Source organism: Dipodomys spectabilis, unplaced genomic scaffold (assembly GCF_019054845.1).
Source record: "Dipodomys spectabilis isolate Male_0828 unplaced genomic scaffold, ASM1905484v1 ptg000197l, whole genome shotgun sequence".
Taxonomy (NCBI): Eukaryota; Metazoa; Chordata; class Mammalia; order Rodentia; family Heteromyidae; genus Dipodomys; species Dipodomys spectabilis.
The window spans coordinates 16895638-17183995 of record NW_024870874.1 but is presented as its reverse complement, the minus strand read 5'-3'; the positions used below and the strand labels follow the sequence as shown (position 1 = coordinate 17183995).

General features: G+C 41.0%; 5 protein-coding genes across 6 annotated transcripts; 4 read left to right on the top strand and 1 right to left on the bottom strand.

The window, feature by feature from the left end:
• Positions 1 to 34899: 34899 nt before the first annotated feature.
• Positions 34900 to 35406, top strand: LOC122121812 (BET1-like protein). Its single transcript, XM_042695987.1, has one exon. The coding sequence runs from the start codon at positions 34979 to 34981 to the stop codon at positions 35312 to 35314; it is 336 nt and encodes a 111-aa protein (XP_042551921.1). The 5' UTR covers positions 34900 to 34978; the 3' UTR covers positions 35315 to 35406.
• A 56688-nt stretch (positions 35407 to 92094) lies between these two features.
• On the top strand, positions 92095 to 93069 carry Klf14 (Kruppel like factor 14). The gene has a single exon (XM_042696103.1). It carries the CDS (start codon positions 92095 to 92097, stop codon positions 93067 to 93069), a length of 975 nt encoding a protein of 324 aa, XP_042552037.1.
• Positions 93070 to 131438: 38369 nt separating this feature from the next.
• Tsga13 (testis specific 13) lies at positions 131439 to 141354 on the top strand. The gene is made up of 8 exons (XM_042695903.1): positions 131439 to 131461; positions 131733 to 131811; positions 133243 to 133311; positions 133772 to 133843; positions 134842 to 135036; positions 138285 to 138409; positions 139373 to 139500; positions 141179 to 141354. Exons 1-8 carry the CDS (start codon positions 131439 to 131441, stop codon positions 141352 to 141354), a joined length of 867 nt encoding a protein of 288 aa, XP_042551837.1.
• Positions 141355 to 141655: 301 nt separating this feature from the next.
• Copg2 (COPI coat complex subunit gamma 2) lies at positions 141656 to 250553 on the top strand. 2 transcript variants are annotated; one of them, XM_042696073.1, is made up of 25 exons: positions 141681 to 141768; positions 142284 to 142468; positions 142937 to 142989; positions 143704 to 143784; positions 146201 to 146272; positions 154249 to 154328; positions 162223 to 162298; positions 163731 to 163823; positions 165091 to 165177; positions 167231 to 167388; positions 185423 to 185556; positions 186067 to 186134; positions 187764 to 187952; positions 194580 to 194675; positions 194938 to 195181; positions 197026 to 197101; positions 198616 to 198719; positions 199156 to 199281; positions 201095 to 201157; positions 201823 to 201962; positions 202840 to 203011; positions 248592 to 248689; positions 249362 to 249500; positions 249771 to 249869; positions 250283 to 250553. In XM_042696073.1, exons 2-25 carry the CDS (start codon positions 142372 to 142374, stop codon positions 250411 to 250413), a joined length of 2676 nt encoding a protein of 891 aa, XP_042552007.1. In that variant the 5' UTR covers positions 141681 to 141768; positions 142284 to 142371; the 3' UTR covers positions 250414 to 250553. The 2 variants fall into 2 exon arrangements, with proteins under 2 accessions (XP_042552008.1, XP_042552007.1); XM_042696074.1 differs by lacking the exon at positions 142284 to 142468 and having other exon boundaries at positions 141656 to 141768.
• A 223-nt stretch (positions 250554 to 250776) lies between these two features.
• Positions 250777 to 263154, bottom strand: Mest. Its single transcript, XM_042696075.1, has 12 exons — positions 262971 to 263154; positions 260102 to 260256; positions 258320 to 258399; positions 257862 to 257939; positions 257610 to 257746; positions 257450 to 257508; positions 256281 to 256321; positions 255351 to 255421; positions 255016 to 255117; positions 253654 to 253730; positions 252986 to 253049; positions 250777 to 252126 (listed from the first exon to the last, which is right to left on the bottom strand). The coding sequence occupies exons 1-12, from the start codon at positions 262994 to 262996 to the stop codon at positions 252009 to 252011; spliced, it is 1008 nt and encodes a 335-aa protein (XP_042552009.1). The 5' UTR covers positions 262997 to 263154; the 3' UTR covers positions 250777 to 252008.
• Positions 263155 to 288358: the final 25204 nt, after the last annotated feature.

The following is a 288358-nucleotide window of genomic DNA, read 5'->3' as shown; positions in this document are numbered from 1 at the left end:
CAGATAGTCCCAAATATTTTGGTGTGACACCATATGATATAGAATCCTTTTTTTTTTTTATAAAGTATGTAGGAAGGTGGGTGTTGGTGGCTCACACCATTACTAGCTACTCAGGAGGCTGAGATCTGAGGATCACTGTTTGAAGCCAGTCCAGATAAGAAAGTCTGTGAGACTGTTATTGCCACTAAAAGGCTGGAAGTAGAGCTGTGATTCAAGTGGTAAAAAAAAAAAAGCCTTGAGTATAAAAGCTCATGTACAGTGTCCAGGCCCTGAGTTCATAAGCTCCTGGACTAGCATCAAAAAAAAAAAAAAAAAAAAAGTGGGGAGAGGAGTGGGGAGAGCACGGGAGGAGAGGTTTCTGGAAATCAAATCTCGGAGCTCAAGTATAATAAGCTAACACTCATACCACCAAGCCATATCTCCATCAAAAATAATTCCTGGGCTTGGGGGTATGACTCAAGTGGAGAACAAGCACAAAGCCCCGAGTTGAGCTGCAAATATGATAATAATATTTGTGAGTTCTTACTTACATTAAATATATTTTTACTTAATATAAACATTAAAGTTTTTACTGATATAAATTATTATTATATGCCCTAATGTGCATATAGAGTAAATATCATGGAAATCATTTTTGCTTGAAACTTGAATGGTTGCTGAGGCTGGAAGCCCCTTAGACTACCAACTCAGCCAGACTTCTTCACAATAGTCCACAGCCACTTGGGAAAGACAGTTTACTTGGGACCATCAGAGAGGATGCTCATGAGCAAGCTGAAAGAGAAAGATCACAAAAGTTCAGTTGCATTCATCATAGGCAGAACTTGAATTTTTAAAAAGTACAGTAATATACAGGCACAAGAAAAACTTTTTCCTTATTCTTCTTGTTACTTCTTAAAACTTAAAGTATGAGTATTACTATAACATGCGTCGCCTAGATGGCTGGTAGTTACGGGAGTACTTCATCATTGTTAGTATTTTTGTAGCCAGTATGGGGCTAGACTGAGACTTAGACACAAAGGGGCAAATCCTGCTCTGCAACCTGCCAATCTTGAGCCTCACTTACCCACCTTGACTGAAGACAGGACTCTGAATCCCTTCTGTTTATAAAACTAAGTCTCACAGATTTTTCAGTAAGGAGTCTATTTTCATTGGACAAAGTCATATGTTTGTTAGTACTTAGTTGCCATTATTTTCTCTAAATTTTGCAGAAAAAGAATGTGCATGCGTGTGACATGCTTAAAAAACGGCCTCACATGTTGCCTCGCTTGTTGCTGTCATAGCTTTAAAGGCAGTTTCCTAAGTGCAGCTGTATAGCCTTGCCTGGGTGTGACTGGCAGGCTCTCAAGTATACTGGTCAAAGTCAAGTTTCCTGGCTTTGAATACTGGCTCAACCAACTACTGTTCCAGTAACTCTGGGCAAGTCCTTAAGTTCCCTCTGCCTTGGTTTCCTTATCTGTAGGATGGAAGTAATAATAGAACTCACCTATTGAGTTGCTGTGGAGACTACATGGGTAGTGCCTGAGCTAGCTCTGTGTGTGTGTGTGTGTGTGTGTGTGTGTGTGTGTTCGCTACTATTACTGATGATTAAGTGGACTTGAAAAGGGTGTTACCTGCACAAGATCAGATCAGCAAAAGGAGGAGGAGCCAGAACTTGAACACATGGCCTCCAACTCCCCTGAGGCTGAATGCCCTTCTGGTGTGAGGTGCACTCCTTTCCATGATTTCAAAGTAAATGTTGAACTTGAAGAATGTTTGTCTCAAGCTTTCTATTGTTTAAGGAGAGTGGGCTCTGGGTACTTGAATGGGGTCAACAGCACAGCCAGTGACAGCAAGACCTGGAGAGCCCCTAGATTTCTGTCACATTGAAGGATCCATATCCAGCCTTTTCCTAAAGGTCAGCAGCATCCCCTTTCTCTTTGTGAAACCTTGTGCATTAGCTACCTAGGACTGCAGGGGAACTGTAAAGTTGCCTGAGATGAGCACAGTCCGAAGGAAACTCTGATTTGATTACTGAGCATGTTTATGTGTGCTACAGTGGGGAAGCTCCTGTTGGCAAGACAGGAAATGAGATATTTGAGTATATGAGTAGCTGTCAGGCCTCCAGTCAATGTTCTTGCTTCCACCAACAGGTTTGGGGTGCATATATATATATATATATATATATATATATATACACATACATACATACATATATATATATATACACACACATATATATATATATATATATATATATATTTAATTTTTGTTTTGTGTCAGTACTAGGGCTTTTGAACTAAGGGCCTGAGCTTTGTCCCTGAGCTTTTGTGCTCAAGGATGAAGTTCTACCACTTGGACCACAGTTCCATTTTTGGCTTTTGGTGGTTAATTGGAGATAAGCATCTCACAGACTTGCTTTCCCAGGCTAGCTTCAAACTGTGATCCTCAAATCTCAGCCTCCTGAGTAGGTAGGATTACAGACGTGAGCCACCAGCACCCAGCAATGGTTGGTTTTTGTTTTTGTTTTGTTTTATTTTAATTGGAGGTATTTCTCTAAAGTTCTTTTCTCTGTAAAGGCATCCTGGTCTTAGAGGGCTATATATTTCTTTGGTTATATATATTCCTTTGTGCTGAGACATTCCTAAGTCCCCTCAAGGTGTGGTGGCTGTGGGTGGTATAATGTAACTGATTTAAATGCTCACCTCCAGTTACAGATGCCATCTTACTCATCCTGCCTTGAAAGTTTTTATGTTATGCAAATGACTGCTATACCCTTCTTTTAAAGAATTTCTTGCCAGAGTAGAAAACACAGACATATTCCCATGTATGTAATTTCTTTTGAATATCCAAAAACGAGAAATAAAGGAGTCAGGCACAAGTGTTAACAGGTTGAAGGACTTTTAAAAGAAAGTACTATGTGGAAATATAGATATGAATTTGGTTTCTTTCCATTCTTCCACTCTAGTAAGTATAGCTCCTCCCTTCATGAACAATCTCCCCACCATACCCACCCAAGGGGGAAGCTCATTAACATCCAGGCTTTGAAAATCTGTTCTTTTAGCATTGTGTCTCCTAGTCTTAAGAAAATGAGCACTGTATTAAAAAAAAAAGAAAAAGAAAAGAAAAGAAAATGAGCACTGTCACCCTGATAATCTTTTCTTTAAGGTTGAAGTAGAAGCAAATATTTTTTAACAGTATTACCCAGTGGTCGAGAAATATTTTTTATGACATAAATTAACAACTTTGGCTAAAGCCAAGAAAAATTAAAAATGCCGTATACTGGCCCTTAGTGGCAAGTTTCAAAGGGCATCTTGGTGTGGCTACCATGTGGGCTGCTCTGCTAATGTGACAGAGTGTATTACAAATAAGTAGTTTTCTGCCTTATCACACAGGTCTGAAATGGGTTTTCTCTCTGAGAAAAGAAGCAGTAAAAGATGTTGTGTTTCATGCTGTCTGGTAGGGAAGATGATTTTCCTATTTGAAAGTTTAGAGGCAAGCAAAAACAACTTTCTCTTTCTTGGAAGGGTTAATGCTTTAACCAGCTTCAGATTGGTTCACTGGAATCTTAAAATTACTTTTCTGGTCACGTGCATAGAAAGTCTGAGCATTTGTGCAACGTCTTTTCCCTCCCTCCCAAAGCTGTTCTCTGGCTGTCTTAATTACATAGGGGTTGAGAAACCAAATTAAAACTAGGCGTGGCTGGATAAACACTCATCACATTGCATGCTTTTAGCTTTGCTTGTTGGAGTTGCCTCTCCCTGAGTAGCTTTCTTTCCTCCCTGGCAGTTTAAGGAAATATCATGAGGTCTTTTGGAAAAACTCACAGGAAGCGGGTCTCCATATGCCGATTACTCAGCAGCCCACTGAGAACTGACAGGTGGAGAGCACTGCTGCTGCCACCCTCCAGATTTATGTGCAAACGGCCCCCAGAGCGGAGGATGCGGGCAGGTTGCGGAGCCCAAGGGGATTTTGTCTTCTCAGGGAATTACAGGAGAAAACTGGTCACTGCGTGTCATCGCAAGGGAGGGTGATTCAGGGAGCTGTGATGGGGTCAGACTGGCACGTGGCACCCACCCCTGAGGTTTCTGCTCACTTTTCAAAGCGGCTGTCTCCTAACGTGAACGCTCCCTCCACCCCCAACCACGATTCTTTCGCAGTGAATCACTTCCAGAAATGAATAGCCACAGTTTTTGGAATGAGCGTTGTGAAATCCCTCGTTTATAATGGCAGGTTTTCAGATCTTAGTTTGATCAGACAATTTCTCAAGATCAAAATGAGACCTTGTCTTCAACAAGAAAGAAAGTACTGTCGATACAGAAAGCAAAAGTGTTTCCAGTGCCCTAGTGAAGAACTGTCAGAGCACACATCACCTCTACCGAGAGCTGTTTGTCTCCCTATATTTGTCTGCCTGGGTGAGTTCTTGGAATCTATGCATTCTTTGCCAGTAGTTGGTGATTTCCTATCAAAAGGTTACTAACTACAAGAAATATTATCCTTGGTGAGTAGGTGGTAGTTTCCGAAGATTATTGCTAAGCCAGTTGTTCATCTTGAGTCATATGTGGATTTAAAGGACTGCTAGCAAGCTTTTACACACTTCTGCTTCCTAGAACTCAGGATTGAAAGCAAGATTGTAGAAGACCTTGAGGGGTTTTTAAGAACATGGATCAGTTGAAAAATCATTGAATCTTGGGAATACCAGAGCTTTGAGGAGGAAACGGTATTTTACAGAAGGAAGTAGTTTGTAGGAGAGCTTGTTAAGATATAGTTTATGCTTTTCTATTATTTTAAACATCATCTATCTCTTATGTGAAAGAAATAATTGACTACAGAAAGAAATGAACTCTCAACGGGAAACTCCATCCACATTTCCCACCTCAATGGACTTTGCTCCTAGGGTGAAGAAAACTGTTCTGTGAGGAAGCCTGACTTCCAGACATATCTAGGTTGGTCGCTGTTGGATCACTGTCAGCCTCTGTGAGCTCTTGGTGGATTATTGGAAACAGTTTTATCCAAAGGCAGAGAAACAGTAAGAGTTACTGGAAACAGGGAGTATAGTTGAAGGAATTGTTCTCTGCAGTGTTTAAGTTGCTTGACCTACTGACTCATTTCACAGGAATTAGGAAAACAACCTAGTGTGGTTTTTATTGTTAGTGCTGGAAGATTCCAAAATCTGTGTGCCTGCAATGAAGATGGGCTGGAGGAAGGTAGGGTTGGCACTTGGCATTTCTAGTCTGAACAGAACTGACCTGATGGAATCAAATTCTCTGCTTCCAGGGCAAGTCCACCTGATGCCTGGGGATGCTTTGGATGAGCACTCAACCGTGAGTATGTGTAACAACCATTTCTGATGTTTGCTAATTCTTGCTTTTCAATGCCTAAGTGCCATTTCATTTAAGGAAAAGCTTTATAGAGCTTCCCTTCCCCTAGAATATTTGTTATTCTTTAATATTTGCCCATAGAAAATACTCCAGGTGTGATAATAATTACACAGGGTAACGTAACTCATTGACAACCATAAAAGTTAAGAATTAAGATTTATATTGATAGATTTTTTTTGTGGTGCATGGGTAAAAAGACAGTTTAGGTTCTGATTTATTAAATAATATTTTGTGTTGTTATTTTTAAAATATACAAATATAGACGATATTTGTTCTCAGAGCTAATGAAAGGCATGTGAAAGTCCTCATATTTATGTATAGAGAAACTTGTGATTTATATTTTGGTTTTCTATCCATGAATCAAATAAGCTTCAGAAAAGGATAAAGAAAGCAAATTGAACTTGGATAAAGGTTATCTTTTCTCAAAGAAAGATACCCTTGACAGCTAAAGTATTAGATTATTGTTTCAGTATAATTTCAATATAATGTGTGCTCATCCCCTTTCCCCAAATTACACCCTCCAATTTTGTTCTTTATTGATTTGTACTTACAGACATTCTCATTCTCTCAGGAGATGGCTGAGAGGCTTGAATCCACAGTTTGCATTATGTCTGAATGCTTTAGAGAGGGTGCTTGTAACATGTTCAAGTACTAGACCCCTCTGCAATTAATCATTTTGCCACATCTGTATGCAAATATTTGCCTGTGTTTTAGAGGCATTCACCAGCCCTAGGAAGCTCATCTGTGTGTCAAGGTTCAGGAGGTTGACCTGATCTGAGACCTTATTTGTAATTTGAACTGTTCTTGGGCTTCTTCAAGTGCTGTTATCAAAAGGGGAAAGCAACTGGGTCAGAAAGTCAACCTCGGAGGTTGCTAGGTGGGGGTACAAAGCCAGAGAAAAGGACAAAGGGTGGAGAAATACATGACTAATACTAAATAAATGAATAGCATGGATGATATTATCAGAAGCTCCAAATAGATAGCCGAGAATTCCTAACTATGTAGTCAGGTGTGTTTATAAAGTACTTGTGAATGCAAGTAGAGAATTAAAGATCCAATTAACCCAGTTATGGAGGGTTTCTTCTCCTTTTTGTTTTTTATTGTTTAGACAGAAAAAACAATGTGACTTCAGAAATAAAATTCGTAACAACCAGAACTGGAAAGATAACTACACATTAGCAGAAGACATTTGGTGGGGATGGATGCAAGAGAGTCATTGAATACAAAAGAGATACCACTCTGAAAAAAAAAAAAAAAAGACTTTTATTAGTCATTAGATAAACTTAAATCTATACTATGAGGCCATCATGGAAAAAACCAGACATAATTCTTGGGTGGATTAAAGGGAGTATGACATAAAAGGGCAAGAAAATAAAATTTTACGTTAGTCAGACTCATTGTGACCAATTTGAGTCATACTTGAAAAAAGATGTTGGGCAGTTGTGAAGGACTGATACACCAACAACAGAAATTACACACCCTTCTAGGAAAAGATAAAGGAACTGAGGTTTTTTTTGTCTGAAAAGGACTGGAGGACTTCTTGTTGATAGCGTTGAAGTAGTAACCGCTGATTTACCCTTGGTGTCTTTGGCCTTGCCACCCTGCCACCTTGGGTAACCTGTAGTATTGGCTGCCTGTTGAATTTAGGGATTTAGTAATACTTTTCAGATACATTCACTGGGAGTAAATACATTCAGATAAAACCAAAGAGCTATTGTTATGACACAAGAAATGCAATTAATAAATTTGCTGGCTGATGAATAGATAAGAAAGACTGCTTTGTTTGCCAGGATGATAAAATAGTTGAGCCATTAGCCGAGGGAAATTACAACATCTTTGGTTGATATCTCTTTCAAGATGAGAGTAGGTACCTATTCTGGGTGGTAGAAACATTTGTTAATTCTTTCAGCAAACACTGAGGCCCTGAGGCATTACAGTGGGAAATTATTGCTCTAGGACATAACACAGCATGCTCTAGGGGCTTGTGGCACTCAGCCACCACTCCATGTGGCTTCCCAAGTGAAATGAAGCCAGGAGTACCCCCTAAAGGACAGCCTTCAAGGTTGGCTGGACAAAGGCGAGCATGTGAGTGGGCCAAGCAGAAGGTCCCCAGAGTGGGCGGGGTCTGGTAGGCATAGGGGGTTGAGTGATGAACATGGACCCACTCACTGATAGATCTCCCAGCCTAGGGTGCCACATGTGATTTGCTGGTGATTTCTACTCAGGAGGATGGCATGTTCAGATGTGTACTTCAGAAAGATCATCAAGGTTAGGGGAAAAAAGACAGGTCAGGAAAGGCAGGGAGCCTAGATGGCAAGTTTCTGTCAGAATCCAGCAGAGCACCGATGAGGACCCTGATGGAAGGGATTTAACAGAGCAGTGAGGTGAGAAGGGAACAGGTGGTCACGGGGCATTCACCATGAAATAAAACGCCAGAGAAAGAATGGGCTGGGAAGGAGAGTAGCTAGTCTTTGGGCATGTTGAAGTACAGGATTGTGAGAGGCAGAGTGAGGGAAAAGAAAGTTCAGAAAGATGCAGGCCTCAAAATTTCATCATCAGCAACTCAAAGGGCAGGCAGACTTGACAAGTGGGAAGCCATTTCCTAAGTAATGGATCATTCTTCCAATAGTTTTTTGGAGCATTTTAAATTTCTAAGTTATTTGTGCTAAAGTATTCCTTTATTTTTCTTTTTTATTATATAAATGTAGGGTATGAATATATTTTAATACAAATACAATTTACTACAGTTGAGGCAATTCATATGCCATTTCACAACATACTTAATCTACACTCTGCTCTGAAAACTTCCACTGGAATGTACACGTGTCCCTGCTATGGAACCACCATTCTACTCTGTTTCTGTGTATTTGGTTTTTCTGTCAGATTCCATATATAAAAAAGAAACAAAGTTCTTCCATCCCCCCAAAGCTCTGTTAATATTATAAGTCAATTTTTTGTGTATTTCTTTCTAGTAGGTCCCTATGTGAGCACACACATAGACACACACATACTAGCAGGAGCATCATTTTTATAGGCATTTGGTGGTAATGGTACTGGGATTGAGCCCAGGGCCTTTAACTTGCTGGGCAAGTGCTCTACCACTTGAGCCATGTCTCCAGTTGCATAAGCATTTTTGTGTTCTTTTTAAATGAGCATTTTTCTCCATTTGCTTAAAAATGCCTTAAAGACATGGTTAATGGTATTATGGCATTCTCTTAATTGGGGAGTTTGATTTACTTTATTCCTTATATTTTAATAATTATTTTTGTAAATACATGAATCTTTTTTTGGGAGGGGGGTGGGGGGGGTCTGGTCGTGAGGCCTGAACTCTAGGCCTGGGCACTGTCCCTCAGCTCTTCAGCTCAAGGCTAGTGCTTTACCACTTGAGCCACAGTGCCACTTCTGGCTTTTTTCTTTTTGCTTATGTGGTGCTGAGGAATCAAACCCAGGGCCTCAGGCATGCAAGGTAAGCACTCTACCACTGAGCCACTTTCCCAGCCAAAATACATGAATCTTAAAATTTTGTTTTGACGTTTCCTTAGAATAGATTCTTCATAAGGAATTTCTTGACTCAAAGGGGCTAAATTTTTAAAATTCTTGACAAATTTTGAATTGTTTCCTAGAAGCTTATAACAAATTATACATCTCTATAGCAAAAGCTGAATTTTTTTTCCTCACCATCAGTTTATCAGCATTAAGTATTATCATTTTGTCTCTTTGCAGTTCTTAGACAGTATCACATTATTTTGGTTCATTTATTCAGCAGCTAATCGCTACTTAATGAATTTCCAGTCTGTGTCAAGCATGTGGCATTCTAAAGTTTTAGCTGGTGAAGTTAACTTTTCGTCTGTTTTATAGGCCTGTTGTTTTCTCTTGTAAATGCCAATCCATGCTCGTTATCAATCTTCTCTGTTTATAAAATTGTGTGAGAGCTTAAGATATTGGGGGTAAATTGTCTTCCAGTTTCTCTCTTAATTTTTTTATTTTTTGATATATAGAACTTCAGATTTTCTTTATTGAGTAAATAATGCCCCCCTCACAACCCTCCAACCATGGCCCATGCCTATTATCCTAGTCTTAGGAATTTGTTCCTACTAAGAAGTTAAAGTAGTATTCGTTAGAATTTTTTTTTGGGGGGGGGGGGGTCCGGTCATGGGGCCTGAACTCTGGGCCTGGGCGCTGTCCCTCAGCTCTTCAGCTCAAGGCTAGCGCTCTATCACTTGAGCCACAGCGCCACTTTCGGCTTTTTTCTTTTTTCTTACGTGGTGCTGAGGAATCGAACCCAGGGCCTCAGGCATGCAAGGCAAGCGCTCTACCACTGAGCCACCTTCCCAGCCCCTCGTTAGAATTTTTTAATTCCATTTTTTTACATTAAACTCAGCAAGTTAAAGGAAGGTGTCAAACAAATACCCAGTGGGTTTTTTGTAGAGTAAACCCCCAGCCTGGGTGTTGAGTCATGGGTCTTCCCCAAGGTCTTTGTGCTCCTTCCATCGTTTTCTATCCCACACCTTGTACTTTTCTATCTAGCTGTGAGAGGCCATGAGATCTGGGGAATGTTAGTCCCACCTCCTTATCAAACGTTAATAACCAAAAACCTGAAGCAATATAGCAAAGCCCAAAGAATTTTACAGGGATTGCCATATATGCACAGCTGATTACATGATTAATTTAATTTACCTTGCCATGTATGTCCTCATAAAATGATTTGTGTATGTGTGGGTGGGTGCTGTTCCTGAGCTTTTTGGCTCCAGGCTAGTGTTCTACCTCTTGAGCCATAGCTCTATTTCTAACTTTTTGGTAGTTAACTGGAGCTAAAAGTTTCATGGACTTCCCTGCCTAGACTGGCTTTGAACCATGATCCTCAGATCTCAGCCTCTAAGTAGCTAGGATGACAGATATGAGCCACCGGCATCTGGCTATAAAATAATTTTTAAACCTCTTATCATCTTTTGAACTCCAAAGTAGAATATCAAAGACATTTTCCCCTAGTCCTTTTTTTTTTTTTTAGCTTAGATTTGGCTTCCAGGAAACTTAAGAGATTTATATTATTAGTACATTATGGTAGTGAGTGACTCAGTCTGTATCAGAAGAAACTATTTTCCAAAGTATGCATTGATTATTTCATGTGATGGTTTGGCTAAGAGATCTACCCTCTTACATTACCATTGCCAGGACCTGAAGGGAGCCTTTCAAGAAAGAACCAGAGAGGTCATGGGAGGGCTGAAGTGTGGCAGTAATCCAGCAGAGGCGGGAATAATGTCTGCGCCAAAATGCTAGACAAGCCATTCCCTGGGAGTGGGCTCCAAACACTTGTGACCGTCAGGCACTCTCCTAGGTGCTGTGACCTGCCCCGTTGGGGGCCTTTGCGAGAGGGCTGTTTTCTAAGACAGCCTGGTCCTCCCTGATTTCTGTCTTAAGCGTCCCTGGTTCCAGGGAGCCACAGGCCCCATAGACTTCAGGTCAAGAACCCCACTACTTCCCAGCCAAAAGGAATAGCACCCCAAATTCCTGGAGCTTCTGAAGCTTCCTAGTACCCCCAGCCAAGAGATGGGTTTGCAATTCTGCCCTGACAGTTGGCTGACCTTATCTGCTCTCAGTGCAGCATGAAATCAGCCAAATAGAAAAATGTACAACTTGCTGTGCACAGCTCACTTTGGGTCACCACAAGAAGCTAACTGGGGTTTAGTTTCTGTACTTCCCCCCCACCCCCACCCTTTCCAAGCTTCCACATCTTATCTGTAACGTATGTTGTTCTTATAAGATTGTATAGAAGACCTTTTCCCTTCCTCTACTCCCTCTTTGTACTAGAGTTTGAACCCAGGGCCTTAAGCTTGCTAGGCAGATGATCTACCTCTGAGCCATACTTCCAGCCCTGTTTTGCCCTGGTTATTTTTGAAATAAGGTTTCACTTCCTGCTTGAGCATGTGCCTACACAGAGATTCTCCTCTGTTTTCTTACTTCTCACAGTCAGTGGATGACAGCATGTACCACCAAGTCCAGAGCTTCTTTTATTTAGATGGACTCCCCTGGATTCAGCAAGTGCTGGCCTGGAACTGCAGTCTTTCAGTATCAGCCTTCCACATAGCTGGAATGATAGGCGCACAACCATTGTACCCAGCTGTTGATTGAGATGGGGTTTCACATGTATTCCCTAGCTTGCTTGGAACTGCTGTCATCCTGAGCCTCCTCTAAGTTGTGAGGATTGTAGATGTGAGCACCCAATGCTTTTAGTGCCCCACTGAAGATTTTCTTTATCCAAAATTAGTAGATTTAAGTTAGAACACTGAATATAGGTTAATATCTACTTCTTTTTCAAAAATCAGGAAAGATGCGTTTGTTTTTTTTTTTAACTTCTGAATAACCCTTCACTGGGATAAAGTTCACCTGACTCAGGTCTTTAGATATGGTTCCAGTAAACGGAATGGGAAGGGTGGTCACGAGGCTGTACAGACAGAGTTGGCAGGAAGCTTGGTGGCTGACGAGCTCCTTACTGACCACATTCCTGTCTCCACCTCTGGGAGACTCATTCTGTGGTCGAGTGTCGCCTTGGTTCTAAATTCCTTCCTTCTTAGTGAATGACACTGTCACGTTTGAGAAGTATAGGCAACAAATGCTTTGAAACTTAAGGACAGCTATACTGAAAAAAGTTCATATAATCTCAATCGATTAGCAACATTGCAACAAATATCTGGAGAAGGCATTCTAATTGAATTGTGTGTGTGTGTGCACGTGTGTGTGCACACGTGTGCGTGCATGCACACACACACAGTTCCTGGGGCTTGGACTAAAATCAGGGCCTTGCACTATCCCTGAGCCTTTTTGCTCAAGGCTAGCATTCTATCACTTGAGTTTCTGGCTTTTTAGTAGCTAATTGGAGATGCAAATCTCAGACTTTTCCTGCCCAGAGCTGATGTTGAACTGTAATTCTCAGATCTCAGCCTCCTTAGTAACTGGGATTATAAGGCATGAGCTACGGCACCTGACTTTGCATGAATTATTTTGAGGGGGAAAAAAAAGCAACTTAAGCTTTTCTCCTGCCAGTGTCTTCTAATACTTTATATTCTAGAAAGAGTCACCTGTTATTTCCCAAAGATATTATATTATCTCCCTCCACCTCACCCCATTGTCTACCTCTCTGTTGGGATTAAGTGACCATGTTCATTCCTCATGTCCCGGGGGGCATGAGATGAACATACTAAAGGGTGACATTTATTTAGCTTTCTAAAATTTGCCAGGAGCAAGGGAGGGTAGATAGAAAGCACTCTCCTACCCTATTATTTTCCTCACCATTAAAACGCAAAGAAGACTGACGTCAGAATCTCTCCTCTGCCAGTCATCACCCTGGTACGAATAGAGTTTATGAATCACCTTACAAATCCACAGCTAGTCTCAAACGTTAGCTTCCAGTTTGGATCTGTAAGAAATAAAGGCTGGGAGCATAAATGCTATGAAGTAGACATGAAGCCACTCACCAAATCCCATAATGTAGCACGGGGAAGGAATCCTGAGGAGCGTGTCATCAGGAATGTGCTTTTGTAGTCTGAGTCACACCTGTGTGGAATTTCTCTCTCTGAAGTGTTATCATTGCCAGAAATATAGAATGCTTCATAGCAAAGTTAGATGAAACTGTGAAGTTGGAATATAATCGCAGACAGTGGAGTTCTATGACAGGTTAGGTTAATATGGAAAGTAAGAATATTTGAAGCCAGGATGGATTGTGTGTGCTGGTAATGCCAGCATTGAAGAACATGAGTTAGGGGATTGTGAGTTTAAGGTGGCCAGCATGGACTACAGAGTGAGTTCAAGGTAAGTTTGAGGTAAAAGAAACTGAAATCACACCATCATGTGATAAACGCTCCAACATGCTGATCTCAAGGAACCCAGGACTCCAGGTCACTGCAGTTACATTTCCTTGTGGCCCGGGAATTCTGAGAAAACTCCTTTTTGTGTTCATGTCTCTCATTCTTCTCTCATGTAAACTCTAGGTAAGAATGAATGTAGTTCAGCAGGGCACCTGTAAGTAGGCACTGTGTCCAGTACTTCAATTGAGTCTTTAAATAAAGCTTCTGTTCCATCCTGCACTTTGCAGGTGCCATCATAATACCCACTTTACAGATACTAAAACTAAGAGCTGGAGAAGTTAAGTCATTTCCATGAAGGTTACACAACCAATAAGTGAAGGGGCCCGGATTTCAAATCTAGCAGTCTAGCTGCTACGCCCAAGCTTTGAATTTGTATCCTGTTCAGTTATATGACTCATATTTTAGGATTCCATCCTTAGGGTTATTCATTTTGAGTTAGTCATGTTATTGTTTGTGGTGGTTTGACCGTATTAGAAAAGAATAGATGTATCCTCATTTTTATCTCAATCACCTGGTGACAGCCTGTTAATTTATTGATGATGGATATACCCCTACCTGCCTACACGACTCCACAGAATGACTGTCATCATAAAGGGATATGTTCAAAAAGAGCATTAACAAAGCAGCTGTCCCAGCCATCAAGAGAATGAAATGTGCCCTGGCCTATGATGGAACTCTTTTTTTAAAAAAATTAGGAAACAACAGCAGCTCATTAAGAAAGATCAGATCCCACAATTTAAACATAGGATGAGAACCCAGGAATCTGCTACCATGTGATTGTTGCTTGAGGTGCTGTCTTCCCACTGATGGGGTACAAGAGGCTGTGGGGCTTGGCCCTCATGGCTTAGGACTCCCCTGCTCTTTTCCTGTCCAGCCACTGTAGTCCCTTCCGAGAATCATTTCAGTGAGCTGCTCCCAGGCAGCCTCCCTAGATTCCCCAGGAATGGGCTCAGGACGCTGGGTACTCCCACAGCCCACAGCACACAGCACAGCACCTCTGCCTGTCTATCCCTACTCTTTTGTATACTCTATGTTCTTTTTTTTTTTTTTTTTAGTTTTCTCTGACCTTACATTGCCCTCTTAAGAGCCAGAAATTTGGTAGTGCTTACTTTTGGATAAACCCAGCACGTAAGACATGTCCTATGCATATTTAAATGAGAGACAGAATGGCATGCTTAGTGACAATATAAACTAATTTATATCGAGTTTATGCGAGACATCCCAGCAACTCTGGGAAGCAGATTTCTCTAGCCCTATGGACTGATGAGGAAACAGCTTGTTTCATGTGGCTATTCCAAGGCAGATCTGCAAAAAGAATCTTTTACAAAAGCAGTAATCACTCTTGCCCCCATCAGCTGGACTTGGGGAGAACAAGTAAGTAACATTTTTTTTCTCCTTTTCCCTTTCCTCCTTCCTTTTTAGCATCCTCAGATACCCACACATTTCCAATGACATGCCCCAGAATCTTTCCAGGTTATAAGGTGTCAAAGGTGAACCTTTTAACTTTAGAGCAGGCTGGCTGCTTCCCCTGTTTCATTGTGAGTAAACTTTTGAAAAAGGGGAGAGCTGTGGGGAATCAGGTAAAAGTACTTGAGCAAATTGACTGAGATCCTAGCTGAGTTGGTGAGAAGCGAGCAGGTGGGAGGTGTGTGCGCCTGGGCAGCAGGCAGAGCTGGAGGATGTGCGTGGGCGGCCGGGGAGGTTGGCACGCAAGAGGCCAGTAGAGAGGTAACTGGCCGGGACAGGCTGTGTAATTAAACAGTTGAATAGATCTTATTAACAGAGCAGGGTGGTGTTCGCCACAGGCCTGCTGGGGAACTGAGTGGAAGCAAATCAGCCGGAATCATCTTTGGACAACTGAAGCTGCGTGTTTTGAGACCCAGATCTGCAAGATGACCTGCAGTGGTCTGCTGCCCCTTCTCCCTACAAACCTCCCTCTCTGTGTGTGCCTTTGGAAATTCTCTCCCTCACCATTCTGGAAGAAATGAACTTGGACTTGTGGGTGGGGCAGGGAGGGGTGGCTAGAAGGAAGCAAGGCCAGAAGTGTTGTGTCAACACTGTGGTTCGCAGCGGCTAATCTTTTACTACCTGTAGGGACAGGTGGACACAGAGAAGCCGCTGGCAGGGAAGGTGGAGTTTTTTTCAAGGTTACAGGTTGTGCAATAGAGCAGAATACCTTTGAAGCTTCAGGAGGAAGCCAGAGCAGCATGTTCACAAAGCAGATCAAGCAGAAGTTTCCTTCAGCAGTATTTCTCTGCCAGCATTTAGCTGAGTCTCACTCAGGTGAGTCGTTATCACCACTGTGTAGTAAAGTAAGCAATTTTTTTTTTAAAAAAAGGACTTGTTTATTTCCCTGAGTGGCCAGTCTAAAGCACTTACCATCAACAGCTGTTTTTTGAGTAGTATCCTGGCCTGTTGGCTTGTCCTAATGTCTGAGGGAAAAAATAAGAATACTCGCTCATTATCCAGTTAGGATGTGGAGGTAACCAGCACTGGGTGGATCTTACACACGAGGTTGTGCTGAGCTTGCGTCTGGACAGAGACCAGACAAGGGAAAGAAGAAGTGGGCTATTTTTAGCACATCAGGACCACTGGAGCACTGATTGCTCGCACCTCACAATTCCAGTGGGGATGCAGCACAGGGGCGCGCACTCCAATTCCCTGTGTTGAGAAGCTCCCGGTACCTTGAGCTTTCAGATACATATGGGGAGCAGAGCATGGCTGGTAGGATGCAGAAGAAATGTTCTGCATCTCGCAGTTCAGCTCCATTTTGCCATGTGGCCAGAAGTCCCTCTAAGGCTGCTGTGGGGTCTTCCCAAGGCACAGTCCTTTCCCAGACTCATCGCTGCCGCTAGAGCCAGGGTGGCCGACATGGTCTCTTCTATCTTCATCATAGTTTAATTTGCTGTTGAGCTGTTAAATATACCTTGAGACTAAAGTGGGAAGGATGTGGCCTCTAAGTTTGCGTGGCTCAAGTTAGGGCGCTCAGTGCTCATTGGAAACTTCAGTGAGGTTTTAAATCAAGGACAAGTTGGGTGGAGTGCTGAATGTGGGAGCTCCCAGCTGGGATCTGTGGGCAGCCTGGCATCACCGTGGAGGTGGAGGGGCTTTCCCATGTGATGAGAAAGTGTGGATCAATTTCCTTCTGTTTTCTCAGCTTCTGAATGGTGGGCTTCAGGAGGCTGTCTTCCTGGACACCTAGCCAGTGGTGTTGTGGGAACCCACACCGGGTGTGGGAAATGCTGGGAGGGCCATTAGAGCCAAGCCACAACTCTTCCCTCCAACTCCCACCCTGCCATCCCCAACACGTGTGGGATTCAGTTCAGGGGACTACTTCATGTACTCTGAAGCCAGGTGGCCAGGGCTTGGCCACATCCAAGTGGTGTGACACTGGGCATGCTTAAAGTTGTATGTCTTTGTACCTCTGTGAATTGGGGATGCTAATTGTGCCCCCATAACTACCTGTGGAATGGAACGAGTTGTATGTGAGCTGCCTGCATGGTGATGCCTCTCCTAGCATGAGTCGCAAGTGCTGCAGTGTCACCCCAAGGATGTTTTAGCTTCCAGTGGCAAAGAGTAAATAAACACTAGTGTAAGCCAGGCAGAGAGGTTGGGCCAGGGAAGCCAGAGGGGCGGAGTAGGCTCTCTGTGCCCTTTGGATGGTGGAGGCAGGTCAGCCTACCTCCTCATAGTGCATCCTCTCTACCGCAGCCTCTCTTGCTTGTGTGGATGGCAGCCCTCACCTCACCAGCAAAAGGAATCACTCAGCCCCTGTAGAACATGGGCCAAACTCTCCCCAGATGAAGGTACTGACAGTGGAGATGCAGCGCCTACAGGTGGCACATCTGCCAGCCATCTAGTGTCTGAGGGCTCCTCACTAGTGGCAATTGGTGGTGACTTCTCACTGGTACTATTCATTTCAGACTCAGCTTTTCGCAGCAAGACCAGCTGCCCTTGGCCAGGGTCAAGAGCGCTGCTAGTGTTTCTGTTCCTCATCCCACATTCTCTCACTTGTCAGTGCAGAAATGTGTTTATGGGGCAGGCTTAGAGCTGGTGGCTCTTTTGGAATTGCTGTGGACTTGATGTGATTCTGCCCTGTGGAGAGGAGCCCCTTCTCTTTCAGTGGCTGTGTGAGGCTGCCACCTTGTGGCCAGCAGTAGGCAGTGTATGTGTAGCCTCCAGTATGCTTTCTCTGTGATGCTCAGAAACAACACACATTCCGAGCTTAGAATCTCTGCTTCGTCATCTCTTGAATTTATGCTTTAGTTTCTTTTATATTAGAGCCACTGGATTCTCATGAGCTCGGCCGCATCACCTGCAGATTGCCTTTTGAAAGGTCCCTCCTTTTTGTTTTTTGATGTTGTAGGGTCTAGCTGGGCTCTCCAGAGATGCTGAACTAATTCCTCTACCTCAGATTACATATGAACTCCCCCCGCCCCCCATGCAACACTGCACATCCCATCTCCCTCAAGGTATGACAGGTTGCACAGCCCTCCTGGCAATGCCTTAGTCCCTTGTCTACCCTGATCTACCCAGTCCATGCTACAGACTCACTGCCAAAAACACACTGTGTTTATAGCATCCTTTGGCCCTGGACCACTTCTGCACCTCGCCTTCTCATCAAAGCTTCTCAAGGAGAAGCAGCTACTTCCCTTGGCTAATATTACCCTCCTTTCTCAAATCTGGGCTCCCTATGTAGCCTTGAAAGGGTGTTTGCTGTGCCTGACCTAGGCAACTATGAGCCTCTGTGCTAGGAACCATGCCTTTCCCTGTAGAGCCTTAGCACCTGACATAATGTCTGGTGTGTAGTGTGTATCTTCTGATGTTGTGATTTAAAAGTACTTAGCATGTGATGAGGCCATGAACGCAGGTTGATTTGAAATCATGAAGGCAGAAAAAGACATGGCAGAGCTGGGCTGGGAGTTCTCATTAGAGAAAATAGGAATGATTCAAACCAGACAATAAACGTTTTTTTACATTTAAGACAGATCAAATAATAGGTAGACTTCCAAATGGAACAGCTCAGTGTGGGTGCCTGCTAGCAGGTCAGCTGGTATGGGAATAGGCCAGAAGGGGAAAAGTCTATAGTGTGAAGGGCTGATGGGAAGGAAGGGGAGAGACCCACTAATGTTGGCTGCACTTAGATAGAGGGAGGCCTCAGTATCTCGCCACTGGTGAGCACTGGTCTCCGGCGTTAGAACACCACTGGCTTAGCAAAGTAACTGTTTACAAGAATAACAAGGGGCTGAGAAGGTGGCTCAGTGGTAGAGCGCTTGCCTTGCATGCCTGAGGCCCTGGGTTCAATTCCTCAGCACCACATAAGCAAAGAGAAAAAAGCCGGAAGTGGTGTTGTGGCTCAAGTGGTAGAGCGCTAGCCTTGAGCTGAAGAGCTGAGGGACAGCGCTCAGGCCCAGAGTTCAGGCCCCACGACCGGACCCCCCCCCCCAAAAAAAATAACAAGAATGACCCACAGCCATCTTTCTTTCTTGAAGTGTGCTTTAAGAAGGCCCTGACCTTATTTCCCGCTGTGGCATTCAAGTGTTTTCCTCCTCTTGGCCTTGTAGTTGGTGAGTAAACCAGAAGCATAGAATCCAGGCCTGAAGCCCCCTCACCCATTGGGGCGGGCTCTTCCCTTTCATAAACAAATGCTGCCCTCAGCCTGGCTAGGAACCAGTGGGTCTATGATCCTGAGTCCCTCTGCCCTTGTGACTGTAATGACCCAGAAGGCAGCAGCACCAGGCAGCAGGTGGTCCTCTTGAGCTGAGTCACCCTCCTGGGAACAGTGCCCTGGCTCAGCAGTCCTGGGGGCAGAAGTGCGGAAACCTCCCTCTGCCTCTGGGGCTGAGGGCTCTTTCCCTCTAACCGCCAGCAAAGGAAACGGGGTTTTGGCAAAGCATAAAGAAGTTGCTCCCACAATTACAGCTCTGGCCCAAGGTTGGTCATTTTATTTCAACACTCCAAAATTAGCCACTTACAAATACCTTTGAAAACTAGAGCCAGGCATGGTGGTTCAAGCCTAGAATCCTACCATTTGGGAGGCTGAGGCACAAAGCATAAATCGGAGGCCAGCCTGGGCTATATAGTAAAACCTTATCTCCAAAAAAGGGAAGGAATAGATTTAAAAATGATGTTTTGTGGTTTTGTTTGAATTTGGATTTAAGAGAAACATGGTATCGAGAGAGGTATAAGCCACCAACACAACAGGAAATCAAGATTCTTTGGAAACTTTTTAGTCATTGATGCTCTGATAGATGTTTCAAAGAATGAAGATGATTTTTTGTTCATTCCTCAGGGAAAAAAAAATGTAATATTGCTTTATAAAATACAAAGTGGCCAGAAATTACCTCAAGTCTCCTGGTTACCCGGAACATCTCTCCTAGTCCAGGAAATGAGCTTTATCAAGCAGCAAAAGAAGCATCAAGTTAGACCGCCCAGTCAGACATATATCAGCTGACCAGAATTTTCCAAAAAACAAAAAGTTCTCTACATTTTCATGATGAATAATAACTCTTACGAGATCCTACCAGCTTGCTCAGCTCTAATAAAGCCATACAGGCCTGGTGACAATTAGTCAGTTGCCTGAACGCCAGCGTTACATGTGATTACAATGTGTGTCACCACTGGGTCTTTCAAAGTGGGAGAAAAATAGCACCAAGTATGGACTTTCCTAACTTAAAAAACAACTTTTAAATCTTTGACCACACTTACCATGTGCCAGGTCAGTCCTCCGCAGCTGAAGTACCTTTTCCTAATGGGCAAAGCACTGTTGTTTTCCTCTGAGCCCCGGCTGCCTGAAAACACAGGCCAGCCTGGGCCCGCCGACTGCATCCAGTCCATGGAGCTCAATAAGCAGTTACCAAGTGTGCTCTACTGTGGTCAGAAGATGGGACTCACTCCCTTGTTTTTTTCAGTTTACTTTGTGTGTCTTCCCTATGTATAAATAATGACTTCAGATCACTTAAGAGTTAGGTCACTTAGAAGTCAGTTAGTCCACTCATACTCACTGGGTTGGGGATATGGTTTGGGGCAAGAGGACATTCATTAAAAGGAGGGAAGCTGTTCTTTATTTTGTAGCCTGTGGAGGTAGGGAACTCCCCTACTTTTGGATAGAGGTTACAGAAAGCCAGTGTCTATGGCCATTCAGAAAAGCATAGGATATTGCACACAAGTGGCATGCCCTGCATCTTTCAGGTCACTGTGATGAGGCCCTGGGTGACACTGGTGCCTGGACACTGCACTGTTGGGAAACATTGGCAGGCACTTTCTGAAGTCACATCCTTAATAGTTTTGAGTGATTCCGAATGTTCCTTTTTCCCACATCTGGGCTCATGGCTTAGCCCTTCAGGTGCAGAAAGCAGCAGCCTCGCACTCAGCATCATGTTTGAGAGTACTGTTGATCTGCATCAAAAAGAAAGCCATCCAGTTCTCCTTGGTTAACTTCAGATAGGAAGAGGACAGCCCAGGGACGCTCTGGTCCTCTGGAGGTCAGCAGGCAGTCTCAGCCAGGCCTCTGGGTCCAGAGCCCAGGGCTCCCTCCATACCCCACAGCTCCCCGGCCAAGCCTCAGGAGGAGGACCCCACGTGTGTCCTTGGCCGTTTTGCTGCAAGAGGCCACCTGCCCTTTGAAGAATGTTTTGAAAATGATTTAGGTCAGAAAAGAGAGCTCATTTTACCAAAAGAACAAGCTAGTCATGCACCATCAGCAGGTTTTTCAACTCTCTTTTGTTGGTGTATAGCACATTTATTCACTCCTGGATAGAAATGAGAATAAAGACTTTTCCAGTGGGCAAAAATAAGAGACTTGACATACTTTTTTTTTTTTGGATGAGAAATAACGTATGCCACTGGAGTTTGTAATAAACAAACTCTGAATTCTTACCGCAGGAGAGAGGATTGAGCAATGCTGTGAGAACACACTGTTCTTTGGGTCATGGAGCAGATGGAATGTTTAAAAGATATTCTGCACGCCTCTTGGGGATAGAGCAAAGAGGAAGTGGAGGAAGAATGGATGGAGAAGCTGGAGGAGAAGGACTTGAGGCTAGTTGTTAACTCATCCCTTCCTGCCCTCTGAAGGATAGCAGGGAGTCATGATCTCCAGGGGAAGGACTCCTCGCTGCCTAGGCCAGGGGGTGCCCTGCTGTACCAGTGCACATTCAGCCAGTGAAGAGAGTCCTCTCCCCACCTGCTGTGCCCACAGGAGCCCCGGGCCAGTCAGGCTATGTGTGGTGTCCCCAGAAAACACGAGCACGTCCTCGGCTCCCACCACACACTGGCGCTCTGCCATCTGCTGCCTTTATTTGTCTAAGGACCTCAGCCTGAGCCAAGAGATGAATCATTTGTCTAAGGAGGAAAAGCAAGTCAAAGACATGGAATTTGCGCCCAGATCTCTACACGGGGAACCCTCCTGCAGAATACATCAATCCCAGCCTGTTTCTCCAGTAGCTCTTAAGCTTTTGTCACTCTTCTCTTTGATCTCTTAATGGCTGGCTTATTACAAAGCAAGACTTCCCCAAGAATGTAAACCAAGTGTGTCAGAAGCATCAAAGTAAGCATCAATTGGCCTAGTAGGGAGGAGCTGGTTCTGGTGACAGTGTCACTTCCCCCGCAGAGCCATGGAAACAGTGGGGAGGAATGACCGAGTTTAGTTTCTCACATGGTTTTGGAGAAGGATAATTATTTCTCCAGTACCTGTGTTGTCTTCATTTCTAAGGTAGGCAACTTATTCTTTAAAAAACTGAAGAATTTGGCTGTGTTTGAGCCGCCAATGTATTCATGACCACCTTTCCATAGATCACCAATGTGTTCATGACCGTCTTTCCATAGATCACTGTTCCAGGGAGGCAGACATCTTCAGGAGTCCTCATCATGAGGACAAAATGGAGAGCTGTGGAGGTTGTTGCTTAGCTTAAATACTGTTTTCCTTCTTTTTTACACTTTGGTGTACTCAAAAGTTATGATCTAGCTGGGTATGGTGATACATGCCTGCCTGTAACTCCAATTACTTAGGAGGATTGTGCTCTGAAGCCTGCATGGGCAAAAGTGTAAAATGCTGTCTGATAAACAAACTAAAAGTGTGGCCTCAGTATCATGGTGCCTCTCCTGCGAGAATGAGGCCCTGAGTTCAAATCCCAGTGTCACACACATACAATTTTAGTCTAGCAATTGTTTAACATCTAAGCCATGCCTAAAATTTTCCACATAGAAAATCACATAGTTAAACTGGGGAACCTGGACTAAAGCAGTGTTTTATTTTTCCCAAAGGGTTAGGACGTGTCCATTCCTCCTTGATGTTTCCATCTTAGAGTAGAGCAGAATTTACTAGCTACCATCTCTTGTGAGTGCACAAGTTTGAATTCAGGTTACGAAAACTTAAGTCTGGTTTATTCTGATCCCAAAGATTAGGCTGCTTGACGAGCATTTCCATCAAAAGGATAGCATAGAAGTACACACACTTAGATTAGCTGTGCTCATGAAGAAAGGCCGATGGAGGAAACGACGTTCACTGGTAGATTTGATTGTACACAGAGACTCACTGAGGTGAGCTGTGTCTGTAAAGGTTCCTGAGTTGGCCCCCTCGCTGTGTCGCCTTGGCTCCTTGCCAGAGCCGCATTACTGTCATCAGAGACACACTGTCCTGCTGGGCTACAGCTCTTTGGCAGAAGGTTTGGTACAAGCCCTAGCCTTACGTTAGAACCACCAAGAGCTGCTGATGAAGCCCAGTATTTCAGAGCTTGTGGGAGAAGTAGAGATAGCAGTGTGAGGCTGGCAGTGCTTTGGGAGGTCAGAGGCCTTGTTACTGAGCAGAGAGACCTGGTTACTGACTCACAGTTTTTCCAAGCAAATCTTGGTGCTCTAGTTCTCCCATCTGGACCCAGTGTGTGAACAGCCGGATCCCAGGAGACTGCAGGTACAGTGGTCACCAGGTTCCTGGGTTCTCTGGGGGAGGGAGGATAAAGGAAGCACACTCTGAAGTTAAGCTCTATCATGTGCTTTTTAAAGAACAGGCTAACTGAAGAGGACCTTCAAGCAGCTAAAGGCAATGAATCACTTGTTCAAAGCCAGGAAGCTTCCAGGCAGGCGTAGCCTTGTGATTTGTTACTGCTAAAAATGGAGGCACTCCTCTCAGCCATCAGTCCCTTTCCTCAGTTGTATGATCAGACCATAGGAAGCATGCTAGTATTTTAGGATGGTGTTTAAATAGCCCACAATCCTGTGTGACTCATCCTCCTGTCTATACTTTTCAGCTTGACATTTTCAGATTTATTTTAATACCATAAGGTGTAGTGTATGGCTTTTTCTAACCGGTCTCCTTAGCTAGGCAAAGTCCTCATATGGTTTTCTTTTGTGGGGGAGGTGGGTTGGGGAAGGAGTCGTGAGGCTTGAACTCGGCCTGGGCACTGCCCCTGAGCACTTTAACTCAAGGCTAGTACTCTACCACTTGAGCCACAGTACCACTTCCGGCTTTTTCTGTTTATGTGGTACTGAGGAATCGAACTCAGGGCTTCATGCATGCTAGGTAAGCACTCTACCACTAAGCCACATTCCCAGCCCCCTCGGGTATTTTAATCCTGACTCTCAGCAATGTTCCCTGCATTCTATACTCCTTGTTGGCTGTCATCTTAAGTGCAGTTACCAAAGGCCACATTAAATACTACTTGGCTTAAAAGTTACATCTGTGAATTAAGATCATTTCCTTCACCAGTCCATTCCCACTTATCAGTTGGGACCATACTGTGCCCATTGCTGGTACTGGGGTAACTTGTGGTCTCAGCTATGTTCAACTTCCATTCACAGCATTGTTTTCATAACATAGAAACTGCAGTTGGTGGAAACTTGACAATGTTCTTTAGCGGAGCCCCTCATAGGGCTACTTTTAAAACTTGTTAAATTAACTAGAACCTTCCATTTCCAGAAATATTGTTCTCTATGACCGTGGCTTTCTGTCTTATGATGTGGTGAAATGCACATCTCAGCTTTTAAGATAGATCACATTGGGCTAGCTACCCATGGCTCTTGCCTGTAATGTAGCTACTTGGGAGGCTGAGCTCTAGAGGAACATGGTTCAAAGCCAGCCTGGGCAGGAAAGTCCATGGGACTCATATCTCTAATTATTCACCAAAAAGCCTGAAGTGGATGGCTCAAATGGTAAAGTATTAGCTTTGAGCACAAAAGCCCAGGCCCTGAGGACTGGCACAAAACAAAATAGATCATGTTGGAGAGAGTATGATGTGGTTTCAATTCCACATTGCTCTCTGCCTGGTTGAAGCAGTGAAGGAACATTGAAAATGCTTCCAGGTACTACCTTCCATGATCTGTGCTGTTAATATGAGGCTGCAAAGTCAGTGTTGAAAACAAAGACCTCCTCCCTCCCCTGTGTAGGATGCTTCCATAAGTCCCATTTTTGGATCTATAGGTTTATACCATGCTGAATTTCATAAGCATCATACTGGGCACTCCTGGCTCATCTGCAAGACACATGGCCTCTTCAGAGGACAGTTTCCATAGCAGCAGCCACACCTTTCCTAGTCTCCAGTACAGATGCAGCTCAAGAGGCATGTGTCACTTGCTGTACACGAACTTTCCTACTGCTATGTCTTAAGCAGGAAGGAGAAAGGGCCTTACAGCTGTTGTTTTTTAAATGCATGAGCTGATACTGGAGGAGCCACATGCTAAAAAGAAAACTGCTGACTTCTACTTTCGCTTCTGCTCTGGAGCCATCCCAAGTTCATGCTGTCATTTCAGTTCTTCTGAACAAATGCCTTCCGAGGATCTTCCTGGTCTGTGCCTGAAAAATATCTACCAACAGCTTGCCTTTACACTCCTTTGTGAGTGGATCTCCGTCAAACATGTTTTCGTGTATTTAGTTGTCAGGGGGATTCCATGGTAATTTTTTTTTAATTAGCAGTGGAGCTTAAACTTAAAGACTTGCTCAGCTTTCTTGCTCATGGGGCAGTGTTCTGGAGCCATGCCTCCAGTCACCATCAACATTTGATTTCTATTCTTTCCTTTTGATTCCCAACTTCCAATTTGCTATCAGGATTAGCAAATTGACAGTATGAACTCCTACTTAAAAGCAACTCTACAGATTGCACATGCAGGTCTTTGCATGGGCAAGAAGGAGGCAGAAAATATTACAATTACTCATTTCCATCCACTGAGATAGAGGAACCCTTCATAGGCTCTTTCCTAGTGCATCAGTATATGACAGTGGCCTTCTTATTCCCAAGCTGGGACAGCTACATCTATATGCCTGAAGGAAAGTGTTGGTTTTGCTGCCATAACTTTCACTTACCGTTGATATACTTTAGTCACTGGATTTAGGTCTCATAGCAACTTCTTTGTGGTGAGACTGTCATCATCGTCATTTTATAGATTAGGAGATTGAGGCACATAATTTATACATCCAAGTTGTATGGGGAGCTGATTCCTGAGTTTGACATTGTGGTTCCATAAGCCTGTAACCCATCCTCTCAACATAGCACCTTGTAAAAATGGAAACTGGAAGATAAATTACCAGACTAGATTCTAAAGACTGGATGGTATTACTGCCATCATACATATATGCCAGACATGATGGTTATTTGACTTGGGCTTCTTTTCTTTGTGCCAGTACTGGGGTTTAAACTCAGGACTTCAATCTTGCTAGGCAGGTGCTCTACCTATGAGCTGTGCCCTTAACCCCTGGCTTGATCGCCCTTAAGTTTAATGAGGAAACAGGCTTCAGAGAAGTGGGACTTGGTTAAGGCCACACAGAAAGTCAGAAGTGGTCAGTAGGGCCATTACAGGTTTTAATGGTGTGCTGAAGTGCTTATTGGTAAAACCCTGAAGTAGGAGCCAGTGCATGTTCAGAGCTCCCTGTGGCTGATATTGAACGGTTAAAGCACATATAAGGCACTGAAGCAAAAAGGATGTCGGGAAGCTGCTCAGTTGGAACTTGAGCTTCAGTCTTGTTTGGCCCTTAAGCTCTGGGACCAAGAGCAAATCATACACCCTGTGTCACACCCCAGTCCTTCCTATGGACTCATCAATCTTCTTGGGTAGTTGCAGTGTCCAGAACGTACCTGCAAAGCACAATGCACAGCATTTGGCACAGAGTAAGCATTGGAAAATGGAAGCTGTGGAAACATTGCCTTCTGTCCATTTCTTGTTAACATTGGCTTTGAACCTGAGAAGACTCCAGAGTTCAGATCCATCCATCCAAACACTGCATGCCTGTGATGTTTTATAAATCACTGTTTCCATATACCGGACTACTTAGAGCCCTCCTACCTGCCGTACTACAGTACTTTACATGTCTGCTTCTGGATCCAGAGGCTCAGGGAAAACAAATTACTTGTCCAAGACTATACAGCTAGTCAAGCAGCACGGGCAGGTTCTTTACAACCAGAGCATCTCCTTCTCAGGAGCACACTTTCACAAAAGGCATACAAATTGGCAGAGCATGACCTCCAAATGTGTAATCTGTTGCCATAGCAACAACACCTGCATCTTTTAGTCTAGTCTGGAATACCTAAGTTAGGACTCTTGTATCCCCATGCCTCTAATGTTTTGAAGCTGTGTAGTGCTGGCTACAGTTCTCCTTATGAAATCTCCACACCCTAAGGGAAGTTCTTCTAATCCATTTTGCTCGCACAAGAACAGACTGGCCTCTTTCATTAAAGGAAACAATGCAAGTCCACTGTAGGGCTTTGCCACACAGGAGTTCCTGCTGTGGTGATTGACTCACATCCCAACTCAAATTTCACTATCAGATTTGGAAGAAAACATATAAAGGGAAGCAACTTGTTGAAAAGGAACATAACGCACACTGGGTTTTGAAATGGAAAGACTCATTCTTCTAGCTGAGAGATAGTCTAAAAAGGGTTCTTTTTTGAAAGGTAATACTTTAAGGTAGGTTGGTGGAGAATCTGACCATTTTAAGTGTGGATTGTGTGTAAGAGAGTTAAGCTGCTGGATGTCAGTATTCCTAGCTACTTAGAAGCAGAGATTTGAGAACCCAGTTCAAAACCAACCAGGGAAGAAAAGTCCATGAGATTCTTACCTCTAGTTAACCACCAAAGAGCTGGAAGTGGTGTGGTGGCTCAAGTGCTAGAGCACTAGCTTTGAGCACAAAAGCCAGGCCCTGAGTTCAAACCCCAGGACAAGTACAAAAATAGAAGGAGAGAGAGAGACAAAACAGACAGAGATAAGTTGACCAGGCACCAGAGGCTCAAAGATATAATTCTAGCTACTTGGAAGACTAAGATGATTGGGATCATGATTTGAAACCAGCCTGAGTAGAAAAAAAGGTCTACAAAAACCCTTTTCAACAAAGAGATGAAGTAGCCTACACCTGATAATCCTTGCTTCTGGGTAGACTAACATAATTGGATCATACTCATAGACAGGTGCTTGGATCAAGAAGTGATACCCTATCTAAAAAATAACCAACAACATCAGAAAGAATGACACCACCCCATTTGTAAGGAAATGGAAGGACTTGGAAAAAATCGTATTGACTAAAGTAAGCCAGACCCAAAGAAACACAGGTCCCATGGTCTCCCTTAAAAAAAAATAGTATACATCTGGGATAATCTTAGCAGATGAGCAGAAGAGCACAATAGCTACGTACATATGAGCATATAAGATGATGCTAAGTCAAATGAACACCAAGATGTGGACACAAGAGGTTTTTCTTTGTTGTTCTCAATGTACTACGTGTTTTTTTTTCTTTTGTGTTTTCCCCCCTATGGTTTATCCCTTGTTGTCACTGTGTTCAATTTTGGTACCCTGGGTATTGACTATATGTTTATCTGAACTAGGGAAGGGAAGGAGAACAACCAAATGGTAAGACTTAAGGACAAAGAGCAAACCTAAGCAACAGCAGTACTCACAAGACAATATGTTAGAAATGATCTGTACAACTTGTGGGGAGATTGGAAGGGAGGAAAAGAGGGAGGGAAATGATGGGGAAGGGGGGTAACAAGTTAAACAAGAAATGTAATCACTACATTACTTATGTAACTGTAACCCCTCTGTACATCACCTTGACAATAAAATAAAAAATAATCAACAAAAATTAGGGCTGGAGGTGAGGCTCAGCAGTCGAAGTGCCCACTTAAAAATCACAAAGCTCTGAGTTCACACCACAGTACTCACCCCCAAAAGTTGTTTTTTTCTCCTTTCAAATGTTACAGTACTATAAAATTATTGCTGCTTAAAAGTAGGAATATCTCTGAGTTGGTTCTTAGAACTTGAGCTGTACTGTATCCTGGTCTGAACCTGAGAAGAGTCGAGTTGATTGCTGGAACTGAAAGGACGGGAGGAACAGAAACATGCTAATGCTTAGCAAGTAAAGCCGTTCCTTCGCAGTGCAATTGACCTTGCCACTAGTGAGTGCCCATAAAAGACTCAGCAAGGAGTGTCCACACCAGTAGCTGTCACCCGTCCTCTGTGCATGTTCTAGAGAGAGAATGAATGAGCCCCTGCCATCTCCCTGCTAGTGAATAGTGCCTTCTCTTATGTATACCAAGGTATTGTAATTATATAGAAGAATGTGTTTACTTTCAGAATGGCTTCTTAGTGTTTACTATTGTTGTTTTTATTTTTTTTATTTTTATTCCTACTGAGATATGTTCAAGCAGTTAAGAGCAGAGTATCTGGGTAATTGTCAATTTGCTATTTTAAAAAAACTCATTAAAATCCACAGTATAGCTATTTCATATGGGTTGTTTATATTTATTTAGGAGGAAAGTTTAGTTAGTTTGTTTGAGCCAAGAAAGCAGACTGAAAATGGTATAGCCAGGATTAGAAGCTATGTTTCCGGAGCTGATGGTGTCTTGGTTTATAAAAGGAAAAATATGGGGAGGAGTTAAGGTTAAAGAAAACAGAATCTTAGTCAACCCTGATCAGACCCAAGTTTGAGAAACAAAACTGTCAAAAGACATTTTTTGGAGGAAGTGAGGAAAACTGAATGTAGAATGGATATTTCACCAGGCCAGTCCCTAGAGTCATTCATTCTCTTAGCTCTTCTATTATTGTGTTTGTGTAGAATAATGTCCTCATTTTTTAAAGAATGACTTCTTGCTTTTCTAATTGTTAGTACTAAAGGCATGTTCAAGCAATTAGGAGTAGAGTATCTGTATGATTGTCAATTGCTTTAAAAAAAACTATAGATGTTACATATAGGTTATATATATGTATATATATATATATCATAGCTAAAGCAAAGGATGACAGAGATAAACAGTTGCTGAATTTAGATAAGTCCTGTTGCAATTCATTCTGTAGTCCATGTTAATGTGTATCTGACATTTTTCCCAAAAAGGATGTGCATCCCTGTTGTTAGGTAGACTGTGAGCATTAGACATCTCAGACCTCTTCATACCCAGGCAGCTGCCCAGCACAATGACATCAAGAACTGTGGTAGGAGGAAGGTGAGAACAGTGGCGAAAGTAATCCATGAAGGAGAATGGGAAGCTTAGAAGCCTACCCTCCCCCCAAACCCTGAATTCACAGATATAGTCTGAGGAGTTCCATTCTGGAAACAAACATTGGGATCTCATTACATCAGTGTATTACTTTTCCCCTGAGTTGGTCAGTCTGCTGTCCTCTTGAGACTCCCAAATCATAGCAATCCTTTGTCTCAGAAGAAATTACTAAGGTAGAAGCACAGTATGTAGAAAGCAGTTTCCTCTGCTTCTCCCGGAGTGCTGGCTCACTTCATGTATCAGTGTCACTCTAGTCATCGCAAACCTCCCTGGTACTTGGCTGAGGTGAGCTCTGGTTCTGCTCTGGCTCCTTTTCTCAAGTAAGGGATGTCCTTGGCTTCCCACCCAGAAACAATGGGTTCATCCCAAATAATAAACTTAACTTTTATCTGACAGCTTAAGAATAAAGTCACAGGCATGTGATAGTAGTTAAACGATATCAGTGTACAAATGTATGAACTTTGCTAAAGCTCTATTTATACCACTAGGTAAGTAACTCAAAACTAAATTCAACTTTTTGGTTTCTAGGTTGCTGTACTTTTGGAAAGTATTGTGCAGAAAAAGCTTCTCCAGGAAGCTGGTTTCATATGGTGGTTTAGATTTAAATAGTGATTGTCTAGCACCATTTGAAATCAGTGTTCTTGGAGGAGACCAACCCCACAGCCAACTGCAGGAGTAAATTGACCAGCCTGAAGAATTTGAAGAGCAAACCCCTGCAGCTCTGAGAATTTGCCTTGCTTCTGTGTAGCCGCCCAATCCCTGCCCTGCTGACAATGGCATTGCATTTGGCAGCTTGATAGCGTGGGATGCTTCATTTTTCAGGCCTTTATACTTGTTTGTGTGATAGCCTTCCCTAGCACTATTCTGCAGTGGGTTAAAGGACCAAATGTATGACTGTTTAAGGGCTGGGTCCTTCCAGTCCTTCGACCTCCTGTGACCCCCCCTTAGAGGATGACTGATTTCTTTTGGTGTTCAGAGTCAATAGAATTTTCTAGCACCATCTGAAATCGGTTATAATGATTGGGGAAAAGCATCGTGTAGCTGGCTAACAAGAGAAAATAGGTTGGTGACCGTAGGTCATGAAAAAAGAAGGCAGAAGCACAAATCAGGAACACTAAGGTGATCTTCCTTTCTGTTTTTAAGTTGTTTCATTACCCTAATTATAATAAATGCTTAAGTATTAACATATTCCTGGTGGCTATATTAGAGAAATTCCACAGCATTTGTAGCATTTGTTTTGGTGATGGGTATCTAGAAAAGAAGAGGAGCAAAACTGATAACTGCCTGGGATCTGAAAGGAGCTATGGGGAGGAAGCTCCATGGTTACTACCCAGACCCAAAAAGGCACGGAAGGACTAATGGCAGAGATAACTGGGTTTACGCATCTAGGATGGAATAAAGTCAAGGTTCAGTTCAAGAAGCAGGGTAGAGAAAGTGGGAGGATCTACTTGTTACTCTCCTAAATTGTCTCTTACTGGAGTGCCATGGTTAGGTAGAATATAATGTTGAGTTTTCTAGGATTATAAGGACATAAGCATGAGCATCTTGGCCACTCCACCTTGTGGGGCATAACTGTGGCTTCTACTGTATACACTGATGTCCGTCATTACAGAGCCATCCTCTGTTTCCACGTGGCATGCCCAAGAACTGAAGGAGCACCTGGTGGACTTCAGTCTTTACCTGTTCTCTCTGGCCTGGAAAAGTCATGTGGCTGACAAACCAGAGATAATACTCAGCAGATCTCCCCAGCCCTTCTCACCTACTTTTTCACCTGATTTTCAGTCATTAAAAAAAAAAAGAAAGAAAATGGTGCAGGAGGAGAGAGAGCTGAAAGTTAATTCTTAGAAATATAATTGGGCTGGGCGCCAGTGGCTCATGTCTATAATCCTAGCTACTCAGGAGGCTGAGATCTGAGGATCACGGTTCAAAGCCAGCCGGGCAGGAAGTCCATGAGACTTTTATCTCTAATAAACCACTAGAAAACCGGAAGTGGTGCTGTGGCTCAAGCGGTAAAGTACAGGGACAGCACCCAAGCCCAGAGTTCAAGCCCCATGACCGACAAAAAAAAAAAAAAAGAAAGAAAAAGAAAAAAGAAATATAATTGGGATTGAGAAATTTCATTGGTAGAAAAAGAGAAATACAGTAAGCTCATTCATAACATATGACTTCCCAGACCCTGAATTCAAGTTTTCTGTTCTTCTGTTTTGAAACTAAAGTGTCAAATGACAAAAAAAAAGCTGTTATGTTTGCTGGAGAACCACATGCAGAAGTAATTTATAATTCTGTACTACATGTTAGTTCCTAAATGAATTAGTTCCTAATTCATTTCTGTTGTGTCTACAATACAAACTTGGCTATTCAGAATAGTGGCAGCCGGGCGCTGGTGGCTCACGCCTGTAATCCTAGCTACTCAGGAGGCTGAGATCTGAGGATCTCGGTTCAAAGCCAGCCCGGGCAGGAAAGACCGTGAGACTCCTATCTCCAATAAACCACCAGAAAACCAGAAGTGGTGCTGTAGCTCAAGTGGTAGAGCGCTTGCCTTGAGCTGAAGAGCTGAGGGACAGCGCCATGGCCCAGAGTTCAAGCCCCATGACCGACAAAAAAAAAAAAAAAAAAGAATAGTGGCAGATGCTCAGTTACTATGGACACTGTAAATCATCAAAGGCTGAAGTACTGTTCACCACCCTATGCTTACTAAAGCAAGTCTATTGTCAAGTCAGTGATAATATCTAATATAGAATGTGTTATATGTATGGAATCCATCATACAGTATCATTTATACTTTTTATTACTGAAGTAACAAATGTATACAGGTAACCAAGTTTGCCATTAGTGTAGTGGCTTTTAGATCATTTACAGTGTTATCTAAGTATCAGCTCTATCTAATTCCTCAACATTCTCCTCATTGTAGAAAGAAATCCTATATCCATTAAGTAAGTAGACATTGATTCTCTCCTTCCTGCCTCCTGAATCTACTGTCTGTAGATTTAAATATTCTGGATATTTTGTGGAAATGTAATTATACAACAAGGGCTTTGTGTTTGGCTTTGTTAACTTAGCATGTGTTTGAGGTTTATTGACATCATAGCAACTATCAACACATAATACCTTTCTTGACTGAATAATATTGCATTTATTCACTTCATTGTTAACATACCACCTTTTGTTCATGCGCTCATTGGTTTGATTGACATTGAGTTCTTTAAACTTAAATCATCAGCGGGTATTTCAGTAGATCTGCGAGTCAGATGGGACTGAGCTCTAGAGAACCAAACAGCTGTCCCCAGCCTCCATTTCTCCTCTCAGCTGCAGCCACTTTGGCTGTGTCTTCTGGCTCCTCTCACCCCCTGTAAGTACACTCACTGCCTTTTCTCCATTCTGACTTTATTTTTTCACTTCTACTGTGGGAGGTGAGGATTTAGTTCTAACACCACCATAAACACACCACTCCATGCCAAGGACTTAGCACAAGTGGTAGAGTGCTTGCTTAGCATGCTAGAGGCTCTGGCAGCTCCGCCAGAAAGAAGGAAAGAAAAAGAGAGAAAAGAAAGGAGAGAAAGAAAGAGAAGAAGGAAAAGAAAGAAAGAAAGGAAAGGAAGGAAGGAAGGAAGGATGGAAGGAAGAAAGGAGAGAGAAGAAAGACTACTCCGTTCATAATTTAGTTATTCAGAGGTTTTGGTTAAAGCAAGAATTGGTGTTGATCATTATGTAGATAATTGTTGGAAGCACTTTGCCACATGGTTTTACATTTCCTTTTAAAATTCTGAAATGAATAACATCATTTTTAAATGCCATTTTCCATATCTTAACAATTCATCCCTAATCCTGCCTGCAAGGATGATGGCTTTTCTCTCTGTGTGGTGAGGCACAGCCGGCGGCACTCAGTGGCACTCGGAGCCAACTTCCTCCTGTGGTGGTCTGGATGGGTGGCGCCCTGCTCACTTCCAGCCATCCACCTGGGTTTAACTGCATCACCGTCCAAAAATTCTTTCTCCTGGGCTGGGTCCTTTTTTAAAAAATTATTCTATGATTTTTATTGTTTTAATTCTCTTAGTCTCAGCTCGTGTGTAGGACACACACACACACACACACACACACACACACACGCACCCCCCCCCCCCACACACACACACCCTTTGGTCTTGTCCTGAGAAAGGGTAACCAGTAGAGTAGATAATTTCTTCATGGTTCTCATTTTAATCTATACTTCATTAATAGTTTCAGTGGTTATAGAATTTCTGACTGGGAAAATCTTCCCCTCAGACTTTTTCTAGCACCTACTATTATTGAGAAGTCTAACACAATGCTGGTTTTGCTCATTTTTTTCCATTAGCTTTTAGGAGTCTCTGCTTAACCCTTGCATTAAATTCCATTGGCTATAAGCCATGATAGGAGCATTTTCACTTCTTGGCCTAGGCATTTAATGCCTCTCATTCTGCACATTTTTTTGCCTTTCAACTCTAGAAAATATTCCTGTTTCCCAGATAATTTCCTTTTTTTTTTTTTTTTGTTTTCGCTATTCTCTCTAAAATTTGTTTTTCACATGTTGGTACCTCCATTAACTTGGATTTTTCTTTTTTACTTTTAGTCCCCACTTTTCTAGTGTTCATTTTTCTTACCCGGCGGTGCTTTCTGGGAAAACCCCCACCTTTACTTGTAAAACTTCGATTCTTATTTCTGCTAATATATTTTTAATATCTGAGAGGTTGCTTTCTCTTTAACATTTTTCCTTTTTCAGATTTGGAGGTGTTTCTGAGGGCATCTTTTTTTCTTTTTAAGAAGCTTTTCCATTCCCTGAATGTCTCTGATCCATCTGGATTTTTTGCACTTCCATTTTTGGTATTGTCTTTCTTCTTGCAGGTTCACACAAACGTCTGGTGAGCTGTGGCTCTCAGGCTTAAAAGTTGAAGTTCTTTATATATTCACGAGGCTTGCCAACTGGTCAGCCTAATTATAGGTGTGTGGTAGGCAGAATAATGCCCCTCTCACATAAAAAGGATGTCTGTGTCCTAGTCCCCAGAATCAGTGCAAATGTTACCTGTGGACTTTGCAGATGGGATGAAACAAAGACACCTTGAAATGGGGTGTGCAAGTGAACCCTCCTTAATCACAAAACTCCATAAAAATAGAGAAACATTCTTGGCTGTAGTCAGAACGAGAAGTGACTATAGAAATCAAACATATCGAGTGATTGGCCTTGAGCGGAAGAGGAGAGGCCGGAGAGCTGCGGCCCGAGCGCCTCGCGAGCGCTGGTGCCACGTCCGCGGTGCCGGGGCCGGCCGGCGGCGCGATGGCGGACTGGTCTCGGGCTCAGAGCTCCGGGGCTGTGGAGGAGATTCTAGACCGGGAGAACAAGCGGATGGCCGACAGCCTTGCCTCCAAGGTTACCAGGCTTAAATCGCTGGCCCTGGACATTGATAGGGATGCTGAAGACCAGAACCAGTACCTGGATGGCATGGACTCGGACTTCACCAGCGTGACTGGTCTGCTCACAGGGAGTGTGAAGCGCTTTTCCACGATGGCACGATCTGGGCGAGACAATCGGAAGCTTCTCTGTGGTATGGCCGTGGGCCTGATTGTGGCCTTCTTCATCCTCTCCTACCTCTTGTCAAGGGCAAGGACGTGAGCCAGTGGGAGCCACAGGAATCCAGGGTCTTCCTCACCTGGTATCTTGGGCTCCTGAGGACATGCTACAAAAATATTCCTTTACAGTGATCATCATGGGCCATGCATTTTCTTCCTATGTGGTGAGGGCCACCGTTGCCTCTGACCAGAGCACTCGTGGTTTGGAGAAACTAAGGCTCAGCCCTCCAATAGGTCAGAACAAGCTAGATTTGAGCCAAACAGCTGAGAATCCTGAATGTGCTCAGTGTGGCCAGCAGCTGTCCACCCAGCCCTCAGGGCTCTAATAGTTTAATGCTCTCCTGTCCTGTCCTGTCTGTGTCGGAATCTGAAGAGCCTGGGGCTGACAACAGAAAGAAGGGACTGTGTCTGTGAACCTCACACAAGCTGAGAGTCAAATAGGGCAATTTCTGGATGTGGCAATCTCCTCACTAGAGCTGCTGAGCAAGTATTTATCTGCATAGATCATGAGTCCCCGATTTTAAAGCCTGTGCCCTCTATCCTTGGATATAGCCAGACCCCTGCAAAGAGCAAGGCTGTGGGTACAGGAATGCACTGTGGGTTTGGGCTGGAATTGGTTGGGCCACAGGGGCATGTTTATGTCTAGGAACAGAGGACTCTACCTTCAGGACTTAGGCTTGGGTCCCCCATTGCCAAAACTTTTTCCCCAGGAGATGAAATGAAACACAGAGAAGGTTTCAAAAAAAAAAAAAAAAAAGAAATCAAACATATCCCTGCTGGCTCTGAAGTCAGAACCCGTGTACCACAGTCAGAGGATGTGGCTACCTGTCCAAACTGGAAAAGGCAAGGAAACAGATCATCACTACGTGGACCTCCAGAAAGGACTTTGCTCTCCTAATGCCTGTTTTTACCCTTGGAACCTCTGATCTCCAGAACTGTGTGATGATAATGTGTGTGGTTTAAGCCACTCCATTTATACTGATCTGACATAGCAGTAGCAAATGAATCCTGTGGTAGAGTGGAGGCTCAACTGTTTATTCAAGGGACTTCCAGTAGTATTAAGTTTAGTGTTTTCCTTTCTCATGGCCTGGCCAGTCCTCAGGATTCAGAAATGAATTCTTCAGTATCTGATAGTGCGTAGATGAGTTAGGACAGCCAATCAGCCAGAACCACCACAATGTTTACAAGAACAAAGTGTTTAATGTAGATCCTGGGGGTTGCCGAGGAAGAGGTAGTCCTGAAAGTTGCAGCTAGAGGGTGGAGGATTGATATTTCAGTCCTGGGCTTTCATTACTGGAGCAGAAGGGGCTGGAGGTCACTAGAAATTCCAAGAAGCCAGTGTCTACCACCCCTGGAAGGTTTCCACATGGAGCTGGCAGAGTACCATGAAGTCATCTCATCTGACCATGAGGATAATGGCATTCATGTCACACATTCCACCTCTGATTCAGGTCCCTGTCACTGGCAAACTGTAGCTTGCAGTATATGAGAAGGAGGTTCTGGGCGGTATCTCCAGCCTTATTAGATGGGCGTGATAGTGGTTGTGAGCTGATGGCAGCCAATCTACCACCAGGATAAGCCTTGCTGCCAGATTCCAGCCTTGAGGAAGGGGCAGGCGTCTCATTGTTCAGGAACATGTTTCTTAACATGGCAACCAGCTCTCCCGCAACCGTACTGATCTCACTAAGAACAATGTCTCTGGGTCAGTCTTTCCAGAGAGTAAAACATGGGGAGGTCATAGTGGGAGCTTGAGGAGACCAGAATTTGACTGAGCCCAGGTGCTTACATCGCAGGGATTCTCATTTCTAGTTCAGGCACTGCATCTTCTTTCTTTCTCAGGCACTGCACCTCCAGTTCCTGCGCCTTCCAGCCTTCTGCCCAAGTACCACATCTTCTCTGAGATCTCAGGTATTGGCATTTTCTGCTGTGCTACATTTAATTACCTCACGTCTGTTGATTTGGTTTCAGTATCTGTGGCTGTCTGCATCTCATTCTTTCTGTCATTGCTAGTTTATACTTAATCCTTCACTCCCATGCTAGTGGGATTTCAGAAGGAAGGAAAGCCCAGCCAGTGTTTATTATGTATACCTGAAAGGTTTCTGAGATGAATAGAATGATACAGTTCAGAGAGCAAGAAATCAGGGGCATTCTGGACCTGGCTCCAGCCCTCTTAACTACTCTCAAGGAGCCCTGCTTTCTCATCTCTAAAACAAATGGGTCGTAGTGTAGCCCCTTGTAAAATGAACTAAAGTTTTGGGTCCTTACCCTCCAGAAGAAAAAAAAAGTACAAATGCACAAAACCTGAGGTGGAGATATAAGATCAGATGGCCCATTCATTACAAGCCCTTCCACAAGCCTTTCAAGATATTAACCCTCCAATTCAGAACCCCTGATTTGTACATGTGACATTCTGATTCACAAAGCCATAGAGTTGGGCCAGTATGCTTATAAACCCAGCTAGACACAGAGATGGGACAACTGTGGTTAGAAGGGAAGCTGAACAAAAAGTGAAACCCCATCTTAATCACCATGTGCATGGCCCAGCTATGCTGAAGGTATAGGTAGGAGGGTGATAGTCTTGAGGCCGGCCAAGGTAAGATGAAATGTAGAAAAAAATGAACAGATCCTAACATAAAAGGCCAAAGGTGTGGCTCAATGTCGGGGAGCTGGGGAGGAAGATATATATGAGATCTATATAATACTATGTGTGTGTGTGTGTGTGTGTGTGTGTGTGTGTGTGTGTGTGTGTGTGAGAGAGAGAGAGAGAGAGAGAGAGAGAGAGAGATAAACAACTTATACCTGCTTAGGAAGTGATAGGCTCTTAGTTCAAACCCAAGTATGACCACACACACACACACACACACACACACACACACACACACACACACGATTTCAAACATGGCATTGCTAGTTAAATATTTTCAAAGATAACAAAGTAAGCCAGGCACTGGTAGCTCACACCTGTAATCCTAGCTATTCAGGAGACTGAGATCTGAGGATTACAGTTCGAAGCCAGCCCAGGCAGGAAAAGTCAGTGAGAGTCTTATCGCCAAAAAACCACTAGAAAACCAGAAGTGCTGCTGTGGCTCAAGCAGTAGAGCACTCGCCTTGAGCTGAAGAGCACAGAGACAGCGCTCAAGTCCAGAGTTCAAGCCCCATGACCAGAAAATAAAAAGATAAAGTAGTTGTCAATGTACTAAATATGAGTAAACAAAGCCAGAGTCCACAAGTCATTTGAGTTCACTCAGCTAAGTTCAAGGGGCTGGTGGATTTACCACACCAAAAAGCAGTAGGGCAGGTGGCCAGAGAACAGAGAATCTGCCTATCTGCCTGCTTGCTCACCATAGAGAAGGCTGTGCAATCAGGCAAAATCTCAGTGGAGGCCTGGCCAGTGGTACTCATTGCAGTCCGGGGTACACCTTCCCGGATGGATGTACTCTCACTGGAGTAATATGTCAGGCAGCAGGCTAAACTAAAGCACAGACCCATCAGTGTCATTGAGTACCAAAAGGCCCTGTGTGTTCACTCATCTTCCAGCCCTTCAGGACCTAGACTCCTTAAAGAGTTGAGGCTGCTAACCAAAAGTTAGATCATTTTCTAAAGTCTTACATCCAAACAGCATCTCCACCAGCTGGTCATTCCTTTCCAAAGAGGCCCTGGGATGCATTCAGCAGCACTGGGAAGAGGTGCTGGCGTCCTCCTTGCTCGGTTGCTCATGTGGGCATGATGGCCACCCACTGCAGTGGGCCTTGTCTTTTTTGCGAAGGATGGAGCTTACATGTTATTAGTTAGTTGGCTGAAGGATTTGGCTGTGGGGGTGATAGTTTAATTTCTAGAGATAACCCACACCAATCACTCACTCTCTTTAAGGGCCAAAGAGCAAACTTTAGCCAATTATTTGAGAGCCATCTTGTTATGAAAGACATTTTCCACCCCGGTAGCCTTGGTGCCCAGCAGCTGACCCTCCCCTGCACAGAAACAATGGTGCTCAGGTGCTTCCCCGGGGAGTGCACTGGCACTGCCCTGGTATGTGGGTGCGGCAAGGGAGTCAAACTGTACAGACTTGCTGTCTCAGGGCTGACCCTACCAGATCCAGAGATATAAGGGCCGGCAAGCTCAGGACTCTTTCTCCTGAGAGGTGAGAGGAGTCACAGCTGGACAGGAGGAAATCAAAGAGGTGGAGGATGGAAGGACAGATGTTGCAGTCTATGACTTCGGCAAATTTTACCTCCATGAAAACACAGCCTACAAAAGTATGGCCCAGTATCAATCTGTATCAACCCTCAACATGTTGGCCACCACCGCAATGGGTTGGGCAGATGATGGTGCAGGCCTGGCAGAGGCTGAGTAACCAATACTGTGCCAAAGGCTTGATGTGGCAGGAGGCGACAGGACAAAGGCATCAGAGTGTGCCAGTTGGGTGCTAGCCTTCTTTGCTGTCAGAACTGGTCTTGAAATAAAGGCCAGCCCTTGGATATACTTGTAAAGGAGGCATCTTACCCTGTACAAACAGCTGCCTCTCCCTGCAGGCTTCCGCCCTGTGACTGAACAGGACGAGGACGAGGACGAGGACAAGGGCAGGCAGGAAAACAAGCACAAAACCCAGGGCAGATGGTACTGAGACCCTCCTATGCCAGCCTCTCTGACCCTCTGTATACATCAGAAAACAAATAGTAGGTTGTTCAAAAAAGTCAGAGACATGCAAATAAGCAGAACTTGAATAGCACCAGTTAGCAGACAATGAGCTTCTCAGGACTCAACCTCTAAATGACCTTGAAATGAACTTGGAAGAGTCTTGGTGTCATACTGACCAACATGAAGAGAGCCACTAGCCTGATTTCCCTAATAGAAGGCAAGGTCCACAGGAGTGTCTCATAGAGAAGAAGTCTGCACATGAGGGCAACAGTGTCTAAAGATGCATGGGTGCATGTGTAGAGTTTCTATCAAGCTATGGCTGGTGAGAATAAGTGGAGTTCCTGGGGGACCTGTTTCTTAGCTCACACCTTTGCTCCTGCAGAGGGGTTCTCAATGCTCTGGAATGGGAGGTCAGACTTACCCCCAAAGGACCAACTAGGTCCTGGGATCAGCAGCTCTGTGTCTTGGCACCTCTGAGATAGGCCCTTAGAAAAGACGGGTGGAGCACCTGCTGCACGGCCAGGCCCCTGCCCCTCAGCCCTTCCCCACTACTTTATGCATATAAACTGATGGCATGTACCTTCCCATCTGCTACTGAAAACTCAGACCATTGTCTGGACAGTGTTGAAGTCGGACCCAACATGCACTACCTTTGAAGTACATTTTAGTTCTGAGAAGTATCTTGGAAAGGCTAGATGATTCTAATGTTAGACCTGATGTGAGATGTTAGTAGATGACTGGCCCTCTGATCCTGTCCTCCCAGGTCAGGGGGAGGAAGGAGCCATCAAATGGTTTCTTCATCCTGGGCAAATTCCTGCATGTCCATTGTGTACCTCCACGCACTAATCTCTGCTGCTGTGTTTGCACATGGTGGTGGAGATGGAGCTGCAGTTTTTATCCATGGAGCAGATTAAACACTGTCCTGACCTGCCTGTGGTAATCTCACTGGTTGGCAGTCTCTGGAGGAACAAATCCAATCCACCCATGCTCCCAGCAAGCAGGAATCCAAGGATTCATAGCAAAGTGGAATTCATTGCAAAGCATGTCTGTAGATGACAAAGTCCTGTCAGCTAAATATGTTGCCTCTAGCCTGAAATGGAAGGTGAGTGGAAGGACAAGCCCAAAGTTCAGGACTCGATGATTTCTGTCTGGTTAGTACCATATGGCATCTCTGTAACACATGTGATCCATTCTGCTTTGAAGTGGCATTACTCTTCTTTCTTACTAAATGGACTGTATGTTTCCTGATGTCAGGGCCCCAGCACATGTCTGTCACAGGAGTGTTATTTCCTGCAGATGTCAAAGAGGATGGATGACTCCCCTGTAACAAAGCTCTATGTCTGGGATGTCAGCAGTGCCACGGCACCATATTTTGTAGTTGTCCGTGGGCCTATGACATACTTGTTATCTGCCTTTGTTAGGCTGCCTTTGGTTCGCTTTCAAATCTTCTGACTTGTCAAAACACACCACCTCATATTTAGATAGTATTTTCTTTAGGAAGTGGCCTCAACTCTACATTTTAGCCAGAACTCCCTCCCCATTCTTACTCTTGAAAGGAGCTCAATGAAGTGACTAAACTCTGCAGCTTAAATGTATTGCTGGTAGAAGGGAGGAGGATAACACGCACTGGCCAGACCACTTTTGACACATCCCCCAGCTCTAGGGTCTACTGGCCTGGTGGAAGTTAAAATTTCAAGATAAGCACATTCAGCACCATGGTCAGAGCCTCCTGTCTATAGAAAGAAAATGGAGGGACTCCAAAAGAAGAATTCCCAGTCTTTTCCCAAAGGCAAAAGGCAAATTACAAGGAAGAAATTATCTTCTACGTTTTGAAAAGAAAATATTTTCTACTCATGTGTTGGGGTGCTGTTCCCGAGCTTTTATGCTCAAGGCTAGTGCTCTACCACTTGAGCCACAATCTTAATATTTTCTAATAAAAGCAATTGAAGTTATTAAACCTGAACATGCAAACTTCTACATCAGACTATAAGGCAGAGAAGCAGGGGGAAAAAGATATAACAAGTTCCATCTTGATTTCCACCATGGAGTCATGTTAGGATATACAAGTGCATTGTCTTCTTTAAGGAAAAAAAAAACAAAACCCTGTGGAATAGATCAGAGAGTACATTGTTCCAGAGTTTTGTTTTCCTATTTTGGGTTTAGAATCCAGTTCAAGGGAAATCCTTTGGAATTAAAAGTGTTAAGCAGCCATGCATTGTGGTACATGTCTATAATCCCAGCTATTCAAAACATGGAGGTGGGAAAATAATTGTCCAAGGCCAGTCTAGGCAGAAGGAAGCAACCCTATCTGAAAAACTGAAGGATGGCATGCAAGTGTGATGGGGACCTGGGTTCAGGATGGCCCCACTGCCACTTCTACAGCTCCAGCCTTACCCTTTATTGAAGCATCTCCCACACTTGTTTATGTCACTGTTAATGTGGTTCTTTTGTTCCCTAAAGCCAAAGGGAAGTTGTTTTCAATATAACTTTCCCTTAGCGTCTCTTCCTAAATCCCCAAATTAAAGTTGCAAAACTGACATGACTTGGCTAAAGTTACCTACTGAATTTCTTCAGAATAGCTAAGTCACCCTGTACCCTAGGCCTGGATTTTGTATTCCTCAGTATCTTTTTGTATTCCTTATATTCAACTAGAGAGAAATACTAGACAGAGGTAAAGGTAAAAAGTTGAAACAATATACATAGCTGCATCCACACAGGAATAGTTCTTGATCTCAGGGTAAGGAAAAACTTCATTAAAGTTCATGGAATTCTGTGTTTTAGGTTGGCAAAAGTTGAGTTTGACAATACCAGGTGCCAGCAAGGCAAAACAGTGGGAAAATAGGGTCTCAGAGAGTGCTAGTGAGTAGTTCCTGGAGTAGCTGCCGTGAGAACCAGTAAAGTTACTGAAGAATGCAACTGTGCTCCAGAACTCATTCCATGAGGTTGTTCACGGCAGCACTGCAGTGCAGCAGAGATGGTCTAGACGTGTCCTCAGTGTTCCTTCTGATGCAGGGAAATGGACGCATATTCAGTCTAAAGATGCTAAGACAAAAGACCAAGCAAAGCCTAGAGCTGCACTTCAATAGGAATGGATGTGGTGGGATGCTGGAGCCAGCTCCTGAGACCCAGATATTAAAATTATAGGTTGTGGGGCCTGAGACAGAAGTGTTTATGATGTGGGAATTGGCAGAGACTACAGAGCATTCCTCTTCTCCCTCATAAGAGCTGGTTGTTAAATATTTACTAACACATCACACGAATAGATTTTTTAAGTATTATTAATTTTAAATTTATTTTAAAAGGTAAGTGTTAGGAGGGAAATGAGTTTCTGCCATAAAGTTTGTTGTTCAAAAGAATGAGGTTTACACATACATACAGCACAGCACATGTATTCACAGTACTTCAAAACTGAGTATAAATCTGAGTGCAGGGAATGTGGCTTAGTAGTAGAGTGCTTGCCTAGCATTCATGAAGTCCCTGGGTTCAATTCCTCAGTACCACATAATCAGAAAAAGTCCGAAATGGCACTGTGGCTCAAGTGGTAGAGTGCTAGCTTTGAGCAAAAGAAGCTCAGGGACAGCGCCCAGTCCCTGAGTTCAAGCCCCAGGACTGGCCAAAAAAAAAAAAAGATAATAATAATCTGAGTGCAGTGTCTCGTATCTGTTATCCCAGCTACATAGGAAGTTGAGTCCAAGAGGACCTATTTCCAAGCCAGCCAGGGCAAAAATTTCAAGAGACCACATTTCAACAGAAAATAGCTGTCTGGGTGTGGTGGGTGTCATCTCAGCTGAGAGGAAATATAAATAGGAGGGTCATGGTCCAGACTAGCCCAGACCAAAAGACCAGACCCTATGTCAAAAGTAATTATAGCACCAAAGGAGGAGAGGAACACAACGGCGCAATGCCTATGTGCAGCTGGTCATATGAAATCATATTTATCAAAATGAATGCCAAGAAATGGAAATGAGGGTCTTTTTTCTTTGTTGCTGTTTTTTTCTTTTCTTTTTGTTTGTTCATGTAATTGTCCCTGGGAGGGTAAATGGGGCACAGAAATGGAGGGGCAAAGGGTGAATAAGTGCAGCAACTCTACTCACTAGATACTATGTCGAAAATGAATTGAGAGCCGGGATGGAAGGGGAAAAACGGGGAGTGAGGGAAGAGGTGACACTGTCCAAAAATAAATGTATTCTTTGCCTGACTTACAGAACTGTAACTGCTCTGTGCATCACCTTTATAATAACAATAAAAAATTTAAAAATAGCAAAAAAAGGACTGCAAGTGTGGCTGAAGTGGTAGAGCACCTTTAGTTCAAAGGTTTGGCTTCATGAGAAATCTTCTAAACACACACACACACAATTAAAGGGACACAGGAAGTATTTGGAGGTGATTGGAATCGTATCTTTTGTGGTGATGAATTGAAGGACATCATCATTCATTCAGACTCATCAAATTACATGCACCAAGTGTGTGTAGTTTCTTGCATGTCAGTTATACCTCAAGAAAGCAATTGAAGGCTTTTTGTTTTCTGGGTTTTGTTTGTTTGTTTCATGGGTAGTGAACGCAGGGCCTCATACTTGCTAAGCACTCTACCACATACGCCTCACCCTCTGTCATTTTCCTTTTGTTTGTTTTTCAGATAGGATCTTACTCTTTTGCTTGGGCCATCCACTGACCAAAGTCCTTCCACTTGGACCTCTTGAGTAGCTGGGATTACAGGTGTGCACCACCATAATAGGATGATTTTTAAAACTTGCAGAATCATTATATGGTACAGTAGTATATAAACAAGTAAAGAAATATTATATACTGGCAATACTTATGAATACTAATGTTGTATATAATAATAAGTGCCAAATTTAGGAAGTAGTGTAATGAGCATAATGAAAGAATATATTATCTTTTAAAATATTTGAAGCTAAAAAGCAAAGCATTAACTCTGGTTAGTTCTGGGTAATAAGTGTAAAATGCTTATTTTCTCTGCTTATTTCAGCTTAAATTTCAAACTAACACAAAAATAAATATGAAAAAACTGCTTACTCTACTGTATTGGCTATTGAGACTCTCTGACACAGCTGGGCCTCTGTACAAACAACAATAATTTGGTGGAGGAAAACAAATGAAGGGGTGACATAATCCAAAAAAGAAGTGTACTTATTACTTAACTTGTAAAACAGTAACTCCTCTGTTTAACACCTTAATAACAATAAAATTAAAAATTACTTGTCAGTTCCTCAAAAAATAAATTTTCCTATGACCTAGCATGTCTATGCAAGAACATGCCCAAGAGAATTGAGACCATGTGATCAAACAAAAACTACAGAAACACAGTCATAAACATAATAATAGAAGGGTAGAAATAACTCAGATGTCCATCAACTGGGGAAGAGTTAGATAAAATCAGTTCTCACCCATGTGGGTAACTAAAATGAAAAGGGTTAGAGAGAACACTGAGAAACTGGAATCCTGGTACGTTACTGGGTAATGAAAAATTCATAAGCCACGTTAGAAGATTGGCAGTTTCTTAAAAAGTTAAACAATATGACTCAGAAATTCCTCTTTTCAGTATAACCAAAGAAAACATAACATTCTTCCTAAAATTGTAATGTGCATGTAAATATTCATAACAGCATTATTTAGTTACAGCCAAAACATGGAAGCAGTTTGAATGTACATCAACTAACACATGGGTAACCAAATTGTGGTCTGTCTGTACAATGGAATTTTTTAAAAAACAAACATGCTGACAGAGGCCGCACAAAAGACCACATGTTGTATTGTTCCACATTTTATAATTACATTTGTAGAATATGTCCAGAATAGGCAAATCCACACAGACAGCAAGGGTATTAGTGATTGCCAAGGGCTAGGAGGAAGAGGAGTAGGGAATAATTAGTTAATTGGTACAGAGTTTCCTGTTGTGGAATGAGACAGTGGTAGACGTTGAGTAAGATTGTGAGTGCACTAAGAGCCGCTGAATTGTACAGTTTAAACTGACTAAAATGGTTTGTGGTTTTTTTGTGCAGGTCTGGGGATTGAATTCAGGACTTGGGCACTGTCCCTGAGCTTTTTTACTCAAGGCTAGTGCTCCACCCTTTGAGCCATAGCTCTACCTCTGGTGTTTTGTTGTTTTTTGTTTTGTTTTGTTGTGGTTAATTGAAGATAAGAGCCTCATAGACATTCCTGCCCTGCCTGGCTTCAAATCAAACTTCTCAGATGGCAGCCTCCTCATTACAAGTGCAGCAAATCACCAAGGCCCAGCCTAAAAGGTTTTTGTCATGTAAATTTTACCTGGCTTAAAAAGCCATTTAACTATGGCATATGATCAATTGTAAGACGCAATTACAAGGTAAGAAAAATAGTTGTCTGTGGAATTTATGAAATGTAATAAATTTGATTGCATAAGAATTTGGAGTTTCTGTAGGAACAGCTTTATAACAATTAGGAAATGCGTAGGCTGCATATAGCAGAAAAATGCAAGGCAGAAATTTGTTTTTTGTTTCACAGAAGTTCTGATGGGAACAGTCCAGGGACCCAGCTTTGGATATACTTCCATCCTTCAAGTTACTTTAAGAAGGCTGCAGGTGTGCTATCATGTCACATTTCAGGTACACATCAGGACAAGAACAAAAATGCTTTCCTACTAGGTAAGCCAGCTTTCTGTGAGAAGAATAAGAGTATATTTAAATAAATGTCCCTGGAACCATGAAGGGGCAAAACTTTGCAAAAGCAGGATCTTTTTTGTTTTGTTTAGCAGTGCACCCCTAGGACCTCACACAGAGCACTCTGAGATCACTAACAAAAGTGTGTGATGTACAGTGGATACTTGCATGGTTATAGATAAATGTATCATAACCTCTGAAGCATTTAAACAAATCACTGGGTGTGGTGGCATATACCTGTAACCCCAGCACTATGGAAGCTGAGGCAGGATCACAAGTCTGAGGGCCACCTGGGCTCTATCCACAGTGAAACCGTCTCAGACAAAAACAAAAAGCATACCATAAAAATCTAAGAACAATACAAAGTACGGCAGAAAAATGCTGAAGCATATTGAGTATGTTATTTTATTGAAAAAGTATATAGATGCCTAGAAAAAAGATTAGGAGGAAATACATTACTATATTAAGTGATTTCCTAAAATATATAGTGAAATTGTCTGGTTTTTAAATTATTTCTGCATTATTTCTTTTTGTATATTATTTATATATATTATTTATATACGTATATAATATTATATATTATTTCTGTTTTGTATACTTTCCAAATTTCTACCATGAGCCAAAATATGGTTTCTAGATAGTAACAAACAATCAGCTTGAAATCAACAAGTGGAGGACGTGCTGCTGGAAGCAGCGGAGAGCCTCCAAACTGGAGAGCAGCCATGTGCTTTGTTACAGCCTTGTTCATGAGGACTGTGGTGACTATGCAGTGAATTTTACCTGTCTCTTTGGCTAGGCTGTGGCCCTCATGGGTTGGGTTAAACCCCAGTCAATGTATTGAGGCAAAGGGCTTTTACAGATCTAAACATCTGTACAGTTTGACTTAAATGGGTCCTTAATGGGGGTGAGCTGCATTTAATGAGTTGAATTCCTTAAGGAAAGAAGAGAGTATCTAAAGAGGGGGAACTAGAATCCTGCTTCTAGCCAGCTCAACACAACACACCACACCACACCACACCACACCACCACACATCGACTTTCCTAGAACGTCCGGCACCAACTTCGCAATTCCAGGACCACGTAAACTTTTGCCTTACACACATACCTCTGTGATCTGCCTATCTATAAGTACACACACACACACACACCTATCATATATACACCTATACACGTGAGGATGGGGAAGTACATTCATAGGAATTTCAGTTAAGAATATATGTGAACTACATGGAGTATTACCTCTTAGTCACTGTGGTAGAATTCTCTAGTAACTAATTCCATAGACTGAATGTTGTGCTCTTGCTCTTGTTTTGTGTAAAGGATTTATGATTCCTGGATTTGTGGACGGGAGAGCTGGTCCAGTACTTGCAATCCAGGCAAATTCGTTCTTGAGCGCATTTGCCGTGTGTTGCGAGAATACTGGTTTTTGCGAGAGGACATCCTTAGCAGAGCGCAGGGAAGGACGAAGGCAGGTCACCCACCCACAGCCTTGGCTTACACCTTCAGTGCCAGCAGCCAGTAAATCCGGAGAGAATGAACAGTTATAATTTAAATTATAATTGTTCTGAGCATCCGGCTCCTGCCTTTGGGTCCCGTCTGATCTTGTTCTGTCTTGGGTATTTACTGAGTCCTTTCTTCAGAAATGGTATGTGTTCTTTCTGCTCTGTTAAGTACACAAATGTCTCCTAATCCAGAGAAAAGTGAGCTCCTGCTGTGGAGATTTGTCCAGGAGGAAAAGAAACCAAGGCATGAAACCTGACTTAGCCAGTCTGGAGCAAGCCAGGAATAGGAAGGGCCTGGAGGGCAGGGCGGGGGAGGCTTGGCGGGGGAGGCTGAGGAATGTTCTCTACTTCCGCCTGTAGTCAGGACACATATTTGTGAGCACTTGCTGACAGAACACAGCAGTTGTGTGTCCTGAGGGATCAAGAGCCAAATAAAGGGACCAGAACCACATGGATGGCACTCCTGAGACTGGTGTTCCTGTGACTTTGCTCTAAAAGTCACTGTCCAGATGGTTTCTTTTTCTCATACAGGTATAAGTTTCTAAATTTGAACAGGCATCCTGCAAAGGTAGGAAAAGATGGAGTGAAACAAGGCACCCTGTCCCTGAGGAAAACTCAGATGCCTGGGGTAGAGGCAAGTGGAGTTCAGAGACAGCTCACAAAGCAGCCACCAAAGTGACTTTGGAAGTGTACTCCCCTTACACAGAACAGTGGTGCTGACCTGTGGAACTTTCTGCTGCAGTGGAAAGAGGCTGTATCTCTGCAGTGCTACTGAGGACTTGAGATTCTGAGTACAACTGGTTATGCGACTTTAACTTTTAATTTCAGTGAGACATTCAGATAACCACTGCCATCCATGGTTTGGATGTGAAATGACCCTAGAGGCTCCTCTGCCAAAGGCTTGGTTCCCATGTGGTGGTGCTGTTTTGGAAGGTGGTAGGAACGTGGAGGCAAACCCTCGCTGGAGGAAGCAGGTCACTCAGGATGTGCCTTTGAAGGTTATATCTGGTCCCTAGTTCCTTCCCCTCTGCTTCCTGTCCTCCATGAGGTAAGCAGTCTCTACCACCCTTACCCCCACAGTGTCCTCCTCACCATGGGGCCAGACAAGGACAGTATAGTCAAGGGCAGTGCCCTGAGGTCCATGAAACTGCAAGCCAGAAGGACTCTTTCCTTCCTTAAGTTGGTTGTGTCAGGCATTTTGTCACAGCAATATAAAACTAGCTCAGCTACCTTCCTTACTAGACAGCACAGCCATGACAGGCTGAACCAGGCGTCTACTCTAACACAGCTGGGGAAGGTGTGCTCTAAGCCGGTGTTTCATCTGACTGACAGCCACTCTAATGTGAAGACCCAGGCAGCGTTAGAGTTAAACTCTGGTAGAAGGACCTGCCCAGCCAGCAGTCTCTGACTTGGTGAGCTGTGGACATCAGCATACCAGTTTTTGCAGAAAACTCTCATCTGTAGCAGCCAAGTATTCACATAGAAACCTCTGCCAAGTAGTCACTTGTAACTTAGAAATAAGTAAAGGTCCCAAATGGTCTGTTTCCCAAGGGGTGTGTGTGTGTGTGTGTGTGTGTGTGTGTGTGTGTGTGTGTGTGTGTGTGTGTGTGTGTGTGTGTGTGTGTGTGTGTGTGTGTGTGTGTGTGTGTGTGTGTGTGTGTGTGTGTGTGTGTGTGTGTGTGTGTGTGTGTGTCCTTCAAATTCTAGAAAATTTTGAAGAAGTCCTTCTAGCTGTTAGAGAGTTTATTATAAACAGGAAAAACTAACATTTGTCATACTTATCTTGGAGGATGCTTAATGAAATTGATAAGAAGGGAACTGAACCTGGAAAGTAGAAATATTATATATTGGAATTGATAGTAGGGATTAAGCAAGAAATAAATGTGTGCACTTGGCCAGCTTTTATGGCTACTGAGGACCTGGCTTTGGGAGTTAGACTCAGAGCTTAGGCATTCCCAGGCAAGGACTCGCTTCTTAATGACTGGACACCACCCTGCTTTAGCAGGCCTCACCCACAACTTGGAAAATGCTTTCTCAGGTTTTCTTTGAGGAGATAGATCAGAGCCATCAGAGAGCATTTTAATAAATGTGAATTACCATTTAAGGTAAGTTTACCAAGTTATGTATTTGACGTCCCTTTATGGGGGGAGAATGAAGTGTGATTGAGTGTGATATTGAAGTGGTTTCATAGCATATTAACAATGGTGACATCAGAGTAAGGAACTTCCTAAGATTATCTCACAAATAAGAAGTTTGTTTGAGGGCTGGGAAGGTGGCTCAGTGGTAGAGCGCTTGCCTTGCATGCTCAAGGCCCTGGGTTCGATTCCTCAGCACCACATAAGCAAAAAGAAAAAAGCTGGAAGTGGTACTGTGGCTCAAGTGGTGTGGTAGAGTGCTAGCCTTGAGCTGAAGAGCTGAGGGACAGCACCCAGGCCCAGAGTTCAGGCCCCACGACCGGACCCAAAAAAAAAAAAAGAAGTTTGATTTCACATGTCATTTTAAAGAGATTGACTAGGTCCTGAGAGAGATGTGAGTGGTCGTCATGAATACTGTGACCAGTGTCCCAACCATGATTGTGACTTGAGTCATTTCTAAGGAACAAGTAAACAGATTCTTTTATTTGGACTCTGGACTTTATTGCTCAGCTCCATCTGTTTGTGCCCAGGAAAAGGCTCCAGTGCACATTATTTTGGAGATGGTCACCCTGAGTCAGACTGAATAATCACAGTTAATAAGTTTGGTTTCCTTCTAATGTTTTGTACTTAGTCCTATGTATCTGCCCCCATTTTACTTCTTCCTTCAAAGCTACTGGAGCACAAAAAATATCATCCTTAATTTAAAAGAACCAAAAGGAAATTTCTTTTTTTTTTTTTCTTTCTTTTTTTTTTTTTTTTTGCCAGTCATGGGCCTTGAACTCTGGGCCTGGGTACTGTCCCTCAGCTCTTCAGCTCAAGGCTAGCACTCTACCACTTGAGCCACAGCACCACTTCTGGCTTTTTTCTGCTTATGTGGTGCTGAGGAATCGAACCCAGGGCCTCATGCATGCAAGGCAAGCACTCTACCACTGAGCCACCTTCCCAGCCCCCCAAAAGGAAATTTCTATGGAATGCCACCCAACTCATCATCCAAATGGAGATGCATCAGAGAATGAAAAGGGCTCCTTGTAATCATCATTCTACAGTGGCAAGTATAAACTGACACTGGTACTAAAGACATGGAAAATATGTAGAGTGGTTATTTTCATTAATAACCAAAGTAAAACCAAATGAAACCACCATCACCCCACCAGACTGGCAAAAATTAAAAGCTACAATATCAAGTATTGGTAAGACATGAGATAACCAGAACTCATGCTGTCAGAATTATGTTCTACAGCCACTTTTGGAAACCAATTCCATATCATCTATACATATAAATGCCCTGAACACGCACCCTAAAATTCATTCCATAAGATATAGATGGAACATTATTTATAAAAACATTAAACTCTAAGTAAGTGCCATTGGTTCATGCCTGTAATCCTGGTACTTGGGAGGCTGAGAATGAGAGGATTTTGGTTCAAGGCAAGTCCAGGCAAAGCTCACAAGCTCCCTTCTCCACCTAAGATTGGGAGGATCATGGCTCCTGACCAATCTAGGCAGAAAAGTCCATGAGATTCTCATCTCAGTGGAGGGAAGCTAGACATAGTTGTGCACATCTGTCCTTCCCAGCAATGACAAGAGGCCTAAAAAAACAGGCAAATTGCAGTCTGGATGTGTACCTGGCAGGAAATAAGACCCATTTCAAAAATAATCATTGAAAAACAGGGCTGGAAGTGTAGCTCAGCACTACCTACTTAACAAACTCAAGGCCCTGAGTTCAAGCCCCAGTACCACCAAAACAAAAACAAAAAACAAAACCCTAAAACTATGAACAGCGCAGGTAGCTTCAAAATGGATACCTTTAAATAATAGCTCCAATATAGATAAATCTTATCTATATTTATATATATTGGAAAAAAACCAAAGCAAAATATAGTTATTTATGAGTCCAAAATGGCTGAAACTGAAAAATGATGCCTAGATGGTGGAATTGTAAACAGCATGGATATTCACATGAGCTTCCTATTAATACCCAATGTAGACATGGTTAAAGTTCTAGCCCAAACTACAGTGACTGTTTGGCCCCATTGCCTTTGGACTGATGGCAAGGCAGCAGCACATCATCGAGGAGCCACATAGCCATTGTGGAGCAAACTTGTTCGTTCATGGGAAGAAAAAGAGTAAAGTAAAAGGCCCACAGCCCTACCGTCCTCTTAAAGAACAACCCTCGATGACCTAGAGGCCTCCCACCAGGCCCTGCCTCCCCAAGGAGGAAGTCCCTCCCTGGGAACCCAGCCTTTACCACATGGCATACTAATATTCCTACCCAAACTAGCAGTATTAGTAGTTCAAAAGTTAGGATCAATGGTCAGCTCTTAGGAGAAGGAAGGGTGTATCAAGCAGGGGCTTCTAATGAAAAATTATTTCTTTACCTTGATAAAGAAATGCACAGATTTATTTGTGATCCCTCGATCTACACAAATGTTGTGCAAACACTGAGAAGAGGAGTGTGGTGGCTATTAGGACTTCTTTCTGGCTCTCTGTGCTGCTGTTGCTGTGAATGTAAGTGAGCTGCGTCATTACATTTTCAGGCCAGCCATAGGCTGTCATTGCCAGGCTAGCTAGAGCTGTCTTTTCCTCTGGCATGGTGACTGGCAAGGCTGCAGGCAGCAGCTGTCCCACAAGCCTGCGGTGAGGACAGCATGGATCAGTGGCCTCAGCCAACCTGCAACATTAGAACCCTGCTTAAGCCCCTGCAGTTGGTTAGGGCAAAATCACCCAGCTTTTCCTGGCACTGTGCTGAATGCCAGGAAGGGGCAAGTTCTCACCTGAATGCCATTTACCCAGTGATCATAGAAAGAGTGGTAGGGCATTCCTGACAGAGGAAACCACCAAGTTCAAAGACCCTGAAGTAGACTGGATTTGAGGGACAAAAAGAATGCCAGCGGATAGAATAAGAAAGAACAATAAGATATGTGGCCAAAGAGGTTGGGAGTGGGCAGCACATGTACAGATCATAGATTGGCTCAGGATACGGAGTTTGTTCTTAGGCAGCCATGCTGGACTCCAGTAGGAGGATGGCATCAGACATACCATATTCGTGCTTCTGGTAGAAAACATACTGTGAGGGCCAGCATGGAACCACAGAGCTACTTGGAAGTCCTAACAGTGAGAGACTCGAACTTCAGTGGGAACAGGCAGAATAGAATGGGATTTGGGGCGATGCGTTTTGCAGGCAGAAACATAGAAAATAGTGGTAAGAAGAGAGAAATCACACAAGACCTGTGTGATCAGCAACTAGATTTATGATGGGGCCATTTACTGAGATGAGGCAAGTGGGAAAACAGGCTTGACCAAAGGTAATAGAGAGTTGCTTTGGATATCTGTTTGACAGTCATGTGCATATGCTAAACAATCTGCTATATAAATAGCCTCAGTTTCCAGGAGGGAAGGAGGGAGGGAGAGAGAGAACGAGAGAGAGAGAGAGAGAGAGAGCCTGAGAGAGAGAGAGACAGACAGAAAGAGAGAGAGAACACAACTGGAGACTGGAGTCAAAAGTCAGTAAAGGGGATTTTTGTGATGTTTTATTGTGACAAGCAAAAGTGAGACAGATATAAAAGGGAGATTTTCTTTTATAGGGAGAGACACTGGAAAGGTTGTGTGTGTGTGTGTGTGTGTGTGTGTGTGTGTGTGTGTGTGTGTGTGTGTGTGGTGTGTGTGTGTGTGTGTGTTACAGGAGATGAAGCGGTGGATGTCACAGGGAGTGAGAGGATGAAGGCCTGCCTGTTGCTTGTGTGTGGCAATTGTTACTCATGAGCAAAATAAGTGGAACAATATTTGATGGAACTGAATAAAATTCTGTAACCACATGTTGGAAAAGATTCAATAAGTTCATAGATAGCAGTGAAGCTCTGCACATGTTTTGGTTAGTATTAAAATGTAAAGATAGAAAACAAATCCTATAAACAGATAGGTAGGAAATGATGTTTACAAAGGGAAAAAACAGGCTGCACTTTTGGCCTTTCCTTGATGGAATCGCTTAAATCCAATTAGTGGAAACAACTATAAAAGCTGGAGAAGGTATGTTTTAAGTCTGAGAAGGAGTAATTCATGCAAGACTGGAGGGGCTGGTTCCTGAAACAAGGGAAACACAGTGAGGTGAAAGCCACATTTACCCAGATCTTTCCTGAAGACATTTGTTACTTTACAGTGAAAGTGAAAGATCAGAGTCAGAGATGGCAGCAGAATTTGGGCTGGGTTATGGCTTGTGTGTTAGAGCTCGCCCTTGACTAGCAAGGGAGAGGCATTGGAGAATCTGAGTTCAACCCTCAATACTGCCCTCCCCCAAAAAAGCAGAATTATAAACCTTTTATAATTTCAGACAAATAAACCTTTAGAATTTAATAAATACAAGGATATAATGCCAATGTTAAAAAGTCAATTGTGTTTGTTTTGTTGGTCATGGGGCTTGAACTCTGGGCCTATGTGCCTTCCCTCAGCTCTTCAGCTCAAGGCAAATGCTCGGCCACTTAAGCCACAACACAACTTCCAGTTTTCTGCTGGTTTTATTTGGAGATAAGAGTCTCACAGACTTTCCTGCCTGGGCTGGCTTTGAACTGTGATCCTCAGATCTCAGCCTTCTGAATAGCTAGGATTACAGGTGTGAGCCACGGGCACCCAGCTATCAATTGTGTTTTTTATATGCACTGACTTTTCCCCAGTAGTTTAACAATGGGAGTTCAGTCAAGATACAAAACCAGTTTTAATTGCAAATTTTTTTTTTGTATACCATATACATACTTAAACACATGCAACATCAAAGCAGAAGAATGAATTGCCGTTGCCACAACATACTGCATATTGGAATTTCTTAGATTTTATAAAGTTAAGTAAAACATACACTTTGTCATCCAACTCTTTATAGAAAACTACAGTGGAACCAGAAAAGAGAGAGACACACATATTTCCTCATCATATTTGATTTTTAAAAATTATAGTTATATATGTATATGTTTGGGGAGTTAAAGATACAAGTGTTGTGGGGGGGGTGATAATAATGCAAAAAGAAAGAAAATGAAGCTGCCAGAAGTTAGAATCGAACCTGGGACCTTCAGGTTTCAGTGTAACACTCTCCCGGCTGCACTATGTCACCCACCTCACATATTCCCATTCAGATATTCTTCCAAAATGTTGTTCTCACTTAAGGGGTCAGGATGTTCCCTTTGTTCCGTATCACTCAGCCCCTAAAGAGGGGACCCAGCGTTGAGGCTGGTGAATGTGATCATCTGGCAGGGCTGTTGGTGGGATCCAGGCTTCCAGCCTACCTGGGCAAGTGCTGACATGGAGCCATACGCCATCCAGCCACATCTGCAATGACATGGCAAAAAGGAACAAGGGGTGGTTGGGCACATTAATCTGTCATTGTGCTACTTCCCACCGAAGAAATCCTACGTGATCCAATCTTTCCCCCTCTTTTCTTCTTTTTACTTAGACAAGAGACTTGTTTTAAAACCAGGCTTGGAGGCGAGGGGCATAGCTCGAGTGATGGAGTACCTGCCCAGCAAATACAAGGCCCTGAGTTCAAACCCCAGTGCACCACAAAGAGAGAGGAGGAAAACAGGCTAGCGTCCTGATCTGTCACACAAGTGATATTAGAAAGTAGGAGAGCGTTGTCTTGATGAGCTTTGGGGGAAGTGTTTATGGTGTGGCAGATGGTTTTCCTCCAAGGACAGGAAGCAGCAGGGAGACCTCGGTGGACAGAGCAAGGGCGTCGGTTGCCCTGGTAAAGGTTTGGAGTAGCGCTCCTTGTGTAGCCCTCTGTCACTAACATTCTATGATATGCTACTTGAGCCCCTTCCAGGACGAACTAAGATGAATTCATGAACAAGGAAGACATGGTTTCAAAAGATGACAGAAAGGATGGAATCATTTTAAAACAAGCAAGACAAACACCTTTTAAGTGTGTTTACTAAATATACATTTTAGGCCCGTATGTAAATGGAGACTAACAAGTGGGGGAAAATAGAAAATGGGTCATAAAGCTGGAAGGTAGAAGGTGATTCTCTTAAATAGAAAGACTGTTTCATTTAGTAGTCATGACAGAACATGCTTAGCTTTTGTTTAAAGGACAGTATGCATTTGGGAATTAGCACACACAGCACACATACAGATTGCTGACATTTCACAAAGTTAACATGCCTACTACACAGGTCAAGAAATAAAACATTAGCGATCAATGAAGTTAAGTATATTCTTTAAAATGTAAAAGTAATAACTAGTAGAACAAAATCAAGAGAGAATATTACCAAAAAATTAAGATACGATGCTAAAGAAGGCTCAATTCTCTTAAAGCAACACAAGAGGGCGTGCTTGAGTTATAAATAGAGTAAACCATCTAGACTCTTGTCAGTCATTACTTGCTGTTCTAGAGGGGGGGAAATAGACGGTTTCTTTTTCTTTCTTCTTTTTGTTGGTTCTTGTTCTCCGGGCTTCTTTGTGCTCAAGGCTAGCTCTTTACCACGTGAGTCTTAACACCACTTCTGGTTTTTTTGTGTGGCTAATTGGAGATAGAGTCTCCAGGGTACTTTTCTGCCTGGGCCGGCTTTGAACTGCGATTCTTAGTTCTCAGCCTCCTGAGTAGCTAGGATTACAGGCATTAGCCACCAGCACCTGGCTAAAATAGGCCAATTCTAAATGAATGAGGAATGGCAGACCACAGTGTGTTTAGAGAAAATAAACAAACATTTTCAGCTAATTAAAATTTCCTATAAAATGAAGCAAGAATAAATTATAGTTATATGATACCAGCTGAATTAAATATTTGCAGACATGGGAAGAGGGAAAAAAAAGGTTGGACATGGTAGCTAACATCTATAATCCCAGATACTCAGGTGGTGGAGATTGAGAAGATTGCAATTAGAGGCTATTGGGGAGGGTGGGGAGCTAGCAAGACCCCAGTTCAAAAAGAAATCTGTCATGATGGTATGTGCCTGTCATCCGAGCTACTTGGGAGGCATACGGAGGAGACTTGAAGGCCAGGACAGCTCATATGATAAACATTAAGAGCTACCTGAAAAATAACCAATACAAAAAGTGTTGAGATGGTAGTGTGCTTAACTAGGAAATGCAAGTCCCCGAGTTCAAACCCCAGCACCACCAAAACAGACAACAAAATCATCAATAATCACAGCAAAACCCAGCCCTGTGCTTCATTCAGGAGATACACCTACACAGAGTGGCTGTGGCTACAAATATGGCAAAATAAAAAGTGACTGAAAAATAAGATATCACAGACAAAGCAATAGGAAAGCAAGATAATGTTGAATTTGCACACAGCTTTAATGAACAGAAAACTACTTAAGTATGCTAAGACCCATAGGTCACAATGATAATTTATCTGCTCTGAGTATATATGACCCAAGCAACACAGCAAATTGCCTTTGTAAATCTATGTTATGAATACATAAGAAGATAAACATAAAACGTTATTAACAGGGAGGTATCATGTACCTTAACATAGGGCAGTGGTCAAGAGGACAAAAAAATGAAGATCACAGAAAACCTTTTGTGTATGTGTGTGTGGGTGCTAGTACTAGGATTTGAATTCAGGGCCTTATGTTCTCCCTTGGCTTATATGCTCATGGCTTGTGCTTTATCACTTGAACCATATCTCTAGCCTGGCTTTTTGCTAGTTAACTAAAGATGGAGGTTCATGAACTTTCCCACTTGGGCTGGATTTGAACTGTGATCCTCCTGAGGATTACAGGTATGAACCACTGGCACCCAGTAGAATATAGAAAAATCTTAACAGGCATAAGCACTACAATGAAATGTATTATTATGTATATGGATATTCCCATAACAGAGCCAGGTATTTCTGTCTTTCTGCCTCAAGACTGTCCACGGCAGCAACTCTAAGTGGTCATGGACTGATGTATGCCCCACGCAGGTGATGGCACTTGGAGACGTGGCCTTTGGCAGATACCTAGATACATGTGAGATATGAACATGTGGTTTTCACTGCAGGATTAGCACTCTTATAAGATGAGATGCCAGAGTGGCAGCTGGTGCCTCCCTCACCCCCCTTTTTAGTTCATGTGAGGAGGATGCTTTAGACATCAACAGGCAAACGGAAGACTCAAGGCCAGGGATTTCTCTCAGTCATAAAGCAAGGCACCAGATTTGAGCCCCACTGGAGGAAGAAAAAAAAAAAGCCAACAACTTTGTAGATACATTTCTAGAGATTATGTGGTCTGAAGAACAGAGAAAAAGTAAAGAATGAAAAATGAGCAGAGCCTCAGAGAAATGTAGGGCACCATTAATCAAAAAAATCTTATATAATAAGAATTGAAAGGAGAAAGATGTGGAGAGATAAAGCCTGAAAACTTCCCACCTTTAGTGAAAGTCTTAATCTGTATACCCAACCGCTCCAAGCAAAATTCACACAGGCTCTACAGACCTGACAGGGAGGCAGATTGAGGAGGAGGAATGGAGGCTTCCAGCTCCTGTCTGTCCCCACAGAAACACAATTTCAGCAACTCTGTGCTCAAAATGACATTCACAAGAGCACAGCAATCCAGGTGCGAGGAGGGGCATGTGTGTGGAGCAGAGAATCTGGAAGAGATGCACGTAAGTGGAAGGACAGTTCCACCTGACCCATGTCACGCTTCCCTGCCCCACCATCAGCGTGGAGAGAAAAACCCTCCCGTGAGAAGAGCAAAACAAACACCCATCTTTGCTCTGCACCATCACCCTCTCAGTGAACCCTGGTGGCAAAAGCAAAATCAACAAAACCTCAGCGAAACTAACAAGGAGAAATGACATAAAATCAGAATACAAGGAGAGGCATTCCACCTGCCATATGACCTAGCAACCCCACTGCTGAGTGAAGACCCAAATGTAAGGAGAGCCGTCTGCACTCCCACGGGCAACATGGTGCTCTTTGAAGCAGGCAAGACTGCATTCCACGTCCACATTCATTGATGGATGAGTGGATACAGAAAATGTGGTGTACACTGGACTATTATTCCTCCATAAAGAAAAGAAAATCCAGCCATTTCTGGCAGGATGAACCTGGCGGGCATCATGGTAAGTGAAACAAGCCAGACACAGGAAGACAAGTCCTTCATGATCTCACTTACATGTGGGATCTAAGAGTGGAACTCAAAGACTTCAAATAAAATGTGGTTGCAGGGCCTGAGGGTTGGTCAAAGGATGCCAGTGTCAGTTCTGTGAGATGAGTAAGGTCTGGAGATTTAATTAACAGCATGGTGACCACCCTAAACAATACTCTATTGTATATTTGAAATGTGCTAAGATTGTAGTCTCACCACACACATAAAAGCGACAGTGTAGATGGTGGCAGTAATCAGGCTGCCTGGGCCACAGCTGACAAATTAGAACTCAGTGATAATATGATAAGCAGAAAAACTGCATTTCTTTCTTTTTTTTTTAGAAAATAGAAGGCATTCACTTTAGAAGATGCTAAGTTGACTCCATTTTTGATAACTTTCATAATGCTAAAATTTTCTAAAAGAAAGGTTTTTCATTATGTATGCACATATGTATGTATGCATGTGTATATGTATGTATGTATTTTTAGCAGGTGGTTTGAACTCTGGTTTTCACTTGCTATGCAAATACTCAACCACTTCAGCCACATCCCAGTCCCGTTTGCTTTGAATTATTTTCTCAGGTAGGCTCTGATGATTCACAGAAAGAATAAGAGAAAGAGGATCGGACGCATCCATCCCAGGGGGCCACGCAGAGGCAGACAGGCACAGGAGAAAGATGATTATACGGTTTATCAGAGGAGCCATATTTCCCCCAAGAGGGAGCACATGGCCTCCATCACCATCCAGGTAGCAGGAGGGGACAGGAAGTGAGGTAGATGGGAGTTTGGGTGGGTCTGGGCGGAGAGAGGGAGGGGCCAGCTGTATGGAGGGAACTCCAGGATGGGAGGGGGGCCAGGTCTGGGTGGAGCTGAGGACCAAAGGTGAGCATAACACTAACAATAAGGAGACCTACTAGAGGGAAGATTCTAGAAGCGAGACCAGGATCAAAGGGCCCAGAGACAGCAGAGCCACTATCATTTCTTGCAAGGAAGGGTGGAATAGTGTCTCCAGCAAAGAAGGTAACCCAATGGGTCCCAGAAGGACCCATTTCCAAAGCTGAGACTCTAGTATGGAAAGAGGAAGAAGAAATACTCTGGCTTCTCTTTCTTGCTGTCCAATCTCTTGCCTTCCCTTTGCCAAATTCACCCAGCAACCAATAATGAGAGCTTAAGCAACTGGCCTCCAAGGGTCTAACTCCCAGGGCCGGGAAGGGAGAGAAGCAGAGAGAGCACAGACTCTGCAGGATGGACTGTGGGTCACGAAAAGCAAGAGTAACACAAAGATGACTTGGAGGCTTTGACTGTTTTGAAACTATCTTTTGGGAGCAGCTTCATCGTTTCCGCCTGAGATAGGTAGCTTTAATGTTGAACCTCACTTTTTAAAAGGTTTTTAACTCTGTACTGTTTCACTGCTTTACAATGCTAATGATTTCAATAACTAGGACCAAATTAAATTACCGGAACTCTTAAGAGACTTTCAGAGTTCTTGATTAAGAATGTCATTGGAACAATTTATGTAGTTAAAGAGCTTTCAAACACTGCTTATATTCCACAGGAACAACTTGTAAAAATCCATTAGCATATTTCAATTAACAAACTGTAGTAGCATAATTATATTTCAATTACTTTTTGTTATCCTAATAGCTCTACAAGTTTTTTTCAGATACATTTGAAATCCTGCCTAGAGTGTTTTATTTTATATAAAACAGCCAAAGAATTTTGAGTTTTGTAGAAACATCCAGATTTCTAAGCATATCAAGTTCTTGGTTTATATTCTGTGGAAATGTGACATAAGTGCAACACAATCGCCTTTTTTGTTTTTTGGGGGGAGGGTTGGTCACAGGGCTTGAACTCAGGGCCTGGGCACTGTCCCTGAGCTTTTATGCTCAAGGCTAGCACTCTACCACTTTGAGCCACAGCTCCACTTCCGTTTTGCTGGTGGTTGACTGAAGACAAGAGTCTCTCAGACTTTCCTACCCCAGCTGGCTTTGAGCCCCAATCCTCAGCTCTCAGTCTCCTGAGTAGCTAGGACTACAGGCATGAGACACCAGTGTCCGCTACAGTTACCTTTCCTGGGTTGTCTTTACTTCATGGTCAGGGACCAGTGAGACTCTTGAGTGTGGGACAGGTGACAGGCGGCTGCTTCCGTCACAGCATGTTCTAACCTGCCAGAGAGGAAGAATTCACACCAGGGCTGTTGGCCAAAGTGGAAAGGAGGATCCCTCCCCTTTCCCCACTTCTTCCTTTCTGAAAACCAAAAGGCCCAGCAGGCTTTCAGGAACCCATCAGGAGTTTGGACTTTGGGAGGCTGGTTGGTATTTGTCTTTTGTGTTATCTGAGAATTGCTGAGGACTTTCCTTGTTCTTAGGAGTCCCAGGAATTTAACTCTTTCTTGAAGCTGTTAATACTGACTGTCCAGTGCATCCCTGCATAGTGGCAGTAAGGGAGATACACTACCTGCAGCCTTCAGGGTCACTATCTCCCAAACGGTCCCTCAGGAAGCAGGAACAGCGTGGCCCTGGGCAAGTGCTCAGGTCCAGCTCAGCTCCCCAGTTTTCTCCTGCTTCTCCTGAAGTCCTGAAGCATCTAGCGGACTTGACTTGATCTCTCCAGGGTCCTGGTACCTGTGCTCCTTTTCTGGTCCACATCATCCCTTTGCCTCTGCCCACAAGCTCCTCTACTAAAGGCAGGCCCAGCACAACCCTGCCACCTGCCCTCAGCCACCTTCTCAGCCAGAGGCCGCATGTGCTGTGTCCACAAGTCAAGATCCCAAATTAACCTAAGCCATAATTTGTCTCCTTGTGTCTTTGGCAAGTTCTGGGCAGAATGCCACGTGCTTTCTATCTTAAGCTCTGTAGGCCATCATTACCTAAATGAAGTGGTGCCAAAAAAAGAAAGCCCTTTTAACTCTGTGGTGACTGAATTCCTTCCTTTCTTCCTTTTTAGGTGAGACCACCTTACTCAGCTTTGTTGAGATGGGGGTCTTGCTAACTTTTTGCCTAGCGTGGTCCCAAACTGCGATCTTCCCAATCTCTGCCTCTCAAGTAGCCAGAATTATAGGCATGAGCTCCCAGGCCTGGCCCTTTAGTGACATTTTCTTTACTTCATTGTAATTTAACTTTGTGAGCTATGGAGCACCTTGATAATAATGGAGTGCCTATTGAACCTTTTACATTTATATCTAACCACAATTAGTTATATTGTCTTGCTATTCTCAGATAACAGGCAAGATCACTGAAGGGCTAGGTCTGTGTAAATATGTGCAGCCAGATACCTCTGAAGATAAATCGCCCAGTGTGCAAAATGGCCTCCATACTGGTTGCCATCTGGGACATGGGTCCCAGAGCTTGTGCAGAGCAAATGTCCAAGCTCGCCCGCTATCCTCTTCACTACCATCAACATCCCCATGACTTCGTTCATCTAGAGTTTTACTCACTCTAGTACACAGACTCTGGCTGAGTTCAAAACAGCACTTAGTAGTCTGTGCATTCTAAGTTCCTGTTTTATATGTTTACTGATAGTGGTTTTAAAAGTGTAAACACCTGCTTTTCAGTTTTCTTGACCTTTTACATCCAAGATTTCTATCATGAACACTGAGTTTTCTCATCTAAACTCTTGCTCTGCTAAGTCGAAAACAATGGCATTATCCAGTTTTGCTTGCCTGATTAGATTCTTCATCATGTTAGATCTTTTTCTAGTTCTTCATCATGTTAGGTCTTTTTCTAGTTTATAGCTGAAATGAGAGTTACAAGCTCATCTATATTTTTATTGTAAATAATGCATCACTTACAGAGCAATTCAAAGCTTGCACTCCCTAAGCCTTTAAGATACAAAACAATTGTGCCTGAATCTAATAATCCAGGTAAGGGGAGTTGGACTTCAGAATTATCTTTGATAAAGAGAGAGCAATTAGCCAAGTATAAATTGCTTGTTCAACTAAGTGATGGTTTAGAAAAAAAAAAAAAAAGCAGGGCTGAGCTTCGATATATTAACAGTTTCTGTCATCCCAGAGGTAGGAATGAAGTCACCTACATGGAAGTCACCTTCCCAGGACTGGCAATGAAGTGAGCTGAAGCAGAGGGAAAGCACATTACCCAGACCGCGAATGAGCCTCGGGCACCTTCCGGGAACGGTGGGGACTGCCATGATGACCAGGATCGGGGGTCAGGATGGACGCTGCAACGGGGCAGTCTTTCCGAGAGATATCCCAAGCACAGCTCTGCCCCACGGGAGTGGGTGGTGAGCCACTCCTGGCCCGCACACAGCTTCAAGCACGCGTGGCTGGGCACGGGTGGCCTCCAGGACTACAGTCCATAGTAGATGGAGGCCTGCTCTGCTGAGACTCCACAGGGGTAAAGCCACCATCCTCAGCAAGGAGACCCAGCGTGACCTTGTCAGCTGCCGGTGGCAGGTACTGATTTTACCTTCAGACAGGCGCTCGGGAGACTAAGGCCAGAGGATCGTGAGTTCAAGGTTAGGCTGCATTACATACACTTCAGTTCAGCTGAATCTACATAGAGATAATGTCTTGGAGACATAGACCTTGATTCAAAAAAAAAAAACATTCAACTAAAAACTTTGTCAAAACTAAACCCTCCACAACAAAACAACTGTGTAAAATGCAGTTGAGGAGTTCTAAACAAAAGTAATGTAAAAAACAAATAAAAACCCCTGAAAGATGTGGATGGAGCCTGTGGGAGAAATCGAGCAATGGACATAGATAAGAGCGATCCAGTCATAGCAGTATTGGAAAAGGGAAGTGGAGAAAGTACAAGAAAGGAAAACATTAAGTGGCAGCAAGGAAAGAAATATAGCAGGAAATAGCTTCCCAGAGCACCAGGATATCCGGCTTCATGTTCAAAGGGCTCGAGTGTTGGTCCATCTGCTGAAGCCAAAGGACCAGGCTCAGGCTGGCTCTTCTGCTGCAGCTGATGTTGGTCACGGGCCAGCTTGGCACCCTAGCCTCAAGAACTCACTGGGGTTTTAAATAGCAACCTGCCATCCCCAGAACATTTCACAGTAAGAAAAATGTTTAAAAGCTACTGAAATCTAGTGTTTTGCCCAGTTCAAATATGCTCCAGATGGGAGGATCATGAAGTCTGAGAGCAGCCTGGGCTCTCATAAGGAGACCCTGTCTCAAAAAAAAAAAAAAAAAAAAAGGCTGGACGGGGTATGGTAGTGCAGTGCCTGCCTGGCAAACACAGGGTTGAGTTCAAGCCCCAGTATCAGAAGACACTAGATAGACTAGAAAAGCAGTCTTTTATTATGCAAAACAATACTTTAAGCAAATGCACAGTCAGGATAAACATGTAAGTATGACATATGTACATCTGTTTGTAGCCATATATTCAATGCTTTTCTAGTTCCATGTATCATTTCTAGAGCTCTGAAGGCTGGGAAGAGGCCTGAGTGTGGGCTAGGAGGCAGATCTGGCTTCCCGGATGAGCTGTGAAGTGAAAACTCCTGGAAAACCAGTCACTTCCTACCACACCCAAGCTATTGTAATCCAGTTGCAGGCTTCTGGAATAAAGCCTATGGGTACTTAACAGCTTTAAGACTGGAAGCCTTCTCTCACACAGCTCAAAGATGTGCTTGCAAGATGCTTTTTCTCAAATTCATCACTGTCATTTAAAACTACAGAGCAGGATTTTTTTTTAACTTTTTCATGACCTTGCTTAGTACTTTTCTCTGGATGTTGCTGGTCCTAGAAAAGCTGGGGGTCTGGGCATGCCTGGAGCGCTTTAAGGGCACCCTAAGTGTTACTGAGCCTTGAGCGTATGAATGCTTTCCTAACTTACCATCTTCTGCCTCAAGGGGGCTCCTCATCGCGGCTTCTGTAGCACTGATGAGGCTCTCTATGCCCAAAGTCAGAGACTTGAAGGACAGCATCAATCCAAGATGCCCACATTCAGCTTCACTGGAGAGGGACTGAAACATCAGACCACAGCCTGGCTGTCTCTTCTCTACCCGGTCCAGCGTGGACCCCAAGGCCTCGGTTTCCTGTCCAATCTGTGGACTGCTGGAGGTCAGCAGAAGTGGCTTCTGCAAGGGCCAGACATTGGCACTGCATACTGAGTGAGGATGGGTTTCCTGGGCCCAGTTGTCCTCCTGGGCCCATCAGGCAGATAAATGAGCCCTACTGCGGGTGAGAATGAACTGTGGGGACGTTAGCATTGTTATCCCTGGGAGTGGGAACTCCAAATCTAGTGCAAATGGGTATGTACTTATCTTTAAGCCAAATGACCTTGAAGTCAGGAGAGAGCGACAAATGCTTCTCCTTGGGAAACCACGGAAGAAAGCGGCCTCCACTCTGGATTTCCAGTGCCTAGGAGAGAATGTATTCTGTTGTCTCCAGCCCCTGGGTTTGTGGTAAGTTTTTACACTGTCCTTGCAAAGTAATAGAGATACATAACTAGGCATGTGATAAATTTCATACTCATTCCAAATTTTATTTTTTGATCAGTCGCGAGGCCTGAGTTCTGGGTCTGGGTGCTGTCCCTCAGCTCTTCAGCTCAAGGCTCCTGCTCTACCACTTGAGCCACAGCACCACTTCTGGCTTTTTCTGCTGAGAAATCGAACCCAGGGCCTCATGCATACAAGGCAAGCACTCTACCACTGAGCCACCTTCCCAGCCCCTCATTCCAAATTTTAAAAGGAAGCAATTTCATAAATTAGGCACAATATGACAAATATCTATCAGGAAGAATAAAAGGCAATGCTACACTTAACAGTGAAACAAAAATATAACAAAAATAAGAGCTGCAGATATAGCTCAGTGGTGGAGCACTTGCATAGTAGATATAAGGTCTGGATTTGATCCCCAGCACTACAAGGAAACAAAAACACCTGGTGTGGTGGTCATGTCCGTAATGCCAGCACCTGGGAGGCTGAGGCAGGAGGATGAGGACAACCTGGGGTACAAAGCAACACCCTGTCTCAAATAACACAAAAGGAATGAAGCAACAAACACCGAGGGTTTCTGTCTTCTTTGATGTGATTATGGACTTTGCTCCAAACGCTGTGAGATAAAGGAGACAAATTTGGAGGAGAGTGGTGGCAAAATGATTCATTTAGAAAAGAGAAGCTGTGGGACTGGGAAGGTGGCTCAGTGGTAGAGCGCTTGCCTTGCATCCATGAGGCCCTGGGTTCAATTCCTCAGCACCACATAAGCAGAAAAAGCCGAAGTGGTGCTGTGGCTCAATATTAGAGCACTAGTCTTGAGCTGAAGAGCTGAGGGACAGCGCCCAGGCCCAGAGTTCAGGCCCCACAACCAACAGAGAGAGAGAGAGAGAGAGAGAGAGAAAGCCAAATTGTTAACGATTAAAATTTAGACATCAATAAAATTGAAAATATTTAAAAATCAGTTATAGCCCCATGCTTATCAACATAATAATTAGTAAGTAAATAAGGAATTTCGAAAGATCCAGTTGGTAATTCAATAAAATATAAAATACCTAGAAACAAACCTTTAAGTTAAACTACCAGACCCAAGTGATAAAAATGATATTGATCAAAGGGATTACTATATTCTTCATAGGGAGATATAATTTAATATTACAAACACATAAACTTTCCCCAAGTAAATCTCTATTTCTCATAGTCTAAATACCAGTGGGATTTTTAATGCTTCAAAAAAAATATTCTAAGGTCATCTAAAAAAAAATAAAAGTGGGAAAATAGCCAGAACTATTTGGAAAAACAGTAATCATGTTGTAATAGTGACATAAGATGAATTTCAAAATACATTTACTTTTTAAAGCAGATTTTAAAACGTTATAAGCATATTTTTTGTTAAATCTATGTAGAAAAATGCGGTTGGAGATTGCAAAACATATGTCTGGATGAAGAAATAGCAGGCAAAATTTTTAGCTCCCTTGTATTTTGTAAACATTCTCCAATAAACATATTTATACTGGACAGATAAGAAGTAATAAGTATTTCTTTTTTAAAACGTTGTATCAGGAAGATAGCAGGAGATGGGCTAAAATGCTGTCTTCTAGTGGCTGCTCTTGCCTTGTAATAAATCTTCTTCCTCTACCCTCCAATAATAATCATTCTAAAAAGAACTCAATCTTAACCTTTCAAGGAATCTTTCCTTGTTTGATCCATCCCTTCAAATCTGGGATAGATGGCTACACAAGTCGTTTAGTGTAATTCTTTGGCCTTCCATAGTCTAGCCTTGTGAGGCATTTTTAAGCGAAACTGTATCTTTTACCTCTGTATCCCTGATACAAAGCCTAAAATCAGTTTTTCAACAAGATTTGTTGACTAAATTTTTTTTAAAAAGAAATATACAAAAGGCCAGTTACAACTCCTCTTACTACCACTAGAGGGCACCACACCTCCATCAAGATAGCTCTGGTGGTTAATTATTTTTTTAAAAAGGCGGGGGAGGGGGAGAGGGATCGTTTCTAAGATGTAATTGTTTGTAAGCCCACCAGAGGGAGACAGTGTAAACCAATGCTGAAAGTGAAATGTCTCCGAGGTTAATCCCCAGATACCCCCCTTATCTGCTGTACTGGCTGTACTTGAGGTCTGCTCTATCCATTTGGACACTAATCAAAAGCAGTTTTTTAAAAAATCAGTTATCAAAATTACATCCTGTGTCCATGTCTTGCCTCCACAACCAGGGAGCAAATTTATGTTCAAGCTCCTTTCTCTCATTTGCCATCTCAGTTCAAATCCCTTGAAGTGTGCCACGATATTTACTGAATTGAATTAAAAGGTGAATGTTCTCCCTTGCCTCCTATGTTGCTCCAAGAAAATCCAACAGGCTAAGCGCCAGACTTGTGAAACACGAGAGTTATCTGATGATTATAAGAACATTCTCAGATTTATTGACCATTTCAACACAAAGCCACAGTGGAAAGCTATCCTGCTACACTTCAGATGTGATTGCATTTTTGAGAATTAAAGTGGCAGCTAATTTTCACCAGAGACATGATTTGCAGAGTGACGGGCATTGCCGATGATGGCAGGAGGCTCAGAAACCTCTTCACGGTGGAAGCGGGGCAGGGATGCAGATGTGACTGATTATGTTTGACGTTCAAAAATAAAAGGGGAGGGGAAGCTAGGTGACTGCAGGGCTGGGAGGCCTGCTGGCTGCCAGAGCCCAATCCCAGAGGCACTATTCAGTTATTAGTAAGACCCTGCACAAGTTACTCGACCTCACAATGCCCTGGCGACCCGAACCTAACACAAGGGTGAGAACCAGGACCCACTGCACAGGTCTCATGAGAAGAAACACGATCTACGTGAAAAGTTCCTGGAGCAGCATGTGTAGAAGCCAGACAGATGCTCAAAGGATTTACCAGAGCTCACCAGCTCACTCAGCAAACCACACGGCAAATGGTCAACAAAACCGGGCCTGGCACAGAGCGGGGACTGTATGAGCTGAGGGCAGTTACTATTTTGGGAGAGAGAGGCCAGGGATAGTCCACAAGGTTGCGTGTCCCCTTGAAAGATGGGTCTTGTCACGCTTGTGGGGCTGAGAGGCCACCCAGCTCCTAGGACCAGCTCAGCATTTGCTGTCCTCTTCAGCTAGTAACCTTTTGCTAGTAACTTTGCATTCTAGGCAAACATCTTGCCAAGGAGAAAATTCACTGGCCAGCTGGTTCTAATAGGACTAATTAGGCCACACTATTTAGTAGTTTGGAATACAAACAAGGTCACATTTCCACTAATAGCCAATCTAGAGGGACTTTAAGCCCTTTGCTGACCAAATTATCCAGTAGTCTTCCCCCTCCCATAAATATGCATCTACGATATGTATAATATATAATACATTATATATATTTACATTACTGGGGGTATAACTCATGGCTTATACCAGCTAAGGCTCTACCCCTTAAGCCAGGCTCCCAGCTCTTCTAGTGAATATCGTTAACAATTTTTTTGGTTTTTAATTTGATCAATATGCATTTATTCAGTACCTGCTGTGTGCCAGGCGCAGTTGAAGCCACATGAGCTAAGGCAGTGAAGAAGACCAGCCCCTGCTGCCCTGCAAACATCCCAGCACAGGACACCAGCAATGGTTAAGCAGTGAGTTAATACCAGAGCTGGATGTGCCCAGAAGAAAACGAAAGCCACACTGAGCAGGAGCTGGGTGTTTGCAGAAGGGAAGGAGATCATCCGACTAGCCTGAGAGCCAGTTAGCTTAACGGAGCTGCCGTAATGGACTGGGAGAACAGGGGTTCTGATGTACCCCAATCTTCGGCATTCATCATCACCACTCACCTCACACCTGTAGAACTCACAGCCCAGATGCCCCGCCTGCAGCTACCTCTGACAAACACACACACACACACACACACACACACACACACACGGCCCCATCCTCCTGGTCCTCCACAGAGTGGGAACAGCTCACCCCACCTTGCCAGCTTTCCCCCATACCTCTGAGACATGTGGTCAGACCTCATCCTTTCCTACCCCAGAATTAGTTCAACTCGTAAGATGACAGGCAAAACGGACCTCAGGAGCCCAACTCCACACTCTTGCCTGAGGTCTAGGGTCTCAGCCCTATTGCCTGCCACAAGAGTAATGTGACCAGAGACCAGCACACTTTCCCTAAAAGGTGAGGCAAGAGCTATTTTAGGTTTGCAAGATACGTTTCTGCCACGTATGGCTTTTCTGTATAACCCATTAAAATGGTTTGTGGGAAAGTCCTGGGTTCATAAGGGCCTGAGGTCATAACTGGCAGCCTCCGTCGCAATCCATTTGTTGGTTACTTAGGTTAACCTTGATAAACGGTCCTCACAGTTGACAACGTTGTCTTTTGTTAGTTTATTTAGTTTATTCACTTATTTATTTAGACTTACTTTTTTTTTTTTTTTGAAATAAGGTCTCACTAGGTAGCTGGGGCTGGCCTGGAACTTGAGATCCAGAGTGCTAGGATTATAGGCATGTACCACCACACCCAGGCTTGGTTTGATTTTATGGTTAACTGCGTTCATGGGGTCCAGTGTTCTGCAGGTAAGACTAGGCACACATACTAGGCACTCTGTTTCAGGGGAAGATTTCTCTATGGCTCCTCCTCAGGAGGCCCTTGTCTTTTCTGTGACTACCAGGACAGCAGCGCCTGTGGAAGTGACAGGCCGCCACATGTGGGGAGGGAATTGGTGTCTGAGCAAATGGGAAAAGAGGGAACCAGAAGCCCCAGGAAGGGCGGACAGAGACAGACCTGTGGCCCAGCAGATGAAGTTTTTCCTTGTTTTTCCTTCAAATCAACAGGACTGTGTGTAATAGTCCACTGTTAAGTTCTTACAGAGCTCAAACCTGCAGAGTGAGCCTTTACTTCCTACCAGGGAAGACTGAAGCTACCCTGGAGCTAGCGCACTGGAAGATAGGATGCCGATGAGAGAATGGACAGACGGAGTTGTGCTTCCCACCAGCTGCCGCTCCCCAGGTCACCACGGCAGCTCCCCACGCCAGCTGCAAGGCAGGACGCTGGGCTCCCGGCTGCGGCTGGGCGGACCCGCTAACAGCCCCTCTGTTTCCCTCAGGAGATGGGTGGGTCCCCAGCGCAGGAAGAGGGGTCTGTAGCACAGGTAGAGCCGCAGGTGCTTGCTGCTTCTGCTGCCCGCCAGCATCCTCTGTGAGTGACAGTAGGGAGCGGGGAGAGAGACCAGATCCTCACTCTGATCAGGGGCTCTGGAAGGAAGGGGAGAGCTCAGTGGAGACAGGGACCAGAGCTGAAGGAGGTGCTGAGAGTTGAGCCCCAAAGTTAATGACATCCCAGGGGCTTGCTGGAATTGCCGTAAGATGTCCCTCAGGATGACGGAAGGGGTGGTAACTCTCCCCATATTTCTTTTTTTCTCTTTTTTCTTTTTTGGCAGTACTAGGGTTTGGACTCAGTACTAGGCAGGTGCTCTATCACTTGAGTCCTGGCTCCTTTGTCTTAGTTGTTTTTCAAATAGAGTCTCATGCTTTTGCTTTGGGGAAGCCTCAGACCATGATCCTCCTATCTGTGCCTCCAGTGAATGTGGGATTACAGGCATGTGCCATACTCAGCTCTGAATAATTTCTATTAAAAAATTCCATATTGCCAGGTACCAGTGGCTCATGCATATAATCCTACCTACCCAGAAGGCTGAGATCTGAGGATCATGGTTCAAAGCCAGGCTAGGCAGGGAAGTCCATAAGACTTAGCCACCAAGAAAACCAGAAGAGGTACTGTGGCTCAAAGTGGTGGAGTGCTAGCCTTGAGTGAAAAAGCTCAGGGACAGAGCCCAGGTCCTGAGTTCAAGCCCCACAACTGGAAAAAAAATGTCTAGATTATTATTATTAGCCTTAAATAGGGACCCTGTTGAATTTGTAAAATGAAAGATGAGACCAGCACCTCTAAGGTCATTGCCTTAGCAGTCAATCACCTGCATTTAAATGTCACCATGGGGTCTATATTTTGAGTTATTTCTTCCATTGAAAGTTTTTCTCATTTTCTCCTAATTTGTCCCTTCTCAGCACCAGGACAACCTAATCCCAAGAGAGATGGAAAAGAGCAATCCATCCAGTGAGAGCACCAAGGTCAATACAAGTTGAATCCTCGCCATTGTTGTCTGGTTCTCCTGTTGGGTCCTGTTAGCCCCTGTGACCTACAACACCATCCCACAGTCACCGAAATGATTCCTGGTCCATCTGGGCCTTCCTAATACCCAGCGGCCCCAGATAGGATATTACACAACATTAATAATGGAACCAAACACTGAAATTGCATAAATCACAGGGGAAGGGTGGCAGTTGTATTGGTGGACACTAGTTTTGGAAAAAGGAATGACAGTCACCACTAGGCATGCCTCTTAAAGGAACCAAGAAACACAGGCTGGTGGGAAGCTGGCTATTGAAGGACAGAGAAAAATCAGTCAAAGCTGGTTTAAAGGCAGAGCTGCCCAGTTCCTAGGCTGAGCAGCCAGTGTTATATTCTCATGAATGACTGACTACTCTGTGTGCGGATTATGTCTGTCTGTCGGTCAGTCAGTCAGTAGAAGCAGCTTTGGCAGTGTGATCCTTTGGGATATTTGTTCTCTTTCAAGACAAAATGTTGAAACAAAATTAAGATCACACAGTAATTGGCAGTCTGTAATACGTGCTTTTGCTTCATAATTTATAATAGCTTTCCAGGTCCTTGGATATTTTTCACATTAGCAATTTATTTGCCTGTGTTGAGTCTTCTTGTAAATAAATAGTTATGCTAATATAACTAACCACAATATAACTGATCTTCCATGTAGGGGGCATTTGTATTCTTGATTATATTGCCTTCACTGTACATCCTACCATTTATCAATGTGAAAATAATTATAGTGGTTCTGTTTGATATTCTGGCCCTGAATTCTACTTTGTGTGAGTTTAATACAATTCTGGCACACATGGATGGGCTTTCCTTGGTTGTGTTTTGCCCATCTCATTACTTCCCAACTTCTCGATCAACTGCATCTGTGAGCAGCATATCGCTTCATTTCATTTCTTCACTTAACCTGGGAGTCTTTTTGTCTTTTGGGAGACATTTTTGAGCCATTCACATCATGACAAAAATCATACATGATCCTTGTTCTGTTTATTTTATGGTTACTATTTTAATGCTTCTTTCTTTCTTACTATAGTAACATTCATGATTAAAAATTATTTACTATTTTGTTTTGACTTCAGCTTAAAGTACATATATATATTGAAATATAACTCCTTATTTAATTAATTTAAAACCATTTTTAAAAAGTAACAGGTAAATACAGGTAACAGGTAAATACATTTTCATTGCAAAAGTTCAAATAAAGGGCCAAGCGTGGTGGTGCACACTTGTAATTCCAGCATTTGGGAGGCAGAAGTGGTAAGATCATGAGTTCAAGATCAGCCTAGGTACATACATGGTGAGATTCTGTCTGTCTCAAACAACACATGGAATACAAGTAAGATAAGTAGGCATAGTGAAGGAGTAAGGTTTCTTTCATGACCCTCAATCTTCTTTTGTTGTTGTTGTTGGAGGTGGTAGTGGTGGTCATGGGGCTTGAACTTGGGCCTAGGTGCTGTCCTTGAGCTCTTCAGCTCAAGGTGAGCACCCTACCACTTGAGCCACAGTGCCACTTCCAGTTTTCTGATGGTTAGTTAATTCGAGGAGTCTCACAGACTTTCCTACCTGGGCTGGCTTTGAACTGTGATCTTCAGGTCTCTGCCTCCTGAGTAGCTAGGATTACAGGCCTGAGCCACCAGCGCCCAGCCAATGACCCTCGATCTTTCACTCTCCACCCACACCAAGAACCAACCACTAGCTGAACTTCTGTATATATTTATCCAGACTTTTTCTATGTATATGTGTTATACAGATTTCTAGACTTTTTAAAACATAAAAAGCAGCAATACATGTTTTCCTGCTATATGCTTCTTCCATTTAAGAATAGATTTCCTTATAATGAGCAGTTTTAGCTCAACACCAGCCCATACAATGTCCATATTGTCACCGTAGCCCAGGGTAAGGAATTACCTCATATATGTATGCTAATTGATATTAAATTGGTCCTTATTATTCACTACAACAGTGTTCCAATAGATAAATATTTTCACATACATCTTTGTAAAGCTGAGTTATTTCTGTCTTATCAATGTCCTGAAGTGAATTTATTAAATCCAGAAAAATGCACATTTAAGGTGTGGACAGCTACTCCCAAATTTTGCTCAGAACTTGCATTTATTTATACACTCTAAAAAAACTCCATGGACAAATGTCACGTACTTACTAAGACTGGGTTTTAACAGTCTTTTAAAAATTTGCCTCTCTAATAGCTGAAAACAATACTGTGTTAATGCTCCAAGGCGCAGCTTTTTGATCAAGGATGAAATTCTAAGTCCTTTCATATTAATTGACCCTTTGTCTTCTGTGAACTACTGCTGCCTCACTCTCTATTTTGTGTTCTTGGCTTAGTGGTCTATTATTTATCTTTTTTCATATTAATTTCTGTGTACTGTATATCATGCATGTTAATCCCTATAATATTTGTGGAAAATATATATTCATGAATCTGTGGCCTCATTTTTTAAGTTCATCATGGCTTCTATCCTGCAAACACTCTGTGTTTTATAGGAATCGAGTCTGTGAGTCTTAGCATCTTCCATTGTTTCTTCGAGTCATATCTTCCTACTGTACTGGTCACTGATAGAAAATAATCTACGTTTTTCCTAGTAATAATAATCATCTACAGTTTTCATAGTGATTTTAAAGTTCCTATTATAAAATTTCCATGCTGTAAAAATTCTCCTTTTGTGTTATAGCACTCTGTGAATCTAAACAAGTTTATATGGTCACATAACACCACCACCAAGATCCCATCCTGCCCCTCCTCCCACACCCAGCCTGTCCAGCCGCTGGCTGCTTTTAAGGGATGTCTCATCTATGCGAATCCTATAAACAATGTAGCCTTTGAGCTGCCTTTTTTTTTTTAACAGTGTTAAGTGTGGCGATCCACACATGACATGACTGTGTGTCACCCGCGGTGCCTTTACCTACTCATTAGTGCGAGCCTCATCATATGAAAGCACCACCGGTTGCTGATCCACTCACCAGCGGATGGACATTTGGGGCATTTCTGACTTTCATATGGCTATTATGAATAACCATATAAATTTTCAGACAAAATTTCAATTTATTAAAATCATAATTATTAATAAAGTCTACTTTTTTCTGGTATAGCTTAATGCTTTTGGTATTTAAGAAATGTTTGCCTAACTCAAGACTACGATGTTGTTTTCTTGTTTTCCTGGAAGTTTCATAGTTTTGGATTTTACATTTAGGTCTGTGATCCATTTTGACCAAGAATTTGTGGAGCTACAATTGAGATTTAAGTTTTGTTGTTGTTGGCTGACTAGATGGCTGCTTTTTTGTTGTTGTTTTTGTGTTTTTGCTTTTAAGATAAAATTTTGCTGTAAGCCGGGCGCCGGTGGCTCACGCCTACAATCCTAGCTACTAAGGAGGCTGAGATCTGAGGATCGCCGCTCCAAGCCAGCCCAGGCAGGAAACTCCGTGAGACTCTTATCTCCAATAAACCACTCGAAAACTGGAAGTGGCGCTGTGGCTCAAGCGGTAGAGCGCTATCCTTGAGCTGAAGAGCGCAGGGACAGTGCCCAGGCCCAGAGTTCAAGCCCCATGACTGACAAAAAAAAAAAAAATTGCTGTAGAACCCAGGGTAGCCAAATTCATGGTCCACTTACTTAGCCTTTTAGGTGCTAGGACTAGAGGCTGCCACCATACCCAGCTGAGACACAATATTGAAAAGATTATTCTTTTGTTGTTGTTGTTGTTGAACTGATTTTATGCCTTTGTCAAAAAGCAGCTGGCCATGGCTGGGTGTGGTGGTGCATGTGTGTAGTACCAGCCAGTTTAAATTGTAGCAAGACTCTCCTCGGAATAAGCCAGTTGTGGTGGTCCACACTCCTTTGTCCCAGCTGTGCCAGAAATACAGATAGGAGAAATGTCATCAACATCAACAATCTGAAAAATAACCAAAGCAAAAAGGCTTGGGCTGTAGATGAAGTAGGTAGCTAGCACGAAGCCATGAGCTCAAATATCTGGACCACCAAAAATAAATAAGTAAATAAATTATAAACGAAGATGATAGGAAATGTACTCATTACCTTACTCATGTAACTGTAACCCCTCTGTCCACTATTTTTACAATAAAAATGTATTTTAAAAATAATAATAAAGGAAGAAACAAAGAACAACTGGCTAATTGAACTGTTTCTGGAATCTGTCTTCTGGCTCCATTAATTTATGTATCATCTTTTTGCCAGTACCATGCTATCCTGATAACTTGAAATCAAGTGAGTCCTCCAACTTTGTTCTCTTTTATAATTGGTTTGACTTAGTTCCTTTGTTTTCCATATCGACTTTAGATATGTACCTGCAGAAGTCACGATCTCCTGGGGCTGTGACCAGGGCTGCACTGAATCTATGTGTCCTTTTGGGGACAACTGAGTCTCCCAACTCAGCAGAGACTGCCTGCTTATTTAGGTATATGCTGGTTTTCATCAGTTTTTGCATTTTGATGTACACAGATAAACATTAAACATGAGTTAACTATTTCTTCTTTTTTTAGTATGGATTTGGTGCTGTATATACTAGTTTTTTATTTTGATTTTCATTTGGTCATTGTCAATATATACAATTATTACTGCTTTTTGTATATTAACCTTGTATCCTGAAACCTTATCAAAGTTATTTCCTCGATCTAGTAAAACAATGTTTTTAGTATTTTTTTTTTTCTACTAGGGTTTTTCTAATAGACAATCATGTCAGAGAATAGAACCTGTTTTAATTCTTCCTTTCCAATGGGTGCATTTTAATTCTTCCTTTCAAAGGGTACATACTCTTGCCTGATTTTTCCAGGTTAATACCTTCAAGAAGAATCTGAATGTGTCAGGCGCTGATGTCCTAGTTACTCAGAAGGCTGATATCTGAAGATTATGGTCCAAAGCCAGCCCCGGCAAGAAAGTCTGTGAGACTCTTATCTCCAGTTAACCACCAGAAAACCAGAAGTGGTGCTGTGGCTTAAAGTGGTAGTATTAGCTCTGAGTGAAAGAATTCAGCACCAGTGCCCCATGACTGACCCTCCCCGCCCCCCCCCCCCCAAAAAAAATCTGAATGAAAGTAGCAGAGTGAATACCTCTGGTCTATTTCCAGTCTTGGGGGAAAATCATTCCAGTTCCATCATTAAGTACAACATAAGCTACTTCATAGACACCATTTATCAAACTAAGGACATTCCTTTCTGTTCCTAGTTTATAAAGAGGTTTTAATCATGAAAAAATAATTTGAATTTTGCCAACTACTTATCTACTGAGATGATCATTCTGTGCTTGACATTTTTATGAGTGGGGGGGGTGGAAGATTGATTGGAATACATTATACAAGTGCTTAGAAATATTACAATGAACTCTCTCGTACAGCTAATGTATGCTAATTTTTAAAATTGCTAAGAACAAAAAAGTCACTTTTATGCCTAGATATTTAATCCACCTAAAATTTATTTTTCATATTGCTTATGAAAGTGATTGGACTTTATTTAGTCCAGATGATTAACTACCAGCTGAAGACTCTTTAATCACTACCTGACCTTTTCCCACTCAGCTGGTAAGTCACCTTTTTCATATACAGGGCTCTCACATACGTGTGACTTTGTTCTGGACCATCTCTTTTGTTTTATCAACAAGTTGGACTGTTTCTGTGCCAAGACTATGCTGCCTCAATTGCTAAAGTTTTATATCTGCAAGAAAAGTATTATTCTTTCCTTGTTGCTCTTCTGGATGAACCTGGATCAGCGGATCAAATGCCATATGGAAACCTGTCACTATATTGAATGCAATAGCACTAAACTTGCACACATTTTTGTAATTATCATTATTTTGTAGTCCTAAGTTTTTCTGTTAAGAAACAATGTGTATTTCTCCATTCATTACAATCTTTGTGAATTTTGGTTCAGCTGTATACTTTCTTCATAAAAATGTTTATATAGTTGACCTATATTTAACTCTAAAATTTTCAATATATATATATATATATATATATATATATATATATATATATATATATATATTCCTCGGGTACATGGAAATACCACTTGGAAAAAGCAAGACTTCTGCATTCTTTTCAGCATCTATGTGTCTTATTTTTGCCTTTTTGAAAATTACTATAATGAATAAGACCTTTAGGTTAATGCAAATGGTTCTGGCAGTTTTCCCTGAATGGTTCTTAATTTTAATAGAAAACTCCAAGGACGTACTATATGCTGTAGATATTTTGTAGAGATCCTTTTTGAAATATAAGATGCTCTCTTCTGTGACTTATTTATTAACACTTTTTCAAACTAGGAGTGTATATTGTATTTTATCCATTACTTTTGGAGACAACTACTGAAATAATATTTTTTCTCTTCTTCAAATATAATGAACTCTATCAATGTATGTGTGTGTGTGTGTGTGTGTGTGTGTGTGTGTGTGTGTGTGTGTGTGTGTGTGTTATCTGCCCAAGTGGGAAAAACCCAAACATCTGGGCATGCTGCTATATTTTTTTGTTTAGATTTCTATTTCATTTTTTAAAATTTATTATAAAGATAATGAAGGCAGGTTTACAGTTACATAAGTAAGTTAATGAGTGCATTTCTTTTTAAACACTGTTACCCCCTCCCTCATTTTCTCCTGCTCCTCTCCTCGCCCCGACCCCTCCCCCCTCCAAGTTGTAAAGTTCATTTCCAATATAGTGTCTAGTGAGTATCTCTTTTGCATTAGTTCATCCTCTGCCCTGCTGTCTCTGTGATTCCCTTTCCCTTCCATGGATCAGATTAGCTTATATACAAGATAAAGGGAACAGAAAACTAAAACAGAAAGAAAAAATATAAATAATTGCATACAGGACATAATAAGAGCCTCTTGTTTTCAATTCTTGGAGTTCATTTTGATACACTTCATTATGTATTTAGTGAATGGACTATTGCTATATTATTTTCACTAAATTGCTAAATTTAGATTTTTTCGGATTTATGTTCATAAGTATGAAAATCCTTTGTGTTTAGCCTAATCTGTATCTGGTTTCAGAGCCAGGGTAATAGCTGGTTAGTATGAAGATGAATGAAAAACGTCCCATCTGTTTTGTGAGCTACATCCATTTAACATGGGAAATACATGTTGCTTAGTTTGGATAACTATCCATCACCAGAATACTTGGTTCTGGGCTGCCTTTCTCCTAAGTGCCAGTCTGTGTTAATTTTCTCCTTAATGAACCATCATTGGTGATTTGAGTTTTCATAGACCAAACATTTCATCTTAATTTTAATTGTATTTATTTAAACTTGTACATAGTAATCATTCAATTTTTTCCACATTGCTTGTTCCTTACATGATTCATAAGCTTCATTTTTGTCTTAATTTGACTTCCAAGCATTCAGCTATTTTTATTGGTCTTGTTAAACAGTAAATTTTGTGTAACTTTTTTGGGTGTTTTGGTAATTTCTATCGTTACCCCCTTCTTCCTTTTATTTCTGTTTGTTTTTCTAGCTCTTGAGTCAAATGCTCAGTTTATTTTCACAATTTCTATTTCCTACAGGCACTTAAGGCTGTGAATCTTTCCATTTGTACCATTCTGGCAGCACTCACAGATCTTGATATGTTGTGTGCTTATTTGTTCATTTTGAAATAGTTTGTAATTTCAAATTTAATTTCTCTGTAATCCACGTTAATTAGAAGTGTACTTGCTCATTTCCAAGAGGATAGTGTTTTTTGTCCTCGTTGTTTTCCACTATGTTTTTGTTGTTAAATAGTAATTTTATGCATCTGGTAATGATTGTAAGTTGGATAATTTCTGCTTCATAGAATCTATTGAAATTTTCTTGTAAATAATCTGTGCAAGTTCAAACAAGACTAGGTGCCTGTTATTTCTTGAATATGCTTCCTGATAATGTTACTAGATTCTACCAAATCTTTAGTTTTATTTACTTGAAAAGTTAAAAAATAGCATCATTTTATATTGTTGACATGTGTATAATGTGCCTGGCTTTTATTAGAACGTTAAATTCTTGGGTCATTTTGTTTTAGGTGCGTTAGATGGATATAGTATGTTTTTAGGATTTGGGATCCCTGCTCCCCTTTTCACTTCCATTTGAGACACTCAGTCTTCTCAAAGGGTGGACAAATCCTCTAATGCTGATTACTAACCTTTCAGACTAACACTTGCATTGGCTTTTCTGTTACATTTTTATGATTTCTGGTTATGATTTCTTTGTTATTATTTCTTCTTTCCTCCTTCTCTCCTTTTGTTGCCTTGATGGTGGTTTCCTTATTTCAATTTTTCATAACATTTTAATAGTTGGGAAAGTTATGTATTTTAGTCCAATTTCTCTCAGGGTTACCCTTTAATTTTAAAGCTTATATTTATCTGATCAGATCAGCATCTTCACTTATTCACAAAAACTAGTTTCTCTCCAAACAAATCAAGAGCTTTTTCATGTCCCTACTTTCCTCCCTTGCTCTCTGCCACCTCCCAAATAAGGCTATCAGCAAGGATATCAGTCCAGACCGTGAGACTTATTTCTTGATCTTTCCATCCCTCCTCCTCTCTCCTGCTGCCCTCTTCCATCAGTAATTATTTGTTTCACTGTGTTCTGTCGCCACATTTTCTGCCCCTTCTGCCTTCCCTCTTGGATTCGCTTGTTGCTTTTTCCAGAATACACTTTTAGTTATTATTCCAGGGAGGGTCTTGAGTGGTCTATATTCTGCCCCTGCACATTTCTGAACGTGTTTTTTATTTTGTTCTCCCACTTGAACGGCTGATTCACCTGGCTAGAGAAGTGGAAGTTTAAATACCTCCATTAGAACCCTGAAAGCTTTGCTCCATTGTCTCCCCGAATCCATGTGGCTGCTGAGAAGTGCTTTCCCTCCTAATGGCCAACATCCTGTTGCTCACCTCAGCACTGGAGAGCAGACTAAGAGGGGACCTGGGGGATGGTCTAGGGCTGTCGCCCCAAACCCTGCCACTCCTTAATCACTCACTCATTTAGCAGATATTTGTTCTAGCTGCTCTTTGGGATTAAAAAAATAAAATAAAATATTTCCTGCATACAGTAAAGTCTAGAGAATAATACAGCAATCAACCAAGTACTTGCCCCTATATTGACAAATCCGACCACTTGGCCTCATTTGTGTCATGCCCCCCCCCCAAAAAAAGAAAAACAAAAACAAAAAAAAATGACTAAAGAATCAGCTAAAGGGGCTGGGAAGGTGGCTGAGTGGTAGAGCACTTGCCTTGCATGTATAAGGTCCTGGGTTCGATTCCTCAGCACCACATAAGCAGAAAAAAGCTGGAAGAGGTGCTGTGGCTCAAGTGGTAGAGAGCTAGCCTTGAGCTGAAGAGCTGAGGGACAGTGCCCAGGCCCAGAGTTCAGGCCCCGGTGGGCAGAAAAAAAAAATCAGCTAAACCACCATTCCCTTTCTTGCCACACTAGAGATAACTACTGCTCTCCATTTATTGCTTGTCAATATAATAATATAATGTTAAGACATAGAGATAGGGCATTATAAATACATGTTGATGGATAATGTATGGGTAAACAATATATAGTAACTAGCATATAGTACTCACATAGACCTATATGTGATCTATTCACACTGCACACATTAACCAATTAAGTTCTTGCTATAATCCAATAAAACAACTACCCTTCTTATTCCCTTTTTATGAAAAAGGGAAAATAATTTAATCACAGAAACAGAGCTGGTAAGTAACAGAACCAGGACCCAATATTCTGGCTGCAGAGTTTGTATCATTAGCAAAATGCTGAGAAAGTAATAATTATCATGTATTCACAAAATTAAGTTTTTTAATCAATGTGATCACCTTCTAAAATCTTGGGAGTTTTTTCTCCTACTTTACTGATCACAGAGTTTTATCTACAGTCTAGCTAGTTTTGGTTCATCATTGATTTTTAATACTATATAGTATGGTTTTTGTATCTTCATAAATATTTAGGTTGTTTAAAAAAAAACTGCTGCAAATGCTGTGCTGAACATTATTTGTAGACGTCTCCAAGAGCCAACAACAAGGGTCTCTCTAAGGCACAGAAGCGTGAAATGTCTAAGTAATAGGATATGTACATCGTCATGTTGACAGGTCATTGTTAAATTGATGCACCAACTGAATTCCCTCCATGGGAAAGAAGGTCCTCTGTCTCGTCTGCATCTGCTTGTTAAACGCCTTAGTCACGACACATTTCTGGAACTATTACATCTTCCTGAGCTACTAATCTATAGACTCTTACTTAAGCCATTTTCTTTTCTGTCTTAATTTAGGCACTCATTGGGCGTGTGCGCCCAGTCTCATTTAAAACTGTTTATTGAGTATTTACTATATTCTTTACGCTTATGGTAATTTTGAAAGCCCATCACATAATAGGCACTGAAAAGTATATGAAATGACTCAAATAAAGGCTCATGCTGTTCTGAAACACACATCATTACGAAGCACAGGCGCTGTGCTGTGCAGTCAAGGGGTGGAACTTCCTCCCTGCAGCTCACTGTCACTACACTTGACCAAGATCACAAGACTGCATATGATTCACTTAGACCTGTAAATTCACCTGAGCCTGAATCTATCCTAAAAAGCCTTCAGCTGAACTTAAAAAAGAGACCTAGGGCAAAGAACACAGTTGTTTACCAAATGACATTTAATGATTCAATTTTATAAAAATCAATTTTTTTCATTTTGATACTTTAGCATGAACTGAATAATACTTAGACAATATTTCATGAGCATCATACTAGTTTGATTAAACAAATAATGATATATAGCATTTTGAGAAAGTGCCATAGGTAATCTAGTAAGAAAATTCCTATCCTCCAGAAACATACATATAAAAATATGTAGCGTAGGAAGTGGTAGAGTGCTAGCCTTGAGCAAAGAAGCCTGAGGATAAGTGAGTTCAAGCCTTAGGACCAGCACCAAGATCCCTGTATTTGTGTAACTTTAGAAACAGTCCTGATACCCGGCTCAGCCAGGGATGCAGCTGGGCAGCTGGATCTCAGGCTACAGAAACATTAACCCCATAGATCCAGGAGCATGTCAGCATCTCTTCTAACTTATCTAAAAGGCACTGCACATTCTCCATAGCAAAGCTTTCAATTTTCATCTCCTACGGCGTGCTTCTTCTGAAATCTTCCGCATCTCAGAATGGTTACTGAGCACTTTCTCTTATTCCCTACATCCAATGTATCAGCAGATGTCCCACACTTTTTCTGCAAATGGCACTGTGAACCTCACCACCTTTGCTGCTAGTACTGTGGTCAAAACCACCCTCATCGCTAGCTGGGATTCCTGCAGTAGCTTGCCAATGGGGCTTCTGCCTCTGCTCTTTCCTGGCTTTCATCTATCGTTTACACAGCAACCAGGGTGAATTCTAAAAAATAATTTAGATGCATTTCTGATCGACATCCTCCTCAACATATCCCACCTTCTTTTTACATTGGTTTGCAAGATATCACACAACCTATCTGTCGCCAGACCCAGATTCCAAAGTTTTTGTTTTGTTTTGTTTTTACTTTTCTTCCTGCTCTCTTTGCTAAGTTTGCTTTAGCCTTGTGCTCGAGCAGAATAATGGTTCTCTGGAGATAATCTACACCCTAATTTCTAGAACCCAGGAAGATGTCATACAATGTGGCAAGCAGAGTTACAACAGTAGATGGAGTACAAGCTACTAACGAGTTGATCTTGGAAATGGGAAGGCCAGCCTGGATTATTCAAATGTGCCCAATGCAATCATGGGAGTCCTTGTGTGTGTGTGTGTGTGTGTGTGTGTGTGTGTGTGTGTGTGTGTGTGTGTCAGGTGTGTCAGTTCTGGGGCTTGAACTCAGAGCCTAGGCACTGTCTCTGAGCTTTTTTTTTCTTTTGCTCAAGGCTAGCCCTCTACCACTTGAGTCTCAACACCACTGCGGTTTTCTGATGGTTACTGGAAATTAGAGTCTCACGGACTTTCCTGCCCAGTCTGGCTTTGAACTTCAATCCTCAGATCTTAGCCTCCTGAGTAGCTAGGATTACAGGCATGAACCACCAGTGCCCAGCTTTTTTTTTCTTGTTTTATGTCACTAAATTTGTGGCAACCTGCTACAATAGCCATAGAAAATGAATACAAACCTCTAAGCTGCCTCGCACCCAAGCATGCTCCTACCTCAAGAATTCTGCAATTATATCCCTGTCTCAGATTTTCCAAGCTTCCCTCCCTCCAGTTCAGCCCACTGGATCAGCCTTGGCTGACCAGCCCTGTGAAAAATCACTGCCTCACTGACTGCTTCATCCAGTGTCCTCCACGACAGTTATCCTGATCTGAAATATTATGTATTTGCTTGTTACTCATCTTCCCACTAAATCATGAGCTCCACAAGAGCAGAGACTGTTTTATTCAGTGTTCTGTCTCTAATGCCTCAGTCAATGCCAGATAGAGAAGATGCACCCAATAAATATTTGTTAAATCAATGAATGGCTTCATGATAGAAAGGACATGGTTTAGATTAGAGGTGTCAGGCTTCTCAGAAGGAAGAACGAGTGAACAATGTGTAAGAGCTACTCAGTCATAGTGTGAAGGAAAGCAGTGGAGACTAGGGACATGGTACATGCAAAAGTTTTAAGGCTTTAGCACTCAAGGAACTCATATTTTCAAAGATCAGTGGATGCTGAATAAGTGAGCAAGTAGGAGATCCAGTGCGGAGGTAAACAGGAGCTACATCACACTGCCTAGCTTTGGGTTTGTCAACTTTGAATGGAAATTCATGAAGACTTTTTTGCCACCCAGTAGCTGCACACAGGAGACTGGAAGGGAGCCAGAAGGAGACAGAGGATTAAGAGTACTCAGCGGGGGCGGGGAAGGTGGCTCAGTGGTAGAGCTCTTGCCTTGCATGCATCAGGCCCTGGGTTCGATTCCTCAGCACCACATAAGCAAAAAGAAAAAAGCCGGAAGTGGCACTATGGCTCAAGTGGTAGAGCGCTAGCCTTGAGCTGAAGAGCTGAGGGACAGCGCCCAGGCCCAGAGTTCAGGCCCCATGACTGGACCGCCCCCCCCCCAAAAAAAAGAGTACTCAGCGTCACTGTAGTTTGACCCAAAATGATGGAGGTTTAGAAAAGTGGATGGTCAAGATACACTCCCAAGTTAGAATTAGCCAAACTTGAAGAAATGTGAATGGATGGAGAGGAGGTACGAAGAATGGCCCCATTTCCTGGATGGAAGGACAGGAGAGTAGGAGGTACTATGTTCTGAGGCAGGGAGAAATGCAGAGAGAAGATTTGAGGGGTAATGAACAAGAACATGAGAAATGCTCCTAATCAACCAAAGAAACTGCATAGATCTGAGAGAAGATGGCTTAAGACAGAGCTCTGCAGAGCTGCAGAATTTAGAGTTTAGGTAAAAGAGGGGGAAAATGAATAATTAAGACTGAAACTGTTCAGGAACAGTTAGGAAGATGAAGAAAGCCCAGAAGAATGCGGTATCACAGGAGCCAAAAGAAGAAAATGTTTCAGGATTGCTCAACTGCTCTGAGAGTTCTAGTTCTGTGAAGGTTGGGTTTAGCAACAAGGAGGTCAATGGTGATATTTTTTCCTCTTTTTTAAGGACAGATAGTTCTTATAGTAAAATGCATATAACAGTTTACCATTTTAACAATTTTAAGGGTATATAATTCAGTTATTTAAATACAATCACATCATTATGCATCAGGGTCGATAATAAGAATTTCTATGGAATAATAAGGGTTACAGACTGGACTAGGAATGTGGCAGCATGCATGAAGCCCTGGGTTCAATTCCTTAGCACCACATAAGCAGAAAAAGCCACAAGCAGTGCTGTGGCTCAAGTTTTAGAGTGCTAGCCTTGAGCAAAAGAATCTCTGGGACAGCGCCCAGGCCCTGGGTTCAAGCCTCAGGACTAGCAAAAAAAAAAAAAAAAAGACTAGACATTTTTTATCATATGTAAAGATAAGGAGGTGGTGCCAAAGAATATAGTCAGCCTTTTAGAAATCTGGCTCTGAAGGACAGTATAGCTAAGCAATAGCTAGAAGAGAGTCAAAAGAGAGAGAGACTTTTTAAAACTAAAGCTGTGACTTCCTTATTTATTGTTGCTTCAAATTATTCTGTAGAGGAGGGAGTGATGTTGGAGAGACAGGAGAAATATGTAATGAAATATGGACCCTCCCCCCCCCCAAAAAAAGCACAAGGTGATAGAGCTAGAACAGGAATGGACTGGCTTTCACCAAGAGGTAGGGAAGAGACCCAGATGCAAGGAAGTTTGCAGTATTTACCCTAATGTGGAATGCCTTTTTGAGATTGGTAATCCTGAGTGAAGAGAGATAATAACTTGACAGTTTATTTATTTCTATTCATTTACTTACACACACACACACACACACACACACTATAATGACTAGGTACCTGCTCTGTGTGACCAAAAGGATGAACAGGTCAGCCACTCAATGCCTTTGGGAACATCTCTGACATTGTTCTTGGGAGCTTCTGAATGACTTTAGAAGAGAGACTATTCTGGCAATATTTACTTCAAGGCCATACTACACACCACACTGGGCAATCACCCTTATTCTACTTCCCATTTCAAATAATCCCAATTATAATTCCAGAGCCAAATCCCAAGAGTTTACACAATGAATACTGGTTACAGAATAGTTCCAGTGATATAATACCAGGGAACTCGGGAAAATGCCCTCCTGAAACTTTAATGTTTAAGGAATCACAGTGGAACTATGAGGCATTTGGAACGGATGCCAATGAAGGCATGCCCTGTGAGCTACCCATAAAGCATGAGAAATTTCTCTCCAAGTGAAATTGATAGCCCTAACTTTATGTTTAAATATAATGAAGATCAGGAATTAATATGTTATTAAATTTGGAAAGCTTTTTGTGTGTATGGGGTGGGGAGAGTAACACTAAAGTGAAAGTGTCAGAGGTTAATATTAATAAATACAGAAATTAACAAAAAACTGTAGACAAATATAAGCTTGTCTAAAAAATAAGCAAACCTTTGTTAAGAGAAAAAAGAAATGTAGAGAATTTACAAACATATCAAGAATGAAAAAACTAGTGGTGATTAAGTACTGTAGTATATCTTAAATATAAGAGGATTTGAGCCATCTACCAAACATTGGAAGGTTTAATATCATCTCTCTCTTAGTGTTTGTGAGTGTGAGTGTGTGTGTACGTGTGCGCGCCTACGCATGTGTGCCCTAGTCCTAGGGCTTTGACTCACATCCTAGAGCTTTTTGCTTAGGGTTAACTCTTCACTTGAGCCACAGTTCAACTTCTGGCTTTTTGGTGATTGATTTGAGATTAGAGTCTTGTGGACTTTCCTGCCTGGGCTGGCTTAGAATGGCGATCCTGAGATCTCAGCCTCCTGAGTAGCTAGGACAACAGGCATGAGCCAAGGCTTCCCAGCTTATATCTCATGTTTTGAGAAACATTAACTAATAAAAATAAGGAAGAACTAGAAAATCCAAATATATCAACAAGCATTAAATAAATCATGCTGAATTTTCAAACTATGGTGCCTTCATAAGTGACTTACCAAACATTCAACGAAATAGTACCTGCCTTATTCAAACTGTCACAGAAAATAGACAAAGACATTCCTTTTTTTTTTTTTCAGTCATGGGGCTTGAACTCTGGGCTTGGCTCTGTACTTGTGCTCTTCAGCTTAAAGCGAGTGCTCTACCACTTGAGCCACAGCGCCACTTTCAGTTTTCTGGTGGTTTATTGGAGATAGAAGTCTCACGGACTTTCTTGCCCTGGCTAGCTTTGAACCATGATCCTCAGATCTCAGCCTCCTGAGTAGCTAGGATTACAGGCGTGAGCCACCAGTACTCAGCGACAAAGACATTTCTAAATGTGTTTTATGCAGGTACTATAACCCTGATACCAAACATGGACAAGGACAGTGTCAGAAGGGAAATTATGAACACCAACAATTATGAACAAGATACTAATACATTACACGTCACAGTGTACTAAAACAACAAATAATGGCGGAGCAGGGTTTAGCTTTGAAATTCTGCCAATGGGCTCCCAGAAAAATCTACCAATGTCACCTATTGTGCCAACATATTAAAGACAAAACCTATAACTATCTCAATAGTCCATCAATTTCAGAAAAAATTGACACTTCATTATTTATTTCCTACTTTTAAAATATTTCTACTTAAAACACAACAGGGATAAAAGGAAACTATTCTAACCTGACAAAGGGTTTCTACCAAAAAACTTAAAACAAAACAGTGATGACACATTTGAAATAGTGACAAATAGTGATGACATATTAGAAACATTCTTAGTGAGACAGAAATAAGAATGCCATGTTTGTTCTTGACCTTCCTATTATCTTTATAATGGAGATCCAGCCAATCCAATAAGAAAGAGGAAAGACTATCAGGAATATTGCTTATAGATAATATGATTGTACACAAGAAAAACAAAAAATCTTCAAAATATATTAATAAGAATGTCCAGCATGTGTTTTTAAAAGAAAATTATTCCCAAATGTATAACAATATTTTAAGCAGGAGTAATAACCAACTGAAAGTTTTAATAGGAAAATATCCCATTTGTAATAGGAACAAAAGCTAGAAGGAACCAGGGAGAAAATTAACAGAAGTACAAGCATTTTATGAACAAATTGCAAAACGCTGTTAATGGATATTTAAAAATCAGGATAACATTAATATATTGATTTAACCAACTTATAAAGATACCACCACTCCCCATATTTAACCCATAAAATATAATTCATAAAACATTAAAACAGCTTTTCATTGGAACTTGACAAACCAATATTAAAGTCAATCTAGAAGTCCCAAAATAGCTGATAAAATGTTTAAAATGAAGGAGGCATATCCTTGTACTCATCAAGGTTTATGATAAAGCCATCATAATTAAGAGTCTTTCAGAATTGGTGACCATGGAAAAGGACAAACTAGACTCTATCCAGGATTATAGGGAAATGTGTTTACATTCATTGTGGCACTGCACATTAATGGAACAAGCACTGCTCAGTAGGTCAGGTCTTGGCAGGCTTTTTATGCTGGGGGAAAGGAGTCACATTAAATCCTATTTTACACCATTCAAAAAGACATATTCCACAGAGATCAACCTCACATGCACAAAGCAAAACTTTCAATCATTTAGGAAAAAGATATAAGAAGCTATCTTCATGCATCAAGTGTGCAGAAGTTTCTTCAGTAATACACAAATGACACAAGCTATTTAAAAAGAGAGAGCAACAAACATGCATTTTTAAATTTCTAAAATGAAAAAGACATCAAAAGTAAAAAGACAAGCTATAAATTAGGGCAACATGTGTTTATATACATGTACACAGATCCAGGGGATTAAAAAAAAGAAAACATCCACAGCCTGTTGGAAAAATGAATGAAGACTGCAAAAATACATATCACAGAAGCAGAAACTTCAGCAGCCAATAAATATATAAACAAATGCTCAACCTCACTGGCAGTGATGAAAATCCAAATAACACAAGATATTGGGTTCTTTAATAAATCAAATTGGCAGAACTAAGAAAACCTGAATCTAAGAAGCATTTAATGATATGGGAAGGCAACAAAAATTCTCATGCACTGCTGCTGGTGTGCAAATTGGAGAGCCCTTTGACAGTGTCTAGTAAAACTGCAAATTGTGCTGCCTAGCAATCTCCATCTAGGTAGATGCATAGAGAAATTCTCACCTATGTGCAAGGGACACATAGAAAGCAATGCCAAAATATTGGCAGCAGCTTAAATATTCATCAATAGGGGCATGAATAAACACGCCACATTCATATGCATGGGTCTGTGATATAACAATTCAAATTAATGCACTGGATATATATTTACCAATATAAAGAGAAAAAAAACATACCAGAAAGGGGGTGGGGGAAAACAAGTCACAGAATGGTATGTATAATCTTCTGCCATGTGTGTTCATTTTAAAAATCATACAAAATAATATTCTGTATGAGTCCATATGCAATACAAGTGTGAAACCTAAATTGTAAAGTTACACTCCAAGTTTTTGACAGGGGAGTGTGGGAGTGCTGTTAGGGGTGAGCCAAAGGGGATTTCAGTTTTAGCAGACTTTTTGGTTGGTTTAAAAAATAGATTTGAAGCAAATATGATAAGACAATAATATTTACTAAGTCTATGAGACAGGTAAATGGGTGCTTACAATACTCTCAGCATTCTATAGTGTCTTTACATTTATGACATTAAAAGAAAATCAGCTGGTATAGAATTCTGTCAAAGACAGAATTTTAATGTGTAGGATGTTAGAACATCTGAAATTCTGGGGCCAGCAACTTTGGTAAAAATGACCAGTTTTAGAATGGACTCTCCTTAAAAATAATAAAGCTGCCAATGTTATTTGAAAATTGCTGGAATGGATAAAGTAGATTCTATTGGTATTGGCATAAAAATCACATGGAGGGAGAGAAAGCAAGCTGCAAAATGACAGTTGCATACTGCTGCAACATTTATAGAAATTAAAGCACATTAACATGGATTTATACACTGGGTCTAATGACAAGTAGCTGAAAGAATGTACACCTTATAATACTCAATACTTGGAGAAATTAAGGAGGGAGAAAGGGGGGTAAGACTAGAGAGGAAAATAAAGTGACTTTCAACCTTCTCTTCAATGTTTAAAATAATGAAAAATATGAAGCAAATATGACAAAACAGCACATCTGATGGTCCTAGCCACTACACATGTGAATATATGTCATTCTTGATGCCTATGTATGTATATATATTAATTTTCAAAAGGAAAAGAAGTACTGAAGCATCACAAATAAAAGGCACACCATTCAATAATTCAAAAGTAAAGCCTCTATACATCCCAAACTGTGACAGCATTTTTAGAGTTGTCCTGTTTGTTTCCTATATGTTTTTAATTTTTTTAATAAATAAGGGAGCAGCTGCAGCAATAAAGACATGTAAAAGAAGCCATTCACATACTTGGTTATGGGAAGAAAAAAAGAAAAAAAAAAAAAAAAAAGGAAAAGTCTCCACAATCACAAACCACCATCTGAGTATTCTATACCATTTGCTTCATTTTCTTATTTTTAATTTTTGTCAAAAGAGAACTAGAAGATGTTGCCTCATTGGAAACGTGACTTTCTATTATTAAAATTGTGGGAGTCTATTTTAATGTGTTTATCTCGCTGCTAGTCTGTAATTTTTATTTCAGCGTGGAAATGTGTGTGTAGCCTGTGACAGGTTAATGCAGTTTAAACATGCATTTTCCTTTCGTTGGTCGGATAGTGACATCGTTACTCACAGGATTTTAAGTTTCAATTTCAACCCTGAGAGGACTCTTTGCTTTTCCAAGGTTACAAATGTTTCTGATTCGAGACGCTATGAATTAGTGTCTCGGTCGCGCATCTGGGGGGGCGGGGGGGCGGCCCGGGCTCGCGGCGCGGCGCTAAAGGAGAAAACTTTTTTGCTTTTTGGATGCAGACTTGGGGGTATTTTCAGTTCGGCCCGAGAGCGGAGGGAGCGAGCGAAGGCAATTGCAGACCCCTTCGCTAACCATCGCGCCGCGGCGGCGGAAGACAAGCCAGGTATTCGCGGGGTTTGTTCCTTAAAAAAAGAGAGAAAGAAAAAAAAAAAACACGAGAAAAGGAGAAGCAAAAGTTTCGGGGCCTCGGCCGGAGCCGGCGCTGGCGGCGGCCCAGCGGCGCGGGGGGGCGCGGCCGGCAGGCTGCCCACAAGTTCCGAGCGGGGAGTTCTCGCTCGATTCGCATTACCTGGCTCGCCGGCAGAGCGGAGAACGCGGGGACGAGATAATTTCTCAGGCTGTTAGCAATGACTTAGGGCCGGCGGGCCGCGCGTTCCGGGGGTGTCCGGCCGGCCTGGGGCGGGACTCCGCCGCCCCCGCGGGCCCCCGAGGCCCCCGCGGGGCTCCGGTGCGTCAGGGGCGCGTCAGGCGGGGCGGGCTCCGCGCGGGCGGCGGCGGCAGCGGCGGCGGCTGCGGCGGCAGCGGCGGCGGCGGCGGCAGCGGCAGCGGCGGCGGCTGCGGCGGCAGCGGCGGCGGCAGCGGCGGCGGCTGCGGCGGCAGCGGGCGGCCGGCAGCGGGCGGCGGGCGGCCGGCAGCGGGCGGGCGAGCGGGCGGCGGGCGGCCGGCAGCTGACGGCAGGCAGCGCGCTCCGCGCGCCCCAGCCTCCAGCTTCTCGCTCCCGGGCTGCGGGACGGACGCTCCCGGGAACTCGCTCGCCCGCGGCCGGCCGCGCTCGGACGGCGCTCGCCGGCGGCGGAGCGGTCCCAGCATGTCGGCAGCCGTGGCGTGCCTGGACTACTTCGCCGCCGAGTGCCTGGTGTCCATGTCCGCGGGCGCCGTGGTGCACCACCGCGCGCCGGACCCCGAGGGCGCGGGGGCCGCCGCGGGCTCGGAGGTGGGTGGCAGCGAGTCCGCGCTGCCGGATCCCGGGCCGCCGGAGCCGGCGTCGGATCTCCCGCTTCTCCACGTCCCCGCCCCAAGCCCCGAAGAGGGCGGCGCCGCGCCCCACCTGCTGGCTGCGAGCGTTTTGGCTGATTTGCGCGCCTGCGCCCGGGAGGGCTGCGGGGGGCCCTCGGGGGATGCTCTGTGTGCCCCGTCTGCCTCCTCCCACCCGACCCGGGGCTTCAGCCCCACTCGGGGCCCAGAGCCCGCCCCAGCCTTCGGCGACGACGCGGTCTTCGAGCTGGAGAGCTCCTTCGAAGCACCCGAGGTTCCAAGCGCACCTGCAGCCCGGGGGTCGCCCGCAGCCACTGGCGGGGATTCCAGAGGGCGCGGTGGGGCCCCAGGGGAGGGCCCCGCCCCCGCCAAGGCTCCGACGACCCGGAGGAGGCCGGTGACACCCGCAGCCAAGCGACATCAATGCCCCTTCCCGGGCTGCAACAAAGCCTATTACAAGTCGTCGCACCTCAAGTCCCACCAGCGCACCCACACGGGCGAGCGCCCATTCTCCTGCGACTGGCTCGACTGCGACAAGAAGTTTACGCGCTCCGACGAGCTTGCCCGCCACTACCGGACCCACACCGGCGAAAAGCGCTTCTCCTGCCCACTCTGCCCCAAGCAGTTCTCCCGGAGCGATCATTTGACCAAGCACGCCCGCCGTCATCCATCCTATCACCCCGACATGATCGAGTACCGGGGGCGACGCCGCACCCCCCGTGTCGACCCGCCACCCACCGCTGAGGCCGAAAGCTCTGGTTCCGGCTCCGGCTCTGCCCAGGCGCGCAGCCTAACTTCCTGCTTGTAGGACAGTCGTTGCTGTCTGTCGTCCCCCTCAAGGACGACTTCCCCGCGTGATTGTCCCTGCTTTCTCCCTGCACATCCCCTTTTACAGAGTATTTAGACTAAGGCACAGACTGCGGTCCTCCGCCCTGAGGGTGGGTCCAGGCCGGCAACGTCGGACTCTGGGGAGGGACTGGGAGCCAGAATGTAACGGGAATTCCTGCAACACAAGGATCATCCTACAAGGAGAGGTTGTTGGCCAGACAACCCCCTGGGAACTAACTGGTGAGAAAGGATGAACTCTGGTACTCTCCAGGGTACTGAAGACTTAAAGAGTTGTGTAACTGGAATTTTCACATGCCTGGGGAGCTCCCAGTCTCAAAGGACTCCAGAGTTGCACCCACCACCAGGGCGGACCATGGAGAGGGTATCAGGGGTGGCAGTCTTGGAAATGTCCAGGACTGGGATGGTGAGAGGCCTTTGGAAACAGAAATGCTTTCTATTTCTGTAAACAGCAATGTTTACTAATTTATTTTTTAGTATCTTTTAAACAAAGATGCCAGATGGATGGGAGGCTTATGTCCTCTGCTTCCCCAATTGCCCCAGCTTTCTCTGCTAGGAGATACTATGTGGCTGTATGGCTGAGAGATGTTTCTTGTGTCTGGGGAGTGGTGTGAGTCTGGTTGCAGGTCCCCATAGCAGGATTTGGTCCCCAGCACTTGCGTCGTAGCCTCCCTCTCCATTTGAGGTCCTCCTGGAGGATAGTAATCTCCTGGCTAACTCTCATGGTGAGAGTGGTTTAACAATTTGGAAACAACCATAAAGGCACCAGAAAGAAAAGGATGGTCCAGATTAGTTCCCCCTTTCACTCAGATGGCAAACTTAATCAACTTGTGGGTGGTGGAGCATGGGGTGGTAGTGGGGGTACAGGTAACATGGGCTTTGGGGGGCAGTTCAAGAGGTAGGGGGTGGGGTGGGGTGGGGATGGGGAGGTGCGGCAAACAGATCCAAAACAAGACCTTTCAGAATCATTGCTAACACACAGGGAAACAGAGGCCAGTGGTTCTAGCTGCCCCCCTCCCAAGTAATCTCAGCGACAGTAAGTTTTGTTCATTTCTTAGTGGCTAACTAGGGGTTTACTTCTTTTAAGGTCTGTGTATTTTTGTTTTTGCTACAGGTGAGTTGGTGAGTGTGAGAGAGGAAGGTGAGAGACTGATTTTTTTTTTTTAAATAGCTGTTGTACTGGGTATAGGGAAGAAGAACCAAGGTGGTAGCTAATATCAAATAGGCAAATCCTTCTCTTGCTGTAAGTTCCTTAGAGCTCCATGAAGGAATCAGGCAGTAATGATATTTGTTTTATTTTTTCTATCTACCTATTTATTTATTTAAGTTACGCAGTTCTGCCATTTAATCTTAGGGTATTGCACTTGATAGGCAAGTGCTTTACCACTTAAGCTATGCTCATAGGAATTCACATAGGCTTTTGATTTTTGTCCCAGGGCCAGCCTTCAATCACAATCATCTTACCTCTACCTCCCATATAGTTTTGATTACAGTGTGTACCACCAGATCCAGCTTGTTTTACAAGGCTCATGGTTTCCTGATACGCGCTAAGTGGGGTAGGTGAGGATTGTCCTGGGGTTACATATAGGGAGAATAGACCTCCAAGAGTAGAGGTGATTACTGGTGACAGGGAGAATTTTCCTTTTGCTGTTTCCTCAGGTGGAGCTGTTTCCTCAGGGCACTGTGAAGGCTATGATTTTTTGCTTTTCCCCCTTCACTAGAAAATCTGCCTTTGGGTAAGTGGACCAAAAAGGTGGTGGGGAAGAAGCTATCTAGAACACCAGACTAACCTGATAAATGGAAGCAAAATTTTTAGTTTTTTTTTTTAGGATAGCCAGCCAGAAAGTCCTTGGGGAGTAGTTATTAGTGAAGTGCCTTGGAAGGAGGTGGTTTGGTTTTGTTTTTGCTCAGTCGTGGTGCTTGAACTCTGAGGCTGAGCACTGTCTCTCCACTCTTCAGCTCAAGGCTAGTACTCTAACACTTGAGCCACAGCACCACTTCCAGCTTTTCCTGCTTATGTGGTGCTGAGGAATTGAACCTAGGGCCTCATGCATGCAAGGCAAGCACTCTACCACTGAGCCACCTTCCCAGCACCTTTAAAAAAAAAAATCAGTCATGGGGCTTGAGCTCAGAGCCTGGGTGCTGTCCATGAGTTCTTTTGTTCAAGGCTAGTAATCTACCACATTGAACCACAGCACCACTTCCAGTTTTCTGGTAGTTAATTGGAGATAAGAATCTCATGGACTTTCTTGCCCTGGAGGGCTTCAACCCACGATCTTCAGATCTCAGGCTCCTAAGGCTCCTAAGTAGGTAGCATTACAGGTGTGAGCCACTGGCCCCCAGCTGAAAGGAGTTTGTTGTTTTTCTTTTTTCCAAATTCTTTATTTTGATAAGTGATTACATAATTTCCCAAATTTCACAGTATTATGGGATAGTGATGCTTAGTTAAAGTCACAAACACATTTTAACTTTCATGGGGCAAATTGTCTATCATGGTTTGTTGTTTTTCTTTTCTTTTTTTTTTTGTGCTAGTCCTGGAGCTTGAACTCAGGACCAGAGTGCTGTCCATGAGCTTTTGTGCTCAAGGCTAGTGCTCTACTACTTGAGACACAGCTCCCCATCTGGCTTTTCAGTGATTATTTGGAGGTATGTCTCATGGACTTTCTTGCCCTGGCTGGTTTCAACCCATGATCTTCAGATCTCAGCCTCCTGAGTAGCTAGAATTATAGGCATGAGCCACTGGCTTTTGGCCTACTGATGGTTTGTTTATTGTTTTTGGGTTTTGTTGTTGTTAATCAGTTGGAACTCTGGGGAGTTGGTTTGGCTCAGCCTGGATCTCTGGGTCCTTACTTTACCACTTTCATCCTAAGATTTGATATAGCAACGATCCAAGACCAGAATCTATTAGTAGAAGTCTAACTGATATCTGGGTTGAAAGCTGGGAACAAATCACAGGTCAGGCCTCAGATGGGAGAGATGAAGAGCACAGGGTTTGTTACCATACTCCACAGGATATGGTGACAAGACTGTCATTTGTTCCTATTTCTCTGTTCTTCTTCAAGCAGGGGACCTTACTGGAAGTCACATTTCATACTATCTCTAGCTCTTACTTCTTCCATAAGGAAAAATTGTGAGGGAGGAGGGAGGAGGGCCATTGTATACACACACACACACACACACACACACACACACACACACACACACACGCCATTCACTTTCTACTCCTCCCTGGATTTAGTGTGTATGCACTACACTCAGATCCTGCTTTCAGATGATAAGCACACCTGCTGAGTGGGACCCAGGTCTACTTTCCAGAGTACCACTGTCTCTCATACTTGTGAGGCAATGATGCCCCATACTGCTCTCCAGGTAAGTGTTCCTTTGCATATTTTCCTTTGTTGGGTCATTCTAAGACCAGGAATTGAGAGGGATTGAAGAGACAAGGAAGTTCACTTTTGGTCATGATACAGTTTCATTAGCAAAGTACTGATATTTTGATTTTTATTAATCTGATTCCTGTATCTATTTATTGCTTATTTAGTTGAGAACATGGAGAGGAAAAGAGATATGATACAAATATCTCCCTTAAACCCTAACATTTTTTAATGTCTATTGGATGTTAAAGCTTGAGGAATCAAGCTCTCTATCTGGATTTAAGAAGCAAAATAAGATGTGTGCAGATGGGAAGTCTGGTGATTTGAGGGCTGTAGTGACCCTAAGCCTCAGTTCTTTGAGTTTTTCAAGTCCAACAGCTTATTAGCTGTCTGTAAGCCACTATTTTTGAGGCACTGGTCGGGGGCCTTCGTAAAAGTGGGCTTCTAGACCACCGTGACTGATTAAGATTCACATAGATACAGCAGAAACAGGCTTGCTGCAGGAAGGGCTGTTAGGCCATTGAATAGGTAATTGTGTTCTGTTCTTATTCTCAGCCACTATATCAGGTATAGATTTTAGGGTGAAATGGCATAAGTTTCCAGTGTATTTATGAACACAAGTTTATCTGGGAGTGTGACTCACATAAAATAGAGCACTTGCTTAGCAAGCACAAGGTCCTGAGTTCAAACTTCACTACTGCTAAGAAACAAATTTGAGAGATTTTTAGCTCTCAAATTGTGCTAGAGACTTTCATATAGTATTTGATCAATTTTACCCAATTTGATTCCCCTTTATCTGGATTTAACTTGTATCTTTTTTATAGGGCCAGGGAGAGACTGATAGAGGGAAGTCCATGTTTTTTATTTCATATAGGGTATTTCATGTGTACATCTATTTTTGTCTTTAGTTGGTGCTAGTTTTGTTGTTGTGTAAGCCCTGAGAGCGGAATTTCCAGGCTTCACTGAAATTCCCTGTGTGTTCACTCACAGAGGAAATGGTGGGGTCTATCATAAATATATAAAGAGAATGGAAGTATTTGTTATTTTGGGTTTTGAGGAAGAAAACCAAAATGCTATTCTAATCCCAAGTCAAAAAAGATACTTAAAGAGGATTGTGCCAGACATTAGTGGCTCACATCTGTAATCCTAGCTACTCAGAAGGCTGAGATCTGATGATCATGGTTCAAAGCCAGCCTTGGCATGAAAGTCTAGGAGACTCTTATCTCCAACTAACCATTACCCCCTGCCCCCCCCCTCCACACACAGAGCTGAAAGTGAAAATGTGGCTCAAATGGTAGAGTGCTAGCCTTGAGTAAAAGAGCTCAGGGACAGTGCCCAGGGTCTGAGTTCAAGCCCCAGGACTAGAACCAAAAACAAACAAACAAAAAAAGATTTGTGTTGGATTCTCCTCCCTCCTAGGAATAAACTTTATTCAGAAAATTGATATATTCAATATATATTTGAAATAGAGACATTTGCTTCAAGTATATATCTAAATCTATATTTTAGATATTAAAGTTAAAAGGAAAGCAGACCTGGTGTAGGTGGTTCTTGCTTATAATCCTAACTCAGGAGGCTGAGTTCTGAATATTATGGTGTGAAGGCAGCCTGTACAGAAGAGTCTATGAGACTTTATCTCCAATTAACCAGCAAAAAGCTGGACTAGAGGCATGGCTCAAATGATAGGGGGCCAATCATGAGCAAAAAATCCAAGTGAGAACATGAGGCACTGAGTTCAAGACTCAGTACCAGCACAGAGAGAGACAGAGACAGAGACAGTGAGAGGAAAGCAAGAGAATTGTGATAGTGGTTATACTGGAAAAAGAAAAATTTCTTCAGAAAGGACAGTTACTAAATGACAGTACTAGTGATATGAAAGGAAAACTAAGCAAGACTTGGAGATCATGAATCTTAAAGATAGGATGATAGGGCTGGGAAGGTGGCTCAGTGGTAGAGCGCTTGCCTTGCATGCATGAGGCCCTGGGTTCGATTCCTCAGCACCACATAAACAAGAAAAAAAAAAGTCAGAAATGGTGCTATGGCTCAAGTGGTAGAGCGCTAGCCTTGAGCTGAAGAGCTGAGGGACAGCGCCCAGGCCCAGAGTTCAGGCCCCAAGACCAGACCGCCCCCCCCAAAAAAAAAGATAGGATGATAAAAGGGGTTGCCTGCTAGGCATTTAGTAGCTAGAATTCTAGCTACTAAAGAGGTTGACATCTGAGGACCATGTCTTGAAGCCAGCCCAGGCAGCAAAGTCCTTGAAACTCTTATCTCCAGTTAATCACAGAAAAAGCTAGAAGTGGCACTGTGTTGAAGGGGTAGAGTGCTAGCCTTGAGCAGAAGGGGCTCAAGGACAACGCCAGGCCCAGAGTTCAAGCCACAGGACTGGCAAAAAGAAAAAAAAAGACAAACAAGAGGATGGCTTTTAGTCTTTGTTAAGTTACCAGAACCAAATGGAAAGAAATGTAACAGAAGAATGGAAGCCAGTTTCCATGGGAAAAAATTGAGGCACACCTACCTGAAGTTACAGAGAAAAAAATAAGGGACATCCCTTCAGCCCTGAGACAGATATACTAAATGATTACACAGAATGCAGGTGACACCAGGTGTGGTGGCTCAAATGTATAATTCCAGCCACTTGAGAGATAGAGATGGGGGACTGAGGCTCAAGGCTAACCTGGACCCCCCCCCCAAAAAAAACGCAATACTCTATCTAGACCAATGGCTGAGTATGGAGACATCACCTGTCATTCTAGCAAGTCACGAAGCACAAGTAGGAATATTGTTGTCTAGAATATAAAGCAAGACTCTAATAGACACAGAAGAATTGGTAGGGTGGTTCAAATAGTAGAGCACCTGCCTAGCAAGTGTGAGGCCATGAGTTCAAAGCTAATACTACGATGATGATGATGATGATGATGATGATGATGATGATGATGATGATGATGATGATGATGGTGGTGGTGGTGGTTGTGGTGGTGGTGGTGGTGGTGGTGGTAGTCAGGATGTTGACAGTAGTTCAAACATATTGAACTTAGTCTTAGTTATATTGCCATTGTCAGTAAGAACAGAGAGATAACTTGGAAAATATTCCTTTTCTGAGAAACAATTAGAAGGAAAAAATTTCCTTCTCTAAGGAAGCTGAGATACATGAAATATATCAAAATAATCAAATTAATTGAACTAAGGGAGAAAAAAAAGGGCATGATCATCTCAATAGTTTCGAAAATAAGTATCTGTTAAAACTGAAACACGAATTTGTGATATAATTTTAAAACACTTAGTAAACTAGTACCAATAGATAATTTCTGAAATTGATGAGTATATTACAGCCAGGTGCTGGTGGCTCGTGCCTGTCATCCTAGCTACTCAGGAAGCGGAGATCTGAGGATCTGGATTCAAAGTCAGCTTGGGCAGAAAAGTCCCTGTGAGACTCTTATCTCCAATTAACCACCCAAAAACTGGAAGTGGAGCTGTGACTCAAAGTGCTAGACACTAGCCTTAAGCAAAATAACTCAAGGACAGTGCCCAGGTTCTGAGTTCAAGCCCCACAACTAACCAAGAAAAAAAAAAAAAGAGTGTATACCAAAAAGCCTACTGTAAACATTAAACATAAATATCGAAAGATTGCAAGAATTCCTGTTGACTATATGCTAAGAGAGAAAGTCATAATACACTCCAAGCAGGTATTGACATCAAAATACAACCAGAGTATTCACTAAAATATCATACTAAAATTTCAAAGCAAGTGTATCTCAGAATAAAAAAGAGAAAAGTAGCTGGTGCTGGTGGCTTAGACCTGTAATCCTAGCTACTCAGGAGGCTGAGATCTGAGGCTCATGGTTCAAAGCCAGCCCAGGCAGGAAAGTCTGCGAGACTCTTATCACCAATAAATCACTCAGAAAGTTGGAAGTGGTGCTGTGCTCAAGTGGTAGAGTGCTAACCTTGAGCTGAAAGCTCAGGGACAGTGCCCAGACCCAGAGTTCAAGCCCATGACCTACGGGGGGGGGGGGGGGGGGGGGGGGGGGGGGGAGGGAGGGGGAGAGAGAGAAAGGGAGAGAGAGAGAAGTTCCAAAAACTTAGAACTGAATGAAAGCACAAAACAATACCCAGCATAAGGGAAGTAATGTAAAGTTTTTATTTTAAAAAAAAGAAAGGAAGAAAGAAAGATTAGTAGTAAGTGAATTAAGCCTTTTATCCTAGAAGAAAAGGAAAGCAAATAAATGAAAAGGAAATAGACAAAGAGTTGCTAAGCACCACGTGCCCTCAGCTGGGATTGGTCCCAAAGGAGCAAAAATTGGTTCTTAAAGAGGTGCACAGGTGGGGCTGGGAAGGTGGCTCAGTGGTAGAGCGCTTGCCTTGCATGCATGAGGCCCTGGGTTTGATTCCTCAGCACCACATAAGCAAAATAAAAAAGCCGGAAGTGGCGCTGTGGCTCAAGTGGTAGAGTGCTAGCCTTGCGCTAAAGAGCTGAGGGACAGCGCCCAGGCCCCAAGTTCAGGTCCCATGACTGGCCAAAAAAAAAAAAAAAAGGTGCACAGGTAAAGGGACAGGACCTTAGATATCACAATGCCTATAGTTTCCAAAATTGTGTATTACATAAGTAGTTTACACTTTACATATAGATTAAGATTTCATATAGGCAGAGCTAAGAGTGATTAGAGACAAAAATCTAAAAATCCTAAAGGGTTGATAATAAAAAATGTTGGAAATATTGTTATGGAGAAAAGCAGAAATTGGTGAGACAAGACAAAATTATAGGAATGAGCAAATCACTTTTTCAAGCCTGGTAAAATAACTTTATTTGACAAAGAGGAATTTTTTTTTTTTTTTTGGGTCCGGTCGTGGGGCCTGAACTCTGGGCCTGGGCACTGTCCCTCAGCTCTTCAGCTCAAGGCTAGTGCTCTACCACTTGAGCCACAGCGCCACTTCCGGCTTTTTTCTTTTTGCTTATGTGGTGCTGAGGAATCGAACCCAGGGCCTTGAGCATGCAAGGCAAGCGCTCTACCACTGAGCCACCTTCCCAGCCCCCAAAGAGGAATTTTTTAAAAAGAGATGCCACAAAGAAGCTATTGGAAATTAAAAGGACCATCATGTCCTATTATACATGAGCAATTTTTTTATTTCAAAGACTAATACAAATTTATATCTATATATGTGTAGGCAAGTTCTGCAAACTTTTAACAATCAGATTACTTCTTATAAATACAAAGCATAGAAAAAATAAAAAAATTAATTTATTTTATGTAGTTAAATTAATCATGATACCAAAACAAGGCATATAAAAATAAAATGTACTCATTTAATTTATCTATCTATCTATACAAAAACTCTAAGTAAAGCATTAGAAATTTCAATCCAACTATGAATAAAAAATATATTATGTGCTGGGCTAGAAAGGTGTCTCAGTGGTAGAGTGCTTGCCTTGCATGCATGGGTTCGATTCCTCAGCATCACATAAGCAGTAAAATCTGGAAGTAGTGCTGTGACTCAAGTGGTAGAGCTCTAGCCTTGAGCTGAAGAGCTGAGGGACAGCACCCAGGCCCAGAGTTCAGGCCCCACGACTGGAAAAAAATACACTATATGTATTTTTATACATTATGTATGCAACATGTGAAATTTGTCAGAAATGTTAGATTAATTCAATAGTAGAGATATATCAATAAAATTTCCTACATAGGTTGAATAAAAAAGCAATCAGTAATTTTTATATGCTAGCAATCATCAATCAAATATTAATATTAATCGAAAGGTTAATAGACTATTTCCATGTAGGTAGCAACAAACAACACAAAGAACATATAAACACAAAGCAACATATAAAATAACAAAGTATATGTAAGCAAATAACACAAAGCAACATATAAACAAATAGCACAAAGAACCTTTATAGAGAAGACTAGAACTTTTACTAGATGGCAAAAGAAGATATAGTAATGGATTAAAAATCATATATTACTGGAGGGTAAAAGTCAATATTGACAAGATATCAATCCTTCCCTCAAATTAATCTGTTTGGAGTCAGGCACTGGTGGCTCTGGTTTATAATCCTGGCTGCTCAGGAGGCTGAATTCTGAGACTCACAGTTCAATGCCAACTCAGGCAGACAAAACATTGAGATTCTCACCTCTAGTTAGCCAGCAAAAAGCTGGAAGTGAAGGAATGGCTCCAATGGTAAAGTTCTAGTCATGAGTGGAAAAAGCCAAGTGAGAACATAAGGCCCTGAAATCAAACCCCAGTACTGGCCCCAAAGGCAAAACAAAGTAACCCAAACAAATTAATCTGCATGGTTGATGGATTTCTAAACAAAATCCAAAAATAATTTTATAGGGATTTTTAACAGAAATATTACAAAAGAACATACCAGAAAGGAAGGGAAAATTGTCTTAGCAAATATCAAAATGCTAACAGAGTGGTTTTGTATAGGATGATAGAATTGAAGAAAGAGTTCAGAAACAGGATTTTGAATAGAAGTCCTGGGGAACAAAGGCTTTTACTGGAAAAAGAAAAACTATCAACTGTAGGCATGAATTGAGTGGTAGAGCACCAGCTGGGAGTGAAAACTCAGGAGGCCTTGAGTTTAAGGTCTGGTATCACCACACACACACACACACACACACACACACACACACACACACACACACACATACACACACCCTAAACACATTATTTTACTTAGTTATACCTTTTAAAAAATTCTAAATGGTAAATCCCTAAACACTCTTAAGCTATAAAATATATTAGTCAAAAATACTGGTAAGTGGGGCACCGGTGGCTCATGCCTATAATCCTAGCTACTCAGGAGGCCAAGTTCTGAGAATCACGGTTCAAAGCCAGTCTGGGCAGTAAAATCCATATAACTCTTATAAACAACAAGAAAACCAGAAGTGGCGCTGTGGCTCAAGTGGTAGAGCACTCGCCTTGAGCTGAAGAGTGCAGAGACAGTGCCCAGGCCCAGAGTTCAAGCCCCACAACCAACAACAAAAATAAATAAATAAAAATACTGGTAAGTCTTTCTGTTATCATTGAACAGGGAAAGTTATCTTGTTTAGGAACAAGGATTTTAGAAATAAAAATTTAAAGAAATCAAACATTTGAAAGCCTAATAAAATTTAATATCAAGCTACTCTCAGGGAAAAAATTAACAATTCATAGAATTAATTCAAAACAATATAATCAAAAATGCAGCAGATAAGGGTGTAAAATGTATTCAAAGGCCTGTGTGAAGGTTAGAAGTGCTGTGTGTGTGTGTGTGTGTGTGTGTGTGTGTGTGCACATGTGTGTTACTGGGGTTTGAACTCAGGGCCACATCCTTGTTAGGCAAGGGCTCTGCTGCTTGATCTATCCTTCTATCCTGTTTTCTCTTGGTGTCTTTGGAGGTAGGGTCTCTCCTTTGCCCAGGTGACTTAGGCTATAATCCTCCTACTTGTAGTTCAACCACATGCCACTGCCCCCAGCCATTGTGTTTCCCAGACACAGTGACAGCACACCCAGCCATTGCTTAAGATGGAGTCTTGTGGGCTAGAAGGCAGCTCAGTGGTAGAGTGCCTGCCTTGCATGCATGAGGCCCTAGGTTCTACTACTCAGCACCACATTTAAAAAAAAAAAAAAGCCAGAAGTGATGCTGTGGTTCAAGTGGTAGAGCGCTAGCCCTGAGCTGAAGAGCTGAGGGACAGTGCCCAGGCCCAGAGTTCAGGCTGCATGACCTCAAAAAAAAAAAAAAAAAAAAAAAAAGATGGAGTGTTGTGAGCTTTGTTTTTCTGGCTGGCATCAAACTTTTATATTTCTATTTCTGTCTCCCAAGCAGCTAGGATTACAGGCTTGAACTACCATGCCATGTAGCAGCATTTTTTGTGTGTATACAGTATCTGTATGTATATATTATATCTTTTCTTTTAAGCTGGACTGGGGAGTTCAGGGTTTGGGGGGTTTTAGGGTCTTTTGCTTGCTAGTCAGATTCTCTACTACTTAAGCCACTACCTAGCCATTACTGCTTTTGTTGTTTTAGAGCCTTGAGTCTGTGACCATGCTCCTCCCAACTAAACCTCTAATACAGCTGGGATCACAGATGTACACCACTTTGTCAGTTTATTTATTAAGGTCACTTTTGCCAAGGGAGACCTCAAAATGAGATCTTCCTGATCTCCACCTAACTAGTAGGTGGAATTACAGAGGTGTGCCACCACATCTGGCCCTGCCTTAATAATTTTGAGGAAGGGTTTGAACTCAGAGCTTGGGTCCCTTAGGTTTTTGGTCAAGGCTAGCATTCCAACACTTGAGCTATTGCTCTGCTTCTAGTATTTTTCTGGTTGATTGGAGAGAAGAATTTCATGGATTTTCCTGCCTAGGCTGGTGTTGAATGGTGATGCTCAGATCTCAGCTTCCAAAGTGGCTAGGATTATAGACATGAGCCACTGGTGCCCGGCTGTCATAATTTTTTTAAGAAAGAGAATATCTTTCTACATGTATTTCTTGCAGAAGTTATAATGAATAACATTTTAAATACCTAGGGGCTGGAAAGGTGGCTCAGTGGTAGAGCGCTTGCTTTGCATGCATGAGGCCTTGGGTTCCATTCCTCAGCACCACATAAGCAGAAAAAGCCAAGTGGCACTGTGGCCCAAGTGGTAGAGCGCTCGCCTTAAGCTGAAGAGCTGAGGGACAGCGCCCAGGCCCAGAGTTCAGGCCCCACAACCAACAAAATTAATTAATTACTTAATTAAATAAAATACCTTAAAAGAGGGGAATACTATTGATTAAAAACAAAAGCAGCTGGTTGTGGTGGCTCATACTTGTAATCCCAGCACTCAGAAAATGAGGGCCAGAACATGTTAAGTTTAAGGTCAACTTGAAGTTTAAGCTCCAGGTCAGGGAGATCCAGTCTTTACCGACCCAAAAAAAAGACAGATGGTAGGTTAGGTCAGAAAAAAATATATGTACATATATGTATATACATATATCATAAACATTAATAAAAGAAAGAAGCTAGGATAAGTCTAATATCAGAATCAAAATATGATTCAAGGTACAGAACATTGTAGGAAAAAGATGGATTATCTTTGAGGTATATTTCAAATCCAGCATGACAAGGATCATTTTATTCCAGGCTGAGGGTCTTAGAGCTAGAGTCTCTTCTAAGACTGGAGCAAGGGGCTTCTGTCTTCACTTTTCTCTCCCAAAGGATTCAGAGACCCATTTCTATGACATTACGTTCTATGCTGGTTGTGAGTGTCAACACTCACAAAATTTTAGAGGAACTGAGCCCAAGATCTCCTTCATTCCCTCAGGAAAATCCCCCTCCCTTCTCCCAAATGCTTTTTATGCTCTTATTTATTTACAGCAGCTCTTAGTGATCTAGCAAATGACTCAGAACTGTGTGACTGGTTCGCCTTTCAAAATATTTGACTGTAGTAAATGGGGTGAGAAACAAGCCAGTCAAAATGTGCAAACATCTGCAACTTGTAGAGTTCTCATTCTTGTTATCTAAAACAACTTGCATCATATTTTATTAGCTTACATCAGCAATACAGGGAGGAATTTCATTGTTACATTTTCCACACTTTTAACTTGCATCTTATTAACAAGCTCCCACTCTTGTTAATGACAGAGGAGAAAATCAAACTTGACAAGGTTCCTTAATTACATTTCAGTTGGTTTCAGCTTAAAACCTTCCCAGTTTAATATGGTGTTTTTGAGAGAAATACAGAGTCAAGCTGGAGTTTGAACTTTCCCTCGGAGCCCCCTCTGGCCAGGTTTCCCCTTCTTGGCATGGTTGCTGGCCAAGATCTTACAGTGCTTCTGAACAGAGAGGAAGCAGTGTTAAGGTGGTGTTGTGCTGTTCTTTACCGACTCTCCCCGCTGTGTGGCCATTCTGGGAATCTCTGGGCACATGTGCTTGTGCCTAGAAAATAGATTGCAGCAGATTTTGGCTGGCCTTCTGTTGTTTTTCTTATTTGTTTGTTTGTGCACTCACTACTGGAGGCTGAGGCCTTGTGTTCCTCTTTCTGTGAGGTCCCTGCTAGGCTCCCTGTCAGTACTTCAGCATCCTCTCGTTAAGGTTGGAAAATTATTCTGGTTCTCCTCCATAACTCACAGGGGGCTACAGAGAACTGGTATGCAAGCATAGGTCCATCTGACTAGACACGTCCTGGTCAGTAAAGAATCACCTCTTCTCTGGGCACTGGTGAGCTCACACTTTTAATCTTAGCCGCTTAGGAGGCTGAGAGCTGAGGATCATGTTTGAAGACAGCCTGGGCAGGAAGTCCATGAGACTCTTATCTCCAATTAACCAGCAAAAAGCTGGAAACAGATTGGTGGCTCAAGTGGTAGAACACGAGCCTTGAGCAAAAAGCTAAGGGACAGCTCCCCAACCCCCAGTACTGGCACACACACCTAAAAAGGAATCACTCTTAAGTGACACTGATTCTCCAGTGCTATGCTCAGCATGGAGTGAAAGTGAAGGCTTAGCCAAGACCTTCCAGCTTCCCCCTCAGTGTATTCAGGGGTCCTGATGTCACGATCCTCTTCCTCAGTACGGAGAGGTTCTTTCTCAGCACCCCAAGTAAATCCAGTCCTTCTAACCCTCTCAACCCTTCCAACTGTCCCCCTCCAGGACAGTCCCCCTGGAAGAGCTGTCAACTTTCTCACTAAGTATGTTTCAACTCCTTTTTATATCCCAAGTTCGTTCTACCTACTAACTACAGTAAAACTTAATGTTCAGGCTACATGATTTGCTCTTCACATTTAAAATATTTGGGAATTAGGAAGTGGCGCTGTAGCCCAAAGTGGTAGAGTGCTCGCCTTGAGCTGAAGAGCTGAGGGACAGCGCCCAGGCCCAGAGTTCAAGCCCCATGACCGACAAAAAAAAAAAAAAAAAATTGAGGATTAAAGGTCTGCTATCTATCCCAACCAAGTTTTCAAAACTGTTATGCTTTTGTGGGCTTCTAAAGATGAACTAGATTGCTTGATCTTTTGGATTAAGATATGTGTACAAGATGAACTCTAGGCTTTAATTATTTGCCTTTACATTCCTGCCCTAACAACTCTGATGCTCTCTGGAGCAGAAGGATGGTTCTGATTGAAAAAGAAATGTCCACATGGAAAAATAAATGAGAAAATGAGCATGCCAGTTTTTAGTCTGGTTAATATTCAGTTCTAAAGGTGGGACCAAGAGCAGAGCCTTTTATTTTCTTTTCCCCCTCTAACTCATTGTGACCTTATCAGCAAAGACATTTATCAAATATAAATAAAGCAAAAGGGATCTTTCATCTATCTTCTTTGGGTCCCCCGAAGTAAACAAAGCCAGGGAGAGGGAAAGGGCTGCACTTATTACTGCTGCATGCAGGGGAAGGCAGAGTAGATGAAAGAAAATGTCGGTACATCTTCTCATCCTACCTGTCCCCCGGGAGTTTTAGGTCCTCATCCTATCAAGAGAGGGACAGCAACTTGGTCAGTGAGTTCCAGCAGGGGTCAGCAATGGATTGGACTGGAATACACCAAGCAGCCCAGAGGTGGTGAGACAGGTTTTTCCTTCTGAGCTGTTGTGTAGTCAGAGCTTTGATCTTTAAAAGCAAAGACAAAAAAAAAAAAAAAACCAACAACAGGCTTTTCTAGTTTGGGGCATTCAATTCAACTATGATTTATCAAGCACTTAGTAAGTGCCAGGCACAGACAGGGACATATTGAGAAACCTAAGTAGATCAAAGAAAGATCTCAACCCTTGCAAGTTTATATTTCAGCCAAGAAAGTATAGAAAATAAAAAAGAAAGTGGTTTGTTGGGTAATAGAAGACATAAAAAAACACACAGAAGCTAAGTGGGTTCAAGAGTGCTGCACGGGCACAGAGGTCAGGTCCAGGGAGTAAGAGGGCCTGGGCCTCACTGTGCACATAAGGTATGAGCACAGACTTGAAGCTGGTGACAGCAGCTATCTGGAGGGCAGAGGGCAGAGCTAAAGAAACAACCCCATGGCATGAGATCAAGAAAAGGCAAAGGAGACTGCTGTGGCTGGAACAGACTTAGGGGCAGAATGAATATGGTATATCATACCATATTTTCATCACTGCCTGTTTTGGCAGTACTTGAGATTGACTACAACACCTCCCACTTGCTAGGCACAGACCATATCTTCGAGTCCCCTGCAATGACTTCAGCTTTTTCCCTGAAAGATCCCATTGGGGCTCTTGTGTAGGATCTAATTTGCTGTTATGTTTCAGACTCTCATCAGCTGTGTTTCAGAGATTTAAGCAGGGGGAAGTTTCACTCATCTACAGAGAAAGTGATGGTGGCTTGAACCAGAGTGATGGTAATGGGGATGGTGAGAAGTGGTCACTTTAAAATGCTGGCCCAGGGCTGGGAAGGTGGCTCAGTGGTAGAGCGCTTGCCTTGCATGCCTGAGGCCCTGGGGTCGATTCCCCAGCACTACATAAGCAAAAAGGAAAAAAGCTGGAAGTGGCGCTGTGGCTCAAGTGGTAGAGCGCTAGCCTTGAGCTGAAGAGCTGAGGGACAGCGCCCAGGCCCAGAGTTCAGGCCCACGACCGGACCCCTTCCCCCTCAAAAAAAACAAACAATAAAATGCTGGCCCATTTTAATGAAAAAGGGAAATCCAGTAGATTTTCCTAAAGAAGTTACTGTAGAGACCAGAGGAAAGAAGAGTCAGAGTGACTCCAAAATCTTTGGTCTGAGAAGATGGGAGAATGGGGCTGCCAGCAGCTGACATGAAGATGAGAAGCAGGACAGATTTATGGGCAAAGAAAATGTGTTCTGTTTGGGGCATGTTAATTTCAAGATATATATTAGATATGTCAGTAGAAAATTTGAACAGACAATAAAATAAGTAAGTGTACAGTTTAGGAGAGAAGTATAGACTAGAGAGAAAAATTGGAGTTAACAACATACAAATATTCTTTAAAGCTCTATGTGTGAGTCAGATCAATGAGAATGATGGTAGACGGTGACAGGAAGAAAGGCTAAGACTGATCCCCAGAAAAGTCAAACGAGGAACTGAGAGGGGTGAGGAGAGACCAGCAAATGAGACTGAGCTGTAAGCATAGTGAGCATCACCCAAGTCTAGTAAAGAAAGCACATCCAAATAGAAAGTAGTCACTTTGTCAAATGCATATACTGACTCAACAGGATGAGGGTTGGGAAGCTGACCACTGGCTATATCTATTAGGCAGTTTCTGGTACCCTCATGAAGAGCAGGCGGAGTGGTGGTGACAGGTGCTTGACTGACATGGACTAAAGAAAGAAAGAAAGGAAAGAAACTGCAGACTGAGTATAAGGTACTATTTTGAGACATTTTTCTGTAATGAAAGAGAGTGGACATTAGTAGGAAAACATAGGGTCAAGAGAGAGACTGGTTTATATTTTAATGGCTAAGAAAGCAACCTGTTTATATGCTAATAGAAATGATCCAAGAGGAATCAAACAGTAGTTAATACATGCAGAGAGGAAAGGGCATTGCAGGAGCAACCTCCCTATAGTGCCAGGGAGAAAGAGCTAGCCTACTAATAGAGGGGTTGATTTTAACTAGCTGCAGGGAGATTTCATTGTGAGGCAGTTGGTAAGGCCTAATATGGGAGATGTGTAGACAAGGCCATGGGAGTCTATGGAAGTTCTTTCCTGATTACTTAAAATGTTTTCTCTGTAAAGTAGAAAGTGAGGTCATCAGCTGAGCTTGAGAATAGAGCCAGAGCTATTAGGATTTGAAGAGAAAAGAAAAGGGGTGAAAGAATCATTTGAGAGCCTAGGAGAGTAATGGACCAGGACATGTGTGATTGCTAAGCAGCACTAAGAATTCACTGGAGGCTTTGAATTTAAAGTGACAATAGTTGTGTGTGTGTGTGTGTGTGTCCACATATAGACATATCATTTTCATTCAACTGCATGCGTTGAGACAGATGAAGCAGTAAAGCTGAGTTAGTTTTAGCTAAGTGCAGAGGGCCGTGAGAGCATCAGGGATAAGGAAGGGAAATGAAAATAAATTATTAGCACAAATGAAATAGTATGTCTTTGTAGAAGCCAGTTCATTGCTTTAAATTATGGTATGACTCTAAAAATACTTTTGTTCTTTGACATAATTCTTGCCTTCTGTATAACCTGCCATTACATTATATTTATTATATATTAACATTATAAATTACTGCTATATAATGATATACTATATATTGTAATATATAATATATGTTATCTTAAAATGTTGTTAAATTATATATATTGGCATTCTATAAATACATTGCATGTAATTATAATAGTATATCATACGGTATAACATAATTTAGTATATAATGTTTTGTGCCAAATTACATGGTTTAATATAATTAACATTATATATTTATACTTTCTGTAATTAAATTTAATATTAAGTTATAGTATTAAATATAACAAACAAATTGTGATATGCATCATATATTCTATATTATTTGATATATCATATTATACAGAATATAATATTATTTGTAAGATGCCAAAAGTTTTTCTGCCTTATGGAGTAAACTAGAAAGCTAGAGGAGGTGATTATGTAGCAGAAACATGTAATTGAGAATCAGAGATGGAGAAGTTACACGTGTAAGTCATGATACAATCAAAGTTATGTCATGGAAATGTGTACTTGAGGTGGAGGGAGAACCTTATTGGAGGAGAGAGGTTGAGGCTGAGAGGCCAGATCATCTACATATATTTGGCGTCTACCAAAGTTAAGGAAATGGTGGAGATGGTGATAATAAACCAGGAAGTGAAATTATTAAGAAATATGGGGAATGACCCTCAGATATTCTTAAAGTCAATCACTAATTGAATCTTATAATTGAAGTAATTTATACCTGAATCTAAGTATTAAGGTATAACATATAACAAAACAAAATGTTGATGCAGTATACTTGCTTGAAACTCAACAAGGAGAAATTTCCCCTTGGGATTCTACTCAGTGTTTTCCATCACTCAAGGGATTTTTCTTAGAGCTATATGCACAGGGTGGATACTGCCTTATACCAGTTATGTCAAAGAGAGAGACATTTCCCACTTAATGGCTTCTTCTTACTTTGTTTTCCATTCAATAGAATGTAACAATTCCTATATCACATGTATTACATCTATCTGTATTCTTATTGGTAAAAAACAAACAAACAAAAAACCATATATTGTGCCCAAATTGAAAGATATTGTACTTTCTTTGAGCAGTAAATTGGCTCCTATCAACACAACAAACCATTTATTTGTTATAATGATCTTTTTTATTGAGGTGGGGGAGACAGAAAATCATGGATCAAATCCAGGGCCTTGTGTATGCAAGACAAGTGCTCTACCACTGAGCAACATCCTTAGCCCTGTGTCATCGTTGTTGGTTTTTTTTTGGTCAGTCGTGGGGCTTGAACTCTGGGCCTGGGCGCTGTCCCTCAGCTCTTCAGCTCAAGGCTAGGGCTCTACCACTTGAGCCACAGCACCACTTCTGGCTTTTTCTGCTTATGTGGTGCTGGGGAATCGAACCCAGGGCCTCATGAATGCAAGGCAAGCACTCTACCACTGATCCACCTACCCAGCCCTCATCATTGTTTTTTTTAAGGAAGATTCAGATTTATTCCTCACAAAGACCTGCTATGCATTACAGCCCCTTATTCAAATACTACTCTCCGATGTACAACAGGACATTCATCTTCCCTGATGGATTTCCAGACTGGACAGTAGAGGGGAAATCAATCACCAATAGCTTTGGGGTATCAGGTTCTGATTTCCAAATTGTATACTATACCTCTCTCATTAGATTGCTAATATCTCATGGTGTTTTTTTTTCCCTCTCACCATTTCAAGGTACCGGAAGGAGTTTTGGTCTTGTTTATAACCAGAGTGGCTGGGACAGACTAATACCTCGATTTCATTTTGGTAATAGCACTGTTTTGGTGAGAGGCCATCTTGCCTGTTGCTCAGAGGACTCTTGAAATGAAGGATCAGTCACTGTGTTCATAGTCTGTCTCATCCTGACATAGTTCCTGGAACAGAGGGATGGTTTTTATCCTGGGGTCTTAGAAAATAAACTAACCTTTCCATCTCCCCAGGTGTTTAGAGAGATAAAGCCAAAACACTTTTCCTAGACAACAATTAGCTTAATGAGTTTTGGCACAGTGCTGTTTCCAAGGGATGCTTTGGAGATGCCTCTCATGTTGGTTGTATAGTATGGAATGGAAGGGTGAAGGCACAGACACAAGACATTGGATTGACCAAGAGTCATAAGTCAACTTTCCTGCAACTGTTCAGAATGCTCTTCATTAAGTATCACGTTTCACAAGTTTGTTTGGTTTAAGTCCCTCTAATTCCAAGTAGATGTAGAGGACTATTATCTAAGACAGCAAAGGGAGATCATGTTCTGGTTCCATTCAGTACCATTGTTTGGGCAGTTTGGCACTAAGAAACACAGGAAAATGCCCTCAAAGGAGTTCTCCAACACCTTGCTGTTATTTTTTTCATCAAAGGAATGAAGGTTGAGGTGCTAGTTACCATGGACACCCAAGGCTGAAGTTTTCCTTTTCTTCCTGGACCACCAACCTGCTGAGTGCACGTCCAGGTTGTGCTATTGTACTAACCACTCGGAGCGTGTCCCCAGGGTACTGTCAGCACAGGCCACACAACACATCTTGCTCTGAATAGTTGTGTTAGTCCCATACTCACCTTCCATAGTCCACAGCCTGAAACTCTAGGCAAATGTAAATTGGATACTAAAAATAGAAGTCAGTCGTATCTTCTAAATGGGAAACTGAAGTGTAATTACTATTGCATGCCAGCACTTTCTACTGAATATTCAACTTTCCTAAAAGATAGAAGAATGTAGGCCACTATCTAGGTTCCATTTGTATTTAAGGTATATTCCTTGATCATACCAGGTAGTCAATTTGGGTTTTGAAACCTTAGAAAAGGGCATAAGAGAATCTTCTATTCCCCTGGTGAAAAGTGTACCTGTAAAAATCTATAACATTAGCCAGGTACCCGTGGCTCATGCCTTAGATCTCAGGAGATCTAAGGATCATGGTTCAAAGCCAGCCTGGACAGAAAAGTCTGTGAGAATCTTATCTTTAACTAACCACTAGAAAACTGGGTGTGGTGCTGTGGCTTATAGTGATAGAGTGCTAGCCTTGAGCAGAAAAGCTCAGAGACAGTGCCCAGACACTGAGTTCAAGCCTTACATCTGACAAAAAAAAATCTATAACATACCTCAAGTACCTGGATTGGATATGATTGCATTTGGTGCCAGTAAAGGAAACCCTAAGTTACCAACCATTAGAAAGAGGTTCATATTTCCCATAGAACAAGAGATCTGGAGGGAAATGTCTACTGACACATCAGTTCTGTGCTGGTGTGGTCAGCATCTCCTCCTTTGCTTATCATGATGGCTAGACAACCAGGCCAGCTCTTATCAGTTTGTGGTTTATATTTAACAAAGGAAAGAAGGGAAAGTGGGCCTACTGGCTTGCTTTCTCCCTCTCCACTCTAGGGAACTCCAAGATAGAAGGCTTGTAGATCAATAAACCATGTAGTAGGATGGTACTGAGTTTCCTTAGAAAAAGTTAACTTCATGGGAAAATCTGTGTGATAGCAGACAATCCAAATGACACTGAGAATTTGGAACTTGGATATAGGCAGGCACCTCTGAATGGACTTTAGAGAAGGCTGTCATCATTGTGAGCCTCTAAGAAAAATTCTGGTGAAGAAGATAAAGATAAAAGGTCTTGCTGTACTATGAAGTGATATGTCAGTAGATATGACAAAAATGTGTAGCTGAGTATTACTGCAAAGGGATAAGTGGAGTAGAAAGAGGTCTAAAGACACTGATTGGTTTACCTCTAGTAACAAATATTGCAGGTATTATATTTGAGCTAAATTAAAGACTTGTACAACTGAATCTATGAGTCATCTGTTGCCAGCTTTTTAACAAGGCATATTGGAGAATTATAAGGATAAGTAGTGGGAAAATGACTTCTACTAAAGATGTACACCATTGCTGCGTTTTCTTTAAAATGACTGGACACTCGACATTGCTGTTTCATTTAGTGTCCCAGGACAAAATATATGGCATGCTCAAATGGGGTCAATAGAGGAGAATTTAATAAAGACAAAGATGTGAGCAGAGAACTAGATTCATCAAAAAAGAAAGGAAGGAAGAAAATAAAAAGAAAGAAAGAGAAAGAAAGAAAAAAGAAAGGAAGAAAGAGAGAAAGAAAGAGAGAAAGAAAGAATAGACTTGGAGGTGGTAGGAGAAGATAGCTAGAAATATAGAAATAATTTTCAAGGGCTAGTAGAATGCTTTTTAAAAATATTTTTCTCTTTGATTATTTATTTTGATCACAGAATAGCATCTTGTACTCACTCAAAACAGAGAATCTGTTTTGTTCAGTTCATTACTGAACTGAAGGTCTCTTATATTCCTCAGAAAGAACAGTAGTGAGCATGACATCAATGTTTTGGAGAAAACATTGCCTTTTAATGATTTATACTGTTTTTCTCTTATCCTTATCATGAGCAAAAACAACATATTTCCATTGTAGAATATTTAGCAATATATATCAACCAAAAGAAGAACATAAAATGATCGTGTAACCCCATACTCTAATATTATGGGATATGCTTATAAAATATCTTCATCTAGGGCTGGGAAGGGGGCTCAGCAGTAGACTGCTTGCCTTGCATACCTGAGGCCTTGGGTTTGATTCCTTAGCACCACATAAGCAGAAAAAGCCAGAAGTGGTGCTCAAGTGGTAGAGGCTAGACTTGAGCAGAAGAGCTGAGAGACAGTGCCCAGGCCCAGAGTTCAAGCCCCATGACCAACAAAATAAATAAATAAACAAAACCTTCATCTAATCCTACATATGTATTTGTATGTTTTTCTACTTCTTTATTTTGTCATCATTTTATACTGACAGAGAAATTGCAATAATGGTACAAAAATTCCCATATTACTTTCATGATGATTCCCCCAAATGCTAAGCATTTACCAAACAATTTGCTCTCTCTCTGTTTGACTTTCTCTCTCATTTGTGTGTATGTGTGTGTGTGTGTGTGTGTGTGTGTGTGTACACACAGTGCTAGACATGGCATAATTTATATACACTCATGTGTGTATTTTTCTTTCTAAATCATTTCAGAATAAACAACTTTAAAGTCTTAACAGGAACAAGTTCTGTCAATAATCTCATCACTATCTCCAATTATAATGGGCAATCCTCAAAAATGAAGAATAAGAGAGAATAATAGTGGTAATAGAACTCTTATCAAGAAATTTCCATCAGATTGAAACAGCCTTAGCTAGAAAATGAACATTCACAGACTTTTGTGAATACTCCAGAGTCTCATTGCAAGCTGAGACAGATTGGGAAGGCTTTATTTTCTTCACAAAGGCCCAGCTGTGCTCCTGTTCCTAGGCTAGCCTGGAAATATTAGTTGGCCATTCAAAGGCTTGGAGAGGGACCTCAGTAAGTCCCCTGTAAGGTAATATCTGGAGGTATTAAGCCAGGCCATGGACAGCAAAGCAAGAGGTGCTCAATTTCAAAAAATGGTGTTGCTTGACATCCCATCTAATTTACAATATGGTAGATCATTTTGGCAAAGTCAGCTCCAGGTGTTCAATTGTAAATGCTAGGTATAGAAGACAGAGGGAGCAGGTTTGAAATAAGTCGTTCTGGTCAGGACATAAAACAATCTCTCCCACAGTGGACTCACTAAGGAAAGATTAGACATTAAGGCCTTCTGTTACCTGTCAGGTACTGATTTCAGACTAGTTTTTAAGCACAGAACACCACCTTGAGTCTTGGCATAAAATAGAGCCAGGTACTAAGTGCCTTCCTGGATCATTACCCAAGTTGGACTGGCTTCCCAGAGTGATGATGAAGATGACTAAGTTGCCCGGGCTTCTGCAAGCTGAACAGCAAGAGACTTTGCCACAGGAACTATTCCTTTCTTTGGTAGTAAGAGCGTGAAACAAGCAAAGCCCTCAAAAGCAAAGAAATAGGGAGAGAGCAAGGGCAGGGGTGACATTGTTAAAAAAAAGAAATGTACTCATTACCTGACTTGTGTAACCCCTTTGTACATTACCTTTATAATAACAATTTTTAAAAATCAGAAAAAGGAAAGAAACACAAAATGTTAAAAGTGATAGACTATAGCTGCGAATTTACTCTAATTTTTGTCTTCTAGCTTTGGGGAATAGCACCGTATTTAAGATCTGGTTCAGACCACTTACCCTGCACAGCATCAAAATCTTGCAAGTGTTGTCTCTCAATTGGTGCCAAAACTAAGTGTTCAGGATGCTTTTCTACATAGCTACTTCTAGATGATGGAGCTCATGGTAAAACAGTAGATCCCATAGGCAGAACCAAACTTTTGTTCTTAGTTCAAAACAATGTTATACCATGGTTGAGAGTATAGCTCAGTGCTAGAGGTGTTTGATTCCCAACACTAAAAATAAAAAGACTGCCAATCAACAAAACAACAACAACAAAAAACACCCCACAATGTTATATGATTATTTTACCAAACACAATCTAAAGAGGATCAAACAAGAGATTCAGGGAAAGGATAAGAAAATGAAAACAAATCCATGTGTAGAATATTGTTCTAGTGTATAAAAAGATGCAATTCCATTGACAGTTGAAAGAATCCAGTGTAATTTTTTGCCACCATTTGCCTGTGAAGGGCAGAGAAATATTGGAGATACTAAGTGTAGAGTTAATCTTTCAAGGGATTTTGTTATAAGGGGTAGGAGAGAAATGGGACTGTAGTTAGGAGGTTTATTCAATTGTCCTTTATTAACATACAGCAATAGTACAACAGAAGTTTCATTGTGATAATTCTATAGATCAAGAGATGGCTTTTAAAGACAGACAAAAATGTTAAAAACCAATTCCTTAACCATGCCACCAATCTCTTTCCAAGTGTCTCCTATGTGCCAAACCATTAATTTCCACCTGTAAGGCAGTTCATTTGTTCATGAAATGACACCAAATCACCTTACCTTTCATCTAGGAAATGAGACAATGGGCTGTGCTGCTTGCAATCTACCCAATTGTCTATTTCCCTACTCCACTTTCCTTCCTAGTTGTTGATTTTCCTATTCCACTTTCCTTCCTAATTGTCTATTTCCCTATTCCACTTTCCTTCCTAATTGTCTATTTCCCTATTCCACTTTCCTTCCTAATTGTCTATTTCCCTATTCCACTTTCCTTCCTAGTTGCTCCCAAGAGGGCAATATACTACATCCAGTTTCTGGCTACTACCATTGTGAAGAGACGGCTATCTATAAGCAAGACTCAGAAGTTTCCTTCTCGTGGCTTAGTGGTAGAATACTTGCCTTGCATGCACGAAGCCCAGGTTTGGTTCCTCAGTACCACATAAACAGCAAAAGCCAGAAATGGCTCTGTGACTCAAGTGGAGTGTGCTAGCCTTTAGCAAAAGAAGCACAGGGACAGTGCCCAGACCTCGAGTCCATGCCCCAGGATTGGCACACACGCTAAAGAGTTTTCTTCTCAGTCAATATAGAGGATTTTTTTATGAGAAGACATGAGTTGAGGCAGGCTTGCTCCACTTTCTATTACTCATAAATATAATTAAAAGTCAACTTCAAAATGGAATTTTCCCTCCAAGGTATTAACAGGATATTTTATATTAACGGGTTTGGGTTTAACAACAAACAAATAGACCAATGGCATAGAATACTTTCTAGATAACCATTTGTGGATTTTTGTTCTTTTTTGGTTTTAGGGTTTTCTGTTGTTGTTGTTGTTGTTGTTGTTACTGTTGCTTGGTTTTTGGTTTTTCATTACTGAGGTTTAAACTCGGGGCCTCACACTTGCTACACAGGTGTTCTACCACTTGAGCCATGCCTCCAACCCAGGACAGACTCTTAAGCAACTTTTAAAAAATACCAAAAGAGAGGCTGAGAATGTGGCTTAGTGATCGAGTGCTTTCCTAGCATGCATGAAGCCCTGGGTTTAATTAGTCAACACCATATAAACAGAAAAGACCAGAAGTGGCACTGTGGCTCAAGTGGTAGGGTGCTATCCTTGAGCAAAAGAAGCTCAGGGACAGTGCGTAGACCCTGAGTTCCAAAGCCAGGATTGGCAAAGAAAAAAATAGCATAAGACAAAACACTGATGTGTATGATTGCATCAGAACTGAAGTCTTGTAACAACATAATAAAGTACTACTTCATACCCACAAGAATAGTAAGATTTTATTTTAAAGGGAAAATAGCAAATGTTGTCAATGATGCAAAGAAATGGGAACCCTCATACACTGCTTGTGAGATCATAAAATGTTTCAGCCACTATGGAAAGCAATTTATTGGTATATTAAAAGGTTAAACATAGGTTACCACATGACCCAGCAGTAACAATCTTAGGTCTATTCATAAAATAATAATAAACATGGAAAGCTTTTTGTTTTTGTCCATCATGGGGCTTGAATTCAGGGTCTGGGTGCTGTCCTTGTGCTTTTTCACTCAAGGCTAGCACTCTACCACTCTGAGCCACTTCCAGTTTTCTGGTGGTTAATTGGAGATAAGAGTCTCATAGACTTAACTGCCTGGACTGGCTTTGAACCATGTTCCTTAGCTCTCAGCCTCCTGAGTAGCTAGGATTATAGGCATGAGCATTGGTGCCAGGGAAACATACATGTTTATATAAGTACATGGAAGAATGGATAAACAAATTAAAGTATGCTTAACAGGAATATAATATCATTTACCCATAAGAAGTTTGACATACTGGTGCATGCTGTGACATAAATGAATCTCTAAGATGTTATGTCAAGTAAACAGAAGTCACATAAGGCGTTACATTATACATTTCTATTAATATCAAATATCTGAAATAGATAAATCCATAAAGATACAACACAAATCGGAAGATCTCAGCTGAAGATCAACCTAGGAAAAAGCATGAAATCCTATCTGATAAAATGTTACCTAATGAGCATAAAACTTTGAGGTCAAACTCCACTGCTGCCAAAACATAATGTGGGTTCATTTTCAAATGGCTTATTAAGGAAGTCATCTCAGGATAAACTAGTAAGCAAGTTTGGGGCATAGGATAGAAAAACAGAAGACACCAAAGGATATATTTTGGATAGAGTTCCTGATAGAGTCCTGATCCTGTGGGTGAGTTCTGGGGAAAAACTATTACACCTCAGTCAGAACCATTTTAAGGCAAAAGACATAAGCTTTTATAATTCAGCTGGATGGTCCCCTGCTTATATAGGCTGCCAGGAGGGATCCCTCACCTTCTTGGCACTTACATTCTGAGCTAAGTGGCTCCAATAGCCCAAAGGCAATCCTTGAAAGACCTTAGATGTGATGCAAAGCAAACCACACTGTAACTAGGAGACACACTCCCAGGATCAGAATGAGGGATCCATTGCTTTCTGACCATAGCAGGTCCTTGTGAGGATATAAGGACCAACATGAATAGCTGCTGGGAATGTAGATGGAGGCAGCCACTATGAAGTCCAATTTGGCATTTCTTAGACAAATTATATTAGATAACCATAAGTACATTAGTATTTTTCAGATCCTGAAGGGATTATAATGTATTCATAAGGACAATATTTAATTGCTGACAATGGGACATAGATGTTCTTTTTAACCCCTACAGGAGTCACTAATGTCATCCTCTCTACCAAGGTTTCACACAGGCTCTCTTCATCGTCCTAGCCTCTTAGTGGTGTTGGAACTACTGAATCATGCATGACAGAAAAGTGATAGAAATATTTGTTTGCAGCCTCAATCAACTGAAGAAACTTTTCTTACTTCAGGCTCCACTGAAATTTGACAGTTTTTCAGAGTCATCTGTTGGATCTGTCAAATAACATACCTTATTTGTCATGTTTTGCCTCTAAAAATTGTGCCTTTTTCTTATATAGAACAAGTAAGTCCACTCAGAAAATACTCTATATCCCCAAAGTTGGATGCATTAATTTACAAGTTCTCATATTTCCTGTTTCTAACATACATACATATATGTGTCACACTAAAGCTTTTAGGATATTTCTAATTTTTTAATTTCCCAGTTTACTTGCTTTTGTTATTTTTGTCTCCTTACATTATAGACATTTCTTTAGTTACTTCTATTTATTTGAACATGATACATTTATTTTTAGATGTCTCCTCCTTAAATCAATCATCCTTTCCAAAAAAAACCAAAACAGATGTTATATGTAAAATGCTGAGTACCAGCTGGGCACTGGTGGCTTATGCCTATAATCCTAGCTACTCAGGAGGCTGAGATCTGAAACTCATAGAAGAAAAGCCAACGAGACTCTTATATCCAATTGACCAGCTAATAAACTACAAGTAGAGATGTGGTTTAAGCAGTAGAGTGCCAGTCTTGAGAGAAAAAGCCAAGAGAGAGCATGAGACCTTGAGTTCAAGCCCTAGTTCTACCATAAAAAAAATAGTAAATGCAAAGTAACAGAGTATTTCTTATTATTTCAAGTGGAAAATGTTATAATGGGTTATCTGTCAACAAAAATTATCCAATTAAGTTCTTTAAGCATAAAGAACTTAGAACATTTTATAGCTCATTAAAAATTATAACATTAGAAAATGTTTTAAAATTGATTTCTGATCGGAAACAATGTAATTGTTAACAAGCAGTTGGTTTGATGCAGTGGTTTAGCCTCTCGATGTTGGTAACATCTGAAATTCATATCCTTTTGTCAATACTTACACTTTATAAAATGACTACATATGATTTCCACATTCTAGCGATTGTACTTGGAATGTAAATCAATTATTTGCACATTCTTTAAAACACACTTTTTTCAGTTTCCTTTTTAAAAATTCTATTTTCTTGTAAAGATGCTGTACAGAGTGGTTACAGTTACATCAGAAAGGTAATGAGTACATTTCTTGTTGGGCATTGTTACCCCTCCTTTGTTTTTTCTCCCATTATCCCTTCCCTCTCCTGCCTCCCCCATTACCCTCTTTAAATCTGTAAGGTTCATTTCTAACAGTGTCTTGTGAGTTTCATTGTTGCAATGTGTCATCCTGTGTCCTTGTTTCAGTGTTTTATTATTCCACTTCCCTTCCCCAAATTAGATAAATGCATATACAAGATGCAAGTTACCAAATCAAATATAGTGGCAACAGGGATATACCATAGGAGGAAGACCATACAAAAGAAACAAAGAATAAGTCACACAGTACATTAAAAACAACAACAACGAAGAAGAACCTCTTGTGTCCATTTCTTGGGGTTCATAAAATACACATTTTAAAAGCCATATTGGTGCATACATTTTTTCTTAGATGACAAAGAACAATGTATTGAGAGATATAGTCTATGAATATTTAAAAGTGAAGAGATATTTTATAATATTAACAAGAAAGATGTTCTATTGGAAACATTCATACATTCCCCTAGTAATTACCTTTAAAATTTCAACAGGCAGTATGTACAAAATTTGTGATGACGAAGAAGAGGAGGAGGAAGAGGTGGAGTCAGGGGAGAAGGAGGAGGAGAAGGAAGAGGAAGAAGAAAAGAAAGAGGAAGAAGAAGTTCTGGCCAGTCTGTTTCCCTATGATACCCTAGACTTGTTCTGTTGTGTGGCTCCTTAGGGTGAATTTCATTGCTGAAAGTGCTGTCCACCCACAATACCTGGTGGTCTGTGCCAGCCATGCCAACCTACCTACAAAATCCACATCACCCCACACCCACAAAAACATATCCAAAGGACCCCTTGATCATTTTTCAGATGCTCTTACCATCTTGAGTAATTGTCTCTGTCATCAAGGTAAAGTCCCCCACTTGCTTTCTACCTGTGACCATCAGGGGGCGACTTCTAATACTTTCCCCGGATCTAGACATCTTGAGGTGTAATCCCAAATTGTTTCCTAGTACCATTCCTTTAAAACTCTCTGAGACCCATTATCATCAAAAATATCTCCCAACCCTTTCCTAGACTACTCTTCAAATGTAAGAACAGTTTGAAAATCCAGACAGAAAAATCGGATGATATCATCTTTTTTGTTCTTTTATGTCTAGTTTCATCATTTAAAATCTCAGTTTTTGTTCATCTGCTGATATATTCCTAGTTTGCATTCTGTCAATTTTTTTGGCCATTCTAGGACTTGAACTCAGGGCCTGTGGCACTGTCCCTGAACTTCTTTTGCTCAAGGCTAGCACTCTACCACTTGAGTCACAGTGCCACGTCCAGCTTTTTCTGTTTAAGAGGTACTGAGGAATCGAACCCCGGGCTTCATGAATAGGCAAGCCCTCTACCACTAAGCCACATTCCCAGCCCCACATTCTGTCATTTCTAAAACTAACACTCTCAAGTTCTCCGTTCATTTGACTCATCAGTAGGTTGTCCTTGCCTTACTAGCCAGACCCTCCTAATATTTCTGAGTCACCATGATTCTATACTTAAAGGCATAACAAGATCTATGTATTAATTTTGCAGCCTTTAGGATGACATTGCTTTATTCTTGTAAGAAGAGGCTTCTTTTTCTTTAGCTAGCCATTGCTGTATTGCTATAGTACTCATAGATGTGATCTGATCATAAGTAATAGACATATTAGGATCGAATGGGAATGCAGAGCAGGGGATGGGCATGTAGCAAAATGCCTCAGAGGGGCTATAGATAAACCACAAAAATCCTGTGATTTTGGTTCTATCTAATTTTCCCCCCTTAGTTCTAGTATTCTTTGTGAATAGGAAAAAAAGGAAGAAAATTTAGGATGGCTGTCAGGAACCACTAACAATGCTTAATGCTAATAAATTAAAACCAACCATCTCAACTGGAACTTTTCAGTAGAGTTCTCCATCACCCATTCCATCAACAAATGTTTACTTAGTTCCCATAATTATCACTGCCCCAGGCAATGGAGCATAATCCTCGCCACATTTGGAGGGCATGAACTCATGAAAGAAATGGATACTAAATGAACACATACATAAGGGATGATTTTAATGGCTTTGAAGAACAATAAAGCATAATAAAGAGATAAAAGTTGACTAAGAGGTAGTTGCTATTAAGAAGACCTTTCTTATAAGGAGAGCAGAAAAATGAAACGAGGAAGTAAGTCAGTGAATGTTCTTGAAAATAGAATAAAAGAAAGCCCTGGAGGGGAATGCCCTTTGTCAAGAATGTAAGAAGTCCAGGATGCAGAGGTGATGGAAGAGTAGCCAGAGATGAAGGGAGGAGCAGGTAGAACCACACAGGGCCTTATATAATATGACAAGCAAAATAACAGAAAGATATCAACAGATTTGGAGCAAGAAAGTTCTGTTTTTTTATATTAAAATGATCAGTCTATAGAAATATATGTTATTGGGGGCTGGGAAGGGGGCTCAGTGGTAGAGCTCTAGGCCCTGGGTTCGATTCCTCAGCACCACATAAGCAGAAAAAAAAAGCTGCAAGTGGTACTGTGGCTCAAGTGGTAGAGCGCTAGCCTTGAGCAGAAGAGCTGAGGGACAGCGCCCAGGCCCAGAGTTCAGGCCCCCACTACCAACAAAAAAAAAAAAGAAAGAATAAAGGAAATATATGTTACTGGAAAACGCCGAAACAAGGACACAGGTTGCCCCATTGCAACAAGGATACCCAGAAGACAGAATATTGGAAACAAATTTCAGGCTGGGGCAGGGGGGAGTGGAGGGGAGCAATGAGGGAGGTGGGGGAGGGGAAAAGGATAGTGGGACAACAACAAGGAAGGAAGGAAAGGGGTACAATGATCGGCAAGTAATGTCATTGCCTTACTCATGTCATTGCCTTACTCATGTCATTGCCTTACTCATGTCATTGCCTTACTCATGTCATTGTAACCCCTCTGTACAGCATCTTAACAATAAAATAAAATTAATTTTTTAAAAAAAGAAATATATGTTGGGGCTTGGAAGGTGGCTCAGTGGTAGAGCACTTGCCTTGCATGCATGAGGCCCTGGGTTCGATTCCTCAGCACCACATAAGCAAAAAGAAAAAAGCCGGAAGTGGCGCTGTGGTTCAAGTGGTAGAGCGCTAGCCTTGAGCTGAAGAGCTGAGGGACAGCGCCCAGGCCCAGAGTTCACACCCCACGACCGGACCCCCCCCCCAAAAAAAAGAAATATATGTTATTGGGTGCTGGTAGCTCACGCCTGTAATCCTAGCTACTCAGGAGCCTTAGATCTGAGGATTGCTGTTCAGAGCCAGCCTGGGCAGGAATATACATGAGACTCTTATCTCCAATTACCCACCAGAAAACTGGAAGTGATACAGGGCTAGCCTTGAGCTGAAGAGCTCAGGGACAGCACCCAGGTCCAGACTTCAAGACCCACAATCACCAGTCCCCCCAAAAAGAAGAAGAGGAGGAGGAGGAGGAGGAAGAAGAAATATATGTTATACTTTCTCTTCTTATTGACTATGTGTTAGCTTTCAAATTCAGGAAAATGGTGTGCTTAGGCTATAGACTTTACACTTGTGTATGGGAGGTGGGGGTGTGTGTGCATCTTACATTCTCCTTCAGCTTTCTTGCTTATAGCTGGTACTCTTCCCCTTGGGCCATGCCTTTCTCTGCTCTGGTATTTTGCTGGCTAGCTGGAAATGGAGTCTTGCAAACATTTTTACTAGGACCTCCTTTGGAATCTTGATTCCCCAAATCTCAGCCTCTTTAGTAGCTTAGACTCTTCTTAAGGAACTGAGCAAGACCATTTATAATTTTTTCTTATGAAATGTCTATAATTTCTCACGGCTGAGAGCTGATAAGGGCCTCCAACACCCCGTCTAATACAGTGGCACCCTAAGTAGCACTCACTTCCCCCCTCCTCTCTGTCTTTCTCACTAGAGTCATACCAAGAAAAGCCTCAATGTACTTGAGCAGTCCAAAGTGAAAAGAAGCTTCAGCTTGAACCCGGTGACTGAAAGCACTCTGATTTCAGACCTGGAATTTATTTGAAGATAGAATTGGCAGAACTTAACAATGAATACATGAGATATATAAAGTGAAGGAATGAGAGAAAGCAAGCATACCTATAAATGTTTTTGCTTAGCTAATAGAATGAGTAGCAATGCTGCTTTACTGAAATAAGGAAGACTGAGAAGGGAATGGGTTTGAAGGAGAGAATCAAGAATCATTTTGAACCTGTTAAATCTGCAATGTCTATTAGACACACAAGAACAGATACAGCTCCCAGCAGTGTGCCTCCTCCTAGGATGAGTGGGCTCTGATAATTATCATCCACTCATTCATTTGGGAATAATGTAAATTCTGATAGATAGGGTGTTGGTCAACAGATGGGGTAAATAAATTTGGACACTCCAGTTCCACTCTGTCCATAGATGAAGGGCTGCTAGAAAAAGTTCCTGCATAATCAATCCCCAGCTTATGTTTCCTATTTTGCTTTGCTAAGGAGAAAACTTTCTGGGATTGCTAGTCCCTGGTTCTAGGATACAACAGTATAACATACAGTTACAGCGTTTGCTGCAGCCAAGATGTTGACCTATTTAAGGTACTTATCACATCTCTTCTCCATAAAATCAATCTCCATCTAAAGCAATTAAGAAACCTATGCAAGAATTAAGTAAGTTCAAAATATCACGGTTTTGGTTTTAGGTTTTATTTTGGTAGAAGCTGGATTGGAGATTGTTGTCTGGATCCCGAAACATTAGACTCCCAAATACATGCTCCAGGACTAGAAAGAGACCTCCTCTGGTAAAGGAGAAGTCACATGTCTCATGTGTTGTTGGCATCTGTTTGAGCAGAGAAGGGCCAAAAGCTGGGTTGAGTTACTCTTGCTTAGCACTTACATGCATCACTTTTTCATTATAGAAGGGAAGAAGAGTGGTTATTTCTATCTAACACTCTTCCTTTCCATACTAATATTTCCAAAAGGGTTGTAGGATATACGGGTAAACATTTCTGTCCTACAAACAGAAATGGAAGAAGGAGTTCTACAGAGTTCTTCCTGCTTTGTGCTTTTACCTCCCACTCTGTGGTTTCTGACATCCTAACTCTAGGAAAGCACTGTGTCACTTCCAGTACCCCATGTTTTCTGCCTAGCTGTTACCTGAGGGGTAGTCTCCCTTTGAGTGTGGAAAGTTCGAGGAGAATAAGTATAAGAAGAGACTGTATACTTGTAGATTAATACTGAAGGAGTTGTAGGAGTTGTAGGAAAGGGATTTGGTTGATGCAGCTCCAGAAAAAGAGACTCTTTCTTCAAGCAACTCCTGCTCTTCCACGGACTCAAGCATATTGGTTTTCAATCTGTAAGGGTTTGTTTGTTTGTTTGTGCAGGTCCTGGGGCTTGAACTCAGGGCCTGGGCACTGTCCGTGAGCTTTTGTGCTCAAGGCTAGCACTCTACCACTTGAGCCACAACTCCACTTCTAGCTTTTTTTGCAAGGGGGGGGGGCAGTTATAGATAAGAATCTCATGGTCTTTCCTACTTAGGCTGGCTTTAAACTGTGATCTTTAAACTGTGATCCTCAAGTGTCAACCTCATGAGCCCCCGCCCTGGGCCCTTCCTTCCTTCCTTCCTTCCTCCCTCCCTCCCCCCCCCTCCCTCCCTCCCTCTCCTCCCTCCCTCCCTCCCTCTCTCTCTCTCTCTCTCTCTCTCTCTCTCTCTCTCTCTCTCTCTCTCTCTCTCTCTCTTCTTTTTCTTTTTGTAGGTTGTGGGGCTTGAACTCAGGTCCTGGGTGTTGTCCCTGAGCTCGTTTTGCTCAAGGCCATTGCTCTACCACTTTGAACGACAACTCCAGTTCCAGTTTTCTGATGGTTAATTGGTGATAAAAGTCTCACCGACTTTCCTTCCCAGGCTGACTTTGAACTGCAATCCTCAGATCTCAGCCACCTGAGTAGCTAAGATTATAGGCATGAACTATAAGCACCCAGCTTTTGTATTTTTCTTATATGCAAGTGATGTATGATTTCCTGGTAGTTAGATCCTTTAAAAATGGAAATGTGAATTTTACATGTATTTGTGACCTCACGGTACTTTGTATGTTAGGCATTCAAAGTTAGAAATTATTTCTACATACTTATTGAATATTTATAGCATATTAAACCATCTTAGGCATTGGGAATCAAACATAAATCCTTGGAATAATAAGTATAATCACGTTAGCTTTATTATTTGTGTAAAAAGAGATGCAGTATACCAAATTAGAGAATAAAAGAAAGTAAGTTTGGAGGATAAATGATCAATTTTGATTTTGATCAGTTGAGTATGAAGGACTGGATGAGGAATTTCTAGCAAGTGATTTAAATGATGATTCTGGGGATGGGAGTAGCAGAGCATTTGCCTACCATGTTTTTTTGTTTGTTTGTTTTTTGGTTGGTTGTGGGGCCTGATCTCTGGGCTTGGGCGCTGTCCCTTAGCTCTTCAGCTCAAGGCTAGCTCTCTACCACTTGAGCCACAGCACCACTTCTGGCTTTTTCTGCTTATGTGGTGCTGAGAAATTGAACCCAGGGCCTCATGCATGCGAGGCAAGCGCTCTACCCCAGAGCCACCTTCCCAGCCCTGCCTGGCATGTTTAAGAACTAAGTTCAATACCATATAGGATAAATAATAAAATAAATAAAAGGTGAACCTGGTTTGTTGCTACAGATTAAATGTCTCCATGTTATCCTTAGCAAAGAATATTTCAACATTCTAGATTGTCCATTCATCTAAAATTCCCTGTATTGTCTCCAGAATCCAAAAGAGAATCGAATCATTAAGAATCATTGAGAGTTGTCAAGAAATTTCATCTTCCTCCCTGAAATTTCCTGATGTCTTTAGAGGTATTATTTATAAGCTCTTTCTCATCTTATGTTGTATTGTTTTCTCTTGTCTTCTTTTCTTTTCCTCTTCTTCCTGTTTCTCTTCCTCTGTTCTCCTCCTCTGCCCTCTGTTATTCTGTCATTTCTCTTTCATTTTGAAACTGTCTTGCTATATTGTCTAGTCTGGTTTTGAACTCTTGGACTCAAATGATCCTCCTACCATAGTCTCCTCAGGCACTAGGATTGTTGGCATGTATCAACATGCTCAGTTATATCTTTCTATTTATTTTGTTTGTAGTTTTTGTCTATTTGTGTGACATTTTTTCTGTCTGAGTTGTGCACAAGCAACAAAAGACTTGTAACTCATAACTTGATAGCCTTTTTTTTTTTTTGCCTTTCCTGGGGCTTGAACTCTGGGCCTGGGCAGTGTCCCTGATCTCTTTTTGCTCAAGGATAGCACTCTACCACTTGAGCTGCAACATCACTTCCAGCCTTTTCTGTGATCAATTGGAGATAAGAGCCTCATGAACTTTTCTGACTGGGCTGGATTTTAACTACAATCCTCAGATCTCAGCCTCCAGAGTAGGTAGGATTACAGGTGTGAACCACCAGTGCCTGGTTTATGGACTTAGAGTTTCTGAAAAACTGAATGTGAGAGAAGGATAAAGAACATAGTTTTCTATTTCCTTAGAAAGGTACTTCCAGGGCTTAATTCAGTCTAGTCACAAACTCTGGACAATCATCCTTAGGATTTATGAACAGGCAACCAAACTAGACACAAACCCTTAAAAAATCACTTAATATAAACATAGCTCATTTTTTCAAATCCATGGTCTTTATAGGAACTTGGGCTGATAGGTCTTACTCATGTTCTACTTAATTTTCAAAGCTTCCCTGATGTGATTCCACACTCTTCATTATTTCTTACTACTAAAAACAACTAAGCCACCAAGTTCCCATTAGGCTGCTCCATGCGCTTCCCTGCAATGTTCTGCTCAAATTCTGCATCCTTTAGGGAACTGCTACCCCAAGCTTCATTGACTTCCATTGTCTCTAAATGATGGGTTCCACATCTACATCTGTACCTCCATTTCTAACTGTCTACATAAAAAAGCATAGCAGTACCCCATCCTCAACGTGTACCCATTCAGGCCTTAGATATTGTTGATCATACTTATAAGTTGAAAGAAGAGGTGAAAGATGGCAGTTCCTCCAACTTTGCTCTACTGTGGATCCATACCAATTTATTTTGTTTCTGATCTTATGTAGATAAATCTCACCACCTTTATGAACTAGAATGTCACAGTAAAATCACAATAAAATCATTAATGACTTAACTTCATAGATGAAGAAGTTAAAACACCACTCCCAAGAGCGGAAGTGATTTAAATAATGTATTAGCATGTATTTTTCATTATCCTCTACATTTACTAGTACAATTTTCTTGAGGAAAAGTATTATTGTATTTTGTGCATTTTTTCTATCTATAGTATCATCACTTGGTTTTAATTTGTGTTCCACACAGGATCAGGAATGGGGCTGGGCACACAGTGAGTGCCAAGGAAGGAATGTTTGGATTGAACTGCATCCCTGCAGAATGTGAACTATTCAGAACCATTGAATTTGCACTTGCGTGAACCCCTACCTGACTTAGATTGGCCGAATTATCAGTGAACAGCAATGAGCCAGAAGACACATTCCAAGTGTGTAGTCTTGTTTGCTTACCTAAATTATAAACACCACTTTATAATGTGCAACACAGCACCATGAGCTATGTTAATCACAGAGCAGACTGTCATTAAATATATTTTAATTGGTTAATCAATTGTAGATCAAAAACCAGAGCTGGATCTGTGTTTCACACAGCAGTTAGAATGCCTTTGCCAAAAAGAAAGCCTTAGGCTGTTGTAGACAAGCACTTATTGGGCTGAGAAGCCACTTTGCATGTAACGCCTGGCTTTTAAATTGGCCTTGACGACTGGAATACTTCGCTGCCTTTTTGGCATCCAAGAATCATTTTGATAAGTACTGCAATAATGGTTATGTTAGATGATTAATTATTGAGTACTTACAGCAAAAGGATACATTAAAAAAAGCACAAGCTGTAAGATGTTAAGATAGAATGAATTTATTTTGGTTTGCCCACAATGAGACTTCTACTCCCCTCGGGAACACTTTTAAGACCATTAATTTTGCCTGAATTAGTAGTGCAACTGGTAGTCAGTAATGAAAGCACCCATCAGAGAAGACCATGAGGACACAGTCACATACCGGAGAAGGGGCTTATCAGAGGGGCTGACAAGGCCATCTCCATCACAGGAGAGGGAGCAATTTGGCTTCTTTCCCTATTCAGGGGCATCAATGTAACATTGGTGCTAGAGATGGGAGGTATTCTGCATGGACAGCTAAGTCTGGGTGGAGAGTGGGGGACCTATCCTGGGAGAGTTCTAGGGTAGGGTGGAGTTCAGGTCTGGGTGGAGACTGTTGAAGTGGGAGGAGCTGAAGGCCTGAGAGGGAGGGCACACTAACAATAGATGAGAGCTAATGTTTGGGCTGGGAATGTGGCTTGGGGTAGAATGCTTGCCAAGTATGCATGAAGCCTGGGTTCAATTCCTTTGCACCACCTAAACAGAAAAAGATAGAAGTGGCGCTGTGGCTCAAGTGGTAGAGTATCCAGCCTTGAGCAAAAGAAGTTCTGGGACAGTGCCCAGGCCCTGAGTTCAAACCCCAAGACTGAGGGGAAAAAAAAAGTTAATATCCATGAGCAGAATTGGATCCTGGATTTGGGATTATTTGCACCAAATGAATATAGCTAGTTTATCTACCAAAAGCATAGTTTAGCTATTTCTACTTTTCATATTTGGTCCTCACGACTGTCTTTATTTTTAAAAGAAAGAGAGGTTCAGTCGAGGTACTTGCAGAATTCTGTACTTGAGTTAGTTTAACTTCCAAATGGAACCATCTCTAAAGAGGAAGGGGACCACTTATTTGTAGTATTAGCCTGATTTTGGTGATGAAAATATTTCACTAAGGGCATGCAGCAAATGGGCTTAAAAAGAAAAGGAATCCAAAATTTTATGCTTTATTATTCAACATTGTAATTTTTCTCTTACCCTTTTCTCCTAAAGGGATCTGGTATCTAGTCGGGGATAGAAGTAAGTCAAGAAACAGAATGAGATATTAAAATATTTGCTATTGGAGATTCCTTTTCTACACTAGTTCTAGAAAGAAAATCCTAGGCTGCGGTTAGAATAATGAGAGCAGACATCCAAGCAAGGTCAGCGGGACTTGTAAATTTCGATTTGAAGTTCCATGAACTATGTTCCTTCTCATGGATTCATTGGCTAATTAACACTGGCCACTTCTGGCTTTTTTTGGTGGTTAATTGGAGTCTCACAGACCTTCCTGGTGGGGCTGGCTTTGAAACACAATCCTCAGATGTCAGCCTCTTGTGTAGCTCCTAAACTTAGCTGGGGGAGATTGAGAACATGCTGAAGGCCAGGACTCTGAGTCAACAAATGCATTGAGATGTTCTGCCTCTTTTTCAGGGTTCAGATTGCCACACCAAAGGCTTCAGAAACTACCCCAATTAAACTCTGGAAACAAAACACTGATGATGGTGACTTGGTAAGTGAGTAATAAGCATTCTGGTGTCAGCTTTCTTTTGGGTTGCTTAGGATACCTTACAAATTGGCTCTATAAACTTCCTATTAGAAAGCAAAAAGGAGTAAAATATCTACATAAAACAAGGTTAATTTATCTCACTTAGTGAAAGAAAAATAGAGGCATGGAAGTGAGAAATACACACACACACACACACTCCAGAAACACAAAAAACCTAGGAACTAGAAACCTATTTTGGGGACTTTTAAACCCAGACTTACCTAGACTTCAAGCCTACTTCTTGTGCCAGAATTCCATTGCTTTCCCAAGATTATCATATTCAAGTGAATTTTCCGGATCAACTTTCACTTCAACTGCCAGTGATAATTCAAGTCAACATAACAAAATTAAAAACATATTCCAATTTGAACGTTCTTGTAAGTTTAAGTCAACTGCTGGGAGATAATTTGGGAACGTGAAGCAATACCTCAGACAACTTCAGAAGTTAAAACATTTTCCTTAGAGAATTTCCCTCCTAAAAATATAACAAACCTTTAAGAGAATAACTCTTCATACCCCAAATGAAATATTCCTAGACTTCTACTGATTATAAATAAATTCCATGTGTTATAGTGGTGAAGAGGGTTTTTAATACATTTTTGTTTTGAGCACATAGACTTGTTTTCAAAAGACAATAGAAATAAAAACATTGTATCTATGGACTGATACCATATTTCAGCTCATCTTTCCTAAAGGAGCATATGGAGTGACTAGGTCATTGCTTTTCTGGTGTTTTATCCAATCCTCAAGAATGCCCACTGCGAGCATTTTCCTCCTGTAGCATAATAATGTTACCTCTCTCATGGTTCTGTTCCTTTCTTAGTACTTCCCTTTCTCCATATGCCTTCTTGTTTTATTCACGTCTAGTGCATATCTCCTATCCTCTGCACCCCATCATATACACTATCTCCTTGGGGGACATGGCAAGCTTTAAAAAGGTGGATCCAAAGACAGGATTGTGCTTTCTTCTTTTTCCTCCCTTAATTTCAGAGCTTTTTATCTACTTGTGTTTTTCTACCTTTGATTCATCCTTAGACAACTTAAAGCTAAGCAAGCCGAGAGGCAGCAGTTCAGGGAGCAGCAGGAAGGCAATGGAAGAGACCTAGCAATCTTCACTGCCAGACAGGACACCAATAGTCCATAAATCACCAGCACTACCTCCAGTACAACAAGCAGAGTGGCAGACAGCAGATACCGATTCTTTTTCACATTGTCTCTGGATGAATCATAATTTGCAGAGATCTTTTTTTAAAAAATTGCAAAATGTGCATCCTTTGTGAGGGTGCCACTCCCAATTCAGTTGGTAGGATTGTCCTTAGCGACACCCCCCCCCCCCACCTTGTACCCACGACCTTTAGGTTGTTTGTTCTTTTGTTACTTGCTTTCTCCTTCAAGGTTGTCTGCTGCCATGGTGACTGTCTGCCTGATCTGACTCCTGTAGATATGGAACAGGCAGAGGAGAGGGTGGGATTCTATGGAATGATTTGTCCTGGTCTGAATTTTGGTGCTGCCCTTGTCTACTTCACCTTCTAACAGCGTTACCTGACATTTGCAAAGGCTGCCCCAGTTTCCATGTATAAACCTCCCTGTTAGAAGGTCACAGAACCCAGCTCTCCTTGCTGTGACTCTTGTTCCAGAAACCCATGCCCCAACACCTGAGGCACAGTGTTCTCTTAGTGTACACCTCTTTGTAGTGACGACAAGGTGAGGTGATGAGTGGAATGAGGTGCCATTTGAACTGAGAATGTTGGTACATACCTGTAATCCCTACACTTGGAAGGCTGAGGTAGGAAGATCACAAGTTAGAGGACAGCTTGGGCCACAGAGCTAATTCTAGGCCAATCTAGACTCTGACTCAACTAATTAAAATTTTAAAAGATTGGTGTGACTTGAAACCACTAATTCTGATTTTTTTTGTCTTTAGGTTTTTGATACGGTTGGGCCATCAAAATTTACCCTAGAGAACAACCGGTATTACGCAGTCCATCCAAATTTGGTAGGTGGCATCTCTCCCCCAAGACCTCTAAGGGAGTGTCTCAGCAGTGCAGAGGCCACTGCACAGTACTCCAAAAGCCTCCATAACTCCCCTGCCCCCTTCCTTCTAGGACAGGGAGGCAGAGCAACTGCAGAGATTTAGTCTGAGGTCCTACCTGGCATCAGGGTGGTGAAATGGGACCTGGAAGGAAAGTGGTCTCTGCAGATGGGTGTTTTTTGTTTTGGGGTTTTTTTTCCCCCCAGTTGAGAAAATACACTTATCACCAGAGAAGATATTTCGAATCCCTATTCCTCTCTCTCTTTCTAATCCTCCTGTTGAGAGAAAAGCAAACTCTGTGAGACTGCCCCTTCCCCCACCCACACCTTAGGTTACAAGCAGGGTTTCTTGAGGGCCTTTCCTTTCTGAGCTTATGAAGACCTGTTAAAGCAAGAGCCTGAGGAGAGGTGTTGGTGGGTGGGTGGGAAGACAAATAAAGGAAGCCTTGAGCTATGGTCCCTGTGTGGAAAGAAGGCCAATCAGGTAGAGCCACATAGAAACTACTTAGTTTCTCTCACTCTGTTGGGCATCACATTATACAATTTTTAAAAAAGATAATTTATTTACAACAATTTTATTTGTGTGTGGGGTGGAGGGGACAGTATGTACTGGGAATTAAACCCTTAATCTTGCACATTTTTGGCAAGTGCTCTACCACTGAGCTAAATCCCCAGCCCCATTACGCTTCTTTGCAAGACTTCGATCATCTTGTTCCTGTTCCTGTGGAAACTTTTTCAGTTGCATTTCCCTAGCCCCTTAGTTTATAGGCGGGGGAATGGATGTTCGGATTGGATAAGAAAGCTTCTGAAAGTTTCAGATGATACTGAAGATTATGGGTAGATTTGTTCGGCCCTTGCTTGCCTTGACCCAGTTTCTCAGAGGCCAAAGATTAGCTAACTGATCTGCTACTTTTGTCTTAGTCTAATCTTTGTCTCTCTGGAAATCTTTCTGTATCTGCCCAGGCCCTGTACTATGAGCCTTTAAAGCCCTCCTCACTGCATAAGCTTCTGATTCGAAACAGAAATATCACCAGCTTCATGTTCAAACTATCGGAGTTTGATCAGGATATGACCTCACTGATCATGACCAACAACCCACTTCCCAGCTATGTCAATCAGGATAATGATCCAAAATACTTTTCCAGGATGATACTCCAGGTAATGGTCCCTAAAAATTTAGGAGTTCGCTTGGAGAAAGGAGCTAACTTAACCCCAAGCCTCATACTTGAGAAGCTCCCTCTTCTTTCTCATTCCTGGACATAGGTTATCACAAAAGAGAACCTGGAGGGCCTAGGAAACATTTGTAAAATGCAGGGATAATATGGAGTTTTAACTGGAAATTGGGAATCTAATAGGAGATCAATAAACAGAATATATAAACATAATTCTACTATACCAGGATATGTGGATAATCAAAGAATACACAAAATATAGAAGTAATGTAGAAGGGAGAGCTGTGGCTCTGTTTGGGAAAAGGGAATCATAGGGAAGTAACTCACAATAAAAGAATAGGAGAATGTTCCAATCAGAGCAAAGTGTGAAGGCTTAAAGATGGGAGAATGTGAGGTGCTTTCAGAGAGATTTAAGAGAGTAAATGGCAGGAGATAAAAGGGTGTAATCAAATTTGTGTTTCAGGAAGAGTGTTTTGCAGGCTGAAGAAAGGTACATTAGTTGTGGAAAAGACAAGCCCCAGAAAGATTAGTTATGCTATTACTATAATAGTCAAGATAAAGAGATACTAAAGGTTCAAATGAAGTCAGTAACAGAAGAAGTGAAGGGAATTGATTTAAGAGATATTTAGGAAAGAGAACAAAAGAAAGTTGTTGACAGCCCTCAAGGCAGGTTTAGTCTGAGAGGAAAAAAATAAGTAAAAGTGCAAACAAAAGATTATTGGGAGTCGGGTATCCCAAGGCATATCCTTATAATATAATGTGGTGAATTTGGAATTAGTGTTTGTTTAGTTGCTAAATGAATGACTGTATTAGATTCTTCTTCAAGTGGAAGATTGAATGCCAATATCCAATGTTGGCAAAGGAATGAATGACTTCATTGCCTGCCTGTGTTCTCTTGGGTCTCAAATTTGTGTTCTTTGAAGGTAAGCTCAGTGGGTATGTGTCATGCTAGTGGGTATAATGTGCTCTGTGAAACAAATGCCAGGCCAGGACTGTCTCCTTGCTCAATCCAGAGAAGGAAAACAAGGCTAACAGGTAGCCTGGATACAAGAGGAGCTTTGTAGACCTTTGTAGACCCTTGAGGTCAGAGGTAGAACCAAATCATACCCATGAACATATTGTCATATCAATTAAATTGGATTAATGGATGGTAAGGCTCTCTGAATGGTAATATCTAGCATATACAATATCTACGGTGGTTCTTCATCCATATGGTAGCCTCTTCCTTTCCTGAGAATGGCAATCTTTGTTGAACCTAGAATGGAGTACAAGAAAAGCATTAATGTCCAGACTTACATGCTTTAGAAATAGTGTGGGATCTAATAGTCAAACTGTGAAATACATAGATGTTTCTTTCACAGTTAAATGCTTGGCCCAGACACCTTACATTGGGCAATGAAAATATTAAGGCAATGGAAATGGGAGCTAAAATGGTACACAGAGGGAGGCCATAAAAGGACCTCCACGAGGAAGAAGGGCAGGTGGAAGTTATAGGGAAGGAGAGAGGGAAGGAGGAACAGATGGAAATGGTGGGGAGAAGTTAAGGAATGAACAAGAGACAGAGAAAGAAAGCAGACAGGAGGCAAGCAGGAGAGATGTGTTAGTGATATGCCAGGGTCAAAATAAGATGGTGGTCCTTGGGGCCATCATGGATTCTTTTTTTTTTTTTTTTTTTTTGGGTCCGGTCGCGGGGCCTGAACTCTGGGCCTGGGCGCTGTCCCTCAGCTCTTCAGCTCAAGGCTAGCGCTCTACCACTTGAGCCACAGCGCCACTTCCAGCTTTTTTCTTTTTTCTTATGTGGTGCTGAGGAATCGAACCCAGGGCCTCAGGCATGCAAGGCAAGCGCTCTACCACTGAGCCAACTTCCCAGCCCCATCATGGATTCTTAATAACTTTTTTGTTTTCCTTTGATGAGGTTCAGTTCTGCTCTTGTTTTGTCTGGAGTCATTAGCTATGACTTAGTTCCTAGCATATGTTCTGTCATTAAGACACTTATTAATTAGGTAACTTGAATTAGATTCTTATTACTTAAAACTAAAGCTTAAAGAGAATGAGTTAGAATTTTTTTTAAAAAACAGACATAGTTTAGCAACAGCAAGTATGTTTGAAAAGATTCTAAAAGAAAACGCCCAATATCTTGATTGGTCATTCATTCAACAAATATTTATTGAGCACTTACTATGAACAATACACTATTAAAGGATGCTAGTGCTAAATCAATGACTAAGCCAAAGCCTTTGCCTTTATGAAGTTTAAGTGTAGCAAGGTAAACAGACTATAAGCAAATAAATGTGTCAGGTACCAGACAAAGCAGGACAAACAGTAGAATGTAATGATGTATGAGGGGCAGTTTTAGATCATGGGGTTAGCTAAGGCTGTCAGGGGAGGTAACCATTTTGAACAAATGGGGACAAGAGATGTTCCCTGCAATGCAGCACCTGACATTTTGTCTTCATTTCAGACTGCCATATATTAAGGGAAAATAAAGATAAATTTCAATTTTCCCAAGTGAGATAAATTGGAAAATGAGATAACTCAAAGCCATGCTATAAGAAGAAAAGTTCAAGATATTGACTATATTTTAGCCTGGAAGAAATGAAGTCTAGGAGGACAATGATAGATTTATTCCATTTTTTTGAGGTCTGTGGAAGAAGCATTCGATTTTTCTGTTTTGCAGAAAAATAATGATTGGTTAATTGAAAATGAAACTACATTTCTTCTTCTTTTTTTTGGTATAGGAAGAATGAGTGCTTGATTGTGAAATTATAGAGGAGACATGAGTGTCAGTTGAAGAGTCAGACTGGAATTAAGACTCTGAAAGTCTTTGATTCTATGACCTTTAGGAATGATAAAATTATTAGCTTACAAATCCTCCATTTCATGCCTTTCATTGCAGACAGAGAAAGGAAAATGGATAAGGGCAGCAATCACTAAGAAAGGAAGGTAGAAGCTCATGGATCTATTCCCTAATATATTGCCACATATTTGATTCCCAGGTGATTTACTGATTTACCCTTTCCAAAACCATATCCTCCTCCATTCACTTCCAAGGTGTAGTAACTAGCAATGAGGTAAATAAATATTATCCTGGTATCCCAGTTCTCACTTCCCTCTCCCATAGGCTTTGTTGTACCAGTTTAGGGAAATTATAACAGTCCTGAAACTCAGTCCAGCCTTTAAATTCCAAGGGACTCAGATCTCACTTCCTCCTTTACTCTTCTTGCCTTGCCACAGGAGATTTGCTGTCAGCCTAAACCCACTGAGAAAGTCTGCCTACCCAAGATGCCTCAGGAAAAGAAAACAACCTTCCCTTTGAAAAGGATGGACGATTCCACACTCAAGAAAAAACAGTGGTTTAGGTGATGGCAGTGGGCTGCTTGTACTTATTTCTTCTGTCTTGTCTTTATGTTATTCTCTCTTTCTAATACAATTCAACACAAAAGGAGACTCAAAGGGGTTTGGGATAAGTTTGTATTGAAGAGGGAGCAGTGAGAATGTTCTTCACATACTTTTGGTCATAGGGAACAGTCCAGCCATATAACTATAAGACAGTTTCCCTACCTGACCTTCAACCTCATTGAGATGGGGCTGGGAAGGTGGCTCAGTGGCAAAGTGCTTGCCTTGCATGCATGAGGCCCTGGATTCGATTCCTCAGCACCACATAAGCAGAAAAAGCTGGAAGTGGCACTGTGGCTCAAGTGGTAGAGAGCTGAGGGACAGGACTCAGGCCCAGAGTTCAGGTCGCACGACTGACCAAAAACAAACAAACAAAAAATCTCTTTGAGATGCTAATAAAAGAGACATAGCAATGAAAAACTCAAGAAGCCAGTTTCTAGAATGAAGGGAAGGGCTGAATTCTATAGTCTGTGTTCCGAGGACACAAACATACACACACACACACACACACACACACACACACACACACACACACACACACACACACACACACACACACAAGAACAGGAGTAAACTCAGTATGAGTTAATAATTATAGTATCACCTTGACAAAATTAAATTTAAAAAAAGATTTGACTTAGTTCCCACAATAAAATATCCTTGTTAATCATAAAAAATTAGGACAATACAAAGATAAAAGAGGTTTTTATTTGAAACTAGCTATGTAGCTTGGAGAAGATAACAGATTCCCAAGTATCTGGAAGGTTTGCAGTGTCACTTCCCTGGCCACTGAACAACAATCCCACTCTGTACCAATCAACACTTCTCCTTTGGGATCTCTGAGGATGGAATCAGTTTAAAGTGATTGGTGCCATGAACTCCCACTCTAGGATTCCTAAATGGAGTGCATATTTTTTGTTGTTAAGGTTTTCTACTGACAAGGATTTCAAGAGTGAAGGGAAATACTCAGAAGTCTATGCTTTGAAGAAACAGAAAAAACTGTACCCTAAACTGGTCTTTGCTCCAGGCTATGGAAAAGATACTAAGAAAGGAGGTAAGTTCTTTCAATGTTGCACTGACATGAGTACTGGAGATGGATGTGGACCGGACACTTAGGAATTAAGGAAATTAGAAGGTGGGCAAACTGGTATATCTCATGCTGATTCTGGACACCATTTTCCTTGTAGCAGAGAAGTTATAAAGTTCCACATTTTTCTTTGGGATGTTTGGGGGAGGCTAGGATAGAACGGTGTGGAAGAAGGTATAATGAGAATGCTCATCTACTGTCTTATTTAACAACACTTATGGGGTACCTACTAAGTGTTGGTCACTTATTAAGCACCAAAGACAGCAGTTACAGTATGTAAGGTAGATGGACTAGACCAGGAAGGACCTTGGATACTACATAAATACAGGCTCAGCCAACCTCAGTTTCTTCATCCTTACCAGAAGGATCTCTCTCAAGTAAAAAAATATTGGTCTAGGATTACTGACACCACTCTACCTAGCTCCAAGCAAGAGGAAGAAGATCTGTCCTTCCCCCCAAATATGTTTCTTTTACAAATATTCTTTTCAGAATAGTTAAGTAGGAACACCTATGTCTTTCAGGAGAAACTCCATCTTGAAAGTACAGGTTGAGCTCTAGAAGCCAGCTAAGGCAAATATAATAAATTACATGGTACATTTAGTCAAGCTGGAATTAAATCTTAAAGGATATTATTTAAGCTGAGGCACACAAGTCAATCTTAAATTATAATAGGGGGAGCATTTCTCTAAGATCTAGAATCTAATCTAGATTATAATTTTGCTAATTTTGAAAGAACGTGATGTGGTTGATTCACATTTAAAGAGAACACTTAATATCTGTCTGTAGCCTTTTTTGTTGAGAGTTATAGTGACTGCAGTTTCTCTCAAGAGAATGGAGTGCTTCATTTACTTAGTACCTAAAGAGCTGATTATGGTGTATTTCCTAAAGAAAGACAGACCAGGTAGGAAGCTGAACTAGCCGCTGCACTGCAAGTAAGAGATAGCCAACATCTGCACCGCCCCCCCAACACAATGTGTACCAAGTATCTAAGCAAAGAAAGATCACACCAGAAATGATTAGGTGAATGGTGAATTCTAAGACTGTCTATGGGGCAGAACAAAGAACTTGAACTAAGATCATGGCAGTAGGGATAGAGGGACAGATTCAGGGGATATTTACAGGGTAAAATGCATCTCCAGAGTGGAGAGGGGGGGAGAGGTAAGAAGATCTCACAATAAGAATTTCCAAACCACAGGCAAGATTGCAAGAATTTTGCCACTGAAGCCAAAAGAAGAAAAAGTCTGTCAATCAAACGGTCAGACAAAAAACCCAAACAAAACAAAAACAAAAAAGAAACCCCAATATATATTTTGAGAAAAGGCTAAGCACACGAATGTTCAATATGCATTGACTTAGTTAAGAGTGACTTAAGTGTCAGTAAGAATGCAGATAGAATAGTTTGAAAAAGGCGAGACTAAGGAAGACTAAATTGGCAGTGAGTTTGGCTGAGGGAAGGAAAGCAGAATGATAAAAGATGGTTGGGAATGGCAGTCCATGGTCTAAAAATCTGTATAAATTGGGTAAGAGTAAAGAGCAACTTTTCTGGTCCCTTCAAGTGGGTCTTTTCTCTCTGTCCTCTCATTCAGACCCTTTCTAGTACTTTTGGAGGTACACACTGATCAAGATGTCTTGTGCTTAGTCGTAGTTTCCAAGCAGCCAGAGAGCCAAGAAGCACCACGTTCCCAGGATGTTTGGGAACCGCTCACATTTTCGACTCTCCTGGAACAGAAGCCCACCAGGGACGCGCCAGGGGAAAGCACCTTCCGCTACGGAAGGGCCCAGCAGTGGATTATCAAGAAGGCCACTGTCACTAAGCGGTAACAAGCCTTTCCAGCCTCGCCACACTCTCCCATGACTGGCTAGCAGAAGTCACCAACTAAATAAAACAGATTGTTGCTGCTGTGGGCGTGGCTTGCCGCCGGGACCGTGCGGGAGCGGGCGGCTGGGCGGGGCGCGCTCCGGGGCAGTTCTGGCTCCGCCCCATGCGGCACAGGCGGGGAGGAGCAAAGGGCGTGCCTGCGTCCCCAGGGGGCGAGGGCAGCTGCGGCGGCCCGGGAGGGCGGGCCTTGGCCCCGAGTGACAGCCCGTTGGCCCAACCGGCGCAAGAGCACAAGGCCGGCCTTCCTGCAGTCTCTTCCGCTTGCCGTCAGCGCCTGGGACGGTTGCGGTGGGTCTGGGGCGCTGGGAAGTCGTCCAAGATGATTAAAAAATTCGACAAGAAGGACGAGGAGTCTGGTACGCGCAGGGCTTCTGACGCCCACCCTCAGCCACGGGGACCCCCAACCCTCCCTTTCCCTCGCACGCCGCCACCTGCTTCCCGGACTGGCGGGGCTGGGGGCGTGGGCGCCGCCGCGTGAGGGGCCGTCCGCTCCGGCCGGGGGCTTGCCTGTGGCCCCTCCCCCGACTCGAGGCCTCCCCGCGGGCCGCGCGCTCCCGCCCCGCCGCGGGCGCCGCCTCGAGCAGCTCGGCCGCCCCGCCCCAGCCGGGGCCGCGTCCCCGCCCCCTCCCCGCCCTCTCCAGAGCCCCTCGGAGCCGCCTCCCCGAGGACCCCTGACGGGGGGCGGAGGAGCGCTGCGCACGTGTCGGCGGCCGGGGCGTAGGGGAGGGGGTGCAGGGGCGGTGAGGCCCGGGCCGCAGCGCCTAGTTCTCGGGCCTGGGGTCCGGGCCCTGTGTGCTGTGTGTGTGCATTTTAAGTGTCTGATGCTGTTGTCTAGTCTTCTGGTGGGCCTTTGATTCTTGTTTGTTCCCAGGGGCCAAGACCACCTCCTGGGACCCAGCTGATTGAATGCTCAGGCCTCCAGAAATGACTTGGCGTCTTGATACCTACCTGTGGTCCACATGGGGAAGATGGCAAGCCAGTTCAAAAGATATAAATACATAAAAAAGGAGAGAAAGCTCAGTGTTAGCTGGTCTCACAAAGTGCAGTGGAGATTGGGTTAGTGGACCACCATGGGAACTGTTCAGCTCTTGTGAAACTCTTTATTTTTACCTCTTAGTGTTGAGACGTGAAGGGCTTGCTTTGAGGGAAATAAAAAATGCTCTATGAGAATCTTCCTTTGGTTACTGTAAAAATGACACATTTGAAAATTAAATAGGTCATATGTGAAAATTATGTATTTGTAACATTCATGGGGGAAAAAAAGAGGTCAGAATAAAGACACTCATTTGGGGGAAGATTTCTGCCAAACAAAAGCCCAAGATCTAATAGTATAGTGATAACAGAACTCATAACCGGAATCAAAAGGGTTTCCTTCCATTTGTGTGCATATTGGTAATGATTAGCCCATTGATCACCAAATGATCACCTCACTTAGGTGAGCTTTCCCAAGCATTCATTACCCTTCTCTATAAAATTGGTCTTTGTAGGGCAGCTGCTGAGGATGTTCTTTTGTTTGTACTTTAGGTAGTGGTTCCAATCCTTTTCAGCATCTGGAGAAGAGCGCTGTCTTACAGGAGGTATGGTTGGAAATAGTTTGTGCTTTTTCTTTTTAGTTCTGTTTTAGAATAGTAGGCAGAGAACCACTGGGATATTGTGATAAGGAATACAAACTAAGAATGTCGACACTGCTATGGGGAGAGGGTGAAAGATTGAGACTCATTCTCCCAGGGGTTGGAGGAGCAGCTCAGGTGGTAGAATGCCAGCCAATGGGTGAAAATATCAGATGCAGAGTTCCAGTGCTAGTCTTGGACAAAAACAAATCACTCTCCCTAATTTTGTTCAAAAGTAAATAAATTCATTTTCCATTTATGTATTAAAAAAACAAGTAATTCAATTGAGTTCAGAGGCTATAGATGAGGAAAAAGGAATATTTCTTTGTCATAGAAAGACCTCAAACTTAGAAATGCAGACACTGTGTTTTGTGTTAGGAATTTTAAATGTCAGAGGATGTGTTTAGTACTGGTTGTTGGAAGAAGTTACAATACTAAGCTCACTGTGCTCATGGGATGTAGATAAAGATTGGGGTTCTAATGGATAAAGCCCATAAAGCTGAAGTAGTTAATGTAAAAAATGAATTAGAGCCACACTTGACAATTGTATATTACAGTAAACAGAACTGTAGACAGGTAACATTATTTGGATATTGTATTAAAATATTTATTATAAATTTGTGTGATCTATGATAGAAAAGGTAAGCATATACTATAAGAATATTTTTAATATTTCCATAGGCTCGTATATTCAATGAAACTCCCATCAATCCCCGGAGATGCTTGCATATTCTTACAAAGATTCTTTACCTACTCAACCAGGTAAGTTATTTAGATTTTCTTCATATTTGTGTTCCAGAATGAAATATTACCTGAAATGAGGTACTTTCTGGAAAGTATATTTATAAATACACATAGTTTTAAAATCCATGATATTTTATCATAATAGGAACATACTCTTCTTGAGCACAAGAATATATGTTATATATTTCTTTTTAGATTCATAAGGTATTAAAATAAGCAAATAGTAGATTCTTGATAAACATGATTTGAATTTAACATGTACTTGCTGGAACATACGATTTACATTGTACTCTAGTGCTCCCAATTTTTGCAGCATCTTGAATTCAGAGGTTTTTATGACTCTCCAAAAATATAGTGCACAGGTAGATAAACTTATGAGATTTAATCTTTTTTGTATGTAACAGTGATGGCTTTAAGTTTGATTTACTATTTAGATATTTCACTGTTTCTAGCAACATGAATCTGGGTAATTTAACCATGATAGCCTGTGTGTCCTCTTCTGTACTGAGATTATAATGCTTAATAATATAATGAAATAATACATATTAAATATTGAGAATAGTGCTGGACATAGTATATATCTTGAATAGTTTTCACTCAGTTACTTTAGCAAATTTTACTGCATACTTACTGTGTCTTACGTACTGTTCTGGACAGTATAAAGTAGATTCTGTGTTTTATTAGTGTTGCTGTTTTTGTGTTTCCTTAACCGTCTTTGATTCAGGCTGAAAAAATTCACAGAATATAGAGAACTTTAGAAAATATTTGTTTATGGATTTTATATTTATGCACTTGTATGTGTATGTGCACACATGCTTACATATGCCATATATTTCAAGTGGTTTACATGTGATGCCAAGAAGGCTAATTTCCAGTTCTAAGAGAATCCTAAGAGAGCATTTTCTCTTCTCTGTTTTGTGGCTGATGACCTAATCCAGAGATTTAATAATTTTTTGTGGTTTGCAAATGGACACTGAATAAAAAGCATATAATTTAAAATAGACTATATCTGCTCATAAGGTCATTAACTCCTTTGTGGTAGTATATTATATTTAAACTAAAGTCATACAGTGTGTCTTAACTTTCTGTAGTATATGTTGTGCCCAAATTGTCTAGGTCCATTATATAAAAAGAATTTTGAGTAGTCCAAGTTGACTCAGCATATCCCTTCATATTGAATAATACTACTTACATGGAGCACTTCATGCTGAAACACTATAAGGAAATTATCAAGCACAACATAAGCATAATTAATTGCACAAACAAGTTTGGCAACATTCATTTTATTTCTCCCTAGATCATGGTAGGCTTTATGGAAAAACATTTTTAAATTTCTACTACAGTTGAGAGAGCCATGTATTTACTGAGTTTCAACTAAAAAGTTGGGGACTTACATGAAATCTGAAGTTCTGAAAAGAGACTGCACTTATGTAGTATTGCTTTTAATGAAATTAAAACTGTTGAAATGGTAATAGTTTCTGTAGTTTGTGATCTGAAATGTCTTGAATATTAGTGAATAAGTTACCTAACACCACATTATTCAACAAAATATGATTCCCAGTTGGGTGCTGATGACTTATGCCTGTAATCTTAGCTACTCAGGAGGCTGAGATCTGAGGATTGTGGTTCAAAGCCAGCCTGGGTAGAAAAGTCCCCCATGAGACTCTTATCTACAATTAACTATTCAAAAACCAGAAGTGGAGCTGTGGCTTAAAGTGATAGAGCACTAGCCTTGAACATAAGAGCTCAAGGACAGCACCCAGGCCCTGATTCAAGCCCTACAACTGACCAAAAAAAAAAAAAAAAAATAATAATTCCCAGTTCAGCAACATTTGCAAGATCCCTAAATGACTTGTTAATCACATTAAGGTGTGTGAAACTCTCAGCCCATGTTTTTGAGGAATTGGAGCAGTGCTTGGGATAAGTAGCAGCTACTCAAACCTTATTAATAAATCTGGATCCTTCTCTTTTGTTTTGCTTCTTATTGATCCTCATAGATATGACTTTACAGTTGAATATTTATTATGCTCTTATGATACATCAAGCATTGTGCTGGGTGTTGTAGAAATGGATGAAGTATGATCTTTACACTTAGGCGCTGTAATAGTATTATCCTATTCTGATTAGAAACCACTTACTGTCATATTCTCCCTCCTTGTAAGTCCTCTTCAGAGAAATATAAACAGTTTCTGCTAAAAGCTTAGAGACTACTGTTCCAGAATTTCTAAGTGTGCTATGTGATACTGAATTAGTTTAAATAAGTGGATAAATGGCCATCTGGGATTTAAAATTGAAAGCCAGACCGATCACCACCAAAAGACAGAATGTTTATAACAAGACATTTCCCATAGTTTGAACGTTTTTTACGGGAATAAAGGGACGATCCTTAACAACTACATTTTAAAGTTTTAAATTTGTTTTAAATTTTACTCAGGGTGAACACTTTGGAACTCTGGAAGCTACAGAAGCCTTCTTTGCAATGACTCGATTGTTTCAATCTAACGATGTAAGTCTTTTAAATTTCTTTTAGGATGAAAAAGACTTTGATTTCTTTTCCCCAGGGAACTTAGAGTGTTCCAATTTAGGGGTGGTTGTTTGAAATTTCTAAAATTACTTAATATTTATCTTCATAAAATTTACAAATGCTTATTAAAAAGGCTTGCAAAAATGATAGAATTAATGTTGTATAGTACAAAGCCACAGATGTTCTGTTCTGTCATAAAAATGGCTTAGACGCTTAATGGTTAAGGTCTTAATTTTTAACAAAGATAGACTGATGTAGAAGTCAGTACACACAGTGACCATATCTGTCAATTCTTAATCAAGTTTCTAGTAGGCTGAGGTTGGTATTAGTCAGGAGAGTTGGCATTTTGTAAGAACTGGATATGGAGTTGGGGTGGTGACATGGAATAAAGAAAAAAATCTACCAGTATTGCTGCTTATTCCTCTCTTTGGATTACCCTAATCTTTTAGAGTATATGGCTGCTGCTTTTCTTCTGTTTTCTAAGTATGGCACATGTTTCTCTTCTTTTCAACTGTACAGGGAAAGGGATTGTGGGATATATGTTTCTCAGTTTTCTATTAGCATAATTGGCTAAGACTTGATGTTCTTTTCATGTGCACTACATGTCAGCACAGGTTATGTAGTACCCAACTTTTAGGACTTTCTGGGATTTGAGACTGGCTATGTGTCTAGATAATTAAAGGTTTTAGAAATAGTTCCCCAGGAAGGCCATCAGTTCTTGCAAGGCAGCTGTCTCAAGGAATGCCTTTATAGTACTCTTCAGGTAATAATTTCCTCAGACATTGAAAAAATGATGCTTGTATACTGTGGGTATGGCTCAAAGGATAGAGCACCTGCTAATAAGCTCAATGCCCCAAATTCAAACTCTATTACTACCAACAAAAGGAGAAAATAATTATAATAGTAAATATGGTAAAAGTTTACTAATTAAAAAAAAAAAAAGGACGATTGTATTGTATTGACAAAGGAGGCTTGGTAGAACTTAGAGATTCCAGGTACTCAGCTTTATTAGACTTTACCCATAGGTCTCCATTTCAGTTTTCAGGGTCTTCTTGCTTGCCAGTCAAGGTCTTAATTTTAACATAAGATGCTCTATAAGGGTATAAATTGAGTTTACATTGTAATTCAGTTACCTGTAGTCACTAGACATATCTATTAAAGTTAATTTCTGGTCTTTTACCCAGACCTTGAGCTGTATATTTAAAGTTCTAAGTTCATCGTTTCTTTTCCTAATGGGAAAAAAATGTCAGTGTACTTAGAAACAACTAGTGAAATATTTTATTTTATTTTATTTTTAATGCATTTTTCAGCCAGTGCTGGGTCTGACTGGGTTTGCACAAGTTAATAGGGTTAATGGATTATATATCATGATGGAACAAAAAGAATTGTTAGAGTCTGGAGTGGTAGTTCGATAATGAGATACTTGGAAATAAAAGGAGATATGGGATACTATTATTGATAGAAACTGTGACAGTGGTCACCAGTGGAGGGAGAATAAACCACTGGAAAAAGAGAAGGCCAAGGAATTGAGAAGCCAGATTGTAGAGTTAAGGTTTGTATGGATATGTGGATAGTATGTTCACTACTGTTTATTCCTGTGATAATACTAGAGAGAATAATAATGAACAAGATAGTAATTTTTTTAAAATAGGAAAAGTACACTGGTATCTCTATGTGTAACCAGGCAGGGTGGCAGATGATACATAAAGGCAGAAGCTTTAAACCCAGAGTGTTTTAGGGAAGCAAGTTGCAATGAAAGAAAGTGGGGTAATGATTTGAAATGATAGTGAGCAACAACTTGAGCCACTTCTCCATCTGTAGGCCTGGTATTATGAGGTGATATAAGAGAAAACACCCAACATTTTGAGAAAGCTGAGGGATAATTCTTAGGGAAGAAAGATTTTTTTTTTTTGGGTCCAGTCATGGGGCCTGAACTCTGGGCCTGGGCGCTGTCCGTCAGCTCTTCAGCTCAAGGCTAGCGCTCTACCACTTGAGCCACAGTGCCACTTCCGGCTTTTTTCTTTTTGCTTATGTGGTGCTGAGGAATCGAACCCAGGGCCTCAGGCATGCAAGGCAAGCACTCTACCACTGAGCCACCTTCCCAGCCCAGGAAGAAAGATGTTTTAGTTAGAGAAAAAAAATGAGAACATTCAGAGAGGAGTTTGAGGGAATAGGAAATTTTGCTGATGAAAGAATGTAATGGAGGGGTTTGGAATTTGTAGAAGGATAGAATATAGAATATGGTCTTTCTTGTTTTTATAGTGTCTGATGATTCCATTGTGAATCATTGTGATAGCTCTTCATTTTATTCCTAGGAAGTTTGTTTAGAGGTTTATAGTGCTTTTCATGTCATTGATTTTTTTTCCCATTGCTTTCTCTTCCAAACTAATTATGAAAAAAGAAAACATAATCAAGAGTAATAATAGAAAAAAGAGCAAACACAGATAAAGCAAGACAAAATATAAATCATATAATAAGATGGTATATGTATACTTTTTTATATTAAATGTAAACAAAGAACATTTACAAATACCAGTTGTGTAATTGATCTGTAAAATCAGACAACAAATTGGAATGGAATGAAATCATATAGACTTTTTCATTTTAATTACAGTAGAATAATATTCAAATTAATGAAAGAATGGAGAGGAAGAGAAAAAAGGAGGAGGGGGTAAAATGGGAGCAGAATTTTAAAAAGTCAGTGTTTTAATATTAAATACCTTATTTTATTGTTTTCAGCATATTAGCATAAAGGGTCTGCTGCTATAAATATAGAAAATCAAAATATGTGACACAGCATTTTTTAGACATTAGATACAAGGCATTCCAAGACTGACCTTCAGAAGGGATGCAAACTAGGTGAGCCCTGGGATTATATCAGTAATTTTCCCAGAGGCAAATTAACAGGCCTCAGACCAATAGGGCAGACTGAAAAGGTAGCCAATTGCCTTCTTTCTGAGTTAAGAAGACAGATGGAGGTTGGGGAAGCCAAGAAAGTTTGAATCTGTAAGACAGAATATCAGAAAGGAAGAAGGAAAAGGGGGAGGGAGAGAATGAAAGGTAGCCAACCATCTGCTGAGTCTGGATAAGAGTTGATCTATGTATGCATAAAGGAGCTACTCACAGTTCAGAAGAAAATCAGAAGGATACACAGCTTAGAGCGGTTCATGAGGATAGAAAGACTTTGTAAATACAGAAGATACCTGGTATAGTTCCCAGAAGGGTATGGGAAGATATTAAGTTAAAAAAAGAAAAAATAAAAAGTAATCCCAATTAATCTAACCTCATGCTAAAGTTCAATACTATAAAACTAGCATTTACAGTACAAATTTTGTGATGTACAACAAGTAATAAAATCAGACATGTAAACCAGGGATAATGGCAAATACCTGTAATCCCAGTTGCATAAGGCTAAGGAGACACAATTACTTAAGCTGAGGAGATGAAGACTCTTTGTTGAAGAAAAAGGTAAAGTCAGACAAGCAGTCATTCATAATCTGGAGAAAAAGAAATTCTTACTTTAATTTTTTGGGCAGTACTGGGGTTTGAACTTAGGGCATCATGCTTGGAAAACATTTATTCTACCACTTGAATTACATCCCCAGTTCCTTAAACAGGAGAAAAATGGGTCATTGGGTATAAATCCAGAAATGATAAAGGTGGAGTGGACAGTGGCCCTAAAATAATTAGCAATTAATAGTAAGAAAGAAGCCATAAAGAGGACAAATAGAACTTCCAGATTTATTTATTTTTTTTTACAAGTAACATGTGGTGTAGGTGTGGCTACTGCTGTTTATAATCTTAGCTACTTGGTAGGCTGAGATTGGGAAGATCATGGTTTGTAGCCAGCCTGGACAAAAAGTTCCTAAGACCTTCATTTCAACCAATAAAAAGCATAGTAGATCATAGTACCCATAGTGGGGCATACCTGTCATACTGGCTATCTGGGAAGTATAAGTAGGAAGATTGCTATTCAGGCTAGTCAAAACTGTCCAGACAATATGTAAGACCTTATCTGAAAAATAAAAGCTAAATTGGCTGGGGATGTGGCTTAAGCAATAGAGTGCCTGCCTAGCCAGTATAAGGCACTGAATTCAAATAATTCTTACATTTTGCATTTTTGTATTCAGCAGAATATAAGAATTGTTTTGTAGTTAGTGGAAATATTCTTACCTCCACCAAAAAAAACCCTACATAAAATAGAATACACTACATGGAATTACTATCAGATTAGAAAAAAAATAAGTGTGAAGTAGTACTAGAAACTAAAACAAAGCAGAAAGAAAAAAAAATAAAAAGAGCATCAGTGACTGACATGTGAGATAATACTTTAGAAGTTTTTAGGGGTCACTCAAAAATTTCATTTTGGGTTTTTGACTTACCAAAATCTAATATTCGTCTTCATCTTTTTTTTCTGCTCATGGGAAATGGAAAATCTCAGGACATTTTAACCTTAATTATATATAGACACACATCTATCTATCTGTCTGTCTGTCTGTCTGTCTGTCTGTCTGTCTGTCTGTCTGTCTGTCTGTCTGTCTATCTATCTATCTATCTATCTATCTATCTATCTATCTATCTATCTATCTATCTATCTTTTTTTTCTTTTTGCCAGTCCTGGGGCTTGAACTCTGTGCCTGGGCACTGTTTCTGAGCCTCTCTGTGCTCAAGGCTAGCACTCTACCACTTGAGCCACAGCGCCACTTCTGGCTTTTTTCTGTTTATGTGATGCAGAGGAATCTAACCCAGGGCCTCATGCATGCGAGGCAAGCAGTCTACCACTGAGCCACATTCCCTGCCCCGACGTACATATATATTTGCATACATAAATATATTTGTAGCATATCATTTTTTTGCTCATTTAGACTTACTCAGCTACTTTTTTTCCTTCCTTCCTATTCTGTACACCTTGCATATCTCTGAGTTATTGTCTGCAATATCCTTTGTATCTGAAGAATGTTTTAGAATCTAATACTTCCTAAACTTTATATAAGCTTTGATGTTTTTCAGGGTGTGAGTGCATCATGTATTTTTGTTTAAGAAATAGTAAGTTTCTGAATACTTTCTTACAGATTTTTTTTCAAATTTTTTATTGTGATTAAGTGGTTACATAATTTCCCAAATTTCACAGTATTGTGGGATAGTGATGCTCAGTTAAAGTCACAAACACATTCTAACTTTCCTGGAGCAAATTGTCTATCATGGTCTATAACATTTATGAGTTCTATGAGCTTTGCGATACAGTTAATTTCTTCCACATTGGGTGGTATGTACATTTCTTTTGTTTTGCATAGCATCAGCTGTTTCCTCTTTCCCACTTGTTTCTTCCCTCCCATCACTGCCATTAAGTTGCTTAGTTCATTTTGGTCAATGTCCAGTGCAGCTGATGGGTCCCGCTGTTATGTTTTTCCCTGATTCCCTCTAGTTCTGTGTCATCTTCCTGGTTCCCCTGTGGTGTACACATATATACCATACATGTTACACAGATACTTTTGAAAGATTATCTTTGGTATTCATGTATCTTTTAAGATTATATATCAAAATACATCTCTTTAGTGTCTTCAATCAACTAAAAAGTCTTTATAAATATGATATAGTATATATGTTTAATTCATTTCCACTTCCAGAAACTGAACTGCTGTGTATTTTGCTTATGGCTACTTAAAAAATTTTTGGATCATATTTTATCCAGTATTTTTGTATTTATGTAGTTTATTTTACTGCCTTAAGCACATTTTTGTTAAGACTGTAGCTGTTATTTAGGTTTGCCATTTTGTTGGGTTTGAGGAAGTATCTGAAATGTGATTTTAACTTCCATTTCCCCATTTCTCTGATGACTACTAATGTTGAGCCCCAATTTTTTTCTGTTTTAGAGATATATATATATATATATATATATATATATATATATATATATATTTACATCTCATTTTCTTCTGCTTTTGCATGATAGGTTTATTTATTTATTTTTTACTATGGGGGTAGGATTTTCTTTAGCTCTGAAATTTTGACATTTATTTCCCATTTTCTTCTCATGTAGCTTTGTATGTCTGTGGTCTGCCCTATTTTGGCCTCCTGTTTGATTATTTTGCTTTGTTAAATCATGTTTAGAATCCTTATTCCCCTCCCTTTCCTTAAGGGGCTTAGTACATGCCACCAGATTCTCTTTGTAGCTTGGACTGTGGAATTAGGTCTGATATTTTTTAGTTTCTTTTTTAAAAAATCTTTTGTTCTTTTCTGTTTTTCTTTCTTTCGTTTCCCCCTCCCCCACCCCTCTCTTGTCTTTCTCTCTGTTCTCTCTCTTCTCTCTCCTTACTCTCTTTTTGTGCCAGTCCTGGGCCTAGAAGTCAGGGCGTAGGCACTGCCCCTGAGCTTTTTTTACTCAAGGCTACTTGAGCCACATGTCTACTTCCACCTTTTTGTTGTTTAATTGGAGATAAGAGTCTACTGGACTTTCCTGTCCAGGCTAGCTTCAAACCAAGATCCTCAGATCTCAGCCTTCTAAATTGCTGTGATTACCGGTGTGTGTCACTAGAACCCAGCTTTATTTTTTAGTTGGTGTTTTTTTTTTTTTTACTTAAAAATTTTATAGTTATTTAGTAAGGAATGTGGCTGAACAGACTGGAGGAGTTTTGGGTCTGTTGGCATTGAGGAAAGGAGGGGATGGGAAATTTATCTGGAAATTTTGATAATTGACAATGGAATTTAGTTGTCTAATTACAAATCATTTGGGATTCAGGAGAAACACTGGCTTACCCTGAATTGGGGAAAGAGCAGAATGTGTACGTACATCTCTCCATTCACTTTGATGGTACTAGGATTTGAACTAAGGGCCTCATCCTTGCTGAGTAGTTACTCTATAACCTCCATAGAGGTTATACCTCCATAGCCTTCTCCATACATATACTTAAAGAATTTAAAAAAAAATGTGTTTTCCAGGATAAGCCTTTAACATGTGGAAAAAAAGCAACAACTCTGTTTATATTGTCATTGTATATGTCGAGCTCTCTGTAAAATGACGCTTCTATGTATTTCAGAGTAAGTGACTCATGTATTTAAGAAAATAGTAGTCTATATATTTTCTTATCCAGATTTTTTTTTTTTTTTTTTTTTTTTTTATTGTAAAGCTACTATACAGAGGGTCACAGTTACATGAGTGAGGTTATGAGTACACTTCCTCCTTATCCAGATTTTTAAAAATGCTGTTCCAGGGACTTGAAACTCATGGCCTGGACACTGTCCTTTAGCTTCTTTTGTTCAAGGCTTCTACTCTACCACTTGAGACACAGCTCCATTTCTGGTCTTTTTGAGTTGTTTATTGGATATCAGAGTCTCATTGACTTTCCTGTCCAGGCTGTCTTCAAACTGTGTTCCTCAGATCTCAGCTTTCTAAGTAGTCAGGGATACAAGCATGAGCCACTGGTTCCCAGCCTTATCCAGATATTTTTACAAAATTGTTTTTGGTGGATAAGAATTTTTTTAAAACTCTTTAAAGATAATCTCCTTGGGGTGTTCACTTTTATTTTTTAAAAATTTTTATTTATTTTTTATTGTAAAAATACTGTACAGAGGAGTTACAATTACATGGGCAAGATAATGAGTACATTTCTTATCAAGCATTGTAGCCTCCTCTTTTGTTTCCCCTTCTTATCCCTTCCCATCAAGGGGTGTTCACTTTTAAAGAATTAAAAAAAAAATTCCTGGGCTGGAAAGGTGGCTCAGTGGTAGAGTGCTTGCCTTGCATGCATGAGGCCCTGGGTTTGATTCCTCAGCACCACATAAGCAGAAAAAGCTGGAAGTGGCACTGTGGCTCAAGCAGTAGAGTGCTAGCCTTGAGCTGAAGAGCTGAGGGACAGTGCCCAGGCCTAGAGTTCAGGCCCCACGACCGACAACAACAACAACAACAACCACAAAACATTCCTGTGAATAACTTGTTACCTTTAATAAATAATTTTCAGCAAACGTTGAGGAGGATGTGCTACCTTACTATCAAGGAAATGGCTACCATCTCTGAGGATGTGATCATTGTTACAAGCAGGTATGTGCATAATGAATATCGAAGCTAAGATCCTTATTTTTATGTGCTGCTCTCTATTGATTTTACTTTTTGGACTGCCAATACAAATTCACAAGAATATCATATCATAAAGCATTCTTTCGGTTGTGGGGCTTGAACTCTGGGCTTGGGCGCTATCCCTCAGCTCTTCAGCTCAAGGTGAGTGCTCTACCGCTTGAGCCACAGTGCCACTTCTGGTTTTCTAGTGGTTTATTGGAGATGAGTCTCATGGACTTTCCTGCACGGACTGGTTTGAACTGTGATCCTCAGATCTCAGCCTCCTGAGTAGCTAGGATTACAGGTGTGAGCCACTGCCGCCCGACTTAAAGCATTCTTTTTTATGTGCAATTGTCATCATGTGAAAAAGTCTCTATGATAAATGAAGTCCAAAGGGAAATGCTACTAGGTTTGAGTATCTTAAAAAAATGTTCATAAAATAAATAAAACTGGACATAAATGATATATTGAATTAAACATTTACAGTTAATATCATTGCTGATTGAAAAGGTGCTGTCTGTAGTCACTTTCACAGATATCCAAAAAAAAAAAAAATCTAAGCAAAAAATTAAAAAAATAAACCTGGGCATGGTGGTTTGAATCTATAATTCTAACTACTTGGGCCTGTAATCCTAGCTACGTGGAGGGCTATGATTCAAGGCCAGCCTGAACATAAACAACAAAAAAAAAGTTTGTGAGATTCCATCTTCACCAGTGGCTGGATATGGTGGTATATGCCTATTACCCCAAGTACAAGGGAAGCACAATAGCTGGATACAATGTTGTGTACCTGTCATCTTCAATGACACAGGGAAGCTCTCCAATGACACAGGAAAGCCCAAGTAGGAGGATCGAACTCCAGGCTGGTATGGTTATAAGGTGAGAGCTTACCTTAAAAATAAAGCAAGCCAGGCATTGGTGACTCATGCCTGTAATCCTAGCTACTCAGGAGGCTGAGATCTGAGGATCAAGGTTCAAAGTCAGCTGGGGCAGGAAAGTCTGTGAGACTTTTATCTCCAATAAACCACTCAGAAAACCGAAAGTGGTGCTGTGGCTCAAGAGGTAGAGCGCTAGCCTTGAGCTGAAGAGCTGAGGTACAGAGCCTAGACCCATAGTTCAAGCCCCACAACTGGCAAAAAAAAAAAGCAATAAGAGGGTAGAGGCATGGCTCAAGAAGTAGAACCCCTGCCTCACAAGCACAAGATTTTTTTTATTTCAATCCTAGTAGTGCCTAAATAAATAAATAAATGAATAAAATAAAATTCAAGAATGAGTTACAATACTTTCACTCATTAGGTTGGCAATAAAACAAAAAGGCAGCATAAATGTACTTATAAGGAAGAATGATATTCTTTTACATAAGTGGTAGAGTAATAAATTGAGTTTTTCTAGGAAGTAGTTTGGCAGCATTTGTTAAATGACTGAAATGGTTTATCTGTTTGGCCTAGTATATTCACAGCTATGGAATTATCTTCAGAAAAATCCGACATTATACTGCTGTATATACAGTGATATCATAACACTATAAATGGTATTAAAATTGTTAAAATCAGGCATTATTAAAATTAAGTATCTGTGTTAATATTAAGAGAGATATTTTTGAAAATAGTTTTAAAACATCTTTAATGATATGGGAAAAATTTAATAAATTTTGTATAAACAGAAGTTGGATTCTATATATTTTATTGTAGCTTTCTTTTCAATGTATTTTATGTATCTGTGTAAAAATGTTGATGTAAATATACTGTTATATTATCAATAGTGTATCTTGGGATATTTTTGGATATGGCTAACTTTTGATAGTTTCCAAATGTCTTAGAATGAATGTATAAAATTTATAACACTAAAGTAATACAGTATTATTTATAGGTACCTTTAAATTATAGCATATATTATATAATTATATAATTATAACACATTTAATTATAACATATTTGCTTTTATCTGAATATGATTTTTTTTGTAGCTTCTTTTTTTGGGGGGGGGGTGCCTTGCGCATGCCCGGCGGGTGCCCTTCCGCTGGGCTAAACCCCCAGCCCCCTGATTTTTTTTTTTTTTTTTTTGTGATAGTTCTGGTTGCTTAAATGTAGGGCCTGAATGTTGTGTCTGAGCTGTTTTTGTTCAAGGCTATTGTTCTATTGCTTGAGCCACAGCTTCACTTTTGGATTTTTGGTGGTTAATTGGAGATAAAGACTCATAAACTTTCCTGCTTGGTCTGAATTTGAACCACTCTTCTTAGATCTCAGCTTTCTGAGTAGGATTACAGGCATGAGCCGCTGGCGCCTGGCCATGAATATGATTTTTTGAATAAAATGCAGTTTTGAAGGAAGGTGCTTGTGTTTAACAGGCAGTTATATATATAGCTTCAGTTAGAAAAGCTTGCAGCTGAAAAAAAAAAACAGGAAAGCAGAAGTAAAAAGTGACTTATACAAAATGGGAGCTTGTTTTTCTTCATGTAACTCTGTCTGGAGGCATAGAATGGCTGGTGTTGATTCATTCAACAGTGGCTGGGCTACTGTCTCTTGAATTCTTTTGGATGTGCTCCATTATTGCAAAATAGATGCCCAAGTTACTGGCTGTGCACCACATCCAAGGCTGGAGAGCTACTGGGCAGGAGGCCAGGGAGTGCCAGCACCATCTGCCTTTTTCATCAGGAATGCAATAGCTCTTCCCAAGGCAATTTTTAGATTTTATTTGGCACAATGGTGCTATATGACTACCCTGAGGAAGTCAGGAAAGCAAGTCTCTAGCTTTTATAGCTCAAGTATTAAGTGCAGGAAAAAGGTGAAGGAATTGAAAATTGGTATTGGTTTTGTCAGCTCAGTGTCTTCCACAAGAAAGAAATAGAAAACCTATCATTACGTTGCTAGATTCACTAATTATTTTTAAAATGAAAATAAATTAGCCGCTTTTTTTTCTTTTAGCTGTTAATGTTTCCCTCTGAGTCTTACTAGGTTCCCTTAAGTTATGGTTTGTTTCTAGCTCATTTTAAAAAAAATTATTTTATTGTAAAGATGTTATACTGAGGGATTATAGTTACATGAGTAAGGTAATGAGTATATTTCTTCTAGTTCATTTTAAGTAATCAATGGATATAGTAGAAAGAATAATGGCTCTCTATGTCCCAGTCCCCAGGACCTGGGACTATGTTATGCCACATGGAGAATTAAGACAGGATTATCCTGAATTACTCATGTCCTCAGAAGTAGGACAGACTTTATAGTATCTGGAAGTGGGTGCTACTATAACAAATACTTGAAAATGTGGAGATAGTGTGAAATTAGGCAATGAGCATGTTCTGGAAGAATTTTGAGGACCATGGTAGAGAAGCCCTATATGATTAGAAACAGGGATATTAATGGTTATGCTAGACTCAGAAGTAAAGAACAGGAGAGGGAAAACATTAACTTATACCTAAAGCATTGTGAAGACTATTGGTAGAAACATGGACCTAAAGGTGTTGAGGATACAGGCTCAGAAGAAGATGAGGAAGATGTTGGAAACTGGAGGAAAATGGATTCTTATTACAGTAGCAGAAACTTAGCAGAATTATGTCTTGTAGTTGTATGGGAAGGAGAACTTACAAGAAATAAACTTGGACATTTAGCTGAGGAAATTACCAAACAAAATGTTAAATATTCACCCTGTTTTTTTTTTTTTTGCCATTTTTAGTAAAAATTTTAAAAGTAGAGACATAAAATGGGGGGAGACCCCTTAAACAAAAAAGGGTTATTACTTGATTTTAGAAAATTTCAGTCTATCCAGAGGCAAAGAAGTTAAAATCAAGTGAGTTAATGTTGGGAATGTGTACTCTAGAGAAAAACCCAAAGGAGTCATTGTACAATCTATTGCTGGGACCTCGGATCAGAAGGTTGGAGTATTCAGTCACACCAAGCACAGAAGAGATCAAGGGTGAACTCATAAGATTCCTTTAGCAGCCAAGCATAAGCTCAAAATAGAGATAGGATTATCCAGGCAAGATCTGTGGAGGAACCTCTTGTCTAAGAAAGGTGTTTGAGAATATTATACCAGTAGAAACACTACCAGCTTGTACTTGATGTAACCAAGAGAGGACAAGCTGTCAGCACCTCAAAACTGTACAGGCAGGAAACAGGCTGACAGAACTTCTCAGCTTTGAGTATATGCAAGTTACTCCTTATTTTTTAAAAAATAAAAAGAAAGATGATGTCAAGGGCAGAGATTCAGGTATGAAGGGTGGTCTTGAGAACTGCATAGAAGTCTGCTAAGATAGAAACTTGCCAATTTGCCTGACAAACACATCTTTAATCAGTAATACTTCTACATTATGACTAGGGAAAATGAAACCATATGGCCACACACACATACTCATGACTGTATAAGAGTTTCATAGCAAAAGACAACTTTAATACTGCTTGGGGGCAGTGATTTTCTTTCCATTTTCTCTGCTTTTCAGGGGAAATATTTATAACTATTACTCTAAAGCAGCTCTACATTGCCCATTAAATTTATATGATTTTGATAATAAGATTAGGATTTTGGACGGTGAGATTTGGGAGAATTGTAGTAATGTGTTGAGATTTTGAGGGATTTTGGAATGAGGTAAATGTATTGACATAATTAAAAGAAGTATATCATAAATCTAAAGCCAGCAATGTAATTAGCTAGAAACATTTCAATTAAAACAGAAACAAGGTGAAATCCTTAATATCACCACTGTAATATTAGGTAATATAATAATATGGTAGAAAAATATAATATACTATTGAACAAGAGGTGGCAAAATTATTTAACATTTTTTACTATAGTAGACTGTTTAGATTTGAATCCCTATCATGTTACTTTCCAGACAAGTTATTCTGTGCTTTGGTTTTTCTCATCTATAAAACAGATACAGAATTAATCTCTTTTCATAGAGATTTTATGAACATTTAATGAACAGTTTACCTATATTCAATTTTTTTTCATCAGTCCTGGGGCTTGAACTCAGGGCCTGGGCACTGCCCCTGAGCTTCTTTTGCTCAAGGCTAGCACTCTACCACTTGAGCCACAGCATGACTTATAGCTTTTTCTGTTTATGTGGTACTGAGGACTTCATGCATGCTTGGTAAGCACTCTGTCACTAAGCCACATTCCCAGCCCTGTATTCAGATGTTTATTAGAATATCTAATGAGAGAAAAAGCCCAATTTATAGGAGCCCACAGTGATAAAATATAAGAAAGTCATAGGACCTCTTTTCAGGGAACTTAAAAACTATTGAAGAATGTGTAAAGAAATCTTGAAAAAAGTGGTGAAGAATCTGTTGTTTGTTAGCTTATATGCATAGTACAGAGCACTTCCCAAGAATGTTAATAAGGTATTAGCAAACGACTCTAAATCTCATCTGAAACAGTGTGATGATAATAGCCAGGATCATTTAGATAAAGCAGAATCATAGGAAACTTGCTGTCTCAAAAAGCAAAATAAAATGAACTATATAATGGTATAGTAAACAAATTTTTACTGAAGAATGAAAAAAAGATTTTTGTAAGAAAATACAGAAATAGCTCCAAATTTTTATGTGACTTCAGTATTTAAAAGATGATATTTCTAGTCAGTGGAAAAGTCTGAATTGTGTAATTGCTAGAAGGAAAGGTTATTAAGTAAAAAAGGCATCAAAAGAGTAAAGATCTCTCTCTCTATCAGCTATAAAACATTCTTTTATAAGAAACTCTAGCTTGGCTCAGTGTCACAAACCTGTGTTCCTAGCTACTTGGAAGGTGGAGATTGAGAGCTCATGGTTTGAGGTTAGCTTGAGCATAAAAGTTCACAAGACTCCATCGCAACCAGTGGCCTCATGAGGTGTAGAATATGACTGTGATCCCAGCAACAAAGGGAAGCACAAATAGAATGATTGCAATCTAGGCTGATCTGGGCATAAACAGTACCCTACCTTGAAAACACCAGTGGAAAAAGAGGTTGGAGGCATGGCTCAGATGTAAAAGTGCTGTCTAGTAAGTGTGAAGCCTGGAGTTCAAACCCTAATACCATCTCTCTCAGAAAAACAAAAACAGAAAACTGTTCAGTTTCCAATTAAGTGGCATTAAAAAGCGGGTGGAGAGTTTTAAGTATATTTTACATTTTTCTGAATGTTTCAAAATGTATTATTATTACTTGAGTAAAAATAGTAGGAAAAGAATCCATTTTCAATAGGTCAAAAACAGATCATCTCTAGAATGAGAACACAATTATTTTCACTCTGGGGGGAAAGTATTATTAAATAAATTACTCTTTTTTCCCCCTATACTGGGAACTATAGCCAAGACCCTATGTGTATTAGGCAAGGCTTTAACACATGTAGGGTCTCTGGCCCTAAATGAATTGCTTTTATAATTAAAAAAAAGAATCTGAGGGTTCTCAGTTATTCACAACTTTATTCTCTTGGTGTTCTAATGGAGTGAATCATAGTTAAGGGCCATTTTGGTTTATGTGAGAGGAGTTGAGAACGGGGGAGATTGGTAGTCAATTTGAAGGTACTGTAAATGCATAGAAGACAAACAGAAGGGAAGGTAGAAGGCCAAAAACATTTAAAAAGTATGGATGTGGAATTTTGTAGCTCAGCCTCTGCCTGTTTCCAAAGCTTAGCAAAAAGGTCTGAAGCCATTGGTGGTGGTCAGTTTGGAAAGCACACCAATTGCTCCTGTCTGTATTTCTAACAACTTATAAGGCTTTGACCTGTTGGATGGAAGTTCAAAGCCAATCACAGTAGAAAAATGTGCAAAACTATCTCCATTTAACCAGCAAAAGGTTAGATTGAAGGTGTGGCTCAAGTGGTAGAGTGCCAGCTATGAGCAAGAAAGCTGAGTCAGCTGGTGGCTGGTGGCTGATGCTTGTAATCCTAGCTACTCAAGAGGCTGAGATCTGAGGATTATGGTTTAGAGCCAGCCCAGACAGGAAATTCCTTGAAACTCTTATCTCCAATTAACGACTAGAAAACTGGAAGTGGTGCCGTGGTAAGTGCAAAAAGAGCTTAGGGACAAGCCCCATGACTGACCAGAAAAGAAAACCAAAACCAAGTTAGTATAAGCCCCTGTGTTCAAGCCCCAGTGGTGGCAAAAAAGAAAGATGTGCCTGAGAGAGACATAACTCTTAGGTAATTGTTTTGTTATTTTTTTTTTAATAAAAAAAAATATGTCTGGTTGGATGGAGCATTAGGATCATTTTGGGGGTGGTAGTGGTTAATCTCAGTTTGTCTATACTTTTGTCCTTTATACTTATTTTCTGGTACTGGAGTTGATGTTTGCTGGGAAGCCTGTCCCTCATTTGAGTCATGCCCCAGCCTTTTTTCTTCGTATGTTTTTCAGATAGGGTCTTACACTTCTGCCTGGGGCCAGCCAACCTGGGCTATGATCCTTCCTCCTTCTAATTCCAGAATAGCTGAAATCATGAGTGCATGCTATCACGCCTACCTTCTATTGTTTTTTTCTTTTTGTCTCTCTCTACTGGAGTATAGATTCTATGAAGTCAAAAGACTGTTTTGCTGACTGTTATATTTTTTAGATTTAAAGTAGTCAACTTCTGCCAGTGGGTTTAGCATGCATGCAAAGAATATGCTTCAAAAAATATGGAATGCTTCATGAATTTGTGTTATACATGCATAGAGGCTGAGTTAGTCTTCTTTGTATTATTGCTGCCAAAGCAAGTAACATGCATTGAATTCATAAATTGATATGTTCAATTGAAACCCCTTTGTACAACTACTTATTGATAATAAAAATAAAGACTACGCTTCATAAATATTTGTAGAATCAGTTAACTGTGTTAAAATAATTATGAGGACATTTAGGAATTGTTGAGTCAGCTCCTCAGGAGAGAACATTTTAATTGATCTTATGTTAACTAATTTGATGTTTTTTTTAGTCTGACTAAGGACATGACTGGAAAGGAAGATGTGTACCGAGGCCCAGCCATCAGGGCTCTCTGTCGTATTACTGATGTAAGTTCTTCTTGTTTTACTGAGTTATCAAAGGGAACTCCCTTATTTCAGTCAGTGTGTAGATTTAGTAGGATTCCCTAGTCTGACTTTGTGAATCTTCAGTGTTAAGAAACATGTTTACCAAAAAGATTTTTGTGCCTCTGGGCTTTTTTTCCCTTTCACTTCGTCTTTTTTCCTTTTGCTTATATTCATTTATTACTTTCTCTATATGTTTGCCCACATAAACTTTCATAATTTAGGGTGCCTTATGTACAGGAAACAAAAATACATTCAAATTTAGCTCAAAAGAGAAACCTTATTATAGAACACAACACTCTCAGAGTTTGAGGTAAACCTTATTAATAGTTACTAGCAAGAAACAGGGCAGCTCTGTGATACTCAGCAGCAAGATCTCTCAGATAGTTACCATGAAGATCCATCATATACCAGACTCATGTCTCCTGTTCACAGGCTCCTTGGATTCTGCCTAACCATCAGTAAGCCAGTGACTTGTAGCCACCTTAGTCCAAGTCTCTTGTATCTGGAGGAATGTGGTTTTATAGTATACTAGGCTGTCTCTTTCTCAGAGGTCTGAGTTGGAAAAGTTAGATGAAGTTGGGTCAGCATTGATGAGAAAATTGGATAGTACATTTGGGTGTTATGTGTATGTTTGTATCCTTCACAAAATTTAAATTTTGGGCCAGATTAAATTGTAAATTTGTAAAATCTGGAACCAGATTTTACAAATGGTTTAATAATTTTTGTTATCCTATTGTTTTATGGTAGTTGTTTTTATTTTTCTCATTAAATTGGTGATTTAAGACTTAGCCACACCAGTGCTAGAAATAAGATTCATTCTATCTGTATATTGATCTGAGTCTGGTCACTTCTACCTTCCCAGTGATAGTCTTTTTATCCCCAGTTAGGTTAAAAAGAACTGTATTTCCAGAGGATAATGACAGCTTGCTGTAGTAAGATACTGCATATTTAATATCTTACGTGTTGGAGATAATCAGAGATTGATCACATATAATATATAGGCTTGAGATCCACATGTAATATGTGCCCTTCATGTAACTGTATATATCTTTAGGACTTCAACACAACTTCATTTCTATGTGTGAATTTCTTTGTATTCCTTATGGATAGTTTTGGCTTTTCCTTGTATATCCTTCTAACTAGGATATTGTCTATTTTAAGGCAATTTGTTTCATTCATGAGCAGTTCTGTTTACTAACATAGAATCTTAAGTATTTTTTCTTAAAGCTTGTTCAAGGTTGTTGGGGTTCTGCTTTCTAGAATATTATTACTGTATTACATAATAATCCCTAAAAGCATTAAAAATATTTGAAACAAGTATATGGCAGGTTTTTGTTAATTATTTTGAAGTAGCAATTTTTCATGACAGTGGTTTTCTTCAACAGCTTTTTTTTTTTTTTTGGAATGTTTTTAGGGAACAATGTTACAAGCCATTGAAAGATACATGAAGCAGGCCATTGTGGATAAAGTCTCCAGTGTATCCAGTTCAGCACTGGTATCTTCCTTAGTAAGTGAGCAGGCAGCTTCCTGATGCAATTTCTAATCCCAAAACAAAGTATCTATGGTTCTATCATGAGAGAAATTCTAAAAAATATGTATTATTGTATTCAACTGTGCTTTATTTATATGAGCCTTGAACAGTTAAAATAAGCAATAAAAATATGGAAATTTCCTGTTTAGAAGGTTTGAGGAACTAGAAAAGTTGTACTTATGATAAATGGAGGCAGGTAAAAATGAGAAAAGGATGGGAAATATGTGAGGTTATTGTTTTCATAACTTTTCCTATGACCTTCTACCTCTTTCTTCTTTGTTGTGACCTTTCTCTGGTTCCCTGTGTCTGTATATGTCCTTTAATCTAAAGTCTCCTGTTGCACTTCTGTATTTCCTCCCAGGAAGTAGTCTGTTTTAGTAATAACTTTCCTTTCCCTCTTTCTTATTTATTTTATTTATTTTTAGTTTTCTCCCCTTTTCATCAAAACATTTTTTCCACTAAAAACTTAGCACTGAATTTGATTGTTACTAGTTAAAAATATGTGAATATATAACTAGGTTCTGTGACTTATGCCTGTAATCTCTTATACTCAGGAAGCTGAGATCTGAGGATCATGATTCAAAGCCAGCCTGGGCACAAAAGTCTGTGAGACTTTTAGCTGTAGTTAATTGGTCAAAAGTGGAAAGTGAAACTGGCTCAAGTGGTAGAGCACTAGCATTGAGCAAAAAAAGCTCAGGCAGGGACAGTGCCCAAGCTCTGAGTTCAAACTTCCAAGACCAGCACTCATACATATATGCATGCATATATGCTTTTACACACACACACACACACACACACACCACACACACACACACACACACACACACACACACACACACACACACACACACACACACACAGACACACTGTGACTATATTAGAGCATCTGAATCTCAAAGTTCCCAGTTCTGAAATGCTGTTGATTTGATTTTACTGCAGGAAGTGTATTCAACAGCGTCTTTCTTCCTGGGTAACTAGTTTTCTGTCAAGTAAAACTCAACATAATTGAAGCATCGTGCTGTTTGGAGCTTCCTGTTCTTCCCTTTCTCATTATTTCCTTTTATACCACACTTCATTACTTCCTTTTACAGCATTCATTTCTCCAGGAATAGAGACTTAAATTAGGCTTATGAATCTATAATTTTTTTTTATCTTAGAAAATGTGTCAGTAATTTTGCAAGAATATTGACTCATGTAAGTAAACTTCTGTTTGTGATCTATTCTCATGTTTTTCTGGGTTTAGCATATGATGAAGATAAGCTATGATGTGGTTAAACGTTGGATAAATGAAGCCCAAGAAGCTGCATCAAGTGACAATATTATGGTCCAGGTACCGTCATTGAATGTCTCAGGGTCACCTTTTTTTAAGGGCAGTGTACTATCTAGAATATTAATGTATAATACTGGGCAGTTCCCCAGCATTCAAGGCCAATTATTTGGCATATTAAACAACCTGTTAGTGCATATTTTAAAAGGTTTCTCACTAATTATGATTACTTTAAAGGGCCTTCATGTGTTCAATAGAAGCTAGATGACCTCCTTTAGGAATGCTTGAGAACAATTTTATGTTGAGTAGTAGACAAAAGCTTACTCCAAAGTTACTTTACAGTGCATTGCAGTCTTTGATTTGAAGAGCAATTTATATATGTATAAAAAGATGTTCAATTCAAAATTTCTCCAGCCTTGACTATAGATATTGTAAAACTCTTCCAATTCTTTATATTTGTAAAGAACAAGCTTTATGAAACTTTTAAATCATTTCATCCAAATATCTGCTTATAATATTTATTAGGCTGTTTTTTACTGTAAGGGAACTTTTTTTTTTTTTTTTTTTAGGTATTGGGTTTGAACTTAGTGCCTGTGCTTACTAAGAAGGTCCTTTTACTACAGCATGTTCTCAGATCCTTCTTTTGAAACAAGGTCTCACTATAGACCCAAACTTGGTGTCGAACTTGGTCTGTATCATAGACTGGCCTAGAATGTAGGGAGGAGATTCCTAAGTTCTAGCCTTTGTAGTGTAGCCATTACCGGTGTATACCACTACGCCTGGTGCAGGTTAATTTTTCTTTATTTTTTTATTTTTATTTTTTATTTTTTTTGGGGGGGGGGTCCGGTCATGGGGCCTGAACTCTGGGCCTGGGTGCTGTCCCTCAGCTCTTCAGCTCAAGGCTAGTGCTCTGCCACTTGAGCCACAGTGCCACTTCCAGCTTTTTTCTTTTTGCTTATGTGGTGCTGAGGAATCGAACCCAGGGCCTCATGCATGCAAGGCAAGCGCTCTACCACTGAGCCATCTTCCTAGCCCCTTCTTTATTTTTTAGAAGTACTATGTCTTGAACTCTACCTCACTGTAGGGTGGCACCTGTAAGGCTGGTGCCCTACCATTTGAGTCAAGCCTCCATCCCCTTTTTGCCTTGGTTATTTTTGAGGTACCATCTTACTTTTTGTCCAGGCTGCAGAACTCCTATTTGTACTTTCCCATGTCACTGAAGATGACAGATGTGATACTGTGCTCAGGCCTCATGTTTCCCCTGTACCTGGGATAATAGATCACTTTGCCTAGTAACTTAGTAAGATAGAGTCTTGTAAACTTTTCTGCCTTGGCTAGCCTCAAGATGTAATCTGATCTTCACCTTCAAGTATCTGGGAATACAGGCCTGAGCCACCTTACCTTGCTCAGGCTATAGTAACTGGCAGTTGTATCTAAAATATGTATTTGAGAAGGTACTCAGGCCTTTTCAGTGTTTACAGTTTCTTCTGTTAGCACATTTAATTATGTGGAAACTCAGTATATTTCCCTAGGGAGATCTCACTTTCCTAACTCTAAGCTTGTATTTTTATATAAAGCATCATGACAGTGATACTTCTTTAGCCTATTTTAGGTGATTAATCCTTTGCTAAAGTGGCCATAGATGATCTATAGCTAATAAAGAGATTTGTAGCTAGGTGTCATGGCATATACTTGTAGTCCCAGCATTGCAGCAGAAGGATCACTTTAGCCCATGATCTTAAGACCAGTCTGGGCAACATAGCAATAGCCTGTTTGAAAATAAATAAATACAAAACAGTCAGTTAGTCTGTAACACTGATAAAGCCTTGGGCCTGAGAATATATAGGTCAATGTTGAATCTTCAAAGCCATTTTTTAGGTTGTATGTTACTTACTTTGTACTACTTCAGTCTCAATTTACAACTTCTGGGGTGAATTAGAAATCTTATTCTTGTCTGAGTTGAGTTCAATATGAAAAAGATATACTGTTTGAGTATATTTGACTTGGATATAATTTTATTAGAAATCTTTTATCCAATTCCATGTAATTCTATTTTCATATAATTGTTTGTCTTCTTTCTAATCTGTGTACAATACTTTTTTTCCTTGTTCTTTAGTACCATGCATTGGGAGTACTTTATCACCTTAGGAAGAATGATCGTCTTGCTGTTTCCAAGATGTTAAATAAGTTTACCAAATCTGGTCTCAAATCACAGTTTGCTTACTGCATGCTGATCCGAATTGCTAGTCGCCTACTAAAAGAAACTGAGGATGGGTAAGTGTTCCAAACCTAATTTATTTTCCATTTGCAAGTTTGTATCTTTTAGGGTTTATTTCCTTTGTGAATATCTTTGGGCAGTACTGACATTACAGATAAATTTGCTGTTTTTTTTTTTTTCTTTTTGTTTTTGGTTCCGGTCGTGGGGCCTGAACTCTGGGCCTGCGCACTGTCCCTCAGCTCTTCAGCTCAAGGCTAGCACTCTACCAATTGAGCCACAGCGCCATTTCCGGCTTTTTTTTTTGCTTATGTGGTGCTGAGGAATCGAACCCAGAGCCTCAGGCATGCAAGGCAAGTGCTCTACCACTGACCAACCTTCCCAGCCCCACTAAATTTGGTGTTTTTTAAATTAAAAACTATAGAAGTCTGGCACAGTGACTTAGGCCTGTAATCCTAGCTACTTGGGTTAGCTGAGGGCAGAGACCGGGGTGGGGGGGGGGGGGGGAGGGGATGGGGGAGGGGGGGAATAGAAAGGCCTTAAAAGTTACCAAGGGAAAAATGACACATTTGATTCAGGGAAACAAAAATAAGAATCATGGTTGCTATTGAGTATATTTCTTAAGGGTTCAAGGATTAAAACTTTTAATCCTTATTGTGAGATCTTAAGAAGATAGGAACTTTATCCAATTCTAGAGTCTTGAGTTGATTGTGTTTAGGCTTAGATAAAGTCTTCAGAGTAAAGGTTCGTGGTTGAATATTGCTGGTGAGAGACCAGGTATTGCATTTATATATGCATGAACTTATTTCTTGCCATGTGAAATCCTATAATGGTTTGGGAGTCTTTCAGAAGGCTATCACTAATTGTAAGTAAATCTTAAACTGTTAAAACAGGGAGCTGAATAGCCCCCCCCCTTTTTTTTGCAAATTTTTTATTGTGATTAAATGATTATGTAATTTCACAAATTTCACAGTATTATGGGATAATGATGCTTAAAGTCATAAAAACATTCTAACCTTCATGGGGCAAATTGTCTATCATGGTCTATAAAGTTTATGAGTTCTATGGGCTTTGACTGTACAGTTATTTCTTCCACATTGATGATATGTACATTCCTTTCCTTTTGCATAGTGTCAGCTGTTCCCTCTTTACCACTCATTCCCTCCCGCCCTCCCATCACTGCCATTGAGTTGCTTAGTTTGTTTTGATCAATGTCCAGTGCAGCTGATGGGTCCTACTGTTGTATGTTTTCTCCTGTTTCCCTTTAGTTCTGTGTCTTCCTTCTAGTTTCCCTTCAATGTGCACATATATAGCATATATGTGATCAGCAGCTTGGGCTCATTTAGTAATGATTTGATCAGATGAGTGGAGGTCCTTTGTTTGTCGAGTCTTGTTTACTTTGTCATATCACCTTACATTTCAGATTTAACATTCACTTATCAGGGAGACTATGTGCCATTTATCTTCACTCTTGGCTTACCTCATTCAACATGATTTGTTCCAGTTCCATCCATTTACCTGCGAATGCCATTATTTTGTCCTTTCTAATGGCTGCATAATATTCCATTGTATATAGATACCACAATTTTTGGATCCATTCATCTGTAGTGGGGCATCTGGGTGGTTTCCACTTCCTGGCTATTGTGAACAGTGCTGCAATAAACATGGAGGTGCATGTGTTCTTGTATGCTGTAAACCCCTGTTCTTTATAAAATACTCAGCTCCAGGTATTTTGTTACAGCAATGAAAAGCAGATCGATGGTTGGATTCTTATCAGAAAAATAGATAGTAATAAATATCTTAAAATTGTTGCAGTAAAAATCTATCAATCTGTGTTCTACAATCTTATCAAATTATTCCTCTAAGTTGAGGTGAAGTAAAGATATTTTCACCAGGAAACAAATCTGCAAGAGTTTAGGATAATCATGTTTATATTATAAAAGTTGCTAAAGTTTTTCAGGCTAAAAAGAAATGAGGGTAGATAGTGCTTGGATTTCAAGGCATATTAAGCAAAAGAAAACATAGTAAGAGATGGAAAATGAAAGAATGGTGAATATGTAGATAAATAAGGTGATCATATAGATTTAAAAAATTGAAAATATGTAGGTAAACGAAAAAGCCATAGGAAAATTTGTAAGTGTACAAAATTTTAACAATAAATAATATATAGGAAACAGGGATCTACAACCACAAAGAAATGAATCATTGTGATGGTGAATGATAGAGTGCAAAGAGTGAAGTTTACAGTGTTTCTTTAGTTGGCAAGTTGATTGATATAAAATTCTAACAATGAATTGCAGCTAAATTCTTCATTTGGTGCTTTTGTCTTAATAGCTACTGTTTTTTTTCCAGGTCTCCTAGGGTCTTCATCTGAATATGCATAGTTCAGTTACCAACAAATACATTTTTTCTGAGTTTAAAATTGATTTTGAGACCCATCCTTTTTGTGGTTTCCTGATCTCCAGAATTTCTATCCTGAGGTTTAGTCACTCTCCCAACCTCAAACTTTGTGTGATCTTGTCCAGTAAATGCTGAAACTTTCAAACATTTTATATCAGAAGATTTGGAAGATTCTGATGAGAATATCCAGAAATACACAAATTTCATTCCATGTAGCTTCATCTTTCAGGCATCAACTGCCTTCTAGTTTTTATTTACTACTCACTAGGTACTTTCAAATACTGTAGATTTTCTTTGTTGTTTTTTTTAACTAATGATGTAATTTTTATTTGTAGAGGATTAGTCTAACAGGCTATACCACCTCTAGAGGGAAGCAAGAAACTCTAATTGAATGTTTTTAAATATAGTATCTTAATCTCTATTAACATTTAAAAAATATATATGTTAATTTTTTTAACTGGTTATAATATTTATCCTTGAGCTTTTAATATTTATCCTATTCAGTGTACAGTATCATGTAATAGTATACTACTTCATGAATAATATAAAAAAAAATTAAGTATATATTCCTATTTTTCTCCTTCATGCCCTTTCTACTACTGTCATATATTGATCTTTCAGCCAGAGGTTTATACCTGCACCTTTATCATAACTATAGGCCTATATTCAGTCTCTTGGGTGTTGGCTTATATATATCAGGGTTGGCAATAGTTTGTTGAGTTTTCTTCTTTTGTTATATCTCTTTTATCCCTTTTTCTTAACTGCACATTTGTTTTTAAGATCTCATTTGACAGATAGCACAGATAGCATTAGTTATATCTGTAAAGTTCCTTTGCCACATTATAACATAACATATTCAGTTCTAGGGTTGAAGGCATTGTCATCTCCTTTTGACAAGAGGGAGTGGATTCTTTCTCCACAAGTAAAGTAATTGAGATGGATGATTTACTGGATGAACTTTATAACAGATTAGAGAAGGCTTGATACCAGAGCATACAAATTAGAATTAGTGAATTTGAAGGTAGAATAGGAAAAATAGATGAAAACATGGCCTCACAGATAGTATCAAGTGACCTAATATGTACAAAATTAGAATCTAGAAGTAAAGGTGGGAGAAAAGGGTAAAAATTATGAAAAAATAATGATCAAATATTTCCGTATGGTTTTAATTTAGAAGTACAGTTTTCCTGGTATATGAAATTCAACAGAGTAGGCCAAGTGAGGTAATTTGTAACTGTAGTGTCATCTACTTGGGAGGTGGAGATTATGAGGCTCAACGTTTAGGGCTAGCTCCAGCAAAAATTTAGTAAGACCCATCTCAACAAATACACTGTGTGTGGTGAAATTTGCTGTGATTCCCAGCTATGCAGTGGCTGTAGATAGGAAGATTGCTATCTAAGTTTGACATCAGGCAAAAATGAGATCTTGTCTGCAAAACAACTAAGGCAAGCACTTGGAGAGTGGCTTAGGTGGTAGAATGCCTGCCTAGCAAGCACAAGGCCCTGAGTTCAAAACTCAGTAGTGCAAAAAGTTAAAAAAAAGAAAAGAGAATAGGTTATACCTCATTTAAAGAATGAAAGAGAAAATCTTAATGTTTAAGGGACACAAAATCATTGATAAATTCCATAGTAGTTTATAATTAAAAAATCACTTTATAACTGGACATGTTGGCACATGCCCAATTCTAGTACTTTGGAAAAGGGGAGGAGGATTTTGAGTTAAGACCAGCCTGGACTACATAACAAGACCCTAAGTCAAAAAACAAAACAACCTCTACAAACCAGGACTGGAAGAGAGTATTGTTATTGCAGTAAGTGTACAAAAATCCTCCAATATACTTGAAAGGCTTTTCCTTGAAATCAGAATGAGAGAAGGATGCCTGTTATTTCTGTTTTTTAAGTAGCATTTTACTAGAAATTCCTTTTGGTTGAATTGTGGAGAAAAATAGAATATTGAAAGCATTGGAAGGAGGACAGAACACTGTCTTTGTAGACAACATGTTTGAATAAAGAAAAAAGATTCAGAATAATCCATATATTTATTAGAATTAAAATGAATTTACCAGGGTTGTTAGATAGTCAGTCTCCAAAACAGTTTGTTTTTCCAATAATCAACTGATGAGCTAAAAGTTTGAAAAGTTATTATTAATGATTATAATAAAATCAGGAATGAATCTAGTAAAGATTATATGCATTACTACATATTATTTATTTAAAGTATGACCTGAATAAATGGAAATACATATCATGTTCTTAATATTGAAAGATGTCACATCCTAAATTGATCTGTGGATTCTATGACCTCTCTAATCAGCAATCTCAGTCAGCTTCCTGAAAATACCAAACAGAAATGCACACACTGTGTAATATGATATGTAGGAAAGGCTTAGAAAACTGTTACTTATAATAGCCTGAGTTGTAAGTACTCCAAAATTCTATCAGTGCTTGAATCAAAAAAAAAATGCCTTTAGTCAGATGCCTGTAGTTAATGCTGGTACTTACTCCCTACTCAAAAGGCTGAAATCCAGAGAATAGTTCTGGAGACTAAAATGTCCAAGAACCTGTTACCAGCATCTGGCGAGGGCTTTTGTTTTTTGTCATAACAATGTTAAAGCCATCACATGGTGAGAAACGATGCGCTTTTTTAACAAAATCTTTTTCATTCCTTTGATAACAGCCTTCATCCAGCCATGAATGTAGTTCAGCATTAGGCTTCAGTTGCCAACTCATAAATTTTGAGGAACACATTGAAACTACAGCAGAAATGGAAACTAAAGCTTTCAAAATGTTCACTTAAAAAGTAGAACAAAAACATCTGATTGCAAGTTGTTGAGGAAAAAACTAATTTTAGTGAAGTGTATAATTAGAAAACAAAAAATAAATTGGTTGGAAGTAAGTATAATGTATTAGATATCCCTGGCTGTGTGACGAAATGGTTTTCAAACTTAGCCATTTCTTTATTTCCCACTGTATTTATTTTTTAAGTCTTTTTCAAATTATTATTTTTTGTAATTAATAAAGGAGATGTACAGAAGGATTACAGTAACATGAGTCAGCTAATGAGTACATTTCTTTTCATACAGCGTCTTCCCTTCCTTCACTCTCTCAAACTTAGTCATTTCTAAGAAACATTGGTATTTCACAGTGGTTGTGTTCAGGTATCTGAAAGGGGCTTAGCAGTCTGGTTCTGGTTTTGAGTCCCTTGTGAGTTTGCAATCAAGTTGTTGGCCATGTCTGCAGTCATGTAGGACTAGAGGGTCTACTACAGATTTTATTCACAGTCATTGGCAAGCCTTGATTTTCTCCTGGCTGTTGGCCAAATGCTTCAGTTTTCCACTTTGAGAGTCTTTCTTAAGGCTGTCTGAATGTCCATGTAGCCTAGCAACTGGCTTCTCTATAAGCAAATGAATCTAGAGAGAAAACCTGACATGGAAACCTCAAGGGTATTTTGCAACCTAATCTTTGACGAGCACAATGTCACTTCTCATGTATTCTCTTGATCACACTGAACAACCCTGTATCATGTGAGAAGGGATCTTCACAGGGTGTGAATATCTAGAAATTGAGGCATGAGAGTCTGGTTAGCACATAAAATACATCATTTGTCATAACAAATATATGTGGAGTTGCCTATTATAAAAAGCCTCAGATTAAAAAGAAGCAAATGACAGGGAAACAGTTAATATAAATATATCAGAGCTGGAGACTTGGTTCAAAGAGTAGAGCTTTTGCAGGGCCCTGAGTTCAGACCCCCAGTACCTCATAAAAAGGTGTGTTTACATTTTATATGTGTATTTAAATATATGTGTATGTGTGTATATATTTCTTACATACATACATATACCAGAAGTATATGTTAGTTATATCTTCATAAAGAACTATAATGTAGTCATATCACTATATGCCAGAATAGGAATCAGGATATATTGCTATAAAAAAAGACAAGATAAGATTTTGTATTTTGACAGAAATAATGGTCTAAAATAAAAACTTGCATACACTTCACTGTAGATTCAAAATATGTAGAGCAAAATCTTAAATATAAGAAATTAAAGTATCTCTTAGAAACTGACAAATTTAAGAATGTCAGACTAGTTGATCACTGAAGACAAAATTAACCTCAGACCCTGTGTTCAAATCGAGTATGAAATATTGAGTACTCAATAGTTTTAAATTGAGAAAGATAATGTAATATAGAAAACTGGGTAAAACTTATGCTTATATGTATATCATGTATATTTATTATATATGTATAATTACTTTGAAAAACTCATACAGGGTCATATATATCAGGAAATAGCACATTTGTAGTACTCCAAAGGTGCTTTATATATCATTCTACCTGATCATAACTATGCCCCCTGAGGAAACTGCTACCATGACTATATGGTAGTCAGTTCTTTACTTTATTGTTGTTTTTTGTTGTTGTTGGTGGTGGTGGTTGTAAGGCTTGAACTCAGGGCCTGGATGCTGTTCCTGAACTCTGCTCAAAGCTAGTGTGCTACCACTTTGAGCCATAGCTCCACTTCTGGTTTTCTGGTGGTTAATTGGAGATGAGTCTCACTGAGACTGTTCAGCCTAGTCTGGCTTGGAATCATGATCCTCAGATCTCAATCTCCTGAATAGCTAGGATTATAGGCATAAGCCACTGGTATGGCTTAATTCTTTGCTGGTCTTTAGAATTTCATCCCTGTATATACATCTCTAAACAGAAAAAGTTTAGTTTTACCTTGTTTGGAACATTCTATCAATAGAATCATGCTATATTTTGTTTGTTTATTCATTTATTCATTTATCCATTCATTCTTGATACTTTTGCCTCTGCTCCACTTTTTGTTGTTTATGGCTGGCACACTACTACTTGAGCCACACCTTCACTAATGGCTTTTTGCTTGTTAATTGGAGGTAAGAGTCTCTGAGATTTGTCTGCCTGGGCTGGCTCCGAACTCAGGTATCAACCTCCTGAGTAGCCAGGATTAGAAGTATGAGCCACCAGTGCCTGGCTGTGTATGTGTGTTTCCACTTAGTATTTTGCTATAAGAGTTACGTTGGTTTTATACTCTAATACATTTAAACAATATACCTGAGACTAAATAACATAAATAGAGATCTGTTTGCTCAGTTCTAGAAGTTGGAAAGTCAAGAGTATGTTGCTGGCGTCTGCACAGGCCTTGGTGAGGGTTCCTCCTGCCTCAAAACCTGGTGGAAAGGATCACATGATAAATCGCAGCAATGGGCTGGGAAGGTAGCTCAGTGGTAGAGTGCTTGCCTTGCATGCATGAGGCCCTGGGTTCGATTGCTCAGCACCACATAAGCAAAAAGAAAAAAGCCGGAAGTGGCGCTGTGGCTCAAGTGGTAGAGCGCTAGCCTTGAGCTGAAGAGCTGAGCTGAGGGACAGCGCCCAGGCCCAGAGTTCAGGCCCCACAACCGGACCCAAAAAAAAAAAAAAAGGAAAGATAAATCGAGCAAGAATGTTACTTTAGATATCTTTTCTGATGATAAAGTTACTAATGCCATCATAAGTCACATTCCCTCTTTTAGATTAAATCTCCAATACATGAACTCTTAGGGAACACATTCATAACACAGTAATTACCATTGTGTGTGTGTGTGTGTGTGTGTGTGTGTGTAACTGTTAGATCATTGGATATACATTTCTTCACTTCATATGTAATGTCACACTTTGTTTTTCCAAAGTGATTGTATCAGTTTACATTCCAGCTAATAGTGTGAGAATGCCTAAGGTCAACTGTTTATATTGTCAAAACTAAAAGTTTTTTAAAAAATTTTTTTTTATTGTAAAGATACTGTACAGAGAGGTTACAGTTACATGAGCAAGGTAATGAGTCCAGTTTCTGTCAAGCATTGTTACCCCCTCCTTTGTTTTTCCTCTACCATCCCTTTCCTCCCCAACTCCTCCCTCTACTCTCCCACCCACCCCCACCCCACAAAGTTGTAAAGTTCGTTTTCAGCATAGTGTCTTGTACATCTCATTGTTACAATGGGTCATCCTGTATCCTTATTTCAGCATTTTGTTATTTCCCTTCCCCTCCCCAAATAAGTAAATGTGCAAGATGCAGGACACTGGAATCAAATACAGTGACAACAGGGTTTATATCATGGGGGAAGAACATACAAAGAAACAAAAAAAATTACATAGTACATTGTAAGTACATTAAAAACAACAACAAGAAAGATAAAATCTCGTGTCCCTATCTTGGGATTTATTTAGCCCTAGCATTATATTATATGGTTATATGTACATAGCTTTTGACCTCTTTTGCATGTCCTAGACATATACTAGTTATTGCAGATAGGGGAAACCATGGGACCTGTGTTTCTTTGAGTGTGGCTTACTTCACTTAATATAATTTTTCCAAGTCTTTATATTTCCTAATAAATGGGGCGGTGTCATTCTTTCTGATGGAGGCATAGAATTTCATTACATATATATATATATATATATATATATATATATATATATATATCACATTTTCTTTTTTTGGGGGGGGGCGGTCATGGGGCCTGTACTCTGGGCTTGGGTGCTGTCCCTCAGCTCTTCAGCTCAAGGCTAGCGCTCTACCACTTGAGACATAGCGCCACTTCCAGCTTTTTTCTTTTTGCTTATGTGGTGCTGAGGAATCGAACCCAGGGCCTCAGGCATGCACGGCAAGCGCTTTACCACTGAGGCACCTTCCCAGCCCCTACCACATTTTCTTGCTCCATTCATCTACTGAGGGGCATCTGGGTTGGTTCCATATCTTACCTATGGTGAATAAAATTTTTCTAATATTGTATTTTTATTGATATAACTCACCAGATATAAACTTGCCTTTTGAAAGTGTATAGTTCAATGCTTTAGTATACCCAAAAAGTTATGTCACTATCCCAATTCTAAAACTTTTTCATCATCCCAGAAAGATATCCTCAGCCCATTAACATTCTTCCTTCTCTCTTTCTTTGGCCTCTAGAAAACCCATCACTATTTTTTAAAAGCATGTATTCTAGACATTTCTTTTCTTTTCTTTTTTTTTTACATTTCTTTCTTTCTTTCTTTTTATTCTGAAAATACCATACAGAGGAGTTACAATTACATGGGCAAGGTAATGAGTGCATTTCTTATCAAGCATTGTTGCCTCCTCCTTTGTTTCCCTTTACCATCCCTTCCCAACCTCCTTACCCCCCACCCCCTTCTGGACATTTCTTATAAATGGAATCATACCTCATATAGCTTCTTGTTTCTGGCTTCTTTCACTTAGTTTAAGCACATCTGTATTATGGAAGTATCAGCACTTCATTCTTTTGATATCTCATATTTCCATTCATCTGTTCAGGAATATTGACTGTATCTGTATTTTTGCCTTTGTGAATAATATTAATATGAATAGGGCATATTTTTGTGAACCTTTGTTTTAGTTTGTATGGGCACATAGAATTGTGGGGTCTTAATGAAATTTTTTGTTTAATTTTGTGAGGAATTGCCAGATTGTTTTCCAAAGGGAGCTACACCAATTTACATTCCTATCATCAGTTGCATGAGAGCTCTAATCATTCCAAGTCCTCTTTACACTCATCAGTCTTTATTATAATGTCTACCCTAGAAAGCCTAAAGAAGTTGTATAAATATCTTTTTATGCGTTTATTGGCCATTTACCCATCTTCTTTGGAGAAATGTTCTTCAAAATCTTTGTCCCTTAAAAATTTAGGTTGTTTGTCTTGTTACTTTTGAATAGATATAATACCCTTATTAGATGCATAAATTGCAAATATTTGCTCCTATTCACCCTGTTGTCTTTTTCTGTTTCTGATTTTTTTTTGAGGGGGTAGGGGTACTAGGATTTAAATAAAGCATTGTAGAGCTTGTTAGGAAGATGCTTTGCCACTTGAGTCAGCCCTCTATCCCTGTGTTTCTTGATGATGTTCTAGCATAGAAATCTAATTTCTCTCCCCCTTCCTCCTTTGGGTTGTTTGCATTTGGGATGTTTTACCTAAGAAACCCTTGTCTAATCTAATATCACAAGATTTGTTTTCTTCCAAAACAATGTTTTCTTTCACATTTAGGTTTTTGGTCCATTTTGAGATTATATTTTTGAATGTAATATGAGATAGGGATTCAGCTTCATTCTTTTGCACATGGATATTGTTAGGGTTTGGATATGAAATATCCCCTCTTCCCCACATGTTCAAAACTTAGCACTCTTTCTCCTCCCAGGTGGTATTGCTGTTTAGGGAGGGTATGGAAACTTTGGGATATGGAGCCTAGTTGGAGAAAGTAGATAACTGCAGGCATGCATTTCAAAGTTATACTTGGTCCCCAGTCTCTTGTGCGCTGTGTACTTTCTAACTGCCAAGAAGTGAACAGTCTCCTTCACACATTCTCATTGCCATGATGCTCTGCCCAAGTGCATGGTAGCAAGCAATCATCGACTGAACCCACTGAATTGTTTCTGTCAGTTATATTGTCACAGTGATGCTGAGTAATATAGATGTCCATTTGTTTTCAGAAAGACTTGTCCTGTAAATTTCTTTAGCATCCTTGTCAAATCATGGTTTTACTTTGTAATTCCCTAATTGTTAATGATTTTTGATAACTTATTTTGGGTTTAATATCCAGTTGGATATTCATTCATACCTGTTTGAGTCTTTGGCCAGTTTTGTTTTGTTTCTTTTTTGACTTATCTGCTTTTATTCTCAGTGCAACGTAGGAATTCTTCATGTATTTTAGTTGTGTTTTGAGCCCATTGCTAATTGTATGTATTAGATTTAGTTTGTTCCACATTTTTTCTCTTGTGTATTTTGACTAATGGAACGTCTTAAATGTAAGACAGTCAATTATATTGTTTGTTTTTGTTTTGTCACTCATGGGGCCTGAACTCAGCCTGGGTGCTGTCTCTGAGCTCTTCAACTCAAGGCTAGTGCTGTACAACTTGAGCCACAGCACCACTTCCAGCCTTTTCTGTTTATGTGGTGCTGGGGAATTGAACCCAGGGCCTCATGCTTGTGGCAAGCACTCTACCACTGAGCCAACTTCCTAGCCCAAGACAGTCAAATTTGTCAGTCTTTTTACTGAAGGAATACTGTTTTTTTCAGTATTGGGTATTGAACTCAGGGCCTTGCACATGTTTGGTAAGTGTTCTACTACTTAGCTTCATCCCCCACCCTTAGTTTTTTTGAGACAGGGTTTCACTTAGTAGCTTAGGCTTGCCTTAAACTCCTTATGCCTTTTCCTGGCCTTTTCCTCTTATGTCCATTTCTCAAGTACTGGGATTATAAGCGTATGCCACACAATTTGAAAGAAAGTATTTTTGTTCCCTTGCGCAACAATAAGTTCTTACCCAAAGTTCACAAATACATCTTCTGTAACTATTTGCTTCAAGTATTTTTTCAGTTTTCCTGTTTGAGGTCAATAATGTAACTGGAATTATTTTTCCAATGTGATAATTAATAGCAGTTTAATTAATTTTCCCCACATGGATACCAGAGTCTCAGCCTCATTTGTTGAAAGTAGATGATCAGATGTCCTCATATGGATTGCTCTATTTTTGGATTCCTCTTTTTCAATGCTGTGTCTGTCCCTGAGCTAGCAACAGCCAACTTTATAATAGTGTAGACAGGCATTGTTAACAGTTTTTTTGAGGTATAACTTACAAGTGATAAAATTCATTCACTGAAAGTGTACAGTTGTACTGGTTTTAGTAAGTATATGGAGTTACGCAACCATTACTATAATGTATTTTTAGAACATCTCATAAAGTTCCTTATTCTCATAGCTATTAATTCCCATTAACACTCACAGCCTTATGCAACCACTGAGCTGCCTTTTGGGTATAAATTTTGCCTGTGTGAACATTTCACGTAAATAGAAATAAAGCTACACTTCACTTAGCATGCATTTGAAATCACTGTATTATAATATTGCATCCATACTTTATTCCAGACTGAATAATTTTCTATGGTGTGAATAAATTAAATTTTGTTTATTTGTTCATTGGTTATTGGCCATTTGGGTTAGCTCTCTTTCTATTATTAATAATACTGCTATGAGCAGCCAAGAAAAAAATCTTTGTGTGGACATACATATTCGTTTGGGAAAATTCCCATGAATGGAATAACTGAGTTAGGTTACATTTAACTTTTAAAGAAATTGACAAGCTGTTTTCCAAACTAGCCTTACAATTTTACATTGTATATGAGAATACCAATTTTCATTATCTTCAACTTGTGATACTCCCTGGTGGTATCTTTAAAACAAAAACAAAATCAGCTAATTCTGATTGGGTGCTTGTGATTAACACATAATTCTAGACATTCAGCAGGCTGAGAATGGGAGAATCACAGTCAAGGCCAACCCAGACAGAAAAGTGCATGAGACCCCCTTCTCAATGCAAAGCTAGGTACAGTGGCACACATCTGTTAGCCCTAAACTACATGGGAAGTAGAGATAGGAGGATTGCAGTTCCAGGCCAGCCTAGGCAAAAAACAAGCTGGATGAGAGCTGCTGCACCTGTGATCTCAGCAGTGACAAGCAGTCTAGAATAGGTGAATCAAGTTCTAACTATACTACAGGGCAGGAAGTGAGGTCCTATCTTGAAAATAATTAACAAAAAGCAAAACTGGAGGAATGTAGAGGATCTGCCTAAAGCTTGAAGCTATGAGTTCAAATCCCAGAACTGTACACATACAATATGTGTGTATATGTATGTGTGTATACTTACTTATTTATATATGTATATAGATTCTAGTGGATATGTAGTAGTATCTCATTCTGGTTCTAATTTTCTCTTTCTTAATGATAGTCCTTTTTAAAGATACAATTAATAATGATTTGTCAGTTGATTTTCTTGCATATTTTAAAATGAATGTAGTTTTCATCCTTTGTGTGATTAATGTTGTATATAACATGAATTGATTTCCTGGCATAAAACCAGCTTTGTATTCATGTAATTAATACCACCACTTCATTGTGAGGCATAATTATTTTTATGTATTATTGATATTTTGTAAGATGCTTGTGTCCATATTAAGACCTGTTTTTAGTATAGCTGAAGACTTGCCAGTTTTATATCTTTTCAAAGAACTGAGTTTAGTTAAAGGTGCAGTTCAAGTGGTAGAGGGCCCTGAGTTCAAATCCCAGTATTACCAAAAATGAAAGAACCAACTTAGTGTTGCAATAATTTTAAATAAAAATTTCTGTAGTCTGTTAACCTGTGTTACAATCTTTACTATTTTCTTTCTTCAGCTTGCTGTAAGCTGTTCACTATTTTCCTTTTTTTTTTTTTTTTTTTCTGGTCAGTTGTGGGGCCTGAACTCTGGGCCTAGGAGCTGTCCCTCAGCTCATTTATTTATTTATTTATTTATTTTTGTCAGTCGTGGGGCTTGAACTCAGACTGAGCACTGTCCCTCAGCTCTTCAGCTCAAGCCGAGTGCTCTACCACTTGAGCTACAGTGCCACTTCCGGTTTTCTGGTGGTTTATTGGAGATAGGAGTCTCACAGTCTTTCTTGCCTGGGCTGGCTTTGAACCGCGATCCTCAGATCTCAGCCTCCTGAGTAGCTAGGATTACAGGTGTGAGTCTTGAGCGCCTGGCTCCCTCAGCTCTTTAACTCAAGGCTAGCGCTCTACCACTTGAGCCACAGCACCATTTCTGGCTTTTTCTGCTTATGTGGTGCTGAGGAATCAAACCCAGGGCCTCAGCATGTAAGGCAAGCACTCTATCACTGAGTCACCTTCCCAGCCCTCTTTTCCTAATTTTTTTTTCTTTTTGGTCAGTTGTGGGGCTTGACCTCTGGGCCTGGGTGCTATCCCTGAGCTCTTTAGATTAAGGCTAGCACTCTACCACTTGAGCCACAGTGCCACTTCCTGTTTTCTGAGTGGTTTATTGGAGATAAGAGTCTCACTGACTTTCCTGCCCAAGCTGGCTTTGAACCATGATTCTCAGATCTTAGCCTCCTGAGTAGCTAAGATTACAGGCGTGAGACACTGGCAACCGGCTCTTTTCCTAATTTTTAAAATGTTATTATTAAACATTACTGAGACGATCTCTGCTTTCTGATATAGATTTAAAAATTAGAAATTTTCTAGCCATTATTTTAGGCAAAATCCTTAAATTTGATTTGTTATATTATTTTTATTCAGTTTCAAATGTTTCATTTCCTATTTGATTTCTTGTGGGTTATTTAGAAGTATGTTATTTAGTCTTAAGTATTTGGGAATTTCCTTGAGTTCTGTTGTTGATTTATATTTCATTCAGATGTGATTTGAGAATATGCTTTGTATGATTCTTAAAAGAGAAGACAGAGATTTGTTTTATAACCTGGCACATATCCTTGGGAATGGCCCATATGCATATGGAACAGATGTATATTTTACAGTTAGTCTTTTTAAGTTGAATTGTTTGATGATGTTGATCCTTGATGATTTTCTGTCTAGTTTTTAATCAGTTATTAAATGAATATAGATAACTTTAACCATTATTTTTAAGTGATCTTTACTTTTGTCAATTTATTCTTGAATTTTGGGTTCTGTTGTATGTGTGTGTGTATTTATCATTGTTATACCTTCCTTACGCACTTCTTTATCATTGTGAAATGCATGCTTGTGTCAGTATTGTGTAATATTAATATAGCTATTCATATTCTCTTATAGTTACTGTCTGAATGACATATTCTTGTTACATATTTTTATTTATTTTATTTTTTGCTGGACTTGGGAGCTTAAACTCAGGGACTTGGCTCTATTCCTGAGCTTCTTTTGCTCAAGGCTAGTGCTCTACTACTTGAGCCACAGCACCACTTCTTTTTCAGATAAAAGTCACATCTTTTATCTGTGTGGTTTACTGGAGAAAAGAGTCTCACGAACTTTCCTTCCCTGGTTGGCTTTGAACTGTGATCCTCCGATCTCAGCTTCCTGTGTAGCTAGGATTACCAGTTGATCCACTATTGCCTGGCCATCTTTTTATTTTTATTGTACTAAAAATTTTGGTTTTAAATTATGTCTTTTAACAGTTGGATCTTTGTTGTTGTTGTTGTTGTGCTGGTCCTAGGGCTTGAACTCAGGGCTTAGGCATTGACCGTGAGATCTCTTCCCTGGCCCCCTTCCCTCCCCCCACACCCCCAAGGCTAGCCCCCAAGGCTAGCACTCTTATCACTTGAGCCACAGATCCATTTCTGCCCTTTTGGTGATTTATTGGAGATAAAAGTCTCAACATCTTCCCTGCCAGGGCTGGCTTCAAACCTCCTCCTTCAAAGTTCAGCCTCCTGAGTAACTAGGATTGTAGGGGTGAGCTATTAGTAGATCTTGGATTTTTTGTTTGCTTGTTTGTTTTTAAACATTGTTACTCTATATTTTGGTTGAAGTGTTTAGACCATTGACATTTCGTATAATTCTTGATATTATTGGCTTTACCATGCCATCTGGCTGTTCTGTTAAAGTTTTGCTACTGACGTTCCTCTCATCCTTTTTTGGGTCTTTTTGTGTTAGCTAGGTATTTTTAGTGTTTTATTTTAATCCCTTTCAATATTTCAGCCATTTATTTTAGAAGTTGCTAGAAGGATTATAATATGCATTTGAATTTAGCAAAATTTATTTCAGATTGTTATTAATTCCAATAAAATACTGAATCTTTTTTATGTTTTTGGTTGGTCATGGAGCTTGAACTCAGGGCCTGAACCCTAAGCTTTTTCAGTCAAGGCTAGTGCTCTCCTACTTTGAGACACAGTTCCAGTTTTCTGGTGGTTAATTGGAAGTAAGAGTCTCATGGACTTTGGTGCCCAGGCTCACTTTCAACTGTGATCCTCGGATCTCAGCCTCCTGAGTAGCTAGGATTACAAGCGTGAGCTACCAGCACCCAGCAAAATATCAAATCTTTATTCTAATGAAGGCTTACTTCCTTTTTCTTCCTGTTTGCTATTACTCTCATGTATGCTCTATGTATGTGTTGTAAGTCCACTAAAGTAATGATGGCTTTAATGTAATTTTGTCTTTTAAGATAATTAAAAGAGAAACATATCTGTAGAATATTTTTTGTGAACTGACATATGTACTATTTCAGGTGCTCTATTTTCCCCTGATTATTCAATGTCATTGTCTCTTAGCTAAAAAGTGATCTTTTATGCATTTAGTATTGAACTCATTCTTTGCTTATGTAGGAATATGCTTATTAGCCTTCATTCTGAGAAGAGAGCTTTGTGGGATACAGTAGTCTTCTCTTTTGCTTTAGTATTTTGTTCTTGTTTCTTGTGGCATCTCTGCTACAAATTGTACTGTTTTTTCTTTAAATAGTGTGATGTGTTGTTATCTTGTTGCTGTCAGGATTTACCCTTTTGTTTTATATTCAGCAGTTTGATACGGTGTATCTATGTATTTATCCTGCTTGAGATTTATTTATCCTGTTGAGCTCAAGAGGTTCAACAAGTTTATGTGGAGATTTATAGTTTTCATCAAGTTTGGGAGGTTTCAGTTGTTTCTTTAGATCTTTCACTCTTTTGTCTCTTTGCTTTCCTTCTAGGATTCATAAGCAAAGTTGATACTCTTGTTCAACTCTCTATTAATTTTTTTCCTTATATTTTTTTCACCTATTCTTCTTGATCTTTATCTCAGGTATATCTTTATCTCAGATAAAGCCTGTTTTCAGTTTTGCTGGTTCTTTTATTTGTGAGTGCAAATCTGCTATTGTACCTCCCTCATTAATTTTTCATTCCATCATACTTTTCAAGTCAAAACCTTTATTCAGTTTCTTTAAAAATATCATATCTCTTTTTTGATATTTTCTCTTTGGCAGAACATTATGATTTCCCTTTTATTCAGTACACAAGGTTACCTTCAGTTCTTTGAACGTATTTATTTAGCTGACTGAAAGTTTTTGCATAATAAGTCAAACACCTGGGCTTTTGTAGGGATAATGGTTACTGATTTTTGTGGGGGACTACCGTTCACTGCTTCTTCTTTTGCCTTATAATTATCTATTTTATTTATTTATTTATATGTACATACATACAAACATATATACATACAGGTCTTGGGGCTTGAATTCAGGGCCTGGGCACTTCTGTTCCTAAGTGTTTTGTGCTCAAAGCTAATGTTCTGCCACTTGAGCCACAGCTTCACTTTTGGTCTTTTGGTGATTAATTGGAAATAATAGTCTCACAGACTTTCCTGCCTGGGTTAGCTTTGAACTACTACCCTCAGATCTCAGCCTCCTAACTAACAAGGATTACAGGCATGTGATACCAGTGCCTGGTTTAATTTTTTGTTGTTAAAACATGATTCTATAGCTTTCTTCCTTTTTATTATTATTGTGATGTATATTTATGATGATTTTATTTTGCTAGTCTCCTGGCTTTCATAACTTCAGTGGTTGAGGCTGCTGTTTTCCAAAACTATAAAAGATTTGGGAAGGAGTGGGAATTGGGGTTAGAGGAAGTTACGCATTTAAAAAGCTCACCATTCTTGCCAAGATTAAAGTGTTTTTCTTGAATAAATGCTAACAGGATTGTTACAAGTCTTTGGTTAAGTTCTACATTTCTGAAAAGAATTGCTTTGACAGTTTTTTTCATTGCTTTTTGGAGATGAGCATTTTCAGCAGTCCCTTTTCCACCAGTCCAAAACTGCATCTCATTGTAGCATGCTTTTAGCTATTATGCCTATTGTCTCCTTACTTGATATCTAACCAATGTTTTATATTAACTTGTTGGCAGCCATGAAAGTCCACTCTTTGATTTCATCGAGAGCTGCTTGCGAAATAAACATGAAATGGTGGTTTATGAAGCTGCCTCTGCTATCATCCATCTTCCTAACTGTACTGCCAGAGAGCTGGCACCTGCTGTCTCAGGTTAGTTCGACCAGGTGGCTGCCTTTGTTGATATTTTTAAGTTTATATCTCAATAGAGCTGCAGAATAGAGTAATTTTTAGAGTTGTTTTTTTAAACCATAGTTCTATATTTATAATTTTTGTAATCTGATAGTTTATGTGTAAGTTTTTTGCATTGTTTTCTTTTACGAAGGATTTGTTTCCCTACATAAATCTTTTGAAATAACTATACTTAGAGGAAAAGTAATATTTAGTGTTTTTAGTTTTTTAATGTTCAGAGAGCCCATTTGCTTTCAACCATTAGTATTTCTATCATTTACATTCAAATATTAATGGATATATTAATATGTACAAAAGGAAACTTTTATTAAAGTTTTAAATAGTTGAATAAAAAGAGATTTTTCTATTTTTGATTCATTTTCATATGAGTTTTGATTCTGTGAAGTGAATGATTTATTATGGCTCATATGTTCAGCTATGTGATAGATAATGAAATGAACAGTATTCATAGTGATCTTGTTGCTGTTTTAGTTCTTCAACTTTTCTGCAGCTCTCCTAAGCCAGCTTTGAGATATGCAGCTGTCAGGACCTTAAACAAGGTAGGTGTCCTTTTGGTAACCACAAACTTATATCAGTGTTTGAGAACCTTAAATGTGATTTTTTTGGCTTTTCTTCAAGCTTATCATGCATGATTTATGGACTTCTATTAAACCTCATTTTTATTTTTTGCCTTAGGTATGCCATTTTTACTATTAGTAGAAAATTGTAATTCTGACTTGGAAGTACTTTGTGTTCAAGAGTTACCTTGTTGGGCCTGGGAAGGTGACTCAGTGGTAGAGTGCTTGCCTCGCATGACAGAGGCCCTGGGTTCAATTCCTCAGCACCACATAAGCAAAAAGAAAAAAGTCAGAAGTGGCGCTGTGGCTCAAGTGGTAGAGCGCTAGCCTTGAGCTGAAGAGCTGAGGGACAGCGCCCAGGCCCAGAGTTCAGGACCCACGACCGGACCCAAAAAAAAAAAAAAGAATTACCCTGTTAATTATCATGGTAGCCATTCACCACAAATGGCTACTTAAATTCAAATAATTAAAATTAAATAACTTCATCCTTAGTCATTGTGATCATACTTCCTGTACACCTAAGCCACATGTGGTTAGTGGTTATCATTGGACAGTGCAGATATCTATTCCTTCTATCATTTATAATTGTATAGCCAGGTATCTCAGAATGCACATGTTTGTGAATTTGGGGAAAGATAATTTGGTGTTATCTCTTTCATATTACTTCCACTGGTCCTGGGCAGCCTTTCACCTTAAAGACAAACTGATATTTCTACACAAAACCTATGGCCACCCTTGCAAAGTAGGATAAGTAGACTTACTTTTTCATTAGTTTGCATTTAATGAGGATGCTTTACAAAGTTGTGAGTTATAGATTCTATAAATAACAGACGAGAAACAGGTTCTCCTAGTGACCATGATATTCCAGTGTGACTACAGCTGACTTGTTTAATTACAAGTGTTTTCTAAGTCTCTCTTGAGACTTAGCTCTTGTTCTTAGAGGTGCTAACATCTAACAGAGCAGACACACATGGACATATGCCCTATAAGGAAGTATCGGCCATATATACATATATATGCCATATATAATAAAAGGCTAATATTATTATAAAGGTAATAAGAACCTAACAAGAGAGATCTGGGCTTGCTATATGGTGGCAGTTGTTCATTTACCAAAGGATCTATTATATCTGATGAATCTTATTATGAATTAAAAACATTCTTCCTAAAACAATTACCTTCTTTTAAATTTTATCAATACTTTAGTGTTTGAGTCCTGTGTTTGTAAGGCTGGTACTCTATTTCTGAACCACATCTCCAACCTTTTTTGCACTGGCTAGTTTTAAGATTGGGTCTTACTTCCTACCCAGGCATGCACCTGGCCTATGATCCACCCACTTTCCCCCCATAAAGCTAGGATGATAGGCATGAGCCACTGCATCTAGCTATTGGTCAAGAAGAGTTCTCACACTTTTTTTCTTTTTTTGATCCTGGCTAGCCTTGAACTGCTATCCTCTATCTCAGCCTCCCAACTAGTTAGGAGAATTACAAACAAGAGTCTACCATTCTCATTTGAAATAATTGCTTTTCACCTAAACTGCCCCCTTTGTATTGCCACTTTTCTTAATTAAAACTGAGTGTTTACTTTCTTTTTCCTTGTCCTTTCACAAGGTGGCAATGAAGCATCCCTCTGCTGTTACTGCCTGCAACCTGGATTTAGAAAATTTAATCACAGACTCAAACAGAAGCATTGCTACCCTAGCCATTACTACTCTCCTTAAAACTGGAAGTGAGAGCAGTGTGGACAGGCTCATGAAGCAGATATCTTCTTTTGTGTCTGAAATCTCAGATGAGTTTAAGGTGAGAGTTTAAAGATGGTCATGATTTCTGCCCATGTGTGGTTTGTGTGTGTGTTTTTTAATAGTGTCTTTTGAGGAATAGAGGTTTCGAATTTTTATGAGGTCTTAATTTATCAATTTTCTCTTTTCATAGTTATTGTTATATGCTCTCTAAGTAACTCTTGTCCACCTCCAAGTCATAAAGGTAGCTTTTATCTTTCTCATGTTTTATTCAAAATGCTTTATGATTTTAGTTTTTACATTTTGACTCAAGTTAATGTGTGTGATATGTTCAGTGTTTTTCTATATGAATACTGATACTTCAAGGATAATTTGTTGAAAATACTTTGTCTCCCCTTCAGTATGCTGTGGCATCTTTTTATGTATAGCAAATAACCAAATGATATTTCCTACTAATGTATAAAATATATTTATTTTTCCATATTAACTTGGTATCAAGTGACCTTGCTGAGTTCTTTTATTGGTTCTAATTATTGTAATACACATTCCTTAGGTTTATCCATATAAATATTCATATCTTCTGTGAATGGAGACAGTTTTACTTTTTAAATGTCTTGCCTTTCTTTCCTTTTGCCTTATTATTGAATAGAACAGTATTGAATAGAACTGGTGAGGATGTGGTAGAAATGATCAAAGAACACTTAGTTTCAGTTAAGAAAAGGAAAATAGAAGGACTGTTGTTTGTTCTTACTTAATACTCAGCCATGTGATGGGATAGACCATATTACTCAGTGCTTAGTATACTCTTAGATGTGTGTGTGTGTGTGTGTGTGTGTGTGCACACGTGCGCGCGTGTGCACATGTGTGAGCTCGTTGTCCTGGGGCTTGAACTCTGGTTTTGTGCACTGTCCCTAAGCTTTTTGCTCAAGGGTAGTGCTTTACCACTGAGCCACAGCTCCAAGGTAAATCTTATAGACTTTCTTGTCCTGGCTGGCTTTGAACCACAATTCTCAGATCTCAGCCTGCCAAGTAGCTAGGATTATAGGGCTGAGCCACCGATGTTCAGCCACTCCTAGATTTTAGAAAACAAACTTACCTTGCATATGCAAATTAACATTTTGAATCTTTGGGAAACCTTGAGGGTTTATGAAGTTGTTTTAATAGCCATTTGTCAAACAAAATGGTATAGTAAAGAAAGTAGGTAAAATAACTTAGGTAAAAGGAGGTTTTAGAACAACAACTGGCAAACCTTTCTTTAAAAAGGACTTTAAAATACTTACTTTCAGCTTCTGGGCCTCTCCATTATCTGTTTCCTGTTCTTATTTTGTGTGGGGGGGGGAGAAAGGTTGTTTGTTTGTCTGTGTAGTATGCATGGGGGTCTCATTCTTGCCCTACACTGGAACACCTTTTTAATTATTATTTTTATTATTTTTATTATTTTTTCTTTTTTCCCCCCAGGTACAATCTTCTGTTTTGCTTGAGTACTTTGAGACTGTATGTGAGCCTCCTAATTATGCTTTTCTTGTAGCAGGGGTAACAGGTACTTACTACCATAGCCAGCCTTTTTATTGAGATAGGGCCCTCACTAACCTTTTTGCCTAGGCTAGCCTCAAAATGTGATCTTATCATCTCTGCCTCCCAAGTAGATGGGATTATAAACATGAGCCATGATTCTAGACCTGTTTTTGTTATTTTCTTTACAACTCTTTAAAAAGTTAAAACCATCTATGGTTTATACCATCTCTGGTACAAAAGATAGAATGCAAGCTCAGCATAGAGTAGTTCATGCTTGTAATCCCAGCGCTCAGGAGTCTAAGGCAGGAGGATCATAAGTTTGAGGCCAGCCTAGCTATCAAGTTCCAGGACAGACTGGCTTCAAAGCAAGACCTAATCTTAGAGGAAAGAAAAGGTGGAGAGAAAAGAAGAAGACAGACAAGACTGGACGGACTATAGTTTATTAGCTTCAGTGTCAGAAAATTTAAAACTTTAGAAAAGTAACATACACAAAGAAATTGTTGGTAAGCATATGGGTAGTGGAATTCTTTATATATACTCCTGTGTAAACTTCTTTTGAAAACAATCCAAGAATATCTAGTAAAATTGAAGATGTATACTCTTTCTTCTTCTTCTTTTTCTTCTTCTTCTTTTTTTTTTTGTGAGAGAGTTTTTCTGTGTAGCCTAGGCTAGCCTCAAACTCAAATTCTTCTGCCTCAGCCTCCTGAGTGCTGAGATTGAGTGTGTGCTACCATGCCCCAGTGATGATGTATAATATATAAAAAAAAATTTACTTTGGGAGTCATAGGATCACTTCAGGCATGGAATTAACATACATTAATTTTTTATAAATGTATTGAGTAATTTGCAGAGGTCTATACAATATGATAGCATTTGCATAAATACTTAAAAAAAAACAAGCAAAATAAACTATGTACATTAATTGGGGATATATTAGGTAAGTTGAAGAAAAGCCAGGAAATAGGGAAAGCTGTTCAGTAGAGTGATAGTCTCTGGGAAGGAAGCAATGGAATGTGATCAGAAGGGGCAGAGGGGAACATTTGGAAATTCTAGATAATAGAACTTCTGTTTTAAAAATCTGTACTGTAACTGATTATATATTATAAAAACAAAGTACACAAAGTACATTTGTTTTTTTCTATTGTTAAATATGTAATTTATACTACATATGTTTGTAATATATATTTGCAATAGATTTGTGAAACATGTCATAAAAAGAGTTGCAAAAAGTATAAAGCCATTTCAGACTGTTAGGCCAGACTCTGTAATTGGTAATGTTTCTTCCTATATCACTAATTTGCCTGTGCTTTTAACTTTTAAAAATAAGTCCTGTTATGTTGTAAGATGCTAAGTACTATTAAATGTCATCTGTGATCTTTTTTATATTTTTTAATTCTTGATTTCTTTGTATATAGTATGCTATTGTATATAAAGAAATTGATCACAAACCAATATAAATACCATTATTTTCACTGGAGATGCTCTATTTAGACTCCTACTGTGTTTTCCAAAAGTATTTCCCCATTATTTAGTGCCTTCTAAAAGGAGCCTTTTAGGAAGGAAATAAGGAAATGGAATAGATACGGTTGGAAAACAAGCTTCAGAAATGATTCATTTAAAGGTTTGAGCTATGTAAAATTTCAAAACTTGTCAGTGTAAATCTAATAATCATATGTAGATACTAACTGCTCTGGCTCTTCCAGTTGTTGGCAAGAATCTCTGTTATTCATATTTGCTCCTTTTTTCTTTTTTGTCCACTGGGGAACTGGGGAAAATACAGCATTAAAAGATGACTGGTCTACCTAATGTCACATAATAAATTACCAACACAGCCAAGACCAAAAGCTAGATTTTCTAATTTCTCAGATTTTGTTATGTCTTCCATCTTACCTACTTGTCACCTAATATTTCAATACTTATATCCTTTCTTGTAGAAGGTTTATTTAAGACTTTGGTTCCTTGTTTTGTTTATTTCTTCTTAATTTTTTGTCTTTTCCAATATATTTGGATTTAGGTATTGATTGTATTAAGATAAAAAGTGAGTTGAAAACATGAAAGTTCTTTAACTGGGTATCTATATGGAAAATTAAGGTAAATTGTAACCCTTATCTCTGGAGATGAGTGGCAGCTTTTTGGTCTCACAAAAGAAAGAAATCAGTGGCAAATGCAGCGTTTAAAAAAGCAAGTTTTATTGAAGTAAGAGCAAGAATATACTTCAGAGGAAATTGAGATTGGGCTACTGGACCAAGCAGTGGAGTGCTACAACCTCCTGGACCTTAGTTATTTTTTATCATCTGTGGGAGACTAGATATATTGAGTTTATGTACATAATTGTGGAGCTTTTCCAGGAACTGGAGTACAGGGAGTGGTTTGACCTAGTAAAGTATCCTCACAGCCAAGATGGTGACTGAAGGAAGGTTTGTGCATCATAGGTACAGTGAGAGGCACATAAGGCCTCTGGATAATTGGCACAGTGGGGAAAATACCTTCTGGTGACCATTAGATGGAATTTCTAGAAGTAGGTCACACTTCCCACAACGTTTGTTTGTGAAGCAGGTTGTTCAGCAAAGTATACCTAGATGTGGTGTCATGGTGGTTCTTTGGCTCCATTTGCTTTATTGTTCCCTTTCTGCCTACTCATCCAATCTCACCCTACCTCACACCACACATACAAATCCAGTGCCAAGTTGATTGAGATATGAGTGTACAAGCAAAATAATAATGTTTTAGAAGAGAATGCAGGATATCTTCATGACCCTGGAGTAAGAAAAATATTTTTAACAGAAGACAAAAAGAAATTTTGATGAACTAGACCTTACTAAAAGCCATAAAAGAAATGCAAACAAAAACTACTTTGAGCTTCTACCTCACCCCAGTTAGAATGGATATAATCAACAAAACTAATAATAACAGCTGCTGGTAAGGATATGCCCCAGAAAAGAATGCTACTACACTGTTGGTAAGAATGTAAACTTCTTCAACCACTCTGGAAAGCAGTATAAACCTTACTAAAGAATTTCCATTTACTTTCTATTCCAAAAATCCCTAGCTTTACCCCCACTCAGCATAAAATAGTAAGACAGAAGTTACCTCCCAACCCAGAAAAATGGAATGAAGAATTGACAGCTAGAATGTAATAATGTAGGCAGAAACAGTATTTATACTGTATGAAAGTATACAAAAATGTCCACATCCTAGCACTCAGGGGCAGATGCAAGAGGATTGTGAGTTTCAACCAGGCTGTGCTACATAGACCAGCCTCAAGGAACCAAAAAGGAAGGGAGAGTAGTAGGGAGGGGGGCGGGGGGCTGTCACTTAGAGAATGACCTCTAGAATGAAAACCCTTGGGTTTAAATCTTGAGTCTATCACTTACTAGATATGTGACCCAAGATAGTCATGTGACCTCTGGCTGTTTTTGGTTTCTTTAGTCATACCTTGGCGATTGTGATAGTACTTACCTCAAAAGTCTTAATGAACTAATAAAGAACTTATTTCAATGTGAGTTATTATTTTTTTATGTGTGTAGTATGGAAAACACTGAAAGTCTAACCTAATCTCTTGAAATCTGTAGGTTGAATATTAACTGAGCTGTTTGGAATTTCTTCTTTTTTTTCAGTGCACTTATATAGATCTTTTACAGAAACAGATCCATATGTTGCTTTATTTTATTATTTTCCCATTTCCATTTTAATGATTTAAGTTTAAAATGTAGACCATTAAGCCAGGTGTCGGTGCCTTACGCTTGTAATCCTAGCCACTCAGGAGGCTGAGATCTGAGGATTGCAGTTCAAAGCCAGCCGGGCAGGAAAGTCCATGAGACTCTTACCTCCAATAAAACACTAGAAAACCGGAAGTGGCGCTGTGGCTCAAGTGGTAGAGCACTCACTTTGAGCTAAAGAGCTGAGGGACAGTGCCCAAGCCCAGAGTTTAAGCCCCATGACGCCCCCCCCCCAAAAAAAACAACCAGAAACAAAAAACAAACAAAAAGAGAAAATGTAGACCATTTTAATGCCTTCAATAGTCACAACTACTCACAACAGCATATCTCTGCTCCCCATGCCTCACCTGTGAAGATACGATATTTTCTCTGTGTGTGTGTGTGTGTGTGTGTGTGTGTGTGTGTGTGTGTATTAGCTTTAGTTATCATTGCTTCTTAAAAAGATTATGGATTATGGACATTTTCTATCTTCTGAAAGTATTGTATTGTACAAAATGCTATCTGGTTTGAGGAAGACATTTCCCTATGGGTGTGTGCTTCTGTACATCATGCAAGTTAGGCACTAATTACCCTTTTTTCCTACTCTGCCCCTTGTGTAGTACAAGATGCCATACAGCCTTAGAAGCTTCAGTCTTCCTCTAGAGGTCATGTTTCCTTACTGCCCTAGAAAAACAGAATCCTCCCTCTGGTGTAGAACACACATATGCTTACTAGTTAGTCTGGTAATGTTTTCCTTTGGAACAAAGGGTTGGCAGGCTTACTGCCCAATATTAAATAGTCATGTGCCATTCCTTAGTGTTCTTTCTTATCCTGTAATGCAACCGTTTGTGGATCCAGGTATTTTCTGGCTCTCTGGAATGGTCTTAGATTTGGGCTGAGGAAACTAGCCTCCAAATGCTGATTGCTGTTGTTGCTGTATTATACTGTCAGCCATTTCTTACCTAAGATTCTTATTTTCTACTAGCACCCATGCAACTGTGATAGATTAATATATTAACTGAAAAGAGGATAAAATCTTATGCTTTTCTTAACACTTGTTTTTAAATTTATATTAACATTCCTCTAGCAAACATTTTTGTGAAGTAGTTTTTGGATAGGTTTCTTTATTTCCTCTGTTGGAGTCAGTGTATTCAAGCTCTTTATCTGTCCAGCTTTAAGAATTTACATGTGCTTATTATCTTGGAGAGGGGCAAATGGATGGGATCTATTGAATAAATATAATTTTCCATTGTTTTTCAGTGGAAATCCTTTTTTTGGGGGGGCTCCTTGCTGATCTTTTATAAAGAAGCATTATTGTGATTTTAGGTAATTGTAGTGCCTTCTTGGCTTGGAGGAACTCACAGGGGAAGCACATCTCCTAGCTAAGGTTCTGAAGATGTACTTCCTCTCTGTGTTTTACTAGGTGAGGGTCATACAGTCATTGTGTGGTAAATGATCTCTTCATTTTTCTGCAGGTGGTGGTTGTGCAGGCAATCAGTGCTCTCTGTCAGAAATACCCTCGTAAGCACAGTGTCATGATGACTTTTCTATCCAACATGCTTCGAGATGATGTAGGTAGACTGTTTTCTAACCATAATAAATTGCAGTCATAATTCTCATGATTGCCATAGTGTTTTGAGCATGTCTTCTTCATCATTATGTGCTTGAATGTGGTTGCTGTTTTATCATTACTAAACTTGTTTGTTTTAACACTTTGCAGAAATTTGTTGTTTATTTTAAATGAAAAGAGAGGAATAGAAATTTGAATATCACAAGCATTATTTCAAACAGTGTACTTAGAATAAGTGGTGGTTTTATCTTCTCATTTTCCAGGGAGGCTTTGAATATAAGCGAGCCATTGTGGACTGCATAATCAGCATTGTGGAGGAGAATCCTGAGAGTAAAGAAGCAGGTCTAGCCCACCTTTGTGAATTCATTGAGGACTGTGAACACACTGTTCTGGCTACTAAGATTCTACACTTGTTGGGCAAAGAGGGACCCAGAACACCTGTCCCCTCCAAATATATCCGCTTCATTTTCAATAGGGTTGTCCTGGAAAATGAGGCGGTCAGAGCCGGTAAGTCGTTGAACTAGTAATGATGAAATTGCTGGTCTTTTGAAATACTTAAGAGGGTCATAATGAACTTGAACAGTGAAGTTTCAAGACTGATATGTTAATGGGATTGAGCCTATCCTGGGCCCCAACCAGATTTTTGCCTTGTATTACAGACAGCTTGCAGTATAACAGGAATATTATCATTGCTGCTCCATTTTTTCCCCCAGGGTTACAGCCATAAGCATTCATGTATGTTGAATTTATATGGATGTGTTTGTGTTTTCTGTGTATTCCTCTCCAATCCTTCCTTCCCCTTAACATATGAACAGGTACATATCTCTCCCATTGAAAATGTGACCCCCTCCTGTAATTCTTTATCTCTCATTAACTCCCAACCCTATCTGACTGAGAAAAACTTAGCTGCTCTCATGAACTCTTGTCCAGTCATTTCACAATACAATTTAGCCCTCTCCCTTGAAACTCCTCTGAAGGTTTGTTTTTAAATACTTTTAAAATAGCTGAAGAAATTAAGTTAGATTCTTTAATATTCTTAGGTTTGTTCACCTTGGTATTTGGTTTACCTCTGACCTCTCTCCTTTTTTTTCCCTCCCTCTCCAACACGGATCCTATACCTGGTACCGTAATACATCACACTGTCTGATCTCAACACAGGGCATTTGTACTGGTCATTCTCTCTGCCTCTAAGGTTCTTTTCCTGTCTTTTCTCTTTGGCCAATGTAAGTTGGTCTTAACATTTAGTTCCAGTTAGTGTTGAACTTCTAGGTTACTTTTCTACTTGCAGTTCTGCTTTGTCTCCCTGTCTGAACTTACCTAGCATCTTGGATAGTTCTGTAAGCAACTTACTTGTTACTTTGTAATTATTTCTTTAATTACCTATCTTTCCTACTGCAGTGTAATTTCTTAGGATCAGAGACCCTACTTTTTAATTTTCCTGCTCCCAGAACCTACCACAATTACTGATAGACATTAGGAAAGCCAGTGAGTCTATTGAATGAAAGGAATATTAACAATGGAGTTTCTTTTTATGTTTGAGGCTAGTTGTTTGAGATTAGAACTAATCATGTGAGATAATATATAAGGGGTTGTGTTGAGTAGAAGCATAAGTCACGTAGAAAATATTCACATAGAAAAATATTCCTCAGCACATGGATGATATTTACTATGTAGAGCTCTCTAGAGGTGGAAGAATTTTATTTATACTTAAATGGGTCAAAGAAGTAGGACCAAGGAAACAAGATATTTCATCTCCATTGAGCACCAGCTACTTGGCTAATTTATTGTCATTATAGAGGTGATATACAGAGGGGTTACATTTATATGCGTTAGTTAATAAGTACATTTCCTTTCATTCAGTGTCATCTGTTCCATCATTCTCTCACATTTCCTTCCTCCCATCTTCACCCACCAGTTATATAGTTCACTGTCATCAATGTCCAGTGTCCTTCACTGCTGTACTTTTTCACTCTTTTTCCTCAGATTCTGTTCCCTCCCACCCTCCCACAGAAAGAATGCAGAATCATGAGCAAAAGAAAAAAACAAATTAATAAAAAGTCCTTTGTTTCCATATCTTTGGAGTCCATTTTAGTATGAATATTATTTTATATACATATGAAGAAGTGCTTGGTTATTCTATCTTTGTGATTCTCTCCTAAGACTATACCCTCTGTTAGTCTCACTGTATGTGAGTATCTAGAATCCTGTGTAATTTGTCATATCCCAGTGCATTTTGGATCTAACTTCCACAGATCAGAGAGAACATGTATACTTGTCTAATTTTTTAAATAACTATTGTTTAACTGTGATACACTGATATTTATGTTGCTTCATTTTCTGTGATATAATAGCTGCTGTAAGTGCGTTGGCTAAATTTGGGGCACAGAATGAAAGTCTTCTCCCAAGCATTCTTGTACTCTTACAAAGGTAAGCAAAAGAATGCCCTTTAAAATTAGAATTCTACCTGACTAAGTAGTGAAATCCTCATTGTGTCATACCAGACATTGAGCTGATAGAGTAGAATAATAGTAGCTATAGGGTAGATAGCTTTTGTTTTCTTTCTAGTAATTAGGTATGAGTGAGATATGTGTAAAATTGGAGTTGAGATTTTTCTTAAATTGTTTTGAGAAAGTAATCTAAATGTATGTACTTCAACTTCTATAAGGAGATGCTAACTTCTAAAATCTAAAGTGATTCATTCATATGAAGAGTTGAAAATATAAGCTTTTTATGGCCTCTGTAACTGTTTAGTAAGGGAAACACTAGCTTTAGCAAACACTCTGATTGCATTTTAAAATTGAAGCAGAATAAACCACAAGCCAAGGCTGGCTGGCTAAATGGAACAAATTGCCATTTGAACAATAATGATGCCTAGATGATGAATGCTGTCTTTTTAGTATTCTTATAAAGTATAATATTAATATGTCTTAATTATGAGGCGTCTTTTCACTGGAGATCATGTGGTTACAGATACAGCCAGACACTCCAAACTATTTCATGTTATTGTGTTCTTATTTATCTTGATGCTTTCTGTAGCTTCTGATTTATAAAAGCAGTAGTGGTTTAGTAATTCAGAACAGTTCCCCAATATTTGTGGGGATTTCCAGAGCCTATATTGGCTATTGCTGAGATTTTTTTTAATGCCGGTCTTGAACTCGGGGCCTGGGCACTGTCCCTGATCTTTTTTTTTTTTTTTTTTTTTTTTTTAATGTCGGTCATGGGATTTGAACTCTGGGCCTAGACACTGTCCCTCAGCTCTTCAGCTCAAGGCTAGCGCTCTACCACTTGATCCACAGCACCACTTCCGGCTTTTTCTGCTTATTTGGTGCTAAGGAATCAAACCCAGGGTTTCATGCATGCAAGGCAAGCACTCTACCACTGAGCCACCTTCCCAGCCCCTTTCACTAATCTTTTATGCTCAAGTCTAGCATTCTACTACTTGAGCCACAGCTCCACTTCCAGCTTTTTGGTGGTCCATATGTTTCATGGACTTTCCTGCCTGGGCTGACTTCAAACCATGATCCTTAGAGTTCAGCCTTCTGAGTAGCTAGGATTACAGCTACCTTTTTATAAAGGTACTATCAATCTGGACACTGGTGGCTCACATCTGTAATCCTAGCTACATAGGAGGCTGAGATATGAGGATCTTGGTTCAAAGCCAGCCCAGGCAGAAAAGTCTGTGAGATCTTAATCTCCAATAAACTACCAAAAAACTGGAAGTGGTGCTGTGGCTCAAGTGGTAGAGCACTAGGGACAGCTGAGGGAAGCTGAGGGACAGCACCCAGGCCCAAAGTTCAAGCCCCACAACCAAATAAATAAACAAACAAACAAATAAATAAATGTACTATCAGATTACCTGAATTGTGTACTATATGTATGGTAATAAAACTATTGGAATCTTAAGGGTACCGAAACATGCCTGTTCTGTTTCCCATGGCCAGGTGTATGATGGATACTGATGATGAAGTGCGGGACCGAGCTACCTTCTACCTGAATGTGCTGCAGCAGAGGCAGATGGCACTGAATGCTACCTATATCTTCAATGGTCAGTGAGAGCTGAGAACACATACAAATATAATTGTGTGCCCCAAATGGGATCTTGGAAGTATATTTTGTGATTTTACCTATTAGCTGACCACTAGGCAAATGCTTGGTTTGTCCATGAATGTATCTCCATTTCTAAGGAAACCTGTTTTCACAAGGATATTTTCTAATTTGGTAATAGGAATTCCTGTGAAACAATCTGCAAGGTTGTTCTCACTGCTCTCCTAGAGCTAAGGTGATTTCTTTTCTGAGAGGTAGATATATTTTGTTGAATTTATTTATGCTCTCCTTCTATTTATGCTTTCCTTCTTATATAATCACTTTTATTTAAATTACTGAAGTTTTAGGATTATAGAGTGATTATTTCTCTTCCTTCAGCAAGCAATTACTAATAGTTCTCAAGATATTATAATGCTGAAATTTGTCTGCAATTACAGGTCTGACAGTCTCTGTACCAGGGATGGAAAAGGCCTTACATCAGTATACATTAGAGCCTTCAGAAAAACCCTTTGACCTAAAATCAATTCCTCTTGCTATGGCTCCTGTCTTTGAGCAGAAAGCAGGTAAGAGGAACAATAAACTCTTAGTTTTTCTGTGTATAGATAGCTTTACAAATTTGATATTAGCATATGTTCTAAGCTAGAAAATAAAACTAGAAAATATTAGCTTGACTTCACAATTATTTGGTAGTCCCAGTATAGTTCTATCAATTTTTACTGAAGGGAACATCAAAACGTTATTGATAAAAATAAAGACTTTCTTCAAGGGAAAAAAAAAAGAAAATATTAGCTTGTTTTTTCTAATACTTTCTAGGAAATTTTTCTCTAATACATTTTGCCTATCATGCCTACATCTTTTAAGCATAAGATAGATGACTTTTTGTGTGTGTGTGTAGAAATACCATACAGAGGGGGTTACAATTACATGGGCAAGATAATGAGGACATTTCTTATCAAGCATTGTTGCCTCCTCCTTTTTTTCCCCTTCCCATCTCCCTCCCCCCTCCCAGCCAAAGTTGTAAAGTTCATTTTTCAACATAACGACTTGTATGTACATCTCATTGTTGCAATGGGTCCACCTGTATCCCTATTTAAATGATTTGTTTTTGCCCTTCCCGTCCACACATTATACCAACATCAAATACAATGAAAACAGGACCATACCATGGAGGAGGGACATACAAAGCAACAAAGAAATTAGATGAGTTTTTAAAAATTAGGTTTTTAAAAATCTTTTGACATTTTGTTAACAGTAAGAATATGAAATGTGTCTAAAGATGAAAGTTTTGCTTTTGGTTTGTTTTTTTTGTTTGTTTGTTTTGTTGGTCATGGGGCCTGAACTCTGGGCCTGAGCACTGTCCCTCAGCAATTCTGCTCAAGGCTAGCGCCCTACCACTTGAGCCAAAGCGCCACTTCTAGCTTTTTCTGCTTATGTGGTGCTGAGGAATCGAACCCAGGGCCTCATGAATGCAAGGCAAGCACTCTACCACTGAGCCACCTTCCCAGCCCCTGGTTTGGTTTTTAATAATGGGGTATTAAAGCATTTGAGGTTTGTTGCCACTGTTTATAATTCTATTACTAATTATTTTTATTTCTGAATTTGGTCATCTCTTTAGTTTTTCTGCTGGAGGTTTGTCTTGAAAGAATATTACACAGGATTATAAAAAATATTTCCAGAGCGTAAAAAATATTTCCAGAGCCCGGTGCCAGTGGCTCACGTCTGTAATCCTAGCTACTCAGGAGGCTGAGATCTGAGGATCGCAGTTCAAAGCCAGCCCGGTCAGGAAAGTCTATGAAACTCTTATCTCCAATAAACCACCGGAAAACCGGAAGTGGCGTTGTAGCTCAAGTGGTAGAGCACTTGCCTTGAACTGAAGAGCTGAGGGACAGCACTCAGGCCCAGAGTTCAAGCCCTACGTCCGACTAAAAAAATAAAATATAAATAAATATTTTCAAAGAATCATAAAACAGTAAAAAAAGAAGGAAAAGAAAGGAAGAAAGTACTTATTAGTTAGATCATAGAAGAACTGGGAATGAAAAACCTTACCTTTAATTTTCAATATCTCAAAAGTTGTTTGGTGATACCACATAATGATGTTTGTTTTATAAATTATTTCTACTTTTATGAGTAACTTTTTATACACCCCAGTCTTAAAGCAAATTTTCTGTTTTAAGGGCTTTATTATTTTACAGCACTATGGTCACTAAATGTACTTTGAGTGCCACTCTGCTCCAAAAAGAGGTGACAGAAACTGTATTGGTAGATTTTGGCAATAGCTCATTGGATAGCTGCTAGAAGTTTCAACCCCATTTCTTTCTGGCTACATTGTTAGCTGTAGAGGGGAAGCTCACTTAATTTCTCATATCTCCTTAATAGAAATTACCCTTGTGGCTCCTAAGCCAGAGAAGTTGGCTCCTTCCAGACAAGATATTTTCCAAGGTATGATGCTTTATTGGATAGAAATAATGATCTTTAATTCCAGAGTGTTGTAGACAAAACAGAGTTTGTGGTTTTTGTTCAGTTTGATTAATTTTCAGTTTAAGAAATCTTTGTGTAGCTAAAGATCATAAGTTATAGTTGCTGGGGCTACCTGGAGTCCATGGAACTTAGCAATTTCTAATTACTAGCTTACTAACTGGGAGGAATTCTAAAAAATTAGGAAATCAAGTTTTTTTCCTTAGCAATTTAGCATATAAACTTGCTAGCTTAAAAGATTACTGACATTGGACACCTATGGTTCATACACATAATCCTAGCTACTCAGGAGACTTAGGACTGCTGTTTGAAGCCAGCCCAGGCAGAAAAGTTTGTGAGACTCTTATTTCCAATAAAATACTACTTAGAAAAAGCTGGAAGTGCTGCTGTGGCTCAAGTGGGAAAGTGCTAATCTTGAGCAAGAAGAGGTTCAGGGACAGCACTGCCAGGCCCCGAGTTTGAGGCCCAGGACTGCCCCCCCCCAAAAAAAAATTAAAACTTAAGGGCATGTTATTTGAGGATTCCGCTATTAGTAAGGCTGTGGAGACTAATACATTTTAGTGAAGTTTCTCTTCTATCTTCTTCATGTTTTACTTCTTCCTACTTTCCTCTCTTTTTTTCCTTGTTAGAACAACTGGCTGCCATTCCTGAGTTTATGAATCTTGGACCCTTGTTCAAGTCTTCTGAGCCTGTTCAACTTACAGAAGCAGAGACAGAATATTTTGTTCGATGTATTAAACATATGTTTACTGATCACATTGTATTCCAGGTGAGATAATACCTTTGATTCTTTTAGACCCTGAAGTATAAATTTATATGCTTGGAGACAAGCATCTCTTTCTTTAGCTAATGATTCTAGCTCCTTTTATAAAGAACTGACTTAGAGCTAGAGGTGTGGCAGAAGTGGTAGAGTGCTTGTGGAGCAAGCTTGAGGCCTCAAGTTCAAACCCTAGTACCACCACCACCACCACTACCACCACCACAATAATAATAAACAATTTTAGTTTTCTTTCCCATAACTGTAGAGATCCTTTCATATGATAGATAATATTCGATGGTTAAAATTTAAAAGTTAGTCAGGCACCAGTGATTCATACTTGTAATTCCAGCTACTCAGCCTTCTGAGTATCTAAGTATACCTGTCATCCCAGATATGCAAGAAACATAAAAGAATTTTTTTGTATAAAAATTTTTTGTATAAAAGAATATGAAACTAGATAATGTAAAGTATAATTAAAAAAAAAGAAGCATTTAACAATGTAAATTAAGTGGATTGTTCAAAGAACTTTAGCTATTGTACTTCTAACATCTTGTTTGGTAGAGTTCAAGACTCAACAAAGAGCAAACACTAATGAGTAATATAAATACAAAGAACTCAAGAATAAGACTATCCCTATCACTGTTACACACACAAAATCTTAGGTTGGAAGATTGGGGTTGGGAGTGTGGGTCAGTGGTTTAGTGTGCACTTAGCATGATTGGCTCTGGGTCTGATCCCAGAAAAAAGAAAAAAATCTTATGCTTATAGTGCTATTTAGAGAGAGATGGTATTGTGGATTCCAGAATGGAATTATGGATTATGAGTAGGAAGGAATAGTTTCTCCAGAACATTCCTCATCCTTCACAACTTTTCCTTTGCTTTTCAGTTTGACTGTACCAATACTCTCAATGACCAACTACTAGAGAAAGTGACAGTGCAGATGGAACCATCAGATTCCTATGAAGTCCTGTGTTGTATCCCAGCCCCCAGCCTGACTTACAATCAACCAGGAATATGTTACACTCTTGTTCGATTGCCTGAAGAGGATCCTACAGCAGGTACTGGTCCACAGAAGGCAAAAGAAATTTTTGTCATTAAAAATGCTCTGCTTTCGACTCTTAGAATGCTGGACAAATGATTAGAATTCAAGAAATAGTTCTGTTTGTTCAGAATTTAATGTAGCTGAGTGCTGGTGGCTCATGCCTGTAATCCTAGCTACTTAGGAGGCTGAAATCTGAGGATCACGGTTCAAAGCCAGCCTGGGCAGGAAAGTCCATGAGACTTATCTCCAGTAAACCACTAGAAAACTGGAAGTGGCGCTATGGCTCAAGTGGTAGAGTGGTAGGCTTGAGCTCAAGAGCTGAGGGACAGTGCCCAGGTCCAGAGTTCAAGCCCCACACCTAACCAAAAAACAAAAACAACAACAATAACAAAACAGAATTTAATGTAGTGATGATTGGTGGTATGTGTGTGTATGTATGTATGCATGTGTTTATAAAATTGGTTGCTGATGCAGAAATAATTTTAAAATTAATTCTTAGTAATATTTGCTGGCAATTTAATCCTCAAAGAGAAACAATGTATATAGTAGTAGCCCAAAAAGGGACTTAACCACTAGGAAGAGTCCATACACTTGATGCCTCTTATGAAGAATCATGATCTACTCTGATGTTTCTTTCCAGGACATGCTGCAAAACTTCCTTATTTAGGAGATAACTGACATTTTAAAATACATTGTGCAGCATAAATCTGATTAGTATCTTTATTGTAGTATGTTTTACCTTAATTAGGACTTTTAGCCAACCATTTTTTATCCATGTTTGGGAAATGCTCTGGATTTACTTAACCTGGATGGAGAGAGAGAGAGAGAGAGAGAGAGAGAGAGAGAGTGTGTGTGTGAGTGTGTGTGTCAGAGGAGAGTGGCTAAAAGAGAGCCAACTGCTAGTACCAACTAAGTACTTATATACTTGGGGATTTGAGAGAGCCTTGTGTTCTATCTCTTGTAAATATCAGATATCTGTTCTTGATTTCTTTATTCCACTGAGTTCTCTTCCCATATTCAGTTTTCATAGAAATAAGCCAGTTTTCATAGAAATAAGCACACACATCACATTGATGTTTTGAACAATTTTTTACTGCTTGTAAGTACAGGAAAAACAGAGGTCAACAGTATTAACAAATAATTGGGGCAGTTACGGAGTTATGAGAAATCATAAAAGCATTAACTAGTAAGTAGATGTCACTGGTCATCATTCATTTACATCTGGGGCTTAACCCACTTTCTTTTACAGCCCCTCTCTTAACTCCCTTCTTGATATCAATTCCTGGGGGCCCCTGCTTAATCTTATCTGTGTTGGGTGGTAGGCCAGGCTACTCAGACTCTGGCACGAGGTAGATTCAAGTTGGCACCATTGCTGAGTCTGAATCCCAGGTTGTTACCTCTAGCCATGAGTGGAACTGCATTTCTGTCTACAGCCACCCTAGATCTATAACTCCCTGGGTGGGAAGGCACTTTCCTATCTGGCCTCTGATATTTCTTCTTTGAGCTTTAGATCATTGGTCTTAAACCTTTAATTACCTCCTTATCCCTTTGTGAGGTTTTTCTAGTTCCATTTCCTTGTAGCTTTACTTCTTTACAGTTTGATAGGTCTGAAGTGTGCCCACTAGCCTAAGTAAGCTGTTTGTACTTTTCAGTAAAGCTATGTTCTGAACTAGTATGTAGGTCCAGCCTTGATGTAGCTCTGAGGCTTTTGCCATTATCCTGGGAAACTGTATTTTATTTTTCAATAGACATTTCTCCTAGCTTCAGAACTTCACTGTGGGCACCCCCCCCCTCCCCGCCAAACTCATCAAGTTCTTGTATTTTAAAGGATGCCATCACCTTACCACTTAATTATAGAAGGAAGTGAAATGTTGAACCCATTGAAAAATCCAGGCCTTCCCTATTGTAAATACTGACTTCTCTAATTTTCCAGGATCATTATGATAAATGATAACTCAGGTACCCCACACTTCAGGGAGTGAATTAACAGAATTTAATAAGTACAATTTTATAATACCAAAAGACACATATAAGAAAACAACAACAGAAAATATTTCCACCAACAGAGGAAGAATAGAAGAGGCTTTCTCACCCATCTTCACTAAGGAATATATTTGTTTCTTAAAACAAAGATCTTACAAATTATCCCAAAAGTTTCAACCTTTGGTCTGCTGGCTAGGGACTCTTGATTTATGTTTATAATTTTTGTTTTGCAATTAGAGAATTTTCTTTCTTTTTTGCTAAAGGGTTTCTATTCAGTGATAGAATGTGGTTACAAACTTTTGCGTCTTGGGGGGAAAATGAAATCTTGTCTCAAAACTTGGGCTTTTAAAATTGCATTAATAATTAATTATATTTGATCCATCATATACCTGTTTAAAAACAAGCTCCTTTCTATTCTCTAGGTTTTTTTTTTTTTAAAGTAGATGTCTCTAATTTTTAATCTATGGTCACACTAAAGTCTTTGCTGTGCAATAAAAGAAGTGAAATTTCAGGGCATAGATGGTAATAGAAGTCTTTTACCAATCATTGTTTTTTTTTAATTTCCCTTCACAAATAATCCAAATTTTACAATCTACTACAACCCTACTCTCTGTAACATGTTTCGTCTCAGAAAATGATTTTTTTCCTTAAGTAACAAGGGGGAGGAATATAGAAATTCTTGGTTATGAATCCTTTCAACTTGAAAAGAACATAATACAAAAGAAGGCTTTGTACACAGGTAAGAATAGAAAATTCTGGCCTTGTATATGTGCTGTGATCTTGAGTAAATTCTTTAATCTGTATAAGCCTGTCAGGATTGTTATAGGATGAAATGAAATAAGAAAGTACTTAGCATGGTTTTGGACACATAATTAACTGACACTATTTAATTCTGGAATTAACTGCTTTTTCCATTTATTATCTTTAAAACCAAATATTCCACAGTTCAGAAGACCCATAGCTTACGCTCTAGATTTTGCACCATCAATCATACTTTCTTTGATCAATCATTAACTTTCTCACTTCCCCCAATCTTTATTAATGCACAGAAATCTCCCCTACTGAAAAAATTTGCTTTAATTAAATTTGATAGTACCTCCTCTCAAAGCTTGGGTAATTTCTTAGAAAAGTTATTAGCAGGTCTTCACTTAATTATTCCTACATATTATCTTTTATCCTCTAAGAATTACTCAGTTACCCACAAAGTTTTGGAAAATCTTTCAAGCAAAATTCTTCCTTAACATCCATTCTCATGTGGTAACTTCCCTTCCTTTTGAGTATTTCTCACATCAATAAAAATTTCATGAATTACTCTCCACTTTGGAACTTTATAATGTCTGTACTTATTTACCTTTTTTTATTCCACTGTCTATTCAGAATCAGTTAAAACTCTAGATTGACTTTATTGTTCTACTATCAGCCTTTATGGCATCATAATTTTCATCATCTAGAGCCACTTCAATAAATGGAAATAACTAATTTTAGAAAGGGTCTGCCAGAGAAAATATACTGAGATCTTCCATAGAAAACACCCATACTAACATCATCTCCAACAATATAGGTATGGAGTTTCTTTTCTGTTTTTCATCAGGGATGCTGCCTTTTATATAACAGTTCATAATTCTTTTATAAACACTTCGACTTTGAATTTTCCTGCCTATATTTATTTGAACAGTGTTTGCAAAGCAATCTGATGGACTCAAAACTTTTCTTTGAATCTGTAGTATCCCATCCATTATTTTTTGTTCGATATGTTTTTGTTCAATAACTCTTGGCATACTGTATAAAATCTACTACTTTCATGAAGTGATATTAACCTTTAAGTTTTATTACTTTGAGTAATTTCACTCACTGGTATCCACATTAATAACACCTGATGAAACTTTGTATTTTCGGTGGTAAGCATTTACTCTGAAATTTTGCTCAAACACCATGAGCAGGATTGGCAGGACATCACTATTTAACCACTAAGTTCTCCTTAGTTTATTCAATTTAACAAAAAATTAAGTAATATAGTTACTAATTTAAGTCTGACCTTCAATTTAGTATGTGCACAGTTTGACCCATTATGAAATCTGCCAGGATTTACTTTCCTTATTTACCTTCTCATTCTGACTTCTCAGTCTGACTTTTCTGAAACTTATTGAAGTTTTTGTCATCCACTCTGTCAAGCCTCTTCTGTCCCTAGTTTCAGGAATATGATGACCTCAGCCTTCACTACTACCTTTACTTACATAATCCCATCTCTCCAGAAGGCAACATAAACATAGTATACCCACTTATATCTTCTTTTTTTATCTTAAGAAAGTAAAAAATAAACTTGCTTTATTAGTGCTGCCTAGGCCATTTACTCTATCTGCCATACAGATAGATTCCTAGTTTGAGTTTCCTCTTTTCCATATCTCATTGCTCTCTTTTCCATCTGCTTAGCTTCCAATAGACTCAACTACTCTTTACTTATCAAGTACATTCTTTGTGAAGATTGATGCTGAGGCTCTCTCTTGAGAATAACACTTCACAAATTTATCTTTATCTGAGTATTTACTCTCCTGATTCTGCCCATTTATCAAGTGATTACTGGCAACCACCAAATTCCCTACAGATAACTTCTTTATGCACATGCCTCCTATTTCCCCTTATGCCATACTTTGAATAAAGATTAAGTGGGCAAAGGTACTTACCTTATCCACACTAAATTTTATAAATATCAGTGCCAATAGCCCCAATTGCCTTCATATTGACCACTAATTTTGTGGAAAACCATGTTAAAGATCATTAAGTATATTGAACTCTTTGATGGCTTTTCCTTTTTCCTTTGAGATAGGAACTCTCTGTACGGCCTCCTTTGACCTTGAATTTAGGATTTTTCTGAATTCCCTTCCTGAGTGCTGAAATCCCAGGAATACATCACCATGCCTGGGTCATATTTGTAAATTTTATAGTTACCATATGGATTTCTAATTCTTGACCTCTAATAGTTTCTTACACTATCTTTAGTAACCCATGTCTCCCATTGTAAGTATTTTTCCCTTGCTATTTTCTCAGTCAGCAAAGCTATTTCCACAAGTTGTTATGGGTGTACTCATTGCTCTTCCAGGAAGGAACTACTCTACATATATTGCTCCTCTGGTCTTGCATAAAACCCTTCATTGTCATCTGCTTATTTGAAGAGAATTGACAATAGCATTAACCCCAACAGTTTGATAATCCTGAATTCTGCTTTCTGCTTTTTGATACTCTCCTTCACCAAACAAGAGCCACAACAAATTGAGATGGTTTTGTCTTCTCTTGCACCAGTCATTTCTGATCCATCACATGGCCAGGTTGATTCATAAATACACTTTCATGTGGTTACTTACTTGAATATCTCTTTTAAACCTGGATAAAGATTTAATCATACCTGGCTGTCATCCACCCCTAAGGCCCTGTTTTGTCCCCAGGTATTTTTCCAGAAACTAATCAATTGTAATCCAACAAATCATAACCATCAGGCTACCTTACTATCAATAAATATACCCAGGAGTCTTGTCTCCATTCCAAACACATCTTCACTATTGCCACTATGACTTGCCTATGTGTCTCAAGCACATTCTACCAAACCAATCTGCCGTCTGAATTTAACACTATTCATCCTAGCCACTCAGGTCAAACAAACTAGGGACAGTCACTTGCTCACTTAGGAATTGCCTCTGCATGGTATCTTGCTTAGGCCATTTACTGACCTGTGTCCTAAGGACTTTCTAGGTTTACTCCTTCCACACCCCTTTCTACTTGGGTTCCATCAATCCCTCCTTCACCATATGTCCTAAACACCCCAGGGTCTTTAGACTTGTTCACCTGAATGTAATACCTTTTGTCTTTTTTTCCTGGTGCTAATTTGGTAACCCCCTATAGAGGGCCTTTCCTGAGCTTTTCAAGAACACTCTTCTCTTGACTTGGCTCTCCTCAATGTTCTCCTTCATCTACTAGCTTCCATTAGTATTACCTACTGACCACCTCTCTCCTCATGCTTTCCCATGTATAGCAAACTCCTCCCATCTCCTGACTCACCTGATGAATTCTCCTGTTGTAGTCTTCAGAGTACAGTTTCACTCTCCACGTGGCACATAGGTGCCCTTCTTTGTCTCCTATGATTTTCTTGACCTGTCCCCCATAGCTACCACTCTACAACATTCAGTAATCTTTACATTACACTGTTGAAAATGAGAGTACACTACCGAGCAGCCCTTCCTCTTCTTGCTACTTCATAAGGCATTGGTTACAACTCATATTACTGTTGTGGATGACACCTTCACTTCCTGGGCTGCCCTCTCCCTTGCCATGCCTCTAACTTTCTATTGGTGGACCTTTGATGTCCTCACTCAAGGATCTCTGCCCTTCCCCCTCTGATACAAACCCGGCACTCTCCACTTGGATCCACCACATCACTTTGCCTGTTAATCCTTGATACTAGACCTGGGCCAACCCTGGCATGCATGAGAGAGTTCTTTTGAAGGCCCTACTTCACCCCAACAGATAGGACTATCAGGCAACTGTCAGTATGGTTCACTCAAATCTGGTCTTCTGGAGATCACTATTCCCCTTTTTTCTTTATGCCACTTGCCATCTATTGTTCCCGGTTAAGACACAACTGCAAAGTAACCCTTTGATCCTCAGTTTCCTCATCTTTGCTTCAAACCAACCTCTTGTCCTTCCCTCTACCTTCATTCCCCCTTCTTTCCTTCAGACCCACCTCTCAGCCTTCCTCCTACCTTTATTCAGCTATTCTCCCTTTCTTCACTGGGTACATTCAGCAGTCTCCCCACTGTAAAAATTCAACACAGAATTGTCTGCCAACTCAGTTCAGTAAGATATTCTCTCAATTCTACAGCTGGACTGTGTCCCCATCCCATCCCTCACTGCTGCCAACCAACCAATCAACCATACTCTTTCTTCTAATCCCATCAACTCTGACAATATCCTGTCTGAATTCCCATCCTCAATATCTACCCTTCTTCTGCTGGATCCAGAGTAAAGAGCCTGGCCTGGAATTGTCCCATTGCAACAATACTAAAAACTTTTAAGAACCACGTTCCTCCTTGTCAATTCAGTCCACCCCATTTGCTGGTTTTTTCCCCTCCAAGCGAAAGCTTGTGTGCTAGCCTGAGCCATCTTCAATGCCTTTGTTCTAGCCCTGGGTCCTCCCTTTTTCCCTGGCTCCCCATTGCTGTCCAGCTTGTCTCTGTTCTATCCTGGGCTCTCCACCTTGCATTCTTGCTGGGTTCTGCTTACTTCCTGTGTATCTTCCATAGGTGATGACATCTCTGTGTGTTGTATCCCCCTCCTGTAGTTTTATCTTCCTGCTTGTGGCCTTTCTTCTGTTGCCTCCTTGGCCAATGGAAGAGTCCCTGCTTCTTCAGTATGGCCAGTTCTTTTCTCAACGACCTGCCAGTTGGCTAGATTTATGACTTTTTCCCCTTCTTGGATCTGATCTCTTTTTATTCCTGGCTTACAGTATTTTCTGCAATCAACCAGTTTCACTAGTTTGATTCTTGCATTAATTATACCGCCAACTTTCCTTAAGCTGCCTTTTCTTCACCTTTCCCATTCTTTCATCCAGCAAGAGAACACATAATTCTATAGCCAGATCTTCTTCTTACTGCTCTGTACCATTTTCTTATCTGCACTGCTATTCTGTGCTACCAAATTGGCACCATAAACAGAATAGCCCTACCTATTATACACAGAACCCTTGATTCCCACTAAATGTCCCTTTGGCCAAGTTGGCTACACTACGGATACTGTATCCATGTTAAAATTTTAGAAAGCCCTTCTTATGTAGCTACAACACTTCATCTTATGCATTTCTCCCTTTTTATTCTCTGGATTAAGCCTCCTAAAGGAAACAACATAACCTGATAACCTTACAGTTTCCTCCTTGTCCACGCTTATTCTGTGCCCATACTCTACTGACCTAAGCTCACTTTATGTATTTGACATGCCATTGGCATGGAAAGTCACTCAACTCTGCATACCCTGCACGCTCTCTACTACATGGTATACCTCTCTCCTTTCAGCCACCCCTTGAACAGCAAAAGCTCAGACTCATTCATTGGTCACTGCAAAATGCCTGTTCCCTATTGGGTCCCAGCTTCACCTCCACCATTTGCAGGCATCTTCTTTCTGTCCACATCCTGAACTCACTCCATGTGAGTCCATCCCACGTCCCTGAGGTTATCTGTCAGTGCTGTCTGTGCAGGAGCCTTCTTAATTTATATGTCACCCAGTTTCCTCCCATTAACCAGAGTCACCTGCTCCTTTGCCCACTATCTGCCTTTAAGGCCCCATTCTATAAATGTCTGGGCTTTAACCTCTTCTCTCCTCTCTGTTCTGCTCCTTAGGTTAGTCACTGACAACCACTCATCTCATCAGCTTGGCATGCCCTGAGATATGCACATACCACAACCAGACAATTCTGCATTCTGCATTCCTTAACCTTTCATGCTGCTCCCTTGATCATTGCCAATGCCATCTAACACTCATGAACTCCTTCATGACCCAAGTGCTGCCTCCTGTCCCTTTCCTTTCCCATCACTGCCTCTACCCACGTATATACACCATGTAGAACCTGCCATGTGCAAAGTCTCTCTTGTTTCCATCCTGGTTGCGTGACCATCCCCTGCATTTCTTCCTGTCTTCTTTTCCTGATACTCTCTGTTCCTTCTACACTGTTCAGTTGCACACCCATGCCACCTTTCAATCAGTCCATGCATCTACTACCTTTCAATCAAACTAGGCACTCAGGAGTGTTTCTCTAATTTTCGAAGGTGTCTGTACCTTTCCTGAACAGTCCTGACTATTGACATCAGTACCTGCTTCTTTGTTACCAACTTCCTATGATGAGTCAGTCTCATCATCATCCCTAAGTCTCCTAGCTTCTCACTAGAGTGAGATCCAACATATTATTAACAATCATTTCTCCCCTAGAGGCCTTTTTCCCTCCAGCTTGGTGTCTTATGTCCTTTCTTACCCTGTGGTTCCTATACCTTCTTTACTGCCACATCCTCTTTGAACTCCTCTAAACTTTGTTGCCCTCTCTCCTACCCATCCCATGGTCTTTTCCTCTCTAGGTTTGCTTACCTGTGGTTCTCACTTTCTCTCCCTCTTTCTTGGCTCTTTATGGCCTTTCCCTGATTCAGGGCCTTCCCTGAGCCTTTCAACAGCCTTCTCCCTTCCCCTTAACCTTTTCTTCTTCTCCTCCCCTTCTTTGTTTCCCACTTGCTCCTCCTCTCATTCCCCTCTTCTCTTTCTGCTTCTTGCCCCATCTGCTGGTTTCCATTATTTTTATACAGTGACTACCTCTCTTCTCATGCATTCTTAAATATGGAATGGTTCTCTCTCAAGTCAGCTGATCCATTTCCCTGCTCTGGTCTATACTGCACAGTAAGGTACATTTTACTCTCATATACACATCCTTCTTTTAGCTGTTCTCTATGATTCATTCTGTACACCTTCCTTCTTAACCTGTCCTCCTTACCTACTGCTCCATCACATTCTGCCCACTCTGCAGCACACTGTTCCAGATCTCTACATACCACCCACATTCCTTGCTCATAACTCTTTAACTCCAAGGTATAAGTTCCCTCTGGTCCTCACAACCATAACTCTTTGTAACCTTCCCCATTTCCTTTCTGTGAATACCAGCTGAAAACCAGCTCAGGAGCATCTGCCTCTGTTTTTGCAACCAAATTCCTGTCCACATGCTTTGTTTCTGCTCTCCTGCCACAGCACTTATCCACCCTCAACCTATGTTGCTGCTGAGTAGGACAGCTCTCTTCCTGGGCATTCCTATCCCTTCTTCCTTCTTTTTCCTCACCACTCATTTCTTCTCATGAGCTGTCATACTGATTCATTTCCTCTGTACTTTTGCCTTCCCCAACCATGGACAGCCAGCTCTATCCACATCTCTGTACTTCTCGTCTCTCTCAGCCTTCCTCCTCCACCTCAGTCCTCAGGAGGGACCACAGGGCTGGCACTGCACACCTGCCCCTGAATGCAGGTCCCCACATCACCCTCTTCCTTCCAGGTGCCTCTTATATACATCCACTTGCTTGCTGTCCTCTTCCTGCCGTCCTGGATGACAGGAGTTGTTCTCACAGTGACAGTCATGACTTGTGTGTGATGCCTCCTTTATCCTGTGTCACAGGTGCTGTCTGCTCACTGTCCTGTCTCTGCCCCATCTCTATTCTCTCACTTCCAACAGTGATTCTCACCCAGAGGTGCACAGCCCCCAGGTGGCCTATCAAAACCATCTTTTGGCTGGGGTTGTTGTTACAGTTTGTGAGCAGATCCCTGCTCCTCCTCTGATGTTTTGATAGGCCTCCTGGGGGCCATGCTCACCCCCCCCACATATCTCATGTGGATCCCCCACCCCCACCCCCAGTAAGAATCAGTGTTGTAGATGACACCTTCATTCCTTGGGCTGCCCTCTCCCTTGTCATGCCTCTAACTTTCTTATGGTAGGCCTTTGGTGTACTCACCCAAGGATCTCTGCCCTCTCCACTCTGATACAAACTCGGTACTCTCCACTTGGGTCCACCACATCAGTTTCTATGTTAATCCTTGATGCTACATCTCTTCCCTTCCCCCGCCCCTTAGAATTACCACGATTCCTTAGACTCCTAGTCCTCCTCTTTCTCAGCACTCCTTCATATACATTGTATACAACTCCAGTATTCATGAGAGGTGGTTAAGAAATCCATTTCTGTGCATATTACATCTTCTAGAGCCTATATGACTATCATGGTTTTTATCAGTAACTTTAATTCTAGTCCTACCTCTCTACAGTCTTTCATACCTTTCTTCCCGTTTTCCTCTAGTCCAGAGACAAGGATTTTCTGTCCTTGTGCTTTCTCTTTTCATTCCTAGAGTCCCTGCTTACTTTTCCTTCCCTTGCACTCCCTCTAACACTATTCCGTTTTGTTTCTTTTGATGAATATGGTCATCAATCTCAGAATCCATACCGAATCGTTCAGCAGATTGGTTCAAAAAGATTGTATTTTCAATGTATGCAGCCTGTTTTATCTCTTCCCCCAACATGTACAGTTACCCTAATTGAGTATTCATTATCCCGTTTCTAACCCTGCAATTCTATCCAACCCACTGTGTCCTACTGCAAAGCCCACCCAACCCTGTTCCAGTTGTCTACTTTTTCCCTCCAGACCCATAAAAAAGGGTTGACCTATAATTTCCAAGTATTTAATAAATGGTCTGAGCACCTGCAGCCTTGCCATATGCTCAAGGCTTTAAGATCACACAGTATTCTCTCCCAGTTCTTGTGCATCCCTTCTGTACTTTTCTCTTCTGGGACTGTCCCCCACTCCTTCCCTGTTGCTGGCCACCCTGACTCCTTTATACCCTGCTGTCTGCTCTCTATCTGTCCTAGCTACCTCTTGCACACTGAATTTTGTAGGTTACCCTCCTATATACTCTATTGTCATATATTCTCATCTTTCTTGCTACATTGTGTATGTTACCCACTTCTTCCTGAGTCCACACTAAGGAAATCTTTCTCCTCTCTGGCAGCATTTTCTTCGTACCTATAGTCTGACACTATCTGAGTTGGTTCTTTTCTATTACTTGTGTGTGTGTTCGTATTCCCTTTACTTGCTGTCACAGTTTCAACTCTTTCAACCCTCTTCCTAGCCTACCTTCTTTTATGGAACTATTAGCTGTCACTACTTTGGACATTGCTTTTATTCTGGCCAACTCTGTCTCTTGGGCTGCCTTTTCCTCATCTCCATTCCAGCCTTTCCTCTCTTCCCTCACTCTAGTTCCCACAAAATTCTACAACTAGTCCTACACTTCCTCCTCATTTTTCCTTAGCTCTATTCTACCCCTTTTCCCCTAAATAATCCCAACTGAGCACTCTCCCCACAAATCATACTTTCTTCCTCACTACTTTGGGGATGTCCAGATCTCTTATCTCTCCCTTTTTTTTTTTTTTTAGCTTTCTGTCTTGTAAATACTCCCTAAGTAGGAGCTATAGACAGATGTAACTGATGTAAGTACTCTCCTCTTATACTGGACTGATTTTGATCCTTTGTTCTTGTATTCCTCTGGGTCTAGCCACCTCCAATAAGAAACTCTGATTCCAAACTCTTAACTTACCCTCATCCAGGCCTTGCTCCCACTGTGCACACTACTTCCCTTCCCTTCCTCTACTAATGTTAGTGCACCTCATTGCATTTTAAGGACTCCTGTATACCCCAGCTAGTACCATATTTCAGCAACCATGAGAGTGTGGAAGCAGAGATTCACTGATGTGACAGAACACTTCCTCTGCATTGCTTCCCACTCACTACTCTGCACTTGGACTCACATCACTGAGGTTACCTGCTGAGGCTGTCTGCAAGAGCCATCTTTTAAAGTGCCATGCTGCCCAGTCTCTGCCTTTTAACCCAATTCACTTTGACTTTCTGCTACCCATTCTTCAAAGGGCTTGATGCTGCCTGTGCCAATGTTTTTATTGCTCTTTACTGCCCATTCTATGGTCTGGCCTTGATATACCATACCCCCACCCTCCAATGGACTACTTTCTTGCCCACTGAGATCTGGCAGCATCTCTTAGTTGTAGAACTCTAGATGTCTTCTTCCATTCTTACTTGTTGGTTCCTTTAACAAGGAATAATCTAGAAATTTTGAAATGTGTGTCTCCCATTTCACTCACTTCTACTCTATTTTTCCTATCAATTCCTTTGAACAAAATTGCTACTCACACAATACCAGTTGTAATTTCTTACTCCAAAGCCTTTCTTGGGACACAGGATGTGGATTTCCCCTGACATGGCATATCCTTTGCATTTTCTCCTGTTGTTTTCTAGATACTGTCTACTTACATATTAACATCCATTCATACTTTGCTTCTACATGTTAGAAAATAAATTCATTCAGAAATTTCCCACCTCTGTGCCCTTTCTGACTGGCCTATATCACTGTGAACAATGGCATGCATCCTTTGTGGCCCCAGCCAGCTCTACCAGGTCTGCCTGTTTTGAGTTCCCTCTTAACTGTCCTAATTACACAGTTATACCAGGTTAAAGACAGTTTCTTGTCAAACAATTATTCCCACACCTTTTTACCATCTCTCCTTACCTTTCAACCACAGTGATCCCAGATCTTTCTTAAGTCCCTACATTATGCAAACTCACTGTCCTTTGGCCCACTCCTATCTATCTTTGCCCCTCATTGTATTAGATGTGCTGTGGTCCTCCTCAACAGAATTCATCACTTACACTATCTAATTTTGTGGCCTTGAATGGCACAGTCCCTATATATTGTCCACACATCTCTTTCCTTCTTGGTGCTTGATGTACCTTCTCTGACTCAAGGACTTCTCTCAACACTGTTCTCTATTCTGTCAGTACCTAGCTCCTTCATCTGCTGGTTCCCATTCTTACCATTAACTACCTCTCCCCTCCCATGTATGACAGACAATCACTCCTTTCCTGCTCTCCCATGTGTGGAAAACTTCCTTCTCCTGGACCAGTTGATAGGTTTTCTTTCTTGGTCTCAACTACAGAATAAAGTACGGTTTCACTTCCTAACCTAGAATTTTTCAATCATTCTGTACACCTTCCTTCTTAACCTGTCCTCCTTACCTACTGCTCCATCACATTCTGCCCACTCTGCAGCACACTGTTCCAGATCTCTACATACCACCCACATTCCTTGCTCATAACTCTTTAACTCCAAGGTATAAGTTCCCTCTGGTCCTCACAACCATAACTCTTTGTAACCTTCCCCATTTCCTTTCTGTAAACACCAGCTGAAAACCAGCTCAGGAGCATCTGCCTCTGTTTTTGCAACCAAATTCCTGTCCACATGCTTTGTTTCTGCTCTCCTGCCACAGCACTTATCCACCCTCAACCTATGTTGCTGCTGAGTAGGACAGCTCTCTTCCTGGGCATTCCTATCCCTTCTTCCTTCTTTTTCCTCACCACTCATTTCTTCTCATGAGCTGTCATACTGATTCATTTCCTCTGTACTTTTGCCTTCCCCAACCATGGACAGCCAGCTCTATCCACATCTCTGTACTTCTCGTCTCTCTCAGCCTTCCTCCTCCACCTCAGTCCTCAGGAGGGACCACAGGGCTGGCACTGCACACCTGCCCCTGAATGCAGGTCCCCACATGACCCTCTTCCTTCCAGGTGCCTCTTATATACATCCACTTGCTTGCTGTCCTCTTCCTGCTGTCCTGGATGACAGGACCTGTTCTCACAGTGACAGTCATGACTTGTGTGTGATGCCTCCTTTATCCTGTGTCACAGGTGCTGTCTGCTCACTGTCCTGTCTCTGCCCCATCTCTATTCTCTCCCTTCCAACAGTGATTCTCACCCAGAGGTGCACAGCCCCCAGGTGGCCTATCAAAACCATCTTTTGGCTGGGGTTGTTGTTACAGTTTGTGAGCAGATCCCTGCTCCTCCTCTGATGTTTTGATAGGCCTCCTGGGGGCCATGCTCAACCCCCCCCCCCAATCCTCATGTGGAACCCCCACCCCCACCCCCAGTAAGAATCATTGTTGTGGATGACACCTTCACTTCTTGGGCTGCCCTCTCCCTTGCCATGCCTCTAACTTTCTATTGGTGGGCCTTTGATGTCCTCACTCAAGGATCTCTGCCCTTCCCCCTCTGATACAAACCCGGCACTCTCCACTTGGATCCACCACATCACTTTGCCTGTTAATCCTTGATACTAGACCTGGGCCAACCCTGGCATGCATGAGAGAGTTCTTTTGAAGGCCCTACTTCACCCCAACAGATAGGACTATCAGGCAACTGTCAGTATGGTTCACTCAAATCTGGTCTTCTGGAGATCACTATTCCCCTTTTTTCTTTATGCCACTTGCCATCTATTGTTCCCGGTTAAGACACAACTGCAAAGTAACCCTTTGATCCTCAGTTTCCTCATCTTTGCTTCAAACCAACCTCTTGTCCTTCCCTCTACCTTCATTCCCCCTTCTTTCCTTCAGACCCACCTCTCAGCCTTCCTCCTACCTTTATTCAGCTATTCTCCCTTTCTTCACTGGGTACATTCAGCAGTCTCCCCACTGTAAAAATTCAACACAGAATTGTCTGCCAACTCAGTTCAGTAAGATATTCTCTCAATTCTACAGCTGGACTGTGTCCCCATCCCATCCCTCACTGCTGCCAACCAACCAATCAACCATACTCTTTCTTCTAATCCCATCAACTCTGACAATATCCTGTCTGAATTCCCATCCTCAATATCTACCCTTCTTCTGCTGGATCCAGAGTAAAGAGCCTGGCCTGGAATTGTCCCATTGCAACAATACTAAAAACTTTTAAGAACCACGTTCCTCCTTGTCAATTCAGTCCACCCCATTTGCTGGTTTTTTCCCCCCCAAGCGAAAGCTTGTGTGCTAGCCTGAGCCATCTTCAATGCCTTTGTTCTAGCCCTGGGTCCTCCCTTTTTCCCTGGCTCCCCATTGCTGTCCAGCTTGTCTCTGTTCTATCCTGGGCTCTCCACCTTGCATTCTTGCTGGGTTCTGCTTACTTCCTGTGTATCTTCCTTAGGTGATGACATCTCTGTGTGTTGTATCCCCCTCCTGTAGTTTTATCTTCCTGCTTGTGGCCTTTCTTCTGTTGCCTCCTTGGCCAATGGAAGAGTCCCTGCTTCTTCAGTATGGCCAGTTCTTTTCTCAGTGATCTGCCTGGCAGTGTTACCAGATTCTCAGCTTAGATTTTTCCATTTGGGTAGTCTATGCTTCTTTCACACTCCTTTTCTCACTGTTTAGACTCTTTCCATTCTCAATATCACATATATTGTTCTAGAACCATTAGCTCTTACTCTTCATATCTTCCTTTTATTGTTACCTCTACTCTCCGCTCTGATTGTCCAAATGTTCTTCTGTCCTGTCTATTACAATAATTCCCACAAAAGTTTAAGCCAGTCTGGCATTTCTACTCTGTATCCTTTCCTGTCCTACATCACTTCCACTTACCAAGAAGTCAAAATTTAGGAAATCCACCCCTATTCTTTACCAGGAGGTTACCCTTTTGTTCTTTGTAGTTTTCTCATTTCCTCATCACTCATTGGGCCCAGTAATATACCAACATTTGTGTGCAATATTTAAGATGTTCTCAGCCTCTTGTTTCTGCCTTGCTTTTTCTCAGGATCAAACCTCCCAAGACATAAGCCCAAACCCAGTAACTTCCTTTAGACTTTTGCTCTCTATTGCAGCATAAATTTACTTTTGTCACTTTTTTTTGACACTAAGTAATGCCACACTGAAATTGAATACCCATCCTTTATCCTCTTCACCATGTCTAAGATAGCTCCAGCTTTCAGCTATTTGGCATTGTAGAAGCACAGTTTCAATGATCACTGCAAAATGCCTGTTCCTTATTTGTTTCTAACTGTGCCTATGCTATTTGCAACTGTGTCTGTCCACAGAATGAACTTAGCCTATATTAGTCTATCCCCAAATCCCTGAGTTTACCTGCCAGTGCTTTCTGTGCAGGTGCCATCTTAAAGTGCCTTTCCTTGTTTAATTCAACTTGGGTTGTTTCTTTGCCCCACTCTCTGTAAAGATCCCATTCTTCAAACAAAAACCTTTGTTTTTGCCTCTCTGCTCTCCTCCAAAGGTTTGGTCTTTATACTTTCCATCTCAACAACTTGTCTCCTAGAATCTGCTCAGTTTAGAAACTACTTCATAATCCCCTTTTCCAAATTAGCATCTCTATCACATTGACTTCCTATTTTCCAGAAGTTCTTTCTCATCACATGCATCTATCCCTTTGTTAACATCTCAACTCCTCTGATACAAATGGAATCTCACATACGACCTCAAAGGCTAGCCAACTCCAGTGATTCTTCCTTTCTATACTAGATGTCGATTTAATCCTTGCATACCCTAACTCCTGTTACTTCTCATTATTGTCTTCTAGAAACGCTAGCTTTCTCTTCAAGTTCCAGTTACACATCCCATCACCTTCTATCAAATCCATTGAATCACGAGTCTTTCTGCATTGCTATTTGCTCCCTTCCTCACCTCTACTCACTACAGATACCATAGCCAGCCTATGACCTCAGTATACTCTGTGGACTCTTTCTGCTGTCTAAATTTACCCCTAAAAAAAATCTTAGCTTCCTAGTTCCACCATTGTGAAGACATTGGGAGTTGTTGCCTTCAATTTTCTCCTGTCAATGTGCCCTTATCTGAACATTGGTCCATAATACCTCTGAAGTGCTACTATTTCTACAACCTTACAACCCTTAGCTTCTTCCCACCTCCTTTTATCCTCACCTACATGCTCCATGCTCTCTCCTCCTCTATGTGCTTCCTTACACAACTTTGATATATTGCCATGGAAATGTTTCTGAATTCTAATGTTCACTAACTCCCTTCGATCTTTACCTTGTTTCTTTGGTGCAATGCATTGTGGAATTTTCAACCCAGTAGCTGTTAGGCTTCCTTATCTGCTCATTCTGCTCTTCTTTCCCAGTATATCACATCACTTTTCTTACGTCATGTTCCACTGTCGTTTATAAATGCCTCATCTGTACTCTCAATTCTGGGGCCCAGGTGATCATTTTTACCACTTTATTTCTGTACAGCATTCAAGGTACTAGTACACCTACCTCACCTACAACTTGTGGAATCTCCAGCTCATTCTTAAAACTGTCAGGATTGTAATTCTTTCTTGGCCTCTATCTCATGCATACCGCATTAGACTATTCCAAATCTCTACTATCATGCCAAGTGATTCTCATGCCCAAGACTTTACTCTCTCTAGCTCTTCAGAGCTAAGTTCCCTATAACCCTGTAGACATCTTTCACATTCTTCTTTACACTCTGGCAAATGTGATTGGTGTGGGGACAGATCTCTGATCTACAGTTCATGACCCCACAGCTTTTATCTTCTACCCATACTTCTGCCCCACAAATTCCTTCTTTCCTCTCAAAGATGCCCATCTTTAACCTGACTTGCCTGCTGGGCTCAACAGTTCTCTTCCTGGGTATCCCTATCCCTGCCCCCTCTCTTCCCCTTCTTCCTCATTAGCACTCATCCCTCTCAGGAGCTCCCCTCCAGCACTGCTTCCTTTCCCTCTGCCCCTACCTTCCCCATGGATAGCCATCTCCTCTGTGCACTGCCCATCTCTCTTAGTGCCCTCCTCCACCTCAGTCCTCAGGAGAGACCAAAGTGCTGGCACTGCACATCTGCCCCTGACTGCAGGTCCCCACATGACCCTCATCCTTCCAGGTGCCTCTCAGCTATATCCACTTGTTTGCTGTCCTCTTCATCCTAGGTGACAGGACCTGTTTTCATAGTGACAATCATGACTTGTGATGCCTCCATTACCCTGTGTCACAGGTGCTCTCTGCTCACTGCCCTGTCTCTGACCCATGTCCAATCTCGCCCTTCCACCAGTGATTCTCACCCAGGGGTGCACAGCCCCCAGGTGGCCTATCAAAACCATCTTTTGGCTGGGGTTGTTGTTGTTACAGTTTGTGAGCAGATAGATCCCTGCTCCCCCTCTGATGTTTTGATAGGCCTCCTGGGGGCTATGCCCACCCCCCCCCTTGAGTGGAATCCCCACCCCCCCACCCCCATTAAGAATCACTGTTGTGGATGCCACCTTCACTCCTTGGGCTGTCCTCTCCCTTGTCATGCCTCTTAACTTTCCAATGGTGGGCCTTTGATGTCCTCACTCAGGGATCTCTGCCCTTCCCCCTCTGATATAAGCCTGGCACACTCCACTTGGATCCACCACATTGCTTTCCTTGTTAATACTTGATATAGGATCTGAACCAACCCCAGACTGCATGAGAGTTGTTCTTTTAGCAAATGCATACCACTCCCAATCATCATGATCCTACTAGATCTGATTCTTAACTGTTCTGTCAGTGTTTTTCCCCAGTCCATTTGTTCTGTTTCTTTATCATTATCCCTTTTCCTTAATCTTCCTCTTTCATATTCTAATCAAAGACAAGGAATGCTGGCAGACCTTCCCCTTTGACCTAAAAATCTCTCCTTATTTCCTGCAAACTAGTCTCTTACCCTTTACCTTCCTCACCACCTGAAAATACTCTTTCTCCTTCAGATGGATCTCTTGTCTCTTAGCAGGTATTTATCAGTCTGAACACCAGATATGGAATTATCTTCCAGCTCAGAATAATAGTATTATTTTCTCAATGCCTGGCACTTGGCTCATGTCCCTCACCCCAAATCCCACCCTAACCCTCCCTCCCCCCACCCCACCCGCTGTACCCAACCCTGCCCTCCCATTCTACCCAGTAAACCCCATCCCTTACCCTCCCCACCCACCCACCCTTCCCCCGCCGGATCCGTAGTAAAGAGCCTGGCCTAAATTTTGCACCCCTGCAACAGCTCTCAAGGCCATTATTAAGTGATTCCACCTTGCCTATGGCTGTCCACCCTTTTTATGCTTTTCTTTCCCCATGTCAAGTTTTTCAAGCTGGCCTGAGCTTTCCTAAGTGCCTTCTGATTTTGGGACTGCTCCCATATCCTTGTTTCTCATTTGTCCAGCTTGTCTCTGTTCTATTCTGAGCTGTCTGCTCTTATTTCTTCCTGGGTACCGCCTATGCCATCTGTCTTAGCATGGGGACTCTACCTTGTGCTACATTGTGCTCCTATAGCTACATCCTTTTTGGCTACATTTCTGTTTGTGGGTCACACCCTTAACCACATAGTACCTGCCACTTGACTAGATTCAGGCTTTCTTTCTCCACGTCCTCTTCTTTCTTGGGTCTGCTTTCATCTTTAAACTCTTTCCATCCCTTTGCTGCCATCAGTATCAGTAGTCTTAATCTTCCATTAATTCTACCTCTATCTTTCCTTTAGCCTGCCTTTTCCTTCACCTCTCTCAAAACAAACATTTTCTGTTTTTACCTTTTCCATTAATGGTCAGACAGAAAACATGAACAATCCTATATTTCTTTCTTCCTTTTCCATTATTTCTGTTTCCTCTCAAAAGGACTGCACAAAGTGAATGTAATCCTGGCCATTAGCCTATTCTCTCTCCACAGGTTAAGGTCAATCAAATGTCCCATTTCTTTCCATATCAGGCCTTTACTGCATGCATGATGCTTATTAAGGAGCCTTATGCAGGTACAATTTTCCATCCTGTTCATGGTTCCATCTATTGTCCCTGGATCAAGCCACCATTTTTTTTTTTTAATTTAAAAAGGGAGAAAAATCAAGCAGGTAAATGCCTTAATGTCCACTGAGGGCTTTATTCTATTCCCAGTTGCCTTCCATATTTATCTTCTCTAGCAAATCTAGAGTTTGGAGAAAAATCCCCCAACTGCAAGTTTCCCCACATGCCCTGCATGCTCTCTACTACATAGTATACCTCTCTCTTTTCAGCCACCCTTGAACAGCAGATACACAGACTCATTCATTGGTCACTGCAAAATGCCTATTCCCCATTGGGTCCCAGCTTCACCTCCACCATTTGCAGGCATCTTCTTTCTGTCCACATCCTGAACTCACTCCATGTGAGTCCATCCCATGTCCCTGAGGTTACCTGTCAGTGCTGTCTGTGCAGGAGCCTTCTTAATTTATATGTCACCCAGTTTCCTCCCATTAACCAGAGTCACCTGCTCCTTTGCCCACTATCTGCCTTTAAGGCCCCATTCTACAAATGTCTGGGCTTTAACCTCTTCTCTCCTCTGTTCTGCTCCTTAGGTTAGTCACTGACAACCACCCATCTCATCAGCTTGGCATGCCCTGAGATATGCACATACCACAACCAGGCAGTTCTGCATTCTGCCTTTCCTTGACCTTTCATGCTGCTCCCTTGACCTTTGCCAATGCCATCTAACACTCATGAACTCCTTCATGACCCAAGTGCTGCCTCCTGTCCCTTTCCTTTCCCATCAACTGCCTCTACCCATCTGTACCCCATATAGAACCGGCCCATGGTAGCTCAGTGTGAATTCTCTCTGTTTCTGCCCTGATTGTGGACTTAACCCTTTTGCGACCATCCCCAGCATTTCTTTCTGCTCTTGTTTTCCTGACAGTCTGTTCCTTTGACATTGTTCAGTTGTACACCCCACCCCTGTCACCTTTCAATCAATCCATATACTGGCTACCTTGCAGTCAATCTGTGAACTCAGGAGTGTTTCCCTAATCCTGACCAGCCCTGACTACTTAGATATAGGTGCAGCCTCTTTGTCTCCAACTGGCTATAATGAGTCCATCTGCTTTGAATTATCCTGAATCCTTGACTTCACAGTTGTGGTGGCATCTACCTTCTCTCCTGGAATAGTTCTTCCAACCTTTCTAAATCTTAGCATGTGCCAGTGCTCCTTAACATTCCCTAAGTGCCACACCTCTACCATCTCAATCTCAATCTCCTGCAGCCTCTGCTTCATTCCTGGCTCCTCTGTCCATGCCATGCTTTCTCTTCAGGAGGATTCATCTACTACTTTACCCATTTGTCCAGAAGTATCCCTGGATTCCCAGGCACAGTCCCTCTTCTTGGACCTTGCATTGCCTTTTTTGACACAGGCAGTCTCAACAACTCTGTCCTGTTCCAAACTGGGCTCCTGCTATTTTCATTCTTTTTGCCCATTGGACCCTCTGGCCTCTGTCATGTTTTCCAATAATATATCCCCTTCACTTCTGATCCTTGTTCCTCAGTCAAAGTTAATTATTTCTTCTCTTTTCCTACCCTTTTGCATAGGGAAGAGCTATACTTTTCCCTACTCATCACTCTTTTTAGCTAACATTGGAAATTTGTACAGTAGTCCCCTTGGTATGAAATCTCCATGATCTGTTGACAGTTGCAGATGTTCTCACTTATTTAATCTTCCTTTTATTAGAGAGACTGTACTGAATTTACTGGTTTAGTCAGCAGTTCAGCCTTGCCTCACTGTGTATCCAAGAAGAATGTTCTAGCTCCCAAGAACCAGTGCTCTCTGTAACTTTTTAAGTGCTAGTTCTTTTCCTTCTTCTCTTCACTCTTCTCTTTCGTCTCTCTGCCTCTCTCCTTTGTATCCTTCCTTTTTTTTTTTTTTTAAATGTTTCAAGGTGTAGCTTAAGCGGGCCTCGTGATCCTATTGCCTTGAACCTCCTGAACACTGGGATTTCAGACATGTACCACCAGTAGATTTCTCTCAAATTCTGAAAATGTCCTCAGAGAACATCTCCCTCTCTTCCTATGAAGTTCCTGCTCTGATGTTTTGTCTTTTGCCTTCACTCCTGCCACAGTACTTATCTACACTCAACCTGACTTGTTCCTGAGTATGATGGTTCTTCCTGGACACACTCATCCCTGCCTCCTCTTTCTTCCTCCTCAGTACTCATATCTTCTCATAGCTATTCTGTAACACTGCCTCCTTTCCCCCTCTGTCGCTGCCTTTCACAGTGGAGGACCAGTCCTACCCAACCATCACCTTTATGCCCTGATCCATCTCTCTTCGCCTCCCTCCTCCATCTCAGTCCTCAGGAGAGACCACAGTGCTGGCACTGCATACCTACCCCTGACTGCAGATCCCCACATGACCCTCATCCTTCCAGGTACCTTTCAGCTACATCCACTTGCTTGCTGTCCTCTTCATCCTGGGTGACAGTTATGACTTGTGATGCCTCCATTACCCTGTGTCACTGTCTGCTCACTGTCCCATCTCTTACCCGTGTCCATTCTCCCCCTTCCACCAGTGATTCTCACCCAGGGGTGCACAGCCCCCAGGTGACCTATCAAAACCATCTTTTGGCTGGGGTGGTTGTTACAGTTTGTGAGCAGATCCCTGCTCCCCCTCTGATGTTTTGATAGGCCCCCTGGGGGCCATGCCCACCCCCCCCCTTGGATGGAATCCCCACCCCCTCCCACCCCTGTTAAGAATCACTGTGGTGGATACCACCTTCACTCCTTGGGTTGCCTTCTCCTTTGTCATTCCTCTAACTTACTAGTGGTGGCCATTGACATCTTCAGTTAAGGTAACCTTCTCCACCCTTCCCCTCTAATATAAAACCAATATTCTTCCCTGAATCTACCATATTGACCTCACTAATCCTTTATGCAAGATCTGAACCAATCCCAGTGTGCATGAGAAAACCCTTTCTCAAAACAATACCTCTCCTCAATCATGTGTACCATTATATCAGCCTCTCATGCAATCTGTGAATGTGCTTGTTATTTTCTTCTTTCTTTAATCTTTCTTCTGGACCAAACAGAGTCAAGGATCCTTGTCAGAGCCTTCCCTTTGGTCTGCAAGTCCCTCCTGTGGACTACAAAATAGCCACTTTACCGTCTCTTCCACCTCTCTGCACTAGAGATGGAATCTTCTCGGGGCTTAGATTATTTTCTCAGCGCCTGGAATCTGACTCATGTCTGCTGCCCTACCTTCACCCCTTCTACCTCTACCAGTAATTCTCACCCAGGATACACAGCCCCCAGGTAGCCTATCAAAATCATCTTTAGTTGTTTTTTAATGTTGTGAGCAGATCACTGCTCCCTGTCTGATACTCTGATAGACCAATTGGGGGCTGTTCCCACTGCCTCTCTCTCAGGTAGAACCCCCCCCCCCCATCCCTGTTAAGAATCACTGTTGAAAGTCTCCTACTTTCAACTCTACTCCTAATTTCCACCCTTGAACTCTTATACATCAACGTTAACTCTATCCCATGCCTCATTTCTACCACTACACATTACCTGCTACTATTCATTCCTGCCAGATCTGTAGTAAAGAAACTTTCCCCAAATCTGCAATGTGCAACAATGTTCAATTCTTTAAGAACACACATTTCTCTATGAGAAGGGGAAACAAAGGAGGAGGCAACAATGCTTGATAAGAAATGTACTCATTACCTTGCTCATATAATTGTAACCCCTCTGTATGGAATTTTCACTATATATATATATATATATATATATATATATATAAAAGAATACACATTTCCCTTGAACAGTCACTTTTCTGTTTTTCTTTCTCCATGCTAAGCATTGTAGGCAGGTCTGAGTATCCTTACCTGCCTTTATTCTCACTCTGGGACCTTCCACTTCTCCCTACGTACTTTTCTGTTGTCCAGTATGTCCCTTCCACCTGGCTCTCTTCTCTTCATCCTCCTTGATTGTTTCTTTGTCCTGTTCATTATCCTAAGGTAATTGCCCACTTATATGTTGAATTATATTCCCATTGTTACAGTTTACTTGACATGTTTCTCTTTGTTACCTAGCATTTCTTAGTCATTCCCTGTCTTCCTTGTGGCTGGTCCTTCTCTCAACTGGCTAGTACTGCTACTTCAACAAATCCCCTCTGTAGGATAGGAGTCTGTTCTCTTATTGGACTTGCTCTCATGCTCAAACTCTTTCAATTCTCTACCTATCACCTCTTCTGCAGTCAACAACAGCTGTTCTTTTCCAGGTTGTTCATTAATTCTGGCCTCTCTCTCTATCTGCCTTTCCTTTGCCTCTCACACTCTACCATACTTGCCTTTTTTGTTCCTTTGGTGATTAGTGGGTTCCTCAAAAGTCTATCATCACTGTCTGTACTGCTTCCTTTTAGCCCTTCCTCCATTGTTCCTCTTTTTGCTGGATAGGGTCTCATACAGGAAATGTGCTCTGTCTATAGAGTTTAGCCTCAGTTGTCCCTAAAGTTTTCCTCATCCCTCTTCCTTTCTTTTTCTCCCTCTGGCTATTACATTAAAACAGTCGTGGTTAGATTTGGAACCCTACTGGTACACAGGTACCAATTTCTGTTTCTCCTTCTCTTCCTTATCCCTTCTCTTTTGACTCAGCCAAAAAAACAAACAAACAAAAAACAAAACAAAAAAAACAGGCCTTACACTTCACTGGGGCCTTGTGTATTCCAACTTTTCATTTTGCTATATATCTTCCTTCCTTTCTCATAGGACCTACAGAATCTCAACTCCAACTTTCTCTACATGCCCTGCATGCTCTCTACTACATAGTATACCTCTCTCCTTTCAGCCACCCTTGAACAGCAGATACACAGACTCATTCATTGGTCACTGCAAAATGCCTATTCCCCATTGGGTCCCAGCTTCACCTCCACCATTTGCAGGCATCTTCTTTCTGTCCACATCCTGAACTCACTCCATGTGAGTCCATCCCATGTCCCCGAGGTTACCTGTCAGTGCTGTCTGTGCAGGAGCCTTCTTAATTTATATGTCACCCAGTTTCCTCCCATTAACCAGAGTCACCTGCTCCTTTGCCCACTATCTGCCTTTAAGGCCCCATTCTACAAATGTCTGGGCTTTAACCTCTTCTCTCTTCTGTTCTGCTCCTTAGGTTAGTCACTGACAACCACCCATCTCATCAGCTTGGCATGCCCTGAGATATGCACATACCACAACCAGGCAGTTCTGCATTTTGCCTTTCCTTGGCCTTTCATGCTGCTCCCTTGACCTTTGCCAATGCCACCTAACACTCATGAACTCCTTCATGACCCAAGTGCTGCCTCCTGTCCCTTTCATTTCCCATCAACTGCCCCTACTCACCCCCACCCCCACATAACACTTTCCCACTTTACACTTACAGTCCAGTGTAAAGTCTCTCTTTCTACCCTAATGATTTAACTCTTGTCTGGCCATCCCATGTGTTTCTCCCTAGTATAATTTTTTCCAGAAATCACTGACTTGTTCTTTAGTATCCAGCTGTACTTTCTATGCCTTTTCCCAGTCAGCCTATGGACTCTAGAAATCTTTCCCTCAATTCTATTCCCTGTCTGACTTGCCACCAGTACTAGCCTCTCATGAGTTCTTCTGAGCCTGTCTTCCTTGTGAATCCACCCCCTATCCATTCTGGTTTCAGTATTAAAGGCTCTCACCTTGGTTAGAGTTATTCCTTCAACCTAGTGTCATCTCTCTATGCCCATCTCTTACTAAAGGAAACAAAAACAAAAAAAAGCATTACCCAGCACGTTGGAAGTTTTATACAACATTTTGTAACCACTGCAGTCTCACCCTGCTATGGTATCTCCCACTTGTCTTTTACTTCCGACTTGTCTTAGCATCTACCATGTTCTTTGTCTTCCCTGGTCTTTCCTGGGCAGGCTTTTGCCTACATTTATAAGGCAGACTTCCTACATGCTTCCTGCTTGCTCCCACCTTCATGGTTCTCGTCATGTCTCACTTAACATCTTGGCATCCTGCCTTCCCTGGCACTCAACTGTGCTTTTTCTCTTTGCTACTGGGCTCCTTCTTTTGGTCTTTCTTATTCTTCTTGCCAACTGGGCTGCTTAGGTTGTTGTGATCTCCTCTTTGTTGAACACTCTTAACTGTCTCTCCCTTCTAGATACTGATCGGTCATTTCTGCTTTTTAAATATTACATAGCCAAGACTATCATATACTCTCCAATTACCATATTTTTTGCTATTTTCCATAAACACTTGCTGATTCAGTCGTTTCCTTTGATGTGTATTCCCTTTATGATCTATTCTTGTCACCAAGTGTTTTACCACATTCTATCAACTTGTATCACACCAAACTAACAAAGTCCAGTGCCCAAGAACTTGTGCTCCTTTGTAACATGAGCTATGATACCTTACCAGCAACCTACACTCTTGGATCCAGGTGACCTATCACATTGCTGTTCATACCCCTCTTTTCATTCTGTTCTGAAAAAGTGCTTGGCAGAAATAGATCTCTGATTATCCCCACTTCTGCACTCACATATATTCTCACTCCACCCTCCACACGCACAAAGATGCCCTCCCTTAACCTGACTTGCTGCTGATCCCAACAGCTCTCTTCCTGGGCATTCCCATCCCTACCTCCTGTCTTCTCTTTCCTCCTCAGCACTGGTCTCCTCCAGCTGTTCTCCAGCATTGTTTCCTTTCCCCTCTGCCTCTACCTTCTCCATGGACCACCATCTCTATCTACCCATCGCCCTGATCCATCTCTCTCAGCCTCATTCCTCCACCTCGGTCCTCAGGAGGGACCAGTGCTGGCACTGTACACCTGCCCCTGACTGCAGGCCCCACATGACCCTCTTCCTTCAGGTGCCTCTCAGCTACATCTACTTGCTTGCTGTCCTCCTCATCCTGAGTGACAGGACCTGTTCTCACAGTGTGACAGTTATGGCTTGTGATGCCTCCATTACCCTGTGTCACAGGTGCTGTCTGCTCACTGTCCTGTCTCTGCCCCATGTCCATTCTCCCCCTTCCACCAGTGATTCTCACTCAGGGGTGCACAGCCCCCAGGTGGAAGCCTATCAAAACCATCTTTTGGCTGGGGTTGTTGTGGTTTACAGTTTGTGAGCAGATCCTTGCTCCTCCTCTGTTGTTTGAATAGGCCCCCTGGGGGCCCTGCCAACCCTCCCCCCCTCAGGTGGAACCCGCTACCCCATACCCCCATTGTAGATGCCACCTTCACTCCTTGGGCTGCCCTCTCCCTTGTCATTCCTCTAACTTTCTAATTATGCCCTCACTGAAGGATCACTGCCCTTCCCCTCTGATAACTGAACTGGCTTTCTCCACTTGGATCTACTACATCACTTTCCCTGAACAACTATAGTATTCATGAGAATTATTTCTTTGAAGGTCTTATCCCTAACCTATATGCTCTTAATGAGACTCTCAGCTTTCCTGTCAATATCATTGCCTCTAGTCTTATCTTTCTTGCTCTATTATCTTTTTTCCATAATGTCTCTTCTTTGTGCTCAGAGATAAAGTCCTTGCAAAGCCTGCTGTCTCCGCCTGCAAATCCTGTTTCCTACAAACCAGCACTTTATCTTTGCCTTCCATTTTATCCCACTTGAAGCTTCTTTATTTTCTTCTTTAGGTTAAGTCATAGTTTTCTCCAACCCCTATTCATCATCTTCAACAATTAAAATAAATCTACCACCTTAGTTCAAGAGAATTTTCTTTACATGTAGCACTTTACCTTTAACGCCCTCTCCATCTCCAACACTAATGCTACAGTTCCCAAACCTGCTCTCTCATCCAATCCAGTCTCTCTTGATCAGCCAACCCCTGTCCAACCATTGAATTCACTCATTGTACCTCTCTATGACAGATGAGACCCTCACCCACAATTTGTACCCCTATAACAACACTCAAGGCTTAAAGAGCTCCTGCCTGTTGGAGTCTACTCTTTTTCTGTTTTCCTTTTTTTTGTCAGCTTGCAAGCTGGCCTGAGCATCCCAAGTACCTTCTTTAAAACTCTAGAACTCCCTCCTGTCCTTCCTCTAGTATCTGCCTAGCCTATCTCCCTTTTACCTTTCTGCCTCTTCTCCATCCTCCTTAGGCATCTATCTGTCTCTCTTCCACAGCTGACTTTCCTTTCTCTACTTCATTTTCCATATCCTTTATTGTTTCCTTCCTTCTTTGTTAAAGAGAACATCCCTCCACCCCCTACATCATCTCTGAGTCAGACTTCTTCCATCTATCTATAGTGCCTGCCAGTTCTTTGTATTCACTCCTGTTTTATCCACACTTCTTGGACCTGTTTTAATTGCCCCACCTCTTTCCATCTTCACCCTATGTCATTTCTCTTCTAGAACTTTTCTCCAACTAAAATTTACCTCTCTTCTCAATTTCCCTCTTATCAAGCATGTTTCTATAAAAGTTTGCAATCAGTCCAGCCAGTCTTCCACTTCCTCACCCTCCAGTTTTCCTCTCTTCCATTTCCTCCTAATACAGGTCCATTTCTTTTTTTCTTTTTTTCTTTCTTTTTTTTTTTTTTGTCGGTCATAGGACTTGAACTCTGGGCTTGGGCACTGTCGCTGCACTCTTCAGCTCAAGGAGAGCACTCTACCGCTTGAGCTACAATGCCACTTCCAGTTTTCTAGTGGTTTATTGGATATAAGAGTCAGTCTCACGGACTTTCCTGCCTGGGCTGGCTTTGAACCATGATCCTCAGATCTCAGCCTCCTGAGTAGCTAGGATTACAGGCATGAGCCACCGGCACCTGGCTTAGAGGCCCATTTTCTAAAGGGACTCCTGTTCAAATAATTGCCCTTATATTTACTGGAACCTACTCGTGTCTTTTTTACTCTACCCTCACAATATCTGTGCTCAGATTTTATCCCTTCTTCAGTAGGTACCACTTTCCATCCCATCTACCTCTTCATTTGTCATCTGTATCAGTTAATCCAAAATTGAAGCCTTATTTTCCTGCATTGCATCTACCTTCTTTATCCTCTCATACTAACCACAATTACCAACTGGTTTCCAGAATCAGCTGTATACCCCATGTATTTTACCAACCTGTAGTGTGATACACTATGGAGTCTACTCCTAAACCTTCATTGGCAACCTTCCACCTATCCTGGCAAAGTAGAAGCATAGATTCAGTGAAACCTGCACCCACTGACTCCTTGGAATTGATTAGCATTTGTTATTGTTACCATTGTTATTAGCAGTATATTTCTATCCACCTTCTGGATACAGTCCATATGGGTTCAGTTCAGTGTCCCTAAGATTGTGATCTCTAGGTACTGTCTCTGGAGCAGGTGTCTTAAAGTTCAACACCACATAGATTCCTCCTCTTTCCTCAATTCGCTGTGATTCTTGCCTATTCTTCTAAGGGCACAATTCTGCAAAAACCTAGGCTTTGGATTCTTTTCTCTGTTCTGCTCTGCTTCTTTTGTCTGACATTGATAGCAGACATTACTAATCCGTCTCTGCTGAGGTGTACAAGTACTTCCAGTGTGGGACTTTGCATGCCATGTAATCTTTTCCTAACTAGCCCCAGTTTAAGATTGACATTGCAAATTTGTGAATTGTTGCCCCTTTATGTGCCTCCCATTCCATAACATCTTGTCATTATGGCAGGCCAACTTCAGTGTCTCTCCTTCTACCCTGAACATGAACTAAACTCCGCACAACCCATGCCTTGCATTTTCTCCTCTTGCTTCCACATCCACATCCACTTGCACTTCTCTTGCTCCCCTACAGTTAATCCATGCACTCAGGAGTCTTCCCCTTGCCCTCTAAGGTATCTGTACCCTTCCTGAACAGCCTTGACTACTAACATCAGTGCCAGCCTCTGTCACCAACTTGATGAGTCCTTCTGCTCTCTGACTTCCTAAGCCCCCTAGCTTCTCACTGGAATGAGATCCAACATATTATTGACAATCATTTCTCCCCTTGGGGCCCTTTCCCTCCAGCTTGGTATTTTATGTCCTTTCTTGCCCTGTGGCTCCTACACCTTCTTTGTTAACTACTGCCACATCCTCCTTCTCTTTGAACTCCTGAAACTCTGTTGCCCTCTCACTTTTTCTCTCTCTTTCTTGGTGCTTTATGTGCCTTCTCTGATTCAGGGCCTTCCCTGAGTCTTTCAACAGCCTTCTCCCTTCCCCTTTCCCTCTTCTTCTCTTCCTCCCCTTCTTTCTTTCCCTCTTCCTCCTCCTCTCCCCTACTCTTCTCTTTCTGCTCCTTGCTCCTTCATCTGCTGGTTTCCATTCTTACTACCCAGTAACCACCTCTCCTCTCATGCATTCCTAAATAGGGAATATTTCTCTCCTGACCCAGCTGATCAGTTTTCCTGCTCTGGTCTCTACTGCACAGCAAGGCATACTTTACTCTCTACCTGCCACACACATACCCCTTCTTTCAGCTGCTCTCTATGATTCATTCTGTAGACCTTCCTTCTCGACCTGTCCTCCTTATCAACTGCTCCACCATATTCAGCCTGCTCTGCAAGACACTGTTCCAGATCTCCACACACTACCTGGCAGTTCTTGCTTATAATTCTTTAACTCCAAGGCATAAGTTCCCTCTGGTCCTCACAATCACAATTCTTTGTAACCTTCCCCTTTTCCTGCAAACACTAGCTGAAAACCAGCTCAGGACCTCAGAACCTCAGTTTATGCTACCAAATTCCTGTCCCAGACACATTTTTTTCTTCCGCCTTCATTCCTGACATGGTACTATTGAACTCTCAACCTATCTTGCTGTTGACTATGACAGCTCTCTTCCTGGGTATTCCTATCCTTTCTTCCTTCCTCTCCCTCACCACTCATTTCTTCTTATGAGCTGTCCTTCAGCACTGATTTATTTCCCCTCTATTTTTGCCTTCCCCATGGACAGCCAGCTCTATCCACATCTCCTCTGTGTATTGCCCATCTCTCTCAGCCTCCTTCCTCCACCTTGGTCCTCAGGAGGGACCACAGTGCTGGCACTGCACACCTGCCCCTGACTGCAGGTCCCACATGACCCTCATCCTTCCAGGTGCCTCTCAGCTACATCCACTTGCTTGCTGTCCTCCTCATCCTGGATGAGAGGACCTGTCCTCACAGTGACAGTCATGACTTGTGATGCCTCCATTACCCTGTGTCACAGGTGCTGTCTGCTCACTGTCCTGTCTCTGCCCCATGCCCATTCTCCCCTTTCCAACAGTGATTCTCACCCAGGGGTGCACAGCCCCCAGGTGGCCTATCAAAACCATCTTTTGGCTGGGGTTGTTGTTGTTTACAGTTTGTGAGCAGATCCTTGCTCCTCCTCTGATGGTTTGATAGGCCCCCTGGGGCCATGCCATCCCCCCCCCCCACACACACACCTCAAGTTGAACTCCCGACCTCCAACCCCCATTAAGAACCACTTTGTGGATGCCACCTGCATTCCTGGGCTGCCCTCTCCCTTGTCATGCCTCTAACTTTCTAATGGTGGCCTTTGATGCCCTCACTAGTGGATCTCCACCTGTTCTCATAGGACCTACCACTATCCACTTCTGTCCATCAGATTACTTTCCTTGTTAATCCTTAGTACAAGACCTGTATACATTATATAATTATTGATGTGTGTGTGCCAGTCTTAGGACTTGAACTCAGGGTGTGGACACTGCCTTTGAGCTTTTTTTTTGCTCAAAGCTAGGGCTCTACCACTTCAGCTACAGCTCTATTTCCAGCTTTTTTTCCCCCCCTTTTGTTAGTTGTGGGTCTTGAACTCTGGACCTAGGCATTGTCCGTCAGCTCTTCAGCTCAAGGCTAGCACTCCACCGTGGAGCCACAGCACCACTTCTGGTTTTCTGGTGGTTAATTGGAGATAAGAGTCTCACAGACTTTCCTGCCTGGGCTGGCTTTGAACCATGATCCTTAGGTCTCAGCCACCTGAGTAGCTAGGATTACAGGGGTAAGCCACCGGCACCCAGCTCACTTCCAGCTTTTTTGGTTGTTAATTGGAGAGAAGAGTATCATGGACTCTCCTGTCTAGACTAGCTTCAAACTGATCCTCAGGTCCCAATCTCTTGAGTAGCTAGGATTATAGGCATGAGCCAGTGTTGCCCAGCTCATAATTAGTATTTTCTGATTTCCATCTTCTTTTCCTCTTAAAAAACATTTATGAGTGAGTAGAAGCAAACAGTGACCTATTCTCCCTTCATTTTAAATTTATCTTTTAATGCATGCTGATCCAGTGCACAGTTTATTGTCACATTGTTAATATTTTTTCCAACCCTGCACAGAAACAGAATTCTCAAGTAGCAGTTTCTTTTCCATTTTCACTTTTCCCCCATTACATGCTTCTACCTTGCTCTTATTTCTTTTCTTCATAGTCAGACTCTTAAGACTCTGAAAGATCTAAGATCAACAATTGTTCTTTCTATGAGTTAAAATATATAAAATCAATCCATATATATAACTCTTTGTTGTCAGTCAAATGTCTTCTCTTCTTGCTTTCATACTTTAAAGTTTACATACTGTCAATAGTCCACCAGATCCCATATATAGGTCCCTGTTAGTTACTGTCTTTACTCTTACATTTTCAATCCTATACTATATTGTGGTTGTTTTCTACATTCTTAAACTACAGCTGTTTCTTGTCTTTTGTTCTTTCCACAATTACTGAGGATATTTTCATATCATTTTTTATTTGTCTCAGAACCTGGTTTAGACCTACATAGAACTTAATTTGCTTTAGCAATTCTGTGATTCTCATTCTCTTTTTGATTGAAGCCTCATCCCTATTTCATACCCATTTTTCTCATATCTTTGTGTTAGAAGTCTCTGGAGCCCTATCCCCCCACATATCAACTTTATTCATTTCTGAAGTTCTTCCTCTCTCCTTTTGTTTGTAATTTGATTTAAATATACAGCTCAATCTTCATTTTTCTTTTCTATCATCCAATCTGATGCATATAATTATCTAATGTACATGGTGTGCTTCTTTATCACCTTCACCCTTTTAGTGGCTTTCATCCATCTTTTATCCTATATCACTTTTCTTGATTTAGACTCTTGTCTTACTGACGTCATCACTTCTGAGTTTTATTATTGTGAAGCTGATTGGCCACATATTTACTCAGGTTACCTAGTTGTTGTTTTTTTTTTTTTTCCTTTTTACTTAGTTCTATCTGTACCCTTACTCTTAGGATACAATTATAGTATCAAATCTTGTTTTACAATGTCATCCACATGTGACATTATCCACCTATTTTCTTTTTTTTTTTCCCTATTGCTTTTGAAAAGTTTTTATTAACTATCCATATAACTAGTATTCCTATGTATACACTAATATCTTCCTGCTAGTAACCTCTTTTTATTGAACATTCATTGCTCAGTCCATTTCCATATTTCTGCTTTCCTGAATACCATGCTAAATTGCTTTGGTTCTCTGTTCCTTGACAGGGTCCCTACCATTTGCCTTTTATGTCCACTTCACTTAAACTGGCTCTAGTTTTTCTATTAACTATGCTTTTCTTTGCAAGACCATCTCCCATCCTGCTTTTAATCATCATTTTATTTCTTCCTTTAATAGTTGCCTCACTGTACTCTCTGCTGTACAGGAATGAGTAATTTTCACTATCCTTTGTGCTTGAGTAATAATTTTTTGTAGTAAACATATTACCTTAAATTTGAAGAGGTCCTTACTCATCTTGTTTTTTTAAAGCCCTACATATTTTCTCAATCATTAAAATGACAAAAAATATTTAAGAACATCACAATATAAACCACCTCAAAGGACAATTGCCCAACTATGTAATTCACCCAACAGCAGATATGTTTGTGTACAGTACAAAAATGACCTCATAGTCAGGTGCCATTGGCTCACACCTGTAATCCTAGCTAGGAGGCTGAGATCTAATGGTTTAAAGCCAGCCTGGGCAGAAAAGTCCTTTTGAGACTCTTATCTCCAATTAATCACTCAAACACCAGAAGTGGAGCTGTGGCTCAAAGTGGCAGAGCACTAGCCTTGACCAAAAAGAACTCAGGAACAGTGCCTAGGCCCTGAGTTCAAGCCCTACAATCCACACACACAAAAAAAAGACCTCATAGTACAAGAAAGATGATTACATTTTCTTTTTATATGGAGAAGAAAAATGAAATTTTGAAAATAAACAAATTAACATATCTTCTTTAAATAAAATACCTAAAGAAGAAATATTGGGGAAATGTTTATCAATTAATTTTCTTGAGTTGTCCCACACATATTATAAGGAAAAGGAAAGGAATATTGCACACTTAAAAAAATCCTTGTTGCAGGAACTGGTGGCTCACACCTGTAAATCCTAGCTACTCAGGTGGCTGAGATATAAGGATCACGATTGGAAGCCAGCCCAGGCAGGAAAATCCATGAGACTCTGATCTCCAATTAACCACCAGAAAACCAGAAGTGGTGCTGTAGCTCAAGTGGTAGAGCACTAGCCTTGAGCTCAAGAGCTCAGAGACAATACCCAGGCCCAGAGTTCAAGCCCCACAACTGACAAAAAAAAGAAAAAAGAAAAAAATTCTTGCTATAGGAAGTAAGCCGATTGATAAAAGAGCTGTGGTACAGCAAAAATATATCATTCTAATTAGGTTTGTGTGCAATTGAATTGTTTTTATTAGCACAAAAATATCTCACTATATCAGTATGGTTTTCTAAGCACATGGTAACATGCATGAGATATTTTCATGTTAACCAATGTTTAAACTAGAGAGCTTGTGATACCTATACTCTTCTTTCTGGCCTCAGTCATACGCAGTTTTGTACCTTGCCCAAACCAAACCTAATTCATGAATTTTCTCTCAACTAGCCAACCTACACCTTTTTAAAAGGTCAGTCCTGATGTTTTAAAGCTGTCCAACATAGGTTTATTATCAGGCTGTCTTCATTTTATCTTAATTTATGTCTTTCAGACCTTTCCTACCAGTCAACAACTTCAGTCCCTTAAATTTCTCATTAAGACCTCAAGTGAGTTCTTTCTATGCTTTTTCTAGCCCGTGATAATCTCTTATTCTATACACACTTTCTCTTAAGAGCTGACCATTGTTTTTTTGTTTTCGTATTTGGTGTTGTTGTGTGTATACGCTTGCATGTGCACTCGTGTCAGGCCTAGATACTAAATTCAGGGCCTGGGTGATCCCTGACCTTTTGTGCTCAAGGCTAATGCTTTATCACCTAAGCCACAGTTCCACTTCTGGTTTTTGGGGGGGTTGTTTTAGGGGTTTTTTGGTGATTAATTGGAGATCAGAGTTACATGGACTTTACTGCCTAGGTGACTTAGAATTGCTATCCTTAGATCTCAACCTCCTGAGTAGCTAGGATTATAAATGTGAGCCCCTAGCCACCTGGCCATCTGTTTCCTTCATTAACACTTCCTTCTTACTCTATATACTCAAAACTGTGAATTCATAATGTCCTCATACTTGCAATCCTTTATTCCTTTTTCTTCTTGAATAATAACCTTTGACTTTTAGGTACAAAGTACCTAAAATATATCCATTTCTTTCATCAAAATTTGTGACAATAAAAAAATGTCTTTCCATCTATAAACAACTTGAACATTGCTCTTCTCCTTTTTCTTTCTCCTTTTACTACAAATTCAGTATAGGTCTTCTAATATTCCTTCTTCTTTACCTAGATCATTTCATTGGGTATCCCTGTCTCTTTAGGATATATACTCTCTTCAATATTTAGTCCCACACTATTGCATTTCATATTGCCTGTACTCTACTGAATCTGTTTCTATTGTCCATTCAGTCTGGACTTTCCTAGAATTTCTGCTCTCGCCTACATTAAGTCTATTGCATTAGTTGTACTAAAACTATTGTATTGCTGTACTTGTTGCTTCAAGTCCAACAAAGCTTTTTTCTAGGCAATATACCATTCTTCAGTTCTTACTTTGCCACATTCTTGGCTTCCCTCTTACCTTAATTTGTAGCTAGCTTAAGATACAACTCTTTACTAGTCTTTACTAGTGTTCCTCATGTTGGCTCTTCTAACTACCATAACTTGTCTAACATTTTACAAAACTGCATGCTCTACACCCCAACTTAAATCCTACATCCTCTCCTCCTTAGTTATACCCACCTTCAGTTTTTCTTTTTCCTCATCTCTCTTAGTAATTTCTGTCACTTGCATCCATTTCTAACATAATTGTTTAATTATGAGCATAATACTTCAGCAAATTCTTCCTATATACCTTTGATTACTTACTTGCCCTTTCTTACATACTGAAAACTATATTAGGGGTGGGAAGATGGCTCAGTGGTAGAGTGCTTGCCTTGCATACAGGAGGCCCTGGGTTCAATTCCTCAGCACCACATAAGCAGAAAAATCCAGAAGTGGTGCTGTGGCTCTAGTGGTACAGCACTAGCCTTGAGCTGAAAAGCTGAGGGACAGTGCCTAGGCCCAGAGTTCAGGCCCCACGACTGACCAAAAAAAAAAAAAACAAAAAACTCATTAATGGCTCCAATCTGGAATCAACAGGAATAGATACATTAGTCTTCTCTAGAAATGTGCTTTTGAGGGACTTTCCTTAATGATACCATATACTTCTCACCAAATATAGATCTTCCTCTTGTTAGTCAGTTTCTTTTGTCCTTGCCCTCATTCTACCCCTCTTTGAACCCAGGACTGAATACCTACCACTTGAACTCTCAAATCAGTCTTCCTGGTTGTCTGTGGCTTTTTAAAATCAAGATTCATCTTATCATACCTTCTAATCTTTAACAACCAAGCCCTTTAAATACAACTTCCATTCCCTTCATTCAGATACTCACTCCACCACCTTTCCATTTTCCAGTTATGTTTGCTTCAAGTCTCTTTGTAAGCAAATAAAATGCTGTGCATAAATCAATACTATACCACTCCTCAAAATCATTTAGCATTCTCCTTTCCAAGAAAAAGCCACATGAGTTTGATACTTATCCTCATATAACTTCAATAATTATTATATATTTATAAGTAATATGTGATTTTATCTCTGACGATTTTAAGTGTTATGTATACTCTTTTTAAAAAACAATCCATCAAACATCAAGAACTTAGTCTACTTTCTTTCTTACTACTCGTATTCAAATTCAGACCTTTGCTTCTCTCTCATTATCTACGCCACTGGAGAAATCTTTCAACAACCAACATTTAATCATTTAGACCCTTTCTGAGATCTGATAGATTTCTCAAGATTGTTCCATTGTTTTTGATCTGTTTCTTTGCCTATTTATACTCTATAGTAGAATTAGAATTCTCTTCTAATTCACACAATGTTCTCCTGTAACATACATTAAAATCTTTTTATTCTTTCTTATTCTGTTATGCTGTGACATAGCTTTTCTGTCCATTTCAGGGGCTATAATTTTATTGGGGCAATGGATATGAATGTGATATTCTCCTCCAAAGATTTACCTCACAATTCCCAGTCATTTCTCAAGAAATCATCTTCTGTATAAACCACTCATGCATGCTGCCTAACTGGCCCATCCTCATGTATTTTAATGTTGCTTAGCAATCAGTGCTTTTTAGGACAATTCATCTTTATAAAACACACTTTCCTATAAACTAAGTTTTTAATGAAAAATCTGCCCATAGAGTCAAGAGCTACTCTACTCTCTAATTCCCATTTCTACCCAGGTCTGTGAAACTTTGTTAGATACCTCGTTCATCTCCATTTATTACTATTGAGCCTTTCCATCCAGTTTGACCAGGTAGACTCTGTTTATTCTCTGTATCTCCTTCCTCTATTCGTGTGTGTGTGTACAGTGTGTGTGTGTGTGTCTGTGTGTCTAATTCAACTCACTGCTGCTACAACAACTACTCTTCATTCTTCTATATGTTCTATAATGTTTCTTAACTCAGCTATCAGACTCTTCCCTCATATTCCATCATAGCCTAGATCCAAGGTTTTTTTTGGATTTTTTTTTTTCTGGCACTGATCCTGGGACTTAAACTCAGTGCCTACACGCTGTCTCTGAGCTTTTTTACTCAAGGCTAGTACTCTTCCACTTGAGCCACAGCTTCACTTCCACTGAGATGAGTCTCATGGACTTTCCTGCCCATGATCCTTGGATCTCAGCCCCCTGAGTAGCTAGGATTACAGGTATAAACCACTGGTGCCTAGTATATTTATAACCAGTAATTAATATCTGCCATTCTTTATACTCCTTTGATCAGCCTTCCCTTAGATAGCATCTAATTTCTCTTCTTTCCATCATGACCTTTGACCCAGATGTGGTACCATACAGCTCCAGTTAGTATCAGTGGCAACTGTTTTTTTTCAGTAACTGGTATCTTCTCTTCTAGCAGTAATTTTAACTTCACTGTTCTACTTCTTTTCATCCTGCCTTATCAAACTCTGCCTTATATTGACCATTCTAACTTCATTTGGAGACCACACAGAGATCTGTCCCAGTGATTCAGTTTTGATTTCTGGATAAATAGACTCCTCATAGTTATCACTCACTATTAATTCTCTGCACAATGGAGTTTTGGTCTACTCTTACTCTTGACAGAACTTTCTGAACTGTTTTCTCTCCATAACCTTGGTGCTTATTTATAGTTATGTTTCTTCCCCTTATTTATAGTCTTTCTTCTTGAGCATTTGTAACCTAGCTTGACATAAAATCATTCTTTCAGAGTTTCTTTTCTCCAGTTACCAATATTCCTCATCCTATTATTCTGTGTCTCTGTCTCTCTTTGTACTGGGGCTTGTACTCAAGGCCTCCCACTTTTGCTCAGCTTTTTCACTCACAGCTGGTGCTCTACCACCTGAACCATTCCTCTAGTTCTGGCTTTTTATGGTTCACCGGAGATAATAGGCTCTTGGATTTGTGTGTCCAATCTGGCTTCAAACCTTGATCCTCAGATCTCAGCCTCCTGAGTATCTAGGATTATTGATACTGAGCTACCTGTACTCAGCTCATCCTGTCATTCTTTAATGACTTATTGGCCATTTCACTATACTACAGGTTGCAGTCCTAGCCTCATCTGTACATCCCCTTTCCCTTTACCTTCTTTCTTCTCCATTTTTCCTTCTATTCTCCAAATCTCAGTAGCTTCCACAGTTAGCAGGTAATCCTAATGTGATTGTGGCTAGTAAAGGCTCTATATCAGAATTATTCTTTAATCTGCTTTCATCTAAAATAGAGGAAAAAGAGTGGTTCTCAAATGGTAGCCAGTTAAAACTGCCGAGCCCTTCTCTGAGTTTCTGATTCATTAGGCCTATGGTCAGGAAAGTAACTTATACTTCTAACAGTCCTATTTAATGCTGAAGTAAATACTGCTGTTAACTTGTCACTCAACCATGCTCTTTAGTTTAAAAGTTCCCAACAAAGCATCAGGAGTAGATCTACTTCTGGCTCTTCTTCTTATTCAGGTCTTTGCTTCTGTCATATACTCATCATTGCAATCTGGCCTCATATTCAACAAATTTGACCTGTAGGCCCACTCTGGGATCTGATAGAATTCTCTAGTTTGAGAATCTTTATAGTGCTGTGTTTTGTTTTTTTAAAAAATCATTATCCAGCTCTGAATCATTCTCTAGCAATGCTCTTTTAGGCTATAACTTCTCATCTTTCAAATCTTTGGCGCAAATATGAAGCTATCTTCCTCCATTCAATATCAACAGTTTTTCAACTCTCACTCTTCTATCCCTTTCTTCCTTGTTACCTGTCTTTTCCCTAAACAAACTGTTCCAATCTCCCATCCTTTAAAAAAGTATTTCAGCAAGGATAGATTTTAATATAACAGAATTAAAGGAAGGGGAAACAGAAAAGAGGAAGAGCATTTCCTGTTCACCACACAGGAAATGGGACTCCAACCTCCCATCTTTTAGAACCATCTATGTTCCATGTAAATTGTCTTTGCCTTCTTTTAAACAGCACCCCCAAGTGCTGTACACATGTCAGAGGAATTTCAATCCAGCACTTTACATGACATTTGTCTGTTCTTTGTCTTTGTTGGAATTACCCTCACATATCTTAATTACATATAGTGTAAGTCTCCCTCCAACTATATATATATATATATAATTTTACTCTTGATTTGTATTTCCAATATGATCTCCCACCACTCATTTTCCAATACTAGTCATCCATTCTAAAGACAAACTCCTCAGAGATCTTCTCTGGTGTCATTATATCATCCATCTCCTTCTGATCCTAATTAATTAAACTTCACCAAAACATACCTTGCCTGTACAGTCTTTGTTCTTCTCTTCTTGTACATACTGCTTTCTGAAGTCTAGTACTGAGATGCAGCATTCAACCCAAAGCCCTAAATTGCAAAGTCCTCTAGAGTTGCTATTCTGGAAAACACCATACCTTATCCCGCCTGCCCATACCACTCCTACTACTCTCAATTATTCTTTATATGCTGCTCCCACTGAACAGTTGCCAGTTGCTCTCCTTTTCCTTATTTAATCATGATGTTTGGTGCAACTGTGATACCATAGCCTTAACAATAGCATGTCCATCTTCCCATGACCCTGTTTTTTCTGCAGGCTCCTTCACTCTTTCATATGCTGATCCTATGGAACCACCTATGTTAACTACACATTTCTTTTCTTTTTTTTTTTTTGGTCGGTCCTGGGGCTTGAACTCTGGGCCTGGGCGCTGTCCCTCAGCTCTTCAGCTCAAAGCGAGTGCTCTACCACTTGAGCTACAGTGCCACTTCCGGTTTTCTGGTGGTTTATTGGAGATAGGAGTCTCACGGTCTCTCCTGCCCAGGCTAGCCTTGAACCGCGATCCTCAGATCTCAGCCTCCTGAGTAGCTAGGATTACAGGCGTGAGCCACCAGCACCCGGCCAACTACACGTTTCTTTTCAGCATCCATCTTCATATCATTTTCATGGATTCAGTAGTTATTTCTTTCATTTTCTGTCTCCTTCACACTGTTCTGAGTACATGAATATATTTACTTCCTTAGTTTTGACCTTCGTAGGATTCCTGCCATTGGCCAGGGTTCAGATCAATGCCATGTCAACTCTTTGATCTCTGTTTGTTATATTTGTTGCTTCAAATAGCAATGAAAGATTCCTTGATGCCATGCCTTCATAATATTAAATCATAATTTGCCTGTCCTTCTTCATCACATTTCTATACCCCTCTTTGGTTGTGATCTAGCTTAACTCACATCTTCCTACTGCAATCCAAATCTGAAACTTCCCAGTGTTCATTCTGGCCCTCTGTAATGCCCTTCCCTACCATTTATATTCTCCCTGTCCCTCCCCCATCTACATTTTACTAAGCTCTTCCCTTTTTAATTCTAGCCTCCATTTTCTCCTGTGATATTTTCATGCAAGTCTCCCTAAGATAGGTATTTCATTTTAGCCAGTCTGCACAAAGCAAGGTAACTTTTATGAGCAACTTTAATGGAATACTATTCAATAATCTACAGTATCTTAACTGCCAACCCTTCACTTTCCATCTCTCTAAAGAAGACATAGATTTAGATTCTTCTTTTCAGATGTACTTTCTCATAATCACTCATTGCCCATCTAATAGCATCAATCCCTTCTTTGGACAAACTACTTGCTAACTCCCTCTAATTATTAATCCTATCACCTCTGTAAAGTTACCAAAAATAGTGTGTATATGTGTGTGTACGTGTGTGCCTGCGTGCCACAAGCATGTGTGCATGCATGCGGTCCTGAGCATGTAATTCAGGGTCTAGATCATGTCCTGGAGCTTTTGGCTCAAGGCTAGCACTCTACCACTTTAAGCCACAGCTCCATTTATGGCTTTTTGGTGGTTAATTGGACATGAGTCTCATGGACTTTCCTACCATGGCTGGCTTCAAACTGTGATCCTCAGGTTCCAGCCTCTTGAGTAGCTAGGATTACAGATACACAGCCAGCAATAGCTTTTTTTTTTAATCATCAGTCATCTTAATCAGCTTCTTTATGTACTACGCTACTGGGTAGTACATAAAGATCAGATTCTTTAATTTTTTTCCCTCCAAAGCTTCAAGAGGTGATCTGCTTTGACCTACTACTCAAGTCCTTCCTCATCCTTTCTATTTATTCCCATGACCTTTATGCCCAATTAGACCTAGAGTGACCTCTGACAGGACTCTGTTCATTATCTTTATTCCATACCCACTCCCTATTGGCTCTCTACCATATATTTCCTTTCCTTTGCTTCCAAGAATGTTTTTAGCTTTTCAGTCTTATCCTTTAGTTGACTGGCTCCTTTTGATCTCATGGTAACTTTAATGTTGCCTGTCTATACTATTCCTCCTTTTCTCCTTATATTTGTCCTACAGAAAAACCTTAGTCTTCAATATCTCTCTTGCTTTGTGTGTAGTGTTCCCATGGATTCAGCACTGCTTGCTGGGTGGTTACCTGCTCTTTGTTTCGGGCCCTCACAACTCAATGTGCTTTCATCCTCCATGATTTTCTGCACAGTATACTGCATTTTTTCTTCTCAGTTAAGTACAGACCTAGGAGGATTGCTGCAGTTAGCCTGTTTTAAAGTCCATCCCTTTTATCCTCTTTTTTACTCTTTTCCCCTGTTGGCAAACCCTTTCATTATTTTAACAATGCTTTCTGGAACCTCTCCATAATACTTTGTCAATCTTTCCTCCATGGTGAAAACCTGACTTCTTTCCAAATTTCAACTCTGTCACTTGCTATATTGTTGTTTTACCATGCTGCATACTGTATGCACATCAGCCTAACTGACACATCATTGTCCTTCTTAGCTTCTATCACCCCTCTTTTCTCAAATTCATTCTTTTCCACTAATCTCAGTAGTTAACTCCCATTTTCAGCTAGTCCTTACAAGATAAACCTCATTTCTGAGAATTTTTGGAATTTCTGGAGTAGTAGGGTTTGAACCTCTTAATTGCTAGTCGGGCACTCTACTTCTTGAGTCTCTCCACCAGCCTTTTTGCATGGTTATTTTTTGAGATACAGTCTCAATCCATGTGTCTGCCTAGGCTGATCTGAATCTACATCTGTTTGTGTTCCTCTAAGTAGTTAGGATGGGTTTGAGATGGGATCTTGAGAACTTTTTGGGTAGGCTGGCCTCAAACTCTTCATTTTCTCCTAGGTAGCTAGGATTACAGGCTTGAGCAATTTCTTGCAGCTTCTGAGGACAATTTTAATGTAGCCTTCAGGGTATACTTTCCTGTTCCCCTTAATTATGTATCTTGCCTATTCATGAAGTGCTCTTCTTCCTATGTGGCAGTAAATTTAATATTGTGCTCTTGCCCTGGAAAGGTCCCTCTTTCCTACCCTCTTTCCCTCTCCTGTTACCCAGGTATCCTCTCCAGCCACACAGATAGAAGACTACCTGTGGCTTTTATTTGAGCTTACCTTAGAATCCCTGTAACCTCTCTCATTTTATCAACCAAACCACTTAAGAAAACTGTCACAGAGTTCAAGAATATTTTCCCTACTAATGTCAATCTTATTTATTTACTTCCTCGATCTGTTTCTCTATAACCTGTGCTTCTTATTTAAGCACCCTCTCTACTTATACACAATATTCAACCAGTGTGCCCAAATCTGTGATCTACCATTGTCTCCCATTAGTTTGTGTCTCTTTAGTCCTCTTCTTCATCTGCATTAAAGCCTTTTTGCTTAATTAGAACCAAACTGAATGTATCTTGACTCTTCATTCTCACTTTTGTCCTATCATAATTCTACATCACTTTTTCATCCTTTTAAAAAAAATTACCTCAGCTGACCTATACTTGATTTGTGTTAACTACATCTTTCCCCTTTCCTAGAAAAAAAATAATCTTAATTTAACCAATCACTCTTTCCATCTATCACTTACTAGTACTGAAACAGATTCTGCAGTCTTGATAGATATACTCTGTCCTACACAGTCAAATCACTACCATATCTTTTTTAAATGCACACTACTAGATCCATCTGCTTTCTGAATTCAGATTCATGTTAAATAGGATTTCCAACAGTAGTCAAGTTAGGCACTATCTTTTCCAGCTTATCTTGGACTCAAAGTCCATCATGAAATAAAAAGTATTTTATAATTTATTCCTAAACATAATCTCATCATCACCTATTTTCCAGCATAACTTACCCTCAACTTACTTTCTAGCCCCTTTCCTTTTTCTTATTACCTTCCACTGCTTACCATCCCTTCTGCTACCTTCTGTGTTCAAGCTAAATTGTTACATCCTTCTACATTTTTATAATTTCTTCAGGCTGTTAATCCTGCAACTTTACATAATAATACTCTATTAAAATTTATATTAAAGAACCTATGGGTCCAGGTGTGGTATGAACATCTTACAATCACAGCACTTGAGAAGCTAAGCCTAAGCTACTACAAGTACTAGTGCGACATAATCTAAGGAGGAATGGAGGGGAGGGCAAGGGAGTGGAAGGGAGAAATTTATACCATTTAGTCATAGTGTTACAGATACATAAATTACACACACACACACACACACACACACTCCACACAACACACACCATACTGCACTGCACTATGCTTAACTATTAAGATTATCAGCTCTTTGAGGCTGATAGCATATCTCAATCATGTTTTTGTTAAGTATCCAGCACATTAGCTTATATCTTTACATGTAGTGACAATTTGGATGGATGGATGGATGGATGGATGGATGGATGGATGGATGGATGGGAGACTGATGATTAAAGACATAGAAGATATGTCTTAATATCTAAGCTATCATATATGTTCTCTATATTTGAGTTTATTACTTCTCCTTATTTACCCCCCAAATAACTTTTTAAATGCTATAATTTCTAATATTTCTTATACTTATAAGACTTTTCTAGACCTATGTTAGATCCTAAATGCCTTTTCTTCACCTCTAAATTTTGTTCTTCAAGCAGTTTGGAAAATCTTATTTTCATGAAGACTGCTTTCTACAAATGTCCCAACTCGATTTATTACTTCCACCGGTCATCTGAGACATGCCATTTTTAAAGACACTGACTATCAGTACTAGACTCCTTCATTGTTGACGTATTCACTGTGGTTGAAAGTTGACCTAAGTTCATTCTGGTTATCTGTGGACCCGCTGTCAGGCCACAATCTAAAGACAATATTGAAACTCTGATGCACTTGATCAGTGTCAACTTGATCATCTATCTGAAGGCTTTTTTGGTTTCTCAGGACCTTCAGTAGTGGTTATCTTTCATTATACAAGCCCTTTTGACAGGCATGGCAAACAGCTCTCTATAAAGTATTTCCCATGCCACTTTCTTCATAGCAATGCAAAAACTGTTTGTCCATGCCATCTTTTCTGTACCATTCTAATCCACAATGCAGAACAGACTTTTAATATCATAGTTGCTAGACTGCAACTTGACCTACTTGCAGGCTGCTTCAAAAATGACTACCCTAGAAACAAAACATACACACATTTCACCTAAAAATGTGGAACACATTGCTGATGCTGAGCACAGCTGCTGCTTCCTAGAAAACATCATGCTTGTGTCACCCACTTATGTGGGTTTGCCTTCATTTTCTCCTCCAGTTGCAGGCACCTTTAGTTGCACCATGAAGTTTACAGTCCGGGACTGTGACCCTAACACTGGAGTTCCAGATGAGGATGGGTATGACGATGAGTATGTGGTGAGTCTTCCCTGCAGACTTTGACATCTTTACAACATTAAGTGACTCCTGCCATGAGAGCATTTTCTAGGAACAGTTGATACAAACTTAAGGGGTTTCTGTTCTTCTCAAATGGATAACAACTAAGAAGGACCAAGACTAATCCTCCTCTGTAATGGAATTGCTGCATCATGCCAAAGAGATTTGAAATGTACCACTTCTTAAAGGGAGAAAGCCTTTTTCCCCCTTATAAGGATTACTAGGATATAAACGTAATTAAATGATTTTTTTCATGAAATTATACATAAGCTCAGTTTTAAAGTGAGTTATTTTGGTTTTGCTTCACTAAGTTTTAGTTTGCTATAATATAGCTAGATCATGGACAAGAAAGAACTGCTAGCAAAAGCAAATTTTAGAAGGTACTAGAGGCAAGAAATTGAGGGTTGGGTGGGGCAACATGGCTATAGTGCACCTGAGGGCCGTAGATGTTGATCATGAATTTGGCTTTTGCTAGATGTTCTGTTTTTCTTGCTTTTCTGTGCTAAGGCCTATATAACTAAAAACAATTGTGGTAGGAGTTTTACCTAGGTCCCTGCAGAGACGTAGCACAGAACAATAAATGACTAGTTCCTTCTGGTTTTGTTCTGTTCTCAAAGGACTTTCCCTGACTGACCCTTGCTTGTTGTCCATTAGCTGGAAGATCTTGAAGTCACTGTGTCTGACCACATACAGAAGGTACTAAAGCCTAACTTTGCAGCCGCCTGGGAAGAGGTGGGAGATACTTTTGAGAAAGAAGAGACTTTTGCTCTGAGCTCTACCAAGACTCTTGAAGGTGAGAACATTTTTTTTTTTTGCTGGTATAATTATCTCATAGTGGTGGAAAGCCTAATAGACATGTGGTATTCCAGAAGTCTTTTTCCTTTAAATACTTTGGAAGCCATTTACTCAAAAGGCCAAGTTCCTGGCTTCATCATGCAATTGATTCAACTATTTCTTAGCGAGTAGCTTCCCTGTGCATTCAAAGCACCAGAACATGCAGGGGCAGAGGCAGATCCCTATACTTAATTTCCTAATAACTGTTGTAAAAACTTTCTCAACACAGAAGCTGTCAATAACATCATCACATTTCTGGGCATGCAGCCATGTGAGAGGTCAGATAAAGTACCTGAGAACAAGAATTCCCATTCACTCTATCTGGCAGGTAAGAGACTTCCATCAGATTTCCCTTAATTTTGCGGCAAATTTTAAAGGAAGGGATCAGTATGGGCAGCCATACAGCTCTTAGAGCTGTTGTCCCATCATCTCATTCTGTGAGTTACTATTTGAAGCCCAGTCAATGACTTTATTTTTCTAGGATGTACATTTGGCCTAAAACATTAACTTATATCTCACACAGATACTAATTATACTGCCTCTACTGAATACCTGCTATGTACCTGGCTCTCACAGGAATGGGTGTTTTGGTTTGAAGTTAGATTTATACGTAGGATTCATTTCTTACAAATTTCTAAACACTAAAATAATAGAAAGGAGACATGGGCAGAGCATGATACATTTCATCATTCATAGCCTACTTTGAGTTCTTACTGTGGTTTTCCTCACTTTTTCTCTCAGGTGTTTACAGAGGTGGCTATGATTTATTGGTCAGGTCCAGGCTGGCCTTAGCAGATGGAGTAACTATGCAGGTGACGGTCAGAAGCAAAGAGAGAACACCTGTAGATGTTATCTTGGCTTCTGTTGGATAAGTACTTACTGGGCAAGAGAAAGTTGCAGTATACTTCCCTCCTGTTTTAGGGTAATAGCATGAATTCCCAAAATAACAAAGATTAATAACTTTGGAGGAGCAAATTAAATGTTTTGGCCCTGAGCCAGCAGATCAAACAAATGTCTTTGTGCATGGGTTTTGTGTTTATTTCCTTCCTCTTTGTCTCGCTTGGTCAGCTTTGGTATGATAGTCCAGCTTTGAGTGATGTTGAAAATCAGTTAACAGCCTATATTCCTGTTGTTTAAAAGTAACCTCATTATATTCTCTCATGTAATGTATGAAAGCCCCTGGCAATGTTGGAAATTTTTATCCCAGAGGAGTAATGGGGAAGGGGAAGCCAGAATCCACTTTATCGTAATTCATTTTTATTAATAGAAAATAAACACTTATTCCAGTTTCAAAGTTGTTATACTTGAAGTTCCTAATCCTAAAATTAAAAAAAAAAGAATTTAATCACTTAATTCTTTTTCTACTAAGACAATGAGACTGTGGCTTAAAAAAGAGTGTTCAGCACCATTTGCTCAGGGTCTTTCAAAATTTGTTGTGAAAGTGTCTAGGAACTTTGCCATCTGTAAGGTGTAGGAGTTGCTGAGCTGTGTGAGGAAGCCTCTCTAGGACAGACAATAGGGAGCTAAACATCACCACAAGTCAGTGTACGTTCAGCACAATAATCTGCTCTGTAACAAGTCCCTTTCCCTCCCCTTTCACTCCAGAGGGACATGCTTCTAAGCACTGAGGTATGAGGAGTCACATTATTATTGGCTTTCCAGCTAGTAGCGGTAAATATCTGGCACAGATGCAATTGGTCCTTAATGTCCTGTGATTTTAGGAAATTCTGTAAATAATTTGGATGTAGTTCAATTTATTCAGACGTTACCACTCTTAATTAGGTTTACTACTCTGGCAGGGGAAGGGTCTGCTGGTTTAGCATTCTTATAAAACATATACATGTGTGGGCAAATCATTGTCTTAAGGTATAATTATGGTACTACATTATTTAGACTAGTATCTATTTTAACAAAACATCCACAATTAAAATAGCTGATGAAACTAAATCCACAGTTAAGACAACAGATTCACACTCACTTAAGCAATGTTACTTAGAGAACTTAAAAAAAAAAAAAAAAACTATGTGCTCTTAAAGCCATGTTAGGAGAGGTAAACAATCCCTTCTCATTCTTTACTGTGGGATTTCACTTGGGATCAAGACAGAAATTCCCATATCTAAATTTCAGAAAAATCCACAGGAGTATTAAAAGTCTTTTATGCAAAGTGATGTCTAATGCCTATCTTCCTGCATCAGTAAGAAGTAATGCAGACCAGAATTTCCTAATAACACAAAGGCAAGTCCACTTGATCAGATGTCAGAGGACTGAGGTGGACTACTATGTCACTCTTACTTGGAGCTTTTGCTGCCTTTTTCTATATTCTGCTCAGCAATGTGAGTAAAGTGGACTTTTGTTAAGAGAATGGTGTTTGGTTTCCAGGACCTCTTTTGGGCATTTCTTCCTAAGTGGAATACACAACAAGTAAGGGAAATGGGGGAGGTAATACGGGGAAGCTACTCTTTCCAGCTCAGAAGGAGTTGATGAAGCCCATATATGCATTCAAGAAGCCCATGGGATCCTCTAGCTGTGGGTAGTGGCTAATGTGGTCATCCAGAATCGACACTGTGGACCGCGGCAGCGTTTTCCTAGTGGAAGAGAACAGCACGTAGGTGAACTGGTGAACTTGAGGCTGGAGGATGGGGGGGATGTAAGCCAGTGGGAAGCCCCAGCAAATGCCTTTGCAGACGTACTACATTGGAAAGAATTGACAAAGAGCTTATTCTCTTTCCACTATGGAATTGTATCTTTGGTCAATAAACTTACTAATTAAATATACAGACTAACAAGACATCTTGAAAATAAAACATCTCAACAACAATGGTCAAAACAGAATGACTTCCAACTCCTTAGAGGAACACTAAGCAACTCACTGCCAAAACAAAGGTAACAATGGACCTCCCTTAATTGAAGGAGATGCTCTGAGATGATTCTGTTAAAATTTTAAGCAAGATGTTTACTACCAGGTTATGCCCGCTAGGACATTTGGTGGTATGGAGCATGCTTTTGTGACATAGTCAAGATTTCATACTCTGACACCTTTGGAATAAGTGCCCAGAGAGAATAACAACCAATGAGAAGGCACTGTTCCCCAGTGAGGTGATCTCAAGCTCTCCTTGCAGTCTGTTCAATTTAGATCAGCGAGGTAGCTTTGCAGTCAGATTAAAACAAACATTTCTTAAGATATATCCACTTTCACTCACATAACTTTTTCTTATCTCTACACCTAGAAATGTGAAGTAGCCATGACAGTGAAAACAGGCTGAATAAGAGAACATATAACTGAATCTCTTGATCTTTATATTTATGTGAGAGAATAAAGATTTCCCAACTTGTCTTTATGTTTCCTGGACAAAAAACAATGTGGTCAGAAACAATAGCTAGTGCCAGCAACCCTCAATAGTAATTCCTGTCAGTCAGGAACAAAGATCTCTGAGGGGTACTCACCTGTACAGCTCCAAAAACTCTGGGTAGGGATTTATAGGATCCAGTGGCCCATAGATAAAATGAACTAGGTAAGAGAAGAAGAAAGACTTAATAACAGCTCATATGTACTCTCCTTTTGTAACTCTAAAATTAAGTCTCTTCCATAAAAAAGATATATGAAAACCTAGCTTCTTTTGTTAGGAAGGCTATGAAGAACTGCTGGGAACAAGCCAGTCAGTTCATTTGGCACGTTTTCTCCAACATACAGCCATTTGGTCCCTCCAGCTTTTTTGTGCCCTAAACAAAAAAAGATTAAATCCTACTTTAAACATTTGCCCTGATGCTTTAGATGCTTCTTCACTCTAACATGTCAGTGGTATTCCAGATACTGGGAGTAGAGTTGCCAGTGAAATAGATGACGCCTGTTAAATTTGAATTTCAGATAGAAAGTCTGTAGGTTTTGTTGAAGAGGGAGGAGGTTGATACAAGTATTTCCCAGATATTGTACAACACATATTTAAGTACTAAAAACTTCTTGTTTACCTAAAATTAGATTTAACTAATGTATTTTTATTTGCTAAGTAAACACTGGAGGCGATAGGTGTTGGGATTATTTTAACCCTGCCATCCTAAGTTTTCTAGCCAGAAGAAATATAAAAATATTCACACAGAAACACAAAAATACTCACTGGGAATCGTTACAGAGGCAAGTGCTCCCACCCAGCGTCTTCTAAACTTTTTCCTCTGATTAATGTACTGCAAGAGACTATAGGGCAAGTAAGTCAGCAAAAGAAGAAGAAGAAACCTTTATTATGTAGTGAGATTCAAAAGCCCCCCTGAAGCTTAATTCAGAGGCAATTTGGGTTTCCTGGGAATAGCCTACCATGTGAATGGGACTGTCAGTGATCATGCCTACTATGACCATAAGTATTAAGTGCCTTTTAGGCAGGAAATAAGATCATAGAAGAGCTGGAAGTTGATTTTGGAGTATCCATGTCATTAAAACCATGGTTTAAGTTTCCAATTTTGGCTCTACCATTGACCAGCTCTTTGACTCAAAGATGTAACACATTATCTTCTGACCTCAGTTCCTCATTTTTAAATAAGAGGACAGACAGAGCTACATGATCTCTAAATTGATATCCACCTCAAAAGTTCTAAAAGGAGTTCATAAGCACAAAGTTTCATCTCTGAACTTCATGTGATCATAAAGAGAACAAGGAAAATTCCTCATGCTGCAATGTACAGTCAAAAGTCAAGTGTTCTGATTGTTTTGATTGGGATCTCCACGGTAGTTATTTCTGTAAACTCAATTATTACCTCTGAGGAGGCCCATGGATCCAAGACAGGCCCCCAGACAAAAAAACCCAAGACCTTATTTGAAAAAAATAAAGCAAATGTTTTGGATGGGGCACTGCTTTAGTGAGGTCCTGAGTTCAAATCCCTTACCACAAAAAGAAAGAAGAAATAGTGTTTACTTTTTGGAAAGGAAAATAGAATTTTTATAGGGAGATATGTTTTTAAGTTTTTTCCTCTTGAAAGGCACTTTCATGAACTTGTGGAATTAGGGTGGAAGGAGGAATGGCCCCCTGATATATACAGTTCCCAGCAAAGCCATCAAATAAAATGCCAGAAGCTATACTAATCCTGCTTGCTAGTAAAAGGATAAGACCTCATCTTAAGTAGCTATGGCTATTTCTAGTCACTATTTCTAGTATTCCAAGGCCTAGGGATTCCCAGTTGCTACCTTGAGATATTAGATTCCTTTCACAACTCTGATTAAAACATATTAGAACACTTAAAAAGTCTAAAGAAGGATTTGCCAGCCAGTTGGTTACAAGCTGAATTAGCATCAAAATTTGTAGCTTTTCTGTACCAAATGGCTTAGGAGCAGGGTGAGCCCTATGCTTGACTTCTTTTTTCTGTGTTTGCTGCTTCATAGTTTCTAATTTGCCTTCTTGTGACCAGGAATGTGTCAGTAAGGAGCAAAAAGCAATTCTTCATCCTTTCCCACTCTCCAAAAGAATCCAAAGCGAAGGCTTAGTTCCTACCTGTCGATGACCAGGTTCCCATCGTTGTTGCGGATTCCAGCCCACATGTCCCACAGCTCACTCTCAGAGGGTCGAGTGTATGGTCCGAAGACAGGGGTGAGACTGAAAAGAGTGCAAAATGTAGGAAGATGAGTGCGGGGAAAAATCAGAACTAAAATCAGCTAAACATGGCTGCAACCTCAGAGGTCATGCAGTCTGACCCATTCCTTCTATTCTGGTAAGGGGCCAACACCTTTGCTTAAGAATATTAAAGCCCAAGCTTTGGCTCAGACTTGTAAGAGCAGCAACTTTTCCCTACACCACTCCCAGGCCACAGTTCATCTTGGATGTCTTACCCTCGAGAGAACACAAAGAAGTTCATCAGCCGCGTAAGGATGGGTGACAGTATGCCTCCATCTTTGAGTAGCTGTAGGTAATAAGTGAAAGGCTAAATCAGGATATCCAGAGAAAGATCACAACTCACCAAGACAAAGGGTTTTAAACTAGAGACTCCAAATCTCTTACTTTTTTCTTTTTGTTGTTACTTTGCTTACTTGTATTCTTCTGTCATGGTAGACAAATCGATTTCTAATTCCATGTAATATTACATATTTTGCTTCACTCAATTCTTAATACTAATTTTTTAATGACATAGGGTCTATATTGCCCAGGCTGGACCCAAGCTTCTTGGCTCAAGCCATCTTTTTACCATGCTTAGCTTAAGTAGATAGAACTACAGATACATACCACTGTGTCTGGCTGTATGTACCTAAGACTTTTAACTCCTATTCAACTTTAGAGTTAAAATATCCTCGTATGAAATTCATTAAAATAGTATACTTGTGGGCTGGGAAGTTGGCTCAGTGGTAGAGCGCTCGCCTTGCATGCTTAACGCCCTGGGTTCGATTCCACAGCACCACATAAGCAGAAAAAAAAAGCTGGAAGTGGCGCTGTGGCTCAAGTGGTAGAGCGCTAGCCTTGAGCCTGAAGAGCTGAGGGACAGCACCCAGGCCAAGAGTTCAGGCCCCACGACCGGATCCCCCCCCCCCAAAAAAAAATAGTATACTTGTGACACAAATTTTTCCATAGTTGTATTTCTTCAAATAGTTAACTCATCTCTTATTTCAGAACCTTTCTACTACTTTATTTCCACAAGAAGAGAAAACTTCTGTAGTGGGAATTTATAAGAAGGAAAATTTTAACTAACTACAGCACTACAGCAGATATGACCCATAAAGATCAGCACAAATCTTAGCGTTACAGAGCAACCCAGTGAAGTTGCCAACCTTTTGAAGAAGAAGAGGCCGATGAGTCTCAGGAAAGATACCTGCAGAAGGAGAAACTTCTCTTAGTTATATGTCATAGTTTTAAGTCCAACACATGCCCATTATCATGAACTTTTCACCTTATTCAGTCTTCTTTAGGGCCTTTCCTACCAAAGCAGATTACAAACAAGCAGTCACAAACTACCTAACAACTTTCAGAAACAACTTACGTATGTGTATGCTCCTTGTTAAGGAATGATTATATCTCTAAGAAATTCTGTGCTAACCAATCAAATACTCCACTGGAGCTACATTTCCCATTTTAAAAGTACAGCAATGTAAGAAATAATTTATATGGTTCTCCATAGAACTGCTAACTACTTGGCATTACCTCCTATTGCTTAGAACACACTGTTGTTAATGATCTGTGTGTGTGCGCGCACACATCCCCACACAAGGTTTTCAGTAAGTGTAGGTCCTGAAAAAAAACCTACTTTTCCCTTTTGCATGCTCATTTGGCAGAAAGTGGTGAGCATTGCTGATAAAGTGACAGACTTCTTCCAAGCTGCCCTTAAAGCCCTTAAATGCCCTAAAGCATTAGGTGAGGACATCTAGATATTCATGGATTTACAAGCTGTGCTCACTGGCACACAAAGAGAAAAGAAGAAACATCTCCAAAAGGCCTGATGGGAGAGGGTTGGGAAGAGACTCACTAAGTTTTACAATTAACATTGCCATCTCTGAAGACTTTAAGAACTAATGCTAACACTACAGAGGCAGCTATGACTGACTCCTCAAGTCTATTTCACAACCACTGCATTGTCATAGATACAGCAAAATAGCATTTACATCACTTGCTCCTAATCGAGAATGTCAGTAGACCCATCATTAGCTCACACTATCTAATGTGTTATGGAAGCATTACATGTTACTACACTGCAGCTTCTTATGAACAATGTCAACAGAAACACTTTCCTTGGTAACCCTGTTACTTTGTCTTCTATATGTGAAAAACATTCTGAGAAAAAAGTCCATAAATATATCATCAAAGCAGTTCACAACACAATAATGGTAAAAGGTCCTCTAGTTTAATTGTGTGGTTAATATCAAATTATCACGTAGTAGTTTTTGTGACATTTAAAGGTGGCCTTTTGAGGCTATGCCCTTCTAACTACCACCAAGACAATTACCTCCATTGGACAGACAGAGACTCTTTATGGTAAGTCGGCCAGATCGATTCTGCTTGTACCTGGAGCAGGGGATGGAGAAACATACATGTAGCTGAGCACCCATGCAGTGGCTGAATATACTTTCTTGGGGGGGAAGTTGAGGAAGTATAGTGTCACTGACCTGTACAGCAGCTCCTGAGCAACGATATCTCCATAATCATGAGACAACAGGTTGATCCTGCGGTTCTGGAGCCCCAGATGCCGCAAAAGTGCCTCAACAATGCTGGCCTGCTCAAAGATGGAGTAGTGATGTGGTCTCTAAGAAAAACAAAGGCAAGGGACAGCATAGAATCTTCAGTCAAACCTCTGTGCTGACCTCTCCATCCATCTGCATCTAGCCCACGCACATTAGTCCCATCTAGCTGCTGCTTACCGGTTTGTCACTGAAGCCAAAGCCTAAGAAATCAAGTGCAATCACTCGATGAAACCTGAGGGTCAGACCTTCCCATATCTAGAAGAAAGGAAGAATGGCATGAACTTTGCACCTGCACCTCCCAACCCACAGCAGCCCAGAAGCTTTGTCCCTTTCTGGGTTTGACAGGCTGCGATAAAGCGAAAGCCTCATAGAACCACCACAGGCCCCAAGGACCATCCTTTGGAAAATGTTTGATTCCTAGCAATTAATCTCTATTGTGGGTGGAACTCCAACATTTTTAACTTGGCAATGATTCTTTGCAGACTGCCAAAGAATTTTTTACTCATAGTAAATGAGAAAGTTTGATATTTAATGTTATTTTACTAAGCAACTCAAAAGGATTTTCCAGTGCTGTCAAGAAAATCCTTCATTTTTGGATTAAGATATAGTAGGACTTAGAAATCTGATTTCATTACCTTGTACCAATCGTAGCTGGATGTTGGAAAGCCATGTAAAAGCACAACTATCTCAGGACTTCCAACCACACCCACGGAGTCTAGAAAGGAGAGAGATGGGTTAGGTCTGCTCCCTATAAAAATAAGCTTAAGCATATTAAAACTCCCAAGTAATCTAGTACAAAGGAGGAAAAACTGACCAGATAAGTGATGTTCAAATGATGCATTGCTATTTAAAATGCAAGCTTATTGCTTTAGGTAAGAATGAGAACTTAATTTTAATCTATGTATTAAAAATTATAAATAGCATACTATGTGAACATATTTGAAGGCAACTCTTTTAAAAAGATATCTACATTTTTAAAAACTATATCCCATTTTTCTCTTTGTTTTGCATCATTAATATGAAAGTGTGAATTATCTTTTTACTAAGAATTCTTTGTACCTTATCATTAAAGAATCATAAAGCCCTTAGCAGCTTCTTTCCAGCAGGCATCTTAGTTTATGCCGTTGGACAGCAGCACTTTTTATTTCATCAGACACCCAATCCAGAATCAAACTATAGCAAAAATCAAAACTATAACAAAATTCTGTCAGCTACAAAATCAATCAGCATGAACATTGTTGACAATGTTTGAACGCATATGATAATATGGAAGCATTAAACATCTTTTAAATTAGCCATAACAGGCAGCAAAATGCATTGCCACTAATAAGGCTAATACAAATTGTCAGAGACATGAAAAAATGGTAGAAAAGTTTTCAGAAAATGATTTATTTAAAAGCAATGAAAACTGTTTACATACTTTAACCCAGAAGCCTCCCCCTTCTTTTTACTACTGAAGTTTGGACTCTGGGGCGCAAGTTGCTGGGTTCACACTCTACCACTTGAGCCACTTACACTCAGCCTTGCTTTTTTTTTTTTTTTTTTAATTTTTTTTATTTTGGAAATGGAGACTAGTGAAGTTTTCTGTTCAGGCTGGTCTTAAACCAGGAAGTCTTATTCTTAAGAAATCTATACAAATAATCAGTGAAATACTAAATATTGAAAATCTGGAAATCAGTCAACCCAACATAAAGAAAAATATATACTTACTTAATTGAACATAGCAATGAGAGGAGGTCAGGAGCAATAATGAAAAACGGTTTATGACAAACATTTTTCGTTATTGCTCTTGACCCCCGCCCAAAAGAAATCTTTTCCAGTCTTTTTCTTAGTTTCTTCACCTATAAAATGAGATTAATGGCACTGCCTTCCAGTGCTATTGCAAAGATTAAATGGAACAGTGAATGTTGAAAATGTAACTCAATGCCTGCATGTGGTAATTACTTGATAAACAGCAGTCATAATAATCATTAGCAAATTAATTTATGTGGCAGTGTCAGGCTTAAATCACATTTAGGTACACAAAGAAAATTACCTTTATAGAGAACAACTGGATAAAATGAAATCAGGAATGGGAGCAGTGATACAATAGTAGCTACACTGCTGAATATTACCTGACACTAGGGGCACTGAAAAGCACACTAATATCTGATATAAATCAGATTGGAAAAAAAATGTGTCTGGAGCCAGGTGTATAGAATGAAATCTCAATTCTCCCTTGCTGTGTCAGCCGCTTTCTGAGTGTCCCTGCTCTGGAGTGAATGAGGGGAACTAGACTATTTCTTCAAGTACAGTACACAGAAAATGGTGTTCCCTCTGTCACTAAGGGAGTGGAGGGGGGGGCAACAGAGCTCAAAGGGCATGAAGTAGCTCGGCTGGGACATGACCCCCACCCACAATAGTCCAATAGTTCGTACCTTGATAGAAGATGCGCAGTCCCTTGTAGGTAAAAAACTTGCCATTGGTCTTCCAGGAGTGCAGAGCAGGAGAGAGCTGAGGGGGTGGGATGTGCAGGTACGCGGCCAGCAGGGGCACAGCCAGCAGCCCGACCTGGACCCACCACTCCCTCATCCTGTGGGAAAAGCAGTCAGGGTAACACTGCACTTCCGCCACCGCACCAAGGCACTGGGAGCAAAACCCTACCAGGCTGTGACTCCATTGCCCCCATAGGCACCGGGCCAGGAAGTTGATGAAAATACGATAGCGGCCGCCACCGCCATGGCAATCACTGTATTTGCTCACCATTCTAATTTTTAAGGTGAACATACAGTATTTTGATCTATAATCTTCCCCCTCTGCTCTCCAACTTTAGCCCCTCACCCTTGTGACCTACTGAAGAGGTTTCCTTGACTTTTACCAAGGTTTCCTAAGGGAAAAATAATCTAGTTAACATCATCTACCCCACCAATATGTTTAAAATAAATACGCTTGGTACTAACACCTAAAGATAGATGGTAGAGGGATATTTAACTTATTAGGCACTGCTCAGGATTTTGAGTAGTTATCAAGCCTTGGACTCAAGTGTACCCTATGGGAGCTAGGAAATGTCTAGGGTAGGGTCGGGAAGCAAGACAGACACACCCAACAGACACCCTGCATCACCCTGCACATTCCAACATAAGCAGCTTTACCATGACCATGACCCAAGATAGCTAATCTCTTGAGAGGTCTGGGTGGCAGATTATATTTCTGCTTTTCTTAGGAGATGCTTGAGTTCCCGTTGCTTTAATTTCATAAGGACCCACCATTACCACCGCTGCCCCCACCCCAGTGCAAACCAGGCAGGGCTGATACTCAGCATTTCTACGACTTCCGAAGGTCCAGGTTGATTTATCAACACTGAGGCCATGAGGCGAAGAGGAATGGAAGCTACCCGTCTATGCTCACTCTCCACGGTCACCAGGGACAGGACTGTCACACATCTCCAAACAGCCAGGATGGAAATAATACCTTCCCCAACTGAAAATTAGGACTGTCAGGAAAACAGCTACAAATACAGAAGACGAACTGCCAAGGCCCGAGGGACCGGGCTTAGCGTCTCCACACGCCCTGCCACCATACCTACCAGGAGTCTGGCCACAGCCCTGCTCAGAACCAACCAACACAAAGGGGAAACGCTTTCTTTTGACGGTAAAGACACCGTGTTCCACAGCGATAAAATAGTGCCTCTTCGGAGTCTCCACTGCTCTGTGCTCAGCACCATGAGAACAGGGACTTTTCTTTTTTCTCCTCAAAGAACGTGAAAGCATCACGATGGTTGGGTCTACCGTTCCGGACAATGCGAGACCGGACGCGGGAACGCGGGGTGCCTGCGTCGGTCTGCACCCGCGTGGGCTGCGCGCACACCCCACACCTCTCTTCTGGAGGCAAAGGACAAAGGGCGTTAGATTGTCGTTTGCTCCGCGTGTCTGTCTGTCTGTCCCCTACCTCGGCTCGCACATTTTTCTCGTCGCCCCCGGGGCGTCCATTTACCGTCCCAGCAGCGGAAGGAGCCGTGACTCAGCGGAGCACCAGGGAGGGGCGCGGAGAGGGCAGGCAATCCGGGCGGGGGGCTCCCCACCGGGGAGGGGAGGGGCGGGTGGAATCCCCACGGGGACTGGGGAGGGAGGGGAAGAGGTAAAGACCCAGCGCTGGGCACCCCATCTCACGACGCCAGCACTGCGTCCTCCCTTTCGCCCCGACAAAGCAGAGGCAAACCCCCGGGGCGTCGTTCTCTCTGCCACCTCGGTAATGAAAACGCCCACCACACTTGAGGGTTGTTAGTAGGGAAGCAATCAGGCAGACCGTAGGTAGAATGGATTAAATGAAGATCGATCTATCCTATCTATCTATCTATCTATCTATCTATCTATCTATCTATCTATCTATCTATCTATCTATCTATCTAATTTTTAAGTCACATTCACATTACCCGATGGAGTCAAGATGGTAGAATATGAATTCCACAAGCTCCACGAACCAACTTTCGGGAAATCGACCAGCCTTTCATTTGCCTAACACTGCCAAACCCGATAGCACCGCGGTGAGAGGATGAAATGAGCGGCGAACCCGCAAAGCCAGAGCGAACGCTTCCAGATGCCCAGCCCGTCGGTCACCTCCCCTCCATCCCGCCGGGGACCGCGGCGCGGCGCGGCGCTCACCCCGCGACAAGCCCCGGTCACATCGCGGCAGGCACACGCTCCGCAGTGGAGTCAGAATCGGGAAATCTTAGATCACTCCACGGCAGGATCGCAATCCTAAAACCCTAAACCACACCGGGGCGACAAGGGAGCCGCAAACCTAAATCACGCCATCGCGACCATCAGCTCTAAGAATCCGAAATCACGCCTTGGCGTTCCGGGTCTAAAAATCCTAAACTGCACCGCGGCCACGGTGAGGGCTTAGAAATCCACAGCGGATGGCCGCGGCCAAGGAGCCAAAATCGCATCTTGGAGTTTCCGCGTCTAAAGATCCTAAATTGCACCGCGGCAGCGACCACTGCAAGGTCCTAAAAATCCTAAATTACGCCGCAGAGATGACCGGGTCTGAAGCCCTACTTGGCCCCTGGATGACCACGGGATCCAGACACGTTCAGTCTCACCAGAGCGATGGGGGGGGGGGGGGGGTAAAATCCGGCGATTCAGCGAGGAGCGCACCGTGCCGCGGACAGGCCACCCTCTCCCCAGAGAAGCGATCTGGCCGGCCGGGAGAGGTTTTGCCGCGAAGGCCGCCCTGACCGCGGCGCGCCGAGTCCCTGCGGCCAGCCACACCCCCTCTCGCTGGCACGGCGCGGCCCGAGGCACCCACCTGCGGAGTCGATCTCGGCGCACCATGGCCGCGTTATCCCATGCCACGCGCCTCAGGGTGGCGGAGCTCTGGGCGCGCAGCCGCGGCGCCCGCAACCGTGCAGCGTTCGGTCGCAGCAGAGGTGCGGCCCGCGGCAGCGAGCGGCCACCCGGGCGAGCGCTGCGGCACTGCGCCCACTAGCGAGGCGCGGCTGCCGCAGGGGAGGCGTCTGGGCAGCGGCCGTGGCCCGTGTGCGCCGGGATGTGCTGGTGGCCGCGGCAGCGCCAAGCGGGTGGGCACCGACTTTTACAGCCCACCGGAGCCCCGCCCCGGGCCCGCCCACCGTGCCGCAGAGCCCCTCCTGCCCGCTCCCGCCGCAGAGCCCCTCCCTGCAGCCCCGCCGCCACTGCAGAGCTCCGACGCCCCTCTCGCGGGCACCTTCAGGGGAGGGCTCCCCCCCAGCACCCAGCTTCTCCTTCGCATACCACCCCCCCCACCCCTGACTTCCTGGTTTTGCTGAAGAAACCCTTCCCTGGCGAGTGAACGCCTCAAGCAAAATGACAGACCAAAGACCACCCTATTCCCCTTAAGCCCACCCAGAGGTCCCTCGGAGGGTAGCTGCTGCTTGACCACGGGACACAGGGGCTGGGGAGCTCGCCGTGACACCCATTCCCGCGCCGCCCAAAGCGTGCATGCTGAGCCCTGCGAGTGCTCAAGTGCAGAAGAGCAGGCCTCGGGGGCCTCACTTCCCCCGCCCCTAGCCAGGAGTGTCCACGGAGGGGGGTGGCACCCCAAGGAGCCACGGAATGACAAGCTCCACAGGACCCTCCGCTGGTCCGGTGGGATGGCCGTTATGAACGGGCCAAAGTTGCTGAAAGTCTTGTTTCGCTCACCCGGTGGCCCAGGCCACCCAGACATGTTTTCTCTGCGGCAGCGCGACGTGGCTGGCATGCCGGAGGCCGCTGCAGCACGGGGGACCCGCGCCGCACCAGACGAGCCCGGCGATCGGGAAGGCAAGACCTACCCCCCACCCTTTACTGTGAACAACACATCGAAATGCCGGGGCGCCCAGAGGTGCTAGTAAGGGAGGGTGGGGGGACCTTTCTCTCTCTCTCTTAATCCACAGTTCTTTAAAAAGCCTCTATTAGGACTCTGAAAAGTGCAGCGCATCCTGGAGTGCGCGCGCCTTCGGGCCGTCCCCAGGAATTGTAGTGTCCGTGCCAGGGAGGCGCTGGTCTGCGCGGCGCGGCCCGGCCAGCAGGGGCGCTGCAGGCTTCCGTTCCGCGGCCCGCTCGCCCTCCACGGCTCCGCGGCCCCGCAGCGCCAGCGAGCGCGAGCACAAGCAAGTTCGCCCAAAGACCGAGCACTGTGCCAATGGGGCTTGTGGACATCGAAGCGAACACCGGGAGTTCAAGGCCACCCACCCAGAGGAGCCTCCCAGGAAGGGTGGCGCAGTGCAGGATTCTCAACTACCGGGGTCCGAGTAGGAGGAACAGAGAGCACGCTTGTTTAGCCCCAGGCTAGGAAAGTACGTGCCGTGAGGCTCCTGCCCTGCGGAAAGATGCTGGCCACCTAGGCCGGGTGGGGGGTGGGGACAGACAAGAGCTGATGCTTTCTTTAAATTTCCTTTTGATATCCTAGCAACACTGTGTGTGTCGGCTCCCTCTTCCCTAAGCCCTCAAAGGCCGAGTCCAAGTATTCTTCAGCTTTTGTATCCCGGGAGTCCGCCGTGGTGCCGGCCACAAAGGAGACCCCTAACAAATGCCGTATGAATAAGTACAAGAATTTGAGGGCGCACCGGGGAGGAAGTAATTACGGGGAGGGAGGAAGGGTTGTCTAGAGTGATGAATAGACATTTAGCAGAGAGACAAAGAACATTCCAGCCAGAAGGGACGGCGTTCGCCAAGCACGGGAGGCTCAGGACCGTACAACCTTTGCGGAAACCGGCTTCCTTTGGGCTGGGGGAGGCCGCGGAGGGGGGCCGCGGCGAGGGTGAAAGAGAGACAGAGCCTTAGAAAAAGTAGCTGGGGGAAAGGAGGCTGGAATTTTTCCGAAAGAAAATGAGAAGCCACCAATGTATTTAAATCATTTATATAAAGTCGTAATTGATTACTTGACAAAATGTAAATGTAAGTCTCTTTACAAGGAGAGGCTAATCTATAGTATCTAATCATCACCACATTTTAATGACAAAAATTGCCTAGAAAATGTAGATCAATCCTTTCAACGGAGCAAAAGAGTTCCAATTTTAACTGACAATGACAAGAGCCTTTACAATGTACAGTTTTCATATCCCTTGTCTGAATCCAACCAACAGTTCCACACTTTCATTCTCACCAGGACAGAAGCACGCAGTGTAGGGGATGAAAACGATTTTCTAATTAATGGACTAAGTACCCCACAAAGGATCTTTTTTTGAAAGCCGTGGAACATGTCTACCCACAAGGAACAAGGTGGGGGTGGGGGGAGAAAGGAGGTTATGCCTCTGAAGGAAGAGATCAGGCAGGAAAGCTCCTGGAAACAAAAGAAACCCCAAGTCTGGTGTTTTGGAGAAATCTTCCTACTTGGAGTGCTTAGAAGAAGGAGAGCAGGAGGTTAAACGGGTTAGAAACCCCGAATTTGGTTAGGTAGAGAAGACATTCCTGTTCAAAAGAACCTCTGGCACAATAACAAGGACTGTGGAAAAACTCAAGAGAATTCTATGAGATCTGGTTAGCTAAAGCTGGAATTTTCTGTCCAGGGAGAAAATGCTGGCCATAAAGCCCCAGGAGCAAAAGAGTTAAGGAATCTTCTAACCATGCTTAACGTATTTCCCGAGGGGAACTTCCTCCACAAGGGTAGAATCTAGTCTAAGATAGAAAACCCTTTGAGTATGCAGGGAAAGCATATATGTACATAATGTACATCAATGTTTGCATTTATGCCTCTGGCTTGCTTCTGGACAGCCTTTCGCTTCTCCTAAACAGATAGCATCCTTGGTTGGCATCATATATAACAGTGAGGCTTATCACACATTCCTGTCACATTCCAATTCTGACAGAGTCCACGTCATAATTAGAACTCAGATTTGTTATTAAAAAAATTAGCATAGAAAGTGCATTCACATTCTCACTGATGCGTAACAGTGGTAGATAACAGCTTAGCTGATACCATGCGTTCAATAATCATATTTTTCTAATCACAATTTGACACCCCTGTGACCAATGAAAGGAGAATTATGAAGACAATAGGATAGAACTATGACTACCATTTTCAGGAGCCATTAATTACGGATTTGAATAAACTTTCAAAAGAAAGTTCAGAATGAGAGAAGTTGGTTGAACAACAGCACTATGATTTAAAGAAAAAAAAACACCTAGGGTTTTAATTAACAAACAGGTTCATTAAGGGTGATATAGATCCAATTAACTACTCTAACTATAGACTATGGAGAAGTATCCAGAATAATCTCTTCTATAGGGATTTTAAGAGTCACAGGAACAAAGTGCAGTGTGCGCAGAGAGCAACTACAATGGACTGTCAACCATGTCACTCACGATATAGCAGCTTTCATACTTTAAGCTCCTACTATGAGCATGACAGTCACCCAATTGATCCCTGATCTTCAAGGGAACAGTGCTGGATGCGAATTTCCATTCACACATCTCAGAGGAAGGTACTACAGCTCAGAGTGCAGTTGTTAGTAGTATGTGAAGGGACTGAATACAGATGTGTCTGGCTCCAGAGCTGGCGTTCTTTCCACTGCCCTACACTGATGCCCTGTTTGAAATAACTGGGCATGTTTGAGTTTGAAGAAAAGGAGCCTTGTGGAGTGAGTGGAAGAAGGAAATATATTAGCAATCCTCAAATATTTGTGGAAGCAGCTTTAGACATTTCATTCTGTGTGGCTGCAGTGAATGCAAACTGCAGAGAAACAGATGTCGATTCAACATAAAGAATTTTCCAATGATCAGAGCCGTCTAGTGGGGCTGGCCATTTTAGGACGTGACAAGTTCCCTGTCACTAAGGACTGGCTGGCCTCGTAGCTGCTGCTATAAGGTCTTAGTGTATAACAGAATGAATGACCTTTCAGGTTTCCCCCACTGAATAAAACCTAAGGCTCAGAGAAGTATTGGAACTTGGCCCAGGTGACCCCTCTATTCAGAGAACAAATCTCTCTTTCTCAGAGGTAGCCCTCAGTTCAGGACTCCTGTCTGCACATCAGCCTATCTCATTCCAAGGCCAAGAAAAATGTAGTTATCAATAAAAAGCCCATCAACTTCTCTCTTGACCAAATTTGGTCAATATGTGTTTCACATGACTAATGTTTCCTCCTTCTTCAATCTCATTTAGGGGTAGAATTCTTTGCAGCAAAAAAGGGGGGGGGGGGAATCCAAAGGTGGTGTTAGAAGAAGCAGCAAAGGAATGAACTAATCTCTCAGCCAGATGAGATGAACCCAAAGGACAGATGTTGTACACATTCCTTCACACTGCAGTATTACTGCCCCCCCCACCAGAAACAAACAGACAATAACAAAAAAAAAACAACCCTGTCTTTATTCATCCTCTGCATTACTCCACCTGTGCCTCAATCTCACACCTAGCTCTTATGCATCTTGGTCAGCCCGACCCACTATCCACACCCGAGAGACTCCGGAGCCGCTGAAACAGATAAAGAGGCTTAAGGAGTCTAATTAACTAACACTCTTGTATTTGTACAGCTCTTTGCCCTAGCACAGTCGTTACCTCATTTGCCGCTCACCACAGTCCGCAGAGGAAAACCATTACCTTCTTTCCTACTCACAGCCCCTCTCTTCCCGGGGAAGGAAGGAAAGCAGCCACGCTGGTTTCAAAACTACCTTCCCCCATGATTCCTCCAGCCAGGAGGCGTCAACTCCTAGCAGGTGCCTCGGTTTCCCTCGTTTGGCCTTGTCATTCACACCTTCCTCAGCTGCCCTCCTCCCGGGGCTCCATCCACGCCAGCTGAGCCCGGTGGCCTGGCCCTGGCTCCCCAGGCCCCCCGACGCCCCCCCCCCTCCCCGCGCCCACCGCCTGGGAAGTGTCGATCGCGCACCCCAGCCCCCGCAGCCTCGCCCAGCACCCTTCCCCCTGAGAGCCTGCGACCCTTGCACCCACCAAGGCTGACCCCAGGAGGGCAGGCGCCGCCCGCAGGCAGGGCGAAGGCGAGGCCCGCGCCCACGTGGCCGCCTCGTGGCCGCCCCCCGCCCGCCCCCCGCCCCCCCGCCCCCGGGGCCCCACGACCAGCGCGCACGTCCTCCGGGCCACAGTGACTCGGCTGGGCCCAGGAATGGCGTACTCCACGCACACCAACCGCGTGCCCTAGCTGGGGCTAGCACACGCGGGGCGCGCGACGAAGGTGAGAACGGGGCTTCACCTCCACCCTTTCCTGCACAGCTCTTACCTGATTCACAGGTAAGACCTGGGCTACAAGGACTCCACGATGGGGACGGGAGGGGACCCGAGTACGCATGCGCCTCCTGGGACCTGAGGTTCTCGGCCTTAGCCCAGTCCCCTGGGACGACTCGGCCAGGCCACCGAAACATGGCTCTGGCTAGAGCGTCGCCACCTCGGCTTTCAAGCCCATCGCCCCCGAGCCCAGCATGTGCTGCCACCGGCTCCCTGCTCGGCATCAGCGCCACCTATCGCAAAGGGTGTGAAATGGCAGGCTGGGCCTACGACGCTGAGCTATGGAGTTGGATAAAGGGGAGCGGACTTGTATGGGTCCCAACTGGAGGACTTTTCACATTAGCTTGTTCAAAGTGAAGGCTAAGAAAGTGATATGTTGATAGCTGTTAACTGTGGAGAGATCTTTATAAACCTTCCATATCTCCCCCATTCCCCGATCTTAGTAGGTATGCCCCAAACTACATCTCCAGTTCCATCCTCACCCCAGCTTAGAGATCTGCACACTTGCTGCCTTCGGTTTACAGGCTCGTGGGTCACAAATGCCTCCTACTCATCAAGAGCTGGGTCAAAGCCATCACCCTTTCTCCATCCACTCTTTCCCACCTACAAACAGGCCCAGGTCTTCATAATTGGCTTTCTTCTCAACTTTCTATCTTGACTAATGGCTCTACCATCCAGCTAGTCTCCTGCTCACAATCCGGGGCATAATGAAAGGAGGCTCAGGGTTCTGGCGGCCTTGGATCCCAGCAATTTCCTTTCTCCTGGGCCTTTTCATCTTTTCTCCCAAGACCATTTTTCCTGATTTTCAGCCTCCTTTTCGCTCACCTGGGCTACTGCTTTCCGCTTGGCTCCCAGGCCACACCTTCAAAGTGATTCCTCTAAAATGCAAATCTGATTGCATCTCCTTTTTCCTTAAAACTTCCTTGCGATTGTTAGCAATCAACCTCTTTTAGCTTGGCATGCAAAGCACTTCAAAATCTGGCCTTTGCCTTCCCCTAGAATCTTCTGTCCTTTCCATCTACCCTGTCTTGCCCATCCTCCAAAACCTCCTAATCTAACCAAATTTCACTAATTGTAGCTCCTCCAAAACACAACTAAGTGTCTTTTCTTTTTCACTCGTGTCCTTTTTCACCCATGTCCTTTTTCCTAACCGAATATGTCCTTCCCCACTCTGGCTGCCTGAAAGATTGTATACATTTTTCAAAAATCAATTTCGTTGTTATATCCTCCCCTACCTTGCCCGAAACCTTTCCACAGGAATAATCCCTCATTCCTATGTTATCTCTGTCTCTCCTACACACTTCAACAGATGCACTTATCACACTGTCTCGTGGTGGGGGTCACAAATCTGTCTTGTCTCTTCTACCACATAGCTGAGCTCCTTGAGGACAGGGACAGTATCATTTATTTCTGCATCCCTTTTGTCAGCCCATTGTTTCAGAATGGTGATAACAATGAAATAGAGCAAACATTTGCTCATCTTTTTGTGCCAGACACTGTGCCCAACTCCTTATGTACATTATTTATTTCTGTTGATAACCATACAAAAGAATGATCATTATCCTAATTTTACCAATGAGACAACTAAGGCTTTGAAAGATTGAAGAGCTCAGCCAAGGTCACAGGGCTGGTGAATTGTAGAGTGGAGATTTGAATTTTGATGTATCTGTTCATGTTTCTCCAGTTATCAAAAACAGTTTGGTTGAATTAAAATGATATTTGAAAAATAAATCACAGATCATCTCTTAAAAGTATTGATGCTTACCAAATTAATTTTCCTTTTAGGGAAAAAAAAGGTATAGCTCTAGAATGCAATTTGCTAGAATTGGAAATGAGAATTTTCTAAATTAAACAAATGGTATGGGGAGCCAAATAAATAGTCTTGGTGACAAGCTAAATGAGAAAACAATCCTGTTATTATTTCATATTATCTTCCTATTATCTGTTCTTAATACACAAGTGTGATAGATTTTTTGTGTGAAGGAACTGACATATTGCAAATCAATAATGTTTTCTCTCAAAACTCCTCTGGGAAAGAGAGGGAAGAGATCTGAATTAAAAGTCACCAGAATACTCAAGAAGTTGCCAGAGATGAAGATACAAGCTGGAGTGCATGAGTTAGTAAGGGCGGAGCACTGTGCAGAGCACCTTGCACATAGCAAGCCTACATTACCCCTACAATATCCAATATTACTGCTCTCATGGTGAAAAACTTCAACTAGCTTCTAATCTAGCCATAGCAACTAATGTAATAAATGTCCAAATGCACCCATGATCAAGAACTCTATGAGAGTCAAAGAGACGGGATATGCCAGAGAACAGGGAGAGTGCCAGGGAAACAAGCTGATACCCAGAGGTCCTATGACTTCAGAATGAGCAAGTTGCTAGAACCACAGCAATATCACAAGGCTGTCAAAGAAAGTAATGAGAGAGCAGGAGGCAGGTAGGAGAGGGATACACTGAAGCCTGGTACTTAAAGGAAGTTCCAGCCTCATCCAGAAGCCCAAAGAGGGTAATCAAGATTGCAGGAAGGAAAGCAGATCCCCATCCCCCAGTCTTCTGTACCTCCCCAGCAGAGAGGAAACTTGCAAGCACAGACTTGGTGATGTGTACATTGAGCAAAGGGAAGGAGTAGCCCAGGGAAACCCTGGTCCAACTTGGCCAGCACGGCCCAAGAAAGCCTACCTCTTTCCTCCAAACCCATGCCAGGTGTCCTACACACTAATGTAGTGTTTCCCTAGCCAAGCAGCATGGAAGGCTGCTTAAAGGTCTACATTCTTTACCACAGACCATTAACTTTATGTAGGCAAAACATACTGACATTCCTCCAGTTCTTCAATAAACAAGAGTAAAGAAACTTTCTGTGGGTAGTTCCCTCTGGCCCCCCAGGGATGAGGGTGGGGGGGACAGAGGGCAGCTATTCTGATGGGAATAACTAATGAGACACGTACAGAAAAACACTCAAAATTGAACAGGGGAACACTGTTGGGAGAATGAAACAGATACAACTTTTTAGGTAGGGGTTGGAATTGACCCAGCAAACCCACTTTGTCATATTATCCTGTGTATGCTCCTAGACTTATGTCCAAGGATGAACAATGTTGCATTCTTTGGGGGGGAAATCCTTTTTCCTAAACTGGGAACAATTTAAATGTTCCTCTACGGGCTACCACTTATAAAATTAGCCAAGATGCAAACCTTCTCCTTATAAGGAAAAGCAAAGTTCAAAATAGTCTGCACATTGTAATCTGTTTATGGAAAAAGCCTCCATACCCTCAATCTAAATGAGATATCTATATTTATATTTGCAACACTGATACCTTTGGCTGTGTTTTACGAATGCTTGGGAGTAACTAAATGATAACTCAGGAATGAATCTCTGCAGAAAGATCTGTTTGTGGATTTGGTTGGTTTTAGATTTAAATTTGAATGTCATTACAAGGACTTTGCAGACAGTCTCTATTACTATACTAGTCATTACTTACATCCTCTTTCCTCAGTTGGTACATCTCCTCTACAGGCACAGAAGAGAAATGAGTAGAGGGCTCTGAAGGGATACTTAATTTTTCCTTTCCTCCTCCTCCTCTTTATTTATTTTTAATTTTTTGGTGTCGGTACTGGGGCTTGAATTCAGAGCCTTGTGCTCTCATTTGGCTTTTTTGTTCAAGGCTGGTGCTCTTACGACTTGTGCTACATCTCCACATCCACCTTTTTGCTGGTTAATTGGAGTTAATTGTCTCACAGACTTTTCTTTCCAGGCTAATGTCCAACCATGATCCTTAGATCTCAGCTTCCTAAATAGCTAGGGTTGCAGGCTTGAACCACCAGTGACCAGCTTACATTTCTGTACTGTAAGCAAATCTTACTCTTTATGCCTGGGAGTGGGGGTGGGGGTGGAGACAGACTGCTAACTTTCCTGTCTGGGGAAGGCAGGCAGGGCTGAAGGGAAATAGGATCTTGAAAGAGGAGGAAGCTGCTTTTGTGATCCAGCCGAGGGGCCAAAAGTCCCTTAAAGTTAAAAGGATGTCCAGGCTCCTGGTCCCTTCTTTCTCCACAACGGATATTACAGTCTGTGATTTGTCCCGTGGCCCTCTGCACAAGATTCTGGTGCCCTGTGGGAGGCCAAGTGTGGTCGTAGAAGGCCTGGAGGTTCTCACTTCCCTGTGCTTGTGAGCTAATGCCTCTTCCATCACTGTCTTGACACCAGCCCACTGGGAAGCAGGAGTTGTCCATACCAAAGGGACCACGGAAATCAAAGGTGCGCCATGTCTCTGAGCTTTGGACTACTGAAGAGGAACTGTCCTGGCCCATGTCATCTACCACAAAGGACTGGTGGTTTCCACAGTTAGCTTGGAGATAAACCTACAGTCTGCAAAGTAAAGATTTACCTTAAAATAAGAACAAGGAACACTTCCAAATGAAACATAACTCTTATTTTTGGCAGCAGCTAAAAGCCAGACTAGTGTAAGAGTCCCAGAGGCCATACCATGCTATTTCATCTACTGGAAATACTTCACTTTACTGAGATTATTTATTTGAAAAGGTCTCTCAGCATGGAGGCTTTCAGAGACTTTCTCTTCTGTAGTCTGAACAGTAGGGAATGCAACATAGGGTGAAATTGGGGAAAAGAGGCCAAGAAGAAAGACAGATTCGCAATTCACTCATGTCTGTGACTGGTTTATTTCGGAGAAGAAGAAGAAAAAATAAACAAAAAGAGATTCTATAACCATAAAAGGTGCTACTTTCACCTGTCAACCACTTGTCACTCATGTTCAAGTCCCAAGCAAAGCCTCTGAGTCCATAATGCATCCAGATGTCCATCAATAGACAGATGGATAACTGGACACATACTATACTCATTCAATGAAATACTATTCTGCAGTAAAAGGGGTTGAAGGACTGAGGGATACCACTATGTAGATGAGCCTTGTTAACATGTGGGATGAAATAAGCCAATCACAAGAGAGCATGTGTAGAACAATTGCATTTCTGGAAAATGTCCAGAATAGACAAATTTATAGGGAATAGAAATTAATGGATGCGACCTTGGAGGAGGGCAAAGAGAAGGGCAAAGATTACTAATAGATGCAGGACCTTTTTTTCAGAAGATGAAAATATTGTAAAATCAGTAGTGTGATGGTCACACTAAAAGACTAAAGTAAACTAAAAACTCATATTGTAAATGCGAGTAAACTAAATAAATTAATAAACTGGTGATGTGAATAAACTGTGAATAAACTAAAAACCATTGATTTGTCAATGTTAAGTCTGTTAAATTATATCTCAAAAAATTTGTGAAAAATAAATACTAAGAAAATGTTCATCTAAAGAAAGTATAATTTATAGAAAAATGTTCCAGAAGAAGGTAGACTTCCATGGATAAAGAAAAATTTTACAGATGGGTATTGGTGGCTCATGCCTGTAGTCCTAGCTACTCAGGAGGCTAAGACCTGAGGATCGTGGTTCAAAGCCAGCCCAGGCAGGAAATTCTGAGATTTTTATCTACAATTAGCCATCAGAAAACCGGAAGTGGTGCTGTGGCTCAAGTGGTAGAGTGCTAGTCTTGAGCTGAAGAGCTAAGGGACAGCACCCAGGGCCAGAGTTCAAGCTGCATGACTGAAAGAAAAAAAAAAAGATTTTAAAGTGTAAGAGGGAGCAATTAATTCATCAGAATAGTTTATTAAATCTTTAAAGTATACGCATGTGATAACAAAGCTATAAAATAACTAAAGCAAAAACGTGGTAGAAGTTGGAAGTAGACAGGTCCACAGTCTCTCTCCAGTGATAATTTTCACTCTTTTCTCAATAACTTGTAGAAGAAATAGAAAATTAGGATACAGAACAGTTGAACAATAGTATCCATCAAGTTGAACTAATGCTATTTAAAAAAAAAACTCCACATAACAATAGAACACATTTTGTTTTGAACTACACATTCTGGACCTCAACAAATTTTTCAATTCATATGTATGGCATATGTTTTATAACTACAATGGAATTAAATTAAAACTCAACAACAGAAAAATATATTAAAACCCCCACATATTTGGGAATTAAACAATAGGCTTTTTATTTTTTATTTTGTCATCATAAAAGCAATGTACAGAGGGATTTCAGTTATGTAAGTCAGGTAATGAGTACATTTCTTTTTTTAATTGTGTCACATCTTCCCTTGTTTAAACAAACTTCTAAATAATCTATGGGTCAAATAATAAACCACAAAAGAAATATCTTTTTTTTTTTTTTTTGGGTCCGGTCGTGAGGCCTGAACTCTGGGCCTGGGCGCTGTCCCTCAGCTCTTCAGCTCAAGGCTAGTGCTCTACCACTTGAGCCACAGCACCACTTCCGGCTTTTTTCTTTTTGCTTATGTGGTGCTGAGGAATCGAGCCCAGGGCCCCAGGCATGCAAGGCAAGCGCTCTACCACTGAGCCACCTTCCCAGCCCCAAGAGAAATATCTTGAATGGAATAAAATTTAAAGTACAATATATCAAAATACGTAGGATGTGGCTAAAGCTGATAAAAATTTGCGACAATAGTTATCTTCAAGAGGAAATGTTTCATATTAAAATAGTCTAATTTCCCAACTAAAAAAAACTATCAAAAGAGCTGGGCACTGATGGATCATGCCTGTAATCCTAGCTACTGGGAAGGCTGAGGATCACAGTTCAAAGCCATTCAGGCAGCAAATTCTGTGAGACTCCTATCTCCAGTTAACCATCCAAGAGCCAGAAGAAATTGTGGCTCAAGTAGTAGAGCAATTAAAGTTCAGCCACAGTGCTTGAACCCTGAGTTCAAACCCCAGGACCAGTACACACACACACACACACACACACCACACACACACACACACACACACACACACACATCCCTATCAAAAGAAGAGTAAAATAAATGCAAGGAAATAGTGGACAAAAAATTAGTGAATTAGAAAACAGAAAATCAGTAGAAAAAGGTCATGAAAAATAAAAGTTAATTCATTCAAAAGATCAATACAAATAACAAAAAATTAGTTTAATCAGAGAAAATTATCAATATAAAGAAGAAAAAAGGAGAGACTACAGCATCTTCAGACATTAAAAACATGGAAAGGGGGCCTGGGAAGGTGGCTCAGTGGTGGAATGCTTGCCTTGCATGCATGAGGCCCTGGGTTCGATTCCTCGGCACCACATAAGCAGAAAAAGCCAGAAGTGGAGCTGTGGCTCAAGTGGTAGAGTACTAGCCTTGAGCTGAAGAGCTGAGGGACAGTGCCCAGGCACAGAGTTCATGACCTACGACTGACAAAAAAAAAAAAAAAACCGGAAAGGAAATACTTGAACAACTTTATATCAATAAACCCAATAACTTTAATGAAAGCAATAACTTCCTTGAAAACTCCAAACTACCAAAACAATCAAGAAGAAAGAAAGATATATCTCTATATCTGTCCAATAAGTTGAGCTCACAGTTAACCCTTTCACAAAGAAGATCCCATGCCTACGTGACTTTGTTAATAAATTCTACCAAACATTTCAGGAAAAATAATCCCAATCTTACATTAAGTTTTCTAAAAACATAAAGGTCTATTTCCCAACTGACTTTAGGAGCTACCATTATTCCATTGCCAAAGCCATTTTAAGGAGGAAAAACTACACAGCAATGAACAGGGATGTAGAAGTTCTTGAGAAGTTTTTGACCAACCAAGCCTAACAATATATAAAATGGATGCCACGCATGACTAAATGGGGTTTATGTCAGAAATGTCCCAATTAACATTCAGAAAGAAACTAATACAGCTCATCACAAACTAAAACAGAAAAATATCCAAATAGTTTAAGAAAAACATTTGGCAAAATTGAAACTCCTTTCTTGATAACAACTCTTCAGTAAACTAAGAACAGAAGGGGTTTTCCTCAACCCAATAAAAGATACCTTAAAAAACAAACAAACCCACAGCTAATGCTCTTAATGCCTTTCCTTACTATATATAGGGAAGAAGACAAAGATATTTTCCTTGCTTTTATGTTCAAGCTGTTTTGGGAGCCCTAGCCGGTGGAATATTAGAAAAAGAAATCAAGGTATATTCATGGAAAGGAAAAAGTAAAACAAAATCTGCACAAACACTACCTGAATAAATAAGTGTGGTAATACTGTGGGACACAAAAGAAAATTGTCAGTTTCCTAACAATGGCCAATTAGAAATTGATTTTTTTTCATGCCAATACTCGTGTTTTAACTCAGGACCTCACACTCTTGCTCAGCTTTCTTGCCCACAGCTAGCACTCTACCATTTAAACCATACCTCCAGTCTGGCATTTTGCTGGTTAATTGGACATGGAGTCTCTCAAACTTTTCTGCCTGGTCTGGCTTGAATTTTTAATTGTGTCATTTACAATAACATCTGAAAATATGAAATGTGATGGATAAATTAAAGATTCCAATACATATTCTGAAAATATTGAGACTGAAAAAAAACAAGGAAGATATAAGTGAAGAGTTATTATCATCTATTGGAAGATTCAATATTGTTAAATACCAGCTCTCTATATAGGGTCTACACAATCACATAAAATCTGGAAATTTTTTTATATTGAAAAATAAACTATGTCTAAAGTTTCTGTGTTATAAATGAATGGCTGGGCATGGTTGTGCACCTCTGTAATCCCAGCATTTGACTGAGGCAGCCTAAGCTACATAATGAGATCCTGGCTCAAAAGGAAGGAAAGAAGGAAGGAATGAAGGAAAGAAAGAAGGGTGGGAGGGAGGGAGGGAGCGAGGGAGGGAGAGGACAAAGGCAAATAGCCCAAAATATTTTAAAATAATGAAGTTAAAGAACTTACATGCCCTTCTTTCAAGATTAGGAAGGATAACACCACACAATAGTCCAGAAACAACCCACATGTATGTGGTCATTTGGTTCTCAACAAAGTTGCCAGCGTGACTCAGTAGTAAAAAGATAATATTTTCAGAAAATAGAACACTGGATATACATATGCAAAGCACACACAAATAAAAATAAAACCTAGCCTCTTACATCATTTACAAAATTTAATTCAAGATGAATCACAGACATTAAAAATGTATTCAAAATGAATCATGGATCTAAATATTACAAGAACGATATAATACTTTTGGAAGAGAGCTCTTAGTTGTGGTGAAGCAAAGATTTCTTAACTAAGATATAGAAATTAAAAAAAAACAGACAACTTTGTTGTCTGTTTCTAGAATGTTTTATCTTGGCACAGAGATTTCTATATTATCAGAATTCTTTTGGCTGATAGTGACAAAAACCAACCTGAGCTCACTTGAGAAAAGAAGAAATTTACTACCGGAGCTTGAAGAGCTGGGCGACTGGAAGATCTCGTCCCACCTATGGCGGCTCCTTCCTCTCTGGGCCCCCATCTTGAGCTTCCCTTCACCTGTGATGAGCACAGAGCAGTCTATTAGCTCGGCAACCCCAGGCAAAGACATACCAGTCAATGTCTTACACCAACATTTCTTTTTCTTTGGGGGGTAGCAGGGGACAGGAGGGAGAGGGTCTGTAGTAGAGTTCCGGGCCTCCCACTTGAAAGGCAAGTACTTTACCACTTGAGCCATTCCTCTGGCCCTTTTTTGCTTTAGTTATTTTTCAGATAAAATTTCCCCCTTTTTTGGGGGGCCTCGCACAGGCCTCAGACTATGATCCTCCTACCTATGTATAGCTGAGCTCCAAATATGCATCACTATGTCTAGCTTGTTTATCTGAGATGGAATCTAGCTTTTTTTGTTCTTGAGCAAGCCTCAAACCACAATCCTCTAGATCTCTGCCTCCCAAATAGCTGGGATTATAGTCATGAGGTAGTATAATGTACTACTTTTAGAATCAAAATAGAACTACTCTTTTGTTTTCAGTTTTTAGAATATGAGCCCAAGACAGTGTCCTCTGGTAGTCCTCTAATAGAACATGGAAGAGCAGGGAGGCATTCTCTGGCTCATCATCCTCTGAGATGAGCTGGGGAGGAGCTAAAGAAGATACCATTGGAAGAGGGAACTCTTTTACCAATACAGAAAGTAGTTTGAAGAAAGAGGTAGAGGTAAGATTGGGTTTGAAGGGGATTAGCTAGGCCCTCTAGGGAAATGCCATGGGAAGATGACTAAGGACAAATGAAGGTTCTCTGAGCCAAGCTAGAGCCATGAAACTACATAAAGAAACAGAATGTGGTGTATGCCTGTAATCCCAGCACTAGAAAAGTTGAGGTAGGAAGACTGTAAATTCCAGGCCAGCTTTGGACTACACCCTAAGACCCTGACTCCAAAAAAAAGAAAACATACTGAGGCATCCCCTTATCATTCTAACTGCTTGAAAGTCTAAGATTGGGAGGATCAAGATTCAAGGCTAGCCCATACAAAAATGTTTGCAAGGGCTGGGAAGGTGGCTCAGTGGTAGAGCGCTTGCCTTGCATGCATGAGGCCCTGAGTTCGATTCCTCAGTACCACATAAGCAGAAAAAAAAACTGGAGTGGTGCTGTGGCTCAAGTGGTAGAGTGCTAGCCTTGAGTTGAAGAGCTGAGGGACAGCGCCCAGGCCCAGAGTTCAGGCCCCACGACTGGACCTCAAAAAAAAAAATGTTTGCAAAACTCCATGTCAAGCAATAGCTGGGTGTGATGGTGTGTGTCTGTCATTTCATCCAAGATCAGAGTTATAAATAGGCTAGGCTGGCCCATGAAAAAAAAAATGAAACCCTAACTCAAAAATAACCAGAGCAAAAAAAGCTGGGGGCATGACTCAAGTGGTAGAGCACCCAACAAGCACGAGGCTCTGAGTTCAAACCCCAGTTCTGCCAAAACAATCAAACATACAGACTTCGTGGAGGGACTGTACGGGCATGGGGATGGGTGAAACACCCATCGCTTCTTGGCTTTTCACTTCCTTTATTGGGGGACTAAACTCAGGGCCTTGTATTTGCTGGGCAGGTGTTCTACCCCTTGAACCATGTCCCTAGTCATTTTTGCTTATGTTAGTTTTCAGGTAATGTCTTGTACTTTTCCCTAGTCTGATCTTGGATTTAGATCTTCCTACCTCCACCTACCCAATATCTGGGATTACAGTTGTGAACCACTACACCTGGCCCAGACTTTCACTCCTTTTCTCTTCCTTGTGTCACCAACGCACAAGCTCTAGGATAAAGTTATTGTACTTCTCAAGATGAGAACTATGTTACCTGATGATAAATCATCAGAAGCCCTTTTTTTTTTCCGGTTGGTCGTGGGGCTTGAACTCAGGGCCTGGGGCTTGAACTCAGGGCCTGGGCCCTGAGCTTTTTTCACTCAAAGCTAGTGCTCTCCCACTTTGAGCCACAGCTCCAGTTTTCTGGTGGTTAATGGGAGATAAGAGTCTCACAGACGTTCCTGCCTGGGCTGGCTTTGAACCGCGATCCTCAGATCTCAGCCTCCTGAGTAGCTAGGATTACAGGCGTGAGCCACCAGGGCCCAGCCCAGAAGCACTTTTATATGAACATATAAGAATGTATTAGGATGTCAAATGTAAACACTGCATGAATTTTAAGATCAAATCTGGTTTTCTTTTGAGCTTGGAAATCATTTGTTCAGAATACTTTCATTCTCCCCTTCATGTGAATTCAGATTTCTCCTCTACCATTGGCAAGACTTTAGTAAAGATATTGGAAAAGTACATCTTTAAAGAAGAAGGGCTGGGGATGAGGGATGTTCTTGGGTTCTTTCCAGCATCCAGACCCTTTGCCAGAGAGGAAGGGAAGTGAGGATTCTGAACGGAAAGGTCAGGGGCTCTGTGGACAGTGTAACATCTGGCCGGGGTTGACAGAACCAGTGTGAGTGTATGCATGAGGGACCGAGGCTGCTCACGCAGCCCTGCAAGCAGCTGCGTTCCTGGGTGTCAGTTCACGTGGGAAGTGTGGGGCCTGGGCTGGCCTGGGGTCGGGACTGGCTGTCCTTGGTGGGAATAGGAATCTAGTGTTCTTGGAGAGGCAGATTCGTTTCTGGGGTCAGAGGAAGTTCACCTCAAAACAATAAGCTCTAGCGGGCTGACTTTCAGCTTCAGAACTGATGGAAGAGAAAGATGGAGCCCAGGGGTTTTGAGTTCACAGGTTTAATCAAATATTGGAGCTCCACAAAGGATCATAAAAAAACAGCCATTAAAAAAAAAAGTGAGAAACACAAGATGGGAAATGATAGCTCTTCCCCAGGAAAAAGTCTCTTTTTCTCTTCCTTTTTCCTCCTCTTCTCTTTTCTTTTTTCTTTATTTCCATGCACTCACACAAGAAGAGTCTTCATGAACGATGTCATCCTATGGCAGGGCCGGCGGTCAGGGACAGAGGGGGTCTCCCCTACGTTCAGGGACACTTGGGAAAAAGGCTGGCTCGTGGATGCAAAAGTTATTATGCTATAGTTAAAAAAAAGAATAGCTACGGCTAATATTTTATATGTTGTATTAAGTTAAATATAGTTTTACAGCTCTGTAGATTATAAACTAAAGATCTATATTGTTTTATAAAAATCAGACTAAAGGACAAGCTCTTGTTCAATGGCACAAAATCTGTTTATTAACCACAGATGTGCAAAGAAACTGTCTCTCTGTGTTTCTGTCTCTCTCTGTCTCTGTCTCGCTGTCTCTCTCTCTCTCTTTCTTGGGGGCCCTCTGGAAATTTTAATCAGTAAGTCTTGATTATCACAGTGGATTGAACAGGACAGAGACCAAGGAGGGATGAGAAGAAAGAGAGAATTAAATTGGCAATATAGCTGTTTGGCCTAAGTGGTTGAAAAACTTGAATAATCACAAACCCAGAGGCCAGAAAAGATGTGGGGGAGGGAGGAGGGCCTGGATGGGTGAGAAAGAAAAAGAGAGGAAATTTTTTTTTTAAAAGAAGACAATCAGCCTGCACCTGGAACATTAGGTTCTGAAAATCCAATTGGCACATGGAGAGAGAGTAGAGGCCTCTGCCGAGGGGGCAGGGGCTGAGGGCTCGCTGGGGAGCGGAGGCCCGTTGCCCTGGAGACAGACTTAGCTTGGAAATGGCAAGTAGGAAAATAACAAGAGCTTAAGGGAGAAAGGAGAAAAGAAAAAAAAGAAGACAGTCCTCAGGATGGCTGAAATCTTAGAAACCAGGCTTGACTACATGAAAGAAATACTTGAAAGGACAAGTAGAGATGTAACTGCTTTGAAAAATGAAGACCGGTGATGTTTGTTGTTTCCATTTAGTGTTTCAGATGGGTGATCAGACACTCATGCGATTTAACAAAGCAGAGAAAAAAAATCTGCTCGCAGTACAAACTGGGATGTACTGGTTTACTCCTCAACTCTGTCCCAGCTTGCTGGTCCTTCCATCTTAGACTAGCAAGATGTACTCTCAGAGAGCAAATAATAGATAAATAAGAGTAAAAAGCACCAAGTCTAGAACCTCTCTGATGCCCCTGGTACTAACTTGAGGTGTCAGAGGCAAAAGGAAGACGTCCACAGTTATTTATGCAAATTATCTGATAGGAAGGCAGTTTCAAGGTAAAGCAGTGACTAGGGAGAAAGCTTGGGAAAGTCAAGAGCGCGTTTTGTGTAAGATTTGGGAAGAGTTCATCTGGACATCCCTACAAGGTGGATTAGGGTTTGGGACTGAATTTAGGACCCCGAGAGTCCTAGAGAGCTAGCAAAGGGCCCCTAACTGGGTGATAGGGAGGAAGAAGAACCAAGGGGTGGGTGGAAGGCTCAGAGCTAAGAGCAAACTCAGAGACCCAGAAATGGGCACACTGGACAGGTGTGGAGCTGAAAACAGAAGCCCATGAGAAATAGGAGCAACAGGGCGGCTGGATAACTTAGCGAGATAAACCTTGGACAACTGCTTAGAATGAGCTAAAGCTTCAGCTCTCAGAGCAGCCACCTGCCTAGGGGCGGCGACAGCAGTCTGTGAGAATTTAACGAAACACAAAGTCTCAGTCCACCCCCCCGCCCCCCAATCTGGAGAAGGGACTTAGAAATCGAGTCTCACCAAGTCTTCAAAGAGACTCTGATGTACCCTAAAACTTGAAAGTAGCCTGTACTGGCTGGGGGGCGGGGGGGGGTTGTGGCCAAGCTTGCTGAGGGACCAGGCTCCCGTAAAACCTCCAGGTTAGCTCCTAGACTAACCTCCAGGTTAGCTCCTAGACTAGATAGATAGAGAAGTGATCCACTAACCTGGAACCACACCTGAGTCTGACAGCAGTGGGCTGATGGGAGGAGAGATTTTAAATGTAATTATCTTGTAGTAGAGAAGTAGGCAAGACTGGCTTATGAGATAGGACTCTTAAGCATCTAGATTCACCCATCTTCTTTCTCCCCTCTGGGGGAAGTAACTATGGGAAAATACAGGTCTGTAAGAAATGAATTAGTGAAGCCAATAACAGAAAGCAAACAGAGGTAACCCTGTGGGGTTACTACTGAGTAGGTCTGTAGGTCAGAAGGCTCCTAAGAAATGGCAAAGAAACATTTTCAGTTTGGAGAGATCAGGTAAGGAAAGCAACAAGAAGTTTCAGACACCAGGAACCAAAACCATGCAGGCATAATGGGAAGGCGTCAGGGCACTGATGGAGAAGACTGTAAATGACGGTAATTTTCACAACTGTGAAGCCATAAATTGTACCTGGAGAACTGCCTGCTATTAGTGTAGCACTCTCTACTCTCAAGATGAAGCAGCTGGAGGCTGTGGAATTGGTTAAAATGATTCCTGGAAAAAGAAAGAAAATTGTAGATGAAGGAGATGAGGTGGAGGCCCAAAGCCCGGGAAACAGGGGCCTGAACCTCTGTCAGCGGTGAGATGGTCTTCGTGTGTCTGTACGCCATGGATGGATTTTTACAGCTAAAAACTCAAGGGCATTCAAAAGCAATGAACTCTGTTCTTGTTTTCCACTAAACTTTTGGTTTTATAACAAGGCAATGGGCTAGGCAGGGACTAGACCCAGGATGCAAAGAGCAAACCCAAACTGCTGGTCTGGGCTTCGCTTTGCACATAAAAGGAGGCGAACTAGAGACTTAACAAGGGCTTAAAGAAAGCTGAAAAAGCTCTGGGAAGGTGGCTCAGTGGTAGAGCGCTTGCCTTGCATGTATGAGGCCCTGGGTTCGATTCCTCAGCACCACATAAGCAAAAAGAAAAAAGCCAGAAGTGGCATTGTGGCTCAAGTGGTAGAGCGCTAGCCTTGAGCTGAAGAGCTGAGGGACAGCCCCCAGGCCCAGAGTTCAGGCCCCACGACCGGACCCAAAAAGAAAAAAGCTGAAGAAAGCTAGGTAGCAGTGGCTCACGTTCTTAATCCTAGCTACTTTTGGCTGAGGCCTGAGAATTGGGATTTGAAGCCAGCTGGACAGGAAAGTTCGTGAGACTCTTATCTCCAATTAACCACCAAAAAGCCAGAAGTGGAGCTGTGGCTCAAGTGGTAGAGTGCTAGCCTTGAGGATAAAAGCTAAGGGACAGCACCCAGGCCCTAAGTTCAAACCCCAGTACTGATACAGGATGAATGAGAAGGAGAGGAAGGAAGGAAAGGAGGAAGGGAGGGAAAGAAAAGCTGAAAAGACTCGGAGGTTTCATTAATTTTAACCCCACTGCTGACAGCCCAAGAGGAAGTAAAAGCCAGCTACTGAAAAAAACTAAAACCAATGATACCTGGCAGTAATGAACAAATCCAGGACCCAGATGTAGACTTTAAATAAAATTTTAAATGTGAAACAACTGGGCTGGTTGTAGAGTGATTGCCTTGTATGTATGAGACTATGGGTTCAATCCCAGCCCTACAAAAAATTAAACAAAAGTTATTTTTTTATAAATATGATTGACTTGTTGAGGGAAGGGGGAATTCCAAGGTAAATCTGGAGTAGTAAGAAAGTGCTAAAAAAAAAAATCTAAGTGTGGCCTGTCAAAGGGGCACAGGGAAGGAATGGAGAGAGTTCCGATTTGCCATAGTCAGGGGAAATTAAAGCAACAACAGCAAGAGCAAATTGTGAATTTTAATCCACAGTACAAAGTATATATACACAAGTCTTTAATAATATAGTGATTAAATGAATAAGTAAATAAAAATGGAAATGAAGAGATAAAGCCCCCTTACGTAAGAACCAAATATGTATGTAGACACTCCCCACTCCAGCAGGTGGAATTTAATTTCATCTTCCTTTGACTTAATGACTCATTTCTAATTCATGAAGCATGGAAAGGGAGAAAGATTATACATGGAGAACCTCGGGCACACTACTTTAATCAAGCAATGGAGATTCATATGGCCAGTGATGTCGGATAAATGTGCTGAACCTCCCGAGATGATGTGATGAGAAGAACCCTTCCCCTCTGTGATCTTCCTTCCAGAAAAACTATTAACCTCGATCTGATCATGAGAAAAATAATAGAAAACCCCTAATTAAATAGCATTCAATAAAGCAACTGACCAGTATACCTCAATACTGTCAAAGTCATGCAAAACCAGGCAAGACTGAGAGGCTAGCACCAACCAGAGAAGATTAAGACGCCAATAACAGTGCAGTGTGGTCCCTTGATAGGAGCTGGGAACATGAAGACTGTGATGGAGTAACTGCGCAAGTGCAGATGAAGTCCAGAGTCTAGTTAACAGAAGTACATCGAGGTGGCTTTCTTACTTTTGACAAGTATCTTGTGTTATCACAGAGGAAATGCGGGGAAAGGGGGCGGGGGAGGGGAGATTCATCAGAACTCACTGGGTTATCTTTGCAACTTCGCTAGATAACAAAAATTATTTCAAAATAAAAGCTAGTTTTTTTAAATAAGGGAGAAATAAGGATATTTTCAGATAAACACAAAGCTGACATAGTTTGTCTCCATCACTACAAAACCTCTCGATTTGTGAATGAAATTTTCAGTCTAAAGGAAAATGATTCCTGAAGATAAATGATTGGTCCTTGAAGAAAGGAACCTCAGATTTCCAACCTTCCCCCTTAAACAGAGCAAGTATGGGTGTTATAATAATTTTTTTTCTATTTTTGTAATTTCTCTAAGATATAACTGTTAACACCAAAATAATAATAATATGGGATTTATTTTGTCCTAGTAAAATGTATAACAAAAGCACAAACGATAGGAAGGCATAGAAAAATGTACAGCAAGAAAATGCTTGATAAGAAATGTACTCATTGGTCTGGGAAGGTGGCTCAGTGGTAGAGCGCTTGCCTTGCATGCCTGAGGCCCTGGGTTCGATTCCTCAGCACCACATAAGCAAAAAGAAAAAAGCCAGAAGTGGTGCTGTGGCTTAAGTAGTAGAGCGCTAGCCTTGAGCTGAAGAGCTGAGGGACAGCACCCAGGCCCAGAGTTCAGGCCCCACAACCGGACCCAAAAAAACAAAAAACAAAAAAAGAAATGTACTCATTATCTTGCCCGTGTAATTGTAACCCCTGTATACGGTATTTTCACGATAAAAAAAAAAGAAAAATGTACAGCTAGTTGCTTACTTATTATGACCAAATGCACTTAGTTAAGGATTGACATAAAACAACAATATAAATCAAAATACTACAGTGCAATAGAAGAGATAAAATGAGCGTCATAAAAATAAAATTACCTGGGTGTCTGTGGCTCATACATGTAATCCTAGCTACTCAGGAGGCTGAGATAGGAGGACCACTGTTCAAAGCCAGCCCGGGCAGGAAAGTCCGTGAGACTGTTATCTCCAGTTAACCGCCAGAAAACCAGAAGTGGAGCTGTGGTTCAAAGTGGTAAAGTACTAGCCTTGAGCAAAAGAGCTCAGGGACAGTGCCCAGGCCCCACGTTCAAGCTCCATGTCTAAAAAATGATAGCAAATAATAATAATAACCATAACAATAATAAATAGGAAACTGCGATCTGAGGATGACAGCCTGAGCAGAAAACTCCAAGAGATTCTTATATCCTGTTAACCAATAAAAATCCAGATGTGGAGCTGTGACTCAAGTAGTAGAGCGATAGTTATGAACAAAAAGCCAAGCAAGAACCTAAGGCCCTGAGTTCAAGCCCTAGTACTGGCACAAACACACACACACACATACACACACACACACACACACACACACACACACAATGGAGTTAAAACAAAAGAAGGAGGGAAGGGAAAAAGAGAGTGAAAATCAGATAATATAAATAGAAAATACCAAGCTAGCAGACATAAACCATATATATAATTATATTGAATCTACATTCATTCCCAGGAAACACTTTGACACATGAAAGAAACAGATAGAAATACAAAGATGGACAGAAATATATAATAGGCAAATACTAGCTCATATATTTTTATTCTACTTATCATAAGAAATCTAGAGTGACTACCTTAATTTCAGATGCAAAATGAGGAATAATTCCAGAGATAATAAATGCCTTAGTTTTCTATTGTTATGTAATAACATGCTATAAACTTCATGGTTTAAGACAATTATCATGTGTTTACTCAAAGTTCTGTCCATTAAAAGTCTGGCAATAGAATGGCTGGGTTTTTTCACCTAGGTTATTACAAGTCTTTACATCAGCCTAATTGAGTCTTCATCTGAAATCTTTGAGGAAAAAATCTACTTCCAACTTATTTCTTCTTGTTGGAAGAATTCAGTTACTTGGAGACTGTCAAAGTCTCCTATTTCTTGGCTGGTGGTGGGCCAAAAGCGAATTACCTGTAATTCCAGCTACTTGGGAGGCAGAGATCAGGCAGGATCAGGACAGCCTGGGCAAAAGTTAATGAGATATCATCTCAAGCTAGGCAATGATGGCACGTCTCTGAGCCCAGTTGTGCAAGAGGCATAGGCAGGGGATTGTGGCCCAGGCAAAAAGTCTGAGTCCCTATCTGAAAAATAACTAAGGGCGAGTTCAAACTCTAGTACCATCAAAATAAATTAAATAAAATCTGGGGAAATAGCCCAACTGCAAATTAACAGGTGAACAGATCTACAAATTGTGCTCTATCTCCATGCTTAATAATAAGAGGCTCTGATACCTGCCACAACATGGGTAAGTCTTTTGTTTTTCTTTTTCAGCACTGGGATTTGAACTCAGGGCCTCAGACATGCTAGGTAAGCACTCTACCACTTGAGGCATGTCCCCATTTTTTATTGTTTGTTTTAGATTGAGTGTTGCTGTGTACCCCAGATTAGCCTCAAAGTCAAACTCAGCAACCTGAGGGGTTAGGTTACAGGCTATACTACCATGCCCCAATCAGTCTTAAAAAATAGTTATGATAGCTCATGCCTATAATCCTAGCTACTCAGGAGGCTGCAATCTGAGGATCGTAGTTCAAAGCTAGCCAAGGTAGGAAAGTCCATGAGTCTTTTAAATCCAATAAACTACTTTAAAAAAGCTGCAAGTAGAGTTCTAGTTTAAGTGATAGAGCACTAGCCTTGACTAAAAGAAGCTCAGGTGCAGCGCTCAGGCCCCAAGTTCAAGTCCATACACTCACAAAAACGTTATGATGAAGTGATGTACACCAATTACTCTGATTGGATTGTTATACATTGTATATCTGTGTGTTGAAATGCCACAATGTGCCCCATAAATACATAACATCATTGTTTGCAAATTTAAAATAAAAATAAAATAATATTTCTAAGAAACAGTGTGATGAACAATAATCCCACCATGACTCTGTATAGATGAAATTCTAGAAAATGCAAAGCTAATCCACAGTAAACAAAAGCATATCTGTGGTATATGAGCATAGAGTTTTCAGACCAACAGAATTGACACAATTGTAGAAATATGGCTATGTACACTTGTAAAAATTCATTGCATTGTACACTTGAAATTGGAGCATTTTATTGCTTATAAATTATAACTCAATAAAGAGGAGTGTAAACAATCTCATTATAAGGAAAACTCTAGGACCAGATAGTTTCACTGGTTTCTATTAACTATTTAAGGAAGAAATCATACCACTCTTACAGAAACTCAGCAAACAGAGGATGGAACACTTTCAGTTCATTTTATGAGACCAGCAAATAAATACCTTGATACCGACACCACATACATTACAATCAAACAAAATTCCAGGCCAATATCTGTATACATACATGC

Excerpts from the sequence above, each read along its gene's own strand:
- Klf14 (XM_042696103.1), top strand. The coding sequence starts at position 92,095 with ATGTCGGCAGCCGTGGCGTGCCTGGACTACTTCGCCGCCGAGTGCCTG.
- Copg2 (XM_042696073.1), top strand. The coding sequence starts at position 142,372 with ATGGGGAAGATGGCAAGCCAGTTCAAAAGATATAAATACATAAAAAAG. Across the intron at positions 146,273-154,248 it reads GATTGTTTCAATCTAACGAT|CAAACGTTGAGGAGGATGTG; the intron begins GTAAGTCTTTTA and ends AATAATTTTCAG. Across the intron at positions 249,501-249,770 it reads CTCTACCAAGACTCTTGAAG|AAGCTGTCAATAACATCATC; the intron begins GTGAGAACATTT and ends TTCTCAACACAG.
- Tsga13 (XM_042695903.1), top strand. The coding sequence starts at position 131,439 with ATGAGAGCAGACATCCAAGCAAG. Across the intron at positions 133,312-133,771 it reads TGGAACAGGCAGAGGAGAGG|GTTTTTGATACGGTTGGGCC; the intron begins GTGGGATTCTAT and ends TTTTGTCTTTAG. Across the intron at positions 135,037-138,284 it reads TTTCCAGGATGATACTCCAG|GAGATTTGCTGTCAGCCTAA; the intron begins GTAATGGTCCCT and ends GCCTTGCCACAG.
- Mest (XM_042696075.1), bottom strand. The coding sequence starts at position 262,996 with ATGGTGCGCCGAGATCGACTCCGCAG. Across the intron at positions 257,509-257,609 it reads GCTCAGGAGCTGCTGTACAG|GTACAAGCAGAATCGATCTG; the intron begins GTCAGTGACACT and ends CCCCTGCTCCAG. Across the intron at positions 252,127-252,985 it reads GAGTTTTTGGAGCTGTACAG|GAAAACGCTGCCGCGGTCCA; the intron begins GTGAGTACCCCT and ends CTCTTCCACTAG.
- LOC122121812 (XM_042695987.1), top strand. The coding sequence starts at position 34,979 with ATGGCGGACTGGTCTCGGGCTCAGAGCTCCGGGGCTGTGGAGGAGATT.